The sequence below is a fragment of the Lissotriton helveticus genome, chromosome 1_1, assembly GCF_964261635.1.
Source record: "Lissotriton helveticus chromosome 1_1, aLisHel1.1, whole genome shotgun sequence".
NCBI lineage: Eukaryota > Metazoa > Chordata > Amphibia > Caudata > Salamandridae > Lissotriton > Lissotriton helveticus.
Genome location: NC_136057.1, coordinates 1,825,205,802 through 1,825,494,159, shown reverse-complemented (window position 1 = coordinate 1,825,494,159; position 288,358 = coordinate 1,825,205,802).

Genomic DNA, 288,358 nt, shown 5'->3' with positions numbered 1-288,358 from the left:
AGGCACCTCAACGTCCACAAGACAGATCTGGCCCACAACCAAACTGTGAAGAATTCTCAGCCTTCTTCACTATGAAGACTGACACCATCAAGAGGGACCTCTTAAATGATCTTTCCTTACATTCGAGACCACACACAATGACCACCCCAGCATCTCTAATTGCACCGTCTCCAATTGCTCCACCTAAACCTAACCTTAAAAATGATGCAGCCTGGTCCTCCTTCACCATCTACTCTGAAGAAAACATAGGCAAAATTCTCAGTGCCCTGAAACCTGCTAATCACTTCACTGATCCTCTCCCCGCAAATGCTGTCAAAGACCTAACTCCACTCCTTCTACCACTCTGGTCCAAGATCATAAATAGCTCACTTCAACAAGGTTGCATCCCAGACACCCTCAAAGTAGGTCAGGTAACACCCATTCTAAAGAAGACCACGGCTGACCCTACTGTCCTAAACAACTACCGCCCTATTTCAAATATTCCGACGTTGGCCAAACTTTTGGAAACATTTGTTCACATACAACTAACGAGGCATATTGATCACTTTGACCTCCTTAACAAACATCAATCAGGCTTCCGTGCAGGTCATAGTACTGAATCAGCCATGACCCACATAATTGACGACGCACTGCAAATACTCAATCAAAATGGATCCTGCTTACTCATCCTGCTAGACCTCTCGTCAGCTTTTGATACGGTCAAACATGAGAACTTGTTAGACCTCTTGGAACACAGAATGGGTTTGTCAGGAGCTGTACTAAACTGGTTTACCTCATTTCTTCAAAATAGGTCACAACAATTCAAAGTCAACAACTCCCTGTCCATGCCCGTCCCAGTAGCCTTGGGAGTCCCGCAACGGTCCTCACTATCACGACATTGTTTAATCTGTTCATGGAACCATTCACCGAAATTCTACAAGCATCTAACGTGCAATACCACATGCACGCCGACGATACACAACTATACCTTAAGATTCACACCTTAGAGGACATCAAACTGCTTATTACAACGCTTAGGAACACCCAAACCTGGCTGGCAGAAAATCATCTCAAATTGAATGCCCTAAAAACCGAATTCCTGCTTATAGCTCCACCCACCCAAGTCCCCAAAATGCAAGAATGGATTAAACATCTTACAGCATTCAACGTTCAACCTACCATCGTGGACTCAGCAAAGTCACTAGGAATTACGCTGGACAGTAACCTCAATATGCAAAAACACATCAGCAATGCCACAAGGGGAGCAAACTTCCAGTTAATCACACTGAGGAAACTGAAACCCTTCCTACCACATAATGACTTCAAGCTGGCAGTACAAGCTCTAGTTATACCGAGAGTGGAATACGGGTGTGTATCTCTTTGCGGCCTACCCAAAGCATCAACGGCACCGTTAAGAGCATCAATCAACGCAGCAGCGAGATTCATCACTGGTTCTAAAAAAAGCGCACACATCTCCCCGGACGTACAATCCTTGAACTGGCTACCTCTGGAAGCCAGAATTCATATGAAAATAGCATGTATGACACACAAAGCCATGCATCACAATGCACCGAGCTATCTGGCGCAGAAACTGATAATATCTGGTGGGATCAGATCATCAAGAAGTGCAAGCAACCTACTTCTGAAACCACAAAAATTCAACAAGAAGAAAACATATAACCGATCCTTCTCTGGGATGGCACCCAGGATATGGAATGCCTTACCCCCAGAAACCAGACTTAACCCCTCCACCGCTTTTTTCAAAAAAGAAGTAAAATCTATACTCATGGCCAAATTCACCTGAAATAAGGTCCACTGAAATTCCGGGACCAACCGCACACCTGAGTATGACAAAGAACCTTCTAAACAACCTATACATCTTAACTTTCGTATCTCGCACTCTACGAGAGAGATTTGGCGTTGCACCGATCTATCCTTGCTTTCTACAAAATGTTGTATATATGTGCCTTAATTTACACTGATGTGATGTATAAGTAACCTCTATTGTCTGTACAGCGCTCTGATATCCGCCAGGATCTTGTTCGCGCTATAGAAAACTTTCAAAATAAATAAATAAAATAAATGCAACGATCATTAATAATGCTATTTCAAAAACTTTTAGATCCCTTTTCCGTCTTCCGAAAAACGCTTCACAGGCCCAGGTCAGGCTGGAATTCGGTTTGAATAACCAACTGATCGCACGAAAGGGTAATGCTATCAAAGTATGGAACAGAGTAAAAAATGATAAGGAGAACTTAATTTCCCAGCTTTTATGGAAAGAAATTGAAGGAAATAATAAATCATCTGCCTGGAAATATCTGGACATGGCTCTGGAGGAATTTGAGGTTAGGGGGATTTGGACCTCTACCATAACACAGGAATCGTTCAAAAAAGTTGTGAACAAAACAACAGATTATCTATCAATGATAAGTGACAAAGCTACTCTTGTTAAAAGGAAACATGCATGGTCCATAATAAATGGCTACACAAAAAAGAGGCCGCAACAATATTTGGACACGGCATGGTCGTTAAGAAGCAAACAGCTTTTCATCAAAGCACGATTTGGAGTATGGCCGGGTGAAGCCCACGCACCACCATGGAAAAAAAGTGATAATAACATACTGTGCAGGCTGTGCAAATCTGGAGAGGAAAATATTATACATCTCTTATGTCTCTGTCCAGAACTGAGAAATTAAAGAGTAACAATACAAAAAAGGTTATTTAACGAAATAGGGATAAGGACATGCAGACAAGCTTTGATTCGATGTCTTTGCTCAGATGATCTATCCATTAACTCTGCCCTGACAACATTTTTAACAATAGTATTGAAAAAATTGGAACAATATGTTATTTGAAATTATAATGATTATATATTTTCCCTAGTTCTGAACACATGAATTCGTTTTTTAAGTAGTTTTTAACGAATGTAAAACAATTTTAAGATTTACTGTTATTCAAAAAGTAATTTTTAACGATGTAATATTATTCTAATGTATATAATGGAGCAATTGCGTTTTGTAAAGATTTTAATTAATCAATAAACTCATTGACCTCCTACCTCCCTTGAGTAAGCCTTAAACTGCTCTGCAACGCTACCCTCTGAGAGTCAAGCGCTACATCGGGGTTTTTGGTTCCCAGTGAAGGGCAAATGGAGTCATGTTGTTTGTACAGGCCTCACAGATACTGCCTCGTTTTTCAACAGTGTCTCTATGGGGATCCCTTAAAAACAGAACAATGTCTCTATCAAAGCCAACAGAGAGCATCAACTGCCAGAGCTTGGATCTGTTAACACAGCCAAATGCATATGACAGATCCATGAAAGCTAAGTAGATGGTGCCAGTACGGGTGAATGTGTACTAACTCAAGTGCATGTACAAATGTAAACTCTGGTCCACCGTTGAACCCGGTTGAAAACCATATTGGACCTTGGTCAGAATATTATTGTCATCTACCCAGTTAGCGAGCCTATCAAGGACCATGCAGCCCACCACCTTTACAACAGAGTCCAAATGAGAAATGGGCCTATAACAACGATTGCGGTCCCGATCTCCCTTTCTAATAACCGGGACGATGGTAGATAATGCCCAAGTGTCTGGGTGACCAATTAAGACTGCAGCATTAATAGTTGCAGTGAGTACGGGTACCCAGATGTCCTGGTTAGAATTATAGAGGTCTGATGGAATCACATCAGGGCCTGTGGCCTTATTGTTAGTTAGACCCATTATACCTGCTCTAACCTCCTGTGCGCTAAATAGGATCCCAGATTTACCCACACCAAATCCGTGACAACTCACGAAGAGGGTACAGACTGGAACATGCCCTCAAAATGACTTATCCAATCATCCTCGGAAATATTGGCATCCAGTGTATTGGCTCTATCTATTGCTGAAAATGGGCTATTGATGATGCTCCAGAACCTAGATGTATTGTGTGCAATGCTGGCCTCTACCAGGTCTGACTAGGCCTCTTCTTTCAGGGCTGATTTACGCTTTGCCAAGGTGGCAATATATTGTTTGCTGTACCTCTATACAACCAAGGAATCTCTTGTTGTGGTGCTCTAACCTTCCTTCAATCTTCTGGAGGTACAGGAGCACTCAGAGTCAAACCATCTCGGACCTGTATGAGAGAGGTGCCTGCCTGAGGGCCACAATAGGTTGGTTATGGCTCCTGACATACTTCTAAAAGTCTCCAGGATGTCAATCTCCTGCCCCTGTGAAGTATAGGAAATAGGGTATCAGCACAATGTGCTAGATGAAAATAAACTTCCACACTGGTTCTAAACACACTTGTGGATCCATTTTAATCTTTTCATGTCACATTAACAGTCACCTTGCAGGCTTATAGCACGACTCTATCGGTAACATGACACTCCACATGCATGTAGCACTTTAATACACGACTCTGGGTCAGTCACCCCCACCCATCTTTGTTTGTTTTCATCTAGCACATTGTGGTGATGCCCTATTTCCTCTACTTCACATTCTACAGCCCCTGAAGAAGAGCATCTGTGCCCAAAATGCCCAATTAAGAATGGTTTGGTTTATTATCAAAGTTATTATGAAGGAATAATAACGGAATTGATGAACACTCAGAATACAACTGGAATATCAAGAATTAAATGATTGATCATACCTAAACGTTTCACAAAAAAGTTATTTTACTCATGGAATAACAAACTGAACATCATATTGAGTGCATCAGGGAGACGCTCTTCTGGAACCAAGGAGAGTGTTGTGTTTGTTTGCTTACAAATTCCTCATACTCAGGAGGACCAACCCTGATTGCACCATCTACCCTCTCACCTTCCAATACCTGGTTTATCCCACGGAGTGCGCCCTTCTGTTCTCAACTTTAAACTTTTAGAATGTAGACATCCTCACGCAAAACAGAGCTTCGGTGTGCCTGGATGGGCCATTCTGGCAGGATGGGAGGGTGATGCTGGGCACAGCCCTACTTACACTTACACTTGAATAGGCTGTGTCCTGCTTCCACACAAAGGGCTGCATACCCCCTGTAGTTAGTCTGGAGCCAAGACGGGAAGGCAGGATGCCTGTGGACTTCGAAGGGAAACCTCTGGAAGCTTCTCCCACTTCAAAGAAAATTCCAGGTATAAATATTGGACCCCAGGCACCAACTCTTCTGAACTGTCCTAGGCCTGTAGATACTCTGTCAGGAAGGACTGCTGTGCTGCTAAAAGGGCTGCCACTCTACTGGACTGCTGCTTTGAAGGTTGGTTGCCCTGCTGTGCTGACCTGCTGCCTTCTGGCATCTTGCTTGGGTGAGAAGGAATGGACCTGCATTTGTTGAGCCCAGGACCCCGTAGTGACTCCAATGGCTAGTTAACTGACCTCCTGACTACAGCCTCAGGGACAGAAGACTCTAACATTCTTGAAGCAGCACCTGGTTTCTGCCATCTGTGTGTCCTACCCTGCCAAGTGGTGCCATCCAAGTCCTGGAACCTTGGATGTAAGCCTGAAGGTGCTCTGCCAGCCCATCTGCGGATCCAGCCAAACGGACGCATCTCCTCTGTTATTTGGCGCAATCCTGAGCAGAACCAGCACATCGCCTCGGCTGCAAGGATCCTCTCAGTGCAAGGACTCTGCATCGACCTTGCAGCTCTTATCAGAGCCACCGCTGTGCGAAGATTCGCCGATACAGGCCCTTGTATCACAAGTCTCTCATTGATGGCAGTCTCAACAACAAGGCATGTTCTTAAATCCCAGCTTTGCAGCTCGTCTAAACTGACGCATCTCCTCGACTATGGGGCACCATCTCAATGCTGGTTCTTATATCTCAAGCCCTCGTAGACAGGATCCTCAATGTCGATGCAAGACCTCGCATTGCAACTTTGCAGCTCATCAGAACATACGCATCTCCTCAGCTGCACAACGAATCCTCGATGCGGGAAGTAGTTTGAAGTTTGAAGTTTAAGGGTTTTGTATAGCGCTCGATCCTCTTGCGGTTTCTTGGCGCTGAGGACGGAAAGCTCCAGAGGGGACAGAGGTAGCAGCTTAGAGTGAGAAAGCGTGAGAGAAAAGGAAGGTTTTGAGGGCCTCACGAAAATCCAGATAGGCAGAAATAGACCTAATAGAAAGAGGGAGGGCGTTCCAGAAAGGTGGGGCCAAGGTGGAAAACCTCATGCCTCCGAAATTTTTTCTCTTGAAGCGAGGGACACATAAGAGAAGCTAGGAGGAGGAACGCAAATCTCTAGTAGGGACATAAGTTTTAATTTTGGAGTTGATGAAGGCAGGCGCAATGCCAGCCAGGGCCAGGAAGATCATGCAGCCCATCTTGAATAAGCAACGTTCAGAGAAGTCAGTGAAGAGTTTTTAACAGTGGAGTGACATTGTGGGATTTAGGAAGTCTATAGATCAGGCGGGCCGCCTGGTTTTGAATTAGTTGTAGGAGCCGGAGTTCATATGCTGGAATGCTGGAACGCCTACATACAGGCCATTGCCATAATCGAGGCGTGACAAGATCGCGGTCAGAAGAATGAGTTTGAGAGCTGTAAAGGAAAAAAAGCGGGAGATTTTGCGTATGGTTCGGAGAGTCAAAAAACATGATGAAACCACAGTGCTATTCTGGGGGCGCATTGTGAGGTTGTGGCTAACTTTAATGCCCAGAGTTTTTACAGAGACAGAGGGTGACGGGGGAAGACCAAGGGAGGGAGGCCAGAAGGCAGAAGACCAGGGACTGGGAGAGCTGCCCGTAAGTACCAACTCGGTCTTATCGGGATTTAGCTTTGGATGGTTGCCATTCATCCAATCACTGATGAAGGTCATGATGGTTTGGAAGTTAAGGATTGAGTCAGACAGGGGAGAAAGATTAAATATGAGCTGGAGGTCATCGGCATAATTGAATACCGTGACCTCCATTTGTTGGAGAGCGGAGATAAGGGGAAAATGTAGAGGTTAAAAAGAAGGGGGGAGAGAGAGGAGCCCTGGGGGACCCCACAGAGGACAGAGCAAGTGGGAGCAGAAAAGCCCGCTAGCTGAACAGCCTGTGTGCAATTCCCCAAGAATGAGGTGAGCCAGGTCAGAGCAGATCCCCGGATGCCAGCACCCTTGACATGGTCAATAAGGATGGAATGGTCGACCGTGTCGAAGGCGCGGACGAATCGAGGAGAACCAGAGCTTGGGGGGAGTTGATATCAGCACTCCGTCTGAGCTCATCCAGGACGGAAAGAACAACAGATTCCGTGGAATGAGCTGGGCGAAAGCCTGCCTGGTGGGGAGCCAGGTAGTGGTTCTCCTCAATGAAGGCATTGAGGCAAGTGGTGACGTGGCTCTCCAAGATCTTTCCCAGGAATGGGAGTAAAGAAATAGGGCGGAAGTTGGAGAGGGAAGTGGGATCAGCACCTGGTTTTTTTAAAATAGGAATTACTTTGGCTGATTTGAACAGGTCAGGGACAATTCCCTGGGTGAGAGAGTTGTTAATGAGAGTTAAAGGGGGCTCAGGACAAACGGAAAAAATCTCTCTCAGAATGTGGGCAGGGCAACTGTTTTTTATGCTTAAGCTCGATGGTGAACCATCTTTTGGCATCGTGGAGGCGGCGTGTCCTGACCAATTTGAGAGGGCCACTAGATCACAGGATGCGGATAGCCAGCTATTGATAGCAGCAACCTGAGAATTGGGGGAAATATCAGCCAAATTGGGGGGTGAGATTGAGAGGGAGGAACAGAGTGAGGCTAGGTCAACATGATTCCAGTTGTGTGCCCAGATGTTGCTAGGGAGGGGGGACTTTGTGTCGATACCTAAGTCAAGAGAAAGAGAGATAAAAAAGTGGTTGGACCAGGGACAAGGGGTGACTAGAGGGGAAGAAATAGATAAATTAGCTGACCATACCAGATCAAGGATGTGGCCGCGTATGTGGGTAGGGGAGTGTATATGCGAGGTAAAATTCAGAGTACGGAGCGATTCTGTGAAGTCCTTGGACATAAGATCCTCATGAGGGTCAGTGGGCCAGAAATTGAAATCGCCTAGTACCAGAACAGAGGAGTTGTTGACCACCAACGTGGCCAACAGTTCCTGTACTGCAAGGATGAAGTGAGGCATAGATTGAGGGGGTCGATAAAAAAGTGCACATGTGAATGGGACAATGGGAGAGACAGAACGGACAACTAGAAAGTCAACAGCCGTGATAGGAGGAAATGAGAGGAGCTGGAACTGGAGGTTAGAGCGGGCAATTAGGGCCACTCCACCACCAACCTTGCCAACAGGACGGTCGGCAATTACCTCCGGTTTTACTGATTAGATTTTTTTCGTTTTGGTTTTACTTTATTAATTAAAAATTTCGTTTTTTTTTTAAATTGGTGTGTGATTTTTCTTGTGGGGTATTTTCACTTTATTACTGCTTGTAGGGCTGCATACATTATTTACACATTGCACATTACACATTGCCTCTGAGTTAAGCCTGACTGCTCTGTGCACAGCTACCAGAGGGTTGAGCACAGGTTAATTTGGGTTAAGTATGAGTCGGGAAGAGCCGCAAGGAAATCAGGCAGAGAGTCAGAAGAAAACCAAGTTTCAGTAAGAAATAGGATATCGGGTTTGACCGTATCTAGGAAATTAATAAGCTCCAGTTGGTGTTTAACCGCTGAGCGGGTGTTAAGAAGATAGATTGATATTACAGGCAGGGGGCTGTGGATGTTTGGGGGCTGGGGAAGGGCCTCTGGGGTATCAGATGACGAAGAGGAATCCAGAAATCCGTCTGGGAAGATGATATGGTGGGCTTAGATTGTAATATGCCAAGATTTCGGTTTCGAGCGAGGGTAGGGGCGCTAAGCGGCCAGTTACCCTGGAGTGCCAGGAGTTGTTTAGAAGAATAATTTAAAAATTCAATTCAATTCAATTCAGAAATTTATATAGCGCACTACATACCCAGAGGGTCTCAAGGCGCTTAGGGAGGGGTGGGGAATTTATTTGTCGAATATCCAGGTCTTAAGTTGCTTTCTGAATGCTAGATGGTTTTGAGTGAGACGGAGGTGAATGGGAAGTGAGTTCCAGGTTTTAGCCGCCAGGTAGGAGAAGGATCTTCCTCCCATGGTGGTTTTGTTGATGCGAGGTACAGCAGCCAGGGCTTGGTTGGAGGAGCGTAGCTGGCGAGAGGGGGTGTAGAAGGAAAGTCGTGTGTTGAGGCATTCAGGTCCAAGTTCGTAAAGTGCTTTGTGTGTGTGGGACAGGAGGTGGAATGTTATCCTCTTATTGACGGGGAGCCAGTGGAGGTTTTTCAGGTGACCAGAAATGTGTTCATTGCGCGGGATGTCTAGTATGAGTCTGGCTGAAGCGTTCTGGATGTGTTGGAGCTTTTTCTGAAGTTTTGCGGTGGTGCCGGCGTATAGGGTGTTTCCGTAGTCCAGTCGGCTTGTAACTAGTGCGTGGGTGACCGTTTTTCTGGTTTCGGTGGGGATCCAGCGAAACGTTTTTTTGAGCATGCGAAGGATGTTGAAGCAGGAAGATGAAACGGCATTGACTTGTCTGGTCATCGAAAGTGAGGAGTCCAGAATGACGCCCAGGTTCCGTGCGTGGTCCGTCGGGATGGGTGCTTTTCCGAGGGACTCTGGCCACCAAGAGTCGTCCCAGGCAGAGGGGGAGGTGCCTAAGATAAGGACTTCCGTTTTGTCGGAATTCAGCTTCAGACGGCTTTGCTTCATCCACTCGGCTACTTCTTTCATTCCTTCATGCAGGTTGGATTTGGCGGTGTTAGGGTCATTGGTGAGTGAGAGGATCAGTTGAGTGTCATCAGCGTAGGAGATGATGTTGAGGTTGTGTTGGCGTGCGATGACCGCGAGGGGGCTCATGTATACGTTGAAGAGGGTGGGACTGATTGAGGATCCTTGTGGCACGCCGCAAATGACTTCAGTGGCCTCTGACTTGAATGGTGGGAGGCGGACTCTCTGGGTTCTTCCGGCAAGGAACAAGGTAATCCATTCCAGTGCTTTTCCTTGGATACCGATGTTCCTGAGGCGTTGTAGCAGGGTGTTATGACAGGCTGTGTCGAAGGCTGCGGAGAGGTCGAGGAGGATGAGGGCGACTGTGTCTCCATTGTCCAGTAGAGTTCGAATGTCGTCTGTTGCTGCGATGAGTGCGGTCTCAGTGCTGTGTTTGGCTCGGAAGCCGGACTGTGATGAGTCGAGGGATTTGTTGGTTTCGAGGAAGGCGGCGAGCTGGTTGTTGACAGCTTTCTCGATGACTTTGGCCGGGAATGGAAGGAGCGAGATGGGGCGGTAGTTTTTGAGTTCGGTGGGGTCCGCTGTGTTTTTTTTAGAAGGGCGCTGAGTTCGGCGTGTTTCCAGCTTTCCGGGAAGGTGGCGGAGTTGAGGGAGCAGTTGATGACGTCTCGAAGGTGTGGTGCTATGATGGAGTCTGCTTTGTTGAAGATGTGGTGAGGGCATGGGTCTGTGGGGGATCCTGAGTGGATGGAGTTCATCAGGCGGATGGTGTCCTCGGTGGAGATTGGGTTCCAGTCATTAAGGATGTTCAAGGGGAGTTTGGGTTCGGAGGTAGGTTGGGTGGGTTGGTCTCCGGGTTGGTTGTCGAAGCTGTTGTGGATGTCTGCGATTTTGTCGTGGAAGAACGAAGCTAGGGAGTCGCAAAGGGCTTGAGAGGGTGTGATGTCGTTGGAGTTGGCAGTGGGGTTAGTAAATTCTTTGACGATGTAGAATAAGTCCTTGCTGTTGTGTGCGTTGTTGTCAAGTCGGTCTTTGAAGGCGGCTTTCTTGGCAGTCCGGATCAGTTGGTGGTGTGTGCGGGTGGCGTTTTTGAAGGCATCCCTGGTGCTGGTGTTTGGGTCTTTTTTCCAGGCCTTCTCAAGGGAGCGACAGAGTTTCTTGGATTTCTTAAGATCCTCGTTGAACCAGGGGGCGTTTTTGTTGCCAAGTTTGATTTGACGTTTTTTCAGGGGTGCTAGGATGTCGGCGCTGTTGGTTAGCCATTGAGTGAGGTTAAAGGCTGCTTGGTTGGCGTTCGAAGAGTGGGAAGGGGGGTTTTGAAGAAGCGATGAGGAGATCTGATCGATGGTGATTTTGTTCCATAATGGGCATAATGGTAGGCCCCGAGCCCCAGTCGGCCGCGGACGGGCGAAGAGAGGCTTGCCTTTGGCACGCCTTTGGCGCACCACCGGCGCGCCCGCTGCGCGAGCGCATGCGCCCTGGCTTAAGTAGGTCAAAGCGTGGAAGGCTAGAGCGCTGACCTTCAATTCACGCCGGAAGTGGAATCCGCCCCGAGAGCCCTCCGAACAATCGGCCCAAAGCCGTGTTGGACCGGGGCTAGGGGTGAGTGAACAGAAATAAAAGCAGCACAATAGTGACAGAGTAAAGTAATTCTTAAAAATATTCGTTTTTTTAAAAGAGCGAGATCACATGGGCATGCACGCACAGCTAGCGACCACCCACTGCCACTGGTTGCTAGTCGCATCCTCTCAACTCTCTGCAGGCCTAACTGTGTCCCTGTAGCAGACTCCTGCTCCCTTGTGGTTGGCCTCAACTTCTGACTTTGTCCCAGTCCAGTGTGGGCAGATCCCCACAGTTGGCACCTTCTGCTTTTTAGCACTATATTTACTGAAATCTTTGAACCTGCATATCTCCGGTTTTACTGATTAGATTTTTTTCGTTTTGGTTTTACTTTATTAATTAAAAAATGCGTTTTTTTTTTAATTGGTGTGTGATTTTTCTTGTGGGGTATTTTCACTTTATTACTGCTTGTAGGGCTGCATACATTATTTACACATTGCACATTACACATTGCCTCTGAGTTAAGCCTGACTGCTCTGTGCACAGCTACCAGAGGGTTGAGCACAGGTTAATTTGGGGGTTGCTTGTGCCTTGACCCGACAAGGATTGTGGTTCCTGCTTGAGTAGGGTCCCCCCTCCCACCAGTAACCCAATGCATTACAGTCTTCCATAGGGGAGAACGGTATGTTGAAACACAGTACCAATAGGAAAGTTCAACCAGTGCTCCAAAAGATGCTCTCTGGCTTCCATCTAACTCTGTGGGTCAAGTAGTCTGGGGCCTTAACCACCCATCGTTATCTAAATTTAAGATACTTTTCAAGGTTGCTGAGGGGGCCATAGTGGTGTTTAGGGGGACGAGGGGCATGGAGCGCAATGTGGACTTCTTCTCTTACGTAATTATGGCAGAGTCTGGGTTGCAGATTTGGGTGGGGGGGGGCTCTTACCCATTACTCTTACCCATTACTATTGTACAAATACATCTTTTTGAGAAGAAATTGGAGGAAATGGTCTATTGGATTTTCCAACCTGTTCAGGAAAAAGGTATTCCTGTGTTTTCCTTTGTGTTGTGAGAAGGGCAGCTTTGTGCAGAAGTAACCGAAGCAGAGGGCAGGGCCAAAAGTGAACATCCAGTATCTCTGCCTATGCTCTGCCTCGCTTCTGTTTCTCAAGTGGATTCAGTGGATTGCTCATGTCTGGGAAGCACATAAATCAGTCATATAATCCACTCTGGATATTCAATCAAGTTGTCCTTGTAACCAGGGACCATTGAGTCAGTGTCATGTAATCAACCCAGCAATAGAAAGCATCTGAATTAGGCAAAAGGTTTTTGACAAGAATTTACTAATGCCAATCCCACTGAAACAACAAAGTAGCATATTTCACTGTCAATATCATCTTCGAGGTCTATGGGGTATTAAATGATCATCAACTGTGAGGCTGTGACACATTAACTGCATTATTTACCATTCAAGATGGAAATGGTGCAGAAGATCATCCTTGTTGTTTTACTTGGGGTCTTCATGTCCACCTTAAACTTCAGAAAGCCTACCTGCCTGTGTCAGTTGCCACACATCTCTGGCAATACCTTCACTTTGTGGTGCAGGACCAGCATTTACAATTAAAGATTCTCCAATTTTATCTGCAGTCTGCCCTAGGCACATTCAGCACCATATTGTCTCTCTAAGTGGCTCATCTCCGTCTGTAGGGATGATGCCTGTTTCCTTAACTAGATGATTGCTTGATCCTGGTTCTGCTTTCAGTAGGTGCTTGTTCTACCTCATCAGTGCTAGTAGTTGCTGTCTCTAGACTGATGTTCATCTGAGCCAGATTTCAGTCAGAGCTGGAGCACATGTTTTTTTCCAGCAGACAGTATGGCGTAGTACCTCCTGTGTAATCTTTTGTGCCTGCAACTGCTATCACAAGACAATAAGTCCAGGTCCAGGCACCCATGGGAGTGTATGTTTTTACGTGGATCTGCATAAGACTTCACGTGTCTTTCCTACCTCACTTGCATGCTTATTGAGCTCAGTCCTCTCAAATGATGGACTTGTTAATTATGGTGACTCACTAGGTTCACTCTTAACTTCGGTGGTGGCTAAAACTGAGTAACTTCTCGAGGACCATGGCTCTTCAACCTCCACCGTCACTTGTTGCGTTGATCGAAGCCAGTTCCAAGGCCTGTGTTCCCTTCCTGGGTGCCAGATTCATCAGGATTGGTGGTAATTCTGGATGGTCAGATGAAAAGGAACTGGAGAAAATAAATGATGTTGATTAGAGTCATTAAGCCTTTCATCCTCTGGTCTGGGAGTCACCTGTCTTGATCTGTTCAGAAATATGGTCGCCATTGGCGATGACAACCAATGGAGAAGGGACTCAGGAAGTTCAGCGGTCTCCTGAAATTTCTGATGCATAGCTGAGCAATCTTTAACTGTTGTCCCTGGAGACATTCAGAGGCGGACAATTTTGTGGGCAGAACATCTGTGCAGGATCTTTCCCAACTCCTATGACTTGGCCGTAAGTCTGTGAGAGTTTCATCCAATTTTCAAGAAGCCTTGGATTTTGTTTATGGTTCTCTTGGCCTCATGGGGCAATGCAGCAAGCATAATGTTTTGTTCCTGCCTCCCAGACCCCAAAGCCTGTGGCTAAATGCCATGAAACTTCCCTAGCATCTGAAGGTCATACTTTTGTGGTACACTCTTTGCCAAACCATGACATCAGGGATCTGATACAGAGTTTCTCAGATAGGGTACTCTTTCACAACAGTGATGGAGTACTGTGCCCATCAATCTCTCGGTCCACCCCCTGTATTTTGAATCAGGCAGAAAGCAAGGCTTTCTGCCGATGGAGTAAAATATACTCTGTCAGTGTAAACCTTCCTCAATAGCTCAAGTGACTATGGGCCATCATATGTGTTGACAATTTGCCCTTTCTGCAGGATCACCCTAGATTTCGTTTGCCTTTTTGCTCAATCCTTTCTTTTGCCTTTTTGCTGAATCCTATTTTTGCTGGCTATATAACTCTGGCCACTTTAGCCCTGCTAACCACAGATAAAGTACCTTTGCTCCTCCTTCCAAAATGGTTAATTTGGTATACAGCGGATTGTTTTTTTTAATTTGGCTATAAGTCCCTTGTATATGGCATGAAGCGTACCCAGAACCAGCAAATTAAATGCTACCACTGGCTTACGTCACTCATTGTGCCATCTTCTGCAGTGGTACTGTAAAGCATGCCATCTGGCATACCATTGTAGCCTGGTTGCGCAGCTTTAAAACTGCAAATTCAATTCAAAATACCCCTTTTGACAGTTCTAAACCTTCCTCAAAGTTGGCTTTTGTGCAGGAAACATTGGGGTGCAGCGACCGCTGAGCCTTGCCCAGGCCTGGTCGCCCCCACGCTCCTCCTGCTGCCTGCTTGATTGTTCCTGTGCTTCGCCAAGGGCGACCCAGCCGCCGCTGAGCCGCCCGCCCTCACCCGTCTTTCCTGCCACTGCCTCCCTGCGGCCCCGCAGCCCGCCAGCCCATTGGCTGCCCGCTCCCGCCACCCAGCTGACCCTCCCTCCCGGCTACCTTCTTAAGGAGACCTTTACTCCACCTCGGGGGCGACCGATGAGCCTTGCCCAGGCCTGGTCGCCCCCACGCTCCTCCTGCTGCCTGCTTGATTGTTCCTGTGCTTCGCCTAGGGCAACCCAGCTGCCGCTGAGCCGCCCGCCCGCACCCGTCTTTACCGCCGCTGCCTACCTGCGGCCCGCCCCCAGCCAGCCCATTGGCCGCCCCGCTCCCGCAACCCAGCTGACCCTCCCTCCCGGCTACCTTCTTAAGGAGACCATTACTCCACCTCGGGATCGACAGCTGAGCCTTGCTCAGGCCTGGTCGCCCCCACGCTCCTCCTGCTGCCTGCTTGATTGTTCCTCTGCTTCGCCTAGGGCGACCCAGCCGCCGCTGAGCCGCCCACCCGCACCCGTATTTCCCGCCGCTGCCTCCCTGCGGCCCCGCCAGCCCATTGGCCGCCCCGCTCCCGCCACCCAGCTGACCCTCCCTCCCGGCTACCTTCTTATGTCACCCCCACGCTCGCGCAGCGGGCGCGCCGATTGTGCGCCAAAGGCACGCCAAAGGCAAGCCCATCTGCGCCCGTCCGCGCCTGTACCGCACCCAGCGCCAGAACCCCTGGCCCCCGCAGAGGCCATCCCACCCGCCAGACTTACGACGCCGCCACACTCAACGCACTCAACACCGGCCGGATCCCCGGATGCTACCGAGCCACCCCGCGACGCTCCCACGGACCCTTCAGCTGCCAATCCTGCAACTTCTCCTGCATCCGGACCTGCACCGCACCCGCCAAGCCGAGCACCAGCAGCAACCACCTGAAGTGCTTCCTGCTCAACACCCGCTCCGTCCACAGGCACGCCGTGGAACTCTGGAACCTGCTCGATACCACATCTCCAGACATCGCCTTCCTCACGGAAACATGGATGAACGCCTCCTCAGCGCCCGACATCGCCATCGCCATCCCGGACGGTTACAAGATCACCCGGAGGGACCGCGTCAACCAGACAGGAGGAGGCATCGCCATCGTCCACAAGAACACCATCCGCATCACGACCAATTCCGACGACACCCTCACAGCCGCCGCACATTTTCACTTCCAGATACACACCAACCCCAAGACGACCCTCAGAGGCACCCTCATCTACAGACCCCCAGGACTTCGCACACAATTCAGCGAAGACATCGCAGACTTCATCAGCCCGCACGCCCTCTCCTCCGCTGACTACATCCTCCTAGGGGACCTCAACTTCCACCTGGAGAACAACAATGACAGCAACACCACCACCCTGCTGGACAACCTCGCCAACCTCGGACTCAAGCAGCTGGTGAACACCCCCACCCACTACGCCGGACACACGCTTGACCCCGTCTTCTCCTCCAGCAAGGACATCACCTTCAGCCACTCCACCGGACTCCACTGGACAGACCACAGCTGCGTCCACTTCAGCTTGAAAAGGACCACGACTCACCATCACCCGCAGCCGGTTCCCCGCAGGAGCTGGAACAAGATCACCTCCGACCAGCTCTCCACATCCCTCAACCAGAATCCTCCCGCCAGCTCATCGGACCCCAACCAAGCAGCCAACAACCTCACACAGTGGATCACCATCTGCGCTGACGACCTCGCATCCCTAAAAAACCATCCCAGCAGGCCCGGCAGCAAGAAGGCCTCCTGGTTCAACGACGATCTCAAGAACTCCAAAAAGAACTGCCGCACCCTCGAGAAAGCCTGGCGCAAAGACCCGACCACAGACAACATGACTGCCCTCAAGCACGCCACCCGCACACACCACCAGCTGATCCACACCACCAAGAAGACAGCATTCAAGAAACGACTAGACAACAACGCACACAACAACAAGGAACTCTTCAGCATTGTCAAAGAGCTCTCCAACCCCGGCGCCGAAACCAACGCCATCACCCCCTCGCAAGAACTCTGCGACTCACTCGCCTCGTTCTTCCACAGCAAGATCGCCGACATACACAACAGCTTCGTCACACAGCCCACGCACCCAACCACCGAACCGACGCACCCCACCACCACCCTCCGCGCCTGGACACCGGTCAGCACCGAAGACACCATCCACACAATGAACACCATCCACGCCGGATCACCAACAGACCCATGCCCCCACCACGTCTTCAACAAGGCCGCCTCCGTCATCGCACCCCAACTACGGGACATCATCAACGCCTCCTTCAACACCGCCACCTTCCTGTAGAGCTGGAGCATGCCGAACTCAGCGCCCTCCTGAAGAAACCATCAGCAGGCCCCACCGACCTCAAGAACTACCGCCCCATCTCGCTCCTCCCTTTTCCTGCCAAAGTCATCGAGAAGACCGTCAACCGACAGCTTGCCGCCTTCCTCGAGTCGAACGGATCCCTCGACCCCTCGCAGTCCGCATTCCGAGCCAATCACAGCACCGAGACCGCCCTCATCGCAGCCACCGATGACATCCGAGCCCTGCTCGACAACGGGGAAACAGCGGCCCTCATCCTCCTGGATCTATCCGCAGCGTTCGACACAGTCTGCCACCGCACCCTAGTACAACGCCTCAGCAACGCCGGAATCCAAGAGAAGGCTCTGGAGTGGATCATCTTGTTCCTCGCCGGGAGAACCCAGAGAGTCCGCCTCCCCCCGTTCAGATCCGAAGCCACCGAAGTCATCTGCGGCGTACCACAAGGATCTTCACTCAGCCCCACCCTCTTCAACATCTACATGAGCCCCCTCGCGGCCATCGCATGCCAACACAACCTCAATATCATCTCCTACGCCGACGACACCCAGCTGATCCTCTCCCTCACCAACGACCCCGCCACCACCAGAACTAACCTACACGAAGGGATGAAAGACGTAGCCGAGTGGATGAAGAACAGCCGCCTGAAACTCAACTCAGACAAGACGGAAGTCCTCATCCTGGGACCATCTTCCTCCGCCTGGGACGATTCCTGGTGGCCCCCTGCCCTGGGCAGCGCACCCAAACCAACGGACCACGCACGCAACCTGGGCTTCATCCTGGACTCCTCCCTCTCGATGACCAGACAAGTCAACGCCGTCTCCTCGTCATGCTTCAACATCCTACGCATGCTCCGTAAGATCTTCCGATGGATCCCCACCGAAACCAGGAAGACGGTCACCCAGGCTCTCCTCACCAGCCGTCTGGACTACGGAAACACCCTCTACACCGGAACCACAGCCAAACTACAGAAGAGACTCCAACTCATCCAGAACGCCTCCGCACGACTCATCCTGGACATCCCCCGGCACAGCCACATCTCCGGGCACCTGAGAGACCTGCACTGGCTCCCTGTCAACAAGAGAATCACATTCCGACTTCTCACTCACGCACACAAGGCTCTCCACGACCTGGGCCCCAGGTACCTCAACAACCGCCTGACCTTCTACACTCCCACCCGCCAGCTTCGATCAACCAGCCACGCCCTCGCCGCCATTCCACGCATCCGAAGAGCCACCATGGGAGGAAGATCCTTCTCCCCCCTGGCAGCCAAAACATGGAACACCCTCCCCATCCACCTCCGACAGACCCAAGACCACCTCTCCTTCAGGAAGCAACTCAAGACCTGGCTGTTCGAGCAGTAGCAGACCCCCCCCACCCCCCCATGCGCCTTGAGACCCTCCGGGTGAGTAGCGCGCTATATACATTTTTTGATTGATTGATTGAATAAATGTTATCTTCGCCTAGGAAATAGCAAACAAAATAAATTGTTGGACTTATTTTTTTCAAGCCCAATTCAGTAGTTAAGTTGAATTAGTAGTAAATAATTTGGAAAGATGATTTTTAGAAAATGACCTTTGTCCCGCCTCATCTGTAGACTTATAATTAGCATTTCAATAGGTGTGAATGGGATGTGAATATGCTCCCAGGACAGGAAAAAAAGTCTTGGATGTGTGAAGGTATTATTGTGCCCTTCGCAGATGGCATGTGACTGGGCCCAAGGACTTGATTAACTTCAAAGAGACCTACTCTGTCACAGGCAGATACATCTAACACCCAGGCCTCAACTATTTTTTGTAAACTCAAGGTCGGCCTCCATCTCTGTGTGTCTCTTGTTGACATCACATTGCCAGATCCTACTAGTGAACCTAGAATATGACACTTGGGATGCCCTCAGACTGACTTGTGAACCTCCAGTTTTGATTGCCGATCCCGTGAAAACCTTTTGCTTCTGATCCATGTCTCAAGACGTTGAGCATAAACAACAGGTATACAATATCGGAACAAGACCAGTCTCATGATGATTCTTTTGGCTCTTGCAAGATAAAGGTACTGTGACATTAATATGCTGAATTTTTCCCAGAGCTCATCAGTTACTAGAGTAACTCTTGTGTATGTCTCATTTCCAGTAGATTGGTACCATTTATATATATTCCATATAAATAGAATAACAGCATGTATTTTGAATTGATAAAGAACAGATAGAGAATCAGCAGTCTGTTAAATATTAATAAGAAATGATGTGCGATATTACAGACAATCTAAGAGAATCTCCATCTGTCTAAACGACCTCTGTGACTACAAACTGACTATGCTTTTGTGTGCCTTCTCTCATATCCCTATCTCCTTCGCCCTTATTTGCTGACAAGTGCATGCGCAGTCTTGTACATGGTACGCACTCTTGATGGGGAAGGAGACTGTTGGGTTCCATGTCGTTCACCAACAGCATTCGGACCTACAGGTTAGTAGTAACCTGTCAGAAAGCCAAGCCCACAAAACATTGCTGCCTAAACAACATTGATGAAGGAATTACAGGCCACACTCTGGAAGACCAGGTCTTGGCTGCAGCCACAAGCAGAACTCTTCAGTCATAGACACTCTTGCGAGCATTCAGACAGAGTTACAGGCCCTTCATCAAGATAACCAACCCCTAAGTGCAGCACTAGAAAGATAGTACCCTAGGGGAAAACACTGGACTTTGCCAAGTCTACTGGCACCACATATCTACCCATATATGTCTTGCAAATTCACCTCGCATCATGCCAACCTTGTTTCTTAAATCCGCACAGGAAACCATCCTTTGGCTCTGAAAGTTGTCACTGCCAATATTGTCCTCTTGGCCCCTACCAAGCATTTTCATAGTGATAGTGCAAGGTATACCACATTCAGGAACCTATATCACTTACTTCTCTTGTGTTGGCAAACTGCATTCCCCAGCAACTCATCCAAGGTAGACTTTATATTGCCATTTTTGGGTGGCAATGCTCCAAGATGGTCAATACCTCTAATTGAGGAAAACAACCTTTTGTTAGACACCTTCACACTTTTAAGGAGGCTATGATAAATTTGTTCATAGAACATGCATATATACAGGCAGTGGATAATGAGTTGCTTAATCTAAAGCAAGGTAATAAGAATTTACTTTATTATTTAAACATGTACAATTAATAAAGTGCAGAAACAAAATGGACAGAAAAGAAGTGTTTTCCCTTTTTTTCCCTGCCTGCACAACTTAAGACATGCTGGCACAGGAAGTTGATCCTTACAACTCCAGTGATGGTTTGGTCAAGTTAGTAGTAAAATTAGATCATATTTGTGGAGAGAGAAAAAGAGAAAGAACTAGTGGGGACATTAATGTAGTTGTCATCCATTAGGACAAAAAAGATAATGAGCAGCGCCCCTCCAGCAATGGAACGGAGCCTATGTACATAGGAGGAGGAGTGGTCAACGGACCAAGGAAGAGAAAGAGAGATGTCAGAAGCAGAATTTGTGCTTGTTTTCTGGCAGATCAGAAGGCTTAACTAATAAGTGTCCAGCCAGGCCCGAATCAAACAAAGCAGTAGCAATGACACTGGATCTGGCCCTCGACATTTAGGAAAATTCCATTGCCCGCCTTAAGTGAGACCCCCTTCTACAGGCACAATCCCAATTGCATTCTCTCATATTTAGGCTAATATTTTGACCCAAGAATACCGTTATCAGGCCATATCCATTATCTTAGCCAGTCTACATACCGCCAGGTACCCATACAATTCCTCCTGGACTCAGGCACGAAGATGAATTTCATTGACAAAGCCTACGCTTACTCCTTAAATCTACCTATTCTTACAAAAGAATTGCCAGAACATGTTTGCAAAGTTGACAGCATTGAACTAAGCTCAAGGTGCCTTACTTCTCAAATAAAACCCATTACCATGGAATATGATAATGAGCATGTTGAAAGACTTATTTTCAATCTCATTGTTGCTTCTTATTTGGTGTCATACGGAGTATCCCCTGGCTCTAAGCACATAATTCCAAGATCGGTTGACTCTTGCGGAAGGTGACAATTTACTTTATTTGTTGTAATCAGATTTGTTATGAGGAACCTTAACTGCGGTTATTATATTGTCTTGTGTAGTGGTGGAACCTACACTTGGGGTTGTCCACCACCTTAAAACAGTGATTTCCCAGATGCATTCAGCAAACCAAAAGGTAGTATCTTGCCTCCACACTGATGTTTTGACTATCAGACCTGCAACCAGGGGCAATCCTACCATCCATATGAGGACATGCCTTAGCAGAGAAAGACAATTAACATACATGAGAGTATCTCAATAAGCCACTGGCTAAGGAGTTTATCAAATACTCTGCATTTCTATTATTCTCACTGCTCTTTTTTGTGCTGAAAATTAATGGAGATCTCAAGGCTTGTATAGACTACAGAGACCTGAGCAAGGTCACTAGAACTAACAGATTCCAGTACCCTTGGTCCTAGTATACTCCTGGACAAACTATGACATGCATTCATTCATACAAAACTGGACCTATGCAGGGCATATCATCATGGCAGAGGCTTTGAGGGAGATGGATGGAAAAGTACATTTTGTAGAGTACTCTTTTATACCTTTCAGGCTCTATAATGACTCAGCTGTGTTCCAGTTTTTTTTATAAAGTAGGACTTCCTTGATGTAACTGTGGTCATCTACATAGACAATATTTTAATCTGTTCCAATACTGAAGCTGTGCTTGTGAAACAGGCACATGCTGTCCTTCAAAATCTACAGGAGCCCTATCTTTTTAATATGCTTGATAAATGTATTTTCCACTCAACGAAGTGACCTTCAACATGTTGTGTCGAGGAAGCTCAAAGCTTCTTATGATGTGCAAATTTGTACACATGATTTATGGCTAGCTTCTCTACTATTGTTGACTCTATAATCTGTATCCTGAGGAAAGGAGTGTTTTCTTGGACCCTGGAAGACGAAGTCACCTTCCAAAGTTTGAACGAGGTTTTCACCTTAGCACCCATCTTCATAACACTTAGACTGTGCACTTCCATATGTGGGGAGGCTTGTGCTTCGAAACTTATGATTGTTGGGGTACCGTCCCTACAAGACCGCAGCACTGGACAACTTCATTCTGTGGTGTTTTCCTCAAAAATGTTCTGTGCTGAACACAATTAAATCACCATGGAGAGTGAGCTCCTACTCATTAGTGCAGCCTTCCAAGAATGGATGTATTACCTCTGAGGAACCTGCCATAGTGTGACCAAATATTCAGACAATAAAAGCTTACTTTCTATTTCCAGAATGAACATTGACTCCAAAACAGTTTGCTAGATTATGTTTATCAGTGAATTTGACTTTGAGTATCACCAAGGTACAGAAAAAAACAAAGCAAATGTTTTGACTAGACCAGAGAAAATCACTCCTTTGATGATCCTCTAGGAAGGGACTGTGATGGGTGCAATGGCCCTAAACAAATGTATTCATGAGGTCTGTTCTATTTCTGCTCACACAAATGCCCTTGATTGTCTGCAAGATCCTGAAAATATGACTTCAAAAAAACAGCCGTGTGTATACACACGACTGATGTGTGCCATGGACCATATAATTGTGTCCTTCCATCCCCCTCCAGGGCATCCAGAAGAAAGTTAAACTGTTCAATCAGGTTCAAAGTAAGTTTTGATAGGAAACCTAGTCTAAGAATAGACAGGTGTTTGATCAGCACTACACAGTCTGAAACTGTAACAAAAGCATACATTTTTGTCCTGTTTCAATGCAACAGCTTTTACCTCTGCCACTCCCCCACCAAAAAAAAACTATCGGTATGGATTTTGTAACAGATTTACCCCCAGTTTGTAGCCAGACTTTCATTTTGGGACTTGCGAATCTATTAATCAAAGGTCACATTTCATTCTCTACTTTAAGATACCCAATGCTAAGTAATTGGCAGATATTTTCATACAACACATTGTACGACTAAATGAGGTTTCTGCTGCCATTATCTCTGACTGTGGACCTCGGTTTGTGGCAAAGTTCTGATACATGTTATGTGAATCTTTAGACAGTGGTTCAACTATTTTTTCTCTAACATCCGCAGAACATTGGACAAATGGAACACGTAAATCAAATGATGGAACAGTTCCTATGATGTCTGCTTATCAACTATATGACTGACTAGATAGAAGCTCACAGGCTTGCTGAAATTACTTCCAACAGGTTACCACATTCAAATATGGGAATTTCACCCTTCTGTTGTCTTTTTGTGTAGCAACTGAATTCCATTTCTTTGCATGTAGAGGGGAAGAGTCGGGTCTTCTCTTTAAAGAACACCACGAGCATCACTGGGACATTTTGAATAAGCTTTAATTGATGCAATATTTGGCCTGTCACAACACTTGCTATGAAGCCTACAACATTGCAACCTCTAACCCATCAAGATTAGAGAACAGGGCTGAGCTTCATAAAGACATCACTGAGTCATAGTGTAGCAAAATAAATACACTGGGCCTCATTTATGAGGCTGTGCGTCACTTTTACACCGCCGGTGCGTCACTTTTTGTGACGCACCAGTGGCGTAAAATATGCACCTAGTTGCGCCATATTTGCAAAGTGACGTATCTAGGTAGATGCGTCACTTTGTAAACCCTTGCGCCACATTATACCTGGTGCCACATTATACCTGCGCCAGGTATAATGTATGCAAGGGGGGCGTATTGACGCAAGAAAGGGTCGTAGAAGTGGCGCAGTGAAATCTATAAGATTTCTTACGCCTGCCTCACAGCAGGCGTAAGACTGACGCAGGCCCTTTCACATGGGGCTTGCCCCATGTGAAAGGACACATTGCTGGAGTTGCATCACTTTTGTGACACACTTCAGCAATGCGTCACTTTTGCGCCATACAGATACGTCAGAAATACTGACGTATCTGTAACTCCTCGCGACATGATGCGTCATATTATAAATATGACGCATCAATCATGTCGCAAGGAGGGCGCACTGAGAAGTGACGCAGCGATGCGTCACTTCTCATAAATGAGGCCCACTGTACGGAAACCAATGTACACAGCAAATAGCCATACCAGCAACAAATGTCTGTAAAGTTTTCTTAGAAGTTATTTAGTATGACTCTCTTTTAAAAACACTGTGGATATTCTCTGCTCTTTTAATGTTTTTTGCTCCGCCTTTCTTGCCCAGTTCCAGTGCAGTATCAAGGCTCGATGCTTTGACCTCCTTTACCTAACTTCCTTTACCGTCTGCTCTTTCTTTGCCCTCCTATCTTTTTTATCTCTTCACTTTCTCTGCCTGTTTGGTCTTTGACCTCCTTTACCAATTTACTTGGCTCTTATCATTCACTATGTCAGGCTTTTCTGTGTGCTTTCATTCATTTTGTGATGCTTTTCTGTGTCTTTTTCCGTCATTCATTAACGCCTTTCTATGCTCTTTCATTCATTCGGTGCCGCTTCTCTGCTTTTCCACTAATTTGTTTGTGGTTTTCTGTGCTTCTTCAAATATTCTGTTCTGCTTTTCTGTGTTTTTTTCTATTCATTCTTTAACACTTTTTCTATGTACGTTCATTCATTCCGTACCAATTTTCTGTGCTGCTTCCACACTCTTTAGCATTTTTCTTTCATTGCCTGTCTTTTGTGCTTTCATCAGTCACTCTATTCTGCTTTCGGGCCTCACACTGATTTTCTGCCCTGTGCTCTACTTTTTGTTTTTGCACTCTCTAGCGCTCTCTTACCTCCTCCTTTCCTTTCTTTTTCCACTCCGTTTGCTCTCCATTGCACCTTCTGCCCCATGGTGTACTTCCTGCCTTCTCTCCCACTCATTAATCCCTTCCTGCCTCCTACCACCTGTTTAGCCCCACCCACCACCCTTAAGCTCCAGCCCCTCCCCACTCCTACTTAATGGTCGCCACAGTGTGGATGTGTCGCTGGCCTGCCAAAGGCGAATTCAAGCAGGATCCTTCATCCACAAATGCTACTAATCCACCACTACTCTCTGAGTGGTTGTTATTCCCAGTGCTGCTGCCATGCCACGCCACCCAACATCAAAAGTATGTTCTTCTGTGCCAACTGCCACTTCACCTGCATCCTCCTGTACCCACCTCACTCCCCATGCACCACCTCCACCCAACACAGAATATACATTGCCATGCACATCTGACCCCCCCAGCATTTCACCCCTCCTTGTCCTGCCTACTCCTAAATACAAGCTCCCTCACCAAACACACAACTGATACCTGGAAACTACTGCTTGACCACTCACTGAAAGTTCTTTTCCTGATTGATACCTGACTGACCCGCTCATCAGCCCTTGACAAGGCCACTGCAATTCTCCAAGGATACAGATTCAGAAGATAGTAGAGGACAAACAGACCCAGAGGAAGAATCAGCATCATCTTCAAAGAGTCCATCCAATGTTCAACAACCTCAGAAAATACAAACAGCAACATGAAACACATGACTTTCAAACTCCTCATCAATGCAAACTATACTCTGAGCGGCACATCCATCTACTGCCCCCTTAGACAGCACCATCATGGACTTTGTCGCCCCTCTCAAACGCAACACTAGCACCTTCATCTTCCTTGTGACCCCAACTACCACCTAAAGGAACACGATCGTTGTCATAGAAGACCTATTGAACCTCAGACTCACTCAACCGGTGGAAAGCTGTCAGACACCTACTGGACCCCATCTTCACCAGTTTCAACTACATCATAGTAGACAAACTCACACCAATCACTTGGCCCGACCATGTGCTCGTCCACTTCAGCATATTCCTCCCACCCCACCAGAGAAATACAATTGCCACATCTTCATGACAAGACTGGAACAAAACCTCTGAAGAATCCCATCCTTCAGAGCTCCTACACAACCAACTACAACAGTAAAACAACTTCGACAGATGCATCTCCAACTGCAAAGTCAGCATCACCACCTGCACAGACATCCTAGCTCACCTCAAAACCGCCAAAGGCTCAAGACCCAGGCCACAAGCGCGCTGATACATGGAAGAGTTCAAATTCACCAAACACCATTGCAAGGTACTGGAATGCAGATGGAGACAAAGCCAGGACAACACCGACAACAGCACCTACAGATCTGCCATCAAGTGCCACCATTAAGAAACCAGAGTTACCAAATGCTCCATGCTTGCCAATCGCATTGAAATCAGTCCCAACAGCCTCAAAGACTCAAGGAAATCTTCGCCATTGTGAAAGATTTAATCTCTCAAGCAGCAAGCTACACTATCACCACCCCCTCTCAACACAACTACCAGAATCCATGACAACTTCAAACCCCCAAACAGACCCATCCACCATTGCAGCCCCTGCCCATCACAACCATCAACAGAACCACTCTGACTGCCTGACACATCATCACCACTCAAGAAAAGGCAATAGCCATGGAGTCAGTACACTGCAGAGCCCCATCGGACACCTTACTTCATCACGTCTTCACCAAAGGACTGGACCCCATCAACAAATCCCTCACCCTGATCTGGAAAGACTCGATCAACATGCCCACCCTCTTGTATGCCTGGAAACACATCACAGTACTCCACTGCTTAAGAAACCCTACGCCGATCCGAAGATATCGGAGGATAGTAGCTGCAATGAGGTGCCACCTATTGTTTTTAATACGTTTAATATTTGTATGTTGCACTCTTTTGCACAACTGGCCTTTTAATTGAGTAGTGGGGGTCTTAGGTTTTAGGCTTACCGGTGAATTCAGTTGTTCTCTCCCCTCCATGGTCCACCGCAGCACTTGCAGGTTGTTTAAGTGGATGGGGGGGTAATCTATTCTCTTTTCTTCCGTCGTCCCTGCTAAGACGCCATCTTGGAGGTCCGCGGTATAGTTGTTTTGTACACCCCCCTTTCTTCTGGGATAAAAGTGGACAATGGCGCGCCGCAGGCTCCCAAAGGCCAGCCCGTCTGCGCCTGACCGTGCCTAGTGCCGGTCCCCCGGACAGTTTTTGCATGCCCTCCGCAATCCTTTGGAATACTCTTGTGAGGCTTTATTAAACCTTAACTCAACAAATAAATCTGTCACATGGCCCCGGATAGAACCTGAGGACATGCTAATTTCTAGATTTCCTGCAAGCCGTACATGCAGTCTAAAATTTCATACGGTGGGTTTACCCAGGAAAAGCACTACCTGTATTACCCGGCGATAAGTTCTTTCACCCGAAACAATGGCTCATTGGTGCTCTGTGCCCTTATTAATTCTAGATCATTAATAAAACAACACTTGGAGGTTTTTGGTCAAATCTCTAATCTGCACTTAGTTATGCTCTTCGACACAGAAACATGGGCAGATGACCTCTCCGGCCCTGAAATCATTGAAGCCACACCTGTCAGCTTCTCTGTATTTCCCCTCAATAGACCTATTAGAGGTGGAGGGGGACTTGCAATTTTCTTTAGAGAACATTCGCAAGCAGTGTTCAATCCAGTTAGCATTGAGGGCACGGAGGCAGTTATTTTTAACATCAGGGTCTCGAAAATTCAATCATTCATTGGCCTGCTGATTTATCCCCCGCCGGGAACAAAAACTTTATTTGTTGATAAAATCAGCCAAGTACTGGAATCCTGCCTAATGAAGAATAATTTTACGGTCTTGGGGGACTTTAATTTCCACTTGGAAAATCGTTCTGACGTTGATACAGAGCATCTGGTAGACACTCTGTCAGGCCTTGGTCTAGGCCAGATTGTGGAAAGTCCTACTCAGACAGCCGGCCATGGTTGTACGACGGTACAACGCATGCAATTACTTTGCATGCCCTTCACACACATTTTTTATCAAGCATGTTTTTACCGCGAATATGCATTTAAAATGCATGTCAATACCAGGCTTTGTTTTTAGATTTAAAAACAATGTATTTGTGAGGAGAGACCCCCAACTTACCTTAAATGTGTGTTATTGGCATGCGTTGTAAATGCATATTCGCTGTAAAAATATGCGTGCTAAAAATGCGTGGTAAAGGTACAACAAGGTAAAAACCTCATTCTAAAGTCTGTTTCCCCCGGCCATTGGTTGGATGGTATTTTCACAATCAATCCCAACAATAATTTCAGTCATGCCAATCCATTAACCTGGACAGACCATCATGCTATACTATGGAATTTAAATCTATATTACAATTCTCCCCCAAGGACCCAGAATCGGCGTCAGATATCTTTACCGTGGAATAAAATCCAATCAGGTGCCTTGGGTGCTTAACTCTCTCAATCACTTACTATCAAGGATTCTAGGCCAGACAGGATGGCAGAGGACTATTATAACTGGCTTATCTCAGCCCTTAATGTCACTGCTCCTACCAAAACCTTCCAAGCAACTTATAAAAAGTCCTCCCAGCCTTGGTTCAATGACTCGCTTAAACTAATTAAACAAGAATGCTGCAGACAAGAGCACATGTGGCGGTCAAAATATAGCAGAGAGAAAAGAGAAACATAAAGCTTGCCTAAGTAACTACAAACAATCAATTTTGGAAGCCAAAATCAAATAATATACATCACAAATAAAAGCGGCTAGCAATGTCTCTGTCTCTGTTCCAGACCATAAAACAACTGACCACTCCTGGGCAAATAGACACGACAATCATCAATCAAGATTTCTGTAATTCCTTAGCCAGCACGTTCCAGGATAAAGTGTTGACTATTTTCAATGTTTTCACTAAGTGCGGTCTATCAAAAGGAGCATTGTATCTTAGTCCTACGCTAACCAGTCTTGGGCACTTTAGTACCCACTCAGTGGCACAGATTACCAAACATCCTGCAGGTTAAAGATGGATCTCCTGCTGACCTGTGCGCCCCCCCCCCCCCCCACCCCAAATTCATTCATTTGGCTCCTGAAATCATAACACAACACCTCTTTTCCATTTTTTCTACTATGTTTAATACTGGCGTTTTCCCCACCATCTGGAAAGCGGTGTCAGTGCTCCCCTTTCAAAGAAATCCACTCTTGACCCTCTGGATCCCAACAATTGTCAACCTTTTTTTTGCCAGAATGCCTTTTCCAGCAGAACACGCAGAAAAACTCATGAATAGCCAACTCTCCTCCTTTTTGGAGGATAATTATCTTCTGGATGATACGCAGTTTGGCTTTAGGGCAAACCATAGTACCGAATCTGTCTTGCTTACAGCCACTGAGGAACTTTGTTCATCTCTCGATCATGGAGGCAATGCAGTTTGGATTCTGTTGGGTCTTACTGCAGCCTTCGATACGGTCAACCATGAATTATTAATTGATCGCTTGAAGAAATTAGCGATAAGAGATCTAGCATTGACACTGCTCAAATCCTTCCTTTCACGACACCATCAAGCTGTGTCACTTGGTGCTTTCGACTCAGGATCTTTCTACTTGCCATGTGGGGTTTCTCAGTGATCATCCTTGACCCCCACCCTGTTTAATCTTTACGTTGAGCCACTTCCCGCCTTGATGAAATCTTTTGGTCTGTCATCAGCGTCTTAGGCTGATGACACTCTGATCATAGTGTCCTTGCCAAAAATGAAAACGGAGCTGGTGTCACACATTCAACAATTGTATGAGTGCAGTGAGTAACTGGACAGCGGATCATAGCTTAAACTTAACTCCTCCAAAACAGAAGTTATAAAGTTTGGGAACAACCCAGCAATCTAGTCTCCCCACTGGTGGCCGTCTGACATGGGTACAGCACCAACGCCAATTTCAAAAGAAACACATTTGGGGTTTCTCTTGGACATTTAATTAAAATACAAAAAACAAATTAACCAGATCACCTTCTCTTTTCATCGCCTTACAATCTTAAAGAAAATTGAAATATTCATCCCAGCTGATTGAAAGTAGTGGTCATTGCTCTAGCTCTATCACAACTGGACTACTGCAATGGCATCTACATTAGCCTTTCAAAAGGTCCACTCAAAAAATTGCAGACCATTCAGAATGCGGCCGCTCAATTCCTTCTGAGAATTCCTAAACACCAATCAGCCAGGGCCTCTATTAGACAATTGCACTGGCTTATGGTATTACATCATATTACCTTTAAGTCTCATTGTTTAGCCTATGAAACTCTTTATGGAAAACCCCCAGCCTCTATCACGATGAATTTTGAGCGTTATATTCCTGGCAGAGCATTACGCTCCGGCTTAGCCAATTTGCTGAAGGTTGCCTCCTTTAAACATGCTTCGTGGGGAGAAAAGGTTTCTTCAGTGGAACCATCGGCCATCAACTCTGAAGACAACACCTTCACTCATAATTTTCAGGAAAAGTCTCAAAACCTGGTTATTTAACCAGTGATCTTCATGCACTTTGCCTTTGTATGATCCTTGAGTTCCGCTCAGCATCAAGACGACTCCGGGTATACGTGCACTTTATAAATCATATCATTCATTCATTCAAGAAGCTAGCCAACTACCGGCCTATCTCCTTAGTTCCCCACCCATTGAAATTCATGGAAAAGATGACAAACTAATGTATAGCCACCCACCTCAATGGCATCCACCTCCTCAACACCACTCAATCTGAATTCAGGCCCAACCACAGATAGAGACCTCCCTCATTGCTGCTGTGTATGACATCCAACTGATCATGGACAGAGGAGACACCTCTGCCCTTATCCTGCTGAAACTATCTGCCACCACTGACACTGTCTCCCACCCCATCCTTATCTAATGACTACAGGAAGCCGGCATTCAAGGACCCACACTGAGTTGGATTTGCTCCTTCCTTACTGGATGCACCCAGTGGATCAGCCGGGATCCCTTCACCTTCACCACCACCAACCCCATCTGCAAAATTCAGGAGACAACTCAAGACCTGGCTGTTCGAGCAGTAGCTGACCCCTTCCCCCAAGCACCTTAAGACCCTTCCGGGTGAGTAGTGTGCTATACAAATGCTATGATTGATTGATTGATTGACAAAGATAATTGCTTAGCTCTAACCTGTTCAATGACTACATGACCCCATTCGCCATCATCATCTGTGCCCACAGAGTCACCGTCATATTCTATGAGGCCGGCAACCAGCTCATTCCCTCCCTTTCTGACAAGACACAAAACACCCAAAACAACTTCTCTGCCTTCATGACCAAAGTCACCAGATGGATGAAAACAAACCGACTCAACACAGTCAAGTAAGACGTAGTAAGCTTCAGCAAAGCCACTTCCCTTTGGGACTCCACCTCTTGGCTTGCTGAACTCAGACATGCACTCCACCCAGGAGCCAAGGGAAAGAACTTCAGAATAGTAATCAAATCCAAGTGAATGCAGTCTCCAGTGCCTGCTCAAACAAACTCAGAATGCTCAAAAAGATTTTTAAATGACTCTGCATCAACGCAATTGGGGAACCGTCACCGAAACCCTCATCAAAAGCAAGCTGGGCTACTTCAATGCTCTCTATGTTGAAATCGACGCAGAACTGACCAGAATATTCCAGACCATACAAAACTCAGCTGCCGGACTCATGCTTAATCTACTCCCCCACACCCACAATAGCCCACACCTTAAAGAACTCCACTGCCTTCCAGTCCACAATTGGCACTCGTCAAACTTCCCACACACACATACAAAGCCTTGCTCAACACTGGCCCTACTTACCTCAACAAATGCATGAATGTCCACAAAGCTATTAGACTCCTATGCAGAGGCAGACTCCTACCCCCTCACATCTCCCTCATATGCAGAGGCAGATCTTGCAATCCTTCTCCTGAATTGTGCCCAAAGCCTGGAACAACCTACAACTGCATATCACAGCCAGCTCCTCAGTTCTTGAATTCTGCAAGAAACTGACAATCTGGTTCTTCGTCTACTCTTTCCTTGGCCTGCCCTGTGTAGCTCATGCCTTCAGTACCGGGATACCCACCTGGGTGAGTTGTGCAATCTAAAAATACATATCACAATTCATAACATTTCCTCTGACACACCAGGATATCTGAAGGCCATAGAAATGCCAATCCATAATAAATGTTCGGAGAACCAAGGACACTATCTGACTACTGAGACTTTCTTGATGCTCTGCTTTACCTTCAGACCCTCATTCTTGTGCGCCTCGCATATGTGTGCTTGCTTGATTCCTAGTTCTTGTTTGGTGTTATACTTGTTTTACTCTGAATTCTTGGATGATGATTCAGCTACTCCTGTTCCCAAATCATACCTGTACTTCTTCTTTACGCTCCTTTGCTTCCCTACTTGTTTGAATGCAGGCTTATGGCACGCTATTAAAAAGTGCCTTCTAGCTGCATACTTGCAACTAATCATCCAGTTGCCTATCTGCCTTTCCTACCTTCCTATATATCTATTGCTTGCACAGCTAAATAGGTTTTGTCAGTCTTCTGCTGCTTTATTGCCAGTGGAATGTGATGTTGATGGATTGTCACTTTCTGTTTCACTGTCACCAATCGCCATACTCAATACACTACTAAGACTCAAATTGTTATGTCCTCGGGGTTCCCTAGTATGTGCTAAATCTTTCTTTATTGCTGTATCGAATTTTCTAGCATAAGTATAAAAACACGACCTAAAGTATAGTCCCTTTCATCTCTTGAGAATTTCTGTTTCTTTGTTTCTTGGAGCTGGACTTGGTATTTATCCGTTCTAAGATTTCAAAATTATTTTTGGTATTCTTAGGTCAATTTATTAGTTCTATCTCCTTACTTAGATCTTCTATCTGTTTTGTAAGTGTCTGTATGAGATTCAGCAACATCTATTAGCATATCCATTCATTCTCTACTTGTTAAGTTGTGCTTCCCATCTGTCTTTTTTATTCTCATCTAGATCATCCACTCCAGGAAGAATATTTATTTTTAGACCTGGAATACAATTCACTTCTAGATATTTCTTGAGGGACAGAGCATCGCACCATTTAGATTTCCCTTTTTTTCTGTAGCCTCTCTAGTTTAATGAACATTTCTTTAAGACTTTTCCCATTGGTTCTACCATCAGGTCTAGAACCTCTGGTTTGTTTGTTGTGGAACAAATTATCTCTTATATTTTTATATTGATGTTTATCTCTATAGATGCTATAGTGATACTAAGAGGATATCATTTATGTTTTTTACATAACAGACCTGAAGAAGCGAGACACTAACGAAACAGGTGTTGGGTTGGCTGTATAATATATGGCTCTGCTGTCGAATATGTGGGTTTAAATTGAAAATTTTGGAACAATGTTTAACTTGAAGAAGCTTTGGAAATAAAGACTTTATATTGACTTTTATAGTGATATGTGTGTCCTTCTCAGAACACTAAACAAAGTGGACCATATGGACTCTTCCCTGTAGGGGTAACGGGTATCTGGGAAATAGCGTTGGGTTAATTTTCTATTTCCCCTATGTGAAACATATATATATACATATATATACATATATATATATATATATATATATATATATATGAGGGGGCCATGGGAAGGCTCTGTGGACATTGGCAGCACTCAGGGGTTTACTTCACCTCCCGACTGTATATTTCTGTTAAGTTGGGTACAATTCGATCCACATCCCCCATACCGCCGACCCGGATGCATCAACACAGTGCATCCTGGGTGTTGAAGTCCGTGCATTCACCGCGGCGACCGACAGGTGTGTCCTATCAGCATGTGGGAGGAGCTTGCAGGCTACTATTGAAAGAGATGCTGGACTGGGACAATTGGGGTGAAGAACCCTTTGCAATATAGGGCGCGGAGGAGGGCTCCATGCCAAAATGCATTCGCCACTATTGCCTGTTCTGCTCAATAAAGCTTGGCCTTCCCTGGACTCCCCCTCTGACCTCTGATTCTTCTTGTTTGGAGGGATGTCACGTCATGTTTTCTGCACCAGCCAGGGGTGAAGCCCAGATGGCCCTGCTGCGTCAAGTGACCCGGACTACCACTGTCAAACCGTCGCTGCTCTGCAACGATTTTAAGGCTCGGGGTACTGAGTGTTCCGGTGTCCGCCACTCATCGCTGGACGGCTCAGGCGGAAAGAGGTATTGTACCTCCATTAGGGCGCTGTGCTGCCGTATGGCTGTCCCTGCCGAAATGCTTACCTGTATTGATGGGCAGTAGTGGATTGAGGGGTCCCAGGGAAGGCTCTGTGGACGTTGGCAGCACTCAGGGGTTTACTTCACCTCCCGACGGCATATTTCTGTTAAGTTGGGTACAATTCGATCCACATCCCCCATACCGCCGACCCGGATGCATCAACACAGTGCATCCTGGGTGTTGAAGTCCATGCATTCACCGCGGCGACCAACAGGTGTGTTCTATCAGCACGGGGGAGGAGCTTGCAGGCTACCATTGAAAGAGATGCTGGACTGGGACATTGGGGTGAAGAACACTTTGCAATATAGGGCGCTGAGGAAGGCTCCATGCCGAAATGCATTCGCCACTCAATAAAGCTTGGCTTTCCCTGGACTCCCCCTCTGGCCTCTGATTCTTCTTGTGTGGAGGGATGTCACGTCATATATATATATATATATATATATGTATAAATAAAATGTACAGTTGTTCCTGCTTCAACATCAGCCCAGTTCCACTATTTCTTTTCCTCTTGCTTCAGTTCTTTGTCTTCGCTCAGTTTTGTGTGAGCATCTTTTCTACTGTTATCTGAGGGTGCCTGTGCACCATGAGGCTTTGTGACTCAGGCACAGAGAATTGCTTAGGCCCATTGTTCAAAAAGAGCTGCTAGGTGTCTTGTAAGACTCTGCTGCAACATAACTATAATATATGATGGCTAATCTCCTGTCACTCTGCACTGTACTCTCCTATTGTCTCTACTACCTTGTTTTGATCGTTCTTGTATTGCATATATGTATTCTGCCTGGAATGTCCTCTTTATTCATTATCCAGTACCAGTCTTCAGACCCTAGTCCTTTCTACCTAATACACCTTCAGCTACTATCTAGCCCTTACTCTTCCAAATATTACCTGGTGTATTCTAATTTTCTCTTCCCAGATGCCCTTGTCTCACAAGAGAACAAGCTTCTAGTAGTAGATATTCCTTCCCAGTCTCTGAAGGAGTTCTAATAATTAGTGTGGGGACTTAAAAACAGAGTTTGCAGATCATTAAATTTTAGCTGGGCTATGAATTTCAAAAAAATATCTGAAATGCATCTGATTTCCAGTCTTTCACTTGTGAAATTCAGTCTTGTTCATAGGTGTCGTTTTAATTAGGGTGGCAACCTTCTTTGCTGCTTTTAATAAGAAGATTTAACATAGATGTTTCTCATTTCCTGTGCCTGCTTTTTCTATCAATATGCACTGAAATGAATTGCCAACTTCTTTCTGGCATCTAGAAATTTAAATTTAGAATGTTGCTAACCATAATTAAGTATAAGGGAGCAACACATACATGCGGTGACATATATCTGAAAAACTTTATTGATCTTATGTATGCACCTTTCAGGTTACTGAAACATACTAGTAACCCATTTATAGTGCTGCTTTTAACTGAACCAGCATAATATCAAAGGGGTTTGCCTCCGTTATCTAAAAGTCTCAGTAATAAACACTTTTCTGTAGAAAAAGTGGTAATTTAGTATTTTTTTTAAGTACAATTTAAGTACGAATTTAGCATAATTCTAATATTGAATGAATGAGTCTTCCAATATCAAAAAAAGAGCAATGCCACAAAATCATGTTGGATGCAACCCAATTGACACTCCACGTTGTTACAAAGGACACAGGAGAAGAGTTCAAGAAAAACAATCAGATTTATTCATTCAACAGATATAGATTTTTTAAAGCATATGTGAACGGACAGTTTGAAAAAAATCATAGAACATGTTATAATATACTGTTTCATATTCTTGCACCCATTCACAGCATTCAACAGTATAGAACAAAGTTATAAATAAAGAAAACCTTTTACTTTCGCTTCGAACCGCAATCATAACTCATATTTAGACACAGTTAGGATATGTAACTCACACACTCATATCATCCTCAATATACAAATTACAGGTTAGGAGATTGATATTTCAGAATCAATTGTACTTTGGACTCGCCAGGTGTATTATCTGAAAGCTTTCTTTGGGGCGAGATCTAATTCAACACAATTTGATTATGGTGTGTGCCCATCGAAGGCAAACAACACTTACCTGCAAACAATGATCTATAGCGTGTTTCTGTAGATTCATATGCTGTACTCAATCACGCTGTGTAGTCATGCATTTGAAGTCTTGCACGCTGGTTTTCTTCAAAGAAATTTACTTTAATAAACCATACAGAAATGTCATGACAAAAATCATCAAGACATGGTACACTCCTATATATCTAAGTGTTTCATCAGTATTTTCCTCAGAGCAGCATGGTCCTAAACAATGAAGAATCCAGTGCTTAATTTGAGCCAGTGGTTTCCGGTGCTCAGCACTGGCACTTAATTGTCAACACAGGTGCTTATAACTCGAACTTGACCCAAAGGTGCACTTTTCATGAGCTCCAATTAAAGACACATTAATTTTTTTGCATGCCCGGGGAGATTAAGTGATTTGCCAGTAGTCGAGTCTATGTCGAGACTTGAGCCTGTTTCCCCAATTCAAAAGTCGGCAGCTCTGTCCCTCATGCCACATCACCTCCCCACTTGTAGGGTTTTGGTTAGTTCTGTTATAGGCAGTGCTAATAAGAGCAATGGTCTGGTGGAAGTTGCCTCCTGGTGAGAGCCCCCGGCACTTATTTTTCCACAAATTAACCACTGGAAGAATCACGTCTCATCCACATACTCCATGGCATGGTTTCTAATCAATGCATACAAGTAAAAATCAGCAGAGCTACGGTGTCCCATCCTCAAGCCCCACTGTGGATTCAAAGTGGGAGTAGGCCGGCATACAATCTCTTGCCAACATGCTTTGTCCTGGGCATAGAACTAACACTGAGATGTGTACGCTTTCTCCATGTGGTCATGTGTTCGTTTAAGTGTCAACCCCTGGGACTCCTCTGGGATCTTTCTCTTTGGCCCATTAAGGGTAATTTTCTAATATGCACCTTTTGTAAGGCCAGGTTTTAATTCACATTCACAGAAACATTGAGACTGGGTGAGCAAACTTATCTTACCCTCTAACGAACAAGATGCTAGTCAGCGAAATTCAAATTAAATAGGATTTTTCTTTCAAATATATGTCACAACATTATTCCACCAATTTACTGAAAGAAAATTACTTAGAGTAACCTTTCGAAAATGTTAATAATCAAAATGTAAATAGAATTAAGTAAAAAAACAAGCCATTTTTAATACGTAGCATCACAATAAGTAGTACAATAAGATGTTGTCACCCAGTACATGCACAGGATTACGAGAGCGGAATGATCGCTGCTTGCAAGGTCTCTCCTCTTGATTGTAATCGTGAAAATGGGGGCCACAGTTGCATTCATCGTTCAGTGAGCTTGTCCATATAGTTAAACCCACCGACAGCAATGAATGTTGATTGTGACCAGTGAAAAGTAAATAAGGCATTGTGCACAGTGGCATGGCCGATGCCGTTGGGGGTCTGAAGCCACAAACTAGGAGGCCTGGGATCAGCTTCAGGGTACAGTCAACGGTCGATGGTTTCTTTCTATTTGCAAACTCACCGACAGCGTTGAATGTTCACCGAAGCAATCACTGATGTAGAAGCACCAATGAGGGGTGCGCGTCCTTCAAATCTTCATTGGTAAGAACGACATGGAGTATGTTTCATTTACCCAAAGGCTTGAACCGTACAGTAGATTGTACATTGTTGACAAGTACAGATGCAATACAAAAAATTCTAACCAGGAATTGTTGTCAAGCAAGAAATAACTTCTGTAAACAAAATAATCTAATTTTTTTCAAGTTTACATACAAAATCAAATTGTTTAACAGTTTGAAATTAATCACAACACTGAGATTAATCATATAATTTGAAAGGGCATACTTGGTGCTGAAGTGCTAACTAATTGCTCTACTATGTTAGTTTTAGTCTTGGTTTTTAGCAGAATTTGCTAACATTGTTATCCTTTTTAAAGATGGCCTGTTGAATTTGGTACGCTTTAATTTGATTACTTACAATGCATGTCTGGTTTAATTAAAAAATAACTAATAGAACCATTATTCTATAGTTCTAAACACAACCTGTATATTGTCATAAATTGGACTTTCTAAAGATTCCACTATCTCAGCAGCTTGTGTAGCAGGAATTGTGTAAGTGAACTAGATGTAGTCATAGGGTGAGGACTTAGGAAATGCTTTCACTGCGTTATTGTGGGGTAATTGCTCGCTCCATTGACTTCTATACAATGCAGAAGCCAAGTGGAACAGGTGCAGGCAGTAGGAGTGCAAGTGAGAGCATTATCCTACTCGAGGAAGTTACTGTTCTGCTGACCGTAGTGCCATCTATAATCCATACATCACCCATCAGACTCAGTCGGTGTTCGGAAGACATTGTTGGCGTTGGCAGGCCCCACTAAGAAGTAGGACCAACATGTGAATAGGGAGATGGAGACATGGAGTGAGTATTTGCATTCTAACAATCTGATTGGATAGCCACAATTTTGTAAATGTTGAATGCTCCAGTATATATGAACACAGCACAGACCTCCTGAATTAATGAGCAACCTAACGAGTGACTCCTTATGGAAGTGGTGGATGCGTGATGCTGTCGGCCAGTCTTTATTTCATGCTGTGGTTAGGAACAGTGGCCCTTCCTAAACATCTCCTATGATATGCCATCAGTGGCAGCTTGGTCATCGCGTGATAGAGGGGCAAGACAGGGAAGAGACATGAAGGGTGCCACTCTGGGATCCATGACTGTGCGTTCTAATCATCGGCATACGCAACATTAGAGATAGGCACCATCAATGTATCCGTGCCCCCTTTCCAATTTCTGGGGGGCAAAGACAATGTTAGGCTCCAGCATAACTTTGAAATGCATTAACTACCTTATAGAAACAAAGTATACTACGGGACAGCTTTGCGATTTGTATCTTGTGACCCCAGACAGTTTCTCACCTATATCACACATTGCACTACGGAGGCGAGGCCACCATTTACGTGAATATATAAATATTATTTTAGCAGTTTACATAGTTACATTATTGGTGACTCTTGGCCGAGCGTATCACGGTGGTGTAGAGTTGATCTATAGCTGCTAGACCTATGGAGTAAAACAACAAAGACAAGTTAATCCAGTTTTTCATTCAGTGATTAATGTCAGCATTTATTCAATTTCCAGGTCCTCACGACCTTGGTGCATAAGCGAACTGAGGCAACAAACAACGCTACAGAGATGAACCAGTTTGCCCAGGATCACAGTGTTTGTTCAAAAGAAGGGGCCAGGACGGCACCCCCTGACTCTTGGATACACAGGCCACGCATGGCTCCTAAACCACGTCGCCATGCTGGTTGGAATTGCTTTAACTCCTATTTCTGGAAAGCATCCAGCTACTGTTATATTTCAAAAATGGTTTAAAATGCTGCTAATGCTTATTGTTCACTGCTAAAGCCGTTAACAAATATTTTCAAGAATAGTTTGTTTTATTAGCTACTAAACATCGAATACAGTTTCAATTACCTACCGTTGAACTAAGTAATTCCTAAATTTATTTTGGTGGCCCGCATTCCTATGCGTTTCTCCCCTGCTTCGTATAATTTGTATCTCTGTTTGCCTACATTGCATATTATGTGTCAAGTGTCCTGGAGTAGGTGACCTCTACACGTTGGCTCTACAATAATGCACTCCGATTAATGAAAAACAACGTGGATATTTATCTCTTTTTTCTCTGATTTATTAAAATAAATGTGTTGAGCGATCACAACTATTATTTTTATAACCTCGGTCAAATACTCGGAATTTCCTGCTGTCAGTAGCATCCTGCATTCTTGATAAATGCTCGGTCAAACAAACATTTATAAATTGAAGATTAAAATGCAAATTCTTCATTGGGTGCTGTTATGAATTTAAATCAAAACATCAACGCATGAATCAAGCTTCGAGAATGGCTATAATTGTATGTATTTGTCTTTTTTATTCCTAATAAGTCACTGCGGGAGATAGCAGTGGGAAGAATGGCTCGGGGTTGATGCGACCCAGACCTCTAGGAATCGGGATAATGTTTTTTGAAGATAACAGTGTCCTGCGACTGCTCAAAGGATGCTGCTTTCACAAACAAATTAGCTGTTTCTTCTGATAAGAAAATATGTTTTCAAAATGACAAGATATGAGTGTGCGCGTCTCAAAATGTGTAGAAGGAGCAGTGTGTGTTGCAGCCAGTGTCTCACTTTCAGTAAACGAATTATATGTGAAATACATTAAGAAAAACAGTGATTTTACAAAAAAGAAAGGAGAATCATTCTCAGGCGTTGAGAAGATAATGAAGGGGAGGAGATGTGGGTGTGTGGCCAAGTGTCTGATATTGGACCCCTGGGGCTGCACAGATTCCCTGTTTGCATAATTGTGGGCAAAAATGCCCATACAGGCCACGCATAACACTAAAAGTGACATAAACCCCTTGTGCTTGTGCAACGGAAAGTACAGCAGGAACTCACAGGGATGCGAACGAACAATGATCCATGATCATATGTCATGCTTTCCTGACCCTCGAGGGGGAACCTAGTGTGCCACCACAAAGATGACTACATACCCAAACTGCAGAAAAACTCATGCGGAACCCTCACAGACCCTCTCAAGGGCCAGCTGCTGGTTCCGCTCAGAGCAGGGCCACAGTAGCACAACCAGTGCACAGGAGGAGCCTTTAGAAGAGGTGCAAGAACTGTCACAAGGAGCTCGAAGCGTCACTCCGCCTCCGAAGGGGGAGGGTGGCTCGTGGGTCCCACAATTCAGTTACCAAAGGTTACCTTGATGCATTTGATTACTAGCTTGTAAGTTGGTTTTTCAATTCCTGATCCTCATTGGATAGCCTGATATTGGATCCTCTTTGTCCAACCCCTCATCGGCACAAAACAAGGTCCATGGGAGGACCAAATGAGTGTCAGAAAGATATAGTGGTAAAAAAAACTACATTAACCAAGAAAGGGCCCAGTAACGCTGGAGCACCCGAGTTGAACACATGAGCACCACCTCCCCAGTGGCACAGTTCAGCATGTGCACCAAAGCGTCCTTTGCCCGCGTACATGCCTGAATCATATGTGCATGTGCACTAGTAATGGGGAGTCACCTACGCCTTTTCATTAGGCCACACCTTTATGCAAATGATGGAACTCCCTCTTTTTAGTACCCGTTCACTGCATACTCGGGGTGTATTCTGCACTACATAAGGGGCCTCTCCTTGGACCTAGCAAAACAATTAGTGTGTATTTCTTTAAAGTTTGATGCCATATGATATTAAAGGAAAGCAAACAATTGCAAACAGTTCCTATAGATCATTTTCTTTACAAGCCTCAAATATTCTATTTCCCAGGCCACTTCATGTCTTCAGACTGTCAAGCTTGGTGATAAACAAGCAATGTTTCTTTACATTCTATTTTAACCACATATGTTCTTCTATGAACGACTATGGGCCTGATTTAGAGTTGGGTGCACAGCTTATTCCTCACAAATGTCACGGATATCCCTTCTGTCATATTACAAGCGCATTATATATTCAAAAACACTTGTAATAGGATGGGAGGGATATTGACCACGTTTGTGACGGAGTAAACCATCCACCGAAATGTAAATCAGGCCCCATGTCTTGAGTGTCCTTAACTCTCTTTTTAATACAAGATACTTTTTCTACCTTCACAGCAAGGCAATACCATGTTCTCTGGCACGGAGGGTGGCAGCCTCCCTGCAAAGCCTGAAGAGTGGAAGCGATCAAATGACAACGGCCCTCTGAGTCTATAAAAACCGGCTTCCGGCAAAGCCTGTAAGGTTATGGCTTTTATATCTTTTTCTGGGTCTGTCAGAGTGTACAGTAATGGTTGCAGGAGACTAATCATATTTTTTTCCTATAAATATACTTTTGTATAGAATCCAACTGAAAGCTTTTCGCCTCCAAAGCCGTCAATTTTGCATTATCTCACCTTTCAAAACCCTGGAAAGAAATGAGTCTCTTTTTGACCCAATAAAATCAACCTCGGCGTATGATTTGCCAAAGAAAACAGTGTGCAATGTCATATTTTTGGAAACCTATACCCAGGGATTGGACGCTGCTGCTCTCTTTCTAGTTTCTATGAGAAAGGCGCTTGTCTACAGATTTAGGGGATAAAGCTCCAATAACCTGGACAAACAGCCGAGAGCTTAGCCCCCTGCCTTCTCTCCACCCTCCACCATCGATTGCAGCCAGGCCTGTTAAAGCCATGAATGCCGAGCCTTTATTTCTCCAGGGACATCAGTTGGCACAGTCAGGAGTGTTCAGCGAGGGCCTGCAATAAAGTAAATAAATGATAGTATTTAGAAAAGCGCAGGATGTACATTTTTTTTTTTTTATGTTTGAAAGCTTTATTAGAGTAAAATCAGATAGTACAATAAGGTGACATCAGCAAAATATAAGAAAAAGGCTAAAGGCTGGGATGAAGTAAACATAAGTAGCCAACATCACAATGAAAGGCAAAGCATTTTTGAAGTATTTTACGGGGAGGAGGGGGGGAAGGGAGGGGAGGGAAATAAAAGCATGTTAACATCATAAAGAATGGATAAAAAATAAAATAAAAATAGAAAATACAATGAATGTCAGTCAGAAAGTACAGTAAAATACACAATATTTCAACAATTACTTGAAACAAGAACTCTTAGCAAAAAGGAAACATGAGTAAAGCTAAAAACTCACAATAGTGAAAATGAAAAACTTCATAAACTACAGGCAAGTGTACATGTGTTCAAGGGGGTTTGAAATTATCCGAGGAAAGTGGAGAGTACGTCTTTTTGGCAGAATGATCTAAATATAAAGTGAGAGGTAACCAATAAAGTTCAACATTTCGGGAGGGTTTGCAGGAGGAGGCAAAAGCAACGTCAAGTCTATGTGCTTGACAGACTAAATTCCACCAACAATTTAGAGACAAAGTGTTCAAGGATTTCCAGTTAGAAACAATGTGCTGCAGTGCAAGGGCCAACATAAGATCAAAAAGACCGTGAGAATGTGGAGGGAGTTCTAGATCGTCGGAAAGGCTACCTAGAAACACAAAAGAGGTGGAAAAATGAACAGAGATGTTGAAAATACGGGAGAGGCGAGAACAGATCTGATTCCAAAAAATGCGAACTGAGGGACAGAGAAAGAAAAGGTGTAGAAGATCTGCATTGGGAGCATTACAGGTCCAACAATTAGGTACAGAATCGGAGTGAAAGCGAGAAATAGAAAGGGGAGAAAGATAGAGTCTGTGGTAGAAGAAAAATAGGGATTGAGTAAGAGAGGCAGTACGGGAAGTCTTCAAAGATCTGGCCCATATTTTGTCCCAAAGAGAAGTTGACCATGCGGAACCCAAGTCCTTCTCCCAAGACAATTCCAATTTCGATTTGAGACGGTCCGGATCGGGGGCTGAGAAATATCGATAAATAAGGGAAGCTTTAGGAACAGTAGAGAGGACGGTAAGTAGAGAGGGAGACGAGGCTGGTAGGGTTTCAGAAGGAAGAGAATAATAACAATCTAGAATGGTTTCCATAAGGATGAGGAATTTCTTTGCAAAAGAAGGAGGACAGTGGAATTGAGATTGAAATTTAGGAAATGAGCAGGGGGATGAGCCGTCAAAAAGATGATGTACCCAGATGATACCTTTCGCTCGCCATGAGGGCCATGCAATAGGTCTGTTATGTATTAATATGAGTGAGTTGTACCAGATAGGTAAGAGTAAGAAGGATTCCTGAGAGACCGAGGTAGAGGAGACTAAAGGCCGTAAAAGAGAAGAAGTATGTTTGAATAAAAGGGAGTTAAGACATGGGGCTTTAGATGTGAAACGGATTACCTCTTGTAAAGAGTAAGGGAGCAATAATTCCTGTTCGACAGAAAGCCAGAGGGGAGAAAAAGGGGAGGTTTCCCGAGATAGCCAGCGGGAAGCTTGTCGAAGTGAGAAGGACTTGTGGTAGAGACGAAAATCTGGAAAGTTGGTACCACCATTAAGTTTAGATTTACGAAGGTGTAAGAGAGATATACGAGCCTTTTTCTGTTGCCATAGAAATTTGGACAAGACGGAATCAATGCGGCGGAAATATGAATTAGGGATACGGACTGGAAGCATGGATAATAAGTAGATCAAAATCGGGGCAATCATCATCCTGATGGAATCAAGACGACCCCACCAGGAAAGAAATAGAGGATTCCAAGAAGAGAGTAGGGAATCTATTCTAGAAATGACCGCATGCATGTTAAGTTGAATAGAAGAGGAAATAGAATTAGAAAAAAGAACACCCAGATATTTAATTTTCTTAGAGTTCCAAGCAAAGCCGGTGGCCGTGAAGAGGTGGGGAAGGCAAAATTTGGTTAAAGGAAGAATTTCTGTTTTATCAGAATTGATTTTATAACCTGAAACCACAGAGAATTTTCCAAACTCACTCAATAAAGAGGGAACAGAGGTGACCGGGTCCGAAATAAATAAAAGGATATCGTCAGCATATGCCGATAATTTAAGATGGTGGTCGCCATACGGGAATCCAGAAATGGAGGGATTATTACGTATGGAAGTGAGGAAGGGTTCAAGCGCCAAAATAAATAAAAGAGGTGACAGAGGACAGCCCTGACGAACTCCACGCTGAAGCGTGAATGGGGAAGTGAGTTGACCATTAACGAGAACAGAGGCCTTGGGTATAGAATATATCAAAGAAATATAAGAGATAAATTTAGGACTAAAGCCATGCCATTTTAAGGAAGCCATGAGAAAGGACCAGTCAACCCGATCAAATGCTTTCTCAGCATCGACTGAAATGGCTGCAATGGGAATTGATAGTGAGGGGGCTTTACTTAGAACATTCAGGAAGAGTCTGGAGTTATCTGAAGTGAGGCGGCCCTTAACAAAACCACATTGCTCTTTCCCAATGAGATGTGGTAGGAGTGGATCGAGGCGAAGAGCTAATAATTTTGCAAAAATCTTATAGTCTACATTAACTAAAGATATAGGCCGATAATTTTTACAAAACTTAGGATCTCTACCGTCCTTAGGGATAAGGCATATGGTAGCGTCTTGAAATGAGCCTTGGGCCGACCCAGTAGAACAGAAAGACTGAAAAAGAGAGAGAAGTTTAGGTAAGAGAAGATCTGAAAAATGTAGGTAAAATTCAACTGGAAAGCCGTCTGGTCCTGGGGTCTTGCCTTTAGTAAGGGAGGATAAAGCAGAGGACAATTCCGAGATAGTGAGATCAGTGTCAACGGCCGAAAAGTTAAGGTGGGAGGTATCTGGCTGAGGTATGTTAGCAAAATAAGATTGAAGAAGCTCAGGGGTGGGGGGGTTCTCAGGAGTATATAAAGATTCATAAAAGGAGTGAAATTGTTCCAAAATTTCCGCATCTGTATGAAGAAGAACATTAGAGGGGGAATAGATAGAATCAATATTAGTCTGTTCTTTACGCGATTTGAGATAGTTAGCCAATAATTTACCTGATTTATTACGACCTCCGTAGTATCGTGCGCTGCTCCGTAGGAGAAAAGAGGAGGCTGAATCTGTAGTAAGCTTGTTAAAAGCAATCTTAGCCTTAAGAAGTTCAGGGGACATATGCTTAGTAGCGGAGGTATAGAATTGATGTTCCAACAATTTAATGTGTGCAAGGGTAGCTTTACGCTGTTGAAGGAACTTTTTCTTCCGTTTAGAGACAAAATCAATAATAAAACCCCGGGCTGTGGCCTTGAAGGAATCCCAGAGAATATGAGGGGGAGTATCAGGAGTAGAGTTAAGTTGGAAAAATTCAGAAGCGAAAGAGCGAAAAGAGGAGGAAAAAAGAGGATCAGCAAGAAGAGAGGGGTTAAAACGCCAACGAGAAGATTTAGGGGTATGAGGAAGAAGATCAAAAACAGTAATAATAGGAGCATGGTCAGAGATAACAATAGGTTCAATAGAGGAGGATAGAAGGTGTTGAGACAAAGAGGAAGATAGAAAAATGTAATCCAAACGAGAGAAAGAAGCATGAGGAGGAGAGAAAAAGGAAAAGTCCATAACATCTGGGTGAGTGAGTCTCCATGAGTCTACAAGATGTAGCTGAGTGATAGTGTCAAGAAATTGCTTATGTGGTTTGTGAGAGGAAAAACGAACAGAAGATCTACGGTCTAAAAAGGGGTCAATGATCTGATTGCAGTCTCCACCTAACAGGAAAGAATGATCCTTATATTGAACACATTTTGCTGTAATGGAGGGCCAAAAGGAGGAGTCAAAACATGTAGGGCCATAAACATTGAGCACAGTAATGGGGATAGCGTTAATGAGTAGTTTAGCCAAAATCCAACGCCCCTCATCATCTTTTTCTTCTAGTAATACTTTACACTGAAGACGTTTATGAATCAAAATAGCCACCCCGTTCTTTTTTTGAGAAGCAGGAGAGAATAAAACAGTTCCAACCCACAATCGCTTTAGTTTTAAGGATTCAATATCTGAGAGGTGGGTTTCCTGAATAAGAACGATATCTGGATTGTAGGAGGAGAGGTGTGAGAGTACTCTTTGCCTTTTAATAGGGTGATTAAAACCTTTCACATTCCATGAAACAACCTTCAAGGTGAAAAAGTAGTAATCTGATCAAAATTGAAAAATGCGAAAACATACTGTACATTCAATAATTCAAACTGTAGAGAGATAATAACCATGAAAATCATCAAAAAGATAGAAAGGATAGGTAGAGAATGAAAAAGAAAAGGGTAAGGGGAGAGAGGTAGGAAAAGGGAAGGAAGAACAGCAAAAGAGGGAGAAGGAAGAAAATAGAAAAGGCATAGGAGACAGTACAAATCCAAAAGGATGACTGTAGTGAACATACCTGGAAGGGGAGGTACACACAGGGGGAAGGTGGGGAGATGGTGATGCGTTACAAGACGGATGGGCGAGGAGCAGGAGCAGAACCACACCGAGGCCTCACATAAAGGAACAAAGGATGAGACAAGATGGTGAAGGGAACGTCCAAAATACATATCCGTCTGGGGAACAGAAAAAGAGAAAATTGTTAACATATGGAACATGCTACACAAGATACAGAACCAGAATGTAGAAAGAGAAAGTAAGGATATATAAGATATGCAAAAAAGAAGAGAGATGAAGAAAGAAGAGAAGCAAAAGAAGAAAATTACGAGGAGGAGAAAGGGTATAGAGAAGCACATAAAATTAGAGAATCTCTAGTAGAAGACAGGACATAAAGACAACAAAAGTCAGTGTTCAGCCACTGTTCGGAGTAGAAGAGGAGGCGTCCATCCCTTCTTCACTCTGCAAAAAGAGAAAATTTCTTAGTTCATCAGGATCTTGAAATGACCAAGTCTTATTCCGGTGAGTGACTCTGAAAGTACAAGGGTGAAACAGGCCATATCTTGCTCCTAGAGAGCGTAGAGAGGGACGCATAGCTAGAAATTCTTTACGCCTGGAGGCGGTAACATTAGAGACATCTTGAGATAAATAGACACGTTGACCTTGCCAAGTCACTTGTTTTTTGTTCCTTGCTGCTGAAAGAATCAAAAGGAGGTCTGTGTACTTCAAAAATAGGATGATGACTCCACGAGGCTTAGAAGAAGAATCTGTTCTTGCGCCTAATCTGTGAGCCCTCTGTATACTAATGGATGTAGAGGGGGGTAAATCCAGATAAGTGGTAAAGAACGTCACTGGGTTGTCACCCTCAATATTTTCCGGTAAATTGTAAATACGGAGGTTGTTCCTCCTATTACGATTTTCCAAATCCTCTGTATGCTTTTGTAGAGAGAGGACAGTCTTTTCTAAAGCAACAATACGTTGCGTGTTGGATTGAAGCTCAGGGATGTGTTGTTCAACAGTAGTAAGTCGGGCCTCCATGTTCTCCCACTTGTCCTTCAAAAGCTGCATGTCCGTACTTGTTTTTTCAACAAAGGGACGCATTGCTCGCAGCTCCTCCAAAATTTGATCAATAGAAGAGGTTGAAGGGGAATCCTCTGGGGTAGGAGAGTTTTGTTTAAGGCGTTTTCCCGGTTGAGCAGGTGAAGAGGGCCTATTGGCAGATGTATGAGCCAAGGATGCTTTGTGAGAAGACATTTTTGTTTTGCACTTCAATTTATGAGTACTAGATGAAGAATCCACCGGGGAATTCACTGAGGGTGTAAAGACAAATCGAGGCTTACGCAGTCTCAGCATAGAAATGACTTCTTGTGGCTGTAATTAATCACAATTCCCTGAGAGGAATAGAAAGGTGCGCTGAAAATGTTCTCGGAATATAAGGTGAAGTACCATAAAGTACAAGACGTTCCAAAAAATGGAAACAGAGGAGAAAATGAAGCTATCTCCTGAAGAAACGCTTGTACTTTGTAGGAGAGAGCGTCAGGGAGTTAGAGTGAAAGTATACTGATGATTGAAAGAGAGAGTGACGAAAAAGGGAAAAATGGGAGCAAATAGTATTGCGTCACGAAGTATCTGAGGCGCAGAAAAAATGTCCAGAAAGTCCCAAAAATTTAGCAAAGCGCCATGAGGAGGAGCATTAGGAAGAGCGCAGAGACTGGAATACGTGCAGAAATGAAAGAACAGGCTCCAGAGGTGAAGCGCTACGCAAATGCGCATTGAGCTGTGTCCTTTAATGTAGAAAAAGGAAGAAAAACGTAGCAGAGTTTCTGCACATGTAGAAATTTGCTCACCCTGAAATTCAGCGCTGCCAGGGTCGTTGGTGTCTAATGACACGTTGTGTGGTGGCGAGGCATGATGGCAAAAGCTCCGGTATTCGAGGGAGCCTCAAAATGGCGGTTCCGTGAGGGACAGCAAAAACATCGCGGAAACGAGCGAAAACGGCACCACAAGAGCCGCAAAGCCGCTCCGCTCACTCCGCCGAAGGTCCGCCTCTCGAATTCAGCAGCGGGGCTCAAGGACGTTTCCCTTCACATCGGGAAACACGCTGCGAGGCTCGTCGATGTGTCGGAGCTCCGCACCTAGCCGGCCATCTTGCGCGGCATCCAAGCCACGCCCCCAGGATGTACATTTTTGATCTCACAATATTAATAGATAAAGCATTATAGGAATTAAAACGTTTTAAAATCAATTCTAGGACAGTTTCTTTATATTGGAACAATGAGAACAAACCACATGGGAGCAGATTTACAATTCCCTTGCTCCACTTTTGTGTCACTTTTCCCATGTTTAAAGTGACGCAAAAGTGGCGCAAGGGGCTTGTAAATTTGCCCCAAGGAACCTAAATTGAGACACTGGATGGAAGGGACTGCCACTTTAGAGGGAGCCCTTACGCATTTCATATTTTCACATACTTATGATCACAATTTCTAGTGTCTATTAAGTCACACCCTGCCTTAAGTGTCAACTCCGTTATGCATTTAATTGCAGTGGCACAAAGACAATTATAATTTGATTTGAAAATTTGTAAGCGCTCGAATGCCTGAGGGCGTCTATAATGTCTTGGTTCAGTTACATATGGATGCAACCATACTGAAAGGTGGGGGAAACATGGGGAAAGAGCAGGGCCCAGATTTACTGCTTGTTTGCATGGCCACAGCACTACGCATGAAGGTGCAAAGCAGCAGTATTGTATGTATTGCTTTATTTGGAAACAACCAATAAAAACTTTTGAAATCCGAAAAAGATAGCGCCAATCAACTTTTTTTTTATTTCAGTAGATTTTTATTGAAAATTATATTTACATGGTGCAGAGGATATACAGGATATACATGGGAGATAGCTGAGGGCAAGGGAAAGGGACCCCCGGGTGGAGGGGGGGTTTAGGTAGTGATTTGCATCCGTTTGTCCACTTTGTTCTCACTTCTTCTTCAGTTCCTCTTGACATTCCCCCTTCCCCTTTGCTGAACTGTCCAATTGTCTTTCCGTTCCCCCGGTGGTGTAGAGAGAGAGGTATAGAGAAAGAGTAGAGAGAGTAGAGAGGCTCGGCTAGTTAACAAAGTAGGCGATCTTAGTAGTCTATTCAGTGGTGTCTCATCTTGCTTGGGGCTTGTTTCCCTGTTATCTCCCTGGCGTTCAAGGTGGCTTGTGTGAGGACAGGTAGTTGTCCAGCGAGAGCCACATTTCGCTTTTCTTTTGATTGGAAAAATGTTTTTGCGCTGAAAGCTTACTCAAGCACTGTGTCGAATTCCCTTTGCACCGAAAAATGCCTGCTCCCCCTATAATGTATTCCTCTCTAGTTTATGCCAATGGGGCGTAACATGACGGGAATAACGCAAATACCTTTTGGAATTCACACATAGCCAAATCAACTAAACTAGCATGACCTGGTTTTGCTTGAAACCCAAATATCAAAGAAAGCAGGTGCAAACAAGGGGCAAGCATAATATTGTGGAACATTCCTATGCTTAAGATGTGTATCTGCCACAAATTGTCACATATTGGCGTGGCTTACTACTGGGTGGTTGTCCTCATGTTGAACACTTAAAGGCTTACCTCAAGTGCACATTTCATGCCAGGCGCTCTTGCATAGGCTTTGCAATGTAACGCAATACGTTCAGTCGCGGTAGTAGGGTTTTCAAACATTTGAGCCGCTAATAACATTGGTGCATGGCTTTTGTTAAATAAAGCACAACAATTTTTCTTCATTTGTGCAAGACAGTGCTACAGTCTTTCACCCAGCGTTGCAAGAACAAAAGTAAATCCTGGCCAAGGTGTCTTGATTACGATGCAATTCCTTCAAATTTGCATATCTGAGTATGGCCATCTCCGCTTGCCAGGCAATGTGTGTGTTTTGCAATGCTGCAGGTTGTTAGTGATAAGCAGACCTTCCAACTCACACTGTGCCACCATGTATTCTCCTTTCACACAGTCACCAGGTGAGGAGCTAATATCATATGGTGTGCACACAATTAGCTGGAAACCCCTGCTGACAGCAGGTTTACAGCAATTTTTTTGACAGGCTATGTGCTCAGGGGCGTAGCTTCAGGACGAGTGTTTGCAGTGTTACACCCCCCTAATAAATGTATTTTCTGATAAATAATTGGGTACAGTTACTTTCAGTTGGGTATGGCGAGGTGTCTGTCTGATTTCACCAGGAATTTTTATATCCATACAAACAAAAACGTTGGTTATTTTACAAAATGTTGTGTTTTCTCTCACTCGGTACTCCTACCAATCAGCATTCCTCTCACTTTCCACAGTCTCTTAGGCCCCTCTCATGCACCCTGCTTGTCCTATAATGTATTTTAACATTAAATGCTAGCTTGATTGTTGTAAAATCTGAAGCTTACACCCCCCAATCTTACTGTCGAAGCTATGCCCCTGGATATGCTGCCTATGTCCATTACAGGGTGTGAAATCTCCCCAGGGCATCGGCGGCCTCCAAAGATTTGCTTTTTTAGGTGTTAGAGGGTGGAGGCAGTGATTTAAAGTGCCTGAGGCTGTGCTCGGAACAATGCCCCACCTCTTACCAGGCACCACCTCCGTTTCACACGGTGAAACATGTTTGCAAGTTGACAGGCCTGGATCCGCACTGAGTGCCATCTCCTGCTCAAACCGTAGGAGATTATATACTTTAGAACATTCTGCCCCAGGTACCTTCTCCATGGGCACCTGCACGACCTCCTGTTAGTTACTGGAAGCAGGTTTCTTCACCTGCACTGCACTTCTCTTCACTTTGCTCCGTGGATCACTGATTGGGCACTGTTATTTTTCCTCTTTTCCTAGTTACTTTTGCTTGCATGTTTGTTGCACAATCAGGCTTGGCGTGCCTTAGTTTTGTTTAACAGGAGCATCATTAAGACACAGTTGTGTGTCTCATTTGACCCTCCTGAGTTTTTGTTTCATCCTCATTTGAATGTTTTGCAACTCCTGTGATTGACCAAATCTGACTACGTACTTATGACTAGAAGGTATGCCTTTAGCATGTGCCATTTTTAGTGCATGATTAGCTCTACGTGCTGTAAAAGCCTAGCCATAGTTTCTACCAAGGCCCTCATTACAAGTTAAAGGCTAAATTCTAACCCCTTTGCAAATAAGAGTTTTCACACAGATCAGAATGAACTAAGTAATAATTAGGCCTGGGCAGTGAAATCCGCTACGTTTGCGGAGTTTTCTGCACTACAGGCTCCGGGGAGCTCGCGAACTGCAGAAAACTCAGATCCGAGTAGTGCAGCTGAGTTTTTTCCCTGTTTGCGAACAGTAAGTTCGCGAGCTGCCACGAGTGCGAGCTGCCGCTCGAGTAGAATTTCTACCCGAACGGCGGGAAGACCAGCGCGAACGGCAGTTCGCACTGCATTCCGCCACTTAAGAACTCCGCAGAGTTTTTTTGTCACTTCATGGAGTTCCGCGCAGCAAAAGTCTGCAAACTATGCCCAGGTCTGGTAATAATTATCACACCCTTGTTGTTTTCCCCCTGCTGAATTCCAGCATTTCAAATCTGCAAAAGTTTATTGGGGTAAAGGCACGGAAAAAAAGGCAAACATGCAGAATTTGGTCTGTTAAAAAACGAGAATGCATGTTATACATCATTTTTTCATGCTTAAAACTTGGGATGGTTTTTTTTTACATATGTGATACACACCTCAAGGCGGGGTAATGGTATTTTCCACTTGTGGTAAACACCCTGGGTAAATACCCCCATCTTATTCCGTACAACTTGTAATGAGGACCTACATTTTTTTTTCTTTTTGGGAAAAATATAAAAGAGGGTGTAAAGATGCAACAGTCTAGTCCAAAAGATAATACCTTTATTGGTATAAGATATCTAGAGATACAGGCGAGAGCCAGGTGAGACGCTTTCAAGGCAAGTGCTCCACTTCAACTGACTCCCCATAGAACACTACATCATCATGCATGCATGTACATTCTAACCATGTCCCAGCACGAGCATTAAAGAAACATCATACAATAATGATAACAATACAACAGAGGGCTCTATTGGAGTCATTGGTTGTGTGATGCTACTTCATGAGAAGTCATTCTTTTTCAAGAGACTGTTATGCCAATTGTCCCTGTGGCATGTGATTTTGGGAGAAGTAAACCATTGTTTATCGAAGATGATGATTTGACCCCTTGTATGACCTCTTTTCCATGTCATACCTTATTATCACAGTTGTGTCAACTCCCACTAACAAAGTCCTAATTAACAGATTTGCATATTTTTGACAAAAAAATTCTTTTGCAGACTTTTAATGTTGCGCACATCGTGAAAGCCAATTCATATCCTGGAAGGACAAAATGGTTTGCAATGCGATGCTCTGCTCTGATCCAAAGGCGAATCTGCAGCTGAGACAAGACCGATGTGGATTTAAATGGATCATGGTAAGCAGAGGCGCAGTGTAACTGGGTCACATCTGTCCAGCTCTCCCTTCATTTGCATATTTGAAATCATGTGACATCTTGAAATTGTCATAAGATACCATCAGAGCACATAACATTGGCTGAATATTTGTGATTGTGTCTTCTGTTGGGTCAACTGTATGCCAACAACTCAGCAGGCACCTTTGTAAAGGGATGTAGTCACATAAAATGTTGTTCACTAAGTAAAAATGAGCCGGAAGCTTATGAAAAAGTTGAATTATTTATTTATTTCAATTGTCATGATGCAGCTTGTCTGCAAATCTATGGGCAATCCAAGCATGTGCTACTTACTTGTGGGCAGAGGACCATTGTTATTAACACTAAAGTTATACATCATAAAAAAATCTCTGGAAAATCTAGTTTTCACTAGTACAGTCGCTGCAAGAAAACTGTTTTCCTTTAACAAAGAAGGGCGCCAAGGATCAGGCACAGAATAGAATTGTATTGTAATAGTTAGACATCGCCTCTGTAATAGAGGTGAGAGACTAAAACATTTCTGTATTGACAATTATTCATTGGTCACTAGTCATGAAAAGTTAATTAAAATCCGGTGTTCACAAATTTCCCATCCTTCAGTCATGGATTCAGTCATGCCCACACTTGTTTGCCCTGTCGAGGCTACATTGAGAAAATATATAAAAAATGAGTAGAACCCAGACATCCCAATCACACTAAAACTCACATAAAAAGACCAGAAGATCTCGGTATTGATATAAAACCTGAACAATTTCAGCACTTGAATACAACTAAGCATTACCTTCCAGTCACTTCTAATCTGAGGCAAATTCAATATTTTTACTTATATAAATTATACCATGCTACCGAGAGATTACATAGATCAGTAATATTCGTTCCAGATGTAGAAGTGTCATTGGCGCTTAGAAGCACGTGAGATGTGGAATTGGCCAACAATACACCTATTTTGGACCTCGATGTGTACTACACTTGAGCAAGCACTTGAAATAAAAATGCATTTCCAGCCAAGTGTGGCATTTAGTAGGGGGCACTATGGTGACGGAGGTAATCAGGACGGTAAATACTTTACTTTTATGGGGCTTTTCTGATTACACCATCACACAGAAGTGAAGAGCTGCAGAAATACCCATCGTGTCCATTGGATAACGAAGATTAACAAAAGTATGCTTACGGAAGAACTGTGTTTTCTCTACATTGGCCAATTTATTTTTAAATACAGGCAGTTTGGGGAAAATTTGAAACTGGAATAAAAACTATTTGAAGGAAATGACACCCCAAGGACTCAATTATATCGACACATTGATTCATTTTGTTTAAGGTAATGCAATGGTTTGTATTTCTATTCCGTCACAATAATAAGAATTATATAAGTACTTTAATAGCATCCTGAATTAAATAAAAAAAAATCAAACACAAACACAAGGCTCAGAAATTACCAAATATGTAGACATAAGTTTAGAAAATACATTAATTCAGGTTTTTCGACAATAATCAAATATTAGATAAATAATCTGAAATACTGACCGTTTTCCAACTATTTCTTAATATATGGAGGATGAGACTTTTGATTATGTGTGGAATTTAACTCACAACTGATTGGAATGAATTTGCAACTACAGGGGTTTAGTACGTTTTTCATGAGTTCTGACTGCCCAATGGAGAATCTTTCAATGAGCAATTGCAAATATGCTTGCTAACTCTAATAAAATTGCCTGGTTCATCCAAACAGGGAACAAGGCAAGAGCTGCATCTTCCATTTTAAAAGGTGGAATCGAAGCACTTGTGCGTACCAATACACATAAGTAGTTAGGATATAAATGAACTTGGAGTAGGTGCAATTTCAATAGTATATTTTCTCATTTGACACATTTTGGAAATGTAAAGAATGGTACACATTGAAAGCAGTACAGAGAGAGCAAGGGCATTTTCTGAATATATCAGTAAGCAGATGTAAAGGCTGGGAAAGACTAATATATTAATTTCCTGGTAAGCTTTGCACATGACGCAAGTCAGAGTAACTACAATAGAACACACAGGCACACAGTTAAAGAAGATAAACAAGTTGCTTAGGGGAATATTTATTATAGCCTTGCATCAAGTTTTCACAACGCAAAGTGGTACATGCGTGACGCAAGGCTCTGAGTCAGATTTATGAAGCCACGCAAAGCTGCATGGTGTGGCTTTAAGTGGCCTCATAAATATTGTGGAAGGCAACGCAGTGCAAATCACTGGGTCGCCTTACTCTGTGCCCTGCAGGCCTTCCATGGGCGTTGCAGTGGGTGTTTCCACGGAACTCCCATGTGTTTTGAAGCATTCCCAGATTTACAAGGACTTGTAAACCTGGGAATGCGTCAAAATATGACGCCTCCACAGGGCTGGCCTAAAGAGGAGGAGAAATATCTTTATTTCTCCTCATTTTAGGTCGAGCTCAAGACCTGTTGTATATACTTCAGTATATACTAAACTTTGTGGGCTTAAAGCCCACCCACTGCTTTTCATTTGTTTGTTTCAGTGTTCTTTAAAAATCCCTTGCGTGCTGGTGGTCAATCCTTCCTCTTTGTCCCTCCTTTTTGTCTTTCATTTACTTCCATGCAGCAGTGACAAAGTAATGTATCTTTATACTTTTGGGGACTATTCTTTTTATTTCTTTTCTGCTCGTGTTACAATGTGGGTGCGTATTCAGCTTTGGTACCGTATTTCATTGCATCTTCACTCTTTCCCCTCCTTCCCCTTTTGTTGCTGTTGTGTTTCAGGTTTCACCAAGGCGCCTGCGTGCCTAACTTTCATCTACATCGGTGCCGTGCTGCACATTTCATCATGGCGCACACTTTCACAGGTCCACAGGGTTGCGGCAGCTGCCATTTTACCCCACTTCTAACAGGTCAATCGTCTGACAGTCGCCACCCACATCCGACCTACGGACGACTCTTCCAGTTTCTACAACCTCCCTCCCTCCCACCCTCAAAGTCTTGTTTGATAGATGGTCAGTGACCTTCTGTCCGGAGACTCCGGATATCCCCACAACAGTATGCCGAGATGGAAACCCATTAATCGTGACATTTCTAGTTTATGAGTGGCCTTCTGTCTCATACTTAGGACAAACAGGTTCAGAGTTCAGGCAACTCAGTGCAGTTAACCAATCACTTACGAGGAAACATATTGTATTAGCGGTGGGACATGGGTAAGGAAATTTGATTAGAGAAGCAAACTATCGTCTACGGACTGGCTGGGGAGTTCTGACTGTTTATTGGTTGTTAGATTTCCAGACTGTACCGTGACTTCAGACTGGCTGGAGGAATGCTTGCCGGTTCTCATCTGGCTACAGTGTCTCGGAGAGCTGGTATGCCCCAGCAGTGAATTGCTTTCTGCAGTCACACCTCCCATCATTGGGCGGGTTGAGTGCTTCAGTGAAGGTCTCCGCATGTTCCTCTCATTGAGCAGATGTAGCAGGGTCAGAGACAGTGGGACCATTCTGGAGGGTCCTGTGGGCTGGCATCTCTGCTGGTAAATGGACACTCCGCTGAGGTCAGGCCTAGCTGCACTGCAGTTTCGCCATACAGCGACCGTAGTTCAGTGGCTCTGGACTCAGGTCCAAGCTGCTGAGCACCTCCAGCATGCACAGTGCTACCGTATAAGGCCTTCTGCATGGTTCAAGTTACCGCCTTGGCTTCGCACCCTTTGCCTTACCGCATTCCATGTCCCCTCTGCACCCAGAACAGCTTGATTGGTAATGCTCTTACTTAATCCCGCTTAGAGGGCATGAAGGATATGCGTCTTTAAGACAGAACTACTCGTGTAATCCCCCTATTACTTGAAATGTGAACGATTGCATGGACTCCACTTCCATAAAAATGTAGGAACACGCCCCTGTTAATGAATTAGCAGGGAATCCCAAACGGCAATAGCAAAATGAGGCATCCCTACCGGTAATATCAAAAGGACCCAGGTGCACTATGTGCAGGGTAAACGCATGTGACCCGATTATGAAAGAGCCTCTGCAGTCGTGGCAGAGTCTTCACACTCATTGAGCAGTCTCCGCAATAAAAAACTGTGGGGCATATTTACAAGCCCCCATTACCACAGGGACATCACCTTTGTATGACGTTCCTGTGGTGATAAACCTTCACCTTATTCACAAGTCAGCATTAAGCCACTTAAAGTGGTTTAACGCTGCCTTGTGAATAAGGCTCTCTTTCACGCTACACTTTGCGTGAAAGGGGTATGCAATGGGTGTTGTGGTGGGCGTTCCACTGCAACACCCATTGATTTTGACGTTGCCCTCTATATAGAAGGTTGACGTAAATATGAGGCAGCACCAACATTAATACCAGGGAAAACCTGGTCTTAACATGACGAAACGAGGAGAAATGCTCAATTTCTTCTAATTTTTGTTGTTTCTATGTGTGCTGGATTGTGCAGCAGACATTGAAAGAGCAAATCACCATGAATGATTGTTCATATACAGGACGGTGTCCCTTCCTGCACATAAACAATCATTTACAAAAATGACAATTTGCAACTTCTATGTGTGCTGCACAATACTGCACATATAGGTGTTACAGATCGCCATTCTGGATTGTTTATGTGCAGGAATGGACACCTTCCTGCACATTAACCATTCAACCATTCCCCCCAACGCAGACACCATTGTGCTATGGTGCAAGGGTGTCTGCGTTGGCGCTAGGCAGCTGGATTTAGCGCCAGTACTAAGGGAAATAAAGGGGTGCACTGCATTCTTGTGAATACGGCGCATCACTGCATTTTCAGAATGGTGGAGCGTGGCGTTAGCAATGTTTGCTTAGAGCCGTGCTCCGCCATTCCCTTGTGAATATGCCTCTGCAGTGCTGAGAATCTGTCAATACAGCAGAGCCTCTGACACGACTTTGTGAATCGGGCCCAATGCTTCCTCGTTTTCCGTGCTAAGTACTGTTATGAACAAGGGCCACTGAGCCGACCCCGGGTATTCTCGTATGACACTCTATATACACAAATGAAATAACATTCTTGCAAAACTCAAGAAACGTCTACATGATGCATACTTAAGACACTAAGTAGACGTTTAAAAACAATGACTCCAGAAAATGTGACATAGTTTTCCATACCTTGGAGGAGATCATTTGTGGCTAGGGATCCAACTAACATGAAAAAAGCATTAAATTGAAATATATGTCACGAATTTTTTTTTTCTATTAGCCACAAAAGAAAAAAAAACACAATTATGAGGCCCTTCCTGGGCCGTAGTGGCTTCCGACGGAAGCTATCTTCATGGCAGACACATACCACGTGAATTTTTTTAACTCTAAGCTTTAAGAACGTACCAGAGAATAATAGCAAAGGATAAGAATTTACTTAGCATTTATTGGTTTAAAGGTGCTCCTAATTATACCTTCCTAGCTAAGTTTTGTTCAATATCACCAGAATTCATTGAATTTCCATTGAGTTTGTTTAAGGTTAGCCGGTCATAAATAAACCAAAGCACTTTCCTCGCTTTGAGCAATAAGGTCATCGCCTACACGAAAGTTCTCGTTTCGGAGATCGAGACGCTAACGTGAAGTGACAGTGCTTGATGAAGAAGCAGTCCACTGTGCCACTGAAAATGCCGCCGGGATCGGTTCAGTTGAAGCTGCCTGTCTGAGGAATAGATTAGGTATCCTGCCTGATGACCTATCCGTAATGTAAGTGACTGCCTTTGCCAGCCCTTCCAGAGGGCAAGCGTGTGAAATAGAGCATCTCATCGCTGGTCTGTAGTTCCCCCTCTCCCAATATCCTGACCTAGATTGAGTATGTGAGCATCTGAGTCAGACAGAACTATCACACATGGCGTGCATTGTTCTAGCTGTAGAGGACGTAGATAGGTCTTTGAAAATGTAGCTTCTCCATGTCGTTTTAGGCACACAAAGGCGGACGGGTCTTTCTCAGTGAAAAATAAGTGCAGGGGCTGAATGTTTTTCTTAAGAACCTACATTTGGAGGTTTCGAATGCTGAGGTTGCCTGGTCTTGGTTAGACCTCATACCTCTTTCTTCCATCACCCTCCATTTCCTTTCTCTTTATCCAACACCTGCAGGCTCTTTTACATCCGTTTCCTTTTGTCATTGTTTTTCCACATTTGTAATCCTCATTATTTCTCCCTTTTCTCTCTTCTTCTCCCACCCTCAAAGCCTGATGATTGAAAATAAGTCCTACTTTCAAAAAATATGTGCAGGTATGCAGCACTGGTGGTCAATGGCACAAATGTAGCACTAGTAGGGAGAGGAGTGGCGTAGCAGCCAGAGCGGTCAAGCCGGAGCGCGGGGCTCGACATTTGATCCACAAATTAAATCCTCTATTTTGTATTGAAGTTTCATAATTCATACAAAACTAGTAGCTTGATGTGTATGATTATGCACCAAATTGTGAGCGGAAGAGTCTGCTTAAAACACATCAACTATACAACAAACAAGCATTTGCAATGCGACAGGTCTCGCATTTGCGAGAGTTTGAGCTATTGGCATTGTAAATGACAATGCTTTTTATTTACGTGTTGCCTTTTAAAACATAAATAAAAGGCACTGTCATTAACAATGCCAATAGGTTAAACTCTCGCAAATGCGAGACCTATTGCATTGCAAATACTTGTTGGCAGGTGGGCGGAGAGCCGGGGGGGAGGGGGTTACAATGTCGTCTTTCTCTACCATCTTTGTTACAAACTGCAGCCTCAGGAGGGAAGGGGTAGATAAATGAATAAAACATGGTTCAAAATATAGAAAAATAACTAACTAAAGCAAAATAGTGGTCGCATATGGACCAGATTGGATTCACTCACACGCAAACACATTAATGCCACTTTACAGAGTGGGCCAGTTAAAGCACTACTTTCGTTTTCTCCTCTTTCCTAGAACAGCAGCTTTCCCTTGCTTCTCCCTTTCTTCTTCCAAGTTTGACACATTAAGGGGATGCAGAGCATTTGCCTGAAATGTCGAGGACAAAACTTCGCTTTTTCAAACCGGCCAAAGCCTTTGTTTAGGACATTGTGCATCTCTCACAAAAGATTATTTTTTAACAGTTACTCAGCTCAGTGGGTTAAACAGAGATCGCCAGAGATCTACAATGCAGGTCACAGGTTCGAATCTCAGGAATTCAGTCTTCCACCCTTAAGAGATTCATAAAAACGAGTACCACTAAGGTAGATGATATTAAGACATATTATTCAAAACATTAGCAAACAATACATTTCTGTTGTCTCTGTTAGTCGTATAAAAGCATATCAGTAATGAGCCCCGTGTAACCTTTGTCAAGATACCGATCAAGATGGTGGCCAACGACATTCTGCTTTTTGGGGACTGAGAGTCTAAGATCATGATGAGAATGTGTAACTACAAGTTCCAGAATTTCCAGCTTTATCGAGGCGACAGGGGGCCTGGACCAATCACAATCTGGGTTCAGGCCCAACCACAGCACTGAATCGGCCCTCCTCTCGGTGACTAATAAGATCAAAATGTCACAGGATAGAGGGGGTTCCATGATTCTAGTGCTGTTGGACCTGTCCGCGGCCTTTGATACCGTGTCTCATAACATCCTCCTCAGCCGTTTGCAGGGAGTGGGGATTGGAGGCTTAGCATTATCCTGGCTGGAGAGCTTCCTTTCCGGGAGGTCGCAATCTATTAGCCTGGGCCCCTACCATTCCACCTCGAAGGTGCTCACGAAGGGGGTGCCACAAGGCTCATGCCTTAGCCCTACATTGTTTAATGTATATGTGGCCCCCCTTGCTGAGATTGTGCGGAAGTATGGGTTCACACCGGTTTCCTACGCTGATGACACCCAGCTCCTCTACCCTTTCAGCTCCCTTGGTCCTAAAGTCAAGGAAAACTTTGCTGAGGGTATGAGGGCAGTAATAAAACAGGGGGTTTTGGGTCTCAGGGATTATTTTTTACGACCGCTCACCACTATATTCCCCGGGGGTAACCAAACAAAATACAAATGATAGTGGAGGGTCAGGAGTGAATTTCTAGGTAATCGACTATGTATGGAAAAGAAGAATAATTAGTGGCAATAGTCCACTAATCAGGATACCTCATTCATGATTGATGAAAATACCCATCAGTAGCTGTTCCTAGGCGCCCTTTTCATCATGTGGGTTCCTTCTAACCATGAAGGATGGTTTTTTCTTCCAGTGTGATCAATTTTTACTGGGCAAGGACCAATGATAGTCTAGCTGGGTCACAGGGAGCTACTGAAAAGCAGTGCGTGGGGGTGTGGTAAAGTGCAAAAAGTGCAGGACAGTGATGTATAAAATTAGATAAACATGAGGAAAAATTATTTATTACAGACCTCAATGTTTCTAAGGATTAAAAGAGTAGTGCGAGATTGGTAGTTTCACCTAATAGCTACCAACAGGTTTTGGTCGACATGTTTCAGCAGATTTGAGGATCACAAAGGTATCCACTGCATTCCTCAGGACCTGTATCGCTACTGCTTGTGATGCGTGAGAAATAAAAAAGGAAATTTTTCACCTGGGTTCTATTGAAGAATCATTCTCCCAGCATTTAGTGCAGGAGAGTACCGCCTCACCTCACCTGGCTCACAGCGCAGGTAATTGAAGCACCGCTCTGTCCGTCGGTACTTCCAGCGTCCCTCTGACCTCCCCTTACAGCCAGAGGGACGCTGGAAGTACCGACGGACAGAGCGGTGCTTCAATTACCTGCGCTGTGAGCCAGGTGAGGTGAGGCGGTACTCTCCTGCACTAAATGCTGAGAGAATGATTCTTCAATAGAACCCAGGTGAAAAATTTCCTTTTTTATTTCTCACGCATCACAAGCAGTAGCGATACAGGTCCTGAGGAATGCAGTGGATACCTTTGTGATCCTCAAATCTGCTGAAACATGTCGACCAAAACCTGTTGGTAGCTATTAGGTGAAACTACCAATCTCGCACTACTCTTTTAATCCTTAGAAACATTGAGGTCTGTAATAAATAATTTTTCCTCATGGTTATCTAATTTTATACATCACTGTCCTGCACTTTTTGCACTTTACCACATCCCCACGCACTGCTTTTCAGTAGCTCCCTGTGACCCAGCTAGACTATCATTGGTCCTTGCCCAGTAAAAATTGATCACACTGGAAGAAAAAAACCATCCTTCATGGTTAGAAGGAACCCACATGATGAAAAGGGCGCCTAGGAACAGCTACTGATGGGTATTTTCATCAATCATGAATGAGGTATCCTGATTAGTGGACTATTGCCACTAATTATTCTTCTTTTCCATACATAGTCGATTACCTAGAAATTCACTCCTGACCCTCCACTATCATTTGTATTTTGTTTGGTATGAGGGCAGTGTCACATTGGATGGCCGCAAACTGCCTCCAATGTAACGTTGCAAAAACAGAGGTTATGCTCTTCGGCAAAGCAAATCTTCTTTGGTCTTCAGATTGGTGGCCGCTGGATCTGGGTCCAGTTCCAACATCAAAGCCACACGTTAAAAATCTAGGGGTAAAAATTGATTAAAAATTGACCCTTAAGGAACACACCAACCACATTGCAGGTTTGTGCTTCCACACCATTGGCCTTCTAAGACGAGTCTTTCCGTATCTTCCTGACACCTATAGGAAGACACTCGTACAGGCCCTGGTTACTAGCCGCCTGGACTACTGCAACGGCCTGCTGACGTTAGCAAATGCAGATGCAGTAGGCCGTTTGCAGGTAGTCCAGAATATTGCGGCTAGACTGGTCATGAGTGCACCGGCAAGGACTCCCTCTAAGCCCTTGTTGGATGAGCTGCATTGGCTCCCTATACGGCAGCGCATCAGTTTCAAGATATGCTGCACGGTCCACAAATGCTTATATGGGGATAGTCCTAAATACCTCTCTCAATCACTTGAGCTGTATCAACCCAGCCGGTCACTCCGCTCAAGTAACCAAGCTCTCCTAAAACCCCCTGCAACAAAAAAATCCAGACAGGGAGACCGAGCATTCTCCTCAGTTGGCCCTGCTTTATGGAATAAACTTCCAACAGATGTGAGAATGACCACCAACCATCTGTCCTTTAGAAAGGCATTAAAAACTCTCCTCTTCCAGGAAGCATCTCAGTCTCATTGACTCTGTTAATGTTCTGGCTGGCAAAGCGCGGAGATACCCTTACGGGAATGAGTCCAGCGCGATATAAGAAATTAAAATAAATAAAAATATATAAAATAATGCAAAGAGTTAAGAGTTTTTTTTTTTAAACAGTGCTGGCCGAAGGTGTCCAACATGATGCGGGGACACTGCAGATGTACATCGGATAAATATTGGCTGTGCGTAAATCGTGCCTGTGTATGTGGCAGTATTACCTGCCCAGGTGTTATACAGACACCGGATCTGCATAATAAGTACCCCGAAGCTTGTCGAGTCACTGGCATTGATCATGACGGGGGCTTCTTGGATCGTTGAAAGCAGCTTTGAAAGTGAAAGCGTGCATGGCGCGCTACATGGAAGGAAAGCACTTTGTACGGTGAACAACCTTTACAACGTAACTTTTACAACGTAGTGCCTTTACAACGCGGTATTTACAACCCAAACCATTACAACGCATTGCGCTGGGGGGCGCTCTAGGACAGGGAATAGATTTAATTTACTATCCAACACCTTTCCTACTATCCACGGGGACTGGAGTTGGAATAGTAAATTAAACTATTCACTATCCAGCACCCCAAAGCGCTATGCGTTGTAAAGGCATGCGTTGTAAATACCGCGTTGTAAAGGCATGCGTGGTAAAAGCATGCGTTGTAATGTCATACATCCACTTTGTACCTGCAACAGGGCGAAACCCTTTGAAGAAAATAGTACTTACAGGCGAATTCAAACATACTGTGTCGCAACAGAAATAAATGGACCAGTAGCCACGGGAGGTTTCAAAAGAAGACAAGGCTGTACTAAGGAGGTACTAACAAGGCGATGAAGGAATCAGAAGACAGCATTTACAACGACACAAGCAAATTACAAATATGGGCGGAAAGAGTGGGCGGAGCTTCACATCCCTAACTCAATACTACATGCCTTGCAGAGCAGCGCATGCGCGCTGCCCAGGCTCGACCTAAAAAGGATCGACTTTCAGTCTTCAGTCTACTGCTGGCGTCTTTGGCTTCTTGTAAGATTCCCAACACCCACCCCTTGTGATCACACAATATTAAATTACATTGATCTGCTTCACTGCCATATCAATACTATATCACAGCCAATATGTGTTATTTGCCTATAATATGTCAACGCCTGTCATCCCATCAAAGGACCTTATGTCTAATTTCCTTATTACAGTTGAGTTGTGACATCTCTACTCAAGAGTAATAAGAAAGTGACATAGCTGTGTCTCAATAGTTAGAGCAGCAGACCCTGATGCAGAGGTCTAGCCCGGGACCAGGGTTCAATTCCCTGCCTTGGCGGGTCTTGGGCTCAAAATTCCACGGACCTGATAATTCTCGCCTCGGTGCCTATTCCAATCATGGGGTCCCACTCTGCAACTCTGGGCAATAGCTTGCTTATTCTCCACAACGGCGCCCACAACGCTAAGGATGCCTGGCCTCCACCTTGGGGGTGCCCAGGAGTGGACACATCACAGGGAAAGCCAGGATGGGTTCCACAGCGGTATTCGTACAAGTGCCTTGAGACCCTTGCGGGTGAGTAGTGCGCTATACAAGTATCAATTTACATTACATTTTGCTGTTCAACAGTAATACATTACTACCACTGAGTTGTGACATTATAATTCCTGCTACCAGATTCAGCAACCAATGCGAGAGGCAAGCAACAGAGCATCAATACAGGGGCAGTTTAAACACTTTTCTTTCTTATGAACTGTTTATTTTTTATTTTTAAATGAACAGAGATCAGCACAAATTTTATATTTATGACAGGATGTTTATTTTTGCACACTATGGTCCCATAGGAAAGAATCTCTCTGCATGTTACTACTCATTCTGAACTATAGCCTTTTTCAATAAATGTGATTAAAGTAAACTAATTCCAATATGCTTTTTGAAAAAAACACTATCTGCTTGCTTTTTGGTGTATTTAAATTCACTCTACAAATTAGAACATTGGTGTAGTTGAAGCTCCATTGAATACAATGAAGTGCGGCAGGGCTAATAACTGCTGGTATAATCATTCTGCTCCAACATTCCAATGTTTGTCTTTCGGTTTCATCTTTTGTAATTTAGAGCATTCTACCCTCAGTGGGTGGAGTATTCTAATAGCATTATAGCCCTACTTCCTTGGGCTACACCCGTTATTAACGGCCCACTCCCTAGATAAAGGATCTCGCCTGTGGCTTTGAAGTGTTCAGGGCCTTTAACAAGTGGAATAGAGCTCAGCAGTCAGCTATAATATGCTTTTATTCTTCACTATCACAGTTGAAACTTAACCTCATGATCTGATGAACAAAGGATTTTTCATGATCGGTTTTAAGCAAAAAAAGCAGAAAAATTTCTCCAGCTTCCCCTGCGGCTCCCATAAATATCTCAGATGTTAACCCCTTCGCTGCGGTGGTTAATCCCCCGCTGTGCTGGGGGGTAGGGGGGCGCGCACAGCGCCCCCATGCTCATGACGAGCTGAGCTCGTCATGAGATACGGCGCTTCGGTGCTCATGACGAGCTCAGCTCGTCACAGGTGCATTACCTGCCGTGGAACGCTCAGCACAGCAGGGGAATTATCTCCGCGTGTGAGCGTTCCACGGCTCATGACGAGCTGAGCTCGTCATGAGCACTGGAGCGCCGTGGCTCATGACGAGCTCAGCTCGTCATGAGCAGGGAAGAGGATAATGTAAACTCCTTACTGTTTTGACTTGATGGAGGCATTTCCCTGGCCATGCTTCCATCGCCAAAAGATTCCCAGTTTAATTTAAGTCATCTTCACTTCATCGAGTCCCGAGGCTTTCTAGGCAACATTGGAAGTTCATGGATTTGATAACCAGATCTCCTGAAGCTTATAAAGAGTCCGGATGTTACTATCAGACATTTAATGGTTGAGATCATGTACCCTGACTTGACACCATCTGACATTGTAAGGGCTGCACAGTTGTAGTCTCAGGATTTTCCATGGCTGTGATATTGACACTGTTATTTGACAATGGGAATTTCCTAAATTCCAGTTTTCTTTACCTTTGCGTAGATAATAACTGCTTATGGTGAAGAATGTGGCAGCTGAACTCCTTTGAAGAATATGCTAATTCAAGCAAGCCTCAACACTTCTCAATTCAATTTCCTGTTTGTATTGCAAGATAAATTGAAGATACAGTATAGTACTTTATAATATTGATGATTTTGTTCCCGGCTTTGTTCAAATTGGTTCCTTATACAGCGAGAAGACATCTTTGTGCATTGTCCAAGTGAAAATTGGTTGTTGTTAAGATTTTGGAAACAACATAAAGGGGGCATTGTTTTTCGGTATTGGGCTTTATCAGCTGGAACGTGTTCCAATTCATGAAAAAACTCAAGGCGTGGTTATTTCAACTTAAGGTCTGATCTGGTGGCTGTAATCGGTTTTGCAGAAGTTGTGCCAACCAACAAATTAGAGCCTTGCGTGACTCATAAACAGTACACAATGTTTGATCCTGCAACCAGTGTAGATGAATTGGAGAGGTATTGTGTTTGTTCAGGCTAAGAGTTTGGGTCTGTATAAATTCTCTGAGCTCGTGTAATAATAACACACAGGACAGTTTGATTAAAAAGATGTCTCAGCTTATAGTATTGCACCTAGGTTTGTGCAAGTTGACCCCCTATAAAACTGTGTTCAAATACAGTCTTTTGCACAAAATCTAATGAACCCAAAATCCCCCTTTCAACCTTCCTCTTTCCCCAACATAGGTTTCAGGAAGCCATTAGATCCAAAGATTCGTGTACATATAATTCACCTCACATAATGTTAGTAGGCAGTTATTTACACAACCTTATTTGGCACAATTTATACCTTGTTATACCATAGGTCTCAACAGTTTCCTTTGCATTTTTATGAACACATTGCTTTGAAATATATCCAGGTGTGTGGAAGTGTCAAAAGGCCCATTTACTGGTTAACAGAGTAAAACCTCCAAGGGTTTCAGGGCTCATTTTCGCCTATGGTCGTTTTGGAATTCACTCTTATCATCAGGGATGTCCTATAAAGACGTTGAATCCTTGTCAGATTTTCATTATAAGTCCTGAATATATAAATTAACTCCATTTAGAAGTGTTTTAAGTAAAATGTATCTAATGTGAATCTCTTGAAATCTGGCATGAAAATCGTCCAGGATGTATACTAGTCAAACCTCCTTTGCATCTTTGAGAGACAGCTGACAAAGTCAGGTTTAAAGTGGTGCTATCCTTGAATTTTTACTCTTTTCTTGAAGTAATAGCTGATAAATATAAAAGCTGTTCACAACCAGGAATCATCATATCTACTGCCTTTGTTTCTTTCTGTGGGGAAGAAAACGGCTTCAGTGCATTTGATCAGTTTGGACTTCCCCGAGCCATGTACAGTGTTGATCGGCTGGCCTGGTACCCATGATCCCTCCTCCCTCTCTACGTGTTCAGCCATGTGTAGTGGATATTTGGGCACTTCCTTTCAGCTCCTGGGTCAGTTTGGGTGCTTCTTTTTCCCTAACAAGACCCTTTTTAGTCCGATTGTTGAAATGTGGTGCCCTCTTGTGGCCACTTGCTGAGGCGTTCAAAGTCAACGTCCTGCAGTAGCCTCAATTTAGCTTCAACCCAAAGATGTTATCATTAATAGGACGTGCAAAATCTCGAATGAAAGGCTGTTGTTTACAGTAATATAGAATTTGGGGGCAAAACTGACACGTTCACACAAAGAAGGTGTAGTCTTCCGTATTCTGTTGATTCACTGGAACCGCAGATGCTCTGGGGGTTAGGTCTAACTGTAAAACCTTATGAAAGCCTTTAGATGGGACGTCATGCTGAGAAAATAAAGGTGTCGAGCATAGAGAGTCGGACTTGTAATTATCATGCATACACAGTTTTCCAATAGGTTGGTAATTGCAGCAGAACATGCATTAAATTTAGATGGAAACTTTTTAAGGAGGCCATTATGCGCATTGGGGTGTCTGAAAGGGTTTCAGAAATCCATTTACTGTACCGATTTCTTCCTTTGAACCTCAAGACTTGCTTCCTTTGATCCACGAGATTAAACTAATACTCACCGAAATAGCTTTCTTATAAGCCCGCGTGTCTAAAAATGTGCACTTTCAAATTAAAGCCAGGGGCTAGTCATATAAATCTGCATCACAATCTGTTCAAATTAGGTGTGATGGACGTTAATCACAATGTCTTAACTATGGTGCCAGTAGAGGGGGATTTGTGTCTCACAAATACACTTTTTTACTGTCACTCAAAGGTTTAGGTTTGTGGTCCTGTGAAATTCACAAACAATAAAAGAGGATTGAGGCGAGGACAGCACATTTTAACACTATACGAAAATATTGTGATTTGAACGTAAACTAGGGCGATGAAGAACATTCTTACTTGTAGCAATAGTTTTGTGACTTGTATGTTTTACCGCTACAGAAACTTCCCATCGATTGCACGATCTAACAATTTGCTTAAAAGGAGCATCTTGCTTGCCTTCATTTGTTTACATGCGATACACCTATAGGTGAATAGTGAATGACGCACTATGAAATCGACACAAAACTCACACAGAAAATTGGTTTGAACACTTGAACACCAGAGAGTGAACCACGTGTGAAGACTCCAAACGTATATTGCAAAAACTACATTAATCGGGCCAAAAAAATGGTTTCACATTTTAAACATGCTGGTTTTGAGGCCAAGCCTTTTCAGTTCCAAGGCTTCAATTATGGCACTCTCTTTCGACTGGTATTCTGCCCTTGTCATAGTACGGGCAGGACCTAAATATCTACCCTTTTAGCTGATTGAGTTTGCCTGGATTGTTTTCCTGTTCTTTTTGTCCTGCCTTTTCTCTTGTTGGTCTCCAGGATCATAATACCTTTTTGGTGATCCTGCACTGTACAAATAATAATAATGACAATTGTTTGCTCAAAAGCTTAATGAGAAAAGCTTATAAAATGCGTTCTTATAACAGTGCACGTGATTGGTCGGTCCCTTCTGACAATACGTCGAAATTCTTGCAGATTATTAGCGTCTATCTGATCTCCATCAAAACTGATCATGTTATGGTTTTATGGTGCTATTTGGTGGATATGTGTAGGTAGGGCCACTGGAATTATGCAGCAGGAGAGGACCAAATTATGCATCAGGATTAACTAAATTATGTGACAAGATAAACCAAATTATTTGCAATAATGTGGCACAATTTGAAGCAGTATTACTTTACTATTTTGGCAGTTTTACAAGTTAACACTGGATGGGCGTATGTTTCTCCTTATTAATATCTTAACGCAAATCCATTTTCCGTGCAGATGTTTCAAAATTAACACTTAATGCATGGATCCTTGCACACTCTTTCTAGAGGTGGGGTTGGCTGTCAATGTCATAATGCAAAGTGCTGCAATAATGACCCCAGGTTCTGCTGAGAAGTGCAGCCTGACTGCTATCCTGCCAATTTCAGGGCGGCAACAGGAACCTCCACCATGTCTCAAGAAAGCGAGAGTGCAACCTTGCGGGTTGTGTCCTTTCATTGGACATCAAAAGCATGATCATTGTAGCACTGTAGGAGAGTACCACTGATGTGTCAGCCATAGTCCCTTGCACGGATGGACTGGGAACAGAAACTAGCCCTGGCAATCTGCTCAACCATCCTCAGTAGCAGGGAGGGGGGTGCTGGATGGAACGGCCCATGCAGGTAAGATCCATGGGATGGGGGGAGTTCGAGAGACGACAACAAAGGAAAATCAATGATTTATTTAATTTTCCCTCTGCATCACCCGCCTAATCCATCTCCACCCCGCCCCACTGCTCTTACCTGCACGGGCTGTTCCTGGGTGCTAGTGAAAAGCACCACCCCCGCTTTTGTTACAGGGGCCGATATTGTAGCACTGCTGCAAAATTGCACCCCACTAACAAAACCAACCCTCACAGTTCTAAAACCCGCCCCCACCCTTCCGGCCCAGTGAGACAACTCTCGCTGCCTGCTACGGCCTGTCTGGCCCTGGTCCTTAGCCTTCTTCAGAGTCACAGTAAACAGATAAGGGTATGAGCCTCAAAAGAGGCCAGAGGCGCAACTAGAGCCAAATTTCGAGGGGGGCTGAGAAAAAATTTCGGGGGGGGGGGGGGCAGAACCTTTAAACAGTAGGCAGAGTGGAGCAGCAGGGGCTCTTAGAAGGGGTCAAACTGCAAGGCCTAATTAACATTCAAAAGGTCTTTTAAAGACCTGTGAAACGTTCGGGTGCGGCTCTGTGTGTGCCCGGGATCTGTCTCATCCCGGGCTGCCACACGCGACGGGGGGGGGGGGGGCTGAAGCCCGGTGAGTTCAATGGGTGTTGCGCGCCTAAAAGAGGCTGCTCGCAGCACAATTTTTGGATTACATTGCAAAGTGCCTATCCCTTTGAGATGCACGGTGTGCTCAAAGCCCTTGCACCACAAAGTGCCAGTTTGCAAAACTCATGAACCACCCACCTCATTAACATTAATGGGACAGGAATTGGAATAGGACTCCTTGAGAGCTATTGCCAATGTTGGGGCTGAGGCCTGCTTGTGGTAGCAGACCTCCATCCAAGCATTCAATAACGGGGAGTGCCGGGTTGGCGCTTGTGTCCCATCCATCTTCTAAGGTTGCAGGACCATATAAGGCACACACTGTGTGATCCTTACATATTGAAGTGTAGCTCCTGGTGTATATAGCCTGCATATGCAGAATGCAAGCAGTCTAATTTGAACAGTTTACACTATGCAAATGATTAGCCCCTGGCAAGCATCTACCATATCTTGGTTTGCAAGCACATAAGCGGTCACAAAGCATTAGTGCATTTCAGTGCAAAATGCAATTAGAGGTAGGAAGCTCTGTCTCCCATTTTCCCTTGTGATTTTCAAAGGGAGGCAGAATGTGCTTTGCAGTTTGAAATTGAAATTACGAATTGCTAAGCACTTGTGAGTGTTGCAATGGAATGCATGTCTTTTATTCTCCAGCTCCAGTTCAGTTCCTCGCCTCACTGCTCTGCACTGCTTATAAAGATCAGAGGAAGGCCATGCACTCAGCTGCAAGTTGGCTGACCAGATGTTCAAAACAAGCATTGAAAATGCAGTAGGTCTCGCCGTTGATTAAGTTGAAGCCATTTGCTTTGCTAATGGTATTGTATAGCAAAGCAAATGGATTTAACTTAATAAAAAGGCGACGCCTATTGCATTTTCAATGCTTGTTTTTTGGTAGACACGGGGAGATTAGGTTATTTGCCCAGAATCACAGGCTGCTGTGGTATTCATTAAACCGGATTTTAAATGCCTGGAATGCTCTCAGCAATTGTAAAAGAAAATGGAAGGCCAGATTTTAAGATAAGAGGAATTCGAAGAAGCAATAGCATGTTTCTGTATATTCAGAGGACTTTGGACATTTTGTTTTAAAGATAAGGTTATGTGCAGTCACCTACTTTGGCCAAGCTTGTTACCAGACTGTCGCCATTCTTGACCCTCCCCACCGCTTGTTAACTGCCATCTTATTTTAGCAGCAAAATAATAACATAGCTCAACGGCTCATGGTTCGAAGTGGTGTAAATAGAATACATTGTTAAAAAGGATTTTAATGGTACCTATTAAACTGAACCAGAAAGGACGGAATCCTTAGTTGACCTCTCTCTGATTGGTGCTTGTGACCTGCAGATCAAAGCAGATGTCAGCGGTGAGTGTTTACTCACTTAAGTCATCCTTTCAACATATTGGAACGCTGGCTTCAGTGGTGCAAAACAAAATAATGGGGCCCTCCTGCAGAATGTGACGAGGGTCCCTTAGTCTTCCACATCTCACAGATATTCATTTGTCTTAATGGGGCGTCTCGAAGGTTTGAGGGGCCCCTGAAGGACTGTGCCCCTCCCATCCCCCGCACCGCGGAGGCTACTGGGGGCAAGCTTTACGTCCTTGGCTGGCTCCACTTACCACTGAGCTAGTGTTAAAGAGGAGACTTGGAGATGGAACAATTCAAGGAGGCACAAAGAAAAACAATGTAAAATGAGAATAGAAAAAAAGGTAATAAAACTGTGATAAGTCGAAATGAGATTGAGGCAGTGGCGGCTGGCATGTACGGAGGGTGGTGAGGCAGGTGGGATAAAAATAAATAAGTAATACATTAAATACACTCACCTTCCTGGCGCAACGTCCTCCTTGCTTGGGTCTTCTCGGACAGACTTTAAAGCAGGACCCAAAATGCTGCACTCACCAATTCTGGCGCATCTCTCAGCATGAGAGTTACGTCAAGATTGGAGGGAGTGGCCTCTTGCAGCGCTCTTAATAGCACTGGAGGTCTGCAGTTTCTCTAACCCGGATGTCTTAGACAGCCCGGTTTGAGAGGTTTAAAATGCACTTGTCTGACAGGCGTTAGTAAGATGGATGTGCATTTTAAACTTAAGCGTAGCTCCCTGCTGCCAGTCGGCAGCATTGGGCCTGCCCCATCCTGATCTCAGTTCGGGACGGGTAGCTGAAAAATAAAATGGTAATAAATAACGCTATTACCATTTTGTTTTTCATCTCTGGGCTTTTCTGGGGACTTTTTTTGTGAGGTGACACTCCTCCGCTCAAATGGAGGAGTCGCCCTGGAGGGACAGAGAAAAGAACAGGAGACAGACATGACAAAGGGAAGATGACAGATGGCTGAACCAATGAGGAAGGGTGGAAAGCTGGTAGGTGAGACGAAGGGAAGAGGATTGAAAGGGAAAAGTGGAGAGGAAGTGAGGGGAGCGATTCTTTTGCCATAGATCTCAACTGTTTCAGTCTCCAAGCTGGGTTAGATCAAGAGTTCAGGTGGTGAGCTCACTGAAATCAATGGAGATCAAAACAAATCTAAAGGCGAGGAGGGGTTCCAGGGTGGGTGATCATGTTTAGGTCAATGGAAGGCTTTTTGCTTTTTTAGAGGGTGGCGATGATCCTATGGAGAGTGACATCCTTCAAAGGAGGGTAAGACGAGAACTACGCCATTGTGCTTGTTTTCTGATTTCCTCTTCACTACTAATACTTTTGATTGGGAATTGCTGAGTTCCAGAGTTGTGTGAAGTGTGTTATAATGCCACAGGCTTCAACCACCTAAGTTAACCTGCCAAACGCGTTCCTCAGTTCTTCGTGTAACAGAACTTCCGGTAAGGTCACCTCCAGTGATGTTGTAACTCATATCTCATGCCTCATCGACCCCTAGCTGCCCTCTCAAAGTCTGGAAGTTGGCTCCTCTTTTCCTGTATCTAACAGGCCGGACCTGGTTGGATGTAGATTGGTACACAATGTAAGGTACTTCATTTGCGAGCGTGCTTAGCTAAAACAATTGTGCTTATGTGCACCGCATGTGAATATAGCTTCAGGGGAAATCTATCTGCTCTGGAGTCCTGAGGACGCCAAGCGTTTCAAAGCAAAAGAAGCAGACGCACATGTTCAGAACAGGCTGTACCACAGCCGACAGCCTTCCCGCCATTGCAGCGCGCAGCGTTTTTAGGGAAGGCATCGGAGGACAGGGCCTGGCGGACGTATGGAGCCTAAGTACACAGGCCCAAATTAGACGGATCCCAATATGAGCTGACATTAATTGGTGCGAGCTATAAGAGGCAAAAAAAAACAAAAGGGCAGAGTGGGAAGCAATACGATACCTTCGAGGTGAAGGAGACGAAAGCTCCTGCCAACAGCGCGCGCTAGAGGGCGGGCGCGGTGCATGCCGGGTCCGGGCTCCAACCTTCCCAGACAGACTCCGCTTTATTCTGTAGCAAGCTGAAGAAAAACACAAAAAAACGGACGTTTTAACGAGAGACTCCAAAATTCACATTAATAGGATTTATGGTGTTGCATATACAAACTATACATTATTACCAAACTGGTGACCGCCACCAGGTTTAATAGCCATATTTGGATTACTCTAGGTGTTGGGTGGACGCCAGGCAGAGACACACAGTGGGGTTTGCAGAATATTTTCCTGGCATGTGATGGCGGTATGGTTTATTTGCATTAAACGGTAATATACATAAATAGAGTTTGTGGTTCTGCCCTTTTTGCATAGCTGGCCAACACAGTTTAAATATGCAAAGGCTACGCGAGAGCCATAAATCCCGCAAACAGTAGCTGTTTTATGTACATATGAGGACGGACACACCTGCTTGTCCCAGCCAGCGCTCAGACACAACTAATGACCAGACGTATTAAGGATATGAAATGCTCAAACCTAACATAAAGGGCGCCATTCACGACGGCCGTTGTATGCTTGTCTGGGCAGAATCATTTGGTGGTCAAAGGCCTAATCGAAAATGTATACCAGTCCACGGGTTAAATTAATGGACAGATTGTCAAAAAGGCTCACGCCGAAGATCCCTGAGGGCCCAATTCAGTCAGACATTCAGGATTTCCATAATTAATATTCATGAGATAAACGCGTGTTCAGTCGGTTTGAAAGGGTGAGGTCATTTGCATTCTCATTGGTTGTACTGGAAAGGTGACGTAGTATGGCCCTCAGAGATCCTCTTCAGGCTCACAACTATTTACAGCACTCGCTTGAGGTTATGGGTAAAGGTGGTAACAGCTAACCCACAAGTGGGATGTACCACCGCTAATTTAGGTTTCATCAGTCCTAAAAGCAGGGATTCTGGAATTATGCGATTATGCGGCCACAGCGTTTTCCGCATAACTATAAATGTGCCACTTTTGCCACATAATCCATCACCTGCTGCATAATATGCAGATTTCCCCAAAAATTCTAGCACAAACAGATTAAAAGTTACAAAAATTGTTGCAACACATGTTAATGCGCAGTAGAAGGTCCTTCCCAACAGTTGGCTTGTCGTTTTCTATATTTGAGTGCTAAATTGGCACTAATAAGGTGAAACCTTTGCCCAGAGCATGTTACCGTGTATAAAAGTGACAAAATACTGAAGTAATACTGCCACTAAATATACCACATTAGGCAGCACATGTTGCCATTTCCTTCTATATAACTCAGTCACCCTTGCCCCATAATTTGGTGCTATTCTGCCACATAAATCCAGTGGGCCTGCCCAAAAGAGGACTGACCAGTGATGGTCACGTTTCCAGCTAGCTTTCAAATGTATGTGCAGAGAAGGTACTTCCGCCCTTTAACTGGTGCAACCTTCATATTTGTCAATGATACGTGCAACACCTACTAAACTTTAGTGATTCTGAAATACTGCATTATCAAAAGTGGGACAGTCGAACAGCAGAGTTTGAATGCACTGCGAATCAAGAATTTGCTGTGGGCGTGCCTTCCAGTTTTAATGCTGAAAATGTTGTCTTCTGCCAAGTAAGTCGAAGAAATCCAATTTTTTTCTAGACAAGCATACTTTTATTATTGTAGGCAAAAATGATTCGAAAAATTGACTACAGAGTTGCCCAACTTATTCATGAGAGACTTTTAGGCTATCTGCATAAGACACATCTGCATACAATGACGCTTAATAGAGCTCATTTACATAGTGGTTATCCTGCATTTGTGGCATGGAGCCTTCCCTTCTGGACTCGTGCTGGACATCCAAGTGTATTAGCTTCCAGGAAAATGTGCACTCTTTCTACAATTTGTCAATGGCAGGTGTCTAGCTACTATTAGTGCAGCAGTTGCAGTTTCACCAGATCCCAGTGCCATGAGGTGCCTACTGCTCGCTAGTTATGGTTGTCTTTAAGTCCGCAGCGGGAGGGGGTGGCATTTTCCTTCCTTTTATTTTGCCACTGGCAGTCTTCAATGTGATGATAGTAACTCAACTTTTCCAAGATCTTACAGCAAGAAAGCCTGCCAAGATATGATTGAATTTCCACTTTTGAAATCTTTTAATGGTATTTTTCCTAATATTGCATTTTGGATACACAAGGTTCACATGGCAGGCCTTTGATCAGATAATGCCCTGGGGGAACCCAAACTTGGTGCCCTCTCCCATTCGTCCTGTAACTGTGTGTTGAAAAAAAAGTGGGAGGGATAGGGAGAAATTAAGGGTCAAGAGCAGGAGCGCAATGAGAAGAAAAAATTGCAAAATGCAGACATGGAGGAGTAACATATCACCACTGATGCCTTGTCTTGATCCCAGGATTTCCTATTGCAAATTACTGTAATCTGGTACTTGCATGTGTTTGGTGCAATATATGGTGGGCTATACCGGCCATTAAAGGCCCGCTCCAGCATTAAAGGCTTTAACAAGGGAGCAAGCCTTTCATGGACAGTATAGCCCAGCTATGGAGGGCTATAAGGCTATTAGAACATTCTGCCACTAAAGGGCAGAATGTTCTAACAAATAAAACAAAGGCATCAGTGAGCCAGAGGGAATTCAAATCCCATCGGACTCCATGAGGCTTTTGTTCACAGCAACACCTGTGAACGACAAACATTGGAATGTTTGAACTACGGGCTTTTGCCAGCCATTTAAAGCCCTGGAGCACTACATTGTCTTCAATGGAGCTCCCAACATTCAAATGTTCTAATTGAAGTTAGAAAATAAAAAAGTCTTAAAATAAACTACAAGATTGAACAAACACTCTAGAATGGTAACATAGCATCTTCGGTGATGCAAGTTTATGTTACGCTATATGCCTATGTCATAGTCACCATCAAGTTCATTTTGCACTTTCTGAATAATGGCTTCACAGAGTAATTATCTATCTTCACAAGAGCAGGTTACAATGGTCAGAAAAGTTTGTCACAAACCTTTGTAAAATACACCTCACCTGACAAATTTGCTCTGTGCCTGTGAGTCCAATTTTAAGATGCTCCAACCAACATTATGAGTGGTCACAGAACAACTTGGTTTGCACTGCGCTGCAGTCAGCCTTTTCTTTTGCAGAGCATCGGATGTACGAATCGATTATAGCGCAAAGGGACAGGTTACAAATAATAACAAACCTCCAAATTCAATAAAATGAATCAGGCAGGAATCAGCTTGGAATTTCTTGTAACCGTTTGCAAAAAGCTCAGATTGAGCACAGTATGGATCAGCATACCTCATGAATGGTGGATAGGAGGAGCACTCAAAATTGTTTTTCAAAAAAACTGTTTAAACTGATTTTACAAAAATTATTATTCCTTTTCCTCCAAGCGTGCTGCCGAGGTGGCGCGTTTGTCCTGTCCGTGCCTAAACTAGAGAACCTATCTTAACAACACCAACGATACAAAGAACGAGGTTACCCTGATGAAATCTTGTCAAAAGCTAAAAGTAGGATTGAGACATATAGCAGGGATAATCTATTAACTCAGAAACCTAAAAAAACTATGGACAGGCACGTGTTTGTATCAAAATACTCCACCTCATCACAGAAAATGAAAACGATCATTAATAAACACTGGGATCTCCTAAAGAATGAAGATGATTTTAATGGAATCTTTGATAATAAACCAATTTTTGCGTATACAAGGTCAAAGAACCTTAAAGAATTGCTGATGACTCCTACAAGAGAAACAGAAGTGTCTAACAGAGGAATGAAGAAATGCCAGAATTGTGTACATTGTTCAAATGCGATTGAAGGCAAAAAGTTGCATCATCCACAAACCGGAAAAGAAGTGGAACTTCATTATGATGGGGACTGTAATTCTAAAAATTTAATCTACTACATCAAGTGTCCCTGCGGCAAAATTTACGTAGGGAAAACAGAGAGAAAAATAAAAATGAGAATAACAGAACACAAAAGCACAATAAGAAACAAAAATCTGAAAAGTAATTTGGCTAAACATTGGAATGAGAACAACCATAGCATAGCTCAAATCAGGTTCTCCATATTGGAAGTTGTAAAAACATATGAGGGGGTTGATCTAACCAGGTCCCTCCTTCAAAGAGAAATACATTGGATCAGGTTTCTGGCCATACAGGAACCAAAAGGGCTAAATGAGAAAGTAGATTTATCGTGCTTTATATGAGGTCTTTTGCCCTTTGAGTCTGTTTCAGTATGATGCATGCATTTATGTATAATGTTTTGAACATCCGAAAATTTTGCAGGAGTTGCCAAAAACACACCACTATTTTCTTTTTTATTTTTCTTTCTCATTATTTTTCTTCTTCATGGTTTTTTTGGGTGTTTTAATTTCATTTTGAGGATGTTTCGTTTTGATTTTTGCCGTTTTTAACCCTTCTAATATGGCGCCCGTAGTTTCGGGTTGATTAGTCACTTGGTCAAGTCCTTTGTCAGTTTCTAACCTTAGTTGCCACGCTTTGTATGGAGTGTGATCACGGACTGTTTCACGTAGCTGGTCGGAGTACCGAGTAGTAGTTAGAGTGCAGAGACGGGTCATTGAGCAGAAGCTTGGAAGTTTTGTTTATCGTATTCAGGTAAGAGGCTGCTAGACATAACGGCAAGATAGAAGAGATACGGTTTGGAGGGTTCTAGAACCCGTATTTGAGTGAGCTTTTTTGTTATTTCAGAAGGAGGAAGATCCTCACAAGAGCAGACCATTTCGTTTTTTGCACTGAGAGTTCACAGCAAGGTAAGGGATAAGAGGGTGAGCAGTTAGTCGTTTTCAGGTACAATTCCACAGACACAGTTTGAGGGATAAATGATATGTTTTTTGCTTGTTTCATGATTTAGATTGAAGATATTGGTGACTGCGATACCAGTGAGTCAGTTCTTTCGTAAATTTCGGTTTAATTTTTTGCACTTTTACAGTGGTGTGGGCTATTTGTGTTTTCACTTCACAAGCGTGTTTTTAAGTCACAACCCTGTACCTAATGATGATTTGGTTTTCTGTTCCTACAAATATCGGTAGAGTAATTTATAATTACAATTCAGTTCACAGGCCCCTGAGGAAGAGCTCCAAGAGCTTGAAATGCATTGGGCACTAAAGAAAAGTCATCCACGCAAAAGAATTTTGAATGATTGAATTTTTGAATTCTGTTTTGCTGTATAATCATGTATTGAATGAATAATATTGTATCAGAGGAATTCTGTATAATGTTTTGAAAGATTTTCTGTTGATTATCATTTGATAAAAACTTTTCAATTTGAAAGTTTTAAGTTGTGTACTATATGTGTCAACAACATTCAGCGGAGTGATTCATAGACAACCGCGCATAGCCACAGTGCGCTGAGGTTAAGTGTCTCAGACACTTAAGATAGGTTCAGCATACCTCATCCCATAATGCCATTTTTTAAGGTGTGGCTTTTTAGACTGTCTCCCTAAAGTATAACCTTTCCCCCCAAAAAAAGGTTTTACAAAATATGAATTCATAGTGGCTTCGTTATACATATAATGCATACACAGTGGGGCTTTTGGCAAGCGGAAGTCCTCCATTGGTCTTTTAAATTGACATTCACATTTTGCTTCTGCCCAATACAGCATGTTGCAGTGAGTTAGCTCACCTTACTCACTGACTCCTTTCACTTTGAAAGACTGCATATTGTACACATCCTCTTAAAAATAGGTCCTTTCTGATCAGTTGCAAAAGGTGGTTCATAGTGTGCTTTTTTACTTTATTAATTTGTATATTCATTTTAGTTAGCTTCTATTTATTTTGCATGCACTCCTTTTAAAAAGGTTATAGGTTATAGTAACATTGCAATAAATGCAGCTTCAATTTGAGAGCTTGACTTGGTAGTGATTTTTTCTTGTTTCTAAAAATAATATTTTCATATAATGCATGCACGACTGAAAGGTGTGCTGTTTAAGTCACTTGTAAAACAGCTGCATCAATGTTTTTAAATGTACATTTTTTATTCAAGCAAAAGACAGTTACATATTTTGCTTCTTTCTTTTTATTTTTGTAGCATATGCTTGCAATAAAAAATAAAAGATAAAAATTAACCATCACACCTGCTTGCCTAAGCAAGGGCTGTTGGCTTTGCCAATCCTTTTTCTTGTCAGCCCAAATCTCTTAAAAAGAAGAGGGAATGCAATGAAAACATTAAATTGGCATTTAATCAATGGTATGAGGTTGCTGTGATCATCATAGACAGCTTCCATCTTGCAAATCAAGTACCATCTCCAGTGAGAATGAGCTATTACATCAATGGTTTATGACTGGGATTGCAATCACAAATAATACATGTCATTGAAATTAATAAGGGTCACTAACGAGGGGATTTTTCCATGCTGCTCCTACTCCCGAATCAGGTATTGCTAAGGGAACATTGGAAGACGGAAAGATATCTGATTCATGCAATGTGCCTTTGGTATACTGCGACTATTGGTATTGCTGATGGAATACCTGTCATTTTGCGAATCTCGTGATCTGTCACCGAAAAACCATTTGTACATCACACCTTTTGATTTCTAGCACTGTTGGAACTATTGGTAATTATATTCTGTCAGTTTGGCACTACTCAGGGTTAATCATCTTAAGTTGATGCCATAAGTCAGGCAGCTGGGCCATACCCTAGGACATCAGAGCTGTCAATTTTCCTGGTCCATGCAGGATACGCTCCCTTCGACTAGGTTTTTTAACCCCTTCAGTGCTCATGACGGGCTCCAGCCGTCATGAGTCATGGTGGGCGTGTGTCCACGACGGCCGGGGGCCCTCCGAAACACGCCCAATAATGGAATGTCCAGCACAGCGGCGGAATTCGTGCTGCAGCCAAGGTGTTAATTAATTCTGGGTCTTGTAGTCCCATTTATCCTATCATGCAATCAGGACTACACATCCCAGCCTGGAGTGGATTAGCTACCCACGCATGGACCTGGGAAACACGAAGGCTTGGGAACTCACATTCACAAAGTTGTGGTCTGATAATTGCATCAAAAACATTCTGCTAAGAATATCTACTTTAAAACCAAACATTAAGATGGAGTGTTGCCCACTTGCAACAGATTTGGAGAAGCATGTTTGTTTTGTTAAATGTTTCTCAGTAACCTAGCTTATTTACTATAACTTTTCTAAGAGAGAAGGCGCCCATTTCCAAGGCAGTCTTTTTTTCCAAGGCACTGAGGGTTCATTACAGATTTTCTGGAGGAATTCATTAGTCACAATCAGCTAAACCACTGCTGTTTGGAGCTGGAGAACACTAACAATCAAGCTTTTATTCTTAGCGTGGAAAATGGCCTGGAGCACTCTGGGAAATAAAAAAAAGGCAGGCGGAGGCTGCGGGAGCATACTATAAATTAAATACTTTCATTTGACTTAAAACTGCTCTGGATGAGCTGTCTGTGGGAGACTATCTTAAATGGATAATTGACTTGTAGCAAATTGGACAAAAAACAGGAACAATGTCCTTCAAGTGCATAAAAGGTAGCAGACTGTACTGAATGAAGTCACTGATCATTTTCTTCCAGATGTTTGCTCTTGTTAATTGGTGCACGATGTCAAAATCCTCTCAAAAATATCTTCAGATATAAATAATGTAAAAAATATGTTGTGGTAACAGGATTATCGTGGTACAGGATATTGCAAGTAAAGTGATCGTTTTTTAAAAGTTTCTAATATCGTTTGTTTAAATATAGTTGTATCTAATATTGATTTTGTATTAGTTTGAAATGTATGATTTTGTGTGTAATTAATCTGTTATGTATGGGTTTTAGAAATGCTTTCTAGTTTGTTTTATTGTTTTAGCCATATTTTTAGAATGAGCGTTTGCATTAATTGTATAATAATTATTGAAGGGTTTTCGCATTTGCAATGGAGTAGGATGGAAATGTAGTTAAATATGTATATATATATATATATATATTTTACAATTTCTGAAAATGTAAATCGTTAATTAGATTAATAAATGTGTAAATTGTTTATTTCCGATATTTTTTAAAGTGTGCATTATTAAGAACAGTAAATCTGTCCGTGCATAATTTGTAGAGCTATAAGTGCCAGGGCCTTCGTCAGGAGGTTACACCAGCTTCCACCATCCACTGCCCCTGCCAACGCTGCCAATGACAGTACAAACACAGCTACTAACCATCACACTTCTACAAGTGTGACGATTCAGATTTGTGAGGCCCCAAAAGCTATAAGAATGGCTTGGATGACAGGTTTGGGTGGCATTTTTTATGTATACTGAATTAATAAACAACTGTTGTTGTGCTCAACTCTCAATAAAACAGACAGCGCCACTATGTGGCAGAACGACATAACGGCCGGTGTTAGCAATTGAGAGCCGTTGCTAATCACCGGAAACCACCGGCTCAAATTAAGCACTGAATTATTTCCCACCAAAGTCTACTGCTTTCCCTGCTGGGGCTTAGGTTTTAGTGGAAATAATACATTTGAACCCTCCAAAGTCCATCATTTTCCATACTGTTGCTTAGGTCTAAGTGCTAACAGTAAATCTCACCTCTCCAAAGTGAAATACTTTAAACAGCTTCTCTTGGATTAAAGTGGAAAAGTAAATCTGTCCCCTCCCCTAAAGTCCAAAGCTTCTCCTACTGTTGCTTACACTGGAGTGGAAATAGTAAATTTGCCTCCACCAAAGTCAAACATATTCCTCTAATTGCTTAGGTTTGAGTGTGATTAGTCAATCTGAACCTACTCCTCTCAAAAGTCTAATCATTTCACCAATGTTACTTAGGTTCGAGTGGGAATAGTAAATGTTACACACCCAAAGTCCAACACTTTTGCTTTTGTAGTTTAGGCCGGAGTCGGAATAGTAAATGTTATCCTTCTAAAGTGCAATAGTATCCCTGTTGTTTTTTAGGTTAAAGAGAAAGTGGTACATTTTATGGTTTAAAAAGTAAAAAAATGTAACTTTTTGGGTGAATTTGTAATTTAATATTGTTTTATTTATGGTTTGGGTTTAATTGTTATTTAATTGGAGTTTAATTGTTTGTATGATATTAATTTTAAAATGGTATGCTTATTACTTTGGATTTTACATCTAAAATATTTTGTCCCTTTTTGTTGGCTAGATATCTATTTTAATTACTTGTTTTTTGTTAGCATTTCTGAATTTTGCTATGGTTTTTATTTAACCGCATGCGTGCGGGCGGAATTCCGCTCGTACGCGGAGATTTTTAAAAGCGCATGTTACGTGACGAGCTGGGCTCGTCATCAGCGTAGCAGGAGGCTACCTCATGACGAAACCAGCTCGTCATCAGCGTGGAAGGGGTTAACATTTGTTCGTATTTTTGAATTTCTAATTTGTTTTGAGGTTTTAATTTACACAATATTTGTACTGTGATAAATATTTTCATTTTAATTAGTATGTATTAAGATTGTGTTTTAAAAATGTAAGTTGATTATTGAGTCATGTTATTGTATACTTTTAATTTGAAATGTGTATATATATATATATTTACTTTAATATTCATAATTGTATTTAATTTTTTATCACTTATTCTGTATTTATTACTTTATTTACCTATATCTGTATTATATTTTTATTGTATTACTTCTAGTTTTGCATTTTTACTATATATATATTAGTATATAGAAAAGTAATCCTTTTTGGAATTATTATTATGCTAAATAATTTTAATAATATATATCTACCTATGTAATCTCGACATTAATGTAAAATAGTATGTCATAGTAGCTGTTAAATTGATCAACAAGAAAGTTGTATTTGTAAAGGCCTTAGCATTATTTCATAAGTAAGAGAGCCCAACATTGACTAAATGCCACATGTCATGCCTTGGCGGGCCGGAGAGGAGAATAGGCAAAATATCAGAGAATATCAAAAACACATGAGTAGTTTAGCTTCCAGTAGTTTAATACAAGTAAAACATATTTGAAACAAAGAGACAATCAGGAAATTTGATTAATCCTGCCAAGTAGGTCCGGGATAAACTCCAGCAACCGGAGCACTTGGAATACTTTTCTTATACTGGGTCAAAGCACTGTCATTGAGGGGTGCAAATAGAAGGCAGAAAGCAGTATGAAAGGGAAGTGGCTATTGAACGCTATGTGCCACATTCACAGGAAATTGACATGGCTTACTCCAGTAGCAGCCCCTGGTGGGAGTGCTGCCGGGCCTTGACGTGGGGCGGGGGAGGGGCAGGGTGCTGGGTGGTATAGTATGGAACACGGCCAAATAGAGGTAAGTAAACATAAATAAAATGAATTTCGTTGCAAACGCTGCATTGCATTATTTATTTATATGTTTCCTACTTTACTACCCCCCACCCTGCCCCTCATCCGCCCCACGTCACCGCCTGGCACCACTTCCACCAAGGGCCGCTACTGACTTACTCTCCCAGAACTCCTAGCTTGCTTATGAACTCCTCTAATAGGCCATGAGTACTCCTGGCTTTTGCTTCAAAATCAGAAGTAAACCAGGTATTCTACAAGCATATGTCACATCTACCCACAGCAAATGTTTTGTGAATCAGCCTCATAATGTTCAGCTCTAGTATTGCAACAAGTGATGTAACAATGACTTGCAACTAAGGGTGTACTTTCCTTTAGCAATGTACAGCTGAGGCGCAAAGACGTAACAGCGGTTTGGGGAGGGTGGATTTCGACAGACGAGGAGGGGAAATTAATTATTTATTTAATTTTCCCTGGTGGTCATCTGTTGCTACCCCCCCCCCCTCACCACCCCCCAACCCGGCCCCACCGCTCTTACCTGCACGGGCCACAGCTGGCAATGTATATGAGTAGGAGCTAAAAACAAGTGTGTAACGCAGTGCACTGCTTCTAGAAATGTGCCTAACAAGTCATAGACTCTGGAGAGGGCAGGCGATGCTGCTCCTGTGCTACTGTAAATTGAGTGTCATGCCTACCTGCTTAGATGAATATCACGAATAATGGATATACATTCTCTGATCAGCAAACATATGACACATAGGACAATCCCTTCTTGCCTGAATAATCAAAAAGTTCCTTTCAGAAAAAAAGATTCATAAATGCTGCTGAGAACTAAAACATATTACAGCTCTTAAATTAGGGATTTAAAAGACACAGCTTGCCGGGGGGCGTGGCTTGGATGCCGCGCAAGATGGCCGGCTAGGTACGGAGCTCCGCCGCATCGATTCCTCACGGCGTGATTTCCCGATGTAACCGGGACTGCTCCTGAACCCAGTCGCTGGATTTCTTTTGCGGAACGTTAGCGGAGTCAGCAGAGCGGCTTTCCAACGCTTCTGGTGCCGTTTTCGCTCTTCTCTGCGATGTTCTCCCAGCCCCTCACGGAGCCGCCATTTTGAGACTCTCCCGAGTCTCGGAGCCTCAGCTGTCAGGCTTTACCGCCACACGAAGTGTCACCAGACACCAACGACCTTCGCGACGCTGTTTCCATCTCAGGGGTGAGCAGTATCTATTATTTAAAAGACTCTTTTGCTGCGTTTTTCTCTCCTCTTATTCTACCTTGGAGCACACGGCAAATACGCACTTTTCACGATGCTTCACCCCTGACGACTGCTTTTTCATGAGCTGACATGGTCAAAGTTCTACAATACTTTTTCTCCTACATGTCCTCCCTCATGGCGCTATACTGACAATTTTTCTCTGAGAACTTTCTGTTCATATTTCCTGCGCCTCAGCTCTTTCAGGATCCCCTTCCGCATGCTACCATTTTAGTCACCCTCTCTTTTGTGCTCACTGAATATTTCGCTCTATTTCCCGGAAGCTCTTTCACATAAATCACCTTGGTGCTTCACCCTTTCTTCGGAGATATTTCCGGAACATTCCAGCACACCTTTGGTTGCCTCTCTGGGAATTGAGCCTATTTTACGGTACGACCACTCATTTTTATGGTCAGCTTACGTAAACCGCAATTTGTCTTTATACCAACGGTGAGCACATCGGGGGCTTCTTCTTCATCTGGTACACATAAAGCCAATTCTACTACAAAAATGACCTCTCACAAATCATCTTTGGCTCATACCAATACCAGTAAATCTTCCCCACCTGCTCCAGCGGGCAAACGCCTCAAGCAACATTCTCCTACACCAGAAGACAATCCTTCAACTTCTCCTACTGATCAAATTCTGGAGGAGCTGCGAGCACTGCGTCCATTTATTGAAAAAACAAGTACAGACATGCAGCTTTTAAAAGATAAGTGGGAAAACATGGATGCCCGACTTTTTACTGTTGAACAGCAATTCCCTGACATTCAGTCCAACACCCAACGTATAGACACCTTAGAAAAAACTGTCCTCTCACTTCAAAAACACACAGAAGATTTGGAAAATCGAAATAGGAGGAACAACCTCCGTATTTACAATTTGCCGGAAAATCTTGAGGGGGACAATCCGGTGTCGTTCTTCACCACTTTCCTGCCAAAACTTCTGGACCTCCCACCTTCTACCTCCATTAGTATTCAAAGAGCTCATAGACTAGGTGCCAGAACGGATTCTTCCTCAAAACCTTGTGGAGTTATCATCCTCTTTTTGAAATACACGGATCTCCTCTTGATTCTCTCAGCTGCGAGGAATAAGAAACAAGTCAATTGGCAAGGTCAACGAGTGTATTTATCTCAGGATCTTTCTAACGCCACTGCATCCAGACGTAAAGAATTTCTAGCTATGCGTCCTTCTCTGCGCTCCTTGGGAGCAAGATATGGCTTGTTTCACCCTTGTACTTTCAGAGTTACCTATCGGAACAAGACTTGGTCATTTCAGGAACCTGGAGAATTAAGAAACTTTCTTCTTCTTCAGAGTGAAGACGGGATGGATGCCTCCTCTTCTGCTTCAAACAGTGGCTGAAATAGAACTTTTACTGTTTTTATGATTGTTCTTCTACTAGTTTGTCTTTGACTTCATGTACTTCTCCATTTTTCTTCTCTCCATTTCCCACATTCTCACTTTGCATAGCTTTTCTCTGATATCTTTCTCTTGCGTCCTCTATATATCTCTCCTTTCTTTTTCTCACCTTTGAACCTATACCTTTATGTCACATGTTCTATATGTTAACAATTTTTCCTTTTTTCCCCAGACGGATATGTTTCGGATACTCCTTTCACCTTTTTGTCCCATCCCATGTTCCTTTTGTGCGGTTTCGATGTGGTCCTGCTCCTGATCCTGGTCCGTCCGTCTTGTAACGCATCACCACCTCCCCACCTTCCCTTTGTGTACATTTCCCCTTCCAGGTATGTTCAATACAGTCATCCTTTTGGATTTGTACTGTCTCCTATGCTTTCTCTCTTTTCTTCCTTCTTCCTTCCCTGCTGATCATCTTTCCCTGTTCCTTCCCCTTTCCCTCTCCCTTTTTTCTTTTCTCCTTCATTCTCTACCTGCTCTTCCTTCTACCTTTTTGACGAACTTTATAGTTATTATCTCTTTACAGTTCGAATTACTATATATACAGTATGTTTTTGCATATTTCGCTTTTGATCAGTTTACTAAGTTTTCACTTTCAAAGTTGTTTCATGGAATGTGAAAGGATTTAATCACCCTATCAAAAGGCAAAGAGTACTCTCCCACCTCTCCTCATACAACCCTGATATTGTTCTTATTCAAGAAACTCATCTCTCAGATATTGAATCTTTGAAACTGAAGCGATTATGGGTTGGAACTGTTTTATTTTCTCCCGCTTCTCACAAAAAGAATGGGGTAGCCATTTTGATTCATAAACGCCTTCAATGTAAAGTAATTCTAGAAGAAAAGGATGATGAGGGGCGATGGGTTTTAGCTAAAATACGAATTAACAATATCCCAATTACCGTATTCAATGTTTATGGCCCTACATGTTTTGACTCCTCTTTTTGGCCCTCCATTACAGCAAAATGTATCCAATATAAACATGACTCTTTCCTATTAGGTGGAGACTGTAATCAGATCGTTGACCCATTTTTAGACCGTAGATCCTCAGTTCGTTTTTCCCCTCACAAACCACATAAACAATTCCTTGACACTATCACTCAAACTCATCTTGTGGACTCATGGAGACTCACACACCCAGATGTTATGGATTTCTCCTTTTTCTCTCCTCCTCATGCCTCTTTCTCTCGTTTGGACTACATTTTTCTCTCTTCATCTCTCTCTCAACACCTTATTTCCTCCTCAATTGAACCTATAGTTATTTCTGATCATGCCCCTATTGTTACTGTTTTTGATCTCCTTCCTCCTACTCCTAAATCTTCTCGCTGGCGTTTTAACCCTTCTCTTCTTACTGATCCTCTTTTTTCTTCCTCTTTTCGTTCTTTTGCCTCTGAATTTTTTCATCTCAACTATACTCCTGATACCCCCCCTCATGTTCTTTGGGACTCTTTCAAGGCCACGGCCCGAGGTTTCATTATTGATTTTGTCTCTAGAAAAAAGAAAAAAATCCTTCAAAAACGTAAAATTACCCTTGCACATATTAAATCTCTGGAACATCAATTCTATACTTCTTCTACTAAGATTATGTCTCCTGAATTACTTAAGGCTAAGATTGCTTTTAATAAGCTCACTACAGACTCTGCTTCCTCTTTTCTCCTTCGGAGCAGTGCCCGTTACTACGGAGGTCGCAATAAATCAGGCAAATTATTAGCCAACTATTTAAAGTCCCGTAAAGAACGAACTAACATTGACTCAATTTATTCTCCCTCTAATACTCTTCTTCATACCGACGCGGAAATTTTAGACCAATTTCATTCCTTTTATAAGACTTTATACACTCCGGAAAATCCTCCCACTCCAGAACTAATTCAATCTTATTTTGATAATTTACCTCAACCAGATACCTCTCACCTTAATTTTTCAAAGGTCGATTCTGATCTCACGCTTTCGGAGCTTTCTTCTGCCCTATCCTCCCTTACTAAAGGCAAGACTCCAGGACCCGACGGCTTTCCAGTTGAATTTTATTTACACTTTTCAGACCTCCTCTTACCTAAACTTCTGTCTCTCTTTCAGTCTTTTTGTTCTACTGGATCAGCCCAAGGTTCATTCCAGGACGCTACCATATGCCTTATCCCTAAAGATGGTAGAGACCCTAAGTTCTGTAAAAACTATCGACCTATATCCCTAGTCAATGTGGACTATAAAATTTTTGCAAAATTACTAGCGCTTCGCCTTGACCCACTCCTCCCACATCTCATAGGGAAAGAACAATGTGGCTTCGTTAAGGGCCGCTTAACATCGGATAACTCTAGGCTCTTCCTTAATGTCTTAAGTAAAGCCCCTTCCCTATCAATCCCCCTTGCGGCCATTTCAGTAGACGCTGAGAAAGCCTTTGATCGGGTTGACTGGTCCTTTCTCATGGCTTCCCTAAAATGGCATGGCTTTAATCCTAAATTTATATCTTTTGTTTCCTTGATTTATTCTATGCCCAAAGCCTCTGTTCTTGTTAATGGTCAACTCACTCCCCCATTCATACTCCAACGTGGAGTCCGTCAGGGCTGTCCTTTATCACCTCTTTTATTTATTTTGGCACTTGAACCCTTCCTTACTTCCATACGTAATAATCCATCCATCTCGGGTTTCCCATATGGTACACAACATCTTAAACTGTCTGCATATGCAGATGATATTCTTTTATTTATTTCAGATCCGACCACCTCTGTCCCTTCTTTATTAAATGAATTTGAGAACTTTTCTTTGGTCTCGGGTTACAAAATAAATTCTGACAAAACAGAGATCCTTCCCTTAACTAAATTTTGCCTTCCCCACTTCTTCACAGCCACTGGCTTTGCTTGGAATTCTACAAAAATTAAATATCTGGGTGTTCTTTTCTCTACCTCTATTTCTTCCTCTGTTCAACTCAATATGAATGCAGTTATATCCAGAATTGACTCCTTACTCACTTCATGGAACCCACTATTTCTCTCCTGGTGGGGCCGTCTTGACTCCATTAGGATGATGATTGCCCCCATTTTAATCTACTTATTATCCATGCTTCCCATTCGCATCCCATTCTCTTATTTCCGTCGCATTGACTCTGTGTTGTCCAAATTTCTTTGGAAACAGAAAAAAGCCCGCATATCTCTTTTACACCTACGTAAATCTAAACTTAATGGTGGAACTAACTTTCCAGACTTTCGCCTTTACCATACATCCTTCTCACTTCGACAGGCCTCCCGCTGGTTATCTCAGGAACCCTCCCCTTTTTCTCCCCTCTGGCTTTCTGTGGAACAGGAGTTATTGCTTCCATATTCTTTACAAGAAGTAATTCACTTTACTTCCAAAGCCCCATGCCTTAACCCTCTTCTATTCAAACATACTTCCTCTCTTCTCCGACCTTTAGTCTCCCCTGCCTCGATGACACAGGAATCCTTCCTTCTATCGCCTATATGGTACAACTCACTTATATTAATAAATAACAGACCTATTGCTTGGCCCTCATGGAGAGCAAAAGGTATCATTTGGGTATATCATCTTTTTGATGGTTCATCCCCTTGCTCCTTTCCTAAACTTCGCTCTCAATTCCACTGCCCTCCTACTTTTGCAAAGAAATTCCTTATCCTCATGGAAACTATTCTGGATCGATATTATTCTCTTCCTTCTGACGGACTTGCAGCTTCATCTTCATCTTTACTCGCCGTCCTTTCTACTATTCCTAAAGCTTCCCTCATTTACCGGTACTTCTCAGCCCCCAATCCAGATCGTCCCAAATCGAAATTGGAATTGTCCTGGGAAACAGACTTACACTCTTCATGGTCGACTTCTCTCTGGGACAAAATCTGGGCCAGATCCTTGAAGGTTTCCCGTACTGCCTCTCTTACTCAATCCCTATTTTTCTTTTACCACAGACTATACCTTTCTCCTCTTTCTATTTCTCGCTTTCAATCTACTGCTCCATCTAATTGTTGGACCTGTAATGCCCCTTCTGCAGATCTTTTACACCTCTTCTTTTTCTGTCCTTCAACTCGTATTTTTTGGTCTCAGATATTCTCTCGCCTTTCTCGTATTTTCAACATTTCTATTCACTTTTCTGCCTCCTTTGTATTTCTTGGTAGCCTTTCAGAAGATTTAGATCTCCCAACACATTCCCACGGTCTTTTTGATCTTATGCTCGCTCTTGCATTACAACATATTGTCTCTAATTGGAAATCCTTGAACAAATTGTCCCTAAATTGCTGGTGGAATTTTGTATGTCAATCACACAGACTTGATGTTGCCTTTGCTTCCTCTTGCAAACCCTCCCGCAATGTTGAACTTTACTGGCTACCTCTTACTCTATACTTGGATCATTCTGCCAAAAAGACTTACTCTCCACTTTCTTCGGATAATTTCAAACCCCCCTGAACGCATATACTCTTGCCTATGGTTTTTATGATGTTTTTTATGATATTTTCACTTTTACTATTGTGATTTAGCTTTATATTGGTTTCCAATATTACTTGTTCTTCATTCCAGTAATTGCTAAATATGATGTTTTCTACTGTACTTTTTATTGCTATCCATTGTATTTTTATCGTTTTTCTTTATCCATCCTCAATGATAATAACATGTTTCCTCTCCCTCCCCCCCTCCCCTCCCCCCTCCCCCCCACATAACTCAAAATGCTTTGTTTTTATTGTGATATTGGCTGCTTCTGTTTAAATTTATCCCATCATATACTCCTTTTCTCCTATTTTGCTGATGTCACCTTCTTGTAATACTTGTTTTTCTTTAATAAAGCTTTCAAACTGAAAAAAAAAAAAAAAAAAAGACACAGCTTGCCAGTAATCAGTAGGTTATTTGACAAAGCCGGGAGACTACAAGTCTAATGGTTGAACATCTCAACTAGATGGGAGCTTTCTAAGCAATTACTCTTGGGGCCTCTTCAGGAGTGCCCTAGAGCAGACTTGCATATTCTGCACCCCGCAGTAAATGCTAAAGGAATTCTTTTAACTCCAGGAGTGCATAATTAATGTTGATTACGATGTAATCCTTGCCAATCCTCTGAGAAATTAGAAATTAACAAGGAATCTGCAGTTCAAGTCCGTTCCCCAAATAATTTCTAACTCTTCCTCGCCGTTTCCTCCAGAGACTTAGGGTGCTTTCACCAGTCTTACTCTCTGACAAAAACATTACAGGTTCCCAGAAACTTTGTTGAACTCATAATTCCAAAAGGGGAGGTTGCAGGTTTACTGACCCCGCAAAGAATGAAGGGATATTCATAAGGAGGGCCTAATATTTCAGTATGTCTCTAATATACCTTGTGCTGCGTTACCAGAGAAGACAATTTGAAAGAATTTTTCATGAAGAAGGCCATTCACCATATTTTATGTGACTGAAACACTGACACCAAGACAGGAACCCATAAGAAATCTAGGGCATAGTACATGATAGAACCCTATTTGAAATATAGTACAACACACCAGCTGTCTTAAGACAACAGTGTAATCATGTAGCAATGACTGGGTAGATACATTGTAAATAATACTAACCCACACTTTTTCACTCTGCCACTAAACATTGAGTACAATTACTTTTATATCAATTTGAACAATGGATCATGACTTTTAAGTGTGTGACATACAAAAGTGGCGCAAACCAGCACATAGCGCTGCTTTACATTACTTAGTACCATGGGAGTTGCATGCCCGTTCCCATGCAACCACCCAAAGCTTCTGATGCTAAATCCTATTTACTTAAAAAAAGGAGACAGGGTTTAGCGTGAGAAAATAGCACCCATTTCTAAAAGGTGCTATGAAGGAAAAATGCTTTTATTTCTCCTTTCTTTTCCGACTTTGTATGTGTGTACAGCACACACAAGTGGGAAAAGATTTCAAGTTAGTCTAAGCATGGTATTTTGTACTGGAAGGGTTCCCTTCCAGTACAAAACCTATGCTAGGCTCAAAGAGACACCCTTGCACTATTGTGCAAAGGTCTGTCTGCCGCACACAGCTGCACATATCTGCACCAGCATTGGGGAGAGGGGAGGAGAGTGCCATATTTCTGTAAATTTGGAGCTCTCCTGCTCTCTGCTTCTCATGCAGCACAGCGCAGCATTTGCGGCTGCTGCACTGCGCTCCATGAGAATCTTGTTAATCTGCCCCTGAGTAAAAAAATAATAACTCATTCTTACCACGAAGCTCTAAGTGATTCCATCAATTAAAACCAATATCGGCCCACAAGCAGCCTTTATATTTGGTGATTATCCAATAGCACACCTTTAAATTCTTTCAGGCAGCAGGCACCCTGGTGGTAAGGCCTATGTCTCCCTCAGCTCTCTGTCCCTCCCTGAGCTTCACAGCACAAGAAAACTCCCCCACCCCAACCCAGCCCTCCCTTCACATTTATGGGGTGGCATTTCAAGGGCCACAATAACTGTTCAGGAATGGTTTATTTTTAACAAAAAGTATAGGAACTGCTTTTGTAAAATTGAAAAAAGCATGGGGCTCCCCATAGATCCCAACACTTAGACCCCTGTTTACATAGAGGTCCTTCAGGTGAGTCAAGGGGGTGAGAGGGAGAAGCTCAGCAGGGTCACGTTCAGATGCAGGATTCTGATCATCCAGGACTCCTTGGGTCTCAGGGTAACAGGTGAAAGAGGAGAGTAGTGAGATCCATTGATAGCATCAAAGAATGAGCCCAGATAAAGGGGCTGATAATTTTTTTGTTTAAAAATGACACAGACAACTTCCGCAAAGAGATATGATGAGGACGATGGGGAGTTAGTGGGGCTCTTTTTTAGGCACCTTTAGTGCAGCAGATGCTGTTGCATTGAGACCCAAGCTCACAACACCCTAATTATGGGGATTAGTCTTTTTGTTTAATTTCTGCTTTCTCTGATATATTTACACTTTTATAAGTCTCACTTAAAGTTTGGATTATGAGTTACAGACAAAAATACACCTGAAATGATTTACTAAGTGCTATCCCGGAGCTCTGCCTTGCCCTCTACTCTCTCTATTCTTGCCATAGTTTTTATAAGGGAGGCCCGACTTCAAAACAGTTTGCTTCTGAGGGCTAAGAGAAAAAATGTTTGAAGACCTCTGCTCTAGAGTTTGCTACTTTGGTCACCCATGGACACCCTTTCTGGATACCTGTGTAGCCCTAACGACACTGAAGTAGCAGGTGATCCATTATTAGAGCAATAAACGAACATGTGATATACCGATATTATATACCCATTTAAGCAAATTGTCCCCCTATATTGTCAATTACAATATCATTCTTAAATCAAGAGATATCAAATCATGACTTTTACATGGTTTCTTGTAGTACATAATAATAAAAGCAGTGTGTAGCTCTTAAAATGCATAAACAACACTTTTTAATAAGGACGCTTACATTGAACTTTGTAGTCAATACACAAACTTTTCTAAATGTCAGGGCACCGAAGGCCTGATTACGAGTTTGGCGGTGCGGGAGTGGACCGCCACGTCGGTGGCCCGATCCTGCACAACCAAACCTGCGGTTGCACCGCCCGCCATATTGCGAGTTTCTTTGTGTCTGGCAGGCTTTTTTTGGCAGTCACATGGCGGTGCCTACGAAAATGGGCACCGCAATGGGACCGCCAAAAACAGTTCCTACATGGACTGCAGAGTCCATGCCGTGCAGGAACTGGGGTGCATGCACAGAGGCCCCCCTGCTTGCATCCCCATGCAAATGGGCATCATGGGGTCATGTAGGGCCCCCTTTGTTTCAGGACTGCCAGCCTTTTCATGGACAAAAGACCTCCATGATAGCTCTGGCGGTCCTGAAACTCGTAATAGGCATGGCCATGCCACAGCGGCACCACCACCATATTACTGAGGCCCTGACTGCTGCGCCACCGCCATGGAACGGTGGTTCCCTGGTGGCTCTGGCAGTGCAATGGCAGTCAAACCGCTAAAGTCGTAATTGGGCGTTCAGACCACTGGTGCGGCGGTGGCTTGACTGCGCCCCCGTTAGTCTGGTGTGCCCCAGACTCGTAATTTGGTCCTTAGTCTTTAAGTGCTTTTCTGAAAGAACAACCTGGAAATCAGTGCCTGGTGAAACTCATTTGCTCTTTTTGATGGATGGGCCATACATCATGTCATGAAACAGCAAGCAAAGAGTTCATAGGTCAAACCTCAATCTGCCCAAAACTGCCTTAAGCAAGATGTCTGGACTCTGTGTAACAACAGTGCATGACGATCTGGCAAGAAGATTACTTACTTGAGATGCAGACAACAGCAGCATATTGTTTTTTTTCTAGAAGTTTCTGGCTGTTTTAAAATATATTTACATGTTGAATTGCTTTTTAATGCAAAAAAAGGAGAAATATTTCGGGTCGAATGATTTAATGAAATCACCAAGAAATTAATACTTTGGATGTAAATCTATACGTGACTCTTGAAAACGAGCTCTAAACTCGATCATCTGTTTTATATTTTTGCGCCATATTTTGTAATACTGCATGGTTTTTGTAACGCATTGACTTCAACAGTTCCCTGAACTTTCAGGAAATGTACCTTTAAAATTATGCTGTCAGCTTAAACACAGGTCAGAGGTAAAATTACAAAACTGAAAGTGACGAAATCGTCTTTTTATTTTCGTAAATCAGCACATGAATTTATGTTGAGGGAACACAAGCAATTTCATTCAATTTCAGAGTGCAAAACAAAAATGTGAAATCGGAATGTGGCAAAGCTTAAGATACACTTTGAGAGCATGGTGTGAACATTAACTATTTAATAGAAAACCACAGGATCTTCTAATGTAAGTGATAACGCAACGATTAAAACAGTGGATTTATTCCAACTAATTGTTAGAGGAATGTGCAATCATGCAGATTCTCGCAACCAAATTTGATACAATTCTGTGAAACGCTTTAAAGATGTATGATATTTCATGATATTTAAATATTATTTTTAAAAGCTACAAAGAACCAGAATACTAGCACGGATAGATTTTTGATGAGAAAAACAGCTGCATGATGGAAACGTCTTTTGCAGGGTTTTTTTTCAAAAAAATAAGTGAGCCTTCCTTAGGAGCAGTTTTCTCCGCAGAGGAGGAAATGGGCTAAACTATCATGATTGTGTAATTTCATGTTGTGCAAAATTAATAATGAAGCCAAATTCCACTTCAAGCTGTATAATTTTAAAATCTTCTATTCACACAAAAAATTATAGCTACATTATTGTTATACTCCTGGAAAAGAAAAATTGGAGATAGTCGAGCAGCGTAGAGATATACCAGCTTCCAAAATCAATACCCCAAAATAGATGACAATATCTAATCATAATGCCTATCTATGAGATCATGAGAAATATTTCTACTTTCTTAAATTTTTTATGTTTCTCTAGTTACCAAATTCAGTAAGTAGAGTTAGGCAGGCACAGAGAGGGATCTAACCCTTCGAGGTTTGGCAGGTTGTAGTATTGATACGTGAGGGTGCGCATGTCATTGTTTAAAGAATTGTAAATATGTCATGCTAGTGTATACGCTTATGGATGAACTGACTTGCTGTTCGCCTCACTTGGTATCGGCTTACGAAGCCCAATAACATTATGTATGTAACTGTATGGACTCAATGCCGAATACATGATGTACTGGGAACTGGTTCACAATGTGTGATGGAAGCCCATAATATTAATCCACGCCAGCGTACTCTTTTTGGCAAACTTATGTCCAGCTGAAGTGGGCCCCGTTGTACTTCATCATGCATTGTTCCAATGTTCTTTTCGTTTGCCTTAGCTGGGATGGCTGATCTCCAGAGCCTGAATGCTCAACCTTAACCACACCATAGGTCAATTAACTCTCAGGGTGCAACGTATATAAATCCACTTTTACAAGGTCTAACCTTCTTTTACTGAAGCCTGAGTCCAAAGGTTTTTCTACATAAGGACAAACTTTTATTGGAAGCACCTTCTGATATATGGTGATCATTTCTGATCTCTCTGGCACCCATGCTTCTGGATGTTCCTGCTCTATAGTTACTGATTTTTAACCCTGCTCTTGCTATCTTCTCTTGGAATCATAAGTCTTCTGAAGGATTTATATTACTTATGGTAATCTTGCCTTACGGTATAATTTATAAAGTAATCCAGATTATTGGTTGCCCTCTGAAACAATGTTTGCTCAGATTGGTTTATAATGTTTTTTCATCCAATTCTGGTAAGATTTTGTACATATTTCTAACCTGTTAGGTTATTGCTAACCTTGCACTTTAGTGTTTCAACATTGTATCACTAAGATTTCTGGGATCTTAGGACATACTGCACTCTATTGTCCAGTGTTGCTTCCCTATTGCTTTAGTGTTTTCTTTGGCCTCTATTGAGTCTTTTTGTAAATCTTTTTCCAAACTTCTGTTCCTGAGTCTCATGGCCTTCCTGAATTTACTTTTATTTTTGTTTACTCTCTTTCTTCACTTAATGTTTTAACTGATTTTTTCACTCAATTGTTATAATATCTTTTGCATTAGTTCTGTCTTGTACCTTTATTTCTTTTTGTAGAAATATATATAATAGTTGACAGTATGTACTTTGTTACTTATGGATACTTGTACATATATGTCATTTTTGTGAAAGTGTTTGTCATATTGCACAGGATTTAGCCTACACTATGGAGATCATTTCGCAAGCTTGCTAATCCAAGCCAAACTGTTCATCGTTGGTATGATCAACAGGATTCATCAAGCTACAATGTCTTGTTACATGTGCGGTTGAAGAATGAGCAGGGCATCACATTCTGTCTTCATACTTATATAGTTGCCCCTTTTGTTCCTTTTTCTAGCATTTAGGTTAAGAATATTTGAGTTGTACGAGTGATGAGTAACTGTCAGGTTACTCATCATAAGTGCAAATTAGCTTCATAAACTGGATGGAATATGAACAGCAAAAATGGAGGAAAACTGGGAAAGAGGACAGATGCTGGCAGGAAGGGTGAGATGTGAAAAGTGGTAGAGACTAACAGGGAGTGTAAAAGATTTTGAGAGAGTAGAAAAGATGATGTGAGAGTGAAATAGGTAGTGGAAGAAAGGAAAGGTCAATGTGAGAATGGAAGATGTAGAAGGAAAGTGTAAGAGACAAGAGTGGTGAAAGAGACAGTGGGAGAACAGAAGAAGCAGCAACATAATGGAAGACACACAGGGGGAGTAAAATAGAGAACAGTGAAAGAGGTGACAGGAGAAGAGAGAAACCACGGGAGAGTGGAAGAGATGGTGGGAGGAATATGAAGGCAATAAACAGAGGAAGTCAATGATAATGGATTCAGTGGTGGAGGATTTGGTGGGATCTGGACGATACACAGGATGGAGGAAGTGAAATATGAGAGTAAAAGAAGAAATAGTGAAATAAAAGTTTAGGAGAATGAAAAACAGCACAAGAGGGAAAATAGTAGAAGAGTGAAAGAGACAACGGTAGAATTGATGAAATAGTGGAAGAATGAAAAAAGTAGTCGGCGAGAAAAGCTCAACATGAAAGGGGAGGAGGTAGGAGAGTAGAGGAGGCAGTGAGAGAGTAGAAGAGAGTCTGATAGGGAATGGCGCAAAATGACAGTGGAAGAGACAATGGCGAAAAGGAAGAGAAAACAGGAGAATAGAATGCATGCTAAGACTCAGAGAGTGAAAAGGCAGCAAGAAGAAGGAAGATGCAAAAGGAAACTGGAGGATCAGTTGGAGATTATGGTGGCATGAGATTGGAAGAAACAGGGAAAAGGGGAAGAAACAACAAGATTTCGGAAGAGGCAGCAGGAAGTGGCAGCAACAAAAGGAACCTAATATTGAGAGGGTGAGCGCAGGAAAATATGATCAGGTGGTTAAAGAGATGGTAGAGATAGAAGAGAGACTGCACAATTTAAGAGTGGAAGAGATGGTAGGGATAGAAGAGAGACTCATATCAAAGGGAGAAGGGGGATGGTAGACTTAGTAGAGAGACTAACTGAATGGGAAGAGTGGAAGAAATGGTACAGGTACAACAGAGACTGACTTAACACGAAAAGACAAAGCAAGAGTAGGAGTGTAAGAGAGAGTGACTCAACAGATGGAATGAAAGTGTAGCATGCTGTGAGAGAATGGTGAGGTGATGAGAGAGTGCAAGAGATGGAGGGAGTGTGAACGAGGTAAGGACAGTGCGAACTATATGATTGAAGAGTCAATGGGTGAGGAGAAAGGACAATGAGAAGTGGAAGACGTGGCGAGATCATAGAAGAAATGAGAGAGAGAGTGAAAGAGGTGGCGGGAGAAGAGAAGAAATGAGAGAGCGAGTGAAAGAGGTGGCGGGAGAAGAGAAGAAATGAGAGAGCGAGTGAAAGAGGTGGCGGGAGAAGAGAAGAAATGAGAGAGAGAGTGAAAGAGGTGGCGGGAGAATAAAAGAAATGAGAGAGTGAACGAGGTGGCAGAAGAGTAAAAGAAATGAGGGAGAGAGTGAAAGAGGTGGTGGGAGAATAGAAGAAATGAGAGAGCGAGTGAAAGAGGTGGTGGGAGAATAGAAGAAATGAGAGAGCGAGTGAAAGAGGTGGCGGGAGAAGAGAAGAAATGAGAGAGAGAGTGAAAGAGGTGGCGGGAGAATAAAAGAAATGAGAGAGTGAACGAGGTGGCAGAAGAGCAAAAGAAATGAGGGAGAGAGTGAAAGAGGTTATGGGAGAATAAAAGAAATGAGAGAGCGAGTGAAAGAGGTGGCGGGAGAAGAGAAGAAATGAGAGAGCGAGTGAAAGAGGTGGCGGGAGAAGAGAAGAAATGAGAGAGAGAGTGAAAGAGGTGGCGGGAGAATAAAAGAAATGAGAGAGTGAACGAGGTGGCAGAAGAGTAAAAGAAATGAGGGAGAGAGTGAAAGAGGTGGTGGGAGAATAGAAGAAATGAGAGAGCGAGTGAAAGAGGTGGTGGGAGAATAGAAGAAATGAGAGAGCGAGTGAAAGAGGTGGCGGGAGAAGAGAAGAAATGAGAGAGAGAGTGAAAGAGGTGGCGGGAGAATAAAAGAAATGAGAGAGTGAACGAGGTGGCAGAAGAGCAAAAGAAATGAGGGAGAGAGTGAAAGAGGTTATGGGAGAATAAAAGAAATGAGAGAGCGAGTGAAAGAGGTGGTGGGAGAATAGAAGAAATGAGAGAGCGAGTGAAAGAGGTGGTGGGAGAATAGAAGAAATGAGAGAGCGAGTGAAAGAGGTGGTGGGAGAATAGAAGAAATGAGAGAGTGAACGAGGTGGCAGAAGAGTAAAAGAAATGAGGGAGAGAGTGAAAGAGGTGGTGGGAGAATAAAAGAAATGAGAGAGAGTGAAAGAAGTGGCTGGAGAATAGAGGAAATGAGAGAGTGAAAGAGGTGGTGATAGAATAAAAAAGTGGTGGGAAAGTGTCGGAGACTGGCAGAAAACGAAAGGGAGAGAGTGAAAGAGCCTAGGAGAGAGTTAAAGGAACTGTGGGAGATTAAAAGAGACTGCAGAAGACTGGGAGAGACTGTGGGACATTGTAAGAGTCGACGAGAGACCGCAAGGCACTCCAGGGGGTTGTAAGAGGCCGCCGAAGGTTGAAAAAGATAGAGAGAGACCAGTGTGGGTGTCGCGACAAGAGACGGTGAAAGAGTGGCAGAGGCGGTGGGAGAGTGCAATAGGCAGCGGGCGTGCAAAGAGACAGCGCCACTGCGAGAGAGCCCCTGTGAACTATTCGTGTCTTTAGCCGTAAAATTGTTCTGCATGGACGAAAACAGGGCGTACTGTCTGAAAGCTTTTTTATCGCGGCGATCAAAAAGCCGCATTGTGAACACGACTAAATACAATCAGGGCTGAACACAGCAAGGCCAATGACTTTTGAAAAACAGACTTTCGGCTGATGTAGCAGCGGATAATCGCCCGCTTTTGTGCGGAAGAATGTGGTATATTCAGCTCGTCCACTAGAACAGAAACACTATTTAGACAGCTGAAAAAAACAGAGGAGCCGAGAAATGCAGGGGTCTGGCTTTATTCTCCGCGCTGTGTTGTATTTGCCTGCTCCCGGCCCTTGTTACGAAACGTTCCCGTTTCAGTCACATCTGATGTTTTCCAACCGGGCCCGGGTGCTAGAAACTTCGGAGAGCATCCTTCAAAATATATCGTTTGAACCTATCATCTTTTTATTGTGCTATCTTTTTCGTTTGGCCTTTCCTTTGATTGATTTTAAATATCTTTCAAACGCATCACGTTTTGTAAAAAAAAAAATATATATATGCTATGTAACAAATCCAATATTGTAGTTTGCATTTGCAATATACTTTAGTATGGACAGGTGTATTTATTAGTAATCCACGTACAGTTTGGCTCAGATAACCTACACCAGCAAATAGAAAAATGCACTTATCTGTAGCAATAGCTTTGCAGTTTGAAATTACAAACTTTATGGTGGAAAATTAGAATGTTTGAAGGCGCTGTGGGCTTAGGTTTGCTATCATTTTGAATTATGTGGCCCTCACCCACTGTCGATGTCTAAAAACGTACATTCATAACGGATGCTTTTCCATGTCCACCCACTGAATTATGGAATAATTCATAGCAAGGGACTTTTAATTCAACCCTCTCCTATGATATGAAGCTGTAAAACTGCCCTTCGTTGGTCCACGGGTTAAAATGGCTTCCAACAATGGGTAATGTAAGTCAATGCTTAACCATAACTGAGGTGGTTATGTGCTATGCTGCACAACAGAGACATCAAAGTAGGTAAATGCCCAAGGCCCCACCTTCCAATGCCCTACCCCATAGAAAGTGAACTTCCTCTCTCTAGCAAACCTCTGTCCAGTGGTTAATTTGTTAAAAAAAGATAAGTGCTGGGTCTCTCCGCAGGAAGCAGCTAGCACCAGCTTCCTCCAGCCCGTTTCCCCTGTTAGCGCGCCCTAAAACAGAGCCAACTACTAATCATGAAAGCTGGGAGAGGATGTAACGTAATGGCCAGAGCTGCCGACTTCAGAGTTGGAGAAACAGGTTTGAGTCTTGGAGTCAGCTCAACTTCCTGTGATTCTGGGCAAATCACTTAATATCCCCATGCTTACCATAAATGAATGTGTCCTTAACTGGTGCACATGAAAAGTGTTGGTGTGAATTATTCAGCGCTGGTGCAGAGCACCAGAAACCACTGGCTCAAATTAAGCACTGCCTCTGTCTATTTCGAAATCTCAACCTCTTTTCTTTTCTCTGCCTACCGCTACCTCTCACTCTATCTCTCTCTGCTCAGTGTCATTTTAAGAATTGTTAAGGCTCCCAGAAAGACATCTTTTAATTGTTTTTCTGTGACCCCATTTCTGAAAGCTTGCTTAGCATTATTCAGATATGAATCAGCAGAAAGTGGGTAATAAAATCCAAAATTGTATCGAACTCGCCCCCCCAAAAATATGTGTGGCACGGGGGCCTGAAAAAACATATGACACTGCTCCACAGTACATATGGGTGGTGCAGAGCAGGCCACTGCATTGAGGTATGCTCACCTCCCTTACACCCATATAATGAGACGGGTGGAAATTATAGTAAAAGGAACAGATATGTACCGACTTCATGTAATTGCCATAAGATGGCTTTTAAACGGATGTCAAATAGGAAGGTCCGATTTGAATATGGGAAACTGGGTGGTATTTCAAATGCAGAATTAAAGGGTCCTCCTTATATGACACTGGTCAGATTTGACCATGATGGTCAGTCTGCTTCTTCTTAAGTGGTGCAGAGTATAAAGCCTGGACATCTGCAACTCATTACCAATTTCCACCAAACATCAATCTCTGCGTAGCTTGAAGAGAGAGGTACCAGTAGTCGTCCTTGAGAATCAGTGAGAGCGCACGCAAACTTTGTTTGAAGGAGAAATCATAGAAGACATGTGTATCCCCTCCCTGTGGGCGGAGACTGTAAGTCCAATGGACAAAAGAGATATCCGGTCATACAATATATAGGTAGCCTGGCACGCTTCAGGATGCTATGAGGGCCGTTCAATGAAACATCAATTGCCAGTTGGCATGCTTGTATCATTAGCACAACCCCCACACTCCTTTATATTAAGCTGCCCTACCAATCTCAGGCCGCACAGGAAGTAACATTTCAGGGTGGCCGAAGAGAAACTATTTGTTGGTGGGCAATAGGGAGAGACACCAATTACCCGGCATCCAATGCTGCTTTGTAACGTCTACGAAACATATGATTCATCTATAGATGAGCACCTAATACTTTTGATTCCTAGTTCTTTATGCGTGATATTGTATACTTTAATACTTACGGGCACATTTCTACAGAGTTTTTATTGATGAAATATTTATGAGTAAAATTGCATATTTTTAAATACAAATTTTCTTCAATAATGAACTTTCTATGTATGTAATGATTGCAATGATTTTAAATAATTGTGCAACAAATAAATTAATCTAATCTAATCTTACTTCTTTTGCAGCACACTCACCCATGGATGCAGCAACAAAACACCATAGGAACACAGCCTCGATCCTTATGCACCATAAAAAAACTCAACCCATATAGGCCACAGGAAAACATGCACATATTCTTCCATCCATAGCTGTCCCACAGAGTAGCATGCTACCGGTCCACAAATGCACTTTGATCCCTCATCATGATTATGAAGCATTATATAAAAAGCATTTTCAGTACAACTCAATACAATGGCATCTGGAAATGAGGACAGATAAGCCATTAGAGTGCCTTCTTTTGTTCTTGCGGTTTTCCTAATGGGCCTTTGCGATAATATCCTAAGACCCTTGGATAAGGCCTTATGGCCCTTGTTGGTTCAAAGTGCCGGATCCAGCCCACAACAGTCAGGTGTTTCTAGGACCCAGGAAATTTAGGGGCACCCCCCGCAGAGGGAAGCTGGAGGCTATATACTGTCAGGGGTAGTGCATGCATTCCCCGATAGTGTTGGTAAAATGGCCTGCATGTCTCTATTTAATACTACAAAACAGTACAAATTCCAGTTGGCAATTTAAAAATGGTGGCTATGAGACAAAACATTTCTGATATCTGTTTTTGAACATCTACGGAACTATTCATGTCATATGGAGTCTAATGAACCCAATTGGTGTTTTTTCTAGGCAGCTGTATTTTGCCGGATATTTTGTGCTGAGCATATAATGGTAGAGTGTCTTGAGATCCATATGTTGTAATTGCATCAGGTCTAAGCCCCTTGTAACTTGTTCACTAAACATGATACGAAGAAAACCATAGGGAGACTGGAATCTTTTTCAAGCTAAATACAATGCACATTCCTGAATCGGCTGTCAATCTTAATGCAACAGTGTGGCAATACCTACATTTTGTAATAGAACCATCACACCTCTGATTAACATTTGATTCAGGTACTGAAGTTTCTGATTCGTGGGTATATTCATAGGGACCTACAGCCGTATATAAATATAAAAAATGAGAGAATGAGCTGGCTGATCTAAAATGCAATAATGAGGTGGCCAATCTACAACCCAGATGCCCAAGTACACTGTGTGTTGCACTGAGATGTCATTTTTATGTATTTATTTTATTTATGCAGTTTTCTATAGTAGGAATGTGTCCCAAAGGCGCCTGAATGGTCTACCAAAGAACCCAAGTTGAAATCTGCATATTGAACCTAAGTGGATAAACAAGCCATAACATGAGGAAATGTGCAAATCATATCCAGGATCTGAACTTAATTAAAGGGTGCAATAAATCCAGATGAATCAAAACGAAAGTAAGACAAATCCAAACTAAGAGACAACCCCAAACGCGTATGGGGCCTGAGAGGCTGGCAAACTAAGAGTAGAGTGAAATCAAGTTAGCAACCATCGCTCAGGCACAGTCAAAAGATCTATGGAACAGGAGAAGTTTAAGTTCCTTTTTAAAGTTGCAGACATGGTATGATATGAAGAACCTGATGGAAGTGAATTCCAAATTCTTATAGTTCAGCTATAGAAAGTTTGTTTCATACAACATTCTTGTTTAAAGATAGGAGGCTCATGGAGAAGAGATTGTGTGTTCTTTGATCCTCTTTAGCCACCAGCTTTTTTTTTAGTTCTCCATTAGGCAGGAGGAGGTACACATGAATCACTTTTGAGTGATGGAGACCCTTTTAAATTCTGGCCTTCAATGGGAAGCCAGTGAAAAGACGTTAGGACCGAGGGAATGTGGCTGAATTTCCTGCATCTTCAGACAAAATGAGTAGAACTACACACCACAACTCTAATGGGGGCTGGATGAATTTTAAGAGGACCAGTGAGAAGAGAAATGCCCATGTCCCGTCCAGTCAGAAAAGTACAAACGTCTGAACGTTTTAAAATATTGGTCAGGAATTAATTGCATTTGACCCCAAATCAATTTCAGCTGATAGTATGCATTTTTGGCCTCAGCAGAAATGAGTTGAGGTTTTGTGGGTTGTGCTTGTTGTCGAGGATGAGAGCCATGGATTTGGCATTTTGAGAAATAAAGGATTTGTAATTGAGAAGAGTACAGGGCCCAATCTAAGACTGCATGGAGTAGGTTGGGCTTTTTAGATGAGATTAATAGAAACTCCAGTTCTGAAATGTTGCATTTTAGGTATTGACTCGACATCTCACTTTGGGCGTTATCAAGAGTTTTGAAGAGCTAGTAATGTCACTGTCAATGGGCATGAGTTCTCCAGATGGATGTGGGTATTATCAATGTATCAATGGTACCGTACTCCAGAATTTCTGAGGATAGCCCAAAGTGGTTCCATATAAAGATTAGAAAGCATTAGTGAAATAATGGAGCCTTGAGGAATCACTTTTTGCAGGCTGGCATTGCAGGATAAAGCATTGCCAATTCTAACCACTTGGGGTCAGTTTGACAAACAGAAGAAGAGTCAATCCAACTCTATGTCTCAATGTCCCACTAGTTTCTCCAGGATGCTGATCAGGGAGATATGGTTGAATGTATGAAAGGAAGTGGGTAGGTCTAGAGGCAAAATGTGGCCGAACGTCTAGAGCGGTCGACTGTGAAGCTGGGAAACATCCTGTGCTTCAGGGCAATCCACTTAATCTTACTGTGCCTAACAAAATGAATGTGTCCCTCGGTAACGCAACTGGTGCTCATGTAAAGCGCTCTGATAACTACGAGTCTAGTTCGCACTATATAAAACTCCAAATAAAAGGCAGGAGCGTCCAGGAAAAGCAGTGTGTCATCTACAAGTTGTACGCGTGCATTCGCAATGCTACAACCCTAGCTGAACCCAGATTTAAAATTGCCCGAGAGACATGCTTCAGAGGATTTAACTGGCTTTAACTGGTTGTGCTGCAGGTCAGTGATGCATTTGCACAGCACAGCAGTCAGAAAAGTCATTTACCTTGAGCGGTATGAACTGATCTGGTGCAGAGAAAGGGAAGCTCAACGTGATGAGAGGATTTTCTCATACTTCCGCACAGTTGTGCATGCAGAGACGAGGCCTGCAAGGTAAGGCAGATAGACGTCATGGCACGCGCTTTAATGAAACACCAGCATTGCAATCTAGATACCGTAGAGAGGGACCAGCATTCATCTGATTCCATCAGGGGCAGACAGCCATTTGTGGGAATCACTACCAGCTTCCCCAGAGCTACCAGCTGCTGTGAGCAGTATCCACCACATACACCTTCCACATGCCTATCAACTTCAGTTTACAACCATTCAGTGCCTTGCAGTCTCCTGTGTGTCTGCAAAGCGTTGCTATATCCCCTTGCTCATCACAAGAAGCCACAGGCTTTTTTGCCTTCCCTCTGTCTTGAGACTTGAAATGGAGATGGGGTGCACTTGTCTTCTTCTTAATTTCAATATTTGCCTTACATTTGTAAAGGCAACCTCATTACATAGCACCGGCATAGTGAATGCAAGGGGGCAAGATGAGTGGCAGCAATGTTCTGCACATATTCCCACTGCAACACATCTGGCCCATAAGCTTGTTTTGTGAAATGAGTGTGGAAGAAGTGTGGCTCAATGGTTAGAGCGACAGACCCTGATGCAGATGTCTAGCCCGGGACCAGGTTCAATTCCCGCCTCGGGCGGGTCTTGGGCTCAATTTCCTCAGACCTGATAATTCTCGCCTTGGTACCTATTCTAATCATGGGTCCCACTCTGCAACTCTGGGCAATAGCATGCTTAATCTCCACAACGGCCCCAACAACACTAGGATGCCTGGTCTCCACCTTGGGGGTGCCCAGGAGTGGGCACTTCACAGGGAAGAGCCAGAAAGGGTTCCACAGCGGTATTCGTACAAGCGCCTAGATACCCCAGCTGGGGTCTATTTGTGCGCTATACAAGTACACTACATTTACATTTAACTACACTGATGCCACTGTAGGCCTTGGGGCAGCACTAGATTACGCCAGGTGGCCTTATTTCTAGGGGAGATAGAGCTCCTAAATGGCAAATTGACAATTTACCTGGGCTCCGAAAAGCCTTGTACTGGAGCGGGTTGGCGTGAAAAAGTTGGTTGAAGAACCACTCTTCTGTTTTTTTCACCAGAAGATTTTTCACCTGGTTTGCTAGCAGATGTTTGGTCCCCAGTGCCACATGCGAGCAAATGTAATGGAGCACCTGTGTGCAACATGACCTCACCCCCTTCTATCCTCCACAGCTTCAATGGAAGCCCAGTGTGTGACTGACGTTACTACATGCTGTATGTACACACATGACCTAATGGTAATTATTAGCAAAACGTGCGTCTGACTAACCAGAGAAAATGGCAGCTCATTCGTTAAAATGTAGCACTTTAATTACATAAAAAAGTACATAAGGCACAAAATGTACCGGAAATTTTGTAGAATTGACTGAAGAGTCCATAAATAAGACACTGGAGAAAAGACGCAGGACAAGGAGGTGCACAGTGCAGAAATAACCATACCAGGGCGCCGTTCCAACTGCTGCGCATGGATAAACAGTGTTTCTTCACCGTAACGACTGACTATTCATTAACAATTTATTAGAAGACAGCAAATGCAACAACATTTCAAAGTTACATGTGTTTTTTTGGGAAACTGTTTCGTAAACGACCAAACAAAATGGACCTACTCTTAACTGAAGGGGGTCATAACACATAACTTGGTGCTCACTCTCCACACTGTATCTCTCTCTCACCAACGCTGTTTCGCACCTCTTCTCTCTCTCTCAAAGTCTCCCGCGGACACGGTCTCTCTCTTTCTAAGACACACACACATCATCACTGACACACAAAATCATTAATTTTTCTTTCCTTGCGCCGGATAACATATTGATGTCTCACAGAAACGCACGACTACACTCTGTCGTAAAATCTGACAAACTCTCGCACGCGCTCTTTCTCAGAATCCATCCCTCTGTCTCACAAATTCTGCCATTCTCTTCCCGCTCTTTCTTCCTCTCGAATTGCCTCACTTACACACACAGTCACACACACACACACACGCACACAGTGCCACCGAGTACCGTATTTACCTTTTCTGTCGCACAATAATAGCTTTCTCGGAGACACATGAACTCTCTAGCTCACAACGGCCGCCATGCTTTCTCTCAAGAAATGTTCTCTGTCTCTATTCTATCATCACCCCCTGCTCTTTCTGTTCCCGTCGCTCTCTCTCTCGCGCTTCCCTTTCTCTCTCATAAGTGCACAGTCACACCCAAACACACTCGACCTCTCGCACACCGCTGCACACAATTGCACAGTCTGTCACACGCACCCATATTCTCGCACAGATTCTTCACCCTCTGCTCGGTTCTGCCTCGGATATTCCATCTCGCTGTTTCACTTTCACGCGCTCTCACTCTCTCTTGCGCATATACATACACACACAATATTAAGATCGTTTTTTTCTCTCTCCTACACGCTCTATATCTCCAAGTCTTTCTCTGCTCCACAGTCTTAGGCTCAATCTTTTTACGGTCGTTCTCTGTCTGTCGCTCTATACCTCTCCTTGACTTTCTTCCTCTTGTTTTTATATCTTTTTCTCCCATTCTCTATGTAATTTGCCTTCTCGTTTTCATCTCATAATGCTGAACGTCCTCATTTCCAGGGCCTGGGCCAAAAATGCTGCTCAACTTCAACTGGCTTTATTTTTCCTGCCTAGTTCATCCATACTATTGTACCCTTCTGTTTCTGACATTGTGGTAATGGTGGGTGCCCATGGGGCACTGGCACCTACCAGCTCTGAGATAACTGCACAGGATGAACAGTTGCCAGATGTGGGTAACTTCCCGCCGGACCCTTGCCCCACTCTTCTTCCATGCCCCACTCAAATTAATATTGTAATATTTGTGTACCCACAAAGTACTACCTTGTATTGAACTATCTATATCTGTCACAATCATATTTATTCATGTCATCTTCAATTAATTGGGAGATACATACAGATATATCCTATTTAATATGATCTTACTGATCTAGCCATTCTGATTTGGAACATTACGCCCAATCAGAATTGGCCCAGGTGTTTAGACCTGTTTGCTGACTGAGTGATAGCCAATAAGAATTGCTAGGACTTCCTATAGCCTTCTAATCTGTCTTAGAGGTCTAGAATCATGCAGGGATCCATGGGACACGCAGAGTATCCCAATGCAGGCAAGTTGTGTAGCAAACCAGGTAGTATTGAATTCAATTACAGAAAACCCGAGTTCAAATTCACCAATAAAATGTTAAAACTAGTATATTCCGCTAGACCTCATTTCCCCAAATTTTTCTACCCAGCCCTAATCCCTTTCTGAGCAAGGTATTGCTGGGCAATTCAGTTCGCAGAGCCTTGCTACACAAGTATATTGATCTATTCATTCATTTTCGTGGTGATCCTTGGGTAGTCACCTAATTTCCCTAAGCCTGAGTTCTTGGGTTTAACAGAAAATGTGAGTTCTAAAATTTGGCTAAAGCCAATATTAAGAAATGTAAACCAGACTTTAGGCATATCCAGTGATCAGCTAGGCTAAGAACGATGTTATCAGAAATTCACCAATAATTCACTCACGCCTGAAGTGCTTAAAGAGGGCAAAAGTAAAATATAAAGGCAGGGTAGAAAGTTACGCAAATATGTATGCGGAGACATACATGCATTTTCTAGACTTGCATTAAACAACAAACTTATTAGTTTGAAATACTCTTTAATAAAACATGCAGGAGTTATTCACAAAAATGTACTCTGGAATAAATTAGCACATGCCCGGAAGTCTTCGTATTTACAACCGTCTTCTCCTACAACATGCACAAACATTTGTAGTAAAACAAATCTGGAAAGGCATGAAGTACATTCCAAAAGCACTAAGAGTAGCCGGTGGAAGGATGACAACCAACAGGTGGGATTGTGAGTGAGTACAGTTGGGAAAAGGCACACAATGGCACTCAAAAAACCTGGTAGACATAGGCTGGGGCAGCGGACTCGCAAGACGTGCCCTAATTGGAAATCACATTTTCGGGGTCCTATTGATTGATATCTGGTTCTGGCTCCTTTGATCCAATGCTTTTGGAAGTATTATGCTCGTCCAACATTTAAGGAGGCTTCCCATCTACTGGATAATTCCGTTTTCTGCCTGGAAACGTTGCGCGTACCCAGAATGAGATCACTTCTGCAGTAAAGAGAAGTTATTTTAAATCCCAAAAATTGCTAAAATGATGTCTCAACAATGATTTGCCCTAATGTGACACATGAGAAATTCAGGCAAGCATAAACAGTAAACGCGCTCAGCACCCACGCAAAGACTGGAATGGCATGCTGTTCAAAGCACTTCAGAAGTCAAGATTTCTGCCTAATAAATAAGATGTGACATTCACTTCTATAACACAGTGCGGGGACACGCCGGGATGGCGTCACCATTGCGCTTTACAAGCCCCTTTATTATTATTATTATTATAACTCAAGAGATTGCAAAGAAGCTACTGAATTAAAACTGAAAATCCTTTGGTCAAAAATAAAAGAGTCATACCTTTTATGTGGTTGTATTAAGGTAGGAAAAAGAGTATTTGGAATTATGTCCAGATCATTGATGAATTAGGCTGGTATGATGATCTGTACAGATGTTTCCTGATCTGCAGACGTGTTTTCTGAAATAGTTTTGTTTCCTTAATCGCTTCCAGATTTTTCATGTACCAGAGACTTCCTTGAATGTTACACTGTTGGAGATGTTTTCCAGTGTTTCACCTCATCATTGGTTCGCTTCATTTTGATTTTCACCAAATTAATTGTGGTCAGGAGACTGCTTTAGCTGTTTCACGAGCTTCAGATAACCAAAAGATTAATAATAATAAACAAATATCTGCATGTATACATACAGCGAGGGTCTTTGACTAAGCCCTTTGCATCCACTGGTCTTTGCAACTGTCAATCACATGTTTTTCTTCCCACCAAAGACCACAGCTTGGGGCAAGCACTGTGAGGAATGGCATTTACCCTGATCACAAGTAAACTTTTGACTACAAAGAAGTGCACTTCTTGCAGCAGCTTGTGGGTCAATATTTTACACTGCTGAGCTTCTTATTTATTTATTTGAGAGTTTTATATAGCGCTAGTTAGATCCGAAGGTATCAGAGCGCTTTATAACAGTAAATGGTCACATCAAAGATAACAAGTCTATACAGAGCATCTGAGCCAGAGCGCCTTACAACAGTAAATGTTCACAACATAGCAACAAAGTTATTGTTTAGGCCGTTTGCTGCAATCTGGTGTCTTCGTGTGTCCATGTGCACTGTGTCTTTCTTCACGAGAGAGCAAAGCATTGTCAGTCTTGAGGGCGTAACTTAATTTTCATACACTACCAACATTTCTCAAATTTTAAGCCTGTCTTTGAACGGCTGCATCTTTAGGGTGGTACTGCCAATGCACCCGTAAGTGGCCACAAATACTCACAGTGAGAGGTGTTTACATTGGAAGTCAGTTGTCCTGAGCAGGAGTTCACTATCATACAATTGTATTAAAATTAAGTGTGGTGACAATTTATTTTCATTTTATTCCAAGCATATGGCCACCAAGCTTAGGCAGTGGTATGTTTTCCATTTTTCTTCTTTATTTTTTATTTTTGGGGCATATGCTTGCAATAAAACAAATACTGTCAAACATCCTTTCCTAGGCCAGACCGGTTGACTTTGCTCATGTTTCTTTCCATTCCCGAGCATTACAATACTTCTGGCTAATATGACAGTGAGAGAGTAAATTCCAGGAGGAGCACTGGTAACACTGTACACCACCAGGAAAAGATCAGAAATGTTTCCAGCAGCCTTTTGCTGCCGGACATTTTGGTGTTGACAGGCGGAAACAGTGACTGGGCACTGCTCCAAATCCCTGGACATGTTCAGAATATTGCAGAAATAATAATTTTAATGCTAGATGTGTCATTTACGCAATATTTACCCGACATTTTGCACATCTGAACATTAGGCGGGTAGTTCTTTAACATTTTCTAATTTAGGATTCTATCCAGGTAGTCATAAAATGTTTTTTCACAACAATGCACCTTGATAATGACACATATGCTTTGATTAGAGTTGCATAACTTAACTAAATCATGTAGATAGTGGAAGCTAATTGACACTGCCTTTGACCCCATGACACTTGAATATGCAAAGTGAAGTTGTTGATATACCACTGCATGAAATTTGTAAACTAGCTTCTTGAAAATTGAAGGCAAGCTAATAAGCAGTGATTGAGAGAAAGTACAAACGAGCATCTGCAAAAATTAAAAACAAAATTAGGCTTAATTTAGAATAAAATATCAAATTGTTTAGGTGTTGCCCTTTAGTCTAGAGTGGTCACAAGGAACAACTTAAGGCTAACAATTGAAATATGTTGATAAGATAAAACTTCATCCAAGTATGGGTGTCGTTTCCACTAAGGACCCGATTCACAAAGGTAAACTTGCACTTTTGTGTATGTTTACGACTGTTTGCTATTCACAAAGGTATTTTACTAGTAGTATATTTATGACTGCAGAGTCTCCGCACACAAAAAGAATAATCATGTATTTGCGGAGACTCCCCTGCCGTAAAAATACTACTAGTAAAATACCTTTCCACATCCACACAAAGTAGTTCCCTTCAGTACCAGGAGCTGCTATTGCAAACTATGCTCTGGAGGTCCAAAAATAGTTTTGCTTTTAGCCAATGTTTATTCTTTATAACGGCGATGTCCCGGCAGCTCCGCACAAATAAACCTTTACAAAAACTAATACAAAGCAAAATAAGCACAAAGTAAGAATGCTGACAGTAAACGCCAGACCCCCTGATTGCCAATGTTAGTTATTTACAGAACGATTATAATACCATCTAGACCCATTTTTGAATGCTATATGGTTTAATATCATTGTTTGGGACATCATTATAGATAAACTATTCTTTCACATTGGTTTATGTTTATGCAAAGTTGACTTTGTAGATTTATTTTTAAACCTAAAACGCCTGGAAATATGAAAAAAGCAACTACAAATGACAGTGGCGAATAGGTCTTGAAATATAAGAAAACAAATAAAGAGCAAACAAGAAAGAATGTATGTAGCAACCTTAAAAAAGGCAAGTTCGGACAGGAGGGGCTGGAGATCAGAGACGCCGAGATTAAAAAGCAGTGCCTTATGTGGTGTTTTGACTAGAGAAGAGGGCTGGAGCGGAGTCTGTAATTTACATGCCATTCATGGGACACTAAAGCAAGAGCTGAGAGACAGGCCCTGAAGACAACATCTTGTGGTTTGCTCTTAAAAGGAAGATTAAATAGTTCTTTTGATCTGAGTGATTCATCCTGTGGCCCAAAGATAAAACACTACATAGATGTTTTTCCTTTAATAACCCTCATAAGCAACCAACCACATACAAAAGCAGCTTTGCATATTGCATGGTCTGCAGACATAAACTTGCACATAATATAATATAAAATACTATAGTATAGTATGATTGTGATGTGATATATAATATAATATAATATAATATAATATAATATAAGGGATTCTGTAATCCCTGTATAAACATCAGTCACTTACTTCTTTATAATACGTGGCTTGTGATGAACCAAGTCTCCGATTATATAGAAAAGACACTAGAACTCGACTATTATAAGGTTATTCCAGTCGAGTTCTGAAGTCACAGTCCCTGCAGCCAGAGCAAGCAGCCAAGGTAAAAGGCAGGTGAGGTCATGGAGCCTGATTGGAGCAGCTGTTTAAAGCAACAAAATCGGAACTTGCTTTTTTTCTTCTGCTCATTTTTATTAGCTTACAATGCCAAGCAGAGAAAATATGTTTATTTTTTGCACTCCTTAGAGAGAGAAAGTCTAGAATCTTTCTGCATTGTTGTACACATTCTTAGCTACTGCTCTTTCAAAAAAAAAATGACTTGTATTGAATTATTTTTAATATCTGTTTGCAGCAGATATCTAACAGGTTGTTGAAATATTTAATTTTGCACTAGAGTTTTATTTTTATTTTTCTTGTTTGTAAACTTGCTCACTCTTTCATGTGAAAGAGCTATGCTTGTCGGAAAGGATATGATGTGAGACATGTATTATATGGGATAAAGTACCCCCAGAGAACATTGTAAGGATATTGCAAGTCACCAAGGAGTTCCATAACCCTATAAGGGAACTCTGCCTTCAACCTCGTTCCTCTCTATGTTTATAGAACTCCTCAGTGACTTGCAATATCCTTATAATGTGAAGCAGAGAGGACTTTACCTCTTATATAATGCACAACTATTGGAGCTATTTTGCAGAGATCGTAGGGGTAGCTAACAACCCCTCAAAACAAGCATTTGCAATGCAATGGGTCTCGCATTTGCAACAGTTGGATCTATTGGCATTGTAAATGATAATGCTTTTTATTTATATGTTTGCATAACTTGCAAGCGCTACGTAAACACCGCTTACAGGTTTTGTAAAAACATAAATAAAAGGCATTCTCATTTACAATGCCAATACCTCAAACTCAAGCAAAGGCGAGCCCATTGTGGCACCCGCTCTTTAGATTTTAACATGGTAATTAAAAAAAATATATATGCAAAATGTTGTGAGCTGGAAAGTTAGCATTTAGCGCTATATTATATCTGTGATAAAGAAAGAGAAAGTGGAGAAGGAAGGGGAAGGTAAAAGAGAAAGAGTGTTTTAAGGAGGTTAGAAGAAAGAAATAGAGTGTTAAGAGAGTGTTAGAGTACAAGAGGGGAAAAGTGCTGTAAGCCAGTAACATTTAATAGATGGTGCAGTGAGGATAAGAAAAAACGGGAGTGGTGTGATCAGTTGTAGAGGAGTATATCGTGTGTGGTGAGTGACTGGGAAGAGAAAGAGAATTGGGAGGACACTGCAGTGAGGATAGAGATATCACACTTATCTTCTAGGGCCATTAAATAAGAACCCTCAATGTAATGAGAAACATGCTGGTGGGGCTAGAATGCTACATTTGACTGAGGCCTGTTTTAGATCTGTAAGTGATGCAGCAGGAGAAAGAAGCAGTCGACAGAGATGTTACTATTTGTCGCAAGCAGGGAATGGCCTAGCACAGTAAGAGGAGGGCCACTGGAAGTATACAGAACTGGAGTCTAAAATGATGCGGCAGGGTGACTAAATTATGGGGCAACAGAATCAAAATTATGCAGCAATAATCTGGTTCCTCTTTGTTTTAAAAGCAGCTCAGCAAAGCAATATACTGCGTTTCACATTTATTACTAACGTGTCGCTAAAGCAATGAAGGATTTGAGAAAATAGAAAAAGATGAAACATATAAAAAAAATTATTTGTCTAAAGTCGCCCTGTGAGGCTGTAGCAGCCGGCAGCGTGTGTAGCAACGAACGCTGTCTAAGAACAGTCCACCAATGAAGACACACAACACCGTCAATGGCAAATAAGACGGAAGCAATGCATGACGTAGTCAAAAGAGCCAAAAAGCTTAACAAAAGCCCAGTCGTCGTTCAACACTAATGTCCGAATTTAAAACGCTCAAAAGTTGTTCCAACGAGGCTATCCAATGTTCCAATAAATACTCAACAATAATCCAATGACAAGGAATATCCAATTACGGCAATTTCTTCACATTAATCTGTGCCTGCTCGTATCCAGTGTAGGAAAGGCATGCAAACAAAGTAATTCCCAGGCAGAGAGGAGGGATCCTTATGTTTGGTATGTATTTGCAGGACAACATGTACAGCAGAGAAGGGCCACGGGCTGGACTATCACACGGGCCATCAGGACGGTGTTACTGGGCCTACTGCCAACTCCTAAAAAATAAACGAGCATCCACACGGCCCACAGGAGAGGCCGAGCCCCGGGCATCAGAGAGCGGGCCTTACCTGTCGGCGCGGCGGGCAGCCCCACACCGCCTCCGGACCAGGCTGGAGGCCGCCTGGCCAAGCATGGAGCCCGGCCGCCGGGGATCGGTTACCTGCGGCCCCGCGGTGAGTTTCTATAGCGAGGTCTGAAACCCGAGGAGAAGTCACCTGGGGGAAGGTGCACTCGCGGCCAGGCCGGCACAGATACAGTTACGGGCCCTGCACTGGGAGAACAAAAACACACATGCAGGCATGTGTCTCTACTGTCCCATCATAAGCATTGCAGCCATGGCAACACGAGTGAGTAACGTTCCATCAAAAGCATTTGGCAAAAAGGGAGTGTAACGAGGCCGCGCGCAGACCCCCCTCCTGAGGCGGCTCGCGCTTCAGCTGCCTGCCACGGCGCTTCCCAGAGAGACAGGAGATTGGGAAACGCGCGCGCGCGGCCGGCGCCGATCGCTTTCCACAGCGTGCGCGTGACATCTCCTGTCTCCTGGGAAGCAGACCCGCCAGCAATAGTATCGCGCCTGCGCGATGGCATATGGCTTCGCCATATGCATCGCAGGCGCGAGACCTAAAAAAGCAGAGGGAGCCAATATGTTAACCAGATCAGAAAGGATTTTCGCAGACATAAATCGGACCTAATCCCACATAAAGTGAAATTAGGCAAGTGTAAGAGGCACTATTATTTTACCACCAAGCAATACACGTTGAGATGATTAAGTTAATTTTAAATATATCCAGATCAAACAATATACAATTAAATGAGAGACATTTGAGAAAAGCAAGCTAAGGACCATCTATTTAAAAAAAAAAACTAGATCCACTCATCCCATATATAGCCCCCACACGCACACATGTGGCACATTCAAATATAAGGAACTTGGACACAAATGACCTCATTTCTCTGACGTGTTCAGGGAAGGGGACTTGAGTGAAAAGAAATTGTCTCCTGTAAGACGTGTTCAGCTCAAACCAATTCTCCTCTAAAAAAATGAGTAAAGTTTTGTCAGATTTCGCAGTTCCAAAATTAGTGTAATTTCTCAGAACACAACATTTGTAAATTTCACAAATTTAGGTTGGGTAACAAAAGTTTCACAATGATTTAGGAAATAATTGAACTCATTTGTAGACTCTCAAACATGTAGGTACGTAGACGCTTGCTGTTTGCAACCACTGTGATTGATCCAATAAGAAATTTGATAATTTGAAAAGGATCCCCTTATAGACTGCGAGTTTAAGCAGTTAGTTTTTTTGTGCCACTTGTCAGTTGCTGTTTATAAATATGCTGAAGTCTCCAGTTTTCAAATATTGTAAACTGGAAATCATCTGGGGCAAATGACATATGATGTCAATTCCTGTGGTGCCAATAGAGTTGAAGGAAGTGATGCTACTTCCGATATTTCCATAATTTTTATTAAAAGACAAAAAAGGGGTCAGCCCAGAATCCAGAGGGAATATCACGCCCAAGTGATTATTAGTTCAATCTTCATCCACAATTTATATTAAAAAGTATCCACCAATTTGACACATACGAAAGTTAAGCAGCTTTTGTGTAAATAGAGAGACTAAGGAAAACTGAATCTAGGAGAGTGGTTCACTCTCTCCTCGCCCTTTCCTTTGAAGCAAAGAGGCTTAGACACAATTGGGAGAAGCAAGGAGTTGCTCTTGGCAATGTAAATTACATATGTGTACTATGTAGCAGGAGGTGTACCCTATACCTCTTATTAGATATATATTTGCTTAATTAAGCTGCAACTGTTTGTATTGATCTATCTGAATTCCACCCCCGCATCTTGGTAATTTTGCCCACCACCCATTATTTGAACCTTAAACCATTCTTTGTAACTTCCTCACAGATGTTATATTATTTTAAATGTTTCTCAGCTAACCTCAAACTTATGGATTTTAAATCGGTGTTCCCAAAGACAAAGTTAAAAATAGAGTTGAGATGAAGTGGGCGAGACGAAGGGTTTTGGGGGAAGAGATTTGTGAAAAAAGAAATAAGAAAATGAGTAATGGAACAAATAAATAAAACATGAGTTCTGCCATAATGTGCCTTTATATTGACAAAACATACATTTTGACTACGTCTTGTAAATTCAGGTAAAAAGAATATCCACTCCATAAATCAGCTGCTTCCGAGGCCCTGAGAAATAAACAAAGCAAGATTTCTTCCAATGGTCTGGAGACAGTTGAAATATCGTAAAACTGAGGCTACTGGCTATAGAAAAACAATGACTGCTACTACCATGAGTACACCTCTTCTCAATGCATCAATGAGATGAGCGCCTCGAAAAAGCATGTAAATCCAGGTATGGTGGCCTCTGGATTCTCTTTTAACCAACTTGTTAAATGAAGAGAACATCAAACTAAAGAGAACACCGCCTGCATTTTGTGGTGTACCCCACATGCTTGCTTGAATCCCTGTACCTAAAAAATGGTCTCCTTTAAGTGAGAATTAACATATCCCCGACTTCTTTTTCTGCTTATGCTCTGATTTTGGTTGATGCACTTTGATGTGGGGAGAGAGTGCTGTATATGGGGATTCACAGGACTATAAATTGTTACTATTAAAGTACTTTTTTTTACTCTGCAGGCCTCAACCATGACCATTGTCTTCATTTTAGCTGATGTTCAGGGTATAATATGAGGCTTAAGGCAATTTCATAGAGCATCAGTTTGTGACGGGTGCATAGATATTGACATAGGTTAAGAAATAGTATACGCTATACTGCAGTGATCTAGCATTTTATTCACCACCAGCCGCAGTCCATGCAGGTAACAGCGTTGAGGCGGTGGGGCCGGGTAAGGGGGGATTTCAAGGGACGATGTAGAGGGAAAATTAAACAAATAATTCATTTTCCCTCTGCATCGTCCCCCGAAATCTCCCCTAACCCGGCCCCACCGATGTTACCTGCACAGACCGTGGCTTTTCACCACCTATGGCCTCAAAACGATGGCTGCATGATATTGATGAGGCGAGTAATGGTAATTACCAGCGACATCAGGATTTCAAGATCTATCGTAAATCTGCAGGTTTAGGAGAAATACTGAGCAAACACAAGTAGGAATTGCTGGAGGAACACCAATTGGGTGGAAATGGGTGATTATAGAGGTGATGTGGTGGGATTTTTGTGCAAATCGTTCTTAAGACTTATGGAGCATCAGGGGATCTTTATTGTCCAAGTGGTCTGAGGAAGTGAGTGCTGTAGGCAGCAATGAAAATGAAAATGAAAAAAATACTTCCGCATCCCCTAAAATGGAGATAACTCCAAAAGGGGTGGGGGTGATGTCCTTAGTAGAGGAGTCTGGTAGTTAAGTTATATATATATTAAAAAATAACTCTGCCCCAAAGAAGCTGGTAACAAGGACAGATGTGACAGTAAATATGCTGCCTTAACCAGGCTGTATTTTTAAAATATCCTACATAGTTAAGAGACCTTCTGAAGATTTCTTTGCGTACCCACTAGATTCAAGGGTCTAATATCATTACGGTAGCTTGTAGTTAACGTACCTGCTGGGGAGAACTGAAAGCATCTATTCACATGCTTCACTCATTGTACAATAGCATACAGGGTTAATGTGCCCGGTACAAAGCGTAATAAGTAACACGCTAGTCACCGATTCGTATAATATGTAAATAGCTCAGTCGGTTAATGCTTTTGTCATAGCCACAAAGCACAGTGCTCTTAATCATCAAGCAAATTTAATTTCACACATCCACATAGTTTTTAATTTTATTCCATGATAGTTTAAAAGTATCTCCTAATTTTTCAACATCGCCATCTAAAAGTTTTTTATTATATGTGAAATTGCCTGAAAATTGTGTTGAGGTTATGCCTGTACGATATGTCCAAAAGTTGCGCAATGTCCCTAACAAGGTTCTTTACTGTATTTGAAAGTGCTTAACGCCCTTCTTTGCACCAAAATAAAGCTTTTACATGAATAAATGCATTGTGCCTCATGATATCATTTAGTGTCTGTATGATTAATGTTAACGCAGATACTTACCCTTTGCCAGTAAGGGTACTGGCCAGTTTCTAGCCAAACAACCCTCTCCATGCGGAAATTATACTAAAGGGTATAAGGGACCAGAGTGATGCCTCCCCACCTCCATAGACCTCTTATGCGGTGAGGGAGTTCTACTGGAACCATTCCCCAGACTAGCAGGTATTGGGAAGACCCACCAGAGACTGCCCAGATTTAGTCAAGCAAAAATCTGGTTCAAATCATGTTGTTTCTCCACGCACACGCCTGACATGTAATGGCAAAAAATCTTTCATACATGCCATCATGTAAATGCTGTCCAGGGCGCGGAATCGGATGGGGAGCAAAACTGAGCAGTGTGATTTGCCATGGGTCTTCTTCACCCGCGGCAAACACTGCTCCGCTTCTGGCATCCTTTAATAGCAGGTGGCAGAGTATAAGGCCCAAATACAACAAACACTGCTGCCTTAAGGATCCTGCTTAATGTAAATACGAATGCATATTTGACAATTTAAAAAGTTCTCAAATATTTGAGCAAATGCTCAGCAAGGCAATGACTAGGGAACAACCCCAGCATATCCCACTGAGAGCATTCGTTACTGTCCTATTGGCCTGCTAGTCAGAGACTCAGTTCCTCCCAATGTTTATTCAGCCATTCATCCCTCCAAAGTCTTTAAAATGAAGACCACCAGATTTGGCTATATTGACACTTAACATCTGACAGTCTGTAGACAATGAGGGTTGTATGATTTTAAGACAAGTGGTTTTTAAGGTAGCAGTAGGTCGAGTGGTAAAGACAGTGGGGATACAATAGAAATTAATGATAGCCAGGTCTCGTGACTCAGTAGAATAATGGATGCACCCACCGTTTGACCACATGATCAGAGGATCAAATCTTGACCCAGAGACTCAACATTTCAAGCATCTTATGTCGATAAAATGATTGCCTTGTAGGTGGGTAAGAATAAACATCTGTAATGTTTCTTACCCAAAAAAACCTTGGAGTGAACACGCATTCTACAAATACGTGTCTGTTATATAAATGAACATCCGACTTGGGCATATGTGTTTTTAATCTATTTTGAAGATTCATAAAGTGCTGTCCATTGCCTTTGGGAGACTTCAGAAGGATGCGTGTTGACAAAAAAGTCTACTTCATGTAGAGACATGGAAGGATAGAGTTTGAAGGATAGAGGTAAGGCCGGAATGTAGTCCCTTATTTCGAGTTTGGCTGATGTGTGACATCTGCCAAAACGTGGTGGATGCCTTGTCCACCATATTTAGAGCACACTGCAGTCTACGCACTCTAATTTAGCAGACTTGAAATCCGCCACTTTTTGACAGATGGCCAAACTCTAAATCAGGCCCTTATAGTCCTGCCTTGCTCTTTTGTTAAAACCCTTTCAGAATTTTGTATTCAAAAGTAATGTTTATTGCAACAAATAATAATACAGTTTTCAATTACTTCGCTGGTCTTGATTATGTCTGCATTTGACAATATGGGATTAGATCTGCCATTTTTGGAATACATTTCACCGTGCGATCAATCAGGGAGAATGGAGAGGGTCATGGAAAGTGGGGATCTGGACAACCTGACCTGGCCAAACAGTCACACTTGTCCCCCAGGCGGCCCCCACCTCCACTCCCAGCAAAACTGAACTCATCTGGGGTCACCTCCCATGTCCAGGGGAGTTTTTGAACGGATCCCACCTTTGCAGAGCTTTTACGTCCGAGCTGGAAACCTATTCTGTGCAACTGTTTCAACTACCCATGTGTTAGGAGCTCTTCATCAGGAGATCATGTGATAAGTGAGAAAACCAGGTGCCAGGCGTCAGCACCATGTGGGTGAGCAGGCCTATGGAATTCAAATTGTACTACAAAAATATAAGGATTATTTTCAGGATGTGCACTACATTGGCTGCGGTCTATTGAGCCTAACAGATGTCTTGCCCCCAGCTGGCACCGCCCCACACCCGCTGTTTCACCGCTCTTCCATTGATCAAATATTAAGAAATGGCTCCTAATCCTTAGACCACAAAAATGTGCCCTAGGCGGGCATACCATCTTCTAAAGCCGTGGATTTTGAAGTAGATATGACGCACCAACAAACAGGAACAGACACAGGAAATTGACTTATTATGGACTTAAGCAGACAGTTTTCCAGGCCATGGTTGTTTGTGCAGATAAAGACATCAGGGTCCTAAGATCAACGGTATTCTCGCAGGCATTCCATAGCTACTTCTGCCCAATCAGCTGAAATAGCCTTGAAATTCTCAACCCTGAGAGATAAGATAATTCTGCGAGAAAAGCAAAGCAAAGCAAAACAGGAGATGCAAACAAATAGATTCAAAGTTTTGGCATACGACGTTTTGAAGACAGAAATGCGTGGGCGCAGAGAGGACCCATGAAAGATGTTTATTTGTTCTAAAGTAAATTATCACTGTCACTGAAAGTCCTGTTTCTTTAATTTAATTATGCTAGATGCCAGAATCAAATCTGTTTTCGGAGAGACCAAACTTCAGACAATATCTAAAGTCAGACGCAGGGAGATGAGGCAACTTGCCAGGGACCATCGTTTGTAGAGCAGGGGGGCGGCACCATTGGGTCCTGCGGGCTGGTCAATGGCAGAGTTCAAATGAATGCAAAAATAGCACATTTACATTCATGAAATCTAAATTGTAATCCTTTACTCAGTCAGTGGTGATCCTGCAAATCTGGCATGGGTTCATCGTTATCGATAAGCCCTGGACACGCGAAGAAGGCTTGTGGAAGATGATTCGGATTCTGTCTGTGATTGAACGTCACTGCACAAACTGTTGGTAATATCTATATCATTTTTTATGTGGAGCATTCGAGACCTTTTGTATATACTTTAGTATATACTTATATGTGTATGTACTTTGTGGGCTCTGGAGATTAGTCCTAGGACTTGTCTGCTTCCCCTTGGGGACTTTTTTTTCTTTCAACTGCCTGTATTTAACTGGCTTGATAGGAAACAACCAGTAGAGGTCAGTAAAATACCAGAATTGCTTTCTGCTTGTTCAACTGCCTCTATTTAACTGTCTTGATAGAAAGCGACCAGTAGAAGTCGTTAAGATACCAGAATTGCTTTCTGCTGATGGACTTTCTTTTTTTTATGTTTCTGGCAACTGCCTCTATTTAACATTCTTGATAAAAAACGACTAGCAGAGGTCAGTAAAGTACCAGAATCACTTTAGCATTCTCTAGATTTCAGTCCATAGAAATGGTCTTCCACGGGCACCCATAGACAATAATATTTTTTTCAAATCTTTTAATTTAAGTGATATGACCACCAAAGGCCCTGATTTTCTATTAAAAACAGCGCTTTGGACTACACCATTTCCCGCTGAAAGGCAATATTTCTCTCCATGTGTTCCCACACCAATGTGTCACGCAGTTTGGTGCTTACTTTCCCTCCATTTTAAAGAACAGTAGATGTTTCAGCACCCAGGCTAATGTGCTGCATAGCTAAATACATATAAGGTCTCAAAGGCAAGACCGATAGCATTGCAAATGCTTGTTTTATCTACCTGTGTCTTTCTCAGTATACATTTTAGTTTTTTGGAAAGTGTGTCCCTTCATAGCCACTTCAGGGCTCTTTTACTTACAGGATCATGATAGATTTTGATAGTCAGTTATTTGGATCTGAGCTGATGTTGTCGGAATAATAATTGTGGACCATAAAGGGGTGTATATGTGTCAGGTGGCCTCTGATTGGAGTGGGAAATGCCTGGTGGTATCAGCTGGCTGTGCAATGCTGGGTTATGTTGGGGGATCTGCTCTTCTGGAATGACTGGCAACACGTGCAACTTCCTTTGGAAGTGCTCAGACCTGGGGCCTTTTAGAGGTCCCCACAGCCCCCCAGGTACAGGGGGGGGGGGCGGCTCCAGGGTTCCTTGTTTTTGGGGGAGGAGGGCCCTTAGTGGGGGGGAGGCCCTCACACTCTAAGCCATGCTGTTGCATGTCTTACATAATGCATGCATGGCATCGAATAAGAAATAGTTCAATGCTCTGGAAAACCACTCTGCTTTCTCTCGAGCTGCCCCTGCAGCTTGGGGGCGGGGTAACCGTTCTGGGGGCCCCATTGGGCCCAAGAGCAATGAATATCTGTGGAATCTGGGAGACACCAGGTCCCTTATCACATTCTGCAGGGAGGCCTCATCATTTTGTGTCATGCCACTGTCTCAGAAATGACCTTGAAGGCCGCACAAGCATGGTGTGTGCTACACAAAAACCTGCCATACATCTACTTGGCAGGGTAGAAATGGCCAGACACTGAGAAGAACGAGCTAAGACCTACCACAGCCTGCCCTGTCTTACGAGCAGACATTGATATGCCAGACAGGAATAATAATCAATATTAAAATAGTTGTCATCATTGTCAGTATATATTTTTAATTTTGCTAATTAAAAAAAAGCGAGAGCCTTTTTAAAATTGGTGGTCGTGTTGTTCCATATCTTAGGTGCATAGATGAAGGTGGCCTGCCGTCTGACTTTTATTGAATTTCAAGCACCACATATTGAAAAGTACTAATTCTGCCATTTCGCTTTGTAAGTGGAATATTTTTCGTAGCCATATTTTCAGAAAAATTAGTAAGTATGCTACCAAGCCGAGTAATGTCGAGAAGCTTTACAACCAGGGCACCTGTACGTAGCACACTACTCACTCTGGTTTACACGCACTCTGTCCCCAAGGCAGCCGTAGTTCGGTCTTCAGGCATTCTGACCACTGCAGAAAAACACAATATATTCAAAATATTATGATAAAACACATTCACAAAATTATTAAATTTTAGTTATGTATATTTCAAATTAAATATGAGAACGCATAGGTTCCGAGTTTACAGCTCATATGGGCTGCAGAGAGGAAGCCAAAATGTAGAAATGTAAAAGCACCAATTAAATACATAATGAATGCTATAACATAACCAGGAAACATAAAAAATCAAGACATATTACACTATATCTTTGTATAGCATAACACAACAATATTAACACGAATGTGGTCAACAAATGAGGCTGTCATTGTGAAGGGAGACCTTCCAACTCACACGGTGCCACAGTGCGTCACACAATGGCGGCTCCTTTACACAGTTACCTGATGAGTAGCCAATATCACACGGTGCATGCACACAATTGACTTGAAACCCCTGCAGAAAGCAGCTTCCATCTAATTGTTTGGATGGCCTCTGCAGGCGATGTCCATTATGGGGTATGAAACATTCGCAAGAATTCGCGGCGGCCTCAAACGCTTTGTTTGTTTTGGCGTGGGAGTGTGAGGGGTGAGTTAAAGAGCCTTAGGTTATACTGGGAGAGGTGTGGCGCAGCGAACAGAGCAGTTGACTCTGGAGCGTGGGACTCACGGTTCGATCGCCCGCAGCAGCTCAGCTCAGCATCATGTGACTCTGGGAAATAGCTCATTTAATCTCCCAGACAGCCCCCAGCGCTTGGATACCCTAACGGGTGATAAAGTTGCGCTTTACAAAATTAGAATTATTATAAGCCCTGCTCCCCAATCCACCCCCACCTTCAGATTTTTTCACATGTTGGCACATCTGCGATTGTAGAGATGCACTTATACTACGAAAAAGGGAACCCGGGGCTTTAAGTGGGATGAAGAAACTGGGGGGTTTCTCAAAGGGGCGTGGCCAGTGTAATTTAGGGCGTGGCTTAAAAACAGTATGTTAAACATCTGTGTTTAGCAGTGTGCCGCCCAACTTGTATTTTGCTGTTTCTGTCATTGCATCCAGATCTGTGCTGCAACAAGTAACATTATACCTACAACAAGTCAGGACTATTGGCTTTGTCAATGGTTGTTAGTTGCATAAGATAAATAAGCAGCAACTATGGCTTGTATAGTATATTAAAAAAGCTTCCACTTTAAACCCTGGTGACACCACGACAATGTTGCTACTCTTGCGATTAAAAAAGAGAAGGGAAATCCAGAGAGAAAATTACTCTTTAAAGGATGTCAATTTCCCTACAAAGCTCACCTGGCATGAGGTCATGCCGTAACTTCGCAGTGTGAGCAGTGCACATCGTTGTGCCTGCTGTCTCGAAACGGGTCTCTATCGGGCTCTGTTTTTTGCCCTGGCACTTTTTTCCGGACTACGGTGGCAATTCGGGAAAAAACGGAGCGCCTGTGCCAGCGCACAAAACAGAGCCCGACAGAGACCCGTTTCGAGGCCCCCTTAAAAATCTTTGGGTGCTCAGACCCGGAACACTTAAAGCTCTGAGGGAACCGATATGGCAGCGTATGAGGTCCCTCTCCCTCTTTTGAATTTTTTTTTGTTACCTTAAAACTTGCTCTCTGTTTATTGGAAGTTGATGTCAAATGGCTGGGGATTGTTCTTTGTGAATCTTGTGGAAACAATAGTGGATATTTTGCATCGCATCAAGCAGCCTCAGTGGTTGCTGGGACCATTCTGTGCACATTTCAGATCTCCCACAAAATGTAGTGATCATTAAAAGAGGAGGTTGATTAAACTGTCCGGCTGTCTGAAATCTTGGATTACAGGTGAAGGGGATGAAATGAAGGGTTCGAGGCTGTAATTTGTCTTTCTGCAGTGACATGACATGAGAAGCAGCTGGGGCAGACAGGCAAATTAACCATGCAGCTGGCTGGGTGTCCGGGAACAAGACCTGCAAAGTCTAGCAATGAATTAGCAGTCCCCATTTTTTTAAAGAAAAAATCGCTCCTCTCCTTCCATTTTGCTGCCCTCTTTCCTCTCCTCTGTAATCTCCCTCTTTTCGGGATTTGCTCCATTCCGCCGAGCTGCTCTTCTTCCTGCCCTTGCCTCTCCCTTCCCTGATTCGACTTTATATGGTCTCTTGCCCTGCTGACTAAAAATGAATTCTCATCGATTGAATTCTCATGTCTATTTAGAAAACTTCATGGTTTACGAATTTTCATAAACACGCACAGGCACACATATACAAACACATTGGCACACATACGCTCCCTCGTACCAAAACAATGTCACAGTAACGTTAGCAAGCACCATCACACGTATATACAATGCCACATGAAAAGGATATCACACTCGCAGTTTCTCACGCTCTCTCACACATACAACTATGCCACACAAACTGTTTTCCACATATTCTATTTCCCTCAGCATGTTCCACATACACTTTTTAACACACAGGTGCACACTCCCTCCACACAAATAATGTCACACAAATATAACTTCGCTCAAATAAACAACACACTTTCTTTGGCAACCTATGCACACTCCCTCCACACAAATAATGTCACACAAATATAACTTCGCTCAAATAAACAACACACTTTCTTTGGCAACCTATGCACACTCCCTCCACACAAATAATGTCACACAAATATAACTTCGCTCAAATAAACAACACACTTTCTTTGGCAACCTATCGCACTCTGTCTCTCACATACAGTGCTCCACGCTAACAATGCAATCGGACTCTACATCTTTCACACATCCTCAAGCAATGTCACAAATTCACACACTCACTCACACATGCAAACTGTCACACAAACACACTGTCTATGATGACCAGAGTTTGAAAACAAAATAAAGGAAATTTCATAAACATAAAGATAGGACTACAATTTATCATTGACTGAGAGGCACAGAATAACTTAAACGACAATGCAAGGCAAATAAATTAAATTTAACTTTTATGTAACATATCATCTGTTTATATAGATTTTCAGATCTGGTGACAAAACCAGCATTGTAACACATAAAAGTGTGGTTTCCTTTGTGTTCAGTCAACCTTCTCTAAAAGAAGAATGGACATATGCTGAATTTAGCTAAATCTTCAGGAACAGCCGATGAACAAGTATTGCTAAATGCAACAGGTTTTGCCTATGTGATTAATGATAAGCAGTTTTTTGTTGTAAGTTGTAGATTGGTGAGTAGTTGTGTAATATAAGTTACTGAAACTCTGTTAAAGTGTTATGACTTGTATATTGAGAAAAGCAAAATATCCTGCTGGTAAAAGAGTTACGCTCCATTTACAAAGCCAAGATAGATATTAGATTAATGGCTAAAAGAAGAAGCATAGGACAAACTAACAAAAGAAGCTACGCAAAAAAATAGTAGGGATTTCTGTCTCATAAGTATGTCCCGTTTCTTAAAGATGACACTGATTTCTCCCTAGATCAGCATGTAACAGGAGATGACTGGGTGAGCCACTTCACTGGGTTATTTGGCATAGAAGGAGAGGACTCTGCAACGACATCATGCTGTCCGACTCGCCAAGAAGTAGCAAAATTATCTTTTACACTGGACGGAATGCAAAATGTATTGAACCAATGTATTAGATTGAGGGCTGCTGAGCAAGATGGCATGCCAATAGACTTCTTTTTACTGAACAAGGAGCTTTGGGTACCGTTACTTACTAATGTTAATGCCATTTCACAAACGAATGTCTCCCCCCCTCTTGGTAAAGGTCAGTGATCATATCAATCTTTAAAAAGGGGAATAAAGCATTGGCGAATAACTATTGACCAATATTGCTGTTAAACAGTACAGCAAAATTAATGGGCTGTCTTCTACTACCTAGGTAAGAGGACTGGGCTCAAGAAAACAAGATACTAATTCAAACACAGTACGGCTGTCAGAAAAAATAAAGGGACTGTGGACCAATGTCTCAATCTGAATTTATTGATTGCTAAATATACAGCAGCCTTGATATGGCCTTTATGGACCTCTCAGTGGCTTTTGACCGAGTGGCCCATACAAAACTTTGGTCCATAATGGAAGACATGGGAATAGATAAAACAATAATTAACTTTATTCGGAAGTTGTACTCCTCAGCCACGGTGTGTATTCGCTTGGGGAGTGCGGAGGAGTGTTCTAGACACTTTCCACTCACTTGTGGCGTCAGGCAAGTGCGTACTTGCGCCCTTCCTAATCTCTTTCTACTTGAATGGCGTGGAAGCCGCATGGGTAGGGTCCACTAGCGATGTCCCTGTTGTTGATTCTGCTCCCATTCCCCTCCTGCTGTACGCAGATGATGCAGTATTGCTGGCTCGGCTGGCAACGCGATGCAGACGGTCATAGACACTTATGTAAGATTAATGAATAACCTGGACCTCAATGTAAATGAAACTAAGTCATTTGTGCTCGTGGCAGGAGCAAGATTAAGGAACCAACCTACTTGGAATGTTGAAGGGAGGAAATTGGAGGAAGTAAAATCATTCTGCTACCTGGGGGTACAATTTGACTCCAAAAATACATGGCAAAACATGGTGGCCAATAGAGGCCATTGATGCAAAGAAGTATATGGGCAATTTAAGCTTCATCAAGAAACTGGGGTCTAAACCAATAGAAACCATAACAAAGATATATGAAGCAAAAACAACATCCCTGGCACCTTATGGAGCACCAGTGTGGGGTGTCATTCCTGTATCTAGTCTACAACAAATTGAGAATGCATTTCGGAAACGCCTGTCTGGTGCTCCTCAATCTTGTTCCTCATAACATCCATATCAGACTGGGCGTTCTCTTCATCACGGACCAGATTCACTCAAACCCCCCCTCTTGTGGCACTCAGTATGGAGGAACATTGAAGCTAACGCAAGACATTCTATTTAACTGTCTAAAGCTCGACTGGTCTCAGAAAATAAAATGGTTGCAAATTGTCAAGCATCTATACCATTGGCTTGTCCAACTCATTTGATGTCCCTATTACTTGCACCCCAATTTCCAAGACAGAACTGAAAAACTGTATAAATAAAAAACAGAGGAATAAGAGATGGGAAGCCAATTGTTGTAAACTAAGGGTTAGACAATATCACCTAGAACCAAAAATAAATACATCTGAACTTAATTATCTATCCTTTGTGACTAATACTTTTCACACTGCTAGTGAGGTTTCGATTGAATTACATTCCCCTAATGCTTGGCTATCCATCTAATATTCATTCTATGAATGCTTTGTCTGTTTGCCCTTGCGACTCTTCATCAGCTCAATGTGACCTCCACTTGTTATTCTTCTGCAAATTTTATAGCGAGGATAGGAAGAGGTTCATCTGTCCAATTTTGCATAGTTACAGTGTGAGGGAATGTCGATCAGCATTATACTTTTAAAAACAGCTGTCTGACCCCTTTACTTGCTATGGTTTGGCCTTGTTTTTCCAAGGTGCTATGAAAAACACAAGCAGTCTTTGTGACATAAGAAATTAATATTTTTCCAATTCTGCGTTATTTTTTAACTGAATCACAGTTTTTATCTGTATATATTTCATTAACTGCTGTTGTAATGTATATTATGATATTATGGTTTTATTGTACGTAGAATACTTTTATGCCGTTTTATAAGTTGCCGAAATAAAGTTAATTTATTTTTATTTGAGAAAAGCAACATAATGTGCTGTTACTAGTGGAATTTTAAAGCAGGGAGCTTGGGTAAATGGGGGAAAACAAAGAAAAAAAACATGTTCCGATAAGTACCGTGTGAATGCAGGTGAGGCCGGGGACCGAGATTAGGTGAGACTGCGCCGTGTGTTGCCTGCTGTGCCTTGCTCTGACTGGAAAGACATCTCACAGCTATAAATGCTGAGTTATGCCACAGGGTCCCATGTGTGCCTCTGTACAGAGGATATAATGTTCATCCCTGTAGTCTGAAGGGAAAGTATTTAAAAGACTCAGAGATAAGAATATTGGGTGGGAGCGAGTTATGTAAAAAAGATGAGAGCTGTATCTGTGGAAACAGAAATAAATAAAATGAGGGAGGAACCAACGACATGGGACCCGGGAAGAGGCTGCAAGACAAGGGGAGAGGAGATATGGTCTGCACAAGTAAAGAGGCTAAGTGTTAGGTGAGCTTCTGGAGAGAATTCTGTGCTCTTGGCTCTGTCCCAGAAAACACACTAAAGAGATGACAAGAGGATGTGGTGTAGCAGTCAGAGCTGCTGACTTTGGACTTGGTGACTGCGGTTCAAGTCTCGGCATCGGCTCAACATGCTGTGATTCTGGAACAAATCATTTAAAATCCCTCAACTACAAAAAAAATGAATGTGAAATGTAACTGGTGCTATGTAAAGCACAAAGTACATCTTACTAAACTGCAAGCATGAGAATTTAACTCGTTATAAATGCATAACAATCACCCCTCCCTCACAAACCACAGAAATCAAACTACTTGCTGCAGGCCCTGAATTGTGTTTTTCTAAACAACAAAAGGCTGTTTGTGGAGTTTTGCAGAGGTATCTCATGGTTTTAGCGCTGTGTAACAGCTAGGTGGACTAGGTAAACAGTAAACATTTTGAAAGAGGTGTGATTTGGCTCAAAGAAGCGCTGCATAATAAAGGTGTAAAGCAGCTTTCTTTGGCACTTGCAGCAGGATACTTCCGCTGCTGAAAGTAAATCTGCCAAAAGGGTTGAGTTTTGTCTTGGAAGGAAGAGGAACGGAGACCATGGAGGGGTCAGTTGGAGATTAGTGAAAGCACGAGGAAGCAAAGACAAGAAGACAGGGGAAGCAAGAAGAAAAAGCCTTTGCTGATGGATGCTGCTCGCACAAGTGCATTTCGAAAGGGGACAAAGTTGTAAACTAATTTTCCCAAATTCACATGATGCCAAAACTCCAAGTTGTTTTTTCAAGCTCTAAATGTCAACAGCTGTAGCCATTGCAGATCCCATTGTAGAAGTCTTGTCTTCAGGATAGAGGTTTTAAACTCCTTAGAGTCATTGAAAATAAAATAATGTTTACTTGTTAGTAAATGTAAATGTTTTTGTACTTGTATAGCGCGCAGCTACCCGGACCGGGTCTCCCGGCGCTTGTACTCATACCGCTAAGGAACTCTTCCTGGCTTTCCTTGTGAAGTGTCCACTCCTGGGCACCCCCATGGTGAAACCAGGCATCCCAGCACTGTTGGGGTCATTGTGGAGATTAAGCAAGCTATTGCCCAGAGTTGCAGCGTGGGACCCATGATTATAATAGGCACTGAGGCGAGAATATCAGGTCAGAGGAATTTTGAGCCCGAGACCCGCCGAGACGGGAAACGAACTCTGGTCCCGGGCCAGAGCTCTGCATCAAGGTCTGCCGCTCTAACCATTGAGCCACACTTTTCCACTCCTAGGACCGGTTTCTGGCTATCAGCCGTCTTCAGCCAGGATAGCTTAACTCCAGTGGTGTGGAGAGCACAGTACTCACGTCTGAGCATACCCGTCCCACTCGGGCTGAAAAATGCAAAAACAACAGTTGATGGACAGAATGCAGAACAATGTCATACATTCACCCCAGTACAGAGATCTGGGCCTAAATCCATCTTTTTTTTGCTCACCACACCACCCCAATTCAGACATGGTCATATGCAAATCAGCCTTGACCCTGTGCCTCATGGGAACAGTCCAGCCCGAACTGCCAAGCCATGTCTTCCTTGGACCGGAATCAAGCATCCTAGGACCTGTTTCTGGCTATCAGCCGTCTTCAGCCAGGATAGCTTAGTCAAATTGGTTTGGTAAATTGCAAATCCATTTAAATGAACGGGCGTCCTAAGAAGTGGAACGGAGTGTATTTACGGCATATGATATTGCTGCTACGCCTCTGCTTGATTTGCATAAAGCGCCCTCCATTCAGACAACTGAAAAAAAGCAAGGCTCAGAGAGAGGGAAGAGGATATGGTGTTTCAGTCAGAGCTGCCGACTTTAGAGCTGGGAAACCAGGTTCGGATCTCGACATGGGTTCAACATCATGTAAAAAAATCACTTAATCTTCCAGTGCCTGCAGATATAAAAATATACAAAGAACTTGCACCAAAGAACAGGAACATTTAAATTCTCTAAGCAGCATAGTCAACAAGACGTATGCTGAAAAAAGCAGCGTGCTTGCTTGTAATTTAAATAACAAAGCATTTTATGCAGATAGAAAGGAATACTTCAGCCCCGGAACACTGATAAGATGAAGTTCACGGATAACGACAGGAAATGGTACGGTACAACCAATAGAAAAAGAGGAAAAGTAAGTGGCAAGCACACAAATGAATGAAAAGGAAGGGCAGGATGTATGCGCCTTTTAAAAGGTATATTGAATACAATAGATTTTACAAGCACAGGGCAAGCACAGTGAAGGTGAAAGGGAAAACTGTGTCTGTCCCAGCAAATCCATGATGCCTGGTCTCATTACCACTGCCTTGCTATGTCTCCCATAGACCAGCCGCGGCCCATGCAAGTAAGAGCAGTGGGGCGGGAGGGCCGGCTGGGGGGGATTTCAACTGACAACAATGAGGGGAAATTATTTATTTAATTTTCCCTTGTCTTGGTCTGTCTGCATCCCCCTCCACCCGGCCTTACCGCCCCATCGCTCTTACCTGACTGGGCCGCGGCTGCCATAGACACACATTCTCAAAGACTTTCACATACTTTCTGCTTCACATACACATATAGCATTGCCACACTAACACACACACTAACACACACTCCAAGGTAACCATATTTTAAAGAACAAAACCAGGACATTTCACAAACATAGAAGTGGGACTACGATTTTGTATTAACTGAAACACAGTGACTTATTTGACAATGCTCATCAACATAGAAAATACAGAAAATATGGCAAAAGGGGAATTATAGGCATTTTTATGCACAGTATAACATGATAACTAAATTGCTTTTTGCAAGGGGCTGATAACTAATTCTGCACTGGAACACAAAAAAACGTACCTCCTTCTGTGTCTGTGCGATCTGCTAAATTTAGTGACATTTGCAGGGTTAGACCATGAAAAATCATGAGTGTCCTGGCATCCGGGGATACCTGGTCATCTTAATACACCGTCTCTTAAATTCTTTCCACTTTCTCACACACACACTCTCTCTCTCTCCCAGCACCAAAGGAAGCTACAGCTCTATGTAATTTCCACCATCATAATCTCTCTTTCACTCTTTCTCTCAGGGCTGCAATGTAGCTATGTGCAGGAATCTCTTTGCTCAGCCAGATGAATGTGTTTGAGACAAAAAAAACTTGTGGAAACTTGTTCAAGAGAATCTTTTCCCTTAAATTCGTTTCAACAACTTTTTCAAAACGATTGGAATTCCTAAATTGTAAGATCCACGATCCCTGTCATTTATCTTAAAGTACTACATACAGTCCTTTTATATTTTTTGTCAGGATGTTATATTTCATGAATAAGGAGAACTGCCAGTCTGGTGTCATCAGGCTGGTAGTCTTCATTTTGTTTTCTCATCACTGCAGCCTCCACTTATAATTAATGTCTTTCTCTGTGACATAGCGAAATCTCAGAGGGAACATACAACATTTTTAGGTGGGGCAAAATCATATAATTATTTTCAAGAAAATTAGTAAAAATTAAGGGAAATTATGCAAATATGTGTTTAGCACAAAATATGTCCTAGCTTCATGTTGAACTCCTCTGGCACAAGCGGTTGATCATCAAGTAAAAATTCACATGATGTAGCAAAGGGAGACTAGTTCCAGTAGAAAATATTCCCAGGAGGATATCTTCTACTCTAACCACTCTCTCATGAGCAAAACTGGATAATGTGAAATGTCACGAATGTAGCAAATTTCATATGATCGAATCTCAATATTTGTAAATTTCATAGGTAGTAACATATTGCCCAACCGAGGGCCTTATTATACAAAGTGCCCTGCGCGGATGTATGACATTACAACGCATACTTTTACCACGCATGCCTTTACAACGCGGTATTTACAACGCATGCCTTTACAACGCATAGCGCTTTGGGGTGCTGGATAGTGAATAGTTTAATTTACTATTCCAACTCCAGTCCCCGTGGATAGTAGGGAAGGTGTTGGATAGTAAATTAAATCTATTCCCTATCCTAGAGCGCCCCCCAGCGCAATGCGTTGTAATGGTTTGCGTTGTAAAAGTTGCGTCGTAAACGCACTGCGTGGTAAAAGTTGCGTTGTAAAGGATGTTTCCCGCCCTGCGCGCCTTCGTGGCAATTTGGTATTACAGAAGGGGGTCGCAGACGCTTGTGCGGCCTTTTCTGCACGTATAGCACCATTGTTGTCATGATAAGGCGTTCCCTCAATTGAATAGGGGTGTGGCCACATACAAATGAGGAAATCCCATTGCCTCGGCACTCGCACCGTATTATAGATGTGGGTGAACAGGCAAAGAAGCTGTCAGTGCTCGCCCTCATGGCAGTCATCTGGAAGGATGAAGGGGGTCCTATGGATCCCCTAGACATCTCCTTGCAGCTGGGTGCAGTCAATCAGTTCACGAGTCCTGCAAGCAGCCGCTCCGTTTTTCACTGTGCAGGCGTTAATCTGCCTGCACAGTGAAATATGGAGGGGCTGCTTCAAAAGCGCTCCATAGTTCAATTGAATGTGCTGCACGAGTTTGCGACTGTCCTGGGGGTAGCACATTCAATCTAATACAGTGCACTCTCCTTGCAAGCGTTCAGCGCACCTTTTGACGCCTGGTGCTAACAAGGAAAATGCACCACATTTTGTATTACGGCCTCTGGTGGTGTCACTTTGTGTAATGTTGTACTGACTGTACACTCTCGTATGAAAATTCACTATCTTGCTCTGTCTCGCACGTCTTATTCCTGTTAGCCCTAAAAGATGGTTAATTTAAAATACGATAATGTTGGCGGCTGCTTCTGGCCTTATCTCTTTCCAGAGGCAAACTTCTTTGCTTTCACCTAGGTGAATTAAGAAAGATGAGCACAGACCTATAAAGTCGAAGATGTTTCAGTCTGAAGTCACAGAACCCGATTCTAATTATGGTGATGGAATAGCAGCGGAAACTGAATGAGTGGAAGATATACACAGGGCGGATTCAGCACTGGTGGTGCCCAGGGCGAAAAAAATGTTTCACATCTCCAAACCCCATGACCGCATCCTCGGATTCTCTCACTTCCACCAGGCAAAAGTGCCCCTTATCTCTCCAATCATAAGTTATTGCTAAAGGCAGCGCCTTCCGCTCGAGGTAATCGCCCCCTTCACATGCCAGCGCCCAGGACAGCCGCACCATTCGCACTGCCCTAAAGCCAGCCCTGGATATACATCTTTTATTTCATTGGCTGTGTTGAGGTTGGACAGTTAGGACAATACTGAGAGAGGAAAGACTATGATGAAGGGACACTAAGATTCAATTTTGGGTAACGGAAAGGTCATCATCTGCAGACATTAGTTGTAGCTCAAGGGTTCTATGATACCTGTCTGCAAAACTTACCAAGAAAAGTTCATGTCACGTTTCGACCTCCTCTTTCACAGCTAAGGCAGTGGATTGTTTTACTTCTCCAAGTTCATTGGCTTCTTTTGGCCTTGAGCCACCAATACCTAGGAAGAACAAGGAAACTAGAGGTTAGTTTGGGTTCACTCTGTTACTACAGGATGTCTCTTCTAAAAAAATAACATAATACAAACTTTAAAAAAAATAAAACAATTGCTCTTGTGGATAACGGATACAATAAAGTAAAGCATCAAGGTGAGGTAAACCATGATGGCACTGACATGAACATGAAATAAATGAACTTGCTTCGTTTGTGTTGTTTTACTCTCACATGATGTCAGGTACTAAACAGTTAATGGAAATCCAGCAACTATTCTAGAATCAGCAATAGTGCAAAGATGTTAGTACTCCTAGCAAAATGCAGCAATTTGGCTCCACCGCCAGGTGGTACTCTAAAGTTGATGACTGCCCTCACCTATCACAAACAGGATTGCTATAATCATTTCTTGTGTCCGAGAAAACTTCACCCAATATGAACAGTTGTTAATGAAAATTGTTAAATAGATTACTAAAAATCAATCTTTTATTCCCAAAAGAAATGTTTGACTTTTATTAACCATTAGGCCTTTTAGGCCTTTGCTAACAAAACATCAAAAACACGTATTGGGGCACAAAATTGTTTATCAAGAGTGAGATAGTTTAGCAAACTGAGAGGTGAGAGATGGGTCTTACGTATGTTTCTAGTCTGAAGTGTGATGAGAAAAGAGTGGTATTGAAACAGAAACAAAAGTTTAGATATAGGATTTGAGATCCCTGAACTAAGTGTGGTAGTGCACTAGAAATGTAGTTAAAGTTCGAGTCTTTGTGGCCATCGACTTTTTGACATTTCTGTCTTTTCATTTTGCTGACGATTCATTTTTGTTATTACAGTAGAACCGAGGTTTAAGGAAAATGACTGCAGGCCCAGAGTGATAATGAAAGCCCAGTGGTAAAATACAACAAGCATTGGCAATGCAATATGTGTCGCAATTGCGAGATTTTGAGCTATTGACATTGTAAATGACAAAGCTTTTTATTTATGTGTTTAAAAAACCTGCAATAATAAAAGGCATTGTCATTTATAATACCAATAGGTCAAAGTTTCTAAAATGCGAGACCTATTGCATTGCAAATGCTTGTTGTTTAAAAGTGCCCCATGCTCTGCTTTTACGTTAATATAGGCCACACCCCCTTCTTTAGTCGAGCCGTGTCTAAAGAAAGGTCTGCAGCTGCTATTAAAGTGAAAGCGTGGCACTGTTACCAAAAAAACAGCATTTGTTTGTCAAGTTGACAAACAAATGTTTTTTTATTTTAAAAGCACCCTGTGAAAGCATGCATGGCACGCTGAATGTTGCAGGAAGCATGTAGTGCCTGCAGTAAAGAAAATAGTGCTTACAGACTAAATAAGACTACTGAGTAACAACTAAAGTTAAAAGGCCAGTCCTCATGGGAGGTTACAAATGAAGACATGGCCGTACTAAGGAAGGACTAACAAGCCTATTAACGAATCAGAAGTCAGCATTTACAAAGGAGAATGACACAAGCCAAGGACAAATATGGGATGAGAGTGGGTGGGGCTTCAACTGCATACTCCAATACAGCATGCCTTACAGAGTAGCGCATGCGCTGACGAAGCTCGACCTAAAAATAGAGAAGATGAGGAAGTAAATGGCCCTTCTCCCTAATAATAGGTTGTCTGGTGCGGGAGTGTCTTCCAGACTCAGAGCACTTCACTCCATCCAAAGATAAGCTATATAAGATCATTGGAAACACCTAATTCATACAAGCTGTGGTCAAGCCAGCAAGTATCTAGATCTAATTTTCTGGGCTGCTGCAAGAAAAGCCACCACTTTCCGGGTGATTTCTGGGAAGCAGATACCCATTATCAGAGACAATGCTGATGGATCTCCAGGTTGGCTTGTTCTCAAGGTTCCCTTATGGAAGATCTTCCTACTCTTGGACTCCAGGAGAATGTGCACAATATTTTTGCTTGACTTTCCAATACCAAGGCATTTGTGCTGAGAGGACGTGCTCAATTTGTGACTCCGTTGGTGGGAGTCCAGCCAGTTGAATGTTGCTAGAGGGAAACCTGTGTACTCATCTGTACCTTGGAACGAAAAGGGATAGTTGCCATTAGAATGTAACTCAAAAGCCTCGAACTATGAGATGCTTTTAACCATGACCACAATCTCCTTCATTTTTGGTATTTAAATAACACATATTCCTTTAAGAGTGCAGCCTTATAAACCAATTGACTTGAGTCCACAAGTGAGGGACATATGTAGTGGTAGATATATTTTTCTTGGCCACCTAGTCTTTCTTAGTAGCTTTCTAATTGGGTTTCATATATTTTTTCCAGCATCGATCTATCGTTTGGCCGCACATCCCAACACCTTCTTTTGGCATTGTAGCTCAATTGGGATATATGCGAAGTCTGCTTGTAGAGACCTACTGAAATTGAATCTCAAGCAAAGATTTTCATACTTTTCTTGGTGACGTTCCCAGGCCTGAATTTCTCTCCATATCTGACCACACCTTTGTGCCATGTGTTTGATACTATGGAGTTGTAATGCTTGGGTGTCCGAATACCGATAACAGAAATATTCTCTGACCTAAATATCATGGCTTAAATGGTTTAAAAAAAATAGTGCCCCATACGGTATAGATTTTCTGGGACAATACATTTGTAAACAACATTTATTAAAGAATAATTTTGCCAGACGATATTTAGACTCCTGGGCCAAAATCTTCTAATATGGACAAATAAAAAAAAAGATGTGACATTGATTTGGGAAAATACCTTTGAATCAATAATTGTAAACAACAGCAAGTTTCAATGTAGACAAGTGAGAAATTTTATTAAGGAAAAAAAACACAGAACTTATAAGTACTGTTTCAAGGACATCTTGTAACGAAAATTGATTAAAATTATGTTTAAAATGTTAATGTATTTTGGAATAATGATAAGGGCATTATATGTAAATGTAGAGGTACTTGTATAGCGCACGACTACCCAGAGGCCTCTCGGCGCTTGTACGCATACCGCTGAGGAACCCTTCCTGGCCTTTCCCTGTGAAGTGCTCACTCCTGGGCACCCCCAAGGTGAAGCCAGGCATCCTAGTGTTGTTGGGGCCGTTGTGAAGATTAAGCAAGCTATTGCCCAGAGTTGCTGAGTGGGACTCATGATTAGAATAGGCACCGAGGCGAGAATTATCAGGTCTGAGGAAATTGAGCCCAAGACCCGCCGAGGCGGGAATTGAACCCTGGTCCCAGGCCAGACTTCTGCATCAAAGAGTCTGGGTTCTGTTCTCTCAGCCACGGCCGGTGCAGGAAAGCACGGTGGGGCAGGGTGGGGTGGGGTGGGGTCAACAGAAGACGGATTAGGGAAAATTAAATAAATAAAACCTATTGTGTTTTCTGTCGACTACCCCCTCCCCCCACCCCGCCCCGTCACACCTGCACAGGCCGCAGCGGAGTTCTCTGGTGGTGCTAACTCTGGTCAGTGCTTAATTTGTGCTGGAGTTTGCCTGTGCTCGGCACTAGCACTTATTTCTAGACACCAAACACTTGTAAATACTTATAAAAGGCTACCCCGAGGTGACACTGTCTGTCCTTTTTTTAGCAGACCACATTGGCACAGTATCAGCTAAAAATAAATATACTTTTAAACATATGACAGAACTAGTACTTTTAGAACATCCATACAGCTCGAGATAGCCTGGAACAGTTCATATTGTATGAGTAGGGTGGTTAGAAATGTAATATTGGTACTGCCATTCAGCAGCAATGACAAGTGCCAGCTGCAGAGGACCCCTGAGAAACACCTTGGGTTCTTGCACTTTTATTTTTACAAATCAAGCACAGTATAGAACCCAGTATTAAGCAAAAGGTAGGTTCAGTCTTTCTATTCCATTTCAAGGAGAAGGATGCCAAGTGAGTGACTACTCTATCAGATTTCATTTCAGATTGCTAAAGAGTTCCTGAAGTCACACGTGATCAGACCATCCAAGGTTGACAGCCTGCCAAGGAATCTCCTCATGCCACCTATTCACTGCCTTAGCAGTGCCATTTTTAACCACTTTGGCGCTGATGACGAGCTCAGCTTGTCATGAGTTGCGCCGCTCGCACGCTGATGACGAGCTAAGCTCGTCGTGTTACGCGCGTTTTTAAAAAACGCCGCGTACAGCGGGAAAAGCCGCTGCACGCATGCGGTTAACAAGATTATTTATACCTAAAATAAGAGGAGACACTTTTACCATACGTTTCACTCATGGGGACGATAGTACGTTGACTGGGTTGGTGTCATGCACAGTTGCGGCTGGCAGGGAACAGGGGTGCCGGCCGATGTCTCTCCTTCGCTTCAGTCCCTTCCCACACCGCCTTCTCCTCAGCTTCGGCAGAAGCAGGAAGCACACATACTCCCGCCCCCAAGCCAATCCCAGTGCTGCAATGCAGAGTTGTGATTGGTCTTAGCAACCTGGTTCGGAGCACAGACAGGGAATGGGAGCCTGGGCATGTTCCTCACCAGGCTGTGTAATGCAGCATGGTGGGAAACATGCAAAGTGCGCATGACTGTTTGGCCGGCCCAAAACAGTCGGTCAAACAGTCATGTCCACTTAGAGTGTGCCACCAATTCACCCCCTGTGACCCCCAAGCTCTGCCTAGTGGTTACTATCATTTTATTTTTCCTTTCTCCTGCTCTGAGAGCAGTGGGGCGATGCTCCTCCGCCTTACTAGAGGAGCAGACCCTAGTCATGCATTCTATCTTGCTGCCCACACTTCCTTAAGGTAATTCCCTTTTTACTTCAGGCCAAACTTCTGGTGATCATTTCTTGCCTATCTCCATCTTCTAATATTTCACATAGCAATTCCTTACTGTGTATTCTCCACTATGGTCACATATTTTTTGTTTTGGGATCGTCCTTAACTGTAGTTTGATTGGAGGTTTCAAATAAAAAGTCTACATTTGTATAACTTAATGTGGAACAAGTCATATTTGGGAACCTATAGGATTTGGGTGTGTGCAGTTATGACGTGGTTGTGGAAGTAGAGTACTTTTCTGCTCTATTTTGTGATCTACTTGCCAGCCCTCACTTAGGAGAGTTTTACTGTGAATGAACAAGGTGGACATGCTGGGGCTCGGTAAGTGTCTCCGATTATACTGCAGGACTGCCAGCAGTCACCAATGAGATACTCTTAAAAGATGTATCACTCACAGGTTCCCAGTGTGTGATCACCACAAAATATTTGGTGGTGGGAGCAAATAGCATATTCAGTACAGTTATTGATGTAAAAGAATATTGACTGCAGAATACTGACAACCATTACATCATTGTAAATATGTAGGGAAGCAGGGGTGTAGCTATCAATCATGAAGCAGGTGCTGTGGCATCAGAGCCCAGGAGTATAAGAAGGTTACTGCACCCCACTTAAACCTGTGATTTGCTACATATCTTTTGGGTAGAAGACCCATATTCCATTCTTACCTCAAGGGATTCGATGCTGTTGTTATGCCACTGCATGTAAGTGTAGATTTACTATTCCTAACTCTACATCTACATACCTTGACATAAACTATGTTAAGTAAAAGGATTGAGCTAATCCATTAACAGCTAAATCAAATTTGCTGCAATAGAAGCCTTTTGGAAAATGTCAAATTGTGCTCATGGCAACTACGGTACTTTAAATACAATGAATACGCTGCTATAGCAGACTTCTTACCTCTGTCTTACAAATACATACCATCGTCAAATACAAAATATGCCTGCAAGACAGATACAATACAAGCAAAGCTGTTTGCTTACTGTGGTGATAACAACACTTACAAATGCAGTTTCGAGTAGCCTGTATCAAGGGTACTAGTCTAGATTGAAGAAAATTGTTGTGTATGTTTCTGATGAAACACATACTTTAAAAACTGGTTCCTAAGAATTTTTCTTGTCGAAACTTTTGTGACAAATATTTCTTTATTAATGTTTTTCTTCAGTTTAACGAAATAAAGCTGGGGAAAAACATTTTTGAAGAAATAATTGCTTATTATTTTTTTATTGGTTAGAGGGGGATTCACCCACTCTTAACCGCCTCCTTTTTTAAGTGAATTCCCACTTAACAACCCTGACCTCCCCTTCCCTTTCTTTAACTCTTACGTCTTGTACCCTCTGATTTACTCCTTCTTTTTACATTTACTACTTACCACACCCCATTTATGTTTTCTCCATCCTAAGCACTCACCCCCATTACTTGTCCCATTTTACTTCATCCTATTCTTTTATCTTCCTTTCCCTATTTTAATAGTCATATGTCTTCTACCCTCCTCTTTTGTTTCTTTTTTCTTTCCTTCTACTACTTCCCCTTTTACATTTTCCCATCCTGTACCTTCTGCCTCTGCTACTTTTCTCCCTTTTAGTTCCTGTTTTTTTTTTATTTAATACCGTACCTTTATACCATCCTGCTGCACTCCTTTAGCATTCCATTTTTTTTACTTCCTCCTACTCCACTAAGGTTTTCACCACCCTAAACACCCTCCATGTTACATTTCCTTCTTTCACTCCCTTTATTGTTTTACTTTCCCTTCCTTTTTTTCAGACCCTTATGTCTTCTAACCGTCTACTTTACTCCTTTTTAGGTCTAGCATTTGAGACCTCTTGTATATACTTTAGTATATACTTATATGTGTATGTACTTTGTGGGCTCTGGAGGTCACCTCTAGGACTTGTCTGCTTCCACTTAGGGACTTTTTTTCTGTTGAACTGCCTCTATTTAACTGTCTTGATCGAAAACTACCAGTAGAGGTCAGTAAAATACCAAAATTGCTTTCTGCTTGTTCAACTGCCTCTATTTAACTTTCTTGATAGAAAACGACCAGTAGAGGTCAGTAAAATACCAGAATTGCCTTCTACTGAGGAACTTTCTTTTTTAAAAATTTTCTTGCAAGTAGAGGTCAGTAAAATACCAGAATTGCTTTCTACTGAGGAACTTTCTTTTTTTTTAAATGTCGGGCAACTGCCTCTATTTAACTTTCTTGACAGAAAACGACAAGCAGAGGTCAGTAAAATACCAGAAACTCAATAGCATTCTCTAGATTCCAGTGCATAGAATTTGTCTTCCACGAGCACCTGTAGACATTTTTTTTTTTTAATCTTGTATTTTCAGTGATATGACCACCAAATGCCCTGATTTATATTAAAAACAGAGCTTTGGACTATACCATTTCCCACTGAAAGCCAATATTTCTCTCCGTGTGTCCCCATAGCTGGCGTGTCACGCAATTTGGTCCTTACTTTCCCTCCATGTTAAAGAACAGTAGATGTTTCAGCACCCAGGCTAATGTGCTGTATAGCTAAATACATATAAGGTCCCAAAGGCGAGACAGATTGCAATGTAAATGCTTGTTTAATATTACTTTTATTATTTCCGCCTACACCTCCATGTTTTCCCTCATTCTATACACCCTTTCCTATTATCATCTCACCTTTCTCTTGATGAAATATGCCTTTTCCACGAAGACATACTTTTCGTGGTATTTGCTGGAAGTAAATAGTCCTTCAGAAAGGAATGTGTCATAAACCTTGGCAAATACAATTGGTCTGGCACTACCTGCTAGCTTTTTGGCTTTCTCCTAGCTCGATTTATTTTGTCTTTTCTTTTCTTAAACTATATTTTGGGGGGATGGAGGGGCTGGCAGGCCTTAGCAGGTATAAAGAAAACATGTAGACTAAAAGCAACAATATGTTTTTGGTCTAAAAAAAAAAAATCATTCCGACATTTGTCCTGGGCGCTGAAGGTAATAACTTTGAGCATATATCTGCTCCTTGTGAAAGAGCAGAATGCTGCCACTCACAGAGAACTTAGCCAATGGCTGAAGTGGGGGTGATCCATTCCACCATGTTGCATGCATGAGACAATAACAGACCAATAAGTGAAGAAGGCTTCCTGAAAGCCATACCCAGAAAATGTTTGTTTGAGTTTTCTGCCCCTCGGCGCAGACTAAGCTCACAGATCTAGGGCCAGATGTAGGTAGGCTTTTACCGGGTGGTAACGGCCGAATTCGGCCGTTACCACCCGGTAAAAGCAATTTGACATGTAGGTCCCTGTAATTTACAGACTCTGTAAATTTACCGGTAGGTAAATTTACCGAGTATGTAAAATACCGAGTCGGTATCATTACTGATTCCGGACAATTGGTATGTAGGTGGGACTCTTCTGAGTCCCACAAGCAGTACCACATCGGTATTTTACCATCAAATACTACTTGATGGTAAAATACCGTTTCTGGTGTGCATGCACATGTGTGCATGCACACCTATGCCATATGACAGGCAGACCTGCCCTTAGGGCAGGTATGCCTGCCACATGGCACCCGAGCCTCTTTTGGGGGTGCCAGAGGGTGTCAAAGTGACACCCCCTGCACCCTTGTGACAGTCGGTATTTTCCGATGTGGTAAATACCGACCGGTATATGCCCAATCAATCCTATGGGCTTCAAAGCCCATAGGAATGCATGGGCATTAACTGGTCGGTATTTACCACATCGGAAATTACCGACTGTTTCCGATTCGGTAATTGCACATCTGCAATTACCTACATCTCGGTATTTTTATTTTCCGACCTCTTAAATACCGAGTCGGTGTGACTCGGTATTTAAGAGGTCGGTAAATAAAAATTACCTACATCTGGCCCTTAATGTGTTGTATGTGCCCTATGCAGTAGTCCGCATTCTGCAAGCTGAAAGAGTGTCACCTGGTCAGTATAGACCCTTACAGCTGACCCTCATAACAGAGTTCATGTGCAGAGATAAAGAACTTCATATGAAACAAATGAAAGGAAGCATTGTATGTTTGAAGCCTTCTACATCAATTCTGCGTGAACATGTAATACTGCCTCGAGCTCACATAACTGAACTCGGTCTAGTCATTGCTGTAAAAGCATGTGGGTATAAAAAATAAAACTTCCGAGTTCGTAGCAAACACACGGATCATTCACTATTTTTTTTCAATTTTTAAAAATAACATTAGAAACACTATTTCTGAAACAGGTTTTCACTATTACAATGTAGGAAATAACTAAAACGTAATGAAGTGTAGGTGTGTGTCTGTCTATGTGTGTGTATTGATTCTATACTGGAGATTGTGTTGTCTGCATGTGCTTGAAAATGTGTTTGGGTGCGCGCGCGCACACACACAAACCTGTTTTTAGGCAGTCCTAGTTAGCAGCATATTGTACCACCATCAGGGGGCGCAAGTTTGCCGCTGCAAACAGCAAACGTAATTTGTGTGCGCGGGTGTGTGTGCTCGTGTGGCGTAAGAATTTAATGTGACGCCAGATGGTTTGGGATTCTTACAATACAGCCATTGTATGCGACTATCCGCCAGTGACACAGCTCTTTAAATTGAGTCCGCGCTGCCCACAGTTTAGATTTTTGGAGGAGATTTAAAAAAAAGTTTTATTTTGCCCTTTATTTGTTGCAAATGGCTGATTTGTGCACAACACTTCATTGCGTTTCGACAGTTTTAAGGAACCGAAGGCTGTGATCGTCGGGGAAAATGGAGCCCTTTGTCTGTACTGACTTCCAGGCACGTTTTGGCACGAGCCTCCCTCCCTGCCACAGCCCGGGGAGGGGCTGTGCACAGTGCAGTCACTTGTCAGTTTTCCTCACATCTGCAATTTCTGCCCACTCAGCACTCCTCGGAAGGGGCTGGCACGGGGAGGGGTGGGGGCGAGAGGGAGGGGGGAGGCCAGGGCCGCTGAAAGGCAAGCTCCGAAAACAACTGGAAGAAGCTGTCTGTTTAAATGTAAATCGGTGAAACTTTTAAAAGAGCTTTCCAGGAGACACATAGACTTGCAAATCTTTCGCTTCTGATGGACTCACGCTAATAGTGGCATCATAGCGCTACGAAGTCATCACAGGATGAAAATATTCACTTAATAAATACATAAGTAGAGTTTTCTAGAATATGACATTAATATTTGCAACTTGTTTTGCTCAGGAGATTTTTCAGACACTGCTCATGAACCGATTTTTATTAGTAAATCTAAGACAAATCTTAAATATAATTGGCTACCAATAAATAATAACTTTTGTTTTCTGGTTAACGTTATGAATGGTCTTTCTATCATTAATAAATAACACGTGTGAATCAAAAAGTGCTAGTGAACACCTGTTGAACACATAATGCAGTCGCATAATCAATATTTCTGAGTTGCAGTGGTTAAATAAATAAACTTAGGTTTATTTCCTCTGAATCACTGCTCTGGAGCAAATTGAAAACCTGGTTGTTCACTATCCCTTAAGTGTCATTTTTCCTTTCTAAGTCTGCAGTCTACAGCGCCGGGACACCCCCGTTGGGGGTAGCCGTGCGCTTTACAAGCTTCAAAATAATAATAATAATAATAAATAACCCTCTGGAATTGGGTATTCGTGCATTTTTTTTTGTAAAAAGTTCAAAACTATTGTGAAATTTAGTTTCACTGAGTGCCCAAAAAGAATGCCCACCCCCTAAACCTTAATGCCATACAGCATCAATGATTCTATACATGGATGGCAATTCACCGAAATGCCAGGGGTAGCGGAAGTGACATCACATGTCCTTTGACCTCCACTTTCACTCACACACATACTTATAAACACAAATTCACACATATACACTCTCACACATAAACACACCCTCACCCGCAAGCACGCACACAACATTCATTTAACCACTTCCATGCGTCACAAGGCCCCCAGCGGAATGTGCACCGTGGCAAAGCGGATAAAAGTATTTTTAACTTACCTCAGCAGCCATAGAAGGGCATACTCCAGTTTATTGTACTCAGTTTTTATTACACTATTAGTGAATAATATATTTTATTTATTAACTATTAGTGTAACAAAAAACTGACAGAAAATATAAAGAGTGGAGCCCCAGCTGCCCACGTGTTCCTAGCACTGAATTTGTCACCTCTGAGGCCAGGGGTCGCAAAAGCAATGTCAGGGGTGGCAAGTTGTCACAGCTGTGACCACTGACGACCCCTAAATGATGTCAGTGATTCTGTGGGCAGTATAAGATGTTGCGTAAAACATCTACTGAAATGTGTAGAGCATTGAAATACTTGCTGCTAAAATTGGCAAAACCCACTGCCACCCTGCAATTCTTTATCAAGGGATTTTGAAACCCGTCGTAGGATGCATCTTTCCAGTCCAGGGAGGACCTGGCCTGGCAGTTCGGCTGGACTGTTCCCATGGGGAACAGGGTCAAGACCAGCCGCGGGCCGTGGAGGGAGTTACGGTGGGGCAGGGAGGCGGGGAGGGGGAGGGGCAGGGTGGAGGGACCTAAACACTGGCATATGGATAAATGCAGGTAAGTACACAATTTAATTTGTAAAACGAAATTCGTAGCGCGCACTGCATCGCATTTTGCAATGCAGTGCGCACTACGAAATTCGTTTTAATAATTAAATTGTGCACTTACCTGCAATAATCCATATGCCAGTGTTTAGGTCCCTCCACCCTGCCCCTCCCCCTCCCCGCCTCCCTGCCCCACCGTAACTCCCTCCACGGCCCGCGGCTGGTCAAGACTGATTTGCATATGGATGGGTTTAAACTGGAATGGCAAGGGGAGCAAAAAAAGGATGGATTTAGGCCCAGATCTCTGTACTGGCGTGAAAGTTTGACATTGTTCAACATTCGGTCCATCAATTGCTCTTTTTTTCCCAATTTAAGTAACAAGCAAAAACCATGGCCCAGATGGACTAAATGTTTGTGCGGGCTCGCACATAATGCAAAGCAGTGGTTCGTGGTACAAAGCAACACAAACAGCAACAACTTTCATGTGCTAAAGAATTTCAACACTGAAACGTGCCCCTTCTGCAGCATTAAAATCTCCTATAAATGTATGCAATGGGGGCGTGACTGAGGCAGAGCAGTGCAGACATCCTTTGGATTTGAGGCAAGGCTAGAACAACTAAAATGGCCTGAGCTGGCTGTGCTTAAAATCAGTATGAGTGAAAAATCAAGTGCAAACGAGGGGTCTAGTGAAATAGTCTGGGATATACCTTAATTAATCAATTAATAAGTGCCAGTCACCCTCCCTGAGGTCATTGTCGCTGGCCCTGGTCAGGCATTGATATGGGGGACCACGGACTGGGCACAAACGCTACTGCCCGTTTACGCAGATCAAGGGATTGGGTGGTAGTTTGCACCGACTAGACTACTACTTGGCGACACGGGGCATGCGGAAGATACAGGTTGTAAAGGGTAGGTTCACATCAGTCACAAACACACACACACGCAGTTTGAGGGGAGAGTGGGGTTTGATTTTGTATTTCTTCATTTTGTATTGTTCATATTGAGATATAAATGTCCTTGCTGCAACTGCCTATTTTTTGGTGCAATGAAGCTCTATCTGTTTGTGGTTGGCAAATGCTGCTTGTCATCCTGGTCGGGTACCCTGGCCCTCTTGCGAAACAGGGTCTCGGTGGGGGGAGTGAACCCAGCACACTATATTGGAAGGTAATATGAACGAATACGATTGAAATGTATCAGACTTCCTAGACATGGAGTGATGTTACTGTATGCCAGGTGTGGTTCTGTTACACCAGCAAATAAAGTAAAAATGCAATAAAGATGGTTACACAAAAGAAAAGTGCTGGGAATTTCAGAGGTGGAGCTAATCTAGGAACAAATAAGAAATAAAAGAAAAAGAGGATGCCCGGCTAGAAAGGAATATGAAAGCCAGTGGAGAAATGCTTGGTACTTCCGGTTGTGTTACGTTAGAATGCATTTATAAAGTAAGTTATCCCCCTATAACTACCTAGTTCTAAGAGAAGAACATTGGCCAGCTTGCCCAAAATAAAGTTTTGGAACGAGCAAGGTTGTTCACATTTTATTTACGGATAAATGGTTGCAACAGAGTTGAAGTTTCTTTGGAACGTTGGCCGAGAGTTGATTGCACATACACGCCACTTCCCGTCACAAACAGACCCTTCCATCCACACATTGCTCTCAACAGAGAAACCACGAGTCAAGGGTAAGGTGGTACAAAAAGACATTATCCAGCAGCGGAACCGAAATCAGTGAGTCCGTGACAGCGGAACTTCAAGGCACAGTTCTAGCATGAGTGAATACTTACAAGATCCTGCTACTAGTACTTCTTCAGTGAAAAGTGGCAGCACTCACACAGTCAAGCCACATACTAGGATACATTCAGAACGGATGCCACTGGTTTCTACAGAGGAGCTGTCTTATCAAATTAAAAAAATCAAAGGCTTCAGAATATAATAGCTTGCAGAACAGGATTGGTTTCTCTTACAAATGTCATATGGGCCTCAACGTTTCACATTAATCACACGATTTGCGAGTATCACTTGCTTCAAACCTAAATGTAATTTATATTAGAGAAGAGGCCATTTCATCGCATAATGAGGGGTGCATGGTACTCTGCTGTGCAGTGTGTAATAACATCTAGGACAATCCACAGGCGCTCTGTAAGGATTAGGAACACACCTAGGGCCTTGTTACGATATCGGTCGTAGGGCGTCTGGCCTTAGGTCGGGGGCCTTACAACCGGCATCGTCGGTTTCAATTCCGACCGGCTGACTATGATACAGCCAATCGGAATTGAAACCGGAGCGTCATTCCGACTGGCTTCCGACAGGCTCCAGGAGCCCGTCTGCCAGTTGGAGACCGGCCCGTAATCCAAATGGAAGGCGTTTCCGCCTTCTAGATTATGATGCACTGTTTCCGGCAGGGTTTCCATGCTGGCATTTCCGACATGGAGACCCTGTCGGGAAGCGTGTCTGGGTGGCCCTAGCAAGCCCTCTTTCCCTTGCGGCCACCGTTAATCCCTTGCCCCCCTGTTAATCCCTGCACCTTGTGGCAGGCACCTTTAGGTGCCTGCCACAGGGTGCAGGTATTAACATAATCTCCCATTTCTATGTGAGAGCATGTACTACGGCCGGTTTACGGCCCTAACACATGCATCGATAGGGAAATGTGGGAATGCGACCGAGCAGTGTTCAGTCGCATCGCAATCAGGCGGCCAAGACCGTCGACCGGAGGTCCAATGGTCGCATTTTCACGGCGGTGTCCTGTCCGGCATCGTAATGAGGCCCAATAGGTGTCACTGAGCTTGTGTTACATAGACACTTTCATTTTATTGCACACTTGCTTTAACAGTTACATTTCAAAACACTCTACACAAGAGGTGTTATAATTACCTACATAAAGTGCACTGAAAATTCCAACCTAAGAAAGAGGAGAGGACGAGTCAGTCATGTGGGGTTTCACACGTATTACATACAGGTAACACACAAATAAAAGAAGCAAGATCCTACGTCAGTATAACGTTTTACTACGCAAGTATGTTTTGGAAAGGCCTCCCCTGCATGTCCTTTATATTAAAGCTAGTGTGTAGTGTTTGAAAAAATATACATGCTAAAATGTCACTACTACAGACTTTCTAATATAGTTCGTGAATGTGAATGCTGGTTCTTCACTTTTATTAGTACAATGATGAACCCACAGCCATGGGTAGGAACTGGCAGTCCCTGCACTATTTATAATACCTTATCTTACCTTCTTCAGGATTGTTATTGATTTCCAGACCAGCTATTCCACTGGCAGACGATTGCTATATGGGGGCTTTATCATACCACTGGGCTTTTAAAGGGAACAGCAGACTGCATGTAGAATCCTAAATATACACTACAAGCACAGTGTCTAAGTAAAAATGCATAGAACATACTAGATTTACTATTCTGACGACTTATTGCAATTCAATATTGTTGAGGCGATATATGTGCATGACGATATTTAAAACTCGCTATTTTGATAGCATACCATAACATGCACTCGCAAGGAAATATTGACAGTTTGCATGGAAATACTTGGCGTGGGAGACTATGCGAACTACGGATAATCCAAAAATCATTTATCTCTCCTGGAATAAAGCCAAGAGCGCAGAGTAGGTAACAGGTGATGTGCTTCTAAAGTGAGTGATTTGTGGGATGCCATATTAATATTCAATGATTTCCCCAGTGTCGCCGTAAGGATTTTTGGGGCCCCAGGCAAGACATATTGGTGCTCACTGTTTGCAATTGTCCTTCCCATTCTCGGCTACTTGAAGCCTGTATGATGTCAAACAAACTTTCAGAAACGGGGTTCACTCAAAAATATTGTTGAAATATGTCTTTCGAGAGCCCCCAAAACACCTTCAGATGCCACTGTGCAAAGAGGGACTCAGAGTTAGGAAATGAGGCTGGGATCCGGAAAAAGACAGAGTGAGCAAGATAAAGAGAAAGTTTACTTTCCCATGGTGGAGGGGGCTATTGGAAGGTTAAGGTACTGGGCAATTGCCCACTTTGCCAATGCCTTAAGGCGTCTCTGGCAGTTTTCAATAGTTGTGCTTTCAGACATGAGGATTTGGGGTCCAGGAATCACTATATAATTAAATCGATTTCGAAAAAACTCTAAGTCTCATTTCCTCCACAAGGAATCCGTGTGAAATTATTTTTGACCAACATGACATCAAACAAATTCTACCTAGTGATCAATATTGTACGTTCTGTACATAGACTAGGCTCTGAAACTAACGGAAATATCGTAGACTGATAGCCAACCTGCGGCCAGAAAAAATGCAAGTTTCTCCATTTCACAGGCATATATATTGTACAGACAGTGCATGCATTTTAGCAAGTTACTGTCACCCTTATCGTAAGGAATGCCCACCCAGAGAAAAGCAGGCATCCTGTTAAGTATGCAAAATTAAAATGTCACTAGTGACGTTGTGATAAGTTCCCAACTTTTTCACTTTGTGAAGTTGTGCAATTTCTGTACTTCACACAACTTTCAGGAGGAGTTGCCAACAAAAATATTTGGGGGTTAAAAATTCACTTGCTAAAAGTGGGTATTTCCCATGCTTTTTTTCCACCGAAAACCCACTATTGGCTAGATTTTTACCAGCTTATCTGAGGCGTTTTGAACGATGTGTTGTTAGGAAAAAAGTACTCGGACAACTGACTTGCCTTCTAAATTTAATGTCGCATTAGCTGTAACAATCCACTTTAAAAAATCTGGAAAAAAAACACCTAAAGGGGGAAATACAAAATGTGTCATAAAAAATCTACGTAGGCCTCAACCTGGTTATGCTGGCAGTGTGCAAATGATGTTGTATCTGAAACCAGACATAAACAACGGTTTGTATCCCTATTGTTCGTCATCCGTTACTGGAGCCTGAAGTCTAGAATTAAGTCATGATTGCTCAGATGAGTCATGTATGTTTCAAAACAACATCTGACAGTGACCTCTTTCCCACTTGCAGAGTGAAGTGATGGGAAACCAGATGAACCCGCAGCACCTGAGCTGTCTCCTGCTGTGCATAGTCAGCATGACAGTAATCAGACAAACATGTTCAAGTTCACTGATTTTAGTCTAAACACCGTTTTGAAAACAAACACAGGCTTACACTTCATTGACGTTCCCTTGCCGAGCCTCCATTGCTGTTGCGAAATGGAGGGACCACTGTGTTTACCTTCCACTCTATCCAGATATAGAAAAGCTGGAAGTTTACTCAGTTAAGCTGACGACTACGGTTTTAGTAAATTTGAGAGCCTTCTGGAATTAACAAAGAACAGAAACAGAACTGCTCATTACCTGTTATTAAAATGTGGCATATTCAATTTCTGCCAGAATTCTCTTCTCAAGGCACAGAGAAAAGCCTACCCGCCCCCCACTATGGTGTAACACAAAGTGATGCCCCCCTCCCGCGCAGAATGTGATGAAGTGCCCCGCAGCGGCGGCCGGCTCAGGTAAGCACGGTGGGCGGTGGGGTGGGGCAGGGCAGGAAGCGGCAGGGGTGGAAGCCGACGGACGACAGAATATGTATTATTTATTTAATTATACCTATTCCGTTGCACATCAGCCCCCCAGCTGTGCCCTGCCCAACCCCACCGCGCTTACCTAAGCCGGCCGCCGCTGCCCCCGAGTCTCCCATATACCTCATATATGTATTGACGTTGGGCTGAATGGGGCCCCCAAAGGGTTTGGACCCATCCTATTACAACAATTAACAACAATCTAGCAACAGTCACAATTCAGTGGCGTGCGCGGTTGAGGAGAGAATACCAACTAGTTGAACCGTTGGGCACAGCGAATCGATACTTGTGAGCTTGTCACTGTGCTAAATGTCCCACGGTTTTAGCTTTCCCATAAATTATGTGAATGCACCCCGACTGTTAACTGTCGGGTCAGTGACAATCTCGGAAACACAAATATTGTGTGGACAGAATATTGTGCCCAAAAAATCGAGGACAAGAATATCGAGAAGCTAAGTGCAAATAGGTAAGTATACATTTACTATTCTTAACTCTGGATCTACATACCTTGAAGATATATATATATATATATATATATATATATATATATATATATATTGTCAAGGTACATATATGTGGAGTCATATATTGTAAATGTTTACTTACCCATAGAAAATTACCTACACAATATTCTTGTCCTCGATTTTTTGACATGATATTATACTCCCTGATATCTGTTTCCGATCTTTTGTCCAAATACAGTTTCCAGAATTTTCACTTTATGCTTATTACATAAAATTCACAAAATTAAACATTGCATGATTTCTTTTTGGGCAACAATCCTATCATGGGAGCACAGGATCAACATATAAGAATAGAATGCAAGTGGCTGTTGCTCACAGTGTGTGATTTTTGGGCTAATTTTTACTGCACAATGCATCCTTGTATTTAAAACAGACGCAAAGATGCAATTAACGCTAAAATATCGCTGGAATTAGGCACATTTTGCACATCCCGAAAGAGTGTATGCAGTATCATCATGGTTTTATTTGTAAAAATTAAGTGCAAAGGGCCCACTGTTTTTCTAGGGAGCTTGACACTGACACTGCTAAACCGGAGGTTGCAAAATGCCATAGCTAACTAGTCTTGATTCCATCTCATGCCTATTAACGTACACTTCCTGTCTCTTAATCAAATTTTTGCTGAATCTAGTTCAATGCTGATTTCTCCATTTATTACTGCTTCCTGTTTTTTAATTCACCTGTTTCTCCTTTTCTTCCATTTCCCGCTCTTTCTTTAGGCGAAAGCGTGATGATGAAAAATACGCCTCATTCGTCAAAAATGAGTTCCAGTGACCCCACTTACGACCACCTGCACAAATTAAGCACTGAGTAGCATTCTGTAATTCTCTTTAATGATGATGAGGTTTGTAGTGGTGAGTACACATTAATGTAGGTGAGCAATACCCTCTGGCCCATCCTGAGAACACAAAAGCCCTAGTTATGTCCTTTCCACCACCTCTCTTCTAAACACAGGCCTTTCTCTCGCAAACAACTGCATAATTCTTATGCGCCATTTGACATTGCATATAAAAAGCATGGCATGAATTTAGCAGGCCTCAATCTACGACAAAGGATGCAGTGTTGCTTTTTTTATGAGCCATATTCCTAAGGGAAAAATGTGCCAAAAATAACTTGTATTTTAAAAAAAATATTTAAGGCACTTAAATTACATTTGTTTGTTTTTCCAAACTGTAAATTATTATAAGTTATTACCATTTTATGTCTGCTTTGCGTATTGCAGGCGGGTGGGACTGCTCTGCTCTTTGAGCAGGGGAGGAGTAGTTTGCCCACTCCTGAGTGCGCAAAGACTGTTTGGTCGGCCCTCTTGGGCCACCCAAACAAGTCTTGGGCACTCTGTCCTTCTCCAAGCAGCCTGCATGGAGAACATGGCCACCACATTAGCCCCTGGCTGGGCGGTGTCCAAGACCAATAACAACGCAGCTTGCAGCGTTGCGATTGGCTTAGGGGAGGGAGCCTGGCAGCCTGTTCCTGTTGGAGGCAGGAGAGCAGGAGCCAAGAAGACGGTGGACACAGCAGAAAGCTATTTTTTTTTTTTATTTCCCTGTGGACCCCCCCCCCCTCGCGACACCCAATTAAATCCCCCACCCCAGAGACCCCTTGCGCAGGACCCCCAACCATGGGCAATACCGGCCGCCACTGTGTTAAAGGACTGTACACACACAGGAAGTGAATAGAATGAGGAGTCTGGGGCCTGAGGCTGGACTGTTCACAAACAGGATGCAGTTAGCAAAGAGGTCCCTAGGCGTTAGGCTGGACTGTGCACAAAAAGGAAACATACAGCGAGTGGAGAGTGGTGCCAAGCTCGAACCTTTTACAAAGGCAAAATGGTTGGAGTTGAGGTCAGACAGTCCACATGGAGTAAATAGAGGAAAAGAGACTGGGGAATGTGGCAGGACTGTCCGCGAGGAGGAAATGGGCATAGACCAGAAACTTGAGCCCCAGGATAAAGTGTCAACAATGAGCAACCAGAGAGATGGAGGTGACTCAGACAAGAAGCGGTCTAAAAAGAGGACAGAGAAATAGGACAAGCACATGAGGCCAGAGCGTCTTGTGTGACTAGGATTATGCACTGCCAGTAACCTGCTGTTGCAGGACAGTGCACAACATTTTGTCACACTCTTTCTGCCTGCCATAGTGATTTCTCTTGCTCCTGACCGGTAAGGAATAAAAGTACATTTGCATGTCTGATATCTGACCCTGCAGCACCACACTTGCAAGTCTCATACATGTCAATAGACCCGATACAGGGTGCAATATAAGTCAATGGGAGAAATATATTCTACTGATTATTTTTTTTTAATCTCCCACTTACCTCTTCCAAAATGTTGGCATGTATGCCTTTGTGATGCACTCACCCTTGTATATTTCTGTTGTCTTTCTTTCTTGTGTGTGCTTCTCTTATCCATGATGTCAGCTCTCATCCTTTTGAATCCCCCCTGCTCCTCTCTCTCTCGGTTACTCCCACACCTAAGTCTTCCTGGTTGCTTTCTCCCACCCATGCCCTCTCTGTTGCTTCTACCACCTTTCTGTTGCTTTCACATCCCCACTTTCTGTGATTTTAACACCCCTTCCTGTGATGCTTCCACTGAGTGACCACAATGCTCACCCCAGCAGCTACTTTTGCCATTTTCTTTGCCGCTCCAACTCAGTTAAACGAAAATAAAAATAAAAGTTGATTGTTTCGTGGGTGCACACATGTGTAGTGCGCGCGTCTCCAAAATGACGCATCATAGGCATTTCCTCTTTTTTTAGGCATTCTCTACTACATTCGGGATGCTGTACAGCATGGCTAAAACAAATAGGCCGAGCCAATAAATCCCACAGGAGTGGCCAATTGACTTTTCCAGGGCTGTTTTTTTGTTTCTATGACAAATAAAGGTTGAATAGTAAGGGTGCCTTAATGTTAGTCTTTCCTTATTCTATGGCACAATAAGAAAAGATGGACTATAATGAAGGCTCACTAATCGCCAGATTTTCATCTGACATAGAAACAAAAAGAGGGTCAGCTTGAAGGCTCAGTCCTGGCCCATTATTGAAAGGGGGGTAGGTGAGAGTGGTGCTGTGCAAGGGCAGCAGGGATCGCACAGGGTAAAGAGGGAGGGACAAAGGATATGTGGGTGAAGCACATTTTGTGAAGAATGAAGGGTGTAAGAAAGACTGAAAGGGAGTGCCAGGCAGAGAGCAATGAAAAGCACACCGGTAAGAAGGGAAAGGTGGAAGGGTGGAATGAGAAGGGATCAAGGGCATGAGACACACAGAGAGAATGACACGATAAAGACAGGGAGCCAGCAGGAGCGAAGAAAGAGGCCCATACTAGTAAAGTAGTTCCTCGTGAAGCTCAATGCAAACACTGCCTTGGAGACAGAAATATGCAGTCTAATAAGCTACAGACCGCAGGCGAGAGAGGAATTCTATGGCCATAGTCCCAAGCCAATGACTGAAAGAGGCTGGTCAAAAAGGCAACGGTTGAAGAGGTGGACCCAAAGCCCACTCTGCCTATATTGAAAGCAAAAAAAAGTAGGTTGAATAGCAGAGCTACAATGGACACCTAAAGAGAACCGATACTCTGAAAACGACAATACTTTACTATCATCACTTACTCTCTAAGACACATGTTCTAAAATAAGCTGTCACTCCCATTTCCACACTTACTGTTTGAGGGTATGCTGTATTCTCTTATATTTTTTTTATTTTTTTTCAGGCGACCTCAAGTCATATCCCATTCCAGTTTGACATATATTCATAAACACAACATAGTTTTCACTGAGGCTGCACTGATTAATGGCATTTAGAGGTTTCCACTTTAAAAGATAAACTTTCAAATCACCTAGTAATCTAAAATACAATATTGTAAAACACTTTTTTCAATCTCTTTATTATTTAATATTTTGTAATTAACTTTATTTTTATCTAAATACATTTTTTCCCACCGAAACGCATCTCAGTCCATGCATCATCAGAGAGATTACTAACCCTTTTTTTAGGACAGTGTTTCAGCTTTTTTTGTCAAAAGGAGAGTGAGGGTCAGATGTATTTCAGTTTGCAGAGTGCCATTATGACTGAGTTACAACCATAGTAATAAAATCCATTTTTTAGAATAGGTATTTTTACCTGTGACTAGCAGTTCTGTCGTAAATATATGCTAAACATGGAGTGAGGTGGAACAGATCACATAAATTGCATAGGTTGGCGCAATTTATTTCTACACACAATGATGTTGTGACCACAGGTTGTATTGTGTTGTGGTGGTGCATGTGGTGAAGTGCCAATTAGCGCTACAGCATCATTACAGTTTGAAAGTGGCTATTGCCAAACAAGTGCTGCCGTTTAGTGTGTTAATGTACATTCTATTGCTTCGGCACACACCTTGCTAATGTCATTGCAGTCTGTGACACTTCAAAGAATTATACATCAAACACCTCACAATACTAAACTACAACATCCCAAAATTTAATTTATATAACATGAAGCATAAAATGTTATACTTTAGTGTATGTATGGCTCTTAAAGCGTTATACACTAAAGTCATACTTCGCTAAAACGAGCCACTTTGTTGAACAAAGTATTGGTTTTGTTAATTAGAAGAAAGCAAAGCTTATGAACAACTGAAAGCACAGCAGAAACATGGGACACAGCAACCTCAGAGACAATTTGGGCAGAAAGACGTTTGCTCCATGCTTGGAAATGCAGGTAGCGTGTTGCATAGTGGTGCACAGTGTTTCATAACAAACTGACCAAGCTACCTCTGCGGCCAGTGATTCTTCAAACTTGTGTAAATGGGGGCAACCATTCCTATAAGTACATATTTCATCACAGCTCCACACGATGAGTTGCCAGAGTAGTTAAAAGTCAATATATTCACCTTGTTTATTTCAATGTTACTGCACTTTAACTATTCATTCAGTCCTAGCTTTTGCACAAAAAAATATTTTTAAGAGGTGTAGTTCAAGCTTGATGAGCTTAAATCAATTCAACAAGAAATTACAGTTTTCAAAGATTTCTGAACTAACAAACACTCCTCAAACATTTTCAAGGGGGGAAAGTTGAGTAATGATGATGTGTGTTTCTTGGAAAAAGTCCAGAATAATTTATGCCCAATGTACACTTCTATGAGTAGAGCTGTTTGTTCTGCTCTTAGTGTGCTCTAGTGCTTTATGATTTCACAGTGCATAGTCAACTGAGTAGAAGAATCACTGAATTTTTCACTTACATTGCTTTTTCTTCTTGAGAATATACCACACCTTGACATTTTATAATTAGACCCATCAAAAATTCTGAGACATTCTGTTATGTCACATTATGTTATGTTATCGTAGTTTGCTTGACAAATTCTTATACAGTGCTGGCCTGCCAATAATTTGGCCTCTTGAAGCTTTTGGATGTAGACAAATGTGTATGAGGCACAGGGCGTCTAAAAATTTAAGTCAACCAGTGTTAATGTGTGTGTTGTTGTGTTAAATATCCAGTTTGCAACAGGAAGTAATATGTATAGCCTGACGCTCAACCTGTGTTGTGGTATACAGCCTAAGGACTTTCTTTATGGGGTGCAGAGCGGGTTCTGTTTTTTTTTACACTCTACCTAATCCTTGCCAGCTGAGCAGCAATATTTGTAGATTTGGTGGGTTCTGTTGGACTTGCATCTGGAATAGGATGAGGTGTAAATGCCCGAATGTGCCCCAGTTCGTGACGTCTTTACAAGACTTGAGGGTCGGGGTATGCTATAGAGACACATTATGTGTAAGCAAACCTATTTTGCACAAAGATCACAGACTACTTAATATTTTTCTGCCTACAGAATTTCATAAAGTGTACATAACGGAACGTTTGGAAATAAAGTGCAGAAATCAAGTGAGACGGGCTGACTTCGAGGGTTATGACAGATTGGTGGTGTCAGGATGGTTGAGGTTATAACCTCCATCGCTTTGACTTATGACCATCCGCCATATTTAGAAATCGCCACCTGACTGGGGACGTATCTGTGCCTTTAAAGGACCCCTGAGAAGGCGGCTCCAAAGAAGCCACCGTAAAAGCTTGTTGAGCAGCCACTACCTTTCATGCGACCACCAGCATTATTTTTCCCCCAAAAAAAGCCCCTCCCAAGGCAGGAGGGTTATGTTTGAGAAACGATCAACCAAAGACCCTGCCACCCTGAATTTCTTTAAGGATGACGGGGACATTTTTAATTTTTCTGTTCAGGGCTACCAGGCTCCTAGGCTCCCCTTGGTGGTGCTGAACAAGACAAAAACAAACATCAGAAAGGTGGACTGTCTTCGATATTTAGACCTACAACCGATGTGCAAGGGGCTGTCAGTCTAAAGCTTCCACGGGCAGAAGTATGACGGTTCGCCCAACTCAAAATAGAATGAGCGGACAGCCAGTTTGGCAGATGGGCTGACCAAATAACCCGCTTAATCTCATGGGCCTCAGGATTGTCAACTCTTAAGGGACAGTAGTGCTAACCTCAGATTCTGCAATTGATGAAGAGCATACATTTAGTACAGTAGTAATGGGGAATAAAGGAAGTAGTCCTCTATACTCCCATATACTTTTGCTACAGGCCATGGTTAACATACAGCCACAATTCTCCAGGGCGTGACTGGATCACACCACCGAAGCACACCCACAAAACAAAAACTGCCTATGACCGACCATTTTAAAAACGCACATCGTGGCATCCATGCACAAGAAATGGAGGCTCTCACATGAAAGCGTTTTAAGCCTCATATGGGGCAGGACAGCACTATGCAAACGCCAATACAATGCAGGAGTAGGCTAAATACCATACCTATGCATTGAGTTAGTAAGACATCTACACTCTACATGCGAGTAAAATGATGTGGGTGAATGCTCCAAATATCGTAAACTACATCCGTGTGTGAGCTCTTAATTTAATTTACGATACTTATGAGAAAAATTAGAAAAGTGGATGGAATGTTGGAATCTTGGCTAGGGGGTCACTGAAAATGGCGTGTTTTTGCAAAGCAGCAGAGGCAGCCCGTTTACAGTCCACCGAGGAAGGCTCGGGCCTTAAACTCTCTCCTTCCGAGCAAGCTGTAAAGCTCTCTGTCAGCGGCTCTGAAACGTCCCCGCTGTCTACACTGTATCCCCTTCTAAGCCCTTCAGCCCCTGATCCACTGGTAGCAGTTACTGAAACGCTGTGCTGATCTCGCTGGGAGGTCTGAATTAATTCACGGAAGTTTCATTTTTTTTTCTCAAATGCTCGCTAGGCCGTGGAGTTCAAACGCGGTGACAGCCTCATATGTAACCATTACACTGCTTTTGCTCAAATAGGGTGTCTCTACTGCGCGCTCATTCATCGTCTCCCTTTGAACCTCTTCAATGAGGCCTCCTTCCACAGACCATATACACAGCTGGGCTGATTTAATTTCAAAGTCAGAAGGTTCTGGCCTTGGCCTTCGCTTGTACTCAAGATATATACACTTAATCTCCATGCGCCCACCCGCCCCACCTCCACCTAAGGCAACAATACCTCAAAAGGATGAGGGACTTATTTTTTATCGTGATGCTGCGGCACCACACTGCCCCATATTTACAAAGTGATGCATCTAGGTATATGCATCACTTTGTAAATCCCTGCGCTACATTATACCTGCGACAGGTATAATGTATGCAGAGTGAACATTCCATTGTAGCAAAGCCACGTAGAAGTGATACAACTAAATCTATGAGATTTAACTGTGTCACTTCTAAGGCGTCACTACGTTAAATCCTTACGCCTGCTTGAAGCAGGCGTAAGGAGTGGCGCAGTCCTTTTCACATAGGGCTTGCCCCATGTGAAAGGACACGTTGCTGGAGTTGCGTCTGTTTTCAGACACACCCCAGCAATGCGCCACTTTTGCGCCTACAGATGCATCAGGAATACTGGCAAATCTATAAATACTAGCGACATGGAGCGCCATACAGTAAATATGGCACATCCATGGTGTCGCAAGGAGGGCGCACCGAAAGTGCTGCATCGCTATTTTCACGCAGCGATGCAACACTTTTCATAAATGAGGCCCTATGTATTTATCTTGTGCGTAATAAAGCACAACAGTACTGACGTAGAAAAATACGTCAATTCTTTCTGTACACATACGTAGAAAATGCTGTGTCCAGAAAGATGAGGTTCTTGGATAGCACCGAGGTCCTCATCGATATTGCAACGCCACACCTCGCTGCCCATCTTTTGCGCATTGTTTACATCTTTAAAGTTATCAAAATCTTCTTCTAACATGGTAAAATGGCGATCGTGGCCTTAAGGTGGTCAAACCCCTACCTAGGAAGGCTGCTATAGCCCCATAAACAGATTTTAAAATCACTATTGGTTGTTAACAGCTACTGTGATAGGCAGGATAACAAAATGTTGAACTCTGTTACTTGGATATGTGCCAGTTGACCAATTGACAAAATCAGTTAATTCTGGCATATCTGGGATCATTCATAGCCCCCTGAGTAGTGCTGAAGCACTTTTTGCAGGTTCCATCTAAGAATGTGCTGCGCAGTGTGTCCTCTCCAAGGATAAATCAATAGCAGGAACGTCACAAGGAGGGGGTAGCCAGGCTGTATGTTCCAAACCCCGCTCATTTCAAGGCCCTGTACTGCTACTACCAAGTATATGTATCTTATCACTTAAGCCATAATAGACTAATTTAGTGATATATTCATGATAGGCAAGTAATGTCAGCTGCCACTATGTGGCGCGAAATGACCCAGCTGCCACCAAATGTGTTCAAAAACATTGCATTTTTCTCGAGGTCTTCACGCTACCAGAGAAAGGGCCCTCATGCTGTTTGTGAACGAGGCTCTAGGAAATCTTCTGTGAGAGGCCCGATCCAGCAGAACGAGAAGTTCTCTGCATTAAGGCTTTGTCCATTCTGTCATGGCAGTCACAAAATTGGAGACCCCATTGTCGTTTTCAAATATGTGGCTTCCAGTGTTGCCTGCCTGCCCATCTTCTTTATCTGCAGAGAAACATCTCAATCTACTTGGGATGCTTGACCTGGGATGTAATACTCAAAATTCCCTTAACCATTATTGACTCCATCAGAAATCCTCTATTTAATGCCAAGGGAAATTACTGAGAAGATGTTCCATCTAGTGGTTGGCTGGGGAGACAGCTTGCCTTCTTACTGGGACCTAGATTACCAACAATGCCCTCATTTTTGCAATGCTCCTTTAAACTTATCTGTACCCCCTGGACCTCAAACCTGAAACTTCAACTGGGAGGAAGTCAAGGACCATGGATAAGGCCTGCTCTAGCTAGTGGACTGCATGCCAGCTGGACAGGAGAACTGTTGCAGAGGGACCTGGCACAAGGACCCGCTGTAATTGTAAAGTTGAAAGGAAACAGCCCTTTTGAAACCATCTTTCCACATCTTTAGCTTACAAGTATCAATGTCGTACTAAGGCCAAGCAGGGTCAACTTCTTCTGGTGGGTATCACCATGTCAAGATGGTGACCCTGGTCGTATGGCTGCTCCAACACTGAAAATCATGACAAGGCTGGTCATTTCAAGGTACATGCCTCTAATATTTTTAAACTCTTGGGTGGGGGGGGAGGGAGGGAGGAGTTAAAGAGCTGCCTCCACCACTCAGTCCACAATCTTGCAGCCTCCAGTCTCTCTGTATCCATGTCTGAATGGGGGAGCGGCGCTGGGAAACGACGCTGTGGTAAAAGCATTTTGCCAACTGTATGCACGGAAGCATAGCGTTTTAAAAGTTTACCATGTGAAAGAGCCAGCCGGAAGCCTCTGGTGCAGCGCCCAGTGTGGGTGACAAACAGAGGAGCTACACGGGGGTGAGGGGAGGATGCAAAAACATATTAATCCTCTGACAGCAATTATACATAAAATAGGGACTAGGGGGGTGGTAAACAAGGACAACGAAAGGGGGTGGGAGTGAAGGCAGCACGACAAGGGTAGCGCCTACACTTGGAGCAGAACATAAATATGCGTAAAGGGAAGGTGAGAGTGGCGGGCAAGAGAGAAAGTGGGCAGGAGCATTGAATGGCAAAACAAGAACAAGTAAAGCAACATGAGCCTACACTTGGAGCAGAACATAAATATGTGTAAAGGGAAGGAGAGAGCGGAGGGCAAGCGAGAAACCGCATGAGAGCATTGAATGGCAAAAAAAAAGAAGTAACGCAACATGAGGTCCAATGAAATTTATGGCGTGCCTCATGAAGCCCTTAAGAATGAACAGCGCAACTCTGAAGAGTTCGGTTTTGGATGGGGGGGAAGGGGAGGGACCAGCTGGTAGGATTGCCAATGAGGAGCCAGCATTTCCCGTAAACTGAGCAAGGAGCTCACCCCCTATGTCACGCCAAACAAAGATGGCGTCGGCCTGTCCATATGGGTCGTCCTAAAACTGGACAAGGTGGTAACCCAAAAGCCCAATTTTCAATTATGTGCCAGCATTTAACATAAACGCTGACGCAAGCCAATTGAAAACAAGGGTGTGGCTTAAAGTCCACTTCCAAACTGTATCGATTCCAAAAAGCCTCGCAGAGCGAGCACTGCATGCGTGCTGCAATGCCAGGCGAGACCTAAAAAGAGAGAAGGGGTCAGTTGGACCGCTAGACATCCCCTGTAGGTGGGTGAAGTCACTCAAAGCACCTACCAGAAGGGGCACCTATGTCCCTCTTTGAAATTTAGACCAGTTGCCACCCGCACAATGAAAGGCAGATGTACAGCTTCAAACATACAGTCAGCCTTTCATTAATGCGCCGTTCCAAGTACAGGAGCATGATCGTGCCTTCACTTTGAACAGTTCATTTGCTCATATATAGAGCATTGTTGGCTTGTACCCAGTACGCGGAGTGGGACAGCGTACCATATCCTAAATGCGGCCGCTATTACCAGACAACTCTCCTGTAAACCTGGGGGAAAAGGTTGACATGAAGGAAAGGTCTTCAGGCTGCTAAATACACCGAGAGGAGCTTTTCGTAGGAGTAATAAAAAATACCAGCCCAAAATGAGGCTTACGGTATAATTATTTTTGATTGTGGTGCCAGGTTTCTTGTCCTCAGACATCAATCACCTCCTTAAGTAACAAAAATATTGTTTGAAAAGATTTGAAAATATATTTAAATGCTAAGAGCTAACATGCTACATAAGCTTCTAGAGTTTATTTTTTTCTTTGCAGAAAACACTGCCGGAAAAAGCTGTGGGGACCTTTGTGAAAATTGTTTTATTATTATTATTATGTTTTTTAAATTGAGAGATAGCTTCAATTTCAACTTATAAAAACACTGTACTATTTCTTTTGTATCTCATCTAAGATTAACCATGGCTCAACCTTACACTAAAGCCCTCTAAGTAAGTCACAAATACAATGAAACTCTAGATGCTACTACTCCAAGAAGAAATTGTGTCTTCACCTCTCTGGTTGGTCGAGAGAAATATTGTAGTTTTAACATATCTAAGCGCATTTGAATGTGAACAGCCCTGGTATTCACTGGCATCAGAGTGCAACCAAACTAGTTGATGGAGCCGACAAAATAGAGGGTTTAGCGTACCATCATTTTCTTTAATTCCCACCACCCAACTCCACCTCTCCACGTCATTCGTATTATCCGTCATTCTTTCTGGGTTAAAACACCTTCAGTATAACCCACACAATAGTTTCTCCCACTTAGGGGCCGATTACAATGCAGCTCAGAAGGGGCCGATCTGATTCTTTTCCAACCGTCTCATTTGATGGAGGCTGTCGGAAAGGAATCAGACCGGTCATTCCAGCTGGCTTTCGATGGGCTCAGAGAGCCCATCCGCCAGTCAGAATGCAGCAAGTTATTTCAAGGGTGGGTTTTCCCCACATGAGATTACAGTGACAGTTTCAGACATGGTTTCCATGCCAGTCTGACCGACATGGAAACCATGTTGTAATGCGTCGTTGGGGGAGTCCAGCAGGGCCCCGTTGGGTGCACAGCCTCCAGTTGGAGACCCTGCAGATCGCTGCAGCTTGTGGCAGGCACCTTAAGGGGTATGCCACGGGGTGCAGGGATGAACCGCATGTCACATTTTATTATGGAAGCATGCATTTCGGCCGGTTTATCACCGGTTTATCACCGAATGCATCCTCCCATAGTAAAATATAGGAATGTGACCCCAAACAGTGTTCGGTCACATCCTAATGAGGCGGTCGAGACAGACGACTGGGTGCCGATCGGTCCCATGACCGATGCGGTGTCGGGCAGAAGTAATTCCGCCTGACATCGTAATGAGGGCCTTCGTTTTTTCCTTTCTATCATGTAAATATCATCCTGATACCTTTACTTCTTCTACCTTGCTTCTCTGTAACTGTATTGAACTTATTTCCTTGTTTCTTTGTCTTTCCCAGTAATTTTGAAGACCCAACATTAGTAAATTATTAAATAAGTTTCATTATTAATGAACTGCTGAAACATTTATGTTGTATTTTTTATGATCTCTGAATGCATTTTTGTATGAAACATATTCTTTATTTTGCTACATTTATGGTGTACGTGAGATACAGTAATGTTTACGGGCATGCACACTTGCTGACTGAATTGCTCACTGTGTGATGCCCAAGAGGGCATACACACTCTATATAAAATAAAATATATATATTAAAACATTCACTATGTTTATATGCACAACACTATCTTTTTTTTAATATGTGACACAATACAGGTTTAAAAATAAACACCCTCAAACACAGCAAAGAGTAATTTAATTAAAAAATAATAAGAGTTTTCAGATAAACTGTGAATAAATGTGAGTGAACTAAGAAAATCCCCCCTATCTTTATTCAGAAATTCTAAAATTATTTCAAAAAACTGTCTCATTTGCAAATCTATTAAAGAATCAAGTCAAAGTGTGTTTTTTTATTTATTTAAGAGGAGGTGAAGGAAAGTGTGTTCCTATTTTCAGAAGAAGACTGTACTCAATTTTAGTGCTATTTAAATTTCATTCTATGCAAATCACCTACTTGCAAAAACAGCCCTTCATGTTTACAAAAAAGAAACTGATTTGTTAACAAAAAAGTGAGTATCTAATCATAGTCCCCCAGAAATAACTCACCCAACTCAGTGTAGCAAATGAGTGTTACACATTGTTTTAAAAAGGCGTGAACGCCTAGTTCTTCTCAGTTTCAATTTTGAAAATAAAAATGCACTCATTCGAGAAAAGATTCTGCAAAAAAAACATTAACGTTTATGAAAACAGAGCAAATTTAGATTGCCAATCTGACCACCATTTTTATTTGTAAGTGTTATTTGGAAATGTGTCACTTGAATGCTCTTGCATGCTGTGGCCCAGGGTTTTTGGTACGTATTTGTGTCTTTTGGAGACCAGGAGCAAGGGAGGCACTGCTGTTTGTGTCACTGTTGACCCTTTCTGAAGTTCCACCTCACCGGGCTGCTGCAGTTGAACACAGGGAGCCTGCAGACATGTTTGGACAGCTGGTCTATTCAGAGGCCCTCTGAAGGAAATGAAAAATAACACGAGGCTTCGCATTCAGGAGAAAATTGGTTGCATATCATGAAAAAAAAAAGCGGATGGTGGTGAGGGGGATACATTCCTTTACAAGTCTCATTACACACCAAGATGGCAGGAAGTGTGGGTGCCTCGAGGAACAATGTGCGCACATGCAGATCTCAGACTGCGCTCTCGGCGAAATTAAAATGAACCTGAATGTTAAAGCCTTCAGATCCAGCCATTTCGTGCATTTAAAAATATCCCATAATTAACACCACAAGGTGTGACAAAGAAGATTACACTCGAGACACCTTAATTATCAGGCTGTCAAGAAGTTTGTGACAAGTCCGCATAGTAATTATTTTCCTAATAATGGGGTTACCGTACAATAAAACCAGGGGTAATGCAGACCTGCCTGTGTTAACCTGGCAATTAGCATGTGTCTGCAGTGACTCCATGTCTAGTGTTCCTGGGATTCCTAATGAGCAACAGATTCGGTTGCCCTTAACTTCAAAAGTCCAGCCATTTTAAGGATACTATACACAGTGGGTGGGTCCAGCAGATAGGAAGTCTTGATCAAATTTGATGCAGTGGTTTTTGAAACTAGGAATCTTGCCTTTTCCAGGGTTTGTTGATTTTCCCCCCACTAAGTGGCTTGATCTACCCATACAGACCCTAAATCAACAATCTAGCTAGTCCACATGTTAACCTACTGAGATAAGGCTAACGTCTTTGTTTTGATTGGAAGCCATCTTGATTTGTTTTTAATTCAAGTTATTGCTTTGTTCGGTCTTATGTGAGGGCCACAGCACTAAATTGCTGCATCTTGACTTCTCAAACATGAGATGCGATTACTTATTTATTTATAAAAAGCTTTGCTTGCACAGAAGTGTCACCTAGACCACTTCAGAACACTAAGATGCCAGAAAAAACAGTGAATGAACCAAATAATGTGTTAAGGCAGAACCCTCTCTTTTGTGGGTGAAAACTCTAAATTCAATTGCTCGCCAAGGTTTAGAAGATTCTAGATGGGAGCTGCATGGAAAAATCTAGTTTTCAGGCACTTCTTACATTGAGGGTTGCTACGTTCATCTTGAAGCTAAAGGATGACAACATCCAATAGTTTCAGGCCGTGGACTCCAAAGGATCATCTGTCATTTTTAAATCTTGCGAAGAAGGGATGTTGCATCAGCTCAGACGATGGTCTGGTTCCTGGCTTGCCTTCAGTGACAAACTGGAGATCTCTCCTATAAGCATATACTTGGGTGGGGGAAACACTGACATGGGGTGAAGGTCTTCAGGCCGCTAACTACACCAGGAAGCACTTTTAATGTGAGAAATAAACAAAAACATAAGAAAATGAGTTTTCAGTTATTCTTTTTAATTGTGGTGGTGGTTTCTTGTCCTCAGACATCAAACACCTCCTTAAGTGAGAAAAATATTTGAAGATATATGTAAATAATAGGAGCTCCCACCCTAAGTGTTTTTGATTCTTTTCGGGAAACACTGCCTAGTGCAGGGATATTACAAATACTTTCCTGACACCCCTAGGGACCAGTTGAACACTTTCAAGACAGGTTTGACATGACCATGTACCCCTTGGGGTACTCTCGTTGTAGCTGCCCAGTGTTACACACTCCAAAGCTTCCAATGACATTTTTGAGAGGGCCGCTGTACACTGCATTGGAATAGCAGGCATGCCATCACCAGAGTATTAGCGCGTTTGATGACTGGTTTGAGATGAGAGTTCATTCCCTTGATGACTGGATCCATTTGAGGGAGGAAGTTGAGACCTGAATTGAAAATTAACCCGGGTTTTCACTCGTTCAGTCAGGATTGGAGGAGGAACAGATTGGGGGCCCATCCTTTGTGGCAATTTAGGACCAGTGCTTCATAATTTTGAAACTTCAGCCATTGTTTCATTTACATTATGGAACTGCTCCTTCATCTAGTGGCTAATATTATACAGGCACTCTGTGATGTGCTCACACTGACCTGGACAGAGAGATGCAAACTCGGGGTATCAGCAGCATATGTTTTTTAACTGAACCTGAGGTATATTTACTTGCGTCAGGAGGTGCATCTAAATATCAAACCGATGAGGGCAGAAGGGTGACTGCCGTAGTACGCCGCACTGCATTTTGTGTGCATAACAGTAAAAATATATACATTACTCGTGCATTAATTAAAGAATGTGCTCTGGCTTGACTTTTCATTCTAGATGAATTTCATAACATCTTCCAACATACACCTCAGCTGATTTCTTTTCCACAAATGTTAATGGAAGCACTGACAGGGCCATGCTTAAAGCTTACATGAAGCATTATCTAGTTGCTTGATTATAAATAAGACTTTTGTTGGCTTTCATAAGCTGAAACGTTTTGCAGCCACCAGGAATATTAGCTGCCATGTATATGGCCTCTCAGTGTACCAAATCCATTGAACTGCCATGACGTAGTTTGCTATAATAAACACTGCAAGAAACAACCGATGGCTTAGTTCTGTTGACAACAGTGCCATTGTCACTAAACCAGAAAGGAGCAGAGCTACCCTTTTAACTCTCCTTCTTAACTTCGCAAGAATCTCATTGATATTTCCCCCTTTGAGTTGTGTTTGGTACATTTGTCTCTCCAGAAGAGTCCTCTGGCCATCATTTAATGGGAATGTAATTGCTATCTCCAGATCTAGGACCCAATGAGGATTTTGGGTGGACCGCAATCGACTGACCGTCAGTTGTGGTCCATCCAACATCTGCCCATGAAGTCTGCCCGCCGCATTACGATGCGACGGGCAGAGGCATTGGGTGGAGGGACCGTCCGCAGCACCTCCGACGGGCTCAAGGAGCCCGTTGTAGCATCGGAAGCCATTATAATCCCATAATGACAGCGGAGCCAGCCTCGGCTCTGTCGTCAGGATTTAGATGGCACTTCCCCACAACATTTCCATGTGACAACATGGAAAGGCTGTCAGAAAGTGACTTTGGGGGCCTCTAGCAGGGACCTCTACCTCCTGGCCCTCATCATTTGGGCCCAAACTGCATGGTGCCTGCCACCGCATTGTGCCTGCCACACGGTGCAGGGATGTTTAAAAACACATTTTTCAATGGCAGCTTGTGCTGCGGGCCTTTTCCACACAGCGCTCAAGCTGCCATTGAAAAATTATGTTTCTGACCGCCAATTGGGCGGTTGCACAGGAATTCTGAGATCGGGACCACCGACCTAAGGTCGGTCGGTTCCTTTCCACAACAGTGTAGTTCGTACGTAAGTATGACTAACATCTAAATAAGGCCCCTGGTTCTCAGGCATCGATTCTCACTGCTTCTTGAGAAGGTGACAAAAGGTTGACTTAAGGTTGCGATCAATGGTCCACCCTGTTGTAGCAGATTTTCAGGGGTTGAACTTTGGTTCTGATATCTAGCACTACTAGAAAAGCAGAGGGATTTGTAAACTAAGCACATGAAGAAGTGTAAATTACTCAAGTTGGAATCTACCTGTCTATTGTGTATTTTTGTAAATCCGGACCCTAATGCTCTAAGATAAGGAGGTGGGCAGCAACGTACCTTCTCTTTTTCATTATCCGGATTGTGCTACTCTTTAGATGCACATTTCAGTGATTTGGCACATGTTAAGAAAGATTCTTATTTGTAGGTTACTGTTACAAAGCTGCCCAGGGTCAGTTATGCCTAAAAGGGTTTATCAAATGCATACCTTTGGCAGACCATTTGACATTAGGGTTTGACCTAGACCCAATTTGTACGTTTTTTATTGTTATCATGCTACCATCATTCAAGGAACACAATGATACCATTGTTTCAGTCTTAGTCACACAGTCACAAGTAAACCCTACGAATGAACATTCTTTTGTGTTCTGTGACTTTCTTATTTTGTTGTTTGGTGCTTATAAATGCTTTACACTACCAGAGTTGAGGTGCCAGCGTTCAGCTAAAGGTTTTACAAACGAGCCTGAATGAACCAGTGTATTACGCAGTATTATACACCTCAATCCTCACCGTTTTCAACTCTACAGACAGTGGGAAACATGCTGCACCCCCTATCCTCATTCACACTAAAGTCATATGATCATGTACTAGTTTGGGAAAATCCTGACTGCAATGAAAGATTATGCTTGTAACATGAACCAGTTTCTGTACAAGTTGACATGACCCCATTAAAGTCACGGAACACAGTGGACTGATTGATAGTCACACTGGCAGCCATTTTGTGGCCTGGCAAAGGCAGAGCTTTTGTCAAGAAGAAAATGAAATACACCATGATGGACTTTTGGTCAGCCATCTTCAGACATTGGTTTGTTTGGATCAACCCTCTTTAGCAACAGTTTTGGGTCAGCTACCTTCACCCATTTTCTGAGGATTATAAAACGTAATAAATATGGTTGTTATTCTAATTTCTTATAGGTTGAATAGCAGCAGTGAAATCGTCCCCCGCACACTCGGAGCAGGTGGTGCACAGGGAGCAGCTTTGGCTTAGGCTGGGCATCAGTAAAGGCCAGGGAACATTTTCAGATCACAGTATTGGCAGTAGCAGTAACAAGTATAAGACTGGGTCCATGTCCCATATTTGGTTGGATTCCTGCTACCCTAAAACGTTGGACTTGCCTTATAAGCTGACCAGCTCATGGACTTGCTAACCATAAAAAAACACAAACATTTTTCCAGAGTTTAATTGATTGGTGCAAGAGATATGCAGGCTCGGCATCAAATGAGCCTCTCCCACTTGCTTCGTTTAGAGAACGACAAATGTCTCATGATGGGTGAAGTAATATACGAGTAGTAAACCCAGTCCGATTTTATTTGTGCATTCATCTATGCACAGTTTCCAGCCACATGTGTTACTAGAACAAACACTCTGAAAGCATTAGCATAACAGTTTCACCCAAATAACACAAAACCAAATCACTTACCTATGAGTTGCTCTACAACAGCACGAAACATAACTAAAATATGATAACCCTCCCAACATGAAAAATAAGTTCAACAATACCTTAAAGCATATCTCAGTAAGCACAATCAACCACACCAAACACACCACCCCCTCCCATACAGTTGTGCAGTGGATGGGATCACATCAATGGTGATGCGTCTGTACAACACCTTTCTCAAAGAGACACACCAACACATTCAGCACAACAGTTGACCTATGATTTAAAGCCCAAAACAGCAAACACAGGCATTTACATGCCCAAGCAGTGGAACACATAAGACACAACAAGCCACACCACGGTCATCTAAATTGCAACAAATTGTCCTTCAACAAAGCGTATAAAGAAACAATCCCAAAACTCCTAAAAACACAATACTGGCTTACATCCCAGCCCCCGGGTTAACAACCATATACAACCTCAACAATCAAACATACCGCCATAACGAATACCAACCCAACAAAACACATTTGACTGGCCTTGCCATCAACATACAATCAAAAACATACAGATACCAATGTAAAGCTTTCCATCAGCTCAACCACTATGTAAATGAGTCCCACAGAGCGTAATTGAACGTATGAGTGTTTTACATGGAAAACCTGAAAATCAGGCATTCTCCGGTCTTCCTGGAACCAAGTTGGACACCTGTGCCTTACGAAAAGTATCAAGCCTTTAGCATCCAAGCTGGCAACCCAATGCAGCATGTATTTATTCCCAGACATGAAATAGCGGTAGGCGGATATATGCAGAGAAATGCAGGCTTGTCTTCACTGCTGGTCTTACACATGCCTCTGCTAGACAGGGGCAAATATCTGAAGGTGTCCCACATAATGTGTGAGTAGTTAAGCTTGTTCTGTTGGTTCTCTGCATTCCTCTTTGGGCAATTCTGAGTTTCCATTTATTAATTCCAGACCTGGGATAACGTGAGATCTGTGTAAAGCCACTTTAGGAGTATAACTTTCATTGGAATATCCCCTAATGCCGTGCCTAGTTAACAAAATGGCAGCAGACACTAAGTATTTCTGCCTTCATTAAGTTAAAGTTACCAAATGGTGCCCTGTCATCAAGGGCACTTTGTCCCCATGGATAGTGCTACGTTAATGCCATAGCAGGCGGCTGCCTTAAGGCAACACTGGCTTAACGGCTAGGGCGCTCGACCTCGGACCTGGGGAACTGGGTTTGAGTCTCGGTAACGACGTCAAAACATCCTGTGATTCTGGGCACATCACTTAATCTCCTCGTGCCTAACAAAAATGAATGTGTGTCCTCATGTACATAACTAGTGCTATGTAAAGCGCTCTGATACCCGATTCAGGTCAAGTTCGCGCTATAAAAAACTCTTTTAATTTTTTTTTTTTTTTAAAAGACCATCAGAGGACGCCAAATTGCATCAAATGGGGAAATTGGACAGAAAAATGGCAGAAGACCATTTTCTCATGGGGTCCTAAAATCCATGCACCTGAAAGCTCCAGTCCCAAACCTTCCCTTTCCAAAACATTCTAATAGGATATAATGGGTTTATTTATAGTTTATATAGTGTTGACAAGAACATGAGGGTTGTCAGAGCTCTGCTTCTATGGTAGAAAAGAAGCAACACTAGTTATCTCAAGGCTAACATGGCACAAAGCGAGGAGCATGTTTAACATAAATAGTTAGGCCACAGATGTGGGGAATGGAAATAAACTGATGGGTGTGAGGAGCGCCACATATGAGAATTTTAGGCAAGGTGGTGTTAGAATGCCACCACATCTAGAACCCATAGTTTGTACGCAAAATTAGGCAACAGTTTTGGCCATTATATGGGTATGTGCAGTGAACACTATATACTGGTCAGTACAGTCTCTATGTAAGGGAAGGAGTGAGCTAGAAGTTAAGGATAAGGTTGAAAGTTGAATGTGACAAAACAGGGAAATGTTTGTAGGAACAGTCTAGTAGCTGTAGCGAGCATGGGCTGTCATGGGTATGAGTTAAATAGAATGGAGGTAGTTTATTCTGCATGGTTAATTAATAGGAATCAAGTTAATTAATTGAAAGGAAATAGAACTACATGGACCAGATTGCATTACTGTTGCTAAACGGTCAGGATTCGATCCGTGCGTGTTTGGTTACAAACAATTGTCCGGTAACCATTTTTTTTTTTTAAACCAATTTTTATTTTTACCAAAAGCAACACAGGCTGTTTACAGCACTTCCATCCTATGACAGCACTTCCATCCTATGACAATTACATTCATGTAGCGCTTCCATTACATCATGAAGTCAAACCTGACATGAGCACAATACCGTTAGGAGTTCTCGATCAGCCAGTGCAATTGGCAGTATAACAGGTGAACCCCCCCCCACCCCCGAACTACTACCAACAGTAAAATGCGGTGAAAATACTGATTCACTGAGGGTCTTACGGTTTCCATTGCTATACATCCTTGCCATAGTAGATCAATGAGAATCCAGGGAGTCACTGCAGATGGCCCATGCAAGTTTTGCGAGGCTATACAATACTAGCAGAGTGACAGCTACGATAAGGCCGCATGGGCCCCGCAAATACACATGCAGCAGCGATAGTACAGCATGGCATTGCAGCACAAGGAGCAAGAACCAGGGCTCGAGTCGGGGTACCACGTGGGTGGACGGCGTCCCCCCACTTATTTTACTGGGGGGACGCCGTCCCCCCTGCCAAACAGCTGGACTTAACTCTTTGGCCTCTCTGGGGCGAGGAGCACGGCACCTTTCGTGACGTCACATCCTGTCGCGACGTCACTTCCGGTGACAGCGCCCCCCCCTTCTTTTTTTACCACTTGTGCTCTGGCAAGAACACAGTGTGGGCAGGAGCGTAACCTCCAACAGAGCAAAGTCAGAAGAGCGCACAACACTTAGTAGGCTTTTATTAATTGATTATTTTTTTTATGCGCTTTTATGCAGCACGTACTTTACCCGAAGTTGTCAGAACGCTTTACAATAGAACCAGTCACATTACATAATGACTTCAGAGTACAGAGACGACAAATAAGATACATGAGTCTAAACACAAAAGGAAAACGTTAAAGGCATTGGGGCACTAGGTAAATAGGCTTTTGCTGTAAGTGCGTAAATCGCAGTGTTTCCTAGTCAGCTGCAACTGGGGATTTACGCAGGCCGTTGCCTAGTAACCTTTGGGTTGTAGCAGTAGTGATTTACTAAGTCAAGGATGTGCAACATAGGTACAGAAGGGCTGAAGTATCTCAGGTGGTTTTTTTTTTTAGAACATCCGTATACAGTAGATTTACATAAAATGCTTCTAAATGGCATTCATTTACATAAACTGTTTTTATCCCAAATCTGGCATGGGCACAGCACTGCTAGACCTATGCTGAACACACGTGTAAGTAGTTCAAACATAACAGGGGTTGTTTTTCAACAATTAACTATACACAAAAGCCATTTACATTGAGTGTCAACTAAAAGTATCAATATGAAAATGAGTATGTACATACCTGACGTGTCTGTAAATCGTAATCGATAACTGATGTGTAACAGAGATCAGTTTAAAACAGACATTCCTTGACGGAAAACACGCATACAGTGTTTTTGCACATATTATTTGCAAGAAGAAGTCACTTAACCACAAAGAGTCACATTTCAAGCGAACATTTTTTTTCGAGCGCGTTTAATGGATGTGAGAATTGGTCTGTGACTGCTGAGGCATTTTCAAAAAACATGTTGCACCTGGAGTAGGGAGGAGTGAGGGGGCAAAGGTCAGGAGCAGGCATTAAGGCCTCGACTAAACAGACTTTGCACTCAGTGAAAGGCCCCGACAACCCCTGCAGTGTCAGCTTACAGCTCTGCTTTTCTGCCTCACAATGTCCTGCTAATCCACAAATTCACACAACACCGGCCCCTCTGTCCTTCCTTTTTTTGCCTCTTTTACTCCACTCTTATGGTTTTGAAAAATTAACTCTTTTGTGTGCTGGGTCACTTTTATGTCTGTTTGTCTTTTCTGGCCCTCCTGTTGTTCGTCAGCTGATACCCCTCCCCCCAACCCTCGGGCCACCTCATTAACCCTTGGGAAGCAAGTAAAGAAAATGCCGATATGGCTCCAGTCTCTGCAATATGTACTTTTTAAATGTTGATTGCACTAATTGTTGGGTGTACATAATCAGGCAAAGGAAGAACAGACAGACTGTCCTGCGCCATAAAACAAAATTATATGTGGTGGTAAACCACCGCTCAGAATATTATAACATTTTCAGAGCAGTTTACTCTAGAAGCTGAATTCAGACTTTATTGCGGGCACCAGCTTCAGTACTGTATTATGGTCGTGCATTCGCTCTTTAGCAAGGTAACATTTTAATTAAATGCGCATATTTACATTCCGGTGAAGGTAGCCATGTGGTTAGCAGTTGCTACCCCTGGGTTGTTCATTGCTGCCCCTGACATCTGTGGTGGAGCAAGGGTCTGACTGGCCTTCATGCAAGCGACTGAAATGTGTCGTCCCGGTTGGTATCAAAACACAGTTATAATACAAATGCAGGGGCCTTGGTGCCACTACACCTGCTGAACAATTGACAGGAAGGTCCCAGGATGACTCTGCCCATGATGCCACAGGTCTTAGGAGTTATGGAGGCAGTTGCAGCCAGGAAGTGAAAGTAAGCAGGGCTCTCACAGTCATGTTCACTACTTGCCCATGAGACTCTGACATAGGTCTAGGAGGACGGGCTGCTTGCCATCTTTTCGCAATACCCAATGACCATGTGACTGCGTCCCATTAAGATATATTATATTTAAATGTATCTCATCTGGATAGTCTCAAACTCTGCCATGGAAACAGCCCTTTGAGCTTACTTTCTGCACCCATGCAACAGTTCGTGATCAGCAAAGAGGAAACTGTTGAGGGTCAAAACGTGTGAATCCTACAATGTCATTGATGGTCAAATCATTGTCCATGAGTACATGGCTGTTTAAAGTAACCTCATGAGAGCTGGATTCATGGCAGATGTGTATGGTAACTATTGAATGTGTTGAGTTCCATCCTAATCCGTTATAAGCAAATGTATTTTATGGCAAAGATGCGAATATATTTAGACTAAAACTATTCTCAGGTTCCTCCTTATTTTTGTTTTTCGAAATTCAAGACCAACTTTGTTGGTAAGAACGTTGCTTGAATAGTGGCACCTATACGTCAGTCATCCATTCATCCATTACTTTTTCGGTTAAAAATAAACCGCAAAAATGCAATAAAAATATACATTTAAAACAGGTACCACGAAAATAGCATTACAAGTGAACTGACGCAGCATAGTACACTATGTCTGCTCAATTAACAGGGATGTCCAGGGCCGCCCAGAAAAGAATCTAAATATACAACGTTGCACTAAACTGAATACATTGCAAGCTGGCCCAATGATGTTTGCCTGCTACAGAGGGCAGATTTAAGAAAAGTTACAACACCTATGCACACCTCAAGTGTGGGAAGCATCGGAAAGTGCTGGGATATGTCTGGTCGCGGAGGCGCCTCTAAGAAGCAGGATTAAAACCCTTCTAGTGTAGCTACAGTGAAACCTGCAGAAAAATACAACGGGCCAGTGTTTGCAGGGAGTACTCATCACAGGGGTAAACAAGGATAGATTTAAGATCAAACTGGCCCAAAGGAAAAGAGAGCTTACTCCTAATCTGACCAAGCCTAAATCTAGCCAGTAACACCCTACTCCAGGCTTTGGGCACAACAAACTCAAGATTAGGTTTCATCACTAATGAGGTTGGATCATTAGGTACTCTATATTTTCAGGCTTCCTCAGCTTGGACAACTTGCTTTCCCCTCCTGTATGTTCCCAAAAGCTGAACTTAACCCAACTTTTATCCCTCGTAGATATGTTGGCAGACATAGAGATAATAACAGGTCTGCCTAACTAGGCGTAGTTATCCTTAATATACTTTAACCAGGGGATATGGTGACCCTTGACACATAGGAGACAATCCATGATGACCTCCCTGCCTATAACATCAAGGGGGTCAAGCTGATGTAAGGTAATCAGCCACATATGAAAGTCCAAGTTCCTTGTGGACAGCATATGTCAGTGACCTTGGCTACACACCTAGGATGCGTCTGCCTGGTGTTTTGCTTATCCTGAAAACAATTGAGGCCAAATGCATCTAAAAAAATGTTTTGCGATCCCCTAATTGTGAATCTTTGCGATTTGCAATTAGGGAATCGCAAAATGGCATGCATGAAAGTGTGCAGTACACTTTCTGAGATTCCTAAGGGGTCGCAAATGATCTACCTCATGAACATAAATGAGGTAGGTCGCAATTTGCGACCCCCTAGGAATCGCAAAAATCACAGGAATGGTGGCCTGCTGAGATCAGCAGACCACCATGTCTGTGATTGCTTTTAAATCAGCAATCATTTTTTTTGTAAAGCAGCCTGTTTTCCTTAAAGGAAAACGAGACGCTTTACAAAAAGAAAAATGAAACCGGCTTTTACAAACATTCACAAAAGGGAAGGGGTCCTTTGGGGACCCCTTCCCATTTGCAAATGACTTACCACCTACTTGAAGTAGGTGGTAATACACAAATGTTTTGCGACCGCATTCATGGTCACTAAACATTCATGCATACCGTTAGGATTCGCTGTTTGGAAGGGAGGCCCTAAACACGCCCCTTCCAAATAGCGAATCGCAAACTCATTTTGCGATTCGGTAACAAGTTACCAAATCGCAAAGATGGGTTTGATGCATTGCAAACGCATTTATGCAATCGTAAACGTGCTGATTCTGTGAATCGGCTAGTTTGTGAGGAGAAAAAGGCTTTATGTATCTGGCCCTAGGTGACTTTATAACTCCACATACCAGACAGAAGTTAAAATTGGTATGCACTGTCTTTTACAAATTTCAATAAGGGGGGTCTGTGGGCTTATTTCCAATTTTGGAGGCCAGGCTGACTAGATAGCTAGATTATTTTTTAATCTCCCCCCACCCCTGTCCCATATCAGCCGTCACTGTCCCTAGCGCCTCACTGAGCTATTGTTTTTTTGTAAACCTACACCACAGTTTGCATTTGTTGCCAAATGTATTAGATTACACCGCAATATAATGTAGTCCTCTTTTACTGCATAATTCCAGTTGTACTAGCTGTGCAGAACCAGTGGCTTTAAAATCACTGATTCGTGGGGATTCTATCCTATCATAACCTTGAGTTAAGAATTTCAAGGAAAGCAGAGCTTACAAAATTAGTTACATGGTCATATTCTACCGACCCTTTTAAATTACTCTAAGCATGGCTATGCTTTCATTCGCAAAACCTGAGCATTCCATTCAATCACCCTTCACTCTTAGCTGAATATTGTTTTAACAACAGCGCTAACCCTCCTCCATTACTAGCAGACAAAATGTCCTTTTACAAAAAGGAAATAAAAGACATCATCAAATCTCAATTACTGCCGTGGATAAATGAACATAGGGCAGCTTTCAGTTCACATTTTCCTATTTTAAAAAACACATTGCTTTCACGTCATGCTAAACTATACAAGGTGCATTAAAAGATCATACCACATGGTCACCCACAGTGCAGGATATATTTAGTTATGTTGTGTTTATTTTTATTTATTAGAGGCACTTTAGCAACGTTTCCTGTGGCTGCTACCATACAACATTCAAAACAACACATGCCTCACAAAGAGGATACGCTTAAACGGGAGACAGCCATGCCTTGAGGAATTTCTTAAACTTTTGAGTAAAAATATCACCTCTATATTACACGTATTCGTGTTATTATATTAAAAGCAGTGGGCTCAATAGCCATAATATAAGGTGTCACCCTGCTAAATAACTTTCGTAATTAATGGGAATTCGATAGTTCCATTAATTATACATGTAAACAAACAGGAAATATATTTTCTACATGTGTTGCATAAAAATAAATATTAGATGATATGCCTCTAGGCCTTATAGAACATCTCAGAAATCTGGTGGCATATGCATACGTATGAGCCATGGGCTTGGCGGTCTACCATCATGCTGGCAGGATCTCTGGATAGCTATGCCATAAAGGCACCATATTACACAGTTATGGATTCTATAGTTGTGTTGCCTTCATGATTTGCAGGTTTCAGTTTAGGCAAAAAACGCAACCCTTAAGGGAACAACAGGCTTGGCATTTGTTGCACTGGATGAAATTGCGAGCACAAAAGGCTTTTAATAATGTTATCCAATCGCATTATCCCGATCCCTGGGTTTAAGAGTGGTCGACACATTCCAGTACAGTCTGGAGCCCTGGCTGAAAAAATACAGTGGCCTCACTAGCCCAATACATCAAATGTGCACACACTGCACATTTTTTCTACTTCTCCCCTCGGCACTGTGGAGTGTGAACATCTGAATGGGTCAGTCGTTTTTGCTGTCTGCCTTAGGAGCAAAGCAAATCAGGTTTAACAGCTATTTGTTTCTGACTTTTGTTTCACCAAAATATTTCTTAAAGCGGAAGAGAGCTAAGAAGTGGCTCCTGAAAGCTTCTTTCGTGTATTTTTTTTAATTCTCTTCATAACTTTATTTTTCTTCTTTTAAATCTTACATCTTAAATATGCTTGGAATGTGGCTCTGACATATATGTGCTCCCCGAGTTTACTTAGGACTTTTTTCACTCCAATGGGCTACGACGAGTATATTTTTCACCCCAGATAACAAGAGTAAATGCATTGCACATGCATCTGCATCAAGCCCAATATGCATTTTATTACCAGTGTTTTGTATGGTGTGAAGAATTGTTTAACAAGAGGTGCAACCTAGAGAGGCTCAAGAAGGGCCTCTACTCCATCAGCAAAGGTAATAAATTGCATTTCCCTCTGCGGATTTGCGTGTATGATTTTGTAGTGGGATTTTTTACATGGGTAGAAATTATTTTGTTTCCTTTACTCCAGTTAGTTATGTTTATTTTTTCTATAGTAACAAATGTGTAGTAAGGATGCAGAAAATGCCAATGGAACCCTTACGACAACGGACTCATCTCGAGTACGCAAATTTGCACTTTTATTGCATCCAGGAAAAAAAATCCCACATTCAGATTACTTGACTATTCAGTTTTTGTTGGCTAGGTTTAGCAAATCCAAGATGGCAGATCAACTGTCCAGAAGAGGGAGAAAGCTGTAAATGTGGGCATAAACACAGGCTAAAAGCAGCCATATTTACCACCTGGAGGGTTCTCCTCCATCTTGAAAGACTTCAGCAGATGGATGTCACCCACTGAAGACATCAGGAGCAGACCTGGCTTGTAGAGCATAAGTGAGAGCTCCCTACAATGAGTGTGCTCTCACCCACTCAGCCCTGCTTTTTTATGTCATCAGGGGTTCCTCTCTCTTTACCAAGAGAACCCAGGATAGAGAATCCTCTGGGAGAGAAAAAATACTGTTGAGAAGATGAGTTCCAAAAGAAATCACGGATGTCCTGTTATTTGGTGGAAAGATGCCCTTTGCATGCTCTGATTCTTCGGTCTTTTACCTGAACCATCAACACACGTCAGCAGTGTTGGACTGGTCTTTCAGGGAGCCTGACACTGGCAGATGGCCCAATGTTAAAGGAGCAGTGTGTGGGCCATGTTTGGTCCCTGACAAGACCAACAAAACCAGCTACACACTGCGAGACAGCCTCACTGCCCACGAAAGGCCAGTCCAGCACTGTGAGTCAGGGCATTCATAAGACTACGTTAATCTTCCAGTCCTGGTGGAGCTGCACAAAGGAAGGTGTCGGCTATAAATTGACTGCCCACCGAAACGCGTTGATACTAGAAAGGGAGAACTACCTTGAGTCAAGTTGGGGGACAACAAACCTGATATAAGTTTCACAATAAATAATCAGGAGTGATCTCCATTTTACATCTGTAGCTCTCCCACAGTGTTTAGGAATTATTATTCCTTTATTTTTTCTGTCCCTAGGATTGTTTTTAATGATATTATGTATAATGTTGATGTATTCTTGATTTCACATGTATTATTGTATTGATCTATGTTCAGAAGTCTGAGCTGGTCTTAACTTGTTTTAATAAATTGTATGGTTTTACCACACATATATACATATATATTTCTCACATTTTGAATTTTTCTGCATTTTCCGTTGCTTGCTATTTTGCTGTAAAGGTACTTGTCTGTATGGATGCTGTTTGAGCTGTGTGGATGCCTCGGTTTGAGACTACCAAAGGGGCATTTCATTGTTTGACAATTGTCATTTGGTACCCTGCTCCTTTGGTTCATTGGGTCCCTCTCTTTTAATAGAGAGGAGCTGCACATATGGCCTGGGTTATTCCCCACTAGTAATGTGATGAAACTGGGTCTCACATTTCTGGGAGGTTCTCTAGTATAAGCAGGTGTGTGGCAAATCATCGCTTCTTTTCAGAGAAATCAAGTAACATTAATAAATCTTTTGTGCAGATAAAACACTGTCATCATGCTTCCCTTCCACAATCCACAATCCACATGTATATGGAAGATGGATAAAAAGCAATGCAAAGCTCCAGCATGCACACTGAACAGATGCAGGAGTGATGCGCACTCCCCCGGCACACAGCAAGTACAGTATGTGCAGCAGGGTTAACTTCTCATTCAATCACAGTGAAGCAACATTAGAAACATGAGAAGGCTTAGCATGGAGAGACTATCATACCAGACTTTGCTGTATGCACTGGCCCTACTGAGGAACAGGAAACATGACCATTGTTTGATGTATATTATGGGCGATGTCACATCGGATAAATTGAACACAATCCTGATGAAGTCCCTTTCTGGGGACGAAACGCGCTGCTGGTCTGATTTAGGATGATTACTGAAAGAATAAATAAAAGAAAGCTTTGGATTGAAACACAATTTCATAGCTCTTGCGTTTTTGGACATCTAAGAAGGACTGCATATTTGATCATGGGATAATTAGAAAGCTTCAATATCGATCTTTTGTGAATATTCACAAAACATTCTTTGGAATCTTTTAGCCAAGGAAAGCCCCCCGTACTCCCTGTGGTGCAGGGGACCCCAAGGCTTACCCATACTGGGGGGAGCCTCCTCAACCCCTACTGATGTGAGTGTGAGGGGTCCCTTCAGCATATCTTGCAAGAGGGCCCCCTCACGTTTTTTTACACCACTGCTTTTATCACTCCCTTTTTGTATAGGATTTTGTTATTGAGTATGGACTTGGAGCAGTAAGACCATAGAGCGGTCGAGAGCGGTGTCTGTACACTACAAACCATAACACCTGTGTGGCTGTTCTTTTGCCAATACCACTCTTTCTTGTGGTTTCAACATTATAGACAGTTGCAGTGCATTCTTCAACGCATGCACAGCACATGTACAGTTTGAGCAGCAACACTGTAATCATCTTGTTACACATGCTTACATGCACTAAGAAGAGTTACAGTACAGGTAGAAGCAGTGCACACTGAATAGGTACAGAGTGTGCAGCCGTTCTAAAAGCTTCACTTAGTGTGTATGTTAAGGCATTTGTGTGATGATACATGTGTGTGTGTGAGTTTATGTATACTTCTGAGAGAGGGTATATCCAGCCAAGGTCCGTGCAGGTAATAGCGGTGGGGCGGTGGAGCTGCGTGGGGGGGGATTTTGAGGGACGATCCAGAGGGAAAATTATTTTTTTATTTAATTTCCCCTCAACATCATCCCTCAAACTTCCCCACCCCCACGCGGCCCCACCGCTGTTACCTGCACGGTCCGCGGCTGGGTATATCTGTCTGCGATGGTATATGGTGTGAGTGTTTGATGATGTGAGTTGGTGTGAGCGATCATGTGTTTATTTCAAATCGTTGGTGTGTGCGAGAATACATGTGTGCTGAACAAGTTACTCAGCTTCAGTAATGCTTTCTGGTAGATAGTATATCTCACTGCTGATTCCTCATCTTTCGAATTCTCTCAGAGCCAGAGTAGATCCAGAATTATGTAAGCTATTGATTTCCCTTGCAGATAGCTGGTTTCAACGTTATCGTCCTATTGAGGCATACTGAAACCTCTGCAGAAATATGTGCAACAACCTTTTTAGAACCTCATCACAACAAGCAACTGGAATAAAGGTTTGTCAGGCAAATATAAGAAAGATAGAGGGAAACGATAAATAACCTTTACCTGTGCCCACGAGAAAGCCTTTCTGGGGCAAAGCTAAGACAAACAACAGAGCATCTGACAAATTGATCTGTAGGACATCAAGCTGGCAGTCCCTACACCAGGCTACAAATGTCTCCCAACACGCTGAAAAGAAGGATTTGTTCGAGGAACGCCTAGCTGCAAGGATCACAATCACAACTTCAGCACGCAAGTTAAAACAGCTCAGTTGTTGCTCTTAGTTTCCCCGCATTGAGGTTTAGATTACGGAGATTCAGGCGCAGGACCTTGACCTGTTGCTGAGACATTAGGTCCTGCTGAAAAAGCAGACAGATTAGAGGGGAAATTATTTAGATCAATAAGTTGGGGAACTATACTTAACTTTTCCACTCTAGGGCTACCAAAATTACTTGGCCCCGGTCCGCCCTCACCTTCCTCAGAACATGAAGTAGTGGTGGAAACGTGTACCGAAGAGTGGTGCTCCACCGGAGGTGGAACGTATATCCTGGGGACCTTCGTGGAGGAAACTTCAACATGCAGAGTCTCAATACTATGGTGTCGAATCCTGCAAGCCCGACTGATTGAAGTAGTCTTTAGTGACACTGGGAAAAATACTGTAGTCTGCCAAATCATGACTGCTGAGCTTGTCTAATTCAGCATTTTGTGACCCTGCGACATGATTGGCAGCCAGAAAGATCCTCTGACAGCCCAGTCATCTCCGAAGGTGCGGTGCCTTCTGGCACAAGATTCAACTCCCATGCCAACCTGTATGTTGCAGTACCAACATGGTCTGAGAGGTCCATCATGCCCTGCACAGATCTTCTCTTATTGGATAGGAGAAAGTCTTTTAGGGCTATCCAGATGGCACAAAGCTGTATGAGGTTAATGTGTAGCCTTTGATCCACAGTGGACCACAGATTCATGATTTCCAACTCTCCTTGGTGACTGCCTTGAAACAAAAATGATGCATCTATCACTACTGTTATCTCTGGAAGGGGTGGCGAGAACAACCTGTCACACAACAAGGTGGTTTTCACTTGCTCCATCAAAGTCCTGGGCTGTCTCCTTTGAGATGCAGATTTTGTCTGACTAACTGTCCTGGTGTTATGCCCACTGGAACTGCATGCTTCACTGCTATACCTGCATGTGCTGGTGAGCAGAAGATATTGGGGCATACATGAGGCCAGCAGTTCCTGAAGTCTTAGAACCAACCTCATCCAAACCCAGGATTGAGCTTGAAATATCAGGAGCATATACTAAATGTCCTGTTCCTGTTGGGGTTCCCGGATGGTCCCTATGAAGGGAATCCTCCATGTAAGTGTCAGAGGGGAATTCAATTCACTGACAAAAAAACTCTAGGGATAAAAGAAGAGTGATCATTTCTCAGAGATGGACTGCGACTGACTGCATTGATCCCATCTTGAGCAGCCCGTCATCGAGATATGAGAATACATGTATCGCCAACCTGTGAAGGTGGGCAGTGCCCATAACCATTACCTTCGTAAACACGCTACTTTGAAGGTGGAGCTGAAGGGTAGAATGGAAAAGTAGAAATTCTCCAAAATCACCATGAACCAAAAGTTGTGTTTGCAGGAAGCAGGACTGGTACATCAAAGTGTGTGTTCTGCAAGTCCAAGGATGCAATCCAGTTTCCAGAGTCCAATGCCATAGAGACCCTGGGAAAGTGTGAGCATTTTGAATGTGTCCTTCTATAAAACAGCATTCAGGGGGGGAAGCTCTGAAATTTCCTGAGCACTCCGTCCTTCAAGGACACCAGAAAGTAGTAGCAGTAGCACTCTTCACACTTTTCCGCACCTGATACCATCTTAATGACCCCTTTGGCCAATACTGACTTGCTCTCGGGCAAAGGGATGATCAACTGAAACGTCAGTATGAAAGGGTGGGATTCAACAGGGCATAAGGAATGGTAGTGCATATCCGTTTTGAACAACTTGCAGCACTCACTGATCTGAATTGACGGATTCCCGGCTGACTGGAAAAAATGTAATCTTACTCGCTTCGCATGTTACTACATGTGGAGAGCAAAGAAGTGTAAAAGCCATTGTCGCGGGGGAAGAGTTGGAAGGTTGCTGCCATGGGTGGTATCCTTCTGTATTGCTGGGGAAACTGGTGGGCTGGTGAAAGCATGTCTAAAGAATGGGCTGTCTGTAAAATGTTCTAGTGCTGAGTCAGCCTTTTCTACAAGGTGTCTGGATCCATCAAAAGGCATGTACATTAAGGTTGCCTGATCATCTCAAGTAAGCCCAGCGCCACCTTACGTCCAGTCAGGATGACTGATCATGACGCAAGTGCTAATGGCCTGACCACCACAATTCATTGTGTCAAGTGGACCTCAAAGAATATTTAGTAGCACCCTGACAGTTTTGAATTGCTTGGGTAAGGACTACTCTAAATTAAGCAGGGACAGCCAGCCAGATGTCACTGGCCAAGTAGACAGACTGAATTTACGACCAAATGGCCAAACTGGTGAAGCAGAATGTTATTTTGCTGAATGTGTTGAAGTGCTTTAATTCTCTTTTTGGAGACATAGAAGGGAACATGCTCAGGTTGTCCTGACATGTGGACGCTTGAGCCACTAAGCTTTCCGATGTCAGTGCCGGGTGAGAAAAATTGGGCCACCTCGGGGGTTCTACGTTGCCTAGTTACTGGATGACTGAGTGAGGGAGCCAAGCACGCCTTTGTCCAAATAGCCATTAAAGTGTCAGTCAGGGCCTCGTTGAATGGCAGGAAGGGCTCCGACATGGCAGGCCCAGGCTGAAAGATTTCTATCAAGAAGTATGCTTTTGTTTTAGTGATAGGTAGGTGCAAATCAAGTAGTTCAGCTGCCCTGTGGATAACCACCACCAAAAAGGCACTTTCCTCTGTGAGTGGACCTAGTTGAGATTCTGATTCATTCTAATGAGGAGTGGCAACCCACTAGCATTTTGTAAGCCCATATCAATCCAGCATCAGTATAGTGAGGGGGCTCAACTTGTCCGCCTCCTCATCATTGTCATCATGTGGTATGTTCTGAAGCCCTTGAACTCTGTCTGAATCAGAACAAAACAGGGATTTTAGCTTCCTATAGGGCTGGCATTGAGGGAGAGCCTGTGGATCATCCTGTGTTGAAGGCTGAGCTTTGATGACTTCATAACACAGCATGGGTCTAGCATCGGTCGACTCTGGCTAAAGGTCAGAGACTGATGTCTGGACTGGACCCAGAATGGGCACTGCCGTTGTGGTCTCCAAGTCCTAAGTGGAACTGCAGTTCAGCCCTAGCAAAGAAATGGGAGGATGTCCAGAGGGTAATTCGGCACCGGAGAAGGGTCTGGTGGTGGAACTGTGACTAGTACCCACTGCTGCTCCTTTGAGCCTGAAGGCACTCTAGAGGGAGCTGGCATTATAATAAAGATATGCAACAGGGTCTGGTTAAAGACTTCTATTTACTGTGTGGTCGATCATGGGGAGGAGAATTCAGGGTGCACCAGTACAAGACTCAGAATGGGCTTAGAATCGCAAGACGCCTAAGGAGTGGTATTCTTGGGATACGACTGCACAACTCCTCAACTGTTCTGAGTGAAAACAGTAGCTGGATCTCTTTTGGATTTCTTCTACTTATTAGACAGCTTCGGGTTGGATTTACTCAAAGACTTTGATCTAGTTCAGGACTTGACATGGTGATTTTGAGTGGCAATGGCTGCACAACTTGGACTGAGATTACTGACTCAAGTTTGTCCTATTCCTGTGATCTGCGATTTAGAGTTTTGCTTCCCACTCCATGATTGCTTTCAGGTGCATTTCGCTTAAGACGTTGTATCGCGACTGGAAACTAGGCACCATAAACAAATGTCATCCAGATCCATGAGCGATATCTGCTGCCTGCAGTCATGTCACAGTCATTTTTGGGGAGAAATGTTCCCTTTTTACACTGTCTATTTTTAGGTCCAGCCTAAAGTCAGTGAGCATGCACTGCTCTGCAAGACTTATTGTAAAGGAGTAGGTGAATAGAAGCTCTGCCCACTCTCCGCCCATATTTGCCATTGGCTTGTGTCATTTTATCTACTAAATTTTGGCTTCTGATTCGCCAATAGGCTTGTTAATCCCTCCTTAGTACTGCCTCCTCTTCATTTGTTACCTCCCATGGCGACTGGCCCCTTTGCTTCGGTTATTACATGGTACGTGTTATTTAGACTGTGAGTACTATTTTCTTTAATGAGGTTCTCCTACTGCAGGCACGAGATGCTTTGGTGCGATCTTTACTCCCCCCACCCTCCCGTTGTCTATACCTTCTCCCCTACACCCACCCGTTTTCCATGCCATCGTCCACCCACCCGCATTTACGCAATAGGTCTCGCGTAAATGCAAGACCTATTGTATTGCAAATGCTTGTTTAATTTTGGTATTAGTACAGCTGATAAAGGTGGGGGCAGACCTCCAGAAAGCCACAGAAAGAAGGAGACTAGAGTCAAAATGCAGCTGTGGTAACTATATACGGGTCTGTGCCGAGGATTTCAGAGGCAGTGCAATGCCACCATGGATTCTGATGGCACCACTATTCGTTCTCGGGAACATTTGCTAAAGCATTTCCAGGTCCAGTCAGGAACCTGGGAGACTTCAAAAGTTGAAGAATCAGCAGTTAGAGTATGCAACAGAGGCTGTTCTACTGTGTAATGGTGTTGGTGTGTGCACACACTCCAATTGCAGATTATGTGTGGCTCAAGCTTCTTTACAATTGGTTTAAAGGAGCTTACATAAAAGTGTGAGTGAGTAGCAGCAACTCATCTACCCCCTCCTCATAAAAAAATGTATACCATCAAATGCGTGTAATTGCTTGTCTCTTTGGAACTCCTCTGCTTCCTTAAGGACAGCTCGTCATAAGCCCCGCCTTTTTGCTGCGATCAACGCCTCAGCCCTGCCTCTGCATCAACAGACCAAAGCAGTTGCCAGGCCGAGCTGAGCTGAAGCTGAAACAGTGACTTCCAGAACTCATATACCTCACTGCTGCTTCAGTCTTCTCCTGCAATGAAAGAGTTTATCTTTCATAGATGTAAGTATAGGCAGGGATACAAATATTCCATGAGGCACTACAGGTATTAACAAAAAACATTTGTCTTAATTTCAGCACTAGGCCTGACTGCTTTTGGCAGCCTGTGCTCAGACCTTGGTAAGCAAGCATGAGACAGGGGAAAGCAAACTGGGAGCCCCAGGATGCAGCCAGTCTCAGCCCCACTCCTGCCTCGCTCTCATAGTTTGGCAATTGCATGCATGACGTGCAGGCAGGAGTGAGGGTTTGATTGAGACACAAGCAAAGGAGGCAGAGGAAAAGAGGGGACAGAGAGTGACAATGGGGCAGAATTGGGCATAAAGGGTGAGCGGTACACAGCCAGTGCAAGGGGAGTGGAAAAGAGGTGATGCATTCTATGCCAAAACAAGAAGGTAAATCTAAGAACAGTATTTTTCTTCAGGAGAGCCGGTAGTAACAAGAAAGTAAAAAACAGTAATTTGTCTTGACACTTCCATTCCTCTGGTGCCCTATTAATCATAAGCCCATGTAACCCCGTCACCAATGCCAACAAGCATTGGCAAAGCCAAATAGGTCTCACCTTCTTGGCTTTGCCAATGCTTTTCATTGATTCTGTTCAGCATTTCAACATAAACAGTGGCTTGCCGCTGGGTGGGGAGTACTTCGCCGCAAGTAAAGGGGAGAGGGTGAGAGTAGTAGACTCAACGCCTCCTCCGAGCAGGTCGCAGCACATGTGGACCACCCGCTTGCGATCGGCTCTCCGTGGGCTATGATGGACAACGCAGCGGGGAGACCCTCAGAAAAAGAACAGCGGGAGAGGGGTGGGAAGAAAGACAACATGGACAACGGGAAGGGGCCAGGAACAAGGTGAAGACAGACAATGGGAGGGGGGCGGCAGCAAAGGGAATGCGGACAGCAGGAGGGGGCGGAGCATGTTAAACACGCACAATGGGCAGGGGGTGGGAGCTCAGGGAATGTGGTCAATGGGAGGGAGCCGGGAGCATGTTGAACACGGACAGCGGAAGGGGGCAGGAGCAAAGTAAAACACAACAGGAAATTAAACAGCAACCCGAGGCAAAAGAAAATGTAGTGCAGGTACCAAAATATATGTCCCGTGTCAAAAGGCTCCATGCAGCAGGAGCAAACGCCAGGGCGGAAAACGTAACAGCCACAAGGCGGGACAAATGTACTCTATCCATGAACCAATACTATGGCATTTAGAAAGGCGGACTAAAAAACCAATCAGAAGCGGTGGGAGTGTGGTGGGTGTCTTCTAACTTCACAAAGACATTACAGCATGCCTCGCAAAGCAGCACATACGCACTGCCTCGAGGCTTGACCTAAAAAGCTCATAGGTGCATACGCTAAAGTACAACCAGTTTTTAATATTAACTGTACAGAGGAATCTGTCTACATATGTAGGGTACTTACTTACACAACAACAAAGGAATAAAACGCAATGTTGGAGTCCCACTCCACTCCCTTTCCAAACTTGTTATGCTGAGTGTCGAAAGAATAGGCACCTGTCACAGTTTACCGAATTTTCAAACTATATGACAAAATCTCAATACTCCTCGCAAAGAAATAGGAACAAAGAGTCATCCAGATTCAAATGAATCATTTCCACATTCTAATGTTGCACGCTATGCCATCTAAAGCTGTACGTAGTACATGGACCATTACACAATGTCATTTTATTTCTCTGGCAAAGTGCTTAAAGCAGGGAAACTATTAAATTACGAGTATGTCTATTAATGACGTATACTTTAGTGCAAGTGATTAATGTTCCAGCTATATAGAAGAGCTAAGCATCAAGTCACATCGGCAATTAATTTGAGATAAGAACATCTTACATTTTGTTAAGCAAATTGCATGTCTGATTAATGGCTGGTGCTGCATTAGGCCAATGCAGTTACTTGCCTTGTATGACAACCACAAATGTCCACAAGAGGGTGCTGGATTGCAACAAATGGTATAAAAATGATGTTCTGAGAAGAAATGGTGCACTTAAGTGGAAAATTAGTTCTGATTGGAGCTCAGAAAAGTGTTTGCGCAAGAGCTGGCCAGATTAAAATCCAGGCAAGGTTTAAACAGCAGAAGCATTACATATTCACCAATGGCATATAATCTTATAGGACTAATAAAAAAGCTCCTTACATGGGGAAAGAAAGTCCATTTACAAAGTGTCCGCAAGTGCAAATGTGCTAAAACTCAACAACCATACTCACAAAGAGAAAACAATGTGAAAATCTGCATGGCAATTTGTTTGGCACACAAATATGTCCATTAATAAGCAACATATATCACAGTAAATCCCACACCATTACTGTAGGTGTCAAACTGTAATGAATTTGTGAATAAAAGTTATGGTTGAAAATTATCACACACAACAGCCAGGCAACATAACATAAAGGACACGTGCTTCCAGTATACATGAGTTCCAAAGGAAAGGAAAGTATGACAATGAGCATAAATATGAGTGGCATGTGCATTATACCTTCATTATGGACACCTACAGTTATAATGGTCTGAGAATGTGGGCATACATATTTGCACAGCTTGCCCCTAGGCCAACCATCCACTAACTGTGAAGGACAAGCCAATAACAAGCTATACAAATGTACTGTACAATCACAAATTAGTGCATTAATGGGTATTCACACTAGTCTACAAATCAACCAGCTACCCTTTCACGAGCACAAAATGTACATTTAAATTAGCTGTTAGTACTTTGGCAAGAGGGTGGGATGAAGAACATCAAACTCTACAGTCTTAGCAAGATGTGTATGCAATGGTGCAATGTAAGAAAAAGAACCATTTGGGGGGGGGGGGTGCAAGCCAAAAAATGCTCTATATTGAGTATATTTCCTAAACCTACACATGCAGAATGTATTTGTTTCACATATTGTTAGGCCTGTTTGGAATTTCAATTATGCCAGAGTATTGAGGGTAATTTCTGTAATTCTGCGTTACTATTTCAAACAGAATTACCGATAATAATGCAAGTACGCCGCTTCCATAATTAAGAGTAATTTGGGGGGGAAATCTTCCCAGAAGAGCACATTTAGTGAGCATGAGCTGCTGCTTGAACTCACTGTTTTTGTTCTGTCGCATTTTCTGCTATTGATTAGCACAAAATGCATCCTCATGTCCATTTTGGACGTGAGGGTGTATTTTACGTTGAGAAAAAAGCGCTAAATGCAAAATTACTCTTCTCGCTTAATTCTGCATAATCTGGCTAAATTTGTGGGCAATTCTTCATGATTACGCTACACGGAATTATGTGAGTTATGCCCCCCTCAACATCAGCCACCACCGCCCGTGGAGGGAGTTTCGGTGGGGCAGAAAGGCGGGGCGGGGGAGGGGCAGGGTGGGGTCTGCTAAAAACCGGAATATGAATAATTGGAGGTAAGTAAAAATTTAATACATAAAACGAATTTCGTAGCGCGCCCTGCATAGCAAAATGTGATGCAGCGTGCGCTATGAAATTCGTTTATTAATTAAATTATTTACTTACCTCCAATTATCCATATTCCGGTTTTTAGCACCCCCCCCCCACCCTGCCCATCCCCCGCCCCGCCTTCCTGCCCCACCGGAACTCCCTCCATGGGCCGCGGCTGCTCAACATGTTAGGCACACATACGATTTTAGGAATGGGGGTTACATCTTTATGATGTGTTACCAGCATATATAGGCACATAGGCATTACACAATACTTACATTAAGCCGCAGTTATAATGATAGTTCTATGAATTTTTTTCCTAATAACTACATTCTAAATTTTCAAATAACTGACTAACATATCCACAACTCTAACTACTTTCATATTTCACTATACTAATTCACCAGTAATCCTTTATGGATTCCTGAGTAGCGTGCTACTCTACTCGCCGAAAAAGCGTTTCTATGCCTCACAAGGGTTAATAAGCGCTATATAAATGCAGTTACAATACAATTCAATTAGTAAAACTGAGGAAGTCAAACACACGAAGAAGGGATTTAAAAATTTGGGTAAACACCACAAATATTTAGCAAGTTAGGCCCTCGTTTCCAGAATATCATTGCCTTTTTTTTGTTGCCCATGTTTTCAAAGGAACCAACAGGAAAACACAGTCCACCCCGTTGTCCCGCCTCCTTTCTAGCACGGCAAGGAACAAATTGTTTCTCGCTCTGAAGTAAAGATATCAGAGACACAATAAGTGGAATGATTTGTTCCAAGCCCCGGCCGCCTTCCCTTGGCATCAGCGTGGACTATTAATGAAATCTCCCCCTATGTTCCCGCTCCTGCTGGCAGCACCAAAGACAAAGGCGGGATTGATGCTCCCGCCCCACAATGGGCTCTCTGATTCCTGCCCCAGCCCTTCCCCGGCACATGCTCAATTAGAATTGAAAATAGTCTCCTGCTTCCATTCCCCAGAATTTATAAGCAGGTCAAAAAGAAAGAAGTTATTGAAAACCACCCCCCAAAAAAAAATCATCTAAATGAGAAAAGAGCACGTGGCCATCTGCTTTTGCTATACCATTAGAAGCGTCATATGAGCGATTTAGCAGGATGTCTCGGTGCTGCCCCAAATCAAACCCATGTGTAGGCAGTAAAAATACCCAGTATGGTTTTATCCAGTCTAAAAATATAGATTTGCACGGTACAGTTCTCAAACATGAACGGACTTGTCTGACCGAGGTGGCTAATGGAAACTGAGCCAGGCCAAGCTCTTGGTTCACAGCAACAGCAAAAATCTCAGAGTTTCTGTGTGTGGGTTCTGAGCAGAGGAGGGTTATTTGATGTCATGGTCCACCCTTAGCAAGTAGACTTCTGTCATCGTGCCCAACTCTCTGCCAATGGAGACATGGGTGGGGCTGGGATTCATGGGCAGTGGCCCTGCAGGCGCGTGCCTTCTGGTGTGCATCGGTGTAGGTCAGAAAGGAAGACAGTGAGCAAAGGATGTGGAAGGAACCTCAAAAACTCCATTGTCTCTCAACCACTAAGGGCATGCTCACTTGTGTCCTGGAACTTTGTGTGCGCACACTCCACTTTGAGACTTTAGTGGCAACAAGATTCAGCTGTGACCGAGATTTCCTAGAGATCATTGTCGACACTCGCATAACACAGAGCGTTTGTAAAACTCAAATCTGTGGAAATGGTAGCGCTGATCAACTTCCTTATGCAAACGTTTTTTTACTCCGAAAGTTGCCATCGGGGCAGTGCTAAAACCCATTGCCTTTCAGAGAGCCATACTTGTGATATTTTAGTCAAATGGGGCTCTAATGGGGCTGAACACCTAGAACATCACCAGGATTTCACGCAAAACCAGGTCAGCTAACGTCACACAAAGTAGCGCAGTCTGACTTTGTGGTAGATTCATTTTAGCGCCAAATTTTTCAAAAAGGCCAACCTATCCACTAAAGCAAGACTGCATGATCTTTCCAGCCACAATATGTTCAATGTTTGGCCGTTCAGCCTTCGGTTGAGAACTCAAGCATGACACCGCTCACTCAGTTTTGCGACATGGAGCAATTCTAAGACATTTTTAGCACCATACAGACATGGAGTACTTGGTGCAATTATGGCTGACGATAACATTGTCACACACTCAAATACTCCAGTGCGCCATTTTAGCTCATTTGAGCAGCACATGGCTGCAGATATGCATGCACTGCACAATTTCTGGTGAATTGAGGCCTACATTTCCTAAGATCAATCAGAGTACTTGTAAAGCACGCTACTTACCCGTGAGGGTCTGAAGGCGCTATGGGGGGGGGGGGGGGGTGCTGCTACTGCTCGAAGAGCCAGGTCTTGAGGAGTCTTCTGAAGGCGAGTAGGTCTTGCGTCTGCCGTATGTGCGTAGGGAGGGTGTTCCAGGTCTTAGCGGCGAGGTAGGAGAAGGATCTGCCGCCGGAGGTCGTTCGTTGGATGCGGGGGACAGCGGCGAGGGCGAGGCTGGCGGAGCGGACCTGGCGGGTGGGGGTGTAGAAGCTGAGTTTGCTGTTCAGGTAGGTTGGTCCGGTGTTGTGGAGTGCTTTGTGTGCGTGGGTGAGGAGCTTGAAGGTGATCCTCTTGTCGATGGGGAGCCAGTGAAGGTCTCTCAGGTGGGGGGTGATGTGGCTGCGGCGGGGACGTTGACGATCAGTCGGGCGGAGGCGTTTTGGATGCGTTGTAATCGTCGTAGGTGTTTGGCTGGGATTCCTGCATAGAGTGCGTTGCCATAGTCCAGTCTTGTGCTGACGAGGGCCTGTGTCACCGTTCTACTTGTTTCGGTCGGCATCCACTTGTAGATCCTGCGGAGCATGCGGAGGGTGTTGTAGCAGGAGAAGGAGACGGCGTTGACCTGCTTAGACATGGAGGGGGAGGAGTCGAGGATGAATCCTAGGTTGCGTGCATGGTCAGTGGGTGCTGGTGCTGTTCCCAGTGCGGTCGGCCACAAAGAGTCATCCCAGGCTGAGGGGGTGGGTCCGAGGATGAGGACCTCCGTCTTGTCCGAGTTCAGCTTCAGACAGCTGCTCCTCATCCAGTCGGCGACGCCTTCATTCACTCGTGGAGGTTGGTTTTGGCAGTGTGTGGATCCTTGGTGAGAGAGAGGATGAGCTGGGTGTCGTCGGCGTAGGAGATGATGTTGAGGTTGTGATGGCGGGCCACTTGTGCGAGGGGGGCCATGTAGACGTTGAACAGCGTCGGGCTGAGAGATGAGCCCTGGGGGACGCCGCAGATGATGTTGGTGGCTTCGGATCGGAAGGGTGAGAGGCGGACGCTCTGGGTTCTGCCGGAGAGGAAGGACGTGGTCCAGTCAAGGGCCTTCTCTTGCATTCCGGCTTCTAGGAGGCGTGTCTTTAGAGTGCGATGGCAGACCGTGTCGAAGGCGGCTAACAGGTCCAGGAGGATTAGGGCTGATGTTTTGCCGTTGTCTAGTTGGCGCCTGATGTCGTCTGTGGCGGCGATGAGGGCTGTCTCGGGGCTGTGGTTTCGTCTGAATCCAGACTGGGACGGGTCCAAGATGTTGTTGTCTTCCAGGTGGCTGGCCAATTGCATGTTGACGATTTTCTCGATGACCTTTGCCGGGAACGGGAGCAGGGAGATGGGCCGGAAGTTCTTGAGGTCCTTGGGGTCCGCCTTGGGCTCCTTGAGGAGGGCGTTGATTTCGGGGTGCTTCCAGCTTTCCAGGAATGTCGCTGTTTCGAAGGAGATGTTGATGACCTTCCGTAGTTGGGGTGCGATGGCTGCATCTGATTTGTTGAATAGGTGGTGTGGGCACGGGTATGACGGAGATCCTGAGTGGATGGAGTTCATGACCTTGCGTGTCTCGTCGTCGTTGACGTTGGACCAGGAGGTCAAGCGGTTGGCGCTGGTAGTGTTCACAGGGGAGGTGGAGTCTGGCGTAGTCGGGGTGGTCGTGGTGTTGAAGCTGTCGTGGATGTCAGCGATCTTGCGGTGGAAGAAGATGGCTAGTGAGTCGCACAGTTCTTGTGAGGGCGGGATGTCGTTGGCATTGGTGCTGGGGTTGGAGAGTTCCTTTACGATGCTGAAGAGTTCCTTGCTGTCGTGTGCATAGTTATCCAAGCGGTCTTTGTAGGAGGATCTCTTGGCTAATCTGATGAGGTGGTGAAGGCTGCGGGTGGCGTCCTTGTGGGCTGCGTGGTTGTCTGGTGTGCGTTCGTGGAGCCATATCTTCTCCAGTTTCCGGCATGCGCGTTTGGAGGTCTGGAGCTCGTCGGTGAACCAGGTGGAGCTCTTTCTGGCATGGATGTTGGAGGGTTTCTTGAGCGGAACGAGGGTGTTCGCACAGTCGTCGATCCACTGTCTGAGGTTGCAGGCTGCGGCGTCTGGGTTGGTGGGGTCGGTGGATGGGTTCTGGGCGAGGGTGGTGATCAGCTGGTCTTCGGTGACTTTGCTCCAGCAGCGGCGAGGCAGCTGTTGGGTGCGGTGGTGCGTGGTTGGTTTCTTGAAGGTGAAATGGATGCAGCGGTGGTCGGTCCAGTGGAGTTCGGTGGTGTGGTCGAAGGCGATGTGGGTGCCTGTGGAGAAGACGGGGTCCAGCGTGTGGCCGGCGGCGTGGGTGGGTGCGGTGACGTGTTGTCTGAGGCCAAGGTTGGCGTGGTTGTCGATCAGGGTGGCGGAGTTGGCGTCGTTGTTGTTCTCGAGGTGGAAGTTCAGGTCCCTGAGGAGGATGTAGTCCTTGGAGGCGAGTGCGTGGGTGCTGGCGAGGTCGGCGATAGAGTCACTGAACTGAGCCCGGGTTCCGGGGGGTCTGTAGATGAGTGTTCCTCTGAGGGTCGTGTTGGGGTCGGTGTGGATCCGGAAGTGGAGGTGTTCGGCGGTTTTCAGGGTGTCGTCTGTGTGAGTGGCGACCTTGAGGGTGGACTTGTGGACGATGGATATTCCTCCTCCGATTCCGTTGGCGCGATCCCTGCGGGTGATCTTGTAGCAGTCCGGGATGGCTATGGCGATGTCGGGCGCCGAAGAGTCGTTCCACCAGGTCTCAGTCAGGAAGGCCACGTCTGGGGCGGAGGTGTTGAGCAGATCCCAGAGCTCGATGGTGTGTTTGCGTGCAGAGCGGGTGTTGAGGAGTATGCAGCGGAGGTAGTTGGGTCCAGTCCTTGGAGGTTTGGTGGCTCTGTCGCAGGTGAAGCTGCAGGTGAGGCAGGAGAAGGGTCCGTGGGTCCTTTTCGGGGCGGCCTGGAAGCAGGTGTGGTTTCGGCCGGCGTTGAGTGCGTGGAGGATGCTGGCGTCGTAGTGGAGTCTGGTGTTGTGGCGTTCGCGGGGTCCATGGGTTCTGACGTTGGGCGTGGTCCAGGCGCGGATGGGCGCAAACAGGCTTGCCTTAGGCGCGCCTTCGGCGTGCCAGCGGCACACCAGCTGCGCGCGTCCGCTGCCGGCTGTGCAGCGTCCGGCATATATGGGGAGGTGGGAGGGAGGAGCAGCTGGGAGGCGGGAGCAGTGAGTGGGCAGGAGGCGGGGCCACAGGGGGCACTGCGGCAGGTAAACAGTGGTACAGAAAGCAAAATGGGGCACAAGGGGGGGAAACGAGTGGCACAGAGCAGAAAATGAGGCACGAAGAGGGGGAAACAGTGGTACAGAAGGCAAAATGAGGCACATGGGGGGAGAAACGAGTGGCACAGAGCAGAAAACGAGGCACAAAGAGGGGGAAACAGTGGTACAGAAGGAAAAAATGGGGCACAAGGGGGGAACGAGTGATGACAAATGGCTTTAAAGGGTTTTGGCGCTGCAGAGAGCTCCTAAAATATGACCTGGTGAATTAAAAAAAATACAAATACAGAATAAATCTTTCTTTACCACCGACACTTATAATGATGCAATCACCATGGTGCTTTATACAACACAGCGTGGCCCTTTATTGGGAGATTTTAACCTAACATCAAAACATTTGCTAAAGCTCTGAATCAACATTTGCATTGCCACAAATCTCCTGTGTCTTAATTTTGGGAGAAATCCCTCGAAATGGGTGATTTCGTGTGTGAATGATGTTTAAAGATACCTATTGCAAACCATAAGTAGTTATCTATATTTATGAATATATATTTGAAAGACTAAGCGCCAGATGCATCATAGGGTTTTGCCCTTTCTGTGCCTATGGGAAAATGGGTTCATGCATATGGTCCTAAGTGATTTCTTGAGCAGCCCTCATCCGTGGCCTGCTTGACGTTCGGGTGAGCCAAATTTTTAATCTGTAACAGAAGGTTAATGGGTGTGTACTAAATATTTAAATATGGAGTACAGAATAAAATGCCCCCCTTTGCGTAGGCCAGCACATGACACCACTTTCCTAACACAAGAAAGGGTGAAAAACACCTCACACCCATCTCCTAATACTGAAGTGGGTGCACGAACAACACAAATCTCTCCTAAAACTGGACAGCCCACAACACAGGACACTGCGAGCCTCTCTCCTTACACAGGACAGCCAACAACAAAGGACACTGCCCGCTTCTCTTCTTACACAGGACACAGTATAGGGCATCGTACATCTCTCAGTATACAGGACAGCCCACAACACAGGACCCTGCACGCCTCTTCCTTACACAGGACAGCCCACAACACAGGCCACTGCACGCCTCTCTCCTTACACAGGACAGCCCACAACATAGGACACTGCCCGCCTCTCTCCTCACATAGGACGGCCCACAACACAGGACACTGCATGCCTCTCTTCTTTTACAGGACAGCCCACAACACAGGACACTGCACGCCTCTCTCCTTATATAGGACGGCCCACAACACAGGACACTGCACGCCTCTCTTCTTACACAGGACAGCCCACAACACAGGACACTGACCGCTTCTCTCCTTACACAGGACACAGTACAGTCCATCACACATCTCTCATTATACAGGACTGCCCACAACACAGCACACTGCACGCCTCTCTTCTTACACAGGACAGCCCACAACAAAGGACACTGCACAACTCTCTCCCTACACAGGACAGTCCACAACACAGGACACTGCACTGCAAAAAAAAAATGTCCACACGGACCATTGGAATGTTCATGTGATGCACCTATCACTAAATACTAAAACTAAAAAAAAAAAATCTTCGTGGGTTTTAGTCCCATCTGTTTAATTTAAATGTTTTTTGCGATGGGTTTCAGTCCCACCTCTTTTATTTGCAAAGGGTCCTAGTCCCATTTGCTCACAGTGGGTTTCAGGCCCACCTGTTTAATTTGCTTTGGGTCTCAGTCCCATTTGCTTACTGTGGGTTTCAGTCCTACCAGTTTAATTTGTTATGGGTTCAAGTCCCATTTGTTTGCAGTGGGTTCTAGTCCTACTTGCGCAATTTCTATTTATTTGCGATGGGTCACAGTCCCATTTGTTTGTAGTGGGTTTTAGTCCCATCTACTTTATTTAAATGTTTTTGCTATGGGGTTCAAGTCCCATTTGTTTGCAGTAGGTGTTAGTCCTACATGCGGAGTTTCTTTGTATTTGCTATGGGTTTCAGTCCCATTTGTTTGTAGTGGGTTATAGTCCCATCTACTTAATTTAAATTACTGTAGTGGGTTTTAGTCCCACCTGGCACTATGTCAGTTGTCCACATGGACCTCGTCTATTTTTGTTTTGTGCCCTGTTGGGTGTGCGTATTTTTGTTTCCTTCAGAGGAGCTTTGCTAGGGTTATAGTCCTATAGCATTATTTGTCTAGTGTTTTGAACATGTTTTGTGTTTTTATTCATATATACTAGTGTACCTATTGCTTTTAAGAGTCTAGGTTTCACATCCACGTATGTAGCTTATGTTTTCTCTATTTATGTGCTTTTATGCTTTCTAAGCTAAATATGTTCAGATTTGATCTATTTTTATTGCAACTTTTTGCACTGTTATCTCTTGCATTACGTTATTGTATTTTGCTTAGTGGTAACAGTGTTTAGATGAGGTTTCACCTGTTCTCTTCCTCATCTTTCTTGTTCTTGAAATGTAGTTTTCTTTTATTCTTTCTCTTTTCTTATTGCCTTCCTTTGTTTCTTTCCTTTTGAAGTTCTGTAAGAAGAGAGGGTGGTTTATATGGTTTATATGGTGTAAGAAGGGAGGATGGTTTATACGTTTCTTTCCATTCTTCTTTCTTTGTTCTCTTTTTATGGGTGTTTTCTCTTTGCTGTTCCTTTTTCCGCTTTTGCTCAACTTACTTGCTTTCATGTCTTCCTGTTCTCCGTTGCTGTTTCTTTAGCTTTTTGTTTTCTGTTGAGAGGGGAGGAAAATGTGGTATCTTGGTATTCTCTTTGCTATCCTTCTCTACCTCTAATAGAATGTTCATGTGATGCATCTATCAGAATGTTGGTGATCTGCCTGAGAGATTACAGTTGGCTGGACTGAGCACCATGATGGATGCTCCTGGTGGGGTCTCTCTATATAACTTGGATTAAAGTATCACTAAATACTACTCAACCTGTGGACTTCTCATCATTACAAAGCGGTATATAAATGCAAACCTTTATCCCTCTTCTATACCTCAACTATCCTCCTCAATACAAATAACAGATTAACATATCCACCACTCAAATTACTTTCATATTTCACTATACTAATTCACCACTAATCCGTCATGGGTTCCGGAGTAGCGTGTTACTCGCCGAAAAAGCACTTCAATATCCCATCAGGGGTAGCAAGCGCTATAATGCAAACCTTTTTCTCTCTTCTATCCCTCCACTATCCTATGCCATACAAATAACTGACTAACATATCCACCACTCAATTTATTTTCCTATTTCACCACTAATCCTTTACGGGTTCCGGAGTAGCGTGCTACTTAACGAAAAAGCACTTCAACACCCCATCACGGGTAGCAAGCGCTATATAAATGCAAACCTTTTCCCCTCTTCTATCCCTCCACTATCCTCCTCAATCCAAATAACTGACAAACATATCCACCACTCAAATGAATTTCATATTTCACTATACTAATTCACCAATAATCCTTGATGGGTTACGGAGTAGGGTGCTACTCGCCGAAAAAGTGCTTTGATGCCTCGTCTGGGGTGTTAAGCGATATATAGAAGCAATTACAATACAATCCTCACTGGTAGAAAAACGCTATCTGAAGAATATAATTTCCATTTAAGCCAAGCACAACCATATTACAGGATACCATGTATTTCAAATGATGGAAAGACATATAAAATTTAAAAAAACGTCTTAGCTCCTTCCAGTCTTTGTAACTTTACCCCGCGTTTACATTAGAATTGTCCCTGCCTGGAATGTGGATAGAAGTGATAAGGAAGCCCATATTTGTTTTAAGAAAGCCACATATATGTATATATGCATCTACTCGACATGGGGGATGGGGTCTGCAGAAACTTCAAAATGGCTGAAAGTATTTCCACGCAGCGCTCTTACACACCAGCAGTGGTGCATAGACCTGTGGACCAGTCACATTTCTTCTGAAATGAGCAACACAGTTCCACGCAAATCAGTTGGCAGTTCTTCCAACACAATCGGTATTTGAACCAACAGCTTTACCGCACATTTCAGAAAACAAAGAAACCATTAGATCAGGAAACCTCTCTGCAGGAATATGATGGGTGATGGAGCAAGCATTGGAGTTTGGATGGAAATACCACTATGTTGAAACATCTGCCCGGCCCAGCATGTCACAGTACGTAGGTGATTCTTAGGTATGCCACGTGTCATTCAGTCTGCCAGGCAGTACACCCAGAAGGCTATTATTAAATTACGACATTTTGCCTTCTGTTCATTGACGCTCATTTTGCCAATCCCATTGAGGGCTAACAGCTAAATTAGCCATTCGCTCTTAATCAGTCATAATTTACATACTAGGTCTGTGCTTTGGCAATGTGTATACCCTGCAATCTGGAATCGTTGTTAAATATAATTATGTGATTGAATATTACCTATTAAGGATGCCTGTTTTATGTTTGGCAGTGGTCTGAAAATATGTAATTTAGAACTGAACATCACCCTCGGGAATTATGCTCTGTGATACGAGGGAATGATGTGATCCAGTAAATTAGGGCTTTCAACCTTTGAGAAATGTGGAAAAAACATACAAATTCACAAATATCAAAACTGTTTCTCAGCAAACCATATGTATCCTTTATTCCCACCTCTGTGTTCAGGTGACATTTATAAACCAATAAACCACTCAAACTATGGTCTTGAGGGTTATTAGGTCACCACATTATAGGGCTATTGTACAGTATAGGTAGGGCCACTGGAATTATGTGGCAAGAGAGGGACACATTTTGTGGCAGAGTTGAGTAAATTATGCACCAAGAAAAGGCAAAGTATGTAGCATAATGCGGCCCATTTTATAAAAGTATTACTTCATTATTTCATCATTTTTAAACGTGGCAACACTCTGTGAATTAGTTGCACCTCGTTAGTACAAGTTTAACACACGAATATAGCAAAAATCATCAGAAAGGAGACCAGTCAAGCTTTGCAAAGGGCCTTTCACTGTGTGGCAGCACACATCGTCACATTTTTATTAACTTTTGAACCGTTTGAGCGAGAAACATTTTTTTTGCTGCAATCTGCAGATTATGAGACAGATGATGAATTACATGGCAAATGCGGAAAATCTATAATTATGTGGAAATTGCAGCAGCCACACAATCGCATAATTGCAGTGGCCCTGAATATAGGGCTACATCGTATGCAAGGATTTGAGCATTGCACAGTTTAGTCACTTTTAGTTATAGCTAGTGTGTGTGTATGTGTGTGCGTGTTCCCTGGTTTCAGATATGATAAAAAATCACAATAAGTTATTTACAGGAAACATTTAATTTCTGTGAATAGAGGATTTTTATCAAGAGGGAAGCTATAACAATTATTTTTCACCTCTCAAATAACAAATATGTAACTAGTAACAAAGATCATCGTTAGATTTTAAGAGGATACTTGTTGTTTTACAGTTTTTAATGGCACAGAAAACACTCTTTTAAGGCAAACACAAACGTATGAAAGGCAAAGAGCATTTCTGAAATGGTTTTTCAAAGGGCATTGCTCTCCTTACAAGGGAAGAAAGCTTTACCCTGCATAAGAGATACAGCCAATACAAGTCTTGTATTATGAACCATTAAATTCACCTCAGAATTCGGTTGTCATTTACAAACCACTCGTCCAGTGGTCTTCTGATTTATTATATGCTCCAGAACCTCTTGAGACAATTATAGAACCATAGTCAGGGCCACTGGAATTAGGCGATTCTGCAACTGCAAAGTATCCCCCATACTTATCATACGTAGCCATTAGCCACATTTGCCACATAATTCATCATCTGCTGCATAATCTTTAGATTTTAACAAAAAAACATTTCTAGCTCAAGCGGATCAAATGTTACTAAACAGAGAGCAGTACATGTTGCTGAACAATAGAAAGCCCTTTGCTAATATTGACTGGTCACTGTAAAATTGATTATTACTATGCTTGAGTGTTTGAGTGAATGAATGAATTTATTTGATAAAGCACACAAATCACACCCTATGGGGTATCAAGGTGCACGGTCTGTACAAGTTGAAACTGGGTTAAAACAGCACCGTTTTTAGAGCTTTCCTAAGTTTATTATAGTCAGGGCAGTTTCTGACATGAAATGGCAGTTTGTTCCAATGGGTAGGAGCCAGGTAGGATCTTTCACCTCATCTGGGTCGTCAAATGCGGGGGACTACCAGTAGCTCATTCTCACTAGAATGTAAATTCCTAGCAAGGTGATAGCACTTGAGCCTCTGACAAAGATACTCAGGGCCCTTGCCCAGCCGGGCTTTATAGGTTATGCATCACATTTTGAATATTGTCCTGTTCTTTACTGGGAGCCAGTGAAGGGATTGTAGAAAGGGAGCAGAAGCTGATCTGGGTGGACACTGCTGTATTTTGCACGACCTGTGGTTTCGACAACAGAAATGTATTTGAATGGCAAGTAGCACATTGTCGCAGTCGTAATCTGGAAATATAGAGTTTGAAACTTTGCCCAAACGATGTGAACATGTCTACAGATAAAACAATGAAGCAATTCTGACAAAAAAAATTAGCTGCATTCATAATTTGCGTTTGGTTGCGGCATAATTTACTCAACTCTGCTTCATAATTTGGTCCTCTCCTGCCGCATAAATAATTCTAGTGGCCCAGACCATAGTATATATCATATATAGCCCTCTGGTACATACCATAAGTAGTTTACCATGTCCCTAGACCTATTGAATACATTTCAGGACCATAACACACAGTTACGCATTCACAATTTACAGCAAGCCCCCCCCCGTTCCTTACTAATGACTTACACGTGAGTGTCTTGGGTGAGTGACGGCTGTGGGAAGGCCTCTCTCTCACGTACAGCGTGCACAGCGCGCGACGAGGGCGTACGGCTGTCTCGAGCCCTTCTTGCGTAGCGCGCAGACTTCCTTCACCGCGCGCCTTACGTAGCCGGGAAGGAAGAAGAAAGGCTGTGGCAGCGCATTGCGTGCGGGCCTCTGATTGTTCAGAAGAAAAAAACTGGCCGCGCTCCAGACTGGCTGGTGCTCTGTTGGTCATTATGTCTCGCCTTCAGGTGTCTGGGCGCGCAGTGGGCGGCGGCTGGGGGAGGCGGCGGAGGCGAGGCGAGGACAAAGAGGCAGGAAAAGATGGCATTCGGAGAAGGAAAATCCGCACACCCTCGCCAGGTACACCTTAAAACCACTGCAGGTGTTTCTTCCGGGTACCTAAACTGAAGGGCATTTGAGGATATTGGCAACTCCGGTTCAGTAATACAGAGCAGCACACGAGCTTTAGTAGTATGGGCAGCTACCAAAAAAAAGTTTAAAAAAAAGAGCTTTATTGATACAAAAAACTACAACTAAAAGAAATTGTACGACGCCTATAAAACTACCGACAGCCTTCGTATACAGACGCCCAGGCCCCCACCTATTTAGTGTCACCCGAAATGCACAATAGTTGCTGTGCCAGACAAATGCAACGTTTATGGAAGGGCATCTACGCAATGTTAGTGATGAAAAAAACAGAAAACGTTTTAGGATTTCATGATGAACACAGCCACACAGTAATATGGTATTTGGAGAAACAGGCAACAACATTCAATTTTGTAGATCAGGAAATCGTACATGATATGTAGTGGCACCGACCTCTGCGTACAATTGGGTAACACACACAACTGCACAAACTATATTGAAAAATAACTACACAGTTACTTGTAAAGAGAACTTCAGACGATGTTGTCATATGTACTGCCACATGCTGTATAATGATGCAGGCAACTAACTTCTAGATGTTTAGAGATGCATGTATCTCTACACAATTTCAAATGGTACATGCAGCTAACTTCTTGATATTTTGAGATAAACAAAACGTGATATTTAGTGATACATAATGCACAAGATGAATACAAAGTTGTGATAGTAACAGAAACATGTACAAATCGCTAAGCCACCGTTACATAACACACGTACAGCAAATTATAGTGATACACAGCCACGACAGGCACCCACATGATATTTCCTGATACCTACACAGGTACAGACTGCTGCGTAAGTGTTGACATAACTGCACATTATGTTGTGATATTCACAAATGACTATGTTTTCTTTAGAGATAATGACAATCACAAAAGGGGTAGAGATATTAACAGCCCAACAATGTTTGGTGCTACCGAAAACTAAGTGCTATGTAGAGACTAAGGCAACTGGACAACATTTAGTGAATGATTTGGAATTTTGCTGCGTAAAGGCAAACAATGTCTGGGCAGGCGTTTTCACATCGATATTACCAGTTTAACACCTAAATACAGCAAAAAGCAGGAGAAAAGGGACCAGTCAACCTATGCAGAGGACCTACCACTGCGTGGCACACTTGTCACTGCATTTGTAGGAACTTTTGATCCGTTTGAACTAGGAACAACATTTTTGGTTAGATAAATCTGCAGATTATACAGCAGATGATGGATTATGTGGTAAACCCAACATTACGAAGAAAACATGGCAGCCACAAAATCGCAACATTCCAGTGGCCTGAAAATAATGCAATGGATTGTAAAATGAGATCTTCTGAGTAGATACTTGAAGCCCTCAAGACATGGGGTGACGTGTACAGCCCTGTGTTTAATGATACAGATAGTCCATTCTTTGTATTCAGACTCACTGATGTCTGCGTCTCATAAACAATTTATTTTTTCCATTGTTGAGAAACCACAGGTCGCCCTTTGGTCACTTTGTGGAACACTCTAGATTCTCTTTTAAGACCAACTTAATCAACACTCACTTTGCTGGGGGGGAAAACAGCATCATTGTAAAACACGCTAAATATGTTTGTGTCTTTTGATATCTCCAGGTGGAGCTGATATCGGAAAAAACACAGTCCCAAGCAGCCGAGCACCAGAGTTCTTTTTGTGTGCAAAACACTTACAGCGGACAACCAGGTGGTGGTATGATCTGGTGTAAAAGACACATCGTGCAGCTGGGTTCCACCGCACACTACCTCGCCTACACCCCTTGCTTTGGTGAACCGATAATGTTGTGCAAATGAAAAAAACATGCACAATATGAAAAGCGATTACTCAAACAATAGCAGCTTTATGCATTCGAATTTTTATTGGACTATTTGCTCGTATTGCAGTTGTAACACTCATTCCTGGTAAACCAGTGGTGGGTGAATATGTGTATGTGTGATGTGTGTGTGTGTGTGTGTGTGTGTGGGTGTGTGTGTGTGTGTGTGTGTGTGTGACAGCGTGTGTGTGGGAGAGAGTGTGTGTCTGTCAGTGTGTGTGACTGTGTGTGAGAGTGTGTGTGGCAGTGTGTGACTGTGTGTGAGTGTGTGTGTGACTGTGTGTGAGTGTGTGTGTGAGGTTGTGTGTGTGTGTGAGAGAGAGAGTGAGCATGTGCTTGTGAGAGTGAGTATGTGTGTGAGTGTGATAGTACCTGCCAGTCTTCTTTTCTTAAGGAAGAGAAACTGTGGTTTCGAAACACATATTTCATTGGGGTGATGTCATTCATAGCCATGAATTATTGTGTGAGAGAGTGTGTGTGTGTGTGAGTGTGCTAGTACCTGCCAGTCTACTTTTCTTAAGGAAGAGAAACTGTGGTTTCGAAACCCATATTTCATTGGGGTGGTGTCATAACCATGAATTATTATCCTTGCTGTTCAGAAATGGCATCACTCCTGCGAACTGTGGTTATGGAGCACTGAAGGGCTGGTCTGTAAAGCATAAAAATGCTTCACAAAAATGAAAGCATAAAGGCACGCTGCCCATCCCCATCTCTGCCCCTTGTTTAATCAACTTCCTCTACAGAGAAAGGTGAACAAAAACCTGACTATTCAACTTACAGATCTGGGGCCATTGTTAGCTGAACATTACAGAGGGCAGCTGAAAAGCCTCTCTCTTCTACAGATGGTAGTCTCATGAAGTGATCCGAAAAACCCCACCTTGTGACAAACATTACTGAACATGTTGGTATTGTTACTAATTGCAACCAAACCGCACTGCCCAGTGTGTAAAATACTGTGTTCAATAAACATTATCATGCGGAAGACACATTAAAGTTAATAGCACCCGACGTATATTCTTAAAGCTAATAGCACCCGAAATAAACATGCAATATAACAAATACAAAAAGCTGTCTTTGTGTACTTTGTCACCAGAACCACTCCCGTAATAGAGCATTCATTTCACAGAAAAAAAATATTTTTCTCTCTCCACACTCTCTCTCACACACAGACACACATACAGACGACAATTAATACAATTATTGGTTCTATTGCGGGTAGTGATATAAGTGTACATAAATCGGGGGCAATGCGCCCCTTGTTCACAATCCACTAAATCAAAGCATCAAGAGCCCCACCCAGTAGCTTTTCGCAGCTAAGAAGTGCCAGGAAAGTGTTTCGTATCCCCGTCTTCGTCGTTTTTTTCCCACCACTGGTCGCATCTGATACGCCAGAACATATGGTCTATGCATTTTTCCCTGATTACATTTTGAAAAATATTTTCGATCTAACGTTACGTGCATGGTGGGAACCGGCCTGAAAGCAGAGCCTGTGCCCGAGACGGCTTTGATAGATGTGATCGTTTTTTAATGAAAAGCAGATGGGGGTGCGGGGGTACCCAACAGAAAGCTCCCTCGGGACACCCAGCCCTGAGCACTCACATTCTGACAAAGAGTCTTCCCCCGGCACCCCGGCTTCACGGAGGAAGAAGGCGCTACTTACTGTTTCTGGCTGCACTCCTCTGCTGACAGAGAGGGTGTTGGGGCTGGTGCAGGGCCGCCATCGCTACAGCAAGAATGCGCACAATCTTCCTGAAAAGTCGGTATGAAAGGCAGACACTTGTGCACCACGCAGCCCAGCTGCACTCTCTGCAGTCCTGAAATGAACTAAATACAGTGCCTGCCAAAGGCAGGGGAGGCAGGGCCACGTGGGGGTTAGGGAGCCCTCCTATTGGCTGGGGTGAAACGCCTGCCGCCTTTCTATTGGGCCTGAGTTCGGCCCTAATGAGATGCTTCCCCGTCAGTGCAGTAGGACTGAAGGATCTCACAGTGACAGCGATGAGCTAAGACAGGGTCTGAAGTCATCCTGCCAGACAGACAAGTGGGTGGGGTTTTGGAATCTTCATTCACCCAGCTAGGCCCCCGTTCTACTCTTACCCCCTTTTCTTCTGGCTTGTCGTTTGTCATAGCGTTAAAGCTGGTATGGCACTCACAATTGCCTTTTGACTATTTTATTTTTTATATATTTATGTCTTCTAAATCTCATGCTCTGCTAACGGCTCGATTCGCAAACGAGATATTTTTTCCTTTATTTTATTAGTGCGTTTCTTACAACGAGATGGGGGGGTAACCCAGGCGCTTACGGCTGAGTTCTTTGTGTGAATCGCATGTCCAAGATTTAAATGCAGAGGGGTTGGCTTCGCCTTTCATCCTTCTCGGTCGGAAAATTTGAGCACCGTTTACTTAACCAGCCATGCTACGTTTTATGCAGAGCTTTACAAATGGACGAAATGTGCTAGCGACGAGGGCAGCACACTTCACAACTATTATAAAGTCACAAGTAGGTTCATTGAAGCTATTATAATGACAGTTCTTTTTGTAATGTTGCTCGTGCACGTCACGCCACACAGTGCCTATCACACTAGCTCACTAATACAATTCCCCCTTTTCAAAGTGTACCTGAAAGTCCAGTGGCGGCTCCTCGGCTATGGCGGAGGAGCATCGCCCCATTGCTTTTTTGCAGTGACACAAACGGAAAATAAGTTGATAACAGCTTGAGTTATCATTTTCTTTTCTCCTACTTCCGCCTGCATTGAGTTTGGGGGCGGGGCAAAGAAGGAGTGGTAGCACCCTCCTAAAGTGCGCAGTGACCCTCTCGGGCCGCCCAAAACAGTCTTGCGCACTTTGCATCTTCTCCATGCAGGCTGGATTACAGCATACATGGAGATATGCCGATGCCTCCAGTCAGCGTCTGAGCGTCGAAACATGGCACTCAGACCAATCACAACACTGCTAAGGCAGCGTTGTGATTGGCTGACTGGTCGCCGGGGTGTGATTCCATAAGGTCGAGCAAGAAAGGACTACAGAGGCGAATAAGCGGCGAAAAGGTACGTTTTTAATTTATTTTTTATTCCTGTTTTACCCCGCCCCTCCTCCCGCCCGTATCTCCCGCGTCCTCCCCCCCGCCTCCCTACCTCCGATCAGTGCAGGACACCGTTGGAAAGTACTGTGAGAAAGCTTGGTATTTGTGTTATTTCAAGACCTGCACTGCTCTTAGTTCACAGGAAAGCATGATGTAGTGAGTTATATTGCAGGGTGTGTGCTCAGTGGCGTAACTGGTGTGTCATGGGTTCCTGTTAGGATTGTGAAATGCTGAAATACTCAGACCTATTGGATACCCACAGGCTATGCCTGGGTGTAAAATTCCGATCTGTTTGCGGAGTTTGTGGAGGTTTACCCACTCTGAACTCCGTGTAGAGTGCGGAGTTCCGAAAAACACCGCCTAGCAGTGCAGTGTGGATTTTTTTTCTCTCGTGTGGTTGGTGGGCACGAGTGAGGAATGTTGTATGTTAGACCACCTCCCAGTACAATTTCTCAACTGTGGCAGGTAGCTATCGCTCGTGTTGAGAAACCTGCCGCTCGCATTGAGGAAGCTGCTACTCAAGTGGAACATCTACTTGAGCAGCCGAAAGAAGCACTGTGTGGGGTGCCATTCGTGCTGACTTTACAGCATGGGACAAACTCCTGGCGCTAAAAATCAGCACAGCAGTGCGACTTACCTTACTCTGCTGCTTGTGAAACTCTGCAGAGCGCAGCAGTTTTTCCATCACTTTGCGGCGTTCCGTTTAGCAGAACTCCGCGACCTTTGTCCAGGCCTACTTCGGGCTGCTAGGCTCTGGTGCCACTGCACCTGCTGCACCAATGAGACCTGTGTGCCTGCGTGTACCCATATTTGTAACCTGCCATGGACAGAGATGTTTTAAGGCATGGGCAAAGTGGTCTTTGGCCCAGGGCCCCAGCCTTCCAGGGGGCCCCCTTAACCCCTTCGACGCTCATGACGAGCTCAGCTCGTCATGAGTTACGCCTCTCGTACGCTCATGACGAGCTGAGCTCGTCATGAACCGCGGGTTTTCGAAAAAGTCAGCGCACAGCGGGAAAACGCGTAGCGCGCATGGGGTTAATAGCGCTAGCTCTGTTCTGCAGGGAGTCCTTTCCTGATAACCGTTACTAATTCTTAAACAGATGATATTAAATACTATTTTCCTTTCATTTATTTTATTGTGGGTGATATGTGATACTCTATTACAGACATTTTGCAGATACATTTTGTGTTTATGTTTCAAGCAGCATCCATATAAAAAAACTTTCTTTTAGATCAAAACAGGACCTCACATATAAGAAATGGGAGGGTGTCACAGATTATTTGCCGCAATATTAGTGAGCTACTGTTGTGTTACAATATTGAAGACACACATCACTAACCCTGAATATTTGATGTGAAACTTATTTAGAATTTGGATGAGCGTGCCTGTTAGTGATCTGGCTAAAGACTGCTGAAAGAGCTGATATTGAATCAGGAATTCAAAAATGTTCCCAACAGCGCCCCCAAAATACGATTTGCCAGGGCCCCCAAAATCCTTAAAATGTCCCTGGCCACCGAACACCCAGCCCTTTCTCTCCTAATGGTTTAAAATCTGAACACCTTGAGTTGAGGGAAATAGTGTTGCATCGAAATGTCCAAATGTTGGTAGCAAAGCCTGTATGAAACCTGATTCGAGCAAATAGGTACTTAACACTCCCCTAAACAATGCATTTATTTGAATTTTATTGAGAGCAACCAAAAGGGTCAGGAATCGCGACATCATACACGCTCTTTAATATACATCTAACATTTACTGTAAGCAGAAGAAAAACATAAAAAAAAGAATACACAGAGACGGGCCTTTTTCAAATCCCAACGTTGATACGAACTGACTCGCAAAGCACATATTGCGCTCGCCTTGTTAAACTCAGTCTCTGGAGGAATGGCCTGTCTCTTCGTTATTAAGTTATGCGCTAAATACATCAGCAGTAATCAAATCACGTTACTCAGCCACGAAACATGTATATAGAATCATCGCCACTTAAACTCCTATACCAAGCCTGAGCAGAGCCACAGAGATGAGACCTCACTCCATTATCCCAGAGTGAAAATAATATTTAATTACGTCACTGGGATATACTTCCGGTGTAGCGTAGATGGTTTTTATTTATGGGGACCACTTAAACCTATCTGGGGAAAGTATTTTTTTGGAGTGTTGTTTCCCTGTCGTCCGAACATGTACTGCAAAGGACTGATGTCTGACTGAGTAGGAGACCATTTTCTTTTAGAATGATTGTCTGACAACCGACTGCTTGAAAGGGTCGTTTTAAATTCCCCTTGGCCAAAGGTCACACAGGTCACCGCTAAGTCCTGGGATTTCTCCCTGTGATGCTTGGGTACCACTGGGTGACATGATGCCGAATGAGAGTGAAAGGAGTCAGATGTGACATCACTGTAGTGTGCATTGGCTGTAGGACCAGGAACCCTTTATAGGACCGAAACACCAACAGCACCCAAACGGTTTACCAACAGGACAAAAGATAAGCTTAGTTTGTGGATCATTTTATTCAACATTAATATAGCAAACTTCGTGCAAATCTGTTGAATTCAAAACAAGTACTAAAAGGTGCATAAAATCACAATACTTATTAGTCAGTGAATCATAAGTGAAGTGTCAAATCATGAGGATACAAACTGTCAACACCATAACTTCATGTAAAAACTGTATAAGAATATCCAGACTATTCACCCAAAGGGGCACCTCACAATCCTGGACACCATTGGACCACACAAGGTGCAACCACTTGCATCCGCGAGGGGTGGTCCCATGCCCCTGTACCCTTGTCCTCACAATGGGCACCGCCCACCGAACACCAAGCTCCCCAGGGGCTGTGTAAAAGGTGGGCAGGGGCAGGGCACCCCGTGCCGACCCCCAAGATCTAACTGTGCACCCTAGCCCGCAAGCTGGTGTACATCCTCTGGTTGGCCCAGGACTGCCAAATCTTACCCCTTGGTACTGTCCAGAGGGGGGGAGGGGAACTACTTCTGAAGGGCACCCCCCCTGCTAACTAGTGGTGGGCGACTTATGTATTCTAAACCCCACCACGAGGGCAACCAGGGGTCCCAGGTTCTTCACCCTCCCCACCACAAAACATCCGCTGAGCAAATGCCCAAATGTCTCTGATGTAAACATCCGTCTCAGCGTCCGAAAGATGAACCCCATCCTCGTGGAACATGTCCCCACCCCTGAGGAGTTTGTGCAGTATATTCCAAAGGCGGCCTGGGCCCGGGCACAGTCTTGATAGCTCAGTGTTCAAACGTCTCACTGACACATTGATTGTCCTAGTTTTTATGTTCTTCCCCCAATTCCGGCATGGCACCATGTGTGACCATGCAATCGTCGCTCCAGGAAAGGCTTTACCCAGTTGTGCAAATTCCAACAAAATGGCCTCCATGAGGCTTTTACGGCCCAACTTCACCAAATCATTACCTCCAAGGTGAACCACGATGAGATCCGGGGACTGGAGTCCCTCACAACCTGCAAACACCTGAATTAACCTTTGCGGCTGTGAGATGTGCAAACCACCGATCCCACACCATCGGAATGCCACATCACGCAGGGCAAAAGACTTCAGTCCACTGAGCAGTTGCAACCTGTAGACCGCCCAGCGAACAAAGGAGTGACCGATCACCCGCACGACCTTGGACGGCATCCTATTAAAAAAGGGGGGGAAAGACAAAACACACATGAATATGCATGAACCTGGCACACACAATCCACAAACTAGTTTTCATTGCAAGTCAGGGTGAATGTGATGCTTATAAGATTTGGAGGACCAACGACCCACTCTTTTCACTTCCTCATCTGACATTCCCACTCCTGTCGCCTCTGTCGCGTCACCTATTCTAAAAGAGTGGGACGAATAATTGTTCGGGTTGATGCCAGCCTCCAATAGGGCAGAAGACATCACTGCCGTGAATTGGTATTTGGAGAGGGTATCCCCGTTCAGGGGGAGGAACAGGGCCGGAGAATCTACGCAAGCGCGAATAGCCAAATAGGACCCCATGCGGGTACTAGGACCAAAGTATGCGACCCTGGGGCTTGCCTGAGCTTAATCAGCTCTCCCCTCCCCATCTGATTGGTTGTGGACCTCCGCAACGCTATGGTCATGGAGTCCTTGTCCAGCTGCACATCCGACCATTGAAGACCCCTGCCGAATCATTATGTGCGGATCCCACCAGTTCGCCAACCCGAAATGCGCCATAAAAGGCCACGGTGAATGCTGCGGCTAAGAGTGTTGTCTCGTAAGGGTACGCACAAGTTTTATGGAGGACAGTTAACAGCGGACCTAGCAATAGTGCGTTAAGAGGCCGCCTCGTGTCTGCCCGAGCACCCTCAATCCTGGCCCACCCTGCCAACGCCTTTTGAATGAGGAAAGATGTCTGTAAGGCAGTTACACCTTGAGGTTTTGCAAAAAACCGAATGGCATACAAATGGGCCTGAGCGCAGGAAACAGTCTTGCCCTGCCTCCTCAATTTTCTTAAAAATAAACCTAAAGTGCCCTGGTCAAATGCAAGAGGAACATTCTGTGCCCATAAGAAAGACCTATAGTTTGCGAAACACTTCTTGTAAGACACCCTGGTGTGCTTCGCCAGTGAAGCTGAAATTAAATCCGATAAGGCGGACTCCAATCCTCCACAGATATGAAGGGAACTCTGTCATCTCTACTGAAAACAACGAAATTCCTGAAATTTGGACCGAGATAATGCATCAGCAGCATTGTTACGAATGCCAGGTACATGCTTAGCTTGGAAGGAGATGTTAGCTTTCAGACACAGAAAAATCAGATGCTTTAATAGTCGCAGCACCCCTTGACAGGACGCCCCCTGTCTATTAATTGTCTCGACTACTGCCATGTTGTCTGACCAAAATATAACATTCCTATTCTTGGGGGTATCCCTCCAAATGGTTAAAGCTACAATGATAGGGAAAAGCTCTAGAAAGGCAACGTTCCTAGTGTTGCAGTTGTCGTGCCAGGCCCCGGGCCACTTGCCCCTGCACCATTCAGAGCCCAAAATTGCCCCAAAGCCAATGCTGCCAGCAGCGTCAGTAAAAAGGCTTCACTCAGTATTAGTAATCAGGTGAGAAGGCCACAACACAGAGCCATTAAATTGCTGCACAAAATCTCCCAAGATTATTATGTCCTCCCTAACTTCACTAGAAAGACGGGTATGTAGGTGCCTCTCCTTAAGACCAGACATGTATCTGGCAATGGACCGTGAAAAAGCACGAGCCATTGGAATAACCTGCAGCGCGAAATTTAATAGGCCCACCAGCACCTGCAATTGATGGAGAATCACTTTTTTGGATGTCAGCACAGTGTCGATGGACTTACGGAAGGCCTGAACTTATCTGCTGGAAGGCGACATTCCCCAGCCACAGTGTCAATCTCAATCCCCAGGAATGTAAGGCAAGTTGTAGGACCAACTGTCTTATCCGGTGCAATGAGCACCCCCCTAAATCCTTAAAGAAAGAAGTCAAGGTACCCAGTAATGGATAATGTCACCATGGCCTGTGGCTGAGGTAAATATCCATTGCAGCAGTGAACTATATTGTTCAAAATAGGTACAAGGCACGCTACAACCCACGGGCATACATTTATCATGCTAAAAAGTAACTCCCAATTGGAACTGCAGGAGGTGGTAATCGTCAGGGTGGACCGGAAGAAGTCAGAAAGCAGCCTCTATGTCTGCCTTTACCAAAACCTGCCCTGCCTAAGTTACCCAAGATCACCAGGGCCTGATCAAGAGATGCGTATCTGACGGGGCATAAATGAGGTTCAATGGCCTCATTCACTGATGAGCCTCTGGGTGCAGATAAATTGTGGATTCATCTGAACTGACCCTGTTCTTTTTTGGGTACAACGCCCAATGGGGAACAAACAAAATTTGGAAAAGGGGGGTAGAAAAAGGACCTGCTGTCCTGCCTAACGAAGCCTCCATCACAATCTTTTTGAGTACTACCTTACGGTGTGAGTGAGCAGATACTAAATTGGTGAAGTGCGGGATTGGCGCCACTGAAGAGACAGGTATCCTGAAACCTGAAGAAAAACCGAAATAGAGGAACTTTGCAGCATCTCTGCTTGGAAATACATTCAACCATGGGATCAATTTTAAAATGTCAACATGGGTGGAAAGTGTAGTTTATAACTGGAGGATTTGGCTCCCTCCCTCCCCTTGTCCTTGGACTTCTTGTGCACTTGAACTCTCGGTGGGAAAAGTGACCACAAAAGGAGCAACTGTGTTTGTATTTACAGGTTCTTGTAGGGAGTGTTCACACCTTTCGGTTAAAGGTCCAATAGGAGCCCTTTCTCTTGCTTGACTGCTGCTGACGAAAAGGCAGTTTAAAAGGGCCCTTATTATTGACACTTTCCAGCCAAACATTAACCTCTGTCTGATCCCACCCCAATATCTGGGTCCTTAACCCTGGCTCACCTAAAGTCCGGTCATAATCCAACCAAGCTGAACCCCCAAAAACATGGTTTGATTTCAGAATATTATTGGAATAAAAATTCATGGAAGTTGCCACCTCTGGTTTCTTTTCGAACATTACCGACATATACACATTGAAACCGAACAACCAATTGGTGATAGGTTCCTTAACCTTAGGCTTTTTCTCCCTAGGAGAAGCGTCCCTACTCTCCTTTTCTTACTGATCACATTCCCTTCGCTTTGCCCTTATTAACCCCTTCCATGCTGCCGTCGGCCATTGTCCGACAGCAGCACTACCTGCCCAGTGCTACCGTCGGCCAATGGCTGGCGTGGCCCCGCCCGTTTGGCGGAAGTGCGACACTTCCGCAAAATCGGCGGCGCATGAAACGGGTTAAACAAAACACATCAACAAATTCATCTTTCCAAATCTTATCTTTCACCTCTGGTAGGACATGCAAAGCTAACTTCCCCAGCCTAGACAATGGGGATTCCTGTCTCCCCACAGGGTTAATGACCACACTTGCTTTTTGCCCTCCTGAGTCAGGTTTCTTACCTGTGCCAGCAATTGGCAGATCTTTCGGCCGTGGTGCCTGAGTATCAGATGATAACGTTGCGCTACCGCTGCTAGCAACCCCTAAACGGGCCGCCCCTATTGCCTCGACCTGCTTCTTCAGGTCAGCGATCGCTAACGTCCTCATTGGACGGAGACCAGGGGGTGTTTGACAATGGCATAGGATTCTCACAAGCCGGTGGTACAGCGAGTTTATTAAGTACCTGTGCCACCGAGAGCAACGCATGGGCTACAGGATCTCCATTTTGTGCTGGTGGAGTAAGGGGTGTTGAAGGTTGACGGGGCACGCACCAGCGAGGGAGTTATCGAGGGAGGCAAGGGTTGAACAGTACTCCCTCCAGCCGCCCCCCAGGCAAAGCTAGTTCGGGATGCAGGACGAAGGATCACCGCCGGGAACCAAGCTGAGCCCACTCGCTGCCCGCCGAAATGCGCCTGAAGGTGAAGAGATGAAAAATGCCACGCTGGGCCGCTACATTGTCCGGACGACCAGGTGAAGAAAAAGGCAAATTCCAAAGGGCACAGGGTCTTTATACCCCCACCCTGGCCGTCCTAACAGTGGGGCCCAGCAATTATGCACTTCCGGCCACCGCCAATCGAGAGGCGCGGAACCGGAAGGTGTCATGGCCAGATCCACTTTTGTCTGCCCAAGGCCGGCATACAGCCGGATCGCGAGAGTCCCGGCTCACGGGGGCCCGGGCCCTAAGCACCGTGTCCATTCCCCATTTTGGGGGTTGACACTCTGTCCAATAGTCTGAGTGATCTTCCATGATTTCTGGACAGCCTATGAGAGAGTGCAAGAGGTGGCTCGATGTCTGATTGGTCACAGTACCTTTCAGTCACCTGTATACCTGTTTTGTGTATGTGCTATCTAACAGTCAGTCTTGGAAGCTACCTTTCCAGTGGAAAGGGGCTCTGAGTTTTGGGCCTGGGTACCCTGCAGAGAGGAGATGTGTGGTTTAATGATTCTGTGTCCCCCCCAAACCCCGACTGACAAAATGCTGATTCCTACATTAGCATAAAGACACTGACCATAGCTGGACTGGGAACCCAAAGCAACACGGTCAATTTGGTCGGACCAGCCCAAGGGGGGGGTGCAAGTGTGAAGCACTGCTGCTTTTGTTACTGGGGGCTGATATAGCAGCACCGCTGCAAAACAGGCGCCCAGACACAAAACCGCCCCCCCCCCCCCCCACCCCTGCAGCCTGCCGGGTAAAAATGCCCGATGCCCATCACCGCCAGTCTGGCCCAACCGAAGACTTTCAGGTGATGAAGCTTTTATTTGTATCTGGTCCTACTTGTGTGTGAAAAGTTGTTGTCTTGATGCATTTCGCTTGCCAGACTGGCTGGATGGCAGAAAGGTGAGCCTTCCACTTACCAGACACCAGCAGGAAAGGGCAGTGCAGAAACTCAAGGTGACTCGATGGCTCCATGTCACCAGGGGCACATTGTTCCACTCCTGAGATTATATTTAACAGCAGAACACCTTAATCAACTGAGTGGACGAACGTTCTAGATGTTTCTTACTCTGTGGAGGAAACAATTGGACAGGAACACGGCGTTCTTGATGGAATTGAGTCATCTGGTCATCTGGTAACCCGGTTTGGCCTGCCTGCCTGGAAGCGATTTAGCTTGTGAGGAGAAACACATTTTCAGCCTTTAAGAGGCTGATGGTTTTTTCCAATGGCAATCCTGCTGATGACAGATTTACATTCACTATTACTAAATTCGCTATATTGCTTAGGCATTCCATATTTCAAGAGGCTAATTAGAGCCGATGGGGCCCACTGGCACTCGGTTTATGGGGACTGGAACTTATTTTTCATCATCAAACAATAAGCCACAGCAAAGGAGAACAAAGCAGAAAAGGCGGGAAAAAAGGAAGAAGAGAACAATACAAAAACGTGACAGAGAAAACAGCGATGAAAAAGAAACTCAAGAGTGAACTAAAGGGGCAGGAAGTGTGTGACATTGGACGAAAGAGGCATGGAGCGGAAGCAAAAATAGATAGCCATGGGATTTGGTAACCCCGATACTGAGTAGCAAAGGCAGTGGGCATCTGAGAAACAATGTAGGTTCTGGCACTTATTCTTTTACAAATTAGGTACTGCATATTTTTTTCATAGTTTGGTAAAGTATCCAGGGCATGAAGAGTGGTAAAAGGCATCAGTTTATGCATATCACCTCCAGGTTGGCATGCTATATTTTAAATTAATTATGTCATTGTATAGGGGACTACTGTGTCGGGCACAGCTTTGATAACTGGAGAGAGTCCATGCTGGCTCCTGTAATTCCACAACCATGTGAATTGTATGATTCTGTAGCAATTGAACCGTTCTTCACACAACTATCACTTTGTGGGTGGTAGAGTAATACGTACTCTGTAATGGTTACATTTTCATTCCGAATGATGGTTGTTACTTATCCTTCATAAATAATCAAAGGGAGGAAGAGAGAAGATCAGTTGGGTTCCCCCAAATTCCCTGAAAAAGCTGTATATAAATCAAAACAGGGGATCCCCTATGAGACTAGTCTGTATGGGCGGAATCCGCACATGAATGGTTTTCCTATAAAACTCTCACCCGTCAGGAAATCTTAAAGGCATACTTCATCGTAGAGTTTTCACAATGGAGTCTAGTACTTCTACCGCAGGCTTCAATCTGATCTCTTTCAGGGCGCACTTACAGATATTTCTTGGGATCTTATCATAAAATGGTTCAAAAGCTGCCTGAGGCAAACCTGCAATAAATGTTATAATAATAATAATAATACTGAGCTTATAAAGCGCCTGGTTACACTAGCCAGTGTGTCCCCGCGCTGTGCCGCTGAGGAACCCGTCCTGTTCCTGTGAGGTGCCCACTCCTGGGCACCCCAAGGTGAAGCCAGGCATCCTAGCAGTAGGGCCGGTGTGGAGATTAAGCAAGCTATTGCCCAGAGTTGCAGAGTGGCTCGCAGAATATTGCCTTTGCAGTGTAAAAAATAAATGTGGGCACTGTGTAGGGTCTAGTTACTCAAGCATCCTTCCTCGTAGTCTATATGTTTCATCCTTCCTAGAAAATAATGTGGCTTTCACCAGGACCAGTATTTTAAGGATCCCCAAATTTGGCTAATCCTTAATAGCTCAAGAAGTGGTGAATTACCCCTACTCACAGCTCATACTCCCATTCATATCATGCATAACCGTTATGTATATTGCCCAACTGGCTAAATCATCAGTGGGCATCTGTGGAGAGATAAAGAAAATCACCACAACTTTTTATTTGAATTCTTATGCATCTACACAGACCATTTGTCTCTCAATTAAACCTTCTACCAAACCCCTGTGTTCAGGGTCACACTGCACATGCCATAAGTAAATATAGCTACGAGCTCTTAATGAGTCCCGATAATGGCCCATTCTACTGGTTAGTTCTGAGTCATCACTGTGTCTTGTTGTATCCATATTATTTATAAGGTGGTCCTGTGCCCCATGCAGGATCTCATGGCACACTCCTTACTGGTATATTTAACTCTACACTCTCTTATTCTATCGAACGAGGGAGCGTCAATGCTTCTATAGGCATGCTCTAGTTTTATATCAGGGGAAATGAAAAAAGAAAGAAAAACGAGGTTTGGATTTGTTTCTCTCTACCATCCTCTGTGATTGCCAATGATGCCTTCTTAAAGAAAGAGTTGTTGCCTCCATCGTATGTATTTCTAATCTCTACTACCTGCAAATCCACATTCTTGTTGCCAGTACTCCACTACCAAGAGAAAGTAATTATTCCACTCACCATGCTTACTTCTTCAAATAAACATGGAAACCGGGATGGAGGCTACTTGGGTAACTAGACCCCACACAGTGTCTGCATTTGTTTTCAACACTGCCAAGAAAATATTCTGCTAATAAAGTTTGTTGCAGGTCTGCCTCTGGCAGCCTCTTAACCATTTTATGATAGAAACCCACGAAATATCTGTAAGTGTGCCCTGAAAGAGATAAGGTTGAAGCCCGTGGTGGAAGGACTAGACTCCACCATGAAAGCTCTATGATGCAGCATGCCCCCAGGATGTCCTGAAGGGTGAGAGTTTATTAGGAGAATCACGTATGTGGCGTCTGCCCCATACAGACTGGACTATTAAGGGACCCCCTGTTATGTTACTTATCCTTCTGCATGGTAGGAGTACGTTTCAGAGCTTACATGACTGTACAGAAAAATAATTTCCTAAATGCATTGCTTTCTTAGTGAAGGAATGATCAATAGTGGTGGGCATTTTGGATCAGAAATTCCTCTTTTTGCTGTAGATCTAGAGTTTTCCATTGAAGGCTTTTTGGTACCAAGCCATAGGCATGCTTAGCTATTTAATTCAGGTGGATGGAATAGTTTGGCAGAAACCCCCCATTTGTGGGACCACATAGTGCATGACGTCCAGTAATGCCAAAGGGTTGGGTTGCTCCCTCTTCAAAGACAGGGACCCTGTGTGAGTTCTGTTCTCTGTGTACAGTGGTACTTCAATGTTACTGGGCAGATTTAATAGGGGAAACTGCATTTTCGTCTGAGGCAACGGGGCCTCTGATGCTATTGAACTAAAAAAGGATAAGCAATTTACTGATAGATGGCAGTGGGCTCAGAAGCAAGAAATAATATGAAAGAGTAATCACACAAAATAAACTCAACGTCCAATCAGTATTTTTGTTTTTATTGGAATGGTATAAAACAACATTACATCATAGTATTTATAATAGACTGGCTTCAGAAAAAGGTTTATAATAATTTCACTCAAAAGGTATACAATCAATTGATCATGCAGAGGTGCAAGCAGTGCCTAATTTGAGCGGTGTTTCCAGTGCTCGGCACTGGCACTTAATTGTCATTACCGCACTCATGACAATCGGCCACATGATGACGCTGCTCATCTAACTTTGAGTTGAGCAGAACAACGGTTGTTTATGAATACAATATACATTAAAAAATATTAATACCTGCCTACCCAGCTTTTCCTTTAGCTTTGGGGACCTGGAATAATCTAAACTGTCGCACTTTCAGGCGAGAGAGATGGTTAGTAGTTGTTTTGGTACTGTCATTGGAAGCGATGACGGGCAAAGGGTGGTACAAGCTGCAGTGGCCTTCTGGTCAGGGCCCTGACATTTATTATTTTACAAATTAAGCACTGAGTGGAAGCAATCTACACACCAATAGGGACCCAATATAGAGCAAAAATCAAACATGACTTCAACAGTAAGAAAAGGATAATAAAGGCTAATACAACTTGTCTATAGTATGTAACCAGGCATAAGATCAAACAGACTGTGTCTAACTGGTTCCCAGAATTGTTGCAAGCGTCTACATCTTTGGTCATTGTGAATTACCCCAATTTCTAGCCCACAGAGAAAAAGAATTTCCTGCCACCAGGCCAAAGGACCTGGGGTTTCGTTCTGGAACCATGGTCAGGCTATAAGCAACCTGACAAAAGTTATAGCAAAAAGGAAGACCCCAGCGACACTGCCTGGGACATCGGCCCATAGCCCAGCATGATAATTTTAGTCTTGTGTTAGATACATGTCTACAGGAATTGATTAATTAGGATAAAGACTTTATCCCACTATGGCACCATGATGTTACAAGAAGCAAATGTATGCGTGGTATCTGCAGAAGATTTGCTACACTGAGACCAGACAGACAGATGTCACCCCACTTATGCAATTTATACGGAGTAGGATAAAGATCATAGAAAGTTTTTAAAAAATGAGTCTTAAGGCGAGATATATTTAAAGTGCTCTGTACAAGTCTAAGTTTATGCATGTGATTTCTACAAGCTAGACCCCAACATTCAATTTAGCAGGCCATTTATCTGACAGTGCGTCCAGTTTATTTGTTGTATGATTGCAATTGACCAAATGTGATAAAAGATACGTATGTATCCCCAGCTCGGAGCTTTGATACCATTTTGCAATGATTCCTTATCAACAAAAAGAAATATAATTAGAGGAAATACATGAAAGAAAGATCCTTAATTGCAGATATTGAAAAAATCCAGTTTTAGGGATACTAGATTCCTCCATTAACTCCTGATAGGAAAATTGATTATTATTCCTAAAATAATGTCCCAAAGTCAAGCATTGTAGGCCCCGCCAACAGCCGACATACCCCTGGTGAATAGATAGTGGAACGTTTGGATTATATCCAAGGGCTCATTGGAACCTCATTATATTACAAGTAGAACAGGTAGCTCGCCAAACCATGTCGTATACCAGAAGGGTTTAAAGCATTTGTGCTTGAAATAAGTATCTAACAGACCTTTAGGCGGCAGGGTAATGTGCTGAAAAGCCTGATATTCAGGAAAAAATCATCAAGCCAGGGGCCTGATCACTGCAGAGAGTCTGAATATGAATGATGATGTACCTTCATTACGCAGTAGCTGAAGATTTTGTATTGCACACCAAGGTTTTTGTATTTCCAGATACATTTATGCCAATTGTTTTTAACCTTTCTCATACAGCTCTTACTCAAGTGTAACAGAATATTCCTGAACAAATAAAGGTAGAGATGTAATGTAACTGATTTGAATATATTGCATCTGGCTATTAAGCCCAGATGAAGCCAATCCCATTAAAAAAATATGAAAAAAGTCTTGTTACATAAGGCATCATAATTCTCACAGACAATAATTTCCAAGTTCACAGAAATATGAACACCAAAATCTTTGACTAATGAAACAACCAGAATAATGTATTTCATTACAGGACCGGAGGCTACCATTATGCATTAATCTTTTAATGTCAACTCCACACAACCACTTTGAAGTATTACATCATAATATAGATTTTTCTAGAACAGAAGGATGGCTGACAGTAAGAGACCGAGCGCCCTGATTTTGTTAGACCTATCAGCGGCGTTCGATGCTGTCAGCCATACGCTTCTACTGGACAGGCTGGCTGGGGTTGGGATTCAGGGCTCAGCTCTTAGGTGGCTGGAATCTTTCTTATCTGGGAGAACCCAGAGAATCCAGATGGGAGATAGCATATCAGGAGTGGGAGGTCTGACCTGTGGTGTCCCCCAGGGCTCAGCGCTATCCCCGCTCCTGTTTAACCTATACCTGCAGCCTCTGATTAACACACTAGCGGAGATGGGCTGTCGGGTGTTCAACTATGCCGACGACACACAGCTACTGTTGGGCATAGATGACACCGTACAAGCCCAGTCACACGCCCAGGACATACTTAGATACACAGTTCACTGGATGGCTACTAACCAGCTAAAAATTAACCCGGAAAAAACAGAGGTGCTGATAGTACCATCCAAGTGCTCGTCCTGGAGTGACATGTTCTGGCCCCAGGAGTTGGGCCCAACTCCACAGCCAGTCACCACAGTCAAAAGTCTTGGCATTAAGTTAGACAGTGCTCTTTCAATGACCAACCAGGTTTCCACTGCGCAAACTAGTTCCTCTCCTCTCCGAGCCGATGCTTCGCACAGTGGTTTCTGCCACCATAGTGTCAAGACTCGACTATGGAAATGCGCTCTACTTAGGTCTGCCAAAGACGCTAATTAACAGACTCCAAGTAGTCCTAAATGATGCCGCCAGGCTCATTTTTAATCTCCCGAGGAGAGCGCATGCCTCCCCACTATTAAAGAGTCTACACTGGCTGCCAATCGGGCAGAGGTCCACTTTTAAAAGCCTCTGTATAGCCCATAAAGCCATCTATGGGCAGGCCCCGGCCTACATCAAGGAACGGATTGAGGTATATAGACCGGAAAGAAATCTTAGGTCTTCAGATGCCCAACTCCTTGTTTGCCCACGCTTCAAACTGGCTACAATGGGAGGGAGATCCTTTTCGGTTGTGCTACCGAACCTGTGGAACGCCCTGCCTGAGGCACTCCGAAAGGAGGGTAACTTACTCCGTTTCAGGAAAGTCCTGAAAACTAACCTTTTTAGAACAGCACACAACCTAGTGTAATCCTGTCCCTTCCTCTGCCCCTCTCAGTACTTTGGTTATTATGTCATGAGGTAAAAGCGCCCTGAGACCTGTAGGTGATTTGGCGCGATATAAACCCGCAATAACAAATAACAAATAACAAATAACATAATACAGCTAGGCTATTATAGGCATGCACTCAGTACAACCTGCCTCTTTTCAAATGCAGTCCCACACAGATAAGTACCTACTCTTACCTTTTCCTAAGTGACAACTAAGCTTTAACTTAAACAATATATAATTCAACTGATCTCTTATTTTCATCTAATTATTACTCATACAGGGGTGTGGAATTTATTAAAATATCTACTTGTCCATGGGGCAGGTTGCTTCATAAATCTACTTGTCCTGTAACAAAATCCACTTGTCCCTTTAGTGCCATGTTGTGCGGTGACAAATTATGGTAGCAATCTCATTATTTAAGAGCTCTTATATAGCCTCTCTGATTATGCCAGGGTTCATACCATAGTAGTGTTTGAATACAAGCAATCCCTTTACGTTACTACATTTTCACAGATCTACATACTGGGACTGAAGGTGGGGGTAAACAATAGTTCCAGGGTTGGAATGTCCTTCTGAGTCTGTGCAAACCTACTAACTTGCATGTTTTAAGGGTTTTCAACAACTTTTCCCTAATCTTTTCCAATACCGAGAAATGTTGGAAATTTACTCCTGACAATGACGTAAAACTTCTTACAGAGTTGGGAAAAAAGTGGTTGGAGGGAAAATAAACTAGCAAACACTCGGGTTTACGCATGAGCAAATCTACACATGCATATTTGCTCATTCTAAAATGCAGTTCACAAATATTTTCTAGGAGTACTATTTATTGTCCTGCTGCTGTAAATTCTTGTGAATTCATGAAAGCCATACAGCTGCCCTTAATGCAAGGACATATACCAAGGGTGCACTTTTGAGATTTTATTTAATAATTGGGCCCCTAATTTGGCCTGCCGTTAACCATGACCGTTTGCGTTTATTAAAACTCTCTCTGTATCGGCTGGCTTCATGGTGAGTGACAGCATTCTACCCTTTCACAAGGAGCATATCGGCACACAAAGTAGTTTTGTTCAGTGCCAGTAACTGATGTGGCATTGTGTGCTTTTTTGAGACCAAAAACAATGTTTGCTTTTGCCAATATTTGTTATAATGGTGAGGGTCCGGTAGCTCTCACAATGATAAGGTTTTACAAAAACCATGGCAAAACAAGTCACGCATTGCCAAAACGAACAAGCTGACCACAATTTCAGACCTACTGGCTTTGCCAATGCTTGTTTGTTTTTATGTTTCCCAAAATCTTGTTGAAACTGGTTACACTGATTTTTTTATATGAATATTTTGGGGAAATACTAGCATGCATCAACACATTTTACTAAATGATGCTGCAAAGAAATGGTAACTAACATTTTACAGTAATTTGGTCCAATTTTTTTTTCCTACTTTCATTTTTTAGGAACATTTTATATTGAAAGCAAAAAGAATCATTAATCTTGCTTTCAAGCTTCTGCAACTATTTGTATCTTATGCGAGAGCATTCTGGGAACATTATGCATAGCCTCATACAGCTAAACTTTGAAACCGTGTGTCCACATTTTTAGACTGGAACCTCTGTCAGTAGTGCAGTCAGAACTTTCATTTACTGAGAGCGCTCAGCCTAATAATAAAGGCTCTCAATTAATGAACCATAAATACAAGTTTGAACAGCATTAACATATGCACACAAATATTAACTGAACTGCAGGCAGTGCTCTTCCCTGATCCTTAATGTGGTACTGCAAACTGGCAGCCAAAGGGTTTGTGCTGCAGGGGATTGAGCCTGGTTGTCCCAAGGACAAAATGCACATTAAAACTTGTTGCCCTTGACCCCAAACAATATGTCCTGGGAGTCGGGCTATAGGAATTCCACATCCCTGTGCATAAGTGACCTTTTTCTCTTTTCTCCATACATATTATGACAAGTTCTTCTTATATATTCTTCTCTTGCAAAACCTTAAATATCTTCTATCTGGACGATTCCCTATTAATGTCGGATCATATTTCCACATACAAACTCCACTGTCTAGTATTATTACCACTTCTATTTTGCTAACCAATTATCCTCAGGTTTCTCCAATCCTGTTGTGGCTTTTATTCTTTCATCCAATCAAGCTCAATTTTTACATAATGTTCTTAGCCAATATCAGCGCGGCTCTTTTGTGACGTCAATATCACTCCTCACTACTGACCCCTCCTTTACAAAACCTCCAAAATCACACACCGACTGTTTTGAACAATCTGTGATGTCAGTGCGACAACTGACCCCTCATTTACAATTCCCTGTCTTGTCACCCCCCTGCTGTCTCAACCAATCCCAGCGCGGCACTCTGTGACGTCAGTGCAACTCCGGCATCTAACCCTCCTTGCACAAGATAATACGAAAACTAATTTTCTTTTAACTTTTCATCAAAATTTCCATTAATAACAACATAAAAACAGTCGCTACTCTGTCTGTTTCATTAAAGTAAAGAAAATGGTTGATTTATTTTGCTGAGTAAAACCTTCTGCTTACTCTTTATACACTGTGAGTAATACCCTTTCCCCTTACTCTTCACCCAAGATTAGAAGATCCTGCTACTCCTCTGGTGTTACCCTTTCTAAGTGATATAACCCCAAAGTTTCACCAGCAAACTCTTTGCTAACAATTACTCTCACTTATTCACAAAACTCAATTACTAAAACAGACGAGTAACTTCACTGCAGTGTGGCTCCCATTCACCACTCGCTATACACTTCCCGGGAATTTCCAGACAACATGAAACAATATACAAACGGGTTTGTTAAAGTATAAATCGATAACCAATAATCACCAAACTAATCAATACAAACCATAACTCTGCTACCAGCAAACTGATCCAGCGGGCTACCAACCTGCGAACATTTATCACTATATACTCATCTGGGCCCATTAACACACTCACTCATAGAGGCTGGTGAACACCTCTGGGGGGCAATTTTATAGGTCTGAAATTGCAGATTAATTTGCTTATCAATTTTCCTAATCTATCTCTGATCCGAAGCCCTTCTTATATCAAAGGATCTATTTTAGTTGAGAAGTAATTGATGATATGACTTAAGTTAATTTACCCTATTATTTAATAAATAATAACAGACTGGGGAAAGGTTTAAAATGTTTATCTAAATAATCATAACGGTAAAACAAATTACAGTGATAAATCCATCATATCCGAGGAAGTAAGATCATTATTTAAATTTTAGTATTCTGTTAAATGAGAATTCACAACGACAAGTACCTCAGGAAAAAGAGGATGGAGAGAAAAGTACATTGACACAAAACACAGAGTTATATTTACCTAGGATGGTGTGGAAATCAGACCCCTACGACCAAGAGTTAATGGGCCCCTTAGAAAGTTCAGGTGACAAGGACTTCAGAACAGGTTCAGGACAGGATAGATTACCTCTTCTGGATTCGACACCTGCATCTCTCCCCTCTCTGACACTAACTTCCTCCTCGATTCTTCCATGATCTTCTTCTAATTCTATTACCTCCTCGATTCTTCCACGATCTTCTTCTAGTTCTAATTTGCTTTGAAATTCTAAGTCTGCTTCTTCGGGTATTCGATCAGCATTCGGACAGCATCTCGGTCACTCAGCGGTCACACTGCGACTGCGTGTCTAATCTAACTAACTACCCCAATTAGTTTTTCTTAATGGCATGTACCGTCCCCAAATGTTTCAACTTTATGAAACTCCTATTTCTGATTGGATGAGCTGAGGGGATGATCATCACACCATGCTAAGTTTTAATAATTTTCTTTAGTTAATTGGTTTAAGTTACCCCCATTAATTTGTTCTCCTATGCTTTATTTCCCAGCCATATTTGCAAATTTTATCAACAGCAATGTATGCATTTCAAAGTTGTCTATTGAATCTTCAGGATGTTCCGCTGGTTCCCAGGACATGTACGGAGAACGTCCTTGGACGAGTTTCAAAACTTCACCTCACTGTTTCTGAGTTGTCATCTATGCGCATGCGGAAGGAACCACGTGGGCGTCAGACTTTAGCATCGTTCAGATGCCCAAATACGAACTAATAGAGAGATCAAAAGAAAAAGTATTATTTTAAAAATAAAACGATTTCACTATATACCACCTAACTCTACTCTAACAACGTTTATTTATAAAGACTCTTCATGCATTAGCATTTAGTATATAACTCGATTTAGTTTCAGCAAAGTAGATGCTTAGCAAGTGAGTTTTCAAGCGGCCATATTAGAGGCTATTGCACAGAAGCAGAATTTCCCCTCCAAGCGTAAATACGTCATACAGCTGATGCATGCGCAATACAAATTCCTGCGTTAGGATAGATTACTTCTTCTGGATTCGACGCCTGCGTCTCACTCCTCTCTGACACTAACTTCCACCTTGATTATTCCACGATCTTCTTCTAATTCTATTGCCTCCTCGATTCTTCCGTGATTTTCTTCTAATTCTAATTTGCTTTGAAATTCTAAGTCTGCTTCTTCGGGTATTCGATCAGCATTCGGACAGCATCTCGGTCTCTCAGCGTTCTTGCTGCGACTGAGTGTCTAACCTAACTTAGGGGTCGATTAGGATGGCCTGGGGCAGGTACCGTCCACCACAATGGCGGAGGAACCGTGCCCCCAATTAGGATGCACCCGCCACAGTGGCTGGTGCATCCCGCATTTGTAACATTGCGGCGGACAATGTGAAAAATGCATGTTGTGCGTTTCTCAGCACAAAATTACAGGCACCGCGCGGTGCCTGCCATGTTGTGCTTTGAAACGCAGGGGGGTACCATAGGTACCCCCCATGTGCAGCCCCCACCCCCCTTCACCCTGGGGGCCCGCAACTGGTCCCCAAAGCAGGAACCGTATGCCTTTTCAAAGGCATTTTCCCCAGGCCATCCTAATATGGCTGGCGGTGTCTGGCGGCGGCGGAAAAGCATCGGGCGCTCTTCCCGTCCGCCACGGTCTTCCCCCGCCATTGTAATATGGCGGGGGGAGAAAAGGTGGCGGACGGGCAAGGATGGCGCCTGCATGGCGGTGGCGATCCATCCGCCATCCTAATGGACCCCTAACTACCCCAATTATACTTTCTTAATGGCATGTGCCACCCCCAAATGTTTCAACTTTGTGAAACTCCTATGTCTGATTGGACGAGCTGAGGGGATGATCATCACACTATGCTAAGTTTTAATAATTTTCTTTAGTTCATTGTTTTAAGTTCCCACCCATTAATTTGTTCTCCCATGCTTTATTTCCTACCCGTATTTGCACATTTTATCAACAATGATGTATACATTTCACAGTTGTCCATTGAATCTTCAGGATGCTCAGCTGGTTCCCAGGACATGTACAGAGAACGTCCTTGGACAAGTTTCAAAACTTGACCTCACTGTTTCTGAGTTGTCATCTATGCGCATGCGGATGGAACCACGTGGGTGTCAGACTTTAGCAACGTTCAGAGGCCCAAATACGAACTAATAGAGAGGTCCAAAGAAAAAGTATAAATTCAAAATAAAATGATTTCAGTGTATACCACCTTCCTCTACTCTAACCCCATTTATTTATAAAGACTCTTCATGCATTAGCATTTAGTGTACAACTTGATTTAGTTTCAGCAAAGCAGATGCTTAGCACATGAGTTTTCAAGCAGCCATAATGGATGCTATTGCACCGAAGCAGAGTTTTCCCTCCAAGCGTAAATACGTCATGCAGCTGACACGTTGCCACATGCGCAATACAATTTCCCGCATTAGCAGCAATCTTTAATCACACTCGGGTTACTTGTTAGTATAACACATATGAACAAAGGAGGGACTGGGGTTGGACAATATTTAATGGGGTCCAGTGTACAAGTCCATAAACTAGTAACACAAAGAGCGTACAAAGTTCCCAGAGAAGAGTGAGGAGAAGAGGGGTGTGTGTGCTAAAAAGAAGGGGGAATCCCCTTGTTGGAACTAAAACCCTCACACACCCAGCAAGCTAGGTGTCATGCTTCATCATATGGGTTCGGCTCCTCGTCAGACTGGCGCTGCAATGTCTGACGGGCTCCCGAAACCGGGGCTCTTTATCGGAGATCTTTTGTTCCGGCCATATGGTGCATGCGTGTGAGAGGGCGGGGAAGTGTGGTCGTGGTGTGAAAGGTGAAGCTAAAAAAGGTAGGCCAGTCCACAACCAATTTTATTCTCGTGGTAGACTTCCTTGTTTAAAAGGGGTGAGAGGGGAGCTAAATGCCCTGGAGCTATCCTAGCACGTTAGCTACTACCCTCTTGTTTGGTCGACATGTTTTTTGCCATGATGGCAATTCTTCAGGACCTCAGTGTATAGTACCACACAGTGAGAAAAATATATAAGAAAGGTGATAAATATAAAAAAACTTTCAATCTGGCATACAACCTTCTATGGTAGGTAATACCGAAGTGCAGGCCGATTGGTCCTGCTATAGTTTTATGACCTGTAAAAAATGAAATAGACATGGTTCACAGATGGCATCTAGAGCGCAGAATTTGCACCCGTTCAAACCATGCACACACACACATGAACAAACCAAAGTGAAAAATAAAAATAAACACCAAGCATATAGCATAGTGAGTTGGTGATAGTATCACACAGCCAGTTGGTTTGTGCAATAACAATTCTCAGTGATATTTGAAGAAGTCAGATTTGCTGCTTAAATGGAAGAAAACTGGGTTACTAATGCTCACCCCAGGAGAATCCCTGCGGTCCTTCACAGTCTGCTTCCGATGGACCGGTATTGAAAAGGTATGGTACCTAATGGGGGAGGTATTAAGGTATGGTGAGCTGTGATGGCATTGTCACAGCAGGGACAGGGGTGGGGGTGTGTAGTATCCCACCAAGGGCATGCGCCAGGAGGAAGGCGACAGACACCTCACATCCCAAACTACAATGTGTCCCGGCAGGACCACCGTCCCAAGGCTCAACGCGGACCGGTCTACCGGTGGAAAACCTGGGGCGCAGGCAGCGTCGCAAGGCGTCTGCAGCGACCGCGTGGCGTCCCCGCTGAAGGACAGCAGGGAACTACCACGCGGCGGAGCGAGGAAGCCCGGCAACACGTAAACAACCCAGCAGCCCACCAGTCCCACAACCGGCATCGCGGCCAGGCAACAGTTGGCTGCCTGGAACTCCGGAGTCAGGGGTAGTCGGGAGTATCTACCGCCTCACTCGCTGGTGTTGGATTATCAAACGCTGACCATTGCAGCTCGAGGGCGAAAAAGAAATTGTAATAGGATAGGAAACCTCACCTACGGCGGCATACGGTCCAAGCCGATGCACCTACCCCCGATGGCGTCTCGATTGAGGCGCACAGCAGCTGGTATCGGAGCATCGGGGCGCGCCATTATTTATGTGACTGGCTTCAATCAGCCCGGTGAGAAACGCTACTAGGGTGACGCCCCCCTCCACAACCACGCATGCGCGGTAGCTACAGTGCCCTTAAGCCCAGGGCTCTTGGATAGCGGCGGCGGCCATCTTGGAAAAGGGTTTAGTACGTGGTATGGGTGAGATAAATGAGTAAACCCACAAGGTGTAAAGTTACATATCTAGACCACCCCAAGAAGCCACCCTGTGTTATGTGGTAGTGGAAAGTACAGGGGGGCAGGGCTGTTTGTTAGGAAAATTGCGGGTGTAGTCCGAGTGACATCCCATTAGTTGTAAAATTAGGATATAAGTAATGTAAAGCACACAGTTGGCTGCTCAATAAGGCGGCGATTCTAGTTGCCCAAGGATGCCCATGGGACAGAATCGTTCAACCCCAGTGAGTCCAACTGGAGTCGATGGACCCACCTCTGTTCAATCTTGAACAGTGCTTGTTTGGAAATGGCTGGGTGGGACTCCAGAACTAACCATTTGGGCTATCAGCAAAATGGTTGTTTTGGGAATAATGGTCGTATAGTTTGGTGTGTGTTTTCAAGCACCTAATATTGCTCTTGTGCTCCATAATCCTCACTTTGATCTGTCTCATCGTCATCCCTATGTAGTTTTTACCACAGGGGCATGTAATCATATAGATGCATTTGGTGCTATTGCAGTTAGTGTGCTTGTGAAGTTGCCACAGAAAGGTGTCCGTGATTCTCACCTCCTTAACTTGTAATGTCTGTGGACATACCGCACAGCCGCCACAAGGAAAATGGCTAACCACTGGGGGGAGTCTCCACAATATACTTTGGTTGTCAGTGGTGCTTTTCTTTGGGCGTGTATGGACGAGGGCATCTTTAAGGTTAGAGGTTCTTTTAAAAGCGAACCTGGGGCGTGGGATTTCTAGGCCACCAGTATTCACTATGGACCAATGTTTAGTGATTGATTTCTTCAGAAATGATGAGTTCGGAGTAAAGCAGGTGACACATGTTATCTGGTCATCTCCAGTTTTGGGATGCGACTCCAGTAAGCTTTCTCTAGGGTTGTTCAATGCTCTTTTGCGAGACTTATTGAGTAGTCTGGTAGGGTATCCTCTCTCCTGTAGCTTGTGTTGTAACAGGGAGGCTTCTCTACCAAAATCTGTTATGGCTGTACAGTTTCTCCGAACCCTGAGGAATTGCCCAAAGGGGAGGTTATCCCTCAGGGCACGGGGGTGGTAGCTTTGGTACAGAAGGAGACTATTTCTGTCAGTGCTTTTGCGGTGAAGAGTCGTACTCAGGCCAGTGGGGTTGAGGTTGATACATAGATCCAGAAAGGGGATGCTATCAGCTGAGATGTTACCAGTGAATTTTAGATAGGGGTTCTGGAGATTGATCCAAGAACAGAAAGCTTCGCAGGTTGCACGGTTGCCCTTCCACAGAATGAGGACGTCGTCAATATACCTGCGCCACAAGGTGATGTTACCAAGATAGGGGTTAAGTGCAGACCTGACAATGCTTTCTTCAAAGGTTGACATGTAAATACAGGCCAGGCTCGGAGCAAATGTAGAACCCATTGAGGTCCCCTGGATCTGATGGTACAGTTGGGTGCCATATTGGAAAAAGTTTTCTGTCAATGCCAGAGAAGCACATGCCATGATGAATGCCACTGGTGTGGGAGAAGACCATTCCTCTAGCAGAAGGGTCGACTCAACTGCTTCCAGTGTGGCTTGCTGGGGGATGTTGGTATATAAAGCCTCGACATCCATAGTGAGAAGGAGGTCAACGTCATCCCTCCCCTCAATGGATTCGACGAGGCGGAGAACATCTCTTGTGTCTTGTAAGAAAGACGGAATTTTCCTGACCACTGGTTGAAAAAAAGAGTCACAGAATTTTGATAGTGGCTCCAGTAGCGAGCCAATACCGGAAACAATCGGTCTCCCAGGTACTGGTGACACCCCTTTGTGAATCTTCGGGAGGGTGTAGAAGTATGGGATGACCGGGTCTGTAGTAATCAAGAAAGCTGCTTCATTCTTAGAGATCCACTCATTCGTTTCACCCTCCAACACTAGACTAGTAATCGTAGTAGCCAGTCTCTTAGTGGGGTCTGTCGTGAGTGGTCTATAGTACTTGACATTGGAGAGTTGGCGTTTACATTCAATGTCATAGTCACCACTGTTTTGGATAACAGTGGCCCCGCCCTTGTCTGCCTGTTTTATGACTATGCTGGTGTCATTCCCCAGGGCTAAGACAGCTTGTTTCTCATCTGTGCTCAAGTTTTTATGAGAGGAGGTATTGGGTCTGTAGTCAAGACTTCTAAGCACCGCCCGTTCGAAGGCTAGTATCTGGGGGGGAACCATAGAGTCAGTAGGGGTAAAGGTGGAAGGTTTTCGTAACCCTGTGTCATTTTTGTCTTGGTCTGGTTTATCAGCGAAAAAGGAACGTAGGCGTACCTTCCTAAAAAACTGTTTGACTTCGCACATTTCAGTGAAGCTATCAGGGGTTGGAGTAGGCACAAAGCCTAACCCTTTCTCAAGAATCTCTGTCTCTATTCTGTTAAGTGTTTTATTGGAGAGATTCACAATCAGACTCTCCTGCCTCTGGTTGTGCTCCTGGTTTCCACCGTTGTCTGAGCAGTTGGTTGGTCTTGCCATTGTACGTTTTTTTGCCCTCCTCGCTTGCGCCCTCTTCCTCTGCCCCAGCCTCTGCCTAAAAAAGGTGGGTTCATTGGGTAGAATTGTGGAGGACCCTGGGGGTAGAAGGGGTATTGCCAAGGAGGTAGCATCTGTGGTGGACCTTGGAACATCGGACCACTGTTCGGCATTTGGTTCCAGTTTTGGCTACCCTGTTTACCTCTGTTATTGGTTTGGTTCCCTCCGCTGGAATCGCTTCCAGAGGAGCCCCTGCGGCTCTCATTGCCTGAGCTCTCATCAGTGGAGTAGCTATTCCTGTTGTTAGAGTATCCCTCTTTAAGGTAGGGATAAACCTTCTCTTTGTCGAATTTTGCTACATCTTTTTGCAATTTAGTCATTTTTTGTTGTAAGAGAAATTCTTGGTTGTCTGAGATCTCTTGGTTGATCTCCGCCAACTTGGTTGTGAAGGGAGTTTTCTTCATTGTGCCTTGAATTGCTGTTTCTATTGCTGTGATCTTAACCAAGAGTGCATCAGCCAGTCTTTTGGCAGTTTTAACAATCAGAAAAAGGAGGTCTTTTGTGCATTTCCAAGACACATGGCACCAATCAACTTTGAATTGACCGTCTTCAAGGAACAGTCTTGGCATGATATTAACTATTAGTCCCTGTGGGGCGATCTTAGCCCGTAGGTATTCAGTCATCATTGCCCCATGCACCGTTATCCTGAGCCATTCTTTTTTCAGTGATGTTACCGTTGCCCAGTCCTCATTTGCAGCACTTGAGGCATTGGCACCGCCCATTCCAAAGAGTGAGGGGGCCGTTCTTATAGCCTCTTCTATCGCTTCTTCATCAAAACTTAGACCTGGCACATCTTCCATGATGGGATTTTGTTTGTACCAGTCCAATTTCTTATTGAGAGATACAGAGATTTCTTGAATAGAGTGGACACCCGACTGTACACGGATAGTATCAGTGGGTACCCAATGGTCCTCGCAGTAAAAGTTTCTTACTGTAGGTAGCCTCAAAGTCCCGCGAGAATGCTCTCGCGCACAACATATGAACAAAGGAGGGACTGGGGTTGGACAATATTTAATGGGGTCCAGTGTACAAGTCCATAAACTAGTAACACAAAGAGCGTTCAAAGTTCCCCGAGAAGAGTGAGGAGAAGAGGGGTGTGTGTGCTAAAAAGAAGGGGGAATCCCCTTGTTGGAACTAAAACCCTCACACACCCAGCAAGCTAGGTGTCATGCTTCATCATATGGGTTCTGCTCCTCGTCAGACTGGCGCTGCAATGTCTGACGGGCTCCCGAAACGGGGGCTCTTTATCGGAGATCTTTTGTTCCGGCCATATGGTGCATGCGTGTGAGAGGGCAGGGAAGTGTGGTCGTGGTGTGAAAGGTGAAGCTAAAAAAGGTAGGCCAGTCCACAACCAATTTTATTCTCGTGGTAGACTTCCTTGTTTAAAAGGGGTGAGAGGGGAGCTAAATGCCCTAGAGCTATCCTAGCACGTTAGCTACTACCCTCTTGTTTGGTCGACATGTTTCTTGCCATGATGGCAATTCTTCAGGACCTCAGTGTATAGTACCACACAGTGAGAAAAATATATAAGAAAGGTGATAAATATAAAAAAACTTTCAATCTGGCATGCAACCTTCTATGGTAGGTAATACCGAAGTGCAGGCCGATTGGTCCTGCTATAGTTTTATGACCTGTAAAAAATGAAATAGACATGGTTCACAGATGGCATCTAGAGTGCAGAATTTGCACCCGTTCAAACCATGCACACACACACATGAACAAACCAAAGTGAAAAATAAAAATAAACACCAAGCATATAGCATAGTGAGTTGGTGATAGTATCACACAGCCAGTTGGTTTGTGCAATAACAATTCTCAGTGATATTTGAAGAAGTCAGATTTGCTGCTTAAATGGAAAAAAACTGGGTTACTAATGCTCACCCCAGGAGAATCCCTGCTGTCCTTCGCAGTCTGCTTCCGATGGACCGGTATTGAAAAGGTATGGTACCTAATGGGGGAGGTATTAAGGTATGGTGAGCTGTGATGGCATTGTCACAGCAGAGACAGGGGTGGAGGTGTGTAGGATCCCACCAAGGGCATGCGCCAGGAGGAAGGCGACAGACACCTCACATCCCAAACTACAATGTGTCCCGGCAGGACCACCGTCCCAAGGCTCAACGCGGACCGGTCTACCGATGGAAAACCTGGGGTGCAGGCAGCGTCGCAAGGCGTCTGCAGCGACCGCGCGGCGTCCCCGCTGAAGGACAGCAGGGAACTACCACGCGGCGGAGCGAGGAAGCCCGGCAACACGTAAACAACCCGGCAGCCCACCAGTCCCACAACCGGCATCGCGGCCAGGCAACAGTTGGCTGCCTGGAACTCCGGAGTCAGGGGTAGTCGGGAGTATCTACCGCCTCACTCGCTGGTGTTGGATTATCAAACGCTGACCATTGCAGCTCGAGGGTGAAAAAGAAATTGTAATAGGATAGGAAACCTCACCTACGGCGGCATACGGTCCAAGCCGATGCACCTACCCCCCGATGGCGTCTCGATTGAGGCGCACAGCAGCTGGTATCGGAGCATCGGGGGCGCGCCATTATTTATGTGACTGGCTTCAATCAGCCCGGTGAGAAACGCTACTAGGGTGACGCCCCCCTCCACAACCACGCATGCGCGGTATCTACAGTGCCCCTAAGCCTAGGGCTCTTGGATAGCGGCTGCGGCCATCTTGGAAAAGGGTTTAGTACGTGGTATGGGTGAGATAAATGAGTAAACCCACAAGGTGTAGAGTTACATATCTAGACCACCCCAAGAAGCCACCCTGTGTTATGTGGTAGTGGAAAGTACAGGGGGGCAGGGGTGTTTGCTAGGAAAATTGCGGGTGTAGTCCGAGTGACATCCCATTAGTTGTAAAATTAGGATATAAGTAATGTAAAGCACACAGTTGGCTGCTCAATAAGGCAGCGATTCTAGTTGCCCAAGGATGCCCATGGGACAGAATCGTTCAACCCCAGTGAGTCCAACTGGAGTCGATGGACCCACCTCTGTTCAATCTTGAACAGTGCTTGTTTGGAAATGGCTGGGTGGGACTCCAGAACTAACCATTTGGGCTATCAGCAGAATGGTTGTTTTGGGAATAATGGTCGTATAGTTTGGTGTGTGTTTTCAAGCACCTAATATTGCTCTTGTGCTCCATTATCCTCACTTTGATCTGTCTCATCGTCATCCCTATGTAGTTTTTACCACAGGGGCATGTAATCATATAGATGCATTTGGTGCTATTGCAGTTAGTGTGCTTGTGAAGTTGCCACAGAAAGGTGTCCGTGATTCTCACCTCCTTAACTTGTAATGTCTGTGGACATACCGCACAGCCGCCACAAGGAAAATGGCCAACCACTGGGGGGAGTCTCCACAATGTACTTTGGTTGTCAGTGGTGCTTTTCTTTGGGCGTGTATGGACGAGGGCATCTTTAAGGTTAGAGGTTCTTTTAAAAGCTTCCTCTTTTCAAAAATATATGAAATGTGGTGCATATTAGTATAACTTACATTGTTAATACTTCATTACGGGATTATATGAGAGAATTGCGTACTAACAAGTATCTTTTTGACAAGTCCTTGCTCCATCAGTACTTTGACGCAGTCCTCAGACCAGTTTCTGTAGGCTGTACTCCTGGCCAAAGAGTTTATTTAAACCAACTGTTCCTGTTTTGCTGAACGCCTTTTTTCTTTGTTTTGTTTTCCAAGTTAAATTCATGTCAAGCAACAAACCGATTGAAGATGATTTAGATGACAATCGGTTTTGTTCAGTGTCTATTTGTTTTAGCTGATGTTGCTGCTTGGCCTTATGTGTGTGTGTCAAACGTTGCTTCTGGAACGTTCCGGCAGCCATTTTGTCTTCGCACCATGATGCACTTGCTTTTATCTTTGCTCTGCAAACCGTCACAAAACTGTTCTCCTTTTTACAGCCTTTAAATATTTGTCCAATGGCGGGACATTTACCTTTGTGCAGAAATAAAAATCCACATCTAAAACAAAACTTATTTTTACGTGTAGACATCAGGTTGTGTTCTTCAGTCTTTGGTTTTCGCTTACTTTTCATACTCATGACTGATTCAATCTTGTCACATCCAGCAGCCTTCAACACTTGCTCCAGACTAAGAGTTTCTCCCAGCATTCGTCGTCTGAATGAATCTGACAAGCATCCATCAATAACTCAAAAACATATAGCTTCTCCTTCATTAAATTCATTGACCTTATAGTGTTTGATGAGTATGTCGAGTCTCTTCACAAATTCATCGATAGTTTCACCAACTTTCTGTCATTCTTGATTGACAATGTATCTTTTGTAACCTACATTAGGATTGGATTGCAATTCAAAGTTTCTTTAATCTGTCAGTATGTGATTTCTTCGTCAGTTTGTCGCATTTTCCTCATGACTTCTTTTACACTATCACCAGCAAGGTTTTTAAGGTATTTGATAATCTTTTTCTTATCAGTCTCTTCAGGTGCATCAATCAAATCTTCAAATGTCTCTATCCACACAGTCCATATATAGCCAATATTTTGCTTTTTGGTGGTATCAAAAGGTGGTGGTAGTTTCAGGAACGTGGCAGCATTGTAGACCAGCGTGGATTACTGGGACTTGGTTTATGTGACTCCTTTAAGAGACCTTGCAACGTGCTTCCAACTATCATCTTTAATGATAGCTGGACATGTTACTTTCTTCCCTGCCATCAAAAAAATGTCACTATTCCAATAGTTGCTCTTGGCTCTTTATTCTTTGAAGACTAGTGAAGTTCTTTTGAACCCCACTAAGCAGTTTTGGTGTCTGACCATTTCAAGTATGGATGGCTCAGTAAGCACAACCTTGGGCATGTCTCCCTGAGTCACTTCACCGGCTGATGTGGTCCAATGACTTTCTTTAATGGTTTCGGTAAGTTAATTATTTCTTCCTTTCTAAATGTCAAGTTGCATTTTCTGACACCTGGTTTGTCTTCGCCTTGCAGTGAATTGTTTTACCGTGTTATTTTGTAATATATGGATTATCAATAACTGCTCTTTGCCAAACTGGCCGCATTCACCTTCAGTGTTAACACTCTATGTAACATATGACTTTATCTTACATGACAGCGCTGTACTTTTCTGTATGGCCTGACCAGCAGATTCTTTTAGATTCTGCAATGCTTTCATTGTCTTTATCTGCTTCAAAACAGCTGGAGCTGCGCTTTGACTCCACATGCATAAAGAGTTGATTCTGTGCTTCGACAATGGCACATGTGGCATGCATGAACAGTTTCTTGGACCACGGCAAACTCTCTGGAAGAGCACTGTCTTTTTTTGTGTTGTAATTTTTTATTGAGTGAAACAAAGTCATACAACATGAGCACAGTATGAGATCAGAGCTTATAAGTACTAAACACTGCAATGCGATACAGTTTACTAAGGGGGAGAGAACAGAAAAGAAAAAAGGGGGTTTGGGGGGATTCAAAGTGCAACTGAAACTAGTATCCAAGAAAAACCCACTACCCCAGTGCCGGCACGTCCTTCAGTAGGCAGATGTTGAGGGGCTGTTGGGCCTAGGGCTTCGAGTGGGGGGAGGAGGGAGAAGGTACAGGAAGGAAAGCCCTAAAAAGGAGAGTGGTTAGGAGGAGGATAGCATATCCAGTGGCTGGGTATTGCAGACAGCAGGGCTGGAGGGAGGCACAGACCAAGAAAATGGAGAGGAAAACCCCTCATTATCAGTTCAGGCGGTTCCCATGCCCACTGTCTAGAGGGTAGGGGGGCTCTTGTCAAAAGACAGAAAGGGTGGAACAAGTTATAGTGTTGGTTTCCCTTGAAGAGGGGAGTGCCCCTCGGACCTGTGAACCTGCATGTCCAGAGGGGGGGAGGGGGGGGGAGAGAGGTGGATGAAGGGGGAGGGAAGTACGAAAGGGTCAGTAAGGAGAGAGCCAGAGGAGGGAGGGGATGTGGTGGAAGGAATTGGGGTAGGGAAGGCTAAGGAGGGAGGCAGAAACAACGCAGGGGAGAGCTTGGTGAGGGATGGGTAGAGGGAGGGAGCGAGGGAGAATGAAAAGGGTGGGGTGGAAAAGGAAGCCATGAAGTGGGGGTAGAGGGAGAGGGGGGAACTGAGGGAGGGACAAGAGGCGGGTGGAGCAGGGGGAAGTCATCGGGTGCAGGTAGTGAGAAGAGGGCGAGACGCAGCAGGCCACCCTACGATACAGCGAGGGTCAGTTGCATGATTCAAGGGGATGTTGGCATTGGGGTAGGGTGCCAGTTGGAGGCCTCATCCCTGAGGAAAGGAGCCCACATCTGCGTATATAGCTCAGCCTGGTCCTGTAAGTTATAAATAACACGGGTGTGTGAAGCAGTTTGGATCGTTGCCACAGTCCAGTCTTCCTGGGATTGGGACACGAGCGACCTCCACTGGCAGGGGATAAATTTCTTAGCTGTAGCCAGGGCCATGTGAAAATGTGGCCCTGCAGTTGGTAGAGAACTGAATAGTCCCCTGTGTCATGGAGGAGGATGAAGGAGGGGGTGAGGGGGTGACGCACTAGCATGGATGCACCCAGGACTGTTCCAATGTGACCAGAAAGATTGGATCGACGAGCACACACAGAGCATGTGAGCTATGCCGCAGTGGGTGCTTACTCACCTCCAGCAGTTCACGAGGGGGAGGAGTCCTACCCTGTTCAGTTTTATTGGCGTTCATGCCAATCGTGGAGCATTTTTAAAAGCCTGAACTTTAGGCTGCCCTCTTGTGTGACCCTGTCTAGGGCTTCCAGGATGTCTGCTAATCCTCATCCTCATATGAAGTCTGTAAGTTGGTTTGCCATTTGGCGTAAAGGTTCCGTAAAAGAGGTTGTGAGAAAAGGTAGCTCAAGCTCGTGCCGTAGAGTCCTGACATCACTCCCATGTGGCATCACCACATGTTTTGGTAAGTCACCAGAGGTAAGGATTGTAAGGACCAGGGGTGAAGGCCCAAGCAGCGCCTCAGGCAGTGCTGCTATTGCATGTAACACCAGACCTGCCGTGGGTGGAGGCAGAACTCCTCCCTCGGGCAAATGGTTTCTGGTCACCAGCAAAAAGGACTTGGCCCAATGTGCGTATGCCTGCCTCTCTAGTGGGTCCAACAGAGGGTCCAACCGTCAATGTGTAGGCTATCCTTGCCCCATAGAGGTGCTTTGTCATGTAGTTGTGGGTCTACCCCGAGTAGGCGGTGGGCATGTATCCAGGTCTTGTGCATGGCGCGTAGCACAGGGTGCGAGAGGCACGGCTGGAGGGCACAGACCTCATAGAGAAGGTCAAGTTTGCCTCCAGAGAGTAGCAATCATTCTGTGTGGAGACATTGCGGTGGGTCTGGGACACCCGGGAGCAGGTATGCCAGCTGTGAGAGGGAGCACTGTCGATCTTCTGGTTACCTATCCACTATCTCATCACCATTTGTAGTGTCTTCCCCAGCCTTGGTACTCACAAGTGACTACACCACACATAGTGCTTAGAATTACACGTCTTTATTCCTATGTTTATAACTCAACATTACAAATCAGCCTTCATTGCATTCTGCTCTAACTCCTACATTATCGCTCTACGGAGTCCATCAGGAGCTAAAAGGGTTCTGTCATTGCTAACTCTCAAGACACTACAGTTAAAGCCTCGGCGCGTCTCCGGCTCATTAATTCTCCTGACTGGATATTCTCGCCTCAGTGCCTGTTCTGAACATGGGTCCCACGCTGCAACTCTTGGAAATAGCTTGCTTAGTCTCCACAACGGCCCCAAAAGCGCTGGGATGCCTGGCTGCACATGGGGGGTGCCCAGGAGTGGACATTTCCCAGGAAAGCCAGGAAGGGTTCCTAAGCGGTATACGGACAGCGCCGGGACACCTCCGGTGGAGGTAGCTGTGCGCTTTACAAATTCCTACATTTACATTTACATTTACATTTAAAAGAGCAAACAAACTTTAGATCCAAGTAGATAAGGAAATGTTGTTCTCCGCAATTAACCATACCCTCTTCTGGTAATATTTTCCTATCAGGTGTGGGGAGCTTAAACTTTTGGTTGTTCTTTCTTTCCCTCATTTATGAAAGCTTAACATATAATTCAATCGTGTTTGTATTGCAAAGGTTTTAATTAGCTAAAAAGGTTGTTTTGAACAAAAGGGGCACAATTATTTCTTCCTCAAGGCATCAAACAATCTTAAGGTGGAACTGGAAAGTGACCAACATTTTGGCAACCTAGGAACAGAAATAAGAAGACGTACTTTTGGAAAGTGAGGATGCTGTTCTTTGGCAATGAAATCTGGAAGCTTAGTGGCCCTGATAACTGATCATTTGACACTGACTTCCAAAATAATTTGGCACTCTGAAACCATCATATATTTGTGGGTGGACTTCACCTTCGGATGGTGAATTTTTGAGTGTTTACAGAATTTTTGGGCATTGTGATATAGTTAAGAAGATTGAATCAAAGATCAGGTGTATCATATTGTACTTACAAGTTTAGAAGCATTTTTCCCATTACTGCTGACTATAATCAAAGCCATATTAAGATGTATTAGACCAAAAGGTTTAAGGAAAACTGTGGATGTCCAATCCCACCTCTATAAGAATAGTGATTCTCCTAATTAGCAAAATCTGAATTTCATTAAAGACATGGAGGCTAACATTGTGCATTAAACTTTTAATGCCAACTCCACACAGCCACTTTGAAGTATCACATCATAATATAGTTTTTTCTGTAACATAATAGAGCTAGGCTATAATAAGCATGTACAATCTTCCTCTTTTAAATGTGGATAAACTTCTTTGGCATGTTTTTGGAAAGTTTTGGACATCACATGGTAAAACAGGAAAATAGAAGATCCTTTGCAAGGAAACCGCTAAAACAGGAAAACAGAAGATCCTTGGCGAAGAACTGCGAAGTAGGATACAGGAAGCTGAACAGACTGCATAGTAGGTCAGGCACCCATTACGTGGTGTCTTTCAGGCAATGGTGTGAGAAACCTCTAGATTATTGAGAATGGCCTGAAATAAAAGACGAATATTAGAACATGCTTTACAGACAAATGTTTTCATAGTGAAGTATTGCGGAATGTATCCAACATAGCTTGAAATCATATTAAAGTATTACATATTATTCATTTTACATGTACTTAACCTCTGCATTTTTTTTTCAATCTTTATTTATTTATTTATTGTGGGGTTGAGAAGGTGGGATAATGTTAGCCACTGTGTCTTGAATGAAATTCAGATTCTCTTGGAATGGTAATTAGAAGAATCGCTATTTCAATACATGACCGCTAGTTACCATTATGCTTGTTCGGTAGCTCTGCAGGACTACATTTGACATGTGCTCTCGTTTTACAATAATGCTTTGTAAAGAGTTAGACCAATCAGTGGCTCTAACGAAGTCCTCTATTCTGCAGCCTTTCAAAAGAGATTGGCTAGCCATTGCACCCCTCATGGAATGTGCTTGATATCTTTTGAGGGTGACGCCTGCTAATTGCATAATTTCTTTCAACCAGTGACCTATCATAGCACAAGTCACTGCTTTGAGAGGTTTAACAAGGAAATCAGAAGTTGGTCAACGCTGCCCGAGAGGGTTTCATTCATTATATAATCGTATTCTTTCATATAGTCTACCATACAGAGTTTTTTGCACAAGTCGAACTAAGTGTAAAAGACGGAGTCAGACATGTTTTCCTATATTTTTCCTATGAGTTCCAGATCTTTTTCTCTTTTTGGGGGCAGCCTCTGCTTTTGTAGATGACTCTCTGTGCCTGGTGACACCAATCTAGATCTTGTTTCCAGTTTTCGATTCTCTGCAGATCCGCCGCCTTTGCTATGTTTTATTTTGCCACCCTGAGGCTACCATGATCCAGATCTTGTTATGTGAGGGCCACTTGACCACCCCTGTGACTCCCAGCAAGTGCTAACGTGCATCCACCTGTACTGTAAGACCCGTCACCACAGACATAACCCTAGCCACTCCAGCCAAGTATTGGTGAATTTTAGAACATGCCCAAATAATGTGAAAGACGTGCCCTACTACCCACACCTTCTGGCACATTGGTCTGAGTCGCATCTACCCAGTTTATGTTGGAGCATTCTGGGGGCATATGACCTGTGTAGGACGCGAAGTTGAACTAGTCTGAACCACGCTCATATGGAGATTTCTCTGGAGCTCTGTATGGCTTCCGACCAGTCATCATCTTCAAGTAACCACAAGTCTGTCTACCATGCTTACATCAGTGGGCCCAAGAGGTCTGGAAGATTGTTTATTAGTTTTGGATAAGTGAGGGAAACCACCTTGTCATTCATGGGGTCGAATAATAACCTGTCTTCTAGTGGGGAGTAGTCGGGCAATGACTCGCTCTATGGTATATGACAACGCAGGGCATTACTCAATTGTAGGTAGAGAAATCGCTCTCCGTCGGCCATTTGATATTCTGTCTGCAGCTCTTCGAAAGTAACCACGGTCCCGCTTCACCAGACAACCATGAGGCTGTCTATTCCAATGAGGCTCCATTTTCAGATGTCCTGGACGCACCCCACTTCATCCAGCGCTGTTTAGTCTTTTTTAACCTCTTTCCCCTCTGTTTGTAAGTATCTGACTCCCCACCAGACATTGAGTCTGGGTCAGGCTCTTTCTTTGAGCGGGTGGATCTTTTATTGTCCATTACCACATGTATGGTCTAGCGCACGCAGGTGCGCGTGTCCTGTTGGATTAATTTTTCTTATTAGGTCTTCATTTATATTTGTGGGGGGATCAGAGCTCTGCTATCTTAATCTGACATCTTGGGACTTGTGTTCATATTATTATTTTTATTTTTTTCTTAAAGGTAATCTCCTTGTAAAAAGGGGTGTATAATGCAAGGAGATGGATGTGTATCCCTATCGCCTTACCTCCAAGAAGTTTGGTACTAGGGCTTGGTGTTAGATTATTTTTCTCTAGTTTTATTATATTTTTTATATTTCTTGTTAGTGTGCCAGTTTAAATCAGTGAATGAAATGGGCGTGTTAAAAGGATGATCTCGGGGCAATGACACTGTGCCGGAGAAACAATCAGCTGTTCACTTGATGTAGCAACTGACAAAGTTGTTCCAGCGATCAGCCGGGTCTATGATGGCGAGAAGTGGGTGTTGCCCACTCCATTCCTCCAAATGTCAATATTCTCCAGACATTCTCCTATGACTTTGTGCGTCGGGCAAAGCATTGTTTTAGTGGGAGTTCCTGGAGAGCAAAGGTACGCAATTGCCCTGATTTTAGAGGTTGTACCTCATAGCGGTGGCCTTTACTCTTAAGCGCTTTGAGACGCTTGGCAAACTTTACGGTGCCTGATTGTTTGCGGGGTACTGTGCCACAGTTGATAATTAAAATGATAAGGCGTTACCAGTGGGTTGTTCCCGAAGGGTAGTCAGAAAAGGGTCCGACTGCCATGATTTGGAATCCTTTGCCCTTCTACACTTTGCTGGGAACCTGAAATATGTTAACAGCAAAACCAGTTAATACAATACAAGATGAAAACAGATATATGAGCAGGAATGTGGAATTCCTATAGCCCGACTCCCATGATATATTGTTTGTGGTCAAGGGCAACAAGTTTTAATGTGCATTTTGTCCTTGGGACAAGCAGGCCCAACTCCCTGCAGCACAAACCCTTTGGCTGCCAGTTTGCAGTACCACATTAAGGATCAGGGAAGGGCACTGCCTACAGTTCGGTTAATATTTGTGTGCATATGTTAATGCTGTTCAAACTTGTATTTATGGTTCATTAATTGAGAGCCTTTATTATTAGGCTGAGCGCTCTCAGTAAATGGAAGTTCTGACTGCACTACTGACAGAGGTTCCAGTATAAAAATGTGGACACACGGTTTCAAAGTTTAGCAATATGAGGCTATGCATAATGTTCCCAGAATGCTCTCTCATTAGATACACATATTTGCAGAAGCTTGAAAGCAAGATTAATGATTCTGTGCTTTCAATATAAAATGTTCCTAAAAAATGAAAGTAGGAAAAAAAAAATTTGGCCAAACTACTGTAAAATTTCAGTTACCATTTCTTTGCAGCATCATTTAGTAAAATGTGTTGATGCATGCTAGTATTTCCCCCAAATATTCATATTAGAAAATCAGTGTAACCAGTTTCAATAAGATTTTGGGAAATAAAAATAAACAAGCATTGACAAAGCAAGTAGGTCTGAAATGGTGGTCAGCTTTTTAGTTTTGGCAATGCGTGACTTGTTTTGCCATGGTTTTTGTAAAACCTTATGATTGTGAGAGCTAAAGGACCCTCACCATTATAACAAACATTGGCAAAAGCAAAAATTGTTTTTTTGGTCTCAAAAAAGCACACAATGCCACATCAGTTACTGGCACTGGACAAAACTACTTTGTGTGCCGATATGCTCCTTGTGAAAGAGTAGAATGCTGTCACGTGGCTGACCTCCTTCCTGGACGAGCGATCCTTTCGGGTGTTTGAGGGTGAGGGGGTTTCATCTAAGCATCCACTTAGGTGTGGTGTGCCTCAGGGTTCTTCCCTGAGCCCCACCCTTTTTAACATTTATATGCAGCCTCTAGAAGGGATAGTCCACCCGTTCGGTGTGCGTATTATTACATACGCTGACGGCACCCAACTGGTGGTCTCCCTGGACCACGCGGAGGGCTCCTCTAACAATCTAGGCCCCTGTCTAGAGGCTGTTGCTAAGTGGATGCACTCTTCCCACCTCAAGCTTAATGGGGAGAAAACCGAGATCATGTTACTGGGCAATTCTCCTCTGACCAACTTAATTTCCATCTGGCCCTCATGTCTCGGTGTCCCCCCCCCCCCCTAAGCCCCTGATAAAAAGCCTGGGAATTTGGCTCGATAAAGCACTGGACTTTTCAGCTCAAGCCAGCAAAACTGCCTCCACCTGCGTGGGGCTGATGAAAATGCTCCGCAAAGTGCTCCCTTTGCTCCCAATCCAGGCGAGGAGGGTCATGGTGCAGGCCCTTGTACTCTCCCGCTTGGATTATGGGAATGTGCTATATCTGGGAGCCCCTGCGGCAGTGGTCAACAGGCTCCAGGTCACCCAAAACTGTGCCGCACGATTGCTGTTTAACATCCCGCGCTGGCAGTCCGCCAGGAAGGCGCTAAAAGATCTCCACTGGCTCCCGGTGGCTGCCCGAGCACAGTTTAAAGCCATGTGTATTTTACATAAATCTCTTCATCGAACAGGCCCGGCCATTCTACATCCTCTAGTATCACCCTACATCCCCTCCAGAGCCCTTCGCTCTGGAACACTGCATCTGGCAACTTCGTCCAGAGTCAAGAGGGCCAGATGGGGCGGCCGCTCTTTCAGCCATACAGCGTCAAGGCTCTGGAACTCTCTGCCTGTGACCTTGAGAGAAGACAGTAACTTACAATCCTTCAGGAAGGCCTTAAAGACCCACCTGTTTGCAAAAGCGTACTAACTACCCGTAGGTCCGACACAGTAATCAGTCTAAAGCGCTGCGAGGCCTCCGGGTAGTTATGCGCTATAGAAATGTAATTTTTCATTTCATTTCATTTTCATTTCATTTCATTTCATTTCATTTCATTTCACTCACCATGAAGCCAGCCGATACAGAGAGAGTTTTAATAAACACAAACGGTCATGGTTAACGCCAGACCAAATTAGGGGCCCAATTATTAAATAAAATCTCAAAAGAACACCCTTGGTATATGTCCTTGCATTAAGGGCAGCTGTATGGCTTTCGTGAATTCACAAGAATTTACAGCAGCAGGGCAATAAATATTACTCCTAGAAAATATTTGTGAACTGCATTTTCGAATGAGCAAATATGCATGTGTAGATTTGCTCATGCGAAAACCCGAGTGTTTGCTAGTTTATTTTCCCGCCAACCACTTTTTTCACAACTCTGTAAGAAGGTTTACGTCATTGTCAGGAGTAAATTTCCAACATTTCTCAATATTGGAAAAGATTAGGGAAGAGTTGTTGAAAACCCTTAAAACATGCAAATTAGTAGGTTTGCACAGACTCAGAAGGACATTCAAACCCTGGAACTATTGTTTACCCCTACCTTCAGTCCCAGTATGTAGATCTGTGAAAACGTAGTAACATAAAGGGATTGCTTGTATTCAAACACTACTATGGTATGAACCCTGGCGTAACCAGAGAGGCTATATAAGAGCTCTTATATAATGAGATTGCTACCATAATTTGTCACCGCACAACATGGCACTAAAGGGACAAGTGGATTTTGTTACAGGACAAGTAGATTTATGAAGCAACCTGCCCCATGGACAAGTCGATATTTTAATAAATTCCACAACCCTGTATGCAGAAAATCAAAAATTATTTCAAGAAAGATAAACCCACTAAGACTAGAGAAGGAATTCTTATCCCACCTTCTAAAACTCATGCCTCATATATGATGATGGAGAGAGGTTCTCATACCTGAGTGTGCTCATAAAATTGCATTGAGTATACTAAAAGTGACAAAATATTAGCTTTTCCAGAAAATGGTACGTGTTATGGGAGAATTCTTCAGAATTTGAGGATAAGGATGAATGAATTAGAGCCAAGACCCAGACTAACACAATAAGAAGCTCTAGAAGAATGGGAGACAGATCTAGCAGTACTAGGAGTTATAGAGGATTCTATCCTAAGCGAATGCGTGAATCACGTGAAGATCAGATGAAACAATGGAGACAAGCAATAGTTACAGAAGGACTGTATCCTGTATTAATGTTAGAAGAACAGTTGGGAGGCAAGTGTACAAGAAAAATTAAGCATTTAACAATGACAGGTTGTGGAGAATCAGAAGATGTGTTTATGGAAGATATCCTAACAAAGAATCCTCCACCATATCAGGAAGGACCCAGTAGAACTACTCCAAGTGCCCCTGCTTTAGAAACCCCATTAGTTCCTCAAATTATGCATGATTCATTAAACAAAAGGATACTTCAAGAAAAAGAAGCAATAAACAAAAATAGAGAAGAATTAATACAGAAAATAACCCAATTGAGTGCCCGCCCTGAAGCTTTGACTATACCAGTAACTATATGTCCACCTGTCCCATTGTATGGGGATAAGGGAAGTTGTCCAAAACCATCAGTTATGGCCACTCCTATAATAGAACCTAGAAAGGAGAACACATCAATTGAAGATCAAGCTAGTGAATGTGAATCGGTAATATTTCTAATGGATTTGCCGATAAGAGAGCAAATAAGTGAGACTCCGAGAAGAGTTGTTCCCAGTTGTTCAAAAGAAATATGGTTAGAAACATCCACAGGAACTAAAAGTGCCACAATAGTGTCACCAGAAGAATTAGAAAGGTGGGCACAGGGAATAGACAAACTGAATCAACAACGAAGATTTTAGACATTTTTAAATGAAGTAAAATTGGAAGAAATGATAGCTGGGGATGTAGGAATAGACAGGCTAAATACGTACTGTGAAGAAGGATTGTTGTTGTTCATATGTAGGAGCATAACTAGAAACGTAAAAATATTACATGAAAAATTGAAAGAGCTTGCGTCTGAGATGGGAATTGAAATAGGGAGATCGAAGGCATTGCAGAAACAATACATAGCAGACTTTACTGACAAAGATTTGGAAAATATGAATATATCCGGAAGAAAATTACAGATTAGGGAATTAATGACAATATTACAGAAATGGGGAGATTTAGACAGGTGGAAAACAAGGTGGACAAAGAAAAAAGAGGAAGCACAGGCAAATAGGACCTCATCAGAATATTTACTAAGAGAATCTAAAAAGATAGAAAGTTTATGCCCAATGAGAGAGGTACCAGGAGGAGGATATGTACATGTTCCATGGACCCGACAAGATATTTTGTCATTTACTAATGATTTCCCGAAATTACGAGAAAAGCCAGTGGAATGGTATAGACAGGTTGAAAGATTTGTGAAAGTTTCTAAAGTTTTGTTGAAGGATTTAGATGGTTTATTTGACATAGTAGTGCCTGCAGATTTATGGACTTAATGTAAAATTAAAGTTGATTGACCTAGTGATGAGTACCCAGAGATGAGAAAACAGGAGCACCCTCAGAAGAGGTATTGATGAAATATCTCCAGGTGATTACTTTCTTGAAAGGGAAAATTCCTCCAAAGGAATCAGATTGTATCAAAATAGACAGATCAACATAATAAATGAATGAGACTGTGCATGCTTATTATGAATGTCTGTTACAGGTGTTCAAGCAGTATAGTGGATTTGAGAATATCGGAGATAAAGGTATGGGACATTTTGTGTATCGGATTGTATCTGAACTGAGACCTGAGATTTGTTAAATGATTAAAAAACATATGTTGTGTTGGCAAGGCAAGCCGATAGATGAAGTGCTAAAATATACAAAATACTGCGGAGATGAAATCGAAAATAGGAGCAAGAAATTAGAAGAAAAAGTAATGTGGGCACAAGTAAAATTGGGAGAACAGCAAGAGCTTAAATTAAATAGTCAGAATAATGATCAAACGAAAGGATATGGACAAAATGAAAATAGTGGGGGAAAACCGAAAGGGAAAATGAGTAGAGAGGAAGCAAAGATGAAATTTCCTTGTCATGGGTTACGTAAAATTGGGGCATTGGAAAAACAAGTGTAAAGATATTAAAAATAATAAAGGCCCAAATCAAAATTTAAAGCCCCAGAAGCAGACTGAGGTGATAATGAGTCAACCGCAACCGGTTGTTAATCAACAGAGTCAGTTACCAACTGCCCCTATGCCAAATTTTATGAACAGAGCAAAGTACAGTGCTGACGCCGGATTCCCAGGAGAAAGTGGTAAGATAAATTCTGTAACTTCACAATTTCTTTGATCGTGTCTGGTGTTGACAGCGGAGCACATGGGGCCGGGACGTGAGTGGAGAAGCAGCCCCTCCCTTTTTTGACACCGGAAGCATATCTCCCTATCGCGTCTCCCGCTTCACGGGAGACGCACTGTGATTGTTGGCAGCGGAGCACCTGGGGCCGGAACTTCAAGGCCCAGACAGCAGTGGGACCGTGACTGGAGAAGCAGCCCCTCCCTCCTTGACACCGGGGCTATTTAATTACCCATATCTCCCCCCGGGACAGGAGACACGCGTGCAGGGGGGCACAGGGCGAAGCCCGGGCCAAGGGCGGGCTCGCCTGTGGCCGTCGGGGCCCGGTGGTGTCTGGGCCACCCCCCTTGATATCGCCTCTTGAAGGTACTGTGTTTTCTTTTGATGCGAGTCCCCATGGTCATATTCACTAAAACTATGGGGAAAAGGAAAAACACGGAGGACGTGAATGAGGGTCTGGGCGTGGCATCAGGGAGAGGAATAAACCAAGGAAGACAAAATCTAAGCCCCCCAGAAATTCAACATCTCACGCAGGGGGAAACTGTGTTACGGATCGCATTGACGATCTGATCGAGGAATTTGAAGAACTACTAACTGCTAATCCCCCCCCAAGTGGGAGGGGACATGAGGGTGGTGACAGTACTGCAATTGTGGATGGGAGAGGATCCAAGCGGGGTGCAGCGGTGAACCCCAAAATTATTTTGAGTAAATCTAATGTTGGTGGAGGTGTAAAACCCGTGACTAGTGATGGGGGAAAAGCACATATAAATCCTGATATAGAGCAAGCACAAAACCCCTCTCCTGTGACTCTCTGTTTGATTGATTCAACAGTTTTGCCCTGCAATAATAGGTTTGCCATTTTGGCGCAAATCGATAATTGTGGTTTCAATCCTGGTACTGAAGTACCCATGAAAGACGTCCCGTGAAGAGAAGGTGAATCCCAGCTATCAGGCATTCTTGGTACCCTCTCACAAATAGAGGTGGATAGTAATCCACTGACCTCAGTAATAAAACACCTGTGTAAATTGATTGAGGGCATGCAAGAGAAAATTGACAGTCTTACTTTTGCAGTAAACAACATTAGGACGGGTTCGGGCTTCTGCCCAACCTGTACAGCTACTCCGAAAGGTAGTGGAACAAGTAGAACCCAGGTAGCTGAGGCTGCTAAATTTAGTGTTCACCCCACTAGTAAACCAAGCACTCCTGCACCTCTAGGCATCTCATATAGTGAGGCAGCTAGAGCAGTGAGGGGAGTACCAAAAGCCCATTACGGTTATGGTAATGGGTTTAGGCAATTGACTACAATTGTAGGGGAAAATCAACCAGGAAAAAAGAGCGGTGGTCCTACATCTAGCGGCAGATTTACTAACCAGCAGAACGTTGTTAGCCACCCAGAAAATAGAAAAGCCATGTTGAGCCTGAGTGCCCCACAGCCTAATCCTCACTCAAGTAAAGCACCAACGCTGGATCTGGTTAATATTCCCAAACTGAACCCTGGAAAGGACTAAGTATGGGCGAAATTTGCGAATTCGCGGTCCGCGAATTCGTGCGCAATGGCAAAAAAATCCACGAGTTCGCTAATTTTCCCGCGAACTCACGGATTTTTGGGCCACTTGCACAAATATGTGACCACGTGTGCCTGTAACTTTGCCAGCGCGCCAAAAGGCGCCGAGGTCCCTTGAGTGAGCTGGCCATTATAGTGGGGACGGACGGGAAGACGTTTCATACCGCTAGTGTGTGGTGAACGGGCCAAACGGGCAGGGCTTCTATGCGAGTTCACATGCATCTTGTTTATAAAGGGTCAGAGACCGAGCAGAGCAGCAGATGAGGAGAAAGCAGCCTCCTGGTCACAGGAGCTACACAGGGATGACGCTCGGGAAACTCCTGGATGCAAAAATACGTTTGGCACAGGACCCCAGAATCCTTCAGATGTCCAAGATAGCTCTGCTGCGCGTGTTGGTACAAAGCCATTCTGATCCTGCTCAGTGGGTTCAGGCGCATGCAGCAGCTGCTGCTGGACAATGTCCCATCTCATTCTAAAATGCCCCATACAGACATATGCTGGCGCTGGGCAGTAGGGTGCAGTGGCAAGTGGGTGCTCCACGCCTGGTACTTGCGCATACCGGTGCCAGGGGGACACGTGTTTATTGATGCTGTGTAGCAAGTTATGACTTTACATTTTGACTGCACCAGAGGGTGGTACCACCTACACGGATCAGGAGCATCCAGGCACCAGACCTCATGGTGCAAGAGCATAATGGTGCTGGGCGGTACGGGTATATATGTACTGGGGGCAGGGGGTCACTTAGCACAATGTGTGCTCACACCCAGAGGGCTCCCAGGCAATTGAGCACAAATGATTTTCACACTGAGAGGGCTCCGGGGCAGTTCAGCAGCACGGGGGCTCACATGCACTGGGCCCCGAGGCAGTTCAGTAGCGCGTGGGCTCACAATCCCTGGGCAGCTCAGCAGCGCCGGGGCTCACACCCACAGGGCTCCCGGGCAGTTTAGCAGCGCCACCCTCTGGTTCATCACTGCCACCCTCTGGTTCATCACTGCCACCCTCTGGTTCACCACTGCCACCCTCTAGTTCATCACTGCCACCCTCTGGTTCACCACTGCCACCCTCTGGTTCGCCACTGTCACCCTCTGGTTCACCACTGTCACCCTCTGGCTTATCACTGCCACCCTCTGGTTCACCACTGCCACCCTCTGGTTCATCACTGTCACCCTCTGGTTCATCACTGCCACCCTCTGATTCATCACAGCACCCTCTGGTTCACCACTGCCACCCTCTGGTTCACCACTGCCACCCTCTGGTTCATCACTGCCACCCTCTGGTTCATTACTGCCACCCTCTGGTTCGCCACTGCCACCCTCTGGATCATCACTGCCACCCTCTGGTTCATCACTGCCACCCTCTGGTTCGCCACTGCCACCCTCTGGATCATCACTGTCACCCTCTGGTTCATCACTGCCACCCTCTGGTTCATCACAGCACCCTCTGGTTCACCAGTGCCACCCTCTGGTTCATCACTGCCACCCTCTTGTTCATCAATGCCACCCTCTGGTTCACCACTGCCAACCTCTGGTTGATCACTGCCATCCACTGGTTCATCACTGCACCCTCTGGTTCACCACTGCCACCCTCTGGTTCATCTCTGCCACCCTCTGGTTCATCACAGCACCCTCTGGTTCACCACTGCCACCCTCTGGTTCATCACTGCCACCCTCTGCCACCCTCTGGTTCATCACAGCACCCTCTGGTTCACCACTGCCACCCTCTGGTTCACCACTGCTACCCTCTGGTTCACCCCTGCCACCATCTGGTTCATCACAGCACCCTCTGGTTCACCACTGCAACCCTCTGGTTCACCACTGTCACCCTCTGGTTCATCACTGCCACCCTCTGGTTCATCACTGCCACTCTCTGGTTCACCACTGCCACCCTCTGGTTCACCACTGCCACCCTCTGGTTCATCACAGCACCCTCTGGTTCACAACTGCACTTTCTGGTTCATCACATCACCCTCTGGTTCACCACTGTATATTATGGGGAGAAAGCACACCTGCCCAGCCTCAACCGGGGGCTGGTTAATGTGTTACTGAATTTGAGCTTCAAGTCCGGCACCTGCTTCCCTAAATGTAAGTGCTTCCTGTTGTGGTTTAATTTTTGTGACAGCCTGGAGTATTGTGCCATACTTGTAACTATTCTTTGACCCTGCTTCGAGGGTCAGAGCAGGGTCAGAGAATAGTTGCAAGTAGGCAACAACTCTGGAGGTGCCACTCAAGAAGCACTTCCATGGTTACAACAGGTGCCCAAGTCGAAGTTAATTTCTTTGTAACCATTTTGTAAATGGTTACAAAGAAATTAGCTTCAACTTGGGCACCTGCTGTAACCCTGTAAGTGCTTCATGTACTTCAGTTTTTGAAAATCCGTCCCGCACGCGATATCGCGGATTTTTCCACAATTTCGCGAGATTCGCGGACCGCGAAATTGCAGAAAATCCGCAAATTCCGCGAACGGAACGGATTTTACACCCATGCTTAGAAAGGGCCAGGAATCCAGCGAATCTCTAACTAACAAAGCAATCCACTGGAATAGGTACGTCAGGGGTTGCAGATCTGTAATTAGAGATGACATCCTCAGAGCCCAGAGGCTCATTTCCCCAGGGGACCCAGTTGATTGTACTGAATTAACTTTTAAAAACATAAAGATGGCAGAAAACGTAATACACCTGGAGTTCAGAAGCTGTTCCCCTGACTACTCTAGGATACAAATGATATCCTCTCCCCCTCAAAAATGGTCGATTGATCGGGAAAAATGAGCTAGAGAGAATATAGTAGGAAGCTCTGGCTTAGATTGTAATGACTGACTATCGAGTGAAGCTGCCCGAGAGGGTTGTACTGAAAATCCACCCAAGTACATAGTAACCAACCTGGCTACCACCTTACCAATAGCATCTTCAAGGTCTCTTGTGGATTTTGTTAATACCATGCCAAATATGAATTCAAATACAAATCTAAATGCCAGCTCCTCTCTTGACCCCTTTAAATCTAGATCAATTTTATCCTGGAATGTAGCAGGTTTGAAATCCAAGGTAGAATCACCGGAATGGGCCTTGTCTATTAATCAGCATGAAATTTGCTTATTCCAGGAAACCTGGTTATTAGAAGCACTGCACTTCCCTGGGTACTTGAATTATAGCGTCCCTGCAGAAAAGAGAGGAAGAGGATGCCCATCGGGTGGTCTATCGATTTGGATTAGTCAGGACCTTGATGTTAGTATTAAGCCCCTTCCCTCTAATCACAGGGATCTGCAGATTCTTACTCTCAAGCTCAGAAATAAAAAATCTATTCACATCTACAACTTGTAGCTATTGAATGTTGGTTAAAAAACTTAAATCCTGATATTATTTATTTACAAGAGACACATCATAGAGACCAGGCTGATGCAGATAAATTATTTAAGAACTGGGCTGGCCATACGATATCAACCCTCAGCTGGACTGTCACAGAGAGGAGTATGTATACTGATAGGAAAACATTTAGGTTTTATTCTGGCAGGCACAGCCACAGACCCCAGTGGTAGATGGGCAGTTGCCCATGGTAAATTACATAATGTAAATATAATCCTTGCTACATTATATGCTCCCATTTTAGATGATTTCCAACCAATCTTACAGTTAAAAAACACTATAACTGGCCTTCCCGGGTTAATAGTATGGGGAGGTGATTTTAATCTTTTGCAAAATGCTGTATTGGACTCATCTAAAAAGGATCGCCGTCAGAATAAACCCCAATCTGTCTTGGTGATTCAAAGTTGCAAAATAGACCTTGATATCATGGATCATTGGCGAGTTAACAATCCACTCAAACGAGAATATTCATGTTTCTCGGCAAAGTATAATTCCGCCTCAAGATTGGATTTTTTTTTAACCTCCCATGAGCTAAAGCTAGGTAACTATGTTCATCTACCAAACGCTTTTTCAGATCATGCGGCAGTCTCCATGGAGGTAAATCTGGGACCACAAGACATTAGCACTATAAAACGATGGTTTTTTAACAAATCTAACCTTTTAGATCCTCAATGGTGTACAGAAATTGAAGAATTCATTGAGGAGTTCTTTACACGCAATAGAGGTACAGCCCCATTGAATACGACTTGGGATGCATTTAAGGCCACTCTACGGGGGTTTATTACATCTAAAGATATACCAAAACATAAAGCAAGAAAAGAGGAGAAGAGCAGATTACAAACAGATCTTATAGAGGCAACCCAAGTACACTACAGGGCCAGAACAATACATTCTAGCAAAAAACTTGTCGAGGCTAAGAGTAGAATGAGGGACTTCTATTATGCCCTGGGCGAAACCCATTTTAATTGTTACGCCCAGAGGATGTACGAGGATAGTGAGTATACAGGGAAGCTCCTGGCGTGGCAAACTAAAGAAAAACAGGCTTGTAACAGAATTGACCAACTAACTGACCCAATCACTAAAATACAAGCTAAGACGACACCCTTAATTGGTGCATGGTTTCTGAAACATTATGAGGGAATCTATCAAGCAACAGGAGAAACCTCAACTGATTCAATAGGGGAGTTTTTATCTCAACTTACAATCCCCAAATTAGATGCTTAAGAGAAGGAATGTCTCATTGAGACCTTCTCAGAGTCTGAGTTAGACGAGGTAATCGGTTCCCTCCCCAACCGAAAGGCCAATGGTGACGATGGTCTCCCAATTGAATTTTTAAAACAATTTGAAGGGACTCTACGCAAGGAACTTTTAATTTTAATAAATGATTTACTTCAAGGAGGATCCTCCCCGGATTCTTTCCGCTCAGCTGTGGTAGTAAGTATTCTAAAAAAGGGAAAGGATAGTGAGAATATAAACTCGTATCGACCAATAAGTCTACTAAACACAGATTATAACATTTTTACTAAGCTTTTAGCAAATCGATTGAATAAAATAGTGGGAAGTCTGGTAGCTAATGATCAGTGCGGTTTTATTGCAGGTAGGCAGCTCCATACAAATACAAAGTTTGTTTTGGAGGCACTAGATTTTTTTAAAATCAATAAAGTGAAGGCCCAAATATGGTTCCTAGATGCTGAGAAAGCCTTCGATCTAGTGTCCTGGGACTGCCTATTTGCTATTTTGCACAGTTTTAATTTCCCGAATGTTTTTATCTCTCTTTTAAAACAACTATATTTGAACTCCAGGGCACAGATTATCATCAATAATTCTAATGTCGGTACATGTAAGGTCACTAGAGGCACCCGACAAGGCTGTCCATTATCGCCAATATTATTCGCATTTTTTATTGAACCTCTAGCGATTGCGATTAGAAATATACGAACTGATACAGTCCCGGTAACTGATATGACTAATACAAAACTATACGCCGACGATATTGCCCTGTTTTTAGAATCCAACCCCCTAAGTCAAGCAAAAATTGTAAAAATATTTTCAGACTTTAAAAAACTAGGGGGCTATGAGGGCGCTAGAGGGCGCGCTTGCGGAATGGCTGCCTGAACCCGCAGCTCCCGCTCCTTGGTCATTGATCCTACTTAGATCCTTCGCCACGGGGTGCCACATCGATCCCTGACGACCGGATTCTGCACCGGAGGGGTGCCCTCTGCACTCGTTCCAAGTTTGGAATGCCTGCGAGCCCTGGCGCCGAAGTTACAGGCTGCTGAAGAATGCCCGGCACTTGCTCTGGAGCTACTTGAGGCGGACACACGGACACTGTCTATACGCGAGCCCGAGGCCTGCCACGAGGCTCCCAGGCCGCACCGAGACCTCGCCTTCCTGATCCTTGCTGGGACGGCGTGCGGAGGGGGCTGTGAAGGTAGGCGGCCGCTACGGACACTCGCCTTGGGTCTCCCCCCCCCCTCTCCCCCCAGCCGTCACCTTGCTGGTTCCGTGAGGAGAATGCTCCTGTTGTGACGCCTGCTGCCACGGCTCCTCAAGACCGCCACACCTGCCGCCCATAGCGCTGCGGACCCGGACCTGCGCGGCGCTGTCCGCCAGGACTATCGACCGGGGGCTGGGGTTGCCCCCTGATGTGCAGAGTCCCGCTGTCGCCACCCGCAACACCCGCCTAGGGAGCGCTGTGCACAATTGGGAGCCGGGTGCGTTGGGGGCCATACACGCGCGACACAGCCACCATTCCGAGTGGCGCCGACCGGTGAGTCGTGACGCCCCGCCGCTGTGCTGGCAATCTGCTCCCTTGGATCTGACCCTGCAGCCAGCCCTGAATGCCGGTACTTTGACCCATATATTGCCTGGCGTCCACGCAGCGAGTGCATGACGTTACAGCCGGTTGCCCAGGCCTGGACATACTGCCATTACTACTGAGCGGTTGGTCACCACGCAGTGCCACTGTTGAGCACGACCATATTGCGATACCTGGAAACGCACCAAGCCCGACACCTACCTGCCTGCTGCTGGCTGGTACTTACCTGCAGTGTGCTGCCATCCCTCAGCTTCGGCGTCTCACCTAACTCCGGTCACTGCCATGGGGCGACCTGAGACTCGCCAGCCGAAGCTGAGCTTCGACAACACCCGCAAGAACGCCACGTCGACACAGATGAACCCGGGACCCAGCGTACCGCCTCCGCAGCCTGCGCCACCTTCTGCTCCTGCTGCGGACCTTACCAGCCTGCTACAGGAGATGCGTCAAGGCTTCGCCACCGTAGTGGAGAAGGTAGATGGCGTCACGGCTCGACTGGACGCCCTGGTTCACAAGGTGGATCGCCATGAGGAGCGCCTCACAACTGCGGAACAGAGAATCTCTGACAACACCGATGCCGCCACGGCCCACACGACGCAGCTGGCAAGAATGGACAATCTCCTCCGCATCATAGCGGCAAAGAACGAGGACTTGGAAGCGCGCAGCCGCCGGAATAACATTCGCATTACCAATGTGCCAGAGTCCACTGCCACGGGCAGGATGGAGTTATATGTGGAGAAATTGCTCAAGGGCTCAATTGGAGAGGAAGCTTTCTCGTCCCAGTTCATCGTGGAGAGGGCCCACCGCTCCCTGGCACCCATACCCCAGCCTGGCCTGCCACCGAGACCTATAATCGCTCGACTTCTGAATTATCGCGATCGCGATACGGCCCTCAGAGCTGCCCGGACTCAGAACTCACTGCGGTATGAAGGCATCACATTCTCCATTTATCCCGACTTCACGCCGATGGTTCAAGATGAACGGCGCAAGTTCCTTCCAGTGAAAAAAAAACTGCGGGAAGCCCAAATAGACTATGCCCTCTTATATCCTGCGAAGCTTAGAGTTACCCACCAAGGCAAACAGCGTTTCTTCACCAACCCGCAAAAAGCTGAGGACTTCCTAAAGACGATCCGAAGAGTGCGCAGGGACGACCATGTGCCTGCGGACGAACAGGAGAATGCTGATCTACCTCCAGAGCACCGTGAAGACTGATGGACCTATCGTACTTTGAACTGCATGAGCATCATACCGACCTACAAGCTGGCAACGGCTCACCACCTGTGGGCTGGGGAGATACAGAAGCGGCGAACTGTCTGGACCTTGCACCCCAGTGGTAACGTATACCAAGGACCACTCTTTCGGCCCTAGACTCCACCGAGGGCGGTACAGTTCTGGAGCTATGGGCCGGATAGTGGCAGTGCGTACTTTCTGATGTACCCCTGTCGGGTGTTCCCCATCGACTTGTTGTTTCTTTGGCTGTTTGCCTCACCACAGTTGGGGGGGGGGATAGGGGGGGGTCACGTTAGGGGGATCCATGGCTACTGGCATGTTTGGGATGCTGGGGTGGGTGGGGGGGTGTTAGATTTCGTGAGGTTGCAACTGCATAGATTGTGTATTTATTTGCTAACTTGGTGTGTGGTTTGGGCCTGCGGAGGCGGATGTGGACTCAAGATTTGGCCCCTTTGGGCATTTCCGCCTCTACTGTCACTATGTCCATGGCTGCTATGAACACAACTGCGCGACTGACATGTTTGTCTTGGAACGTCCGAGGGTTGAACGATGCCAAAAAATGCAGGAATGTTATTGCCTACTTAAACAGACATCATGTACAGATTGCCATGCTGCAGGAGACACATATGCCCATGGGTAGGGTCACATCTTTTGCATTGAAATGGGCTGGTACCCGCGTTTTTTCCTCCTATTCGTCTTATGCGAGGGGTGTGGCGATTCTCGTTGCCCGTGGCGTACCTTTCCACCGCTTTGGGGAGGAGGTGGACGGGGAGGGGCGGTATGTTTTGCTATGGGGTAGGGTGGGACATGACACCTATTTATTTGTCTCAATGTATGCGCCGAATGTTGACTCACCTGCCTTTTTTTCCACACTGTGGGGTAAAATTGTCTCCATTGGGGCGCGGCACATCGTCTGGGGTGGTGATTTTAATCTGGCGCTGGCGCCCCACCTTGACAGAGCTGATGGTGTCAGCTCCTACAAGCCTCGTGCCAGGGAAGCTTTGGAGGGTGTGGTAGAGGAGGGTGGACTGTTCGATGCCTGGAGACACCTACATCCCATAGGTCGAGAGGGCACACATTTCACATCTCACACCGGGACATGGGCGCGCTTAGATTACTTTCTGGTCACCCGAGATATCACCAGGGGACTATTAGGAGTTGACCACTTGCCCAGAACCTACTCAGACCACAGCCCTGTTAGGTTGCAGTTCCAGACCCCTGGGTGGGACAGTCCGAGACCACAGTGGAGGTTAGGCCCCGATGTGCTCCTTGACGATCTCTTCCGCACTGAGTTGGGAGAGGAGATCAGAGATTTCTTCCCAAGGAACAAGGGCTCGGTCGAGTCGGTTGAGCACATATGGGAGGCTTTCAAGGTCACTATCAGGGGGTTCTGCATTTCCAAAAGCCACGGGGTACTACGAGATATCTTGCGAACCATCACCACACTGGAGGGGGAGCTGCGGGACCTAGAGCTACAAATGGCGGCGGATACTGACCCACGCCTACAGGTAACCTTTAGGGAGACATTGTCCAAATACGAGGAAGAGGCTGCCAGGGAAGCGAAGTACCGGGGCAAACACTGGGTGGCCCGGAGATATTGTGAGGGGGATAGGCCTGGAAAAGTACTAGCTGCACTCACACGTGTACCACGAGCACACAACACTATATTAGAACTTACCGATGCGACTGGTGCCACCATTAGAGACTCAGATGCGATACTCACTGCTTTTACAGCACACTACTCGACATTATACACATCCACAGCAGAGGCGGACGCACCATATGCCGAATATCTAAACGACGTAGCACTTTGCTGGCTTAGCGACGGGGATAGGGAGTTCTTAGCAGCGCCTTTCGGGCTGGACGAGGTTCGTGAGGCCATCATGTCCCTCAAAAATGGTAAGGCTCCGGGGCTTGATGGCATTCCGGCCAAATTTTACAAAGCCTATATCGATATAATGGCACCCGTGCTAAGTGAAGTCTTTACCGAATCCCTAACTGATGGGAGACTACCCTGCTCTATGCGCGAGGTAGTTATCACCTCCCTCCTGAAGCCGGATAAGGAGCCCACCTCCTGTGACTCCTACCGTCCACTTTCCCTTCTAAACTGCGACGTCAAGATCCTAGCCAAGATTCTAGCTACACGTCTCTCGCTGCTCATGACCAGAATTGTCCTACCCGACCAATCTGGATTTGTGGCGGGCAGGTCCACGTCCCATAGTCTCCGCACCCTTTTCTCCCTGCTCCGCACGGTCCACCCTGACGTCCCAGTGGCGGCGGTGTTCCTAGACGCCACCAAGGCGTTCGACTCTGTCGAATGGCCCTACCTCTTCTCGGTCTTAGCCAGTATGGGGTTCCCTAAACTGTTCTTGGCCTGGGTGCGCCTCCTATACACGGACCCTACGGCAAGAGTACTAATAAATGGAACACTGTCACAACCCATCAACCTTACGAGAGGCACCCGTCAGGGATGCCCGCTCTCGCCTCTACTATTTGCCATTGCGGTCGAGCCTCTGGCCTGTCGCCTGCGTCAATTACACCGAGCAGGAGCGATACAATGCCTGCAGCGGCAAATCGATGTGTCCCTCTATGCAGATGACATCACGCTGTACGTTAAATATCCGTCCCTACACCTCAATCCCCTGCTTCGTGAATTCGTCCTTTTCGGGGGGCTGTCTGGTGTTCACATCAATTGGTCCAAATCGCAATTCTTTCCTCTTACAGACGCGGTGCACGACTTCCCCCTAGATTATCCACTGGTATGGTGCCGAGACGATCTTCGCTATTTGGGGATCCGTATCGCTCGGGACAGGGATGAGACACTCCGATCTAACTATGGAATAGCCGTGACCAAATTGACTGCCTCCGTTGATAGGTGGATCACGTTGCCACTCTCCATGGCTGGAAGGGCCTCCCTCATAAAAATGGTGATACTGCCCCGCTTCCTGTACCTTTTCCTAAATATCCCCTATTACCCTGGTGCCTTCTTCTTCAAGACACTCCGCACAGAACTGCGCAGACTCTTTTGGGGTGGCAAATCTCCCCGATTAAAGTGGTCAACGCTGACCCTTCCCTATGACCAGGGAGGGTTCGATGTCCCCGATTTTGAAACATACTATTTGAGTGCACAGGCGCATTTTGCCTATCACTGGATGGCTCCCACTCCCTTCATGCCACATATAGCGGTGGAAGACTGGATAGTACACCCGCTCCCGCTGAATGGCCTGCTACACTGTCCCGAGACTTCCATCGACACTGCAGATACCTCGGTATCCTGCACATTGGATGCATGGCGCCGCATCGCTCGGCGATTATTGTGCGTACTGCCCTACTCCCCCGGGCTACCGCTTACCTATCACCCGCGGCTTTCCTTGTTGTCGGAGCTGGGGTTCCAGCGGCTATGTGACAAGCTTCTTATCACCCGCTGGGGAGATCTGTTCCAAGACGGTCATTTTAAATCGGCTGACCTTTTCTTCAGAACGCACGAACATACACCCCTTGAACTATTTTACTATGTTCGGCTGCGAGCCGGGATGCGGGACGTCCTACCCGATTACCCTGATGAGCCGGCGACCCTGCCGCCACTACACTTCCTTCTAGGGTCACAGGATGGGACCCATTTGGTCTCTGGGCTCTACCGCCAAATCCGAAGTGCTGCCCCATTGCAAGCCTCTGCTGCCCGCCTGCACTGGTCTGCGGAGCTTGGACTGGAGCTTTCGGACGACCAGTGGAAACACTGCTGTGCATTAACCTCCCGCATTTCTGCCAGTTGCAGATTAAAAATTATACATTACAAATTTCTTCAGAGAATATATTACACGCCGGTCCGGAAGCATAGATTTGGGCTGGCCGATAATGATCGCTGCGAGCGTTGCCGTGCAGAACATGCTGATTTTCTTCACCTGGCGTGGTCCTGCCCCCAGATTGCCGACTATTGGCGACAGGTCATCGAAGCCGTTGCGGAGATGGTAGACGAGGAAATTCCTGCAGACCCACTGGTAGCCGTCCTCGGATACACCAAGCAGTTGCCCAGAGAATACAGAAAATTCATTGACATGGCGTTGCTTCTGGCCAAGCGGCGTGTTGCTTGCCGTTGGAGCAGGGGCAGAGCGCCCAAGTTCAAGGACTGGCTGACTGACTTAACATACTGCCAGGACCAGCATACCACCTTTGCTGAACTGCTGCCTCTTTCGTGCCGACCCAGGGACGTTTGGGATCCACTGGTACACTACTTGCTTAAGCGCTCAAACGACGATGTGCAGTCGGATGACGTACCTGCCACTCCCCAGCGCCACTGACATTCTTCCCATACATGTCCTGTGATCTCGGGACGGCTTCGCAGACTCCCCTCATTGGACATAGATCACTGCCCCCGTAGTTTCCCGTAGAGTGAGCTGCCCTACCTGGGCGGGAGTGCCCTCTCTCCCCTGTCCGTGCCTACACGTCCCCATCGCCACCACGACGCGAGATCGCCTCCTCTGGCGAGCTGTGTCCTTCGTGCCCCATGGCTTCTAAGACTGACAACCCACGAACACCAACGGCCCTTGAGAATTAGCACTGGACACATCACTACCCACACCGCGCCTCCTGCTGAGACCGCCAAAATACACCATTGACACACATTTCCACTACGCAGTCATACACCACCTCTTAGTTGTAACCTGGTTGGGGAGTTTCTTGGTTCCTGTTATGCAATCTACAAAAAGGCAGTGAGAGCCTTCTCTCGCTCAAAAAAGCCTGTTCGACTGCTGCTCATCCTAGCTTGGCCTACGTCATCGGACGCAGAGGTTACGCTGTTTCAAATTTTAATATGCCGTCGGGCCCCCGGGATGCCGACAAACAGGCTGTGTATTGCATTTCCTCTTTCGCTGCCGGCCTCCGGGTTGTAGGCGATCCAAGCTGTGTATTTTACTATGCCTTTTTTTCTCAATAAAGCAGATTTGAAAAAAAAAAAAAAAAAACTAGGGGGCTATAAAATTAATGTTAAAAAGACGGAAATTATTTTATTAAACTGCACTGTAGACACTTTAATACCAGAATTTAGGCAAATTTATAACCCCACGTCGAAGAGATATCTAGGAATATTCATCTCGGACAATTTAGACGAGTTGTTCTCACTTAACTATTCACCGTTTCTAAAAAAGGTTGAGTCCCTTTTAGAACGCTGGAATTTATTTAGCACTGATACGTATGTCGATCCTACCTCTTTTTAATTTCTTATTTAATGCAGCACCCTGTGTTATTCAGGCCTCCTTTTCTAAAAAGATAGATTCCCTAATATCTTCATTCCTTTGGGCCAAAAAAGCTTCTAGACTCGCACTTAGCACTTTATATGTTCCATTTGAACAAGGAGGGTTATCCCTCCCAAACATAAGGGAATACTATTTTGCGTCTTTTGCACACCATAGTTTTAGGTTTTTCTTCTTAGACACGAATGAGGCAGACAATTTTTTTATGAAGAAGATGTTGACAGAGGTAAAGATAATCGATCCAATTAGAGTTACTAAGGATCCCAAAAAAATCCGCTACAAGTCCCTTCAATGGATTTTGAGACAGAAAACCCAGTTTTTGAAATCCCACTCTATTCCTAGGATAAGTAATACAACTGATTTAAAGGAGAAGAGGGATGCATGGACAGAAAAACGACAAACCTTTGGAAAGAAAACGGTTTTGTTAAAATAGATGACTTCCTGGCTGGTAACAGGTGGAAGACATGGGATCAAATTGCCAGCCAGGTGAGCCATTCTCATTCCGTACTGAAATGGTCCTTTTTTATGTTGAATCCAATACTCCGAGAGCTGGATATAGGAAATCTCTATTTTAAGAAAAATATATCCACAGCACTGAATAATAAAACTCAAAAAAAGATGAGTATTTGGATTAAAATATTAAAAGAGGACAAGAAACAGGAATCCTTGAATAAGATTACTGAGAGGTGGAAAAAAAGGGAGGATATTGAACTCAATCAACAAATTTGGGATAAAATAAACAAATTTTAAAAAACAATTTTTCGCGGCGCTAATTTTAAACGCATGCAATTTTATAATAAATGGTTGATCTACAGAACTCCCTCTTATCTCCACAATATCTTTCCTCTAGTTGCCGATAAATGTTTTCGATGTGAGGAAAAAGGGACCTGGAAACACATTGCCTGGGAATGTCCTAAAATCCAACCGCTATGGAGGGAAATTGAAAAATATCTCTCCTCTGAGCTTAAAGCTCCTATAATATTCGATGATCTAGTCCCGGTTCTTGGTCGCTCATCGATCAACACCAAACATGATGAATTTCTTTTCATAGCTTCTCTAATAGCTAAATCACTCATATTGCACTTTTGGAAAACCAACCAAGTACCGACCTTTCAGGCATGGAAGGCTAAATTAATACGAACACAGGGCAGGGAAAGAAAATATGCGTTTAGATCAGGGGCACTAAAAAATATGAAAAGTTTTGGAGTGTTTTTGAATTGTAAAAGATACTTTCATAATCACTAGTCTGCCTATATGCACTTTTAAGCACTTCTGCACATTACAATTATTTTTTACAGTTCATAATTATGACATAGACACTATATCACTGATTATTTATGTATAACCACATGCCATGTATTGTACCAAAGTCTTTTACAAATGTATTCTGTAATGCTGATCTTGTTTTTATGAACTCTCAATAAAAATAATAATTAAAAAAAAACATCTACAACTTGTACGCTCGGAGTACTGGGAGTAAGAAATCGGAAGTTTTAGCCCTCCTGGAAGAATTCATAGAATTTCACTCCCAGCATTCATATATAATCCTAGGTGGAGATTTTAATACGTCCTTTGAGCCCTTGTTAGGTGGCGATTGGAATATTTCGGATGAGGAAGACAGAGAGTGGGGAGTACCCAAGCTTGAACTGGAGCCAGTTAAAAGGTGGACCGAACTATCAATCCAGATAAACTCACTCTTTTTGAATAAGGGGTTGAGAGCAACCAATGGCAGGACCTTGCATGATAAGCGAGGGGCCACCACTTTTAGGAGTGGTCCTCGCGTAAGCCGAATCGACTACATCCTGATTAGCTTGGGCTTATGGAAATATCTAGAGGATATGCCGATTGTTGATAGGGTTGAGAGCGATCACAACCCTTTATGTATGTCCCTGACCTACTGGAAAGTATCCGCCGATGGTAGGGGGTGGAAAAAGGCTCTCCCCCTGATATAGTGATTTCGGGGAACATCTTTTTCAACGCGGATGTTACCACGCAGTGCTTTTACGACGCGTCCTTTACAACGCAAGTCGTAACCATGACTTGTGCTGGAGGGCGCTAAAGGATAAAGAATAGTATATTTACTATTCCAACACCATCCCTACTATCCACGGGGACTGGTGTTAGAATAGTAAATTATACTATTCACTATCCGCGCCCAACAACGCAAGTCGTTGTAACGACTTGCGTTGTTTTAGACGCGTTGTAAAGGCACGCGTTGAAACGGTACGCGTTGTACCGTCATACATCCAGTCATTTCAAATGATATGCGCCATGTTCGATGGGCCAAAGTCTCGGAATGCCAAGAGCACATAGATTTTATATCATGCAAGCTAGTACAAGCAACGTGTGAATTGGGAGTCCAAGCCTGTAAGGGGGCCTCAGTCTCAGCCTTAGAAAAGGTATTAAGATTCACAAATCCTTTTTTGGGTATCTAAGAAATGTATTTGTTAGGCCATGCAAGCCAAAAGGAAACCGCGTTTACCAACCACCACGTTGGTACACTGGAGAGTGCAGACAAGCCCGATTAGATCTGGGTAGAGCCATTAAAAGTGAATCAAGCAGGAGTGTCCGGCTTGCTAGGGTGGCATATAAGAATGCAGTTTCTAAATCCAAGCGTGCCTGGGATGAGCATAGGTGGCAAGAATTAAAAGCAGCAGGTGCCCAAAAAGACTCAAGAAGATTTTGGAATGTCCTCAAATGGGGAAGTGAGGGAAATCCGGACAAGCCACAAAATTGGGTTGCACAAGATGAATGGGTGGCCTATTTCAAACCACAATACGCCAAGGGCGTGAAACCTAACTTAACAATGGAGGTTCTACATTTACCCTTCTTAGATGATGCATTTAACCTAGGCGATGTGTATCATGCCCTAAACCTAGTGGTCCCAGGAAGAACGCCAGGTATCGATGGAGTCGCTGCTGATATATTCTTGCAAGACAAAGACTCCTGGGGCAGGTATATACTCCTGTTAGCAAACGCAATAGCCAAAGGAGCCCCCATACCCCAATCGTGGAATGGGGCTGAAATCATACCTGTGTTCAAGAAAGGGGACAAGTCGCTAGCTGGTAACTACCGCCCAATCAGCTTGATCGACACTATGCAGAACATTTTTGGCAGGCTGATTCTAAATAAGGTTCAGGAGTGGGAACAGGATCAGAATATTTTATCTCACCTTCAGGCAGGATTTAGAGCCTTCATTAGCACGGTCGATCAAGTCCTGCATTTTGCTATGCTGTACTGGAAGACTGTGCAAATAGGAGGGGGTAGCCTATATGCTGCCTTTATCGACCTGAGGGCAGCATTCGATCTTGTCCCTCGCACAACCTTGTGGTGTGTCCTTAATGATATGGGCATGCCCAGTCCCCTTCACAAGCATAATTTTGCACAGATCAGGTGGGGTCGTCCAGGAAATTTTACCTCCCAGTTCCCTGTAGAAAGAGGGGTCCGGCAAGGCTGTGTTCTTGCGCCAACCTTATTTTCCATGTATATCAACGATGTGGCGAAAACGGTTGTATGATTAAACAACTACCTCATAAATTTCGAGTGCCTAAACCACGAAGGCTAAACAACGAACAATGCCAAACCTCTAATTAATGAACCACAACTTACTGAACAACGAAAATATTCATTTTATTTATAAACCGAATCTACCACTACTTTCAAATCAACTCATCTAACCCACGTTTTATTACCTGTGCTGGCGTTTTTAGCGGAAGTATAAAATGAACAATGCAGTCTTGGGTTAAACAGTGAAGAACATCGTAAGTGTCACGCATTGATTTTTAATGCGAATGTCCATTTTGTTTATGTTTCCTTTAACTACGCAGTATTTGCAAGATAATAGAGAAACCTGTTTCAGGGCAGTCACTCTACCAAGGCCCGTGACACTTGCTGACCTTGAGTGATTATTAAACAGGATGCCTCCTTCTTTTGCTTTTTGTACGGCGCTCAATCACTCTCAAATTACTATCTTCTCAATAAATCTTGCCTCTAATCCCACTAATGCCATAAATATTAAAAAGATTTTAAAAAAAGCCTGTCAAAGATCAGACTAACACCTCCCGTGGAATCTTGCTGAAACGTTTCTTTTCTATTCAAAATGAAATTCCGTAACAACTGCTGCGGTAGTGCTCTCTGGAAGTAACTCTTTTTTTGATTTAGTGTCCATTGCTGTGTGGTTTCCCTTACTCGCGGCCGGGCTTAGCTCTGCCCCCCGCCCTCACCGACCGGCCGGGCTTCGCTCCGCCGGTCCACATCACCTGACTGCAAGTCCCAGGAGCCTTAGGGGGCAGAACGCGCATTTCCCACGCGCCAGGAGGCGCATAAAGACTCGCCTGTTGCAGAGTCCCTTGGTGTCCATTGCTGTGTGGTTTCCCTTCCTCGCGGCCGGGCTTAGCTCCGCCCCCCGCCCTCATCGACGGCCGGGCTTCGCTCCGCCGGTCCACATCACCTGACTGCAAGTCCCAGGAGCCTCAGGGGGCAGAACGCGCATTTCCCACGCGCCAGGAGGCGCATAAAGACTCGCCTGTTGCAGAGTCCCTTGGTGTCCATTGCTGTGTGGTTTCCCTTCCTCGCGGCCGGGCTTAGCTCCGCCCCCCGCCCTCATCGACCGGCCGGGCTTCACTCCGCCGGTCGACATCACCTGACTGCAAGTCCCAGGAGCCTCAGGGGGCAGAATGCGCATTTCCCACACGCCAGGAGGCGCATAAAGACTCGCCTGTTGCAGAGTCCCTTGGTGTCCATTGCTGTGTGGTTTCCCTTCCTCGCGGCCGGGCTTAGCTCCGGCCCCCGCCCTCATCGGCCGGCCGGGCTTCACTCCGCCGGTCCACATCACCTGACTGCAAGTCCCAGGAGCCTCAGGGGGCAGAACGCGCATTTCCCACGCGCCAGGAGGCGCATAAAGGCTCGCCTGTTCCTTCGTCCCGCGAGGACGCGCCGGGCTAAGCCCGGGCAAAGGGCGGGCCCTCTGTGGCCCTCAGAGGCCTGAGGAGGCCGGGACGGACCACCCCCCTTGGTTTTTCCCACAAGAGGAGGTAAAGAGACTTGGACTCCATACTTCGTGGTTTACTTAATATTTGATTTTATTCACGGACTTTGATTTTTGTACTTTAAATTTCCTGACCGTGTCGCTGCTTGGTATTACCCATATACATCTTACTCATAACCAAGCCACATTATGACTCGTAAGGGGGTTAACAGAAACTTCATCCCTCAGGGGGGTTCATGCCATGGGACACAAGTCCACCACCTAAACGGGATAATATTGCCCACTCCTAGTGAATCAGATGGAAATAATTCTTGCCAGCCCGTAGATAGTATACTCAGTCTAGACTCTTCTTTACTAACAGCCGGTATTGTGCAAAGCCTCTCACTGGAAGAGGAATTAAATATCCTGTGTAAAACTAGGTATGTTCCAGTGGAACCGAGATCCAAACAAATTAGTGCCTTACCTTGTCACCCCGATAGTACCGGTACATTATCCCCTAATGACTGCCCGCTGGCACACCCCCTATTACCCCAAAAAGCTAACATCCAAAATATAGTACTCCCCCAGGTTTCATCCGTTAAAAGGAAGTACGACGGGGATAAACACAATGGGAATCACCCAAAGCTACAAAAACTGTCCGTAAGCCCCTTACTTTCCACCACTAACTCCCCCTTAACCTCAGAGGCTGCAGAAAAATTAGACCACTCAATACTTCCCTCCCAGTTAACTTTACTGTCCCAGATTGTACTACTGATTAAATCTATTACATCACCGTTGGTGGAAAAACTAAACACTCTAGGGGACAGGTTGACGAGACTAGAAGAAATGATCAAGGCCAACCTGCCTCCCACTAAGAACTCTGTAACATCTAACCGTTCCCAGCCACCTGCAGCCCCCGAAGTGCCGACGCTAACTACACAAAGCACTACTGACCAAATTCAGCCACTAGCCCTTAATACATCAGCCCCGATTGTTCCTAAAATTCCCTCTAAACCCGTTTTAGCACGGCATACTGCTCCTAGAGCAGAGTTTAATAAAGCACCTTACATACACCTACCACCGGAGGCCGCCCCATTTGTATATGTCCTTTCGGGAGTACCAGCACTTACTCATGGAAAAGTCGAAAGACAAGAAGATCTACTAAACAAGGTTATGTTTTGGTTAACAAAAAATAGACCTCTGCCAACCGACCTTAATGGAAGTATAGTGAGTGTCAGAAGGATGGGCTGGCTAGGTTCTCTCCCAAAAAACATTCCTGGTGATCTAGTGCTAGTTACATTTAGGAACAGACATATTGTCCCGTATCTGAAAACCTGGCAGTCACAAGTAGGAGACGGCCCTATATCCACCTGGGATTTACACGACTTTTACCCCTGTGCGTCATACCACCCTCTATCAAGACCAAAGACCAAAGACAGGGTATAATTACTCGATGGGTAGAAGCGCCTGTGTATTGAATGGTAGTAGCTTTTCCGCTTCTAATCAATTTGAACAAATGCACAATAGCTATAAGCATGCAAAGCTCTATTAATTTGCTACTAGTAAGCGACAAGCTGATGTAATGGTAGATCTGTGAATGCTAATCCTGTGAAAGGCACGTAACAATAATGAAATTATTCCCACAGGCTGGGCCAAAGTTTTTAACTTGTACATATTTTGTGCTACTGCATGTTTTGTTTCATGACTGTTTTTAACTGTACACTTTTATGATTTTAAAACCAAAATCGAATAAAGCAAAAAAAAAAAAAAAAAAGATTTAATTTATGATTTCAAACATTATGAAGCATGAGAACACAAATAGCTCAAATTTCTCTTGCTCATTCTTAGCTTCATTAATGTCATGAAGTCAGGTGTTTTACAGAAGCAGCGATTTAACATTTACGTGGGCTGGTTAATTTTCATTGTAATTCTGTGCCATATTCTTGACATTCACTGCTTTGGCTCAGTGAACTAGATGCTATAACTTTAAAAATAATTTCTTTAAAATAAAAAATAATAATAATATGTTAATTAAACTTACCTTTAGCTCTTTCTAAATGAAGTAGTTGTTGAGGAAGTCGTGGTTAAAAAGGTCGTGTTTGAGGTCCAGGTCGTTGTTAATGAGTCGTTGTTCAGGCCACTCGGTCTAAAAAAATCGTGATAAAGGTCGTTTCCCGGCGAAAACATTAATTGAATCCAACGTTGATGCCCCAACTCTGGCAGGGGCAAAAGTTCCCATTTTAATGTTTGCTGATGATTGTCTGATCATTGCAAAAACACTGAGTGGACTGCAAAAGGCCGTAGGCATCTTTGAAAACTTTTGTACAACTCGCGGTTTGGAAGTGATTGTTTTAAAATCAAAATGTATGTCTTTTAATTAATCAAAATCCTTCAAGGGTACTGTAACCATGAATAAATTGAGAAGGCTCAAGCTTTTAGTTACCTGGGTGTCAGCATCCAACATGACCTTGAAAACAACAGGTTGAGTTGGCAACCCTTAAACACCGTCAGCTCGCCGGAGCATTGAGTCTGGAACATACTAGGACCTTTACTAATATCCTATCAGTTATGGTCAGTTCTGCCTTATATGGTGTTGAGATTTGGGCGTTTGAGAACTTAAGGAAACTGACATCTTCTGAAAATCGTTTCATAAGAAATCTCATTAAATTACCCCAGAGCACCCCCATGAGTTTTATACTGGAGGCGGTTATGGTCCACGCCCGAACTGAGAATATTTGCCAAAGGGCTGATGGATGTAATCAAGAGTGACACTTTCCATAAGATTAAGTGGCTATCCAAAATTGGCGGGGTCTTAATCGATTTAGGTCTAAAGGAATTGTGGGAAGATCCTGCAAAGGCCAGGTTTCCTCCTAAAAAGTTTTAAATGGCTTATATTGGGAGGCAGTGGCCTCTAAAGCTTATAGGAACATAGCTCCACTTTCCCTGACTGGCATCTTCCTGGACTTCAAAGATGGGGTCAACTTTGAAGCCTTTTGGGATGTCATCACAAAACCTCTAGACCGTAAGCTCTATTTCCAACTTAGAATTGGAAGCCTACCAGTCAGAGCGTTTACAAACAGATGGACCAGCGGTGATAAGGTTGCCTGCCCTGGATGTCTGGCCCCTACGGAAACTATTAACCACCTATTGTTTGTATGTCCTGTGTACGCAGCACCTCACCGGACCTGGCTAAGACCACTGTGTAGACTATTGGGCACGAGGAGCAGGATGGTCGCTGTTAGAATAATTCGTACCTGCACAAACCCGCCAGTGTTTATAGCTGTGGCTAAGTTCCTAGGATGGGCATGGGCAATTAGAAGTAAACTGGTGGCAGGGTAACCTTCTCTTCAGGCAATTCAAAAATATCTGGACTTACTATATGCACTTTAGTACCTTTGAATCATGTTGTATACATACCAAAAGATTTTTATGATCTTGAAATTTTAATTCTATTTATTTTTTTACCTTCCACCCTTTGATGTATTATATATGTATTATATGCTTTTATGACAATTGTCGAATAAAGCTTGTTTGAGTTTGATTTTTTTGAGAATATCGGAGATAAAGGTATGGGACATTTTGTGTATCGGATTGTATCTGGACTGAGACCTGAGATTTGTCAAATGATTAAAAAACATATGTTGTGTTGGCAAGGCAAGCCAATAGATGAAGTGCTAAAATATGCAAAATACTGCGGAGATGAAATCGAAAATAGGAGCAAGAAATTAGAAGAAAAAGTAATGTGGGCACAAGTAAAATTGGGAGAACAGCAAGAGCTTAAATTAAATAGTTAGAATAATGATCAAACGAAAGGATATGGACAGAATGAAAATAGTGGGGGAAAACGAAAGGGAAAATGAGTAGAGAGGAAGCAAAGAAGATATTTCCTTGTCATGGGTGCGAAAAATTGGGGCATTGGAAAAACAAGTGTTAAAATATTCAAAATAATAATGGTCCAAATCAAAATTTAAAGCCACAGACGCAGACTGAGGTGATAATGAGTCAACCGCAACTTGTTGTTAATCAACAGAGTCAGTTACCAACTGCCCCTATGCCAAATTTTATGAACAGAGCAAAGTACAGTGCGGACGCCGGATTCCCAGGAGAAAGTGGTAAGATAAATTCTGTAACTTCACAATTTCTTTTGCAGAAAAGTTGGTCTTTTGAAGATGATCAGTGGGGGTAGGAAGAGGAGTGCGTACTTGGCGCATCCTTACCGGTAGCTCAATCAGGTCCATATATTGATGGAAAGGTAGAAGGAAAAGTGTTAGATCTGGGGTCTCTAGTTTGCAGAGGTAGGTACCAATGTCCAAACAGGGACCCTTGCTTCTAGTCAAGGTAAGGGGGATACACTCTTTAGATAACCCCTGCTCACCCCCTTGGTAGCTTGGCACGAGCAGACAGGCTTATCAAAGGCAATGTGTAAAGTATTTGTACCAACACTCACAGTAACAGTGAAAACACCACAAGTGGACTTGACACCAGTTTAGAAAAATAAAGATATTTAATCTACACTACACAAATGACAAAAATCCAACATACACAGTTCAAGAATATAATTTTAAAGAATTCTAGGGTTTGCGTGAAAATAATCCACAGTTGCGTTACGTTTAGCCAAAAGTACTTTTAGATGCAACAAAAGTTCCAAGTGAAAGCTGCAGGGTTGAAAAACAAGCGATGCTTCACTCCTGAGACCCTGGGGAGGCGATACAACAGCCCTGCTGAAATGCAGCGGGCGTGTTGCAACGAATCCGGTCTGTATGAGGAGGGATGCGATACCTTGTCTGGATTCTGGTGCGCAGGTTCCATAGGAAGCGTCTCGCAAAGGCACGATGCAACGATTTTCGGGACGGCGACGATCTTAAATGCGGCAGCGATGCGCAGCGTCGATCTTCTCCTCTTGCGGCCCCTCGATGCGATGGCTCTGCGAGGATGTTCGCAGCGACGTGATGCGGTCCGCAAGAAAGCGGTGCAGCGATCTCACCCAGCGATGACAGGCTCTGCGACGATACTCGCAGCGACAAGAATCTTCCCGCACCGGGCCGATGCGTTCCACAAGCAAAGGATGCATCGGCTCTTGCAGCGGCAACAGGCACTGCGACGATCTCGATCTTCGCAGCGGCGGGAATTTCCTCGCACTGTCGAGGATGCGCTCCTCAAGCGAGCGATGCGTGAAAATTTGGAGATTGTCTTAGTTTCTCCTTGTCCAGCTTCCCAAACACCAGGCACAACTTCCAGAGGCCCCTCAGTCAGACTCAGCACTCCAGGAAGGGCAGAACTCTCTAAGCAGAGTTCAGGGGGGAAGCTGGGGGTGAAGTCCTTTTGTTCCTGGGATTTCTTAACAGGAGGCCAGCTCTCTTCAGGCCCTTGGAGATCTCTTCAAGCAAGGGGACTAAGCACCAGCAAAGTCCTCCCCCTCTCCTTGGCAGCACAGCAACTGCAGGTCAACCCATAAACACACAGCAGGACAGTCCTTCCTCTTCAGTCTTCCAGCTTTCTCCTTGGCAGAGGTTCCTTCTTGATTCCAGAATGATCTAATTTTCTGTAGTCTGGGGTTCTGTACTTATACCCCAAAAAGTATTTGTTCCCTTTGTGCAGGAGGGCTCTGAGCCCGGTCTGAACCAGTTCTGGGTGTTCCTTCAGCACTTTGTTTTCCTGGCTTCTCCTTTCCTTTCAGAGAGAGGGGCAGGGTTGTCAGCCTCCCAGCAGGAGGTGGAGCCAGTATTGTGGAAGGCAGGCACAGCCCTATTCAGGCCCAGTTGCTATCCCCTCCCACCACTCTAGATGCAGATGGAGCTATTCAGCCCAGGGATGGTCCACTCAGCCTCTGGGAGCCACCCAGCCCCTGTCACTCACAAACCAGACAGTCAATTCACAAACAGGTCAAGGCACACGGAAAGGTCAGACAAGAAAACAGCCACTTTCTAAAAGTGCTGTTTTCAAACACAGGATTTAAAAACAATTTTTCCTAAAAGATGTGTTATCAAATTCTGAGTTCAGGGATACCAGACTTGTATGTCCTATCTTTCTCCTATGGGAAGATATGCAGGTAACTACTTTACACAGCTTTCCCCATTATAGCCTATGGGCAAGATAGTCTTACAATAATGAAAAACGAAAAATGGCTGTAATTCACTACCAGAGCATGTCATCCACACTAGTACATGCTCTACCATTCACATACACTGCACCTTGCCCAGGGGGGTACCTTGGGCCTTCCATAGGGGTGTCCAATGTGTACAGAAAGGGAAGGGTTAGGCCTGGTCAGTGGGGACACTGGCCAGGTTGACATGGCAGTCCACAGACTGCACACAGGCACTGCCGTGGCAGGCCTGAGACACCATTTTAGGGCTACTCATGTGTGTGGCACAATCAGTGCTGCAGGCCCACTAGTAGCATTTGAATCACCTGCCCTGGCACACTCAGTGCACTTTACTAGGGACTTCCTGGTAACACAAATATGCCAATCATGGATAACCAATCACAATTACAATTTACTCAGGGAGCATTTGCACTTTGACACTGATCAGCAGTGGCAAAGTGCCCAAAGCATCTAATCCAGCAAAAACGAAATCTAGCACAGCATAAAAAAATACAAGAGGTAGAGGCATAAAGATAGGGGAAACCATGCCAAAGATGCCAGGTCTAACAAAAAGACATTACCTTTTTGTTGGATACTAGTGCTACTCGTTCTCCTCTGAGAACAACAGACATCCCAAACCTACCCCTCTCGGGAGAAGCCATCCAAGTAGTGGGTGTTTCAAATAGACAGATCAGAATTCCAATCACAGGACTAATGGAGTTATGCATTGGCAATTTTAGGGAAATGCACAAATGTGCGATTCTAGTCCTGTAAACTTGTTAGGAAGACTTGCTGTGCAAAATGAACTGCACAATTTATTGTTCACCGGATGGTGTTGCAATTCAGACCCCTGATGAAGATGGTGTTTACAAAATAATGCTAGCAAAAAAGGGTACAGAAGTAGATGAGATGTATTCAATGATGACAAAAGATGACTTACCTGATGAATTGAAATTAACAGTAAATCCAGAAGTTTGGGATTTCACTGGGAAAGAAGTAGGGTTAATGGCAGATGTAGATCCAGTGAAAGTGACTGTAAAAGAAGGTGCCGTCTACCCAAATTCGAGACAATATCAAATGAGCCCTGAAATTAAAGCAGGTAGTAGAGCAGAAATAGAACAAATGATTAAAAAGGGCATTTTAAAGGAAATAATGAGTAGTCCTTGTAATTCACCTATAATTGGCTTAAGAAAGCTAACGAGAAATATTGGATAGTGCAGGATTTGCGAAAAATAAATAAAATTGTGGTGCCTTGTTGTACTGTAGTGCCGAACCCAGCAGTAATCCTGTATCAAATATCATGGAATGCAGGATGGTTTACTGTAATTGATCTATGTCATGCATTTTTCTCCATCCCATTACACCCAGTATATTTTTTCATTCAAATTTGTAAATCGTATTTTTATGTGGAATCGGGTTCCTCAAGGGTACACGGAAAGCCCTTCAATTTTTAATCAGATTTTGAAAAAGTATTTAGAAACACTAGTAAAGCCCATAAATTCAGTTCTAGTCCAATACATAAACGACTTGCTTGTCGCATCAAAATCCAGAGATGATTGTGTCATTGATTCAATTGCTTTGTTGAATCATTTGACTGATGGAAGACACAAGGTATCACCAGAGAAATTACAAATTTGTCAAACTAGAGTTAAATATTTGGGACATAAACTAGAAAGAGGAGTGAGAAGAGTGACACCTGAAAGAATAAAAATAATAAAACAAATGCAGTTACCGCAAACCCATATACAAATCAGAATGTTTCTTGGTGTGGTAGGGTATTGTAGACAATGGATTGCAGGTTTTTCATTATTGGCCAACCCCTAATACAAATGACAAATTAGCGAGCAAAGGACCCAATCGTCTGGGATGATAAAAGCATGGCGGCTTTAGTGAGATTGAGAAATTGTTTATGTGAAGCTCCTGCCCTGGGTATGCCAGACTATACAAAAAATGTGCATTATTTTGTTGTGAATGAGAAAATTGTGCTTTATCAGTATTAACTCAGTGACACGGTTTGATGCGACGTCCGGTAGCATATTTTTCTGCTACTTTGGACCCTGTAGCCCTAGCATTACCTGGCTGTTTAAAAGCAGTGGCTGCTGCTTGCACGAGTCTTGAGCAAAGTGAATCAATTGTGATGGGACATCCTGTAAAAGGTTATGTCCCTCATTCAGTAGAAATTCTTTTAACTAGAACAAGAACTCAGTACCTTACTCCAAGTTGAATGACTAAATATGCAAGGATCATTTTGGGTGCAGAAAATGTTACAGTAATCAGGCGTACCATCCTAAGCCCAGCTACTTCATTGCCTGATGTACATGGAGAAGAAGTGAGGGATGAGGTTTAGCATGATTGTCTAGACATTACTGAATATTGTACTAAACCTCTCCCAGACATACAGGAAGAGCCTCTGAAAGAATATGAAAATGACCTATTTGTAGACGGCTCGTGCATGAGGTATGAGGAAGGAGGGTTAATTGCTGCTTATGCTGTCTGTACATTGGCTGGAATAGTCGAAGCATTCTATTCACCAGGAGTCAAGTCTGCACAAATAGCCGAATTAATAGCTTTAGTTAAAGCAGGCAAAATTAGGAAAAATTGGAGAGTAACCATTTACACTGATAGTCAGTATGTTTACAGGGTTGTGCATGACTTTGGCCAACTCTGGATGAGGAGGGATTTCATGACTTCTTCAGGAACCTCGATTATAAATGGAAAATTAGCGAAAGAGCTTTTAGAAGCAATACAATTGCCAAAAGATGTGGCAGTGGTCAAGTGTGCTGCACATCAGTCTGGAGATGACTATTTGACTGCTGCTAATATAAATGCTGACCAAGTTGCCCAGTACTGTGCCAAAACAAAAATGGCTGTGAACAAGTAAATTGAAACAAGTGGAATCAGATGCCAATTTATGTTAATCTCAGCACTAGAGACATGCGATGAAGTAAGGCATTTGCAGGATGAGGTGGAAGTGAGTGAAAAGGAAGGGTGGATAAAAACCTGATGTCAAAGGTGAGCAGAAGATGGTGTCTGGATTTATCCAGATGGTAGATCAGTCATGCCAGACTGCATGCTCTCACAAATGGCCAGAATGTACCATGGAGATACACAGACAGGTAGAGATGCCATGATCAGACTCTTTAGACAGAATTGGTACAATACAAAGTTTAGGACTGTCGCAGAGAGTCTTTGCCGGAGATGTTTAATTTGCCAAAAGAATAACACAGGCAGGAAAGCTGTGGTCAGTTGGGGAAAAATTGGAAAGGCAGAGGGACCGTTTGTGAGGTTTCAGATTGACTTTATTCAGTTACCACCATGTATTGAAGTACATTCTTGTCATTGTATGTTTGTTTTCAAGATGAATGGAGGCATATCCCACTAGAAAAAATGACAACATAACAGTTGTCAAATTACTGTTGAGAGAACTGATACCTCGCGTTGGTTTTCCAGTAATTGTGGAATCAGATAGAGGATCTCACTTTAATAATGAAATAACTTGTTCGATATGTGAAGCCTTTAAAATTGAACAGAAATTGTACTGTGCTTACCATCCAGAGGCTTCTGGGGTGGTAGAACAATTGAATGGCACAATAAAATCAAGTTGGCAAAGGTGTGTGCATCTGCATCACTGTGTTGGTCAGATGCATTACCTCTTGTACTGATGGAGCTCAGAAACAATCCTGCCAGAAACACAGGGGTGAGTCCCCATGAAATACTCATGGGAAGAACAAGGAGATTAGCATTAATACCAGGACACAAACTGTTAAGTATAACTGATGATCTGGTATTAGACTATTGTAAATGATTGGCTGACCTAGTGCGTTCTGTCTCTCACCAGGTTGGAGCAGACGCAGTTGCCAGGCAGCCGAATCAAGCACCTGATCTCAAACCTGGAGACTGGGCGGTGGTAAAGAATCACACATGAGCAACGTGCCTAGCATTAAGATTGGATACTCCGAGACAGGTTATACTGGTTACAACGACAGACGACAGCAATGAAAGGTGCAGGTTTGCCTAACTGGATACACGCTAGTCATACCAAGAGAATACCAGCTCCTGATGAGGGAAATCCTCAACTGATACCAGCAGTTGAGGGCGCTGAAGGTTTTGCAGCTGAAGAGTCTAGAATAACAGACTCTGAAGTAGCTGATCAAGAACAACCAAGCACTAGTCAGGAGGATTGGATACCAGTGGATGCCATACCCGATGTAAATTTCAAAACAAGAAGTAGAACAAAGTTAGAAAAGCTAGAAGCTAGAGAGGACCAGACAGGTGTAGAAGAACACACTCAGGAAATTGAATTTGAGATTGTTGGAAACCCTGCGCAAAAAACAGATAAAGAAAAAATATATACTCAGACAGAGGTGAATGAAAATATTCACAATTCTGAGGAGGGACAGATAGGTTTAGAAGAACAAGTTCAGGCTGCAAACAAACCAAGTGCAATAAGACCTGAGCAGGTCCAGTTCGGAAAAGAAGAACAAGTTCAGGAAGAAGAAGAACAAGCTAAAATAAAACCTGAACAGGATCAGATAGAAGAAGCAGAACACATCCAGGGAAATTATGTCACAATAATAAGCCCTGAACAAGGACAGTTAGAGAGAGACTCAGAAGACCAGGAAAAACAAATTGTGCCACTACTTAACAAAAATAAATGAACTCTTGAGAGTGACGAGGAAAGTGAAAGTGCAGTGCAAGGAAACAGGGTTAGAAAAGGTGATAATTGGCTTAGCTGTGTCAAAAGATTAAAATATTACCTAAAGACAATAAATGAAGAACCTGAACAAGTGAATGAAGTAACTAGTCAGTCAGGACAATCAGTTGAGAAACCCAGACGAAGAAGTCAAAAACTAAAAATACTGAGCAATAAATTCAAAGGCCCTGCATGGACCTATGTGATTCTTGAAAAAGTTGAGAATTTAGATTTAAATTAAGAAAGTTATGAAGAAATGATTGCAGAACAGATTGACGAAGGAGAAGTGAGACCCCCTTGAACTAATAAAAGAAAATTAAAAATTACAAAAATAAAGTGAAAGAAAGAAGAGAAATCTTCTAAAAATAACTAGAGATAGAGTTGCTGAAAGACCAAAAGGAAAATGCTGAAAGAAATGCTGTGGAATATGCATATGTAGCATTGTATTAGTGATTGTAGTATGGTTAATTTTAACTATAGCAATACCCTATTTGATGAGCGTAGAAAAGAAAAATAGTACAGACACAAAAGCAAAGTTAGCTAACTTAAAGGGAGATAGAGTAGAATTAGAAGCATCAGAAGAGTCAGAAATAAATCACACGATAACCGATAATAACACAGATTTAAATGTTTTCACCAAGTTATTGTTTCAATATGTAGACACTATGGAAATCATTGATTGTTATGTCTGTATGAAATTACCAGCTTCAGTAGAAGAAGGTGTCCTATATCACCATTTACCGTTAACACATGGCATTTCATGTAGTGTATTAACAAGTCTGGTTTATAAAACAGAAAAATTGCAATATTATTATTCAAATTTAGATGTGATATTTTCAGAGGTTCCTGTTCGGAAGCATATGAATCCAGTACTTAGTAGCCTAGCAGCGCAGTTTATGGGTGAATTTTTCTTAACACAAAATGCAATAGATATAGCAGAAGCTCACAAGCATAATTTAGCATGCTCACTAAAAGAAGAAAAGATTCTTTTGAATTTAGTAGAAGAAAGGAGACAGGACTTTCAGAAGGAAGTCAGTGAACGGAAAAATCATATTCCACCATGGGGTGAGAAGGAAATAATTTATACACCTGGCAAGATTCATGCTGCGTTGTCTCTAGACTTCAAAAAGAAAGAGAAGATCTGTCTCCATAGATTAAAGGCTGACTATAACAATGCATTTATTAGTTCCAGTGAATGTGAACAAAACTTTTTGGTTATTGGAGGATGGGGATTAAAAGGGAGAACTGAGCCAGTATTTCCTGGAATTTATTACATATGTGGAAATAAGGCTTATTTCAAGCTACCTGCATGATGGTATGGGAGTTGCTATTTTGGAATAGTATTCCCTAAATTCTATCATGTGAAAAGAATCACTGGAAGCAATGAAAAACAATAAAGAACTAATCCGTAATAAGAGAGCTAGTTTTTCAGAAATAGTAGGTGACATATTTAGTGCATTGATACCTTCAGTGGGAGTAATTTTGAATTCACAAATAATTTGTACACTAGCCACAGTAGTTGATCGCTTATCAATTGATACTGCTGGAGTTTCCTAATACAGAAATGGCTGCGATCAAATCAATGGTTTTGCAAAATCAATTTGCCCTTGACATTTTATTGGGTAAAGAGGGTGGAGTCTGTAAAATGCTGAAAGCGCAACATTGTTGCACTTATATTCCTAATAAAAATGTAGAAATTGGAGGGTACATTAAAAATACTACTAAATTCGAAGAAGGCTTGAAACCACTGGAAGTTGATAATGTATGGAAGAGATTAACAAATACCCTAACATCAATAGGGTCATGGTTTGTTAACCTAGGTAAAGGAGTTGTAGCTCAAATAATATTACCCATACTTGGAATAAAAATGATAGTTTTAGTAATGATGATATGGTGCAAATGTTGTAAAAGGAGAGGAAGGTATGAAGTAAATTAACAGGGAAAGAATAGAAAATACAACGAAATTAAGCTTGAGGAACTGAAAAGAGAATTATACAAGAAGATGGAAAATATGAAAGGTAAAGATGAAGTGGAAATTGAAAAGACAGAGAAGGGAATCGAGATATGCTAAAGTTGGCATTTGGTTGGGTATAAGTAGTTTATGATGGCATAAATGCCATCGGAGAGGGGATTGATGATGCATGGTCTCGTATAAAAGAGACTTTTTCGGACGCAATTCTCTCATATAATCCCGTAATGAATTATTCACAATGTATGTTATACTAATATGCTCCACATTTCATATATTTTTAGAATAGAGGAAGCTTGCCTATGTGTTATACTAAAAACGAACTTGAGTGTGATTAAAGATGGCTGCTAACGCAGGAATTTGTATTGCGCATGCATCAGCTGTATGACGTATTTACGCTTGGAGGGAAAATTCTGCTTCTGTGCAATAGCCTCTAATATGGCCGCTTGAAAACTCACGTGCTAAGCATCTACTTTGCTGAAACTAAATCGAGTTATATACTAAATGCTAATGCATGAAGAGGCTTTATAAATAAACGTGGTTAGAGTAGAGTTAGGTGGTATATAGTGAAATCGTTTTATTTTTAAAATAATACTTTTTCTTTTGATCTCTCTATTAGTTTGTATTTGGGCGTCTGAACGATGCTAAAGTCTGACACCCACGTGGTTCCTTCCACATGCGCATAAATGACAACTCAGAAACAGTGAGGTGAAGTTTTGAAACTCGTCCAAGGACGTTCTCCGTACATGTCCTGGGAACCAGCGGAACATCCTGAAGATTCAATAGACAACTTTGAAATGCATACATTGCTGTTGATAAAATTTGCAAATATGGCTGGGAAATAAAGCATAGGAGAACAAATTATTGGGGGTAACTTAAACCAATGAACTAAAGAAAATTAATAAAACTTAGCATGGTGTGATGATCATCCCCTCAGCTCGTCCAATCAGAAATAGGAGTTTCATAAAGTTGAAACATTTGGGGACGGTACATGCCATTAAGAAAAACTAATTGGGGTAGTTAGTTAGATTAGACACACAGTCGCAGTGTGACCGCTGAGTGACCGAGATGCTGTCCGAATGCTGATCGAATACCCGAAGAAGCAGACTTAGAATTTCAAAGCAAATTAGAACTAGAAGAAGATCGTGGAAGAATCGAGGAGGTAATAGAATTAGAAGAAGATCATGGAAGAATCGAGGAGGAAGTTAGTGTCAAAGAGGGGAGAGATGCAGGTGTCGAATCCAGAAGAGGTCATCTATCCTGTCCTGAACCTGTCTTGAAGTCCTTGTCACCTGAACTTTCTAAGGGGCCCATTAACTCTTTGTCAGAGGGGTCTGATTTCCACACCATCCTGTGTTTTGTGTTAACTTTTCTCTCTATCCTCTTTTTCCTGAGGTATATGTCGTTGTGAATTCTCATTTAACAGAACACTAAAATTGAAATGATGATCTTACGTCCTCTGATACGATGGAGTTATCTCTGTAATTTGTTTTGCTCATGTGATTATTTAGATAAACATTGTAAAACCTTCGCGAGTCTGTTATTATTTAATAATTAATAGGGTAAATAAACTTAGTTCATATCATCAATTACTTCTCAACTAAAATAGACCCATTAATATAAGAAAGGGCTTCGGATCAGTGATAGATTAGAAAAATATTAAGCAAAGGAATCTACAATTTTAGCCCTATCAAATTGACCCCTAGCGGTTTTCACCAGCCTCAATGAGTGAGTGTGTTTATGGGCCCAGATGAGTAAATAGTGATAGATGTTCGCAGGTTGGTAGCCCGCTGGATCAGTACAATCAATCCAGGTGATTTTTATACAGTTTTGGGTACCATAAAAGTACCTCCAGCAATCCTGGTTTGTAAAAAATATGCAGGCCTTTTCTGTGGAGTCATAAATAAAAGGTCCCTGATAACATATGCAGGTGGGCCTAGACATTGCGTGGACACAATGTTGGCTAATGGGTAATGTGTTGAGGTGTCTGGCATGAGGGGCGCATGATCACTGCATGTACTGCTGTGCTGTGTCCTGATTGGCTGCATGTTCCTAACTCCATGCGGCATCTAAGTTTATGGAGTTTTGGAAATGAGCGTACCCCTTTGGCCATGTGTGCTTTATTGGGGCCAATTTCCCTTGACCATTGTTGTGTCACTGCTCTTATCTGGGGGGATGGACTTGAGTTTCCTGTTCCTGCGTTTGTCTGCTGGCTATGTGTCACCCCACCTTTGACATATCAAACAGTTACTGTGGGCCTATGTTGCAGAGCCTGCCTGGTCATGTAATTCTGAGTTGGGACTGATGGAGAGTTCTTGACGGGCAAATTTGATATTAGGTATGTGATTTTTTTAGTGTATGAGAGTGTACTTTCATAAGCATTAGCACCATTTTTATCAATATTATCATTCCTCCCTCTAGTTGAATATTTAACTACATTATCTAACCCATCCTTAATGACAGTCGCATTATTGGTACATGTTGTTCTTCAGTTTTGACTAACACTATTTTCTTAGTTACTTGCAGTCCACCTAACTTGAGGACTGCGTTTTTTCAGCAGGAAACTCCGAATTGTCGTAAACCATACAAGAACAATAAAAATATGAGAATGGGCAACAGTGACGTGCACAATCCGGTCAGCCACCGGGGGAGTCAGGCAAACCAGTTTAGATACCATGCCTGCTCATGGGCACCTCCCTCCTCACACATATCTCTTTGTAAATTGTGCAGTGCTTGGTTGACACGAGACAGAGTTCTGTTATCCAGGTCATTACCTGGTTAAACGTGCCGCAGGATGCACTGATCTTAGCACACACCCTCCCTCCAAAACGGTCATCAGGTTCAACACATATCGATGTTGCATCACCATGTGACAGATGGCTCTCAGTTCTTCCTTGAGGCAAAGCTCCGTGCTTTTCATCATCGTGAGGAACTCTCACCTGGTTCTTGTTAACCAGTGGGTGTGTGCTTTCGCTTGCACTGTGAAGAAGGATATGGACCCCTGCATTGATTTGTGTGTCAGAAATCAGTCTTAATTCACCCGGAATGTCCTTGTATTGAGCCCAGCCCAAATATTCAGCAGTTCTTTTCTCTTCAGCCTGATGCAACAGTCGTCTTCTTTCTTAGCGGGTGTTCGTTCAACTCTAAAAGATCTTGTCCCCGGAATGACCAGGGTTAGGGTGTATATGGCGACGAGGGAGTAAAGGTCATGCCATCCAGGGATGAGCTGAGTGTAAGCAGACTTGCCACACTGCCAGGAGGTATCCATCAGTGTGGAGGTGCCCAATTGCATGTTCAGAATGTGCAGCATTGTATCACAGTTCTTATTAGTTGCAAGTGGGATGGTTCCATTTCCTCTGAAACACAAGGAATACAGTGTAAGTTTCCATACAATTAAGGGTTGCCCATTCCCTTCTGACCATGTATATCTGTTCAACTCAGTATCCCAGATTTCTTCACATGGGGCAGCTATGCTGTTATTTAACCCTCCCCTACAAGACTCGTTTTCCTTTCTATCATTGAGGTTGAATGCCCTACACTGGAACACCATATCTGAGGTCCATTTGTTATTAAAAAAGCCCCAGAAATGCTAAGGGCCATCCTGAGACCACAGATAGAGTTATGAGCGAACGTGTTTGTGCATTGGTGTGGCGGTTTAGCTACCTCCAAGAACCTCTTTTCTGGAAAGTCTCGGGGACAAACAGTATCCTCCCCTATTGTGCCCCTCTGGTTATCCTTTCTAGCTCTGTTTGAATGTTGCTAGGGTCAGTAAAAAGGTATAGTGCTGTGGGATTGGTCCCATATCGGGTTAGATTCACTACCACTTTATGGGGTCCTACTGTGCTGGGTTGTATCTTGGCCCTAATCCTACATACATATAGGTGGAGAAGGAATTTTGGCTATTCCAGGAACTACCTCTTCGGGCAAGTAAAACCTGTCTGCGGCTACTGCATGCGGTATCTGCTAACAACTGTAACATGACCTGGCTGTTGTCTGACAGCCCACAGTGGTCATATACTGATACCACAAGTTGTGTAAGAGGGCACTATGTATTGAATGTGTAATGCTAGTGTTGTGTTTGGTATAATTATAAGCGATGTAGGAGAGATCCCTATGCAAGTGTGGTGATAGCTTTGGGGTAGACTCCAACAGACTAGGAAGCGCTTTGATGGTGAATGGATGTGAAAACACCACTAGCAAACAGAGAGTACATAGAAGTACAACAATACATAACTTATGGAACATTACAGGTCTTGGGACTGGATCCAGGGAAGGTGTTGGTGATCCTCCGGCAAGTGGGGGTATCTTTAATCAAAACGTTTGAGGAAAAAGTTCCCTGTATATTTCATAGTCTTCAATTTGTTCACTGTAGATCCTGACGGGGTGCAGAAGTGGCCACTGAAAAGGTAGTTTGATTACCAAACTGCAGAATAAGAGCTATGTTTGTTTTAATAGTTTTAAAAAAGTGTGTTATTGCATGCACTTTATTTTTCCTTCGGGATTCCTGTGCTTTTTATTTTGAGGGGTGTGCCTTTCCCCCTTT